The 288,358-nt window shown below is 39.6% G+C and overlaps 11 protein-coding genes across 12 annotated transcripts; 4 read left to right on the top strand and 7 right to left on the bottom strand.

Moving 5' to 3' along the window:
- Positions 1-10,075: 10,075 nt before the first annotated feature.
- On the bottom strand, positions 10,076-14,181 carry mrm2 (mitochondrial rRNA methyltransferase 2). Its single transcript, XM_057346236.1, has 2 exons — positions 13,651-14,181; positions 10,076-13,295 (listed from the first exon to the last, which is right to left on the bottom strand). The coding sequence occupies exons 1-2, from the start codon at positions 13,925-13,927 to the stop codon at positions 12,871-12,873; spliced, it is 702 nt and encodes a 233-aa protein (XP_057202219.1). The 5' UTR covers positions 13,928-14,181; the 3' UTR covers positions 10,076-12,870.
- A 188-nt stretch (positions 14,182-14,369) lies between these two features.
- Positions 14,370-16,018, top strand: nudt1 (nudix (nucleoside diphosphate linked moiety X)-type motif 1). The gene is made up of 4 exons (XM_057346628.1): positions 14,370-14,497; positions 14,879-15,034; positions 15,321-15,466; positions 15,561-16,018. The coding sequence occupies exons 2-4, from the start codon at positions 14,883-14,885 to the stop codon at positions 15,731-15,733; spliced, it is 471 nt and encodes a 156-aa protein (XP_057202611.1). The 5' UTR covers positions 14,370-14,497; positions 14,879-14,882; the 3' UTR covers positions 15,734-16,018.
- Positions 16,019-16,353: 335 nt separating this feature from the next.
- snx8a (sorting nexin 8a) lies at positions 16,354-25,749 on the bottom strand. The gene is made up of 13 exons (XM_057346005.1): positions 25,662-25,749; positions 24,664-24,791; positions 24,365-24,494; positions 22,209-22,399; positions 21,192-21,312; positions 20,744-20,880; positions 19,863-19,943; positions 19,493-19,653; positions 19,084-19,213; positions 18,928-18,996; positions 18,486-18,635; positions 17,470-17,619; positions 16,354-17,363 (listed from the first exon to the last, which is right to left on the bottom strand). Exons 1-13 carry the CDS (start codon positions 25,681-25,683, stop codon positions 17,271-17,273), a joined length of 1,563 nt encoding a protein of 520 aa, XP_057201988.1. The 5' UTR covers positions 25,684-25,749; the 3' UTR covers positions 16,354-17,270.
- A 1,197-nt stretch (positions 25,750-26,946) lies between these two features.
- Positions 26,947-80,135, top strand: ttyh3a (tweety family member 3a). Its single transcript, XM_057345844.1, has 14 exons — positions 26,947-27,804; positions 41,135-41,304; positions 53,686-53,797; positions 54,148-54,368; positions 59,452-59,547; positions 60,452-60,524; positions 62,818-62,893; positions 65,546-65,601; positions 67,761-67,853; positions 68,355-68,447; positions 69,552-69,688; positions 72,293-72,466; positions 73,660-73,735; positions 77,590-80,135. Exons 1-14 carry the CDS (start codon positions 27,679-27,681, stop codon positions 77,662-77,664), a joined length of 1,578 nt encoding a protein of 525 aa, XP_057201827.1. The 5' UTR covers positions 26,947-27,678; the 3' UTR covers positions 77,665-80,135.
- Positions 80,136-90,306: 10,171 nt separating this feature from the next.
- On the bottom strand, positions 90,307-98,318 carry lfng (LFNG O-fucosylpeptide 3-beta-N-acetylglucosaminyltransferase). Its single transcript, XM_057346723.1, has 8 exons — positions 97,768-98,318; positions 93,422-93,470; positions 93,109-93,211; positions 92,849-93,002; positions 92,663-92,748; positions 92,409-92,574; positions 92,004-92,089; positions 90,307-91,906 (listed from the first exon to the last, which is right to left on the bottom strand). The coding sequence occupies exons 1-8, from the start codon at positions 98,170-98,172 to the stop codon at positions 91,840-91,842; spliced, it is 1,116 nt and encodes a 371-aa protein (XP_057202706.1). The 5' UTR covers positions 98,173-98,318; the 3' UTR covers positions 90,307-91,839.
- Positions 98,319-139,141: 40,823 nt separating this feature from the next.
- Positions 139,142-142,881, top strand: grifin (galectin-related inter-fiber protein). The gene is made up of 4 exons (XM_057346598.1): positions 139,142-139,166; positions 141,268-141,347; positions 142,231-142,393; positions 142,500-142,881. The coding sequence occupies exons 1-4, from the start codon at positions 139,155-139,157 to the stop codon at positions 142,662-142,664; spliced, it is 420 nt and encodes a 139-aa protein (XP_057202581.1). The 5' UTR covers positions 139,142-139,154; the 3' UTR covers positions 142,665-142,881.
- Positions 142,882-143,109: 228 nt separating this feature from the next.
- On the top strand, positions 143,110-146,111 carry LOC130561952 (neuropeptide FF receptor 2). The gene is made up of 2 exons (XM_057346636.1): positions 143,110-143,727; positions 144,187-146,111. Exon 2 carries the CDS (start codon positions 144,345-144,347, stop codon positions 145,632-145,634), a length of 1,290 nt encoding a protein of 429 aa, XP_057202619.1. The 5' UTR covers positions 143,110-143,727; positions 144,187-144,344; the 3' UTR covers positions 145,635-146,111.
- Positions 146,112-156,216: 10,105 nt separating this feature from the next.
- chst12a (carbohydrate (chondroitin 4) sulfotransferase 12a) lies at positions 156,217-161,818 on the bottom strand. The gene is made up of 2 exons (XM_057347058.1): positions 161,727-161,818; positions 156,217-160,601 (listed from the first exon to the last, which is right to left on the bottom strand). Exon 2 carries the CDS (start codon positions 160,547-160,549, stop codon positions 159,239-159,241), a length of 1,311 nt encoding a protein of 436 aa, XP_057203041.1. The 5' UTR covers positions 160,550-160,601; positions 161,727-161,818; the 3' UTR covers positions 156,217-159,238.
- Positions 161,819-164,291: 2,473 nt separating this feature from the next.
- Positions 164,292-171,349, bottom strand: eif3ba (eukaryotic translation initiation factor 3, subunit Ba). Its single transcript, XM_057347143.1, has 19 exons — positions 171,116-171,349; positions 170,545-170,737; positions 168,985-169,104; positions 168,834-168,891; positions 168,575-168,703; positions 168,313-168,470; positions 168,023-168,154; positions 167,873-167,939; positions 167,732-167,778; positions 167,093-167,303; positions 166,933-167,005; positions 166,703-166,825; positions 166,536-166,614; positions 166,312-166,450; positions 166,103-166,228; positions 165,946-166,023; positions 165,751-165,859; positions 164,841-164,953; positions 164,292-164,760 (listed from the first exon to the last, which is right to left on the bottom strand). Exons 1-18 carry the CDS (start codon positions 171,216-171,218, stop codon positions 164,853-164,855), a joined length of 2,046 nt encoding a protein of 681 aa, XP_057203126.1. The 5' UTR covers positions 171,219-171,349; the 3' UTR covers positions 164,292-164,760; positions 164,841-164,852.
- Positions 171,350-173,894: 2,545 nt separating this feature from the next.
- gna12a (guanine nucleotide binding protein (G protein) alpha 12a) lies at positions 173,895-215,524 on the bottom strand. Its single transcript, XM_057346203.1, has 4 exons — positions 214,787-215,524; positions 192,943-193,158; positions 177,458-177,508; positions 173,895-176,455 (listed from the first exon to the last, which is right to left on the bottom strand). Exons 1-4 carry the CDS (start codon positions 215,105-215,107, stop codon positions 175,886-175,888), a joined length of 1,158 nt encoding a protein of 385 aa, XP_057202186.1. The 5' UTR covers positions 215,108-215,524; the 3' UTR covers positions 173,895-175,885.
- Positions 215,525-226,968: 11,444 nt separating this feature from the next.
- On the bottom strand, positions 226,969-273,439 carry card11 (caspase recruitment domain family, member 11). 2 transcript variants are annotated; one of them, XM_057345784.1, is made up of 24 exons: positions 273,313-273,439; positions 251,756-251,971; positions 250,595-250,732; positions 249,045-249,370; positions 248,763-248,942; positions 248,509-248,655; positions 245,654-245,779; positions 245,364-245,558; positions 245,070-245,228; positions 244,938-244,989; positions 244,626-244,750; positions 244,441-244,544; positions 244,102-244,154; positions 243,873-244,008; positions 242,593-242,791; positions 242,389-242,515; positions 241,805-242,045; positions 241,524-241,608; positions 233,726-233,821; positions 233,525-233,645; positions 233,183-233,362; positions 232,654-232,778; positions 231,295-231,410; positions 226,969-229,026 (listed from the first exon to the last, which is right to left on the bottom strand). In XM_057345784.1, the coding sequence occupies exons 2-24, from the start codon at positions 251,955-251,957 to the stop codon at positions 228,822-228,824; spliced, it is 3,438 nt and encodes a 1,145-aa protein (XP_057201767.1). In that variant the 5' UTR covers positions 251,958-251,971; positions 273,313-273,439; the 3' UTR covers positions 226,969-228,821. The 2 variants fall into 2 exon arrangements, with proteins under 2 accessions (XP_057201767.1, XP_057201768.1); XM_057345785.1 differs by having other exon boundaries at positions 245,082-245,228.
- Positions 273,440-288,358: the final 14,919 nt, after the last annotated feature.

The following is a 288,358-nucleotide window of genomic DNA, read 5'->3' as shown; positions in this document are numbered from 1 at the left end:
AGGGTGATATGAGGATTACTGTGTGCGCTAATCCGTCAGCCACTAGCTCGCAGACCGTTCGCACCTCGTCTCGCTCGTCTGACCGTTCCCCATGAGACGGTCCCAACGTCTTGTTCCTCAACCACGTATCGGAAATGGTACGTGATGATGAGATGTCTGTTGCAGCATCGGAGGGTGACTTACTGGCATCAGACTCCGATGATTCCTTGAAGCTCCCTCCCTCGGAGGGTCGAGCTCAGGAAGAAGCGGACATCAAAATGTCAGCCATGCTTTCCCGGGCCGCCGGCATTGGGTTGCGGTGCACCGCACTGCCTCTCCCAACGCTCGCGGCTGGATACACGGTACCTCGGGTTTGAGAGCGGCTCCAAGCCGCACTCGCCCCAGGTGCCGTGTTGCCCCGGAAGTGCATGAGGAACTTAGTACGACCTGGAACGCCCCCCTTCGGCTCTTAAACGTCAACTAGTTCCATCGCCCTTTCTTCCCTCGATGGTGGGGCAGCTAGAGGATACGTCGATGTACCCAGTGGCTCGACCTAGACTCCCGTCCAAAGCACATAGGCTTTTCGGCATCTGAGGTGTCGAGAGCTTACTCTGCTGCGGGCCAAGCTGTCCCCTCTCTCCACGCTATGGCCATCCTGCAGGTCCATCAGGCCAATGCGCTGAGAGAGCTCCACGAGGGTAAGACCGACCCAGCACTTATGCAGGAACTCCGCGCCTTCACCGACCTCCCTCTACGGGTGACCAAGGTGACCGCGCGGGCCCTGGGTCGGGCGATGTCCACACTTGTGGTCCAGGAGAGACACCTCTGGCTGAACCTTGCACAGATGAGTAATGCCGAGAAAGTCCGCTTTCTCGATGCACCCATCTCGCAAGGGGGGGCTGTTTGGTGATACGGTCGAGCCGCAGTTCTCGACAGTAAAGGAGCAGACAGAGGATATCAAGTATATCTTCCCCAGCCGTGACTCGACCGCCCTCTGGCCGCCGAGATCCCGTGCACCGTCTGCTTCCCAGCAGCCCTGGTCCTCTTTGAGACATCGAAGAGGAGACCACCACCCCTTCAGCAGCTGCGGCGGAAGCCAAAGTGGCCCTCATGGGAAGACCCCAGGGAGATTGAGTATACCTTCGGGCCCGACCCCAGCCATTCCATCGCTGGTTGGTTGATCCGGGACGGTTCCTGCCCCGTCCCAACAGCCTACTTCTAAGAGTTTTCTCTCTCTCTGGGCGTTTATCACAGCCGCTCTCACCCTCTACACGATGGTGTTTGGCAACTCGACGTTGCATCACGGCGAGACCCAATGTCGAGGATAATCAGCAGCCTAAGCACTCTCAAATCGACGGTGCTTTGTGCCACATCACCATCTGGGTATTATCACAGCCGTTCTCACCCTCTACACGACGGTGTTCGGCAACTCGACGTTGCGGCAAGACCCAATGTCGAGGATAATCATCAGCCTAAGCACTCTCATTCGATGGTGCATTGTGCTACATCATCGCCAGGCAGGTAAAACTGCAGAGCCGATCTCCTCTCCGGGGGCCCCCCCACGGCAAGGGATCCTCACTGCCAGCCATCGAACCACCCCCGGGAGGTCGATGAAGCAGAACGTACCCCTAGCCTCCCTGTCTCCGTCCCTGGGAGCCTGACAAGAGCTTCCCAAACCGTCACGGTGACTACGGGATACGGTCCGTCTCGGCTACACGATCCCCAGATGCCCGCCCAAGTTTCGGGGCATCCCCTCAAACCTCAGTCAGAGGCAAGGATGCTCCCGTGCTTCGGGCCGAGGTCGCCACCCCTCTGGAGAGGAAGCGATCGTGCTTGTCCCTCTAGCCGAGATGTTCAACGGGTTTTACAGCCCGTACTTCATTGTCCCCAAAAAAGCTTGCTAGAGCTTGGTTGCTAGATCTGCGTACCCTGAACAGGCACCTAATCAAGCTGCTGTTCAGGATGCTCACGCAGAAGCACATCCCGGCATCTATCAGCTGTCAAGATGGATTCATGGCAATCGACCTGAAGGACACTTACTCTCGTGTCTCGATTCTCCCTCGTCATCGCCCGTTCCTACGGTTCGCTTTCGAGGGTTAGGCATATTAGTACAGAGTCCTCCCTTTCGGTCTGTCCCTGTCCCCATGAGTCTTCACGAAGATCGTGGAAGCCGCCCTCACTCCCCTCATGGTGAGAGGTGTGTGGGTACTAAACTATCTCGACGACTGGCTCATTTGACACACTTGCGAGATCTGTTATGTACACACAGGGACCTAGTGCTCCTAGATCGATTGGGACCACAGGTCAACCGAGAAAAGAGCAAGCTCTCCCCTGTGCAGAGCATCCTCTTTTTTGGTATTACAGCGCGACTGACTACAGAAAGCGCTCAGTCAGTGTTGAACTTCCTGGAATATTTCAAGCAGTCAGCGGTCCCCCTGAAACAAATTCAGAGGCTCCTGGGCACATGGCATCCTCGGCGGTGGTGATACCCCTCGGGTTGATGCACATGAGACCGCTCCAACACTGGCTAGAGAGTCGAGTTCCCTGGAGAGCGTGGCACACCGGCAGCAGGCGGATGGTGATTACTCCTTTCTGCCGACGCACCCTAAACCCCTTGGTCTTCAATGACCTTTCTACGGATGGGGGTCCCTCTCGGGCAGGTCACGAGGTGCGTCGTGGTCGACAGCGCCTCCCTGCAGGGTTGGGGTGCCGTGTGCAACGGGCACGCATAGTCGGGGCGATGGACGGGCCCCCGCCTGCGCAGGCATATCAACTGCCTAGAGTTGTTGGATGTGCTACTTGCACTGAAGGGGTTACAACCTCTCGTGCAGGACAAGCACGTGCTGGTCCGGTCGGACAGCACAACTGCCATAGCGTATATCAACTGCCAGGGTGGCGTTCGCTCACGGCAGCTAACACGACTCGCCCGACGCCTCCTCATGTGGAATCCGCAGGTGAGCAGATCTCTGCGAGCCACACATATCCCAGGCGACCTGAACCAGATAGCCGATGCGCTCTCTCGTCAGTTGACGCCTCGTGGAGAGTGGCGACTCCACCCCCGCCCAGTCCAGCTCATTGGGTACAGTTCGGGCGGGCTCAGGTAGACCTGTTCGCCTCCCTGGACACCACCCATTGCTTGCTAGGGTACTCCCATCCGAGGCCCCCCTCGGCACGGATGCTCTAGCGCACAGCTGGCCTTGGGACAAGCGGAAGTTCGCCTTCCCCCCAGTGAGCCTCATTGCACAGACCCTGTGCAAGGTCAGGGAAGAGGAGCATCAAGTGTACTAGTTGCACCATATTGGCCCAACGGACTTGGTTCTCGGAGCTAATACTCTTGACGACAGCTCCCCCTTGGCCGATTCCCCTGACGAAAGACCTGCTTTCCCAGGGGAAGGGCACGTTATGGCATCCAAGGCCAGACCTCTGGAACCTCCATGTCTGGCCCCTTGACAGGACGAGGAGATCCTGAGTGGCCTACCCCCTGCGGCGGTTAAGCCATCACTCAGGCTACGGCCTTGGCCACTAGGCGGCTACACGCCTGTAAGTGGTGCCTTTTCTCATCCTGGTGCTCTTCTCGAAGAGAAGACCCGCGGAGTTGCTCGATCGGGAACGTGCTGTCCCTCTAGAGACTCGAGAGTAATCTCTCCCCTTCCACACTGAACGTGTATGTAGCCGCTATTGCCGCTCATCACGACCCAGTTGCTGGTAAGTCTCTAGGACAGCACAACCTGATCATTTGGTTCCTAACGGGCATGGGAAGGCTACCGCCTCACCTGCGCTCCGTACCCTCTTGCGTCCTTGATGCGGTCCTGGAGCCCCTCGGAGATGCCGCTCTTTCTCACCTCTCGATGAGGTCGGCTCTCGGGATGGCGCTCAAGAGGGGAGCGGACCTACAAGCATTCTCCATGTCCACAGATTGCCTAGAACTCGGGCCCAGTGATTCTCACGCTATCCTGAGACCCCGGCCCGGCTACTTGCCCAAAGTTCCCACCACTCCCCCTAGACACCAGGTGGTGAACTTACAGGCGCTCCCCACCGGGGAGGAAGACCCAACCCCTACCGTGTTGTGTCCAGTACGCGCATTTCGCTTCTGCTTGGACCGCACACAGAGCCGCAGGAGCTCTGAGCAGCTCTTGTATGTTTTGGAGATCAGCAGGGATGGCTGTCTCAAACAGAGATTGATGCACTGGATCATGGACGCCGTCACTACGGCGTACCTGTCCTAAGATCGCCCGCGCCCACTGGGTGAAAGCTCTCTCCACACAGAGTATAGCCATCTGCAGAGCTGCTTGTTGGGCTACACCCATCACCTTCGCGAGGTCCTACAGCCTCCGTGTAAACCGGCATCAGCTCAAGTCTTGCAGGCATCAGGCAAGACCAGCGGCCGGTAGGGTGTACGCCTATGACAGTACCTTCCCCCCTTTCTTCTAGGGGGTCGGCGTACTAAACTATCCTCCCTTCTTCCCCCACTGAAGAACAGGCACTCCATCCATCACTAAGCAAGCACCTCCTGCGGGCGGGCTGGGCAGAGCAGCCCTGCCCCTTAGGCCGGGTATCAACTGAGTTATCCACAACATAGCTCTAACTGGACCTAGTGCTACCGGACGTTGTAACCCCCCAGCAGGGCGGTTCTGTCTGATGTATCCTCATGATTGGTTCCCACCTTGGTAACCCATTATCCTCCCTAGGTGGACCTCCACCTCACGGTTAACTCCTTCAGTCCGCACATTCCTCCCATGAGTTCTCCCCTAATGGTGAGACCATGTTGGTATCTCCACTAAACTCCTCCTTGCGATAGGAAGTGGTCTCTGTAGCGCATCCCCCATTTGAGGAAGTAGCGCTTACCCAGTGGCCTTACGGTACCGGGCGGCTTCTCGTTGTTAGAGAAACAAGGCCGCCGCCTGTGAGGCCGAAGGCAGGGGCCTTCCCACCTTTCAAGAAAGCTCTGGGACCCCCTACCTACCCACTGGTAGGTTACAATTTCTCGGTAGCGCTCATGGCTGACACGCCCAGGCCAGTCACCGTCGCTTCGCTAGAGATTGTGACAGGGCACAGTGTTGTGGCGTTTTCCATAGGAACCCCATCTGTCGGCTCGACACAACGTCGAGAGACCGACAGAAAGGGAACGTCTTGGTTACGGATGTAACCTCAGTTCCCTGATGGAGGGAACGAGACGTTGTGTCCTTCTTGCCACAACATGTGCTGCCCACTGCAGCAGTCGTGAGAGGTCTCGGGCTCCTCAGAACTAAGGTGAATGAATGAGGCAACCTGTCTTCCTTTTATACCCGGATATCCGGGGGCGGAGTCCGGCATGCAAATTTCATTCGCCAATTTCATTGACCTTTTCTAAGAAGTCGGAAGTGATTGGTTCTCAGGGACGAACCCCATCTGTCGGCTCGACACAACGTCACGTTTCCTCCATCAGGGAACTGAGGTTACATCCGTAACCAAGACGTTCTGCTGACATACTGTATGCTAATACACAATATAACAGAAAAATCTATTCATTTCCTCTTAAATAATTATGTAGTCAAAATACCTATTTTTGCCTATGGCTACAGCACCTTACCAACCATCCAATCTGATTTACTCAAATACTGTAGGACATGTTATTGGTTTGTTGGCCATCGAACAACATTCATGTGATTATAATTCGATTTTATTGTTAGGGCTAAACGTATGATTTTTGGGCTCTGTACATTTGATCACAGGTAGGCAATGCTCAAGGCCATAAGTTTATTGATGGGCTGTGATGATGAAATCATCACAAATGGGCTGTATTATCAGTTCAAGTAAGATGTTATTCCATTTTGACAAGCATCCTTGTCTTCACTTTGGTTCTCTTCTTTCTCCTAAAATTGACATTCTGGAGAGGAAAGCATTTTTGTATTGCAGCATTACATAATACATATCATGAACAAGATTAACGACTATCAATCTATGAATTAAAGTCTTGTAATAGAGGTCGGTGATTGTATGGTGTTGCATATATTTTCGCATTTTTGAAGGAGAATAGATCTGGACACACACTTGATTATTTCGGATGTATTCTGTTGTACAGTATGACAAAGCATTAATGCCGGCAGCACATTCGCAATCTTGGGGAAGCCAGAAGCTTCATTAGAAAACCTCTTCACAATTTAGAGGTTCTTCACGGGCAGAGACCCACCTGAACGCATCTCCAGCAAGCTAATGTCTGTGAAGAAATGAATATTCACGCTCATGCCTCATTTCTCATTCCTTCAGGCTGAAGAAGGCCTTGTAGTTGGGTTAGTACAGCCATTTATTTTAAACCACCTGTTGATCAAAAAACATAGTCTTTTCAGAAATTCCAGCACAATGAGATTTGCTTGAAATCACAACAATAAAAATGTGTATTTAATGTACTTCTATACGAACCTTTATATCATTGCAATGAAGAACATCACGTTTTCTGTCTTGAAAGACCATGTCCGTGTCATTCAGTCATTTGAAATGCTGTTAAAATAATCTCACTTTGGTTTTCATTTCCCATTCGAAAAGAATTTATGACAAACCTGTATAAGAAGCAAACTCATTCTAATCTCTTTCCTCCAGCTCCACAGAAGACAGATTTGTGTTCGTTCAGCAGTGGAAGCTGCAAGTATCTGTCTGCTCATATCTGAATGGTTCATTGTCAGCCACTGCAGCTTCAGACTCTATATAAAGCAATGCGCAGCATATCTACGTTTGCAGTCCATCAAATACAACTAATATCTGTATCCGAGAGCACCTGAAGTTTTTAGCAAGTTTACTTTATTTCCCCTGGGTTTGTTTTGCATTCTTTGCCCAAAGCCTCAAGATTAAAAAGTTGATCCTGCAATCTCCTAATTAAATTTGAGCAAGTATATATAGTCACTTTATATAATTTCCTTTCATTTAATTGACTGATATTTACATACAAGCCACCAGCTGTCCTTACAAAAGTAAATTAACCTGACAGTGCACCATCCCTCTAGAATGCTTTTGGAACAGATTCATTTAATATTGAAGAGTGCAATTCTCACCTGTGCGAAACAGCAAGGCAACTGCCAGGGAATTGCTTGATTAAATACGAATATATATTAGCGTTCATTACCATGGGAGTACTATAAAATGTGATCAAAACATTAAAGAAGGGGATTGGTGGGAGTATACGGTCATTCCAGAATAAGAGATGTCTCTTTGTCTGGCCTTTGTTTTGGTCACAGCAGTGCTGGAACGTCCACCATGCAGTACTTTTCTAAATTCAAAAATCCATGCAAATTCTTCCATAACAGATTTACAAATGACATTTCATGCCTTAATCAGACTTCAAAAACCCCAATTGTTGGATCTAATAATTTTGCAACAAGGGCATTAACTGTGTTAATTCAAAGGGCATTTATTCATGCAAAATACATTTAGGTTACCCAGGGCAGTGTGTTAATTGAATATAAGTAGATGCATGAGGATATTGGTGCAGAAGTACCACTAGGACCAGCTACAGAATAAAATGCTTTGTTCCATGGATCAAACAGGCTAGCCCCAGTTATATTAGAGAATCAAATTATATAAACAGTAAAAGTACCGATTTGATGTGTTTTCCACAAATAGGCAAGGTTGGGTAAAATTTAGAATGACTGGGTCCAGTTTAATGTATAAGTTGAAATTTCATTTGAAATGGCCACACCCTGCAAGAGGTGGTACTGGAATGAGATATAAATAAATTTATTGAACAAAATTCAAAGAAATTCAGCACAGTCATACAACAGAAGACATAAATTAGTCCAACTCGTGTTTGGTGAAGGTGTTAAATAAATACATCATTAGATTTAACTAACTAGGAATTTATTCCCTTGTGTGAAAACATATTTGCCTAACTAAGGTTATCACTTCTAAAACAATAAGCACTGTTAATGAAAAAAAAACAAATAGCATACAGTACCAGAAAATGTCCACTGACTGTCAACTGACTACTGATTCAATATAATTTAAGTTCTTATCAAATTTACATTTGGTCCTTGATGCTGATTGGTCCATATCCTTGCTTATTTATGATACAGCACAGCTAACATCTTCACCAAGCAAGATTCTCTTACTGTTAACATGTCAAGCAGTGTATCTTCTAAATGAAAATAAAATATCTTTACCTTATGGTATCTGTTTTATAAAAGCAAATAAGACATTCAAAGCTGGACTGTGTTTGGATGTTACAGCATCTTCAGGTGCATTCGTATAACACTAGGAATGTAGACATAGCCTTTTAGTGTCCAGTTTTGTTTCATTAGATGATGGCATTTATCAGAAATTCTACAGTTTTCAGCTCTTCAAAGGTAAAGTCTTTCAGAGCCGTCTCCCGTGAGATCATGGCCTCTTGTCTAGACAGAACATTTCAAGTTCTTGATTTTCTTAGATATAAAATGTGTATTCAGAGCACAGGTTTCAAATCCTGACTGAGGCCAATGCTATAACCTTGGCCAAAACTATAACAAAATCTAAACTTGAAACATCAAGCATTTCCTCAACCGGGAAATGCTTAGTTTGGATGTGAATGGACACAACACTGCAGTGTTGCACTGTAAACCCGAATGTTCGCGCCGTTCCGTATACGGAACACCTGAGTTTACGGTTTGTTTTGCATATGAATTCTAATATAATTATGACAAACTATTTATCGTTGGAAAGGTCTAAGTCTCTAGAATACATATTTCTTAACTGTTTTATAAAATAAAATATGTAGGAGGAGTAATCTATTTATAAGTTACAAGAGTGCGCTTCAAAAAATGTATGTCCTGCTAAATGACATCGTTCCACCAGCGGAACGCTTACGTTTTCTTCAATATTTGGCATGTAAATTCTTATCTTATCATGACAAACTATATATTGTTGGAAAGGTCTAAGTTTCTAAAATACATATTTCATGAGTGTTTTATAAAATAAATTATGTAGGAGGAGTAATTGAGTCATAAATGACGAGAGTGTGCATAAAAAAACAATATCATAATTTAAAAAATGCAGACATAAGATATTACATGTCTTTTCATTATGTTTTTCACGGTCCTGTCTATATTTTCATTGTCTCTTCATGTGAAGAATTTTTAAAAAAATTGAAAAAGAAGAATCTCAATATCTGTTGTGGTGTCCAATGTCAGACCAAAAAAAAGGTGGCCCCTATTGGATTCTTGTGGTACTGTGGCTAAAACACTCACAGAAGACACATCATTTGGTCTATCAAGCTCAAACTTTATAAAAATATTGGTAGTACTTGGGACTTTGACCTTTTTAGGGCCGAAACACATAGATTTTATTTGTTTTTTAATAAAATCTAAACATAATATTTTTATAGTTTGTTATAGCAATAAACTTAAACTACAATAATTAAAAATAATAATAATAATAAATTCAGGAATAATCTTCCAAGTGTCTTTTCAAATGAGGCCAACCGTAGGTCTGTACTCCAAAGCATTCATGAGTTACAATCATTTTAGTTCCAACAGTGCATTTTCATGTGTAGGCTAAGAAAGGGCTACTCCAGGTAAGGGTTAGTTAAAGTAGTGTAAACTTAATTTTATATAAAAATTGTATTAACTTAAATATTTTGAGTTCCTGTAACTAATTATTTTTTTTATAGTTGGTTTAACTTAATTTAAACAAGTTAATTCAAGACGATTTGTTGAGAATGAATTTTAGTTCCCAGCATGAGCATGCTTTGTGTGGGGCTGCATTAGGATAGTAAATTTTGAGTTTTTAGAAAGGAAAAAGCCTTGTTAATGACGTTCATTAATCTTGGATATTTAGAAGAGTTTGTTGTATTTTTGACTTATAGGGTTACCATCGTTCAGAATAGTGGTGCTTATGTTTAGGTTGTGTGTGTTACATTACTCTATGTGAAGGCTGTTTGTTATTTGTTTATGCAGCTGAAATGTTTAAGTTGGCTTAATAAGACCTTTCTATTATTTAACTGTAAATAAAAAATTTACCTTGCTAAATGTTCAAATTTAAAAGAAATTAACATGTATGAGTACAACAAACTCATTGTTGAAACTTGATAGTTCTGCTTACTTAAAAAAATATTTGGGTTTACGGCCAGGAAACACACACACTGATAAAAGGTCATTTTAATGCTTTTTTAATTTTGTAAAAGCACTGTAATTTGTGTTTATAGACGAAAGATACAAAATTAGCATTAAATCACATTTATCATGTCACAGGTAACTGTAATGCTATTCTTTTGTAGCCTGAACATTTGGATATTAGAATGGATTGTAATGAAAAAACTACACTTCAAGCAGATATTTTACATTTCATTTCAGTTCTGCTTCCCTGCATTCAAATTCTGCTTTGTGTTTCTCAATTCAAATGTATAGGAATTTTAAAACATTCTTATCTCAATGATGCATATTATCTGTAGGGGTAAAGTTTGAAAAAATATATACTTAAATCTGTTAAAATGTTCGACAGCATTGGAATTGGAAGTGTCTGAGCTTTGAGCTCTAAGAAGTTGACACTTCAACCTGACACGCTTTAGTTTAAAGCAATAAACCCTAAAGAGCAAAAACACTTTTAAAATTCTGGAAAAACTTTGGGACCAAAAAAGCTTTTTTGTGTATTTCCATATCATTCAATATGCTTGAATCCCTGAAGATACTTTCCACTCTTACAACTGTTAAAAAGCGCAGAAAAACTAAGCTCTCAAATGAATCCCTAATCTACTTTAATGAATTCTCAAGACTCTTTTGACATGTCATTGAAGCAGGAGTGGCTTGTCCCCCGAGTCTACTTTTTCTAAAATATGTCAGAGTGATGATCAAAAACCACGGTATTCAAATTGACCCAAGCCAGCACAAATGAAACATGTTGCTGACACAGGCACTCAGATTAAAAGGTTGCACGAATTTCCATATTGTACAGTACATTCTGTAGTTCAGTCAAATATGAAAGCATTAGAGCTGTGGGCAGAATTAATTTAGGTGCGTTTGAGTCTCGGGAATTAACATTCTCTGAGCTTAAGTTTAGAGCAGTCCAGTACTGAACCTGACATTATTATCTACAGTTTATTAGTGACATTTAGTGATTCCCACGTGTTCATGTCATTGTCATAACAAAATGTCGATGAAACATTAAAGTTAATTATGATAAAAAAACGTCCAAAAGTATAACCTAAAAAGGAAAATTGACATATAGGGTTCTGGTCACTAACTAATAAGCAAAGTCGTTAACCTCTTTGTACAAATGGTATACCACATTCCATATTGATTAAACAAATAATAAGCTCTTTGTAACCTCTCAAATCTCAAATTCTAAAACAAAAATTAGCAGCAGGGGCACTCATTTTCACCTTTTTACTAAAATTGTTATTACAAAAGAAGTGGATATCATTTTTACACTGTAAACCCGAATAAGTTGGGAAAACTCAGTTTTGAGTTTGTTGTACTGTTGTTGACTCCTTTTAATTTTGAACAATTTTAAGTAAGCAAAACTAGTCAGTTTTGAGTTTGTTGTACTGTTGTTGACTCCTTTTAATTTTGAACATTTAGCAAAGTAACTTTTTTTATTTACAGCTAAATAAATGAAAGGTCTTAAGACAACCTAAACAATTCAGCTGCATCAACAATTAACAAACAGCCTTCACAGACAACATTCATCATTAACAAGGCTTTTTCCTTTCTAAAAACTCATAAAATAACACTTCATTTCAAAATTTACTTTCCTAATGCAGTCTCACGCAAAGCATGCTGGGAACTGAATTTCATTCTCAACAAATCATCTTGAATTAACTTGTTGAAATTAAGTTAAACTAACTCAAAAGTAAGAATTAGTTACAGGAACTCAAAACATTTAAGTTAGGAATTTTTTAAATATAAAATTAAGTTTACACTACTTAAACTGTTTAATTTCTTTGAACATTCGGGTTTACAGTGTACTTATGATGTCAGACTTTTGGACCCCATGTTTATTAAAAGGATGAACTCTATAAATTATTAAAACCTTTTAATAATACATGACTTCTAATCTCAATTAAATGTTTTTTCTACATACTTCTAAAGATTCCTTGATGTAAAAACTCTGAAAATGACTACATGCGCTGGATGTCATTTATATCTGGACTGTAGAAACCGAAGTCTGGGTTAATAATGTGTGAGGCTAATATCTGCGTTGCTGTAGGGACAAAGGCCTCTCGTTAGACATGCTCATAAGACACTTATCCATACTCTCTGCAGCTCCTCTGCTTCTAATGAGAGAATGATTGCATCTTTTTACACGGCTGGAAAACGGATTTTAGTATTGCATTGCATCATGCAAACAATTTAGCTTTCCAGTTACGAGAACACAAAATTAATGTGTTGTCAAATGAGCAACGTTTTAAGGTTACAAACGTGCAATACAGGACTCCCAAACCCTAAACTTTTAAACAGCTAGGAATTGTTTTTCCTAATAACAATGTCCACACCGTCTCTTCACAGCCTGGGAGATTCACTTCAAATCCCACTGCTGTTTTCAGACTGACGACTCAAGAGCGCCATCCATTGGTTACATGAATATCTTCCATACAACACACTGACTTCAATAAGCAGCCTAAAATGAAACTAATCCATCAAACAAATGAGTTAACGTTTTGCCTTTTATGCCGGTTTTCTCTGTGCTTTTTCAACGAAAGAGTTATTTCAAAATACACTCTAAATATAGAATTACAATAAAGTAATTTAAATGCACGCAATCATTTCTTTATCAAAATCTATGAAAGATGTGAGGAAACCCTGATATGCATATCTGATTTCAGAGCCTCCAAACATCTTATAGTCTTAAACACGCAAATCTATTTCTTCTGCATATGGACGAGGCAGCTTTTTCAAATGAACAAAACCAGCAATTTCTGGCCAAGCTATATTTTTTATTATCTATACAGAGGCTTTATCTCTTTTTGAACATCCTCGCCAGAAAATACAGCTCTGCCGACTCCTTCCTACTTGCTTTTGGTTTTACAGTTCTTACATCCTTAAACATAAGAGAAAGTCTTTGCTGGAGCTTATGGGCCAGATAGCCATCCCAGTATTTACAAACCAAAGAGCCACCAGTGCGCAGAACCCTCTCTGCCAAGTCCAGCATTGAGAGACACATGGTGACTAGGTTCTCGTGATCCAGTTCCCTGAGCCCGCTGGCATTGGGGGCCATGTCACTGAGGATCACATCTGCTTGAGCTTCAGGGAGGAGCCTTTCCAGCTCCATGTGAGTTGAAGGGTCCGTAATGTCACGACTGCACAGGAACTGGGCTCCATCCAAAGGGGCTATGCGTAGCAAGTCTATACCTATGACACTTCCTTTAGGAAGTTCTGTACCTGGAAAGAACAAAGGTGTGATGTTGACTTCCCTCATTAATGATATTAAACTTAACCTTAAAGGCTTGAAATACATTTTGCAGACAACCGTTAACTGCCTACACATTTTTTTACAAAATAAAAGTAATAATGTATGGGCTTCACCAGATAGCGATGGCATACAGCAAACAACAAGGAATGTTCAACATGGGAACTATTTCAATAGTGTTTCACAGCAAAGCATCACAGATGGCATATCAAGAATAAGGTTAACAGCATTCCAAGAGTCTGTGAAGACGTGTTATTTAGATAAAGAGTGTTCTGGCATATACCCACATACACATGATGTAAGTTAGCTACTTTACATATCACTTACTTTCTCCTGTTGAATTGACTCTCTGGACTGCAACTTGGCTCCATGCACCAGGTGCAGCACCACAATCTACGATACTAAAGCCAGGTTTCAGTATTCTGTATTTATCATCCATCTCGATGAGTTTAAAGGCACTTCTGCAGCGGTAATCTTGAGAGTGCGCAGCTTTGACGAAAGGGTCACTGAGCTGCCGCGCCAGCCAGCGTTTATCTGCCGGACTCTTTTTTAGACACACCGCTGAGACGTGAATACACGACTTCGGTATACATTTCCACATCATTTACAAAGACTTGCTATGTGGGAGCAACAAAATGTAGAGTTTAGGCAAGTACAGGAAAACACATGGGCACCGCGTCTGCGGCGTGCTTTTTGGCATCAAAACCGCACGTACTTTACGCAGCCCATTCGAAAATAAGTTATTGCGTTAAAAACGAGTTATTTATTAATTCATTAGCAATACAATTATTTACATTACTGTTTGTTGTGGCTTAATTAATATGAATGAGCTTTCTTGAGTATTTCTGTTTTTAGTCCTTTCGCTTACAATTTCTGTCGAGATCATTTCACTGGCGCACACCGGCGTCGACTGGGCGGAGTTTGTGACGTTCCGCTGATCTGTAAGGCATATGTTGGATGTAGTTTGCTACATTCTGCATATGGATGTCAATCACTATGATGATTAACTTCATTGTTGTCATTCATAACGCCATGTGACTGTCTTACGCCGAGCAACACGCGGGAAGAAGCCTTTCTTGTTGATTAAACATAAAACCTAGTATATCAGCCTACATTTAATTGTATACGTTTGATTACTGTATATTTTTCTTTACCGGTTTTCATTTAAGTCCAAGTAAGCATATCGATACCACAAACTGTGTTGCTTTATAATGAAAACTATTGTGCTGATATTGAACATTGTTTATTCTGCATATGCCATTTATTATTTAGAGCATACATTTTTTAAATATTTTAGTGATCAAAAAATACGTTATTTATACTATGTATATTTTGTGCTGTTGTAGCTTGTAGCATCAGCGTAAGGTCATTGGTTTCAGGGAACACACTTACTGGTAGAAAATGTATTGGTTTTAATGCACTGTAAGTTGCTTTGGGTAACTCAAAGCATGTGTCAAATGCATAAATGTAAACGTTATACTCCGTTTTACAGCCTAGAAAATGTAATAAATGATGACTCAAACAAGACAAATCAATTTTTTTTACTCTTGTATAGGGTGATGTTTACTTCTAAACTGCTGACCCTGGTGCTGGTGGTGCAGCCCAGCCGGATTTTACTTGGTATGAAAAAAAGAGGGTTTGGAGTGGGAAAATGGAACGGGTTCGGGGGTAAAGTCCAGCCAGGAGAGACCATAGAGCAGGCTGCGAGACGGTAAGTTTTACAATGAATTAGAAAAGCAAAATGTCTTGTTTTCAGTTGTCACAAACAAATTTTAAATGATATATATTGTTAAGCAAATTAAACTGTTGTTGTTATTCCCCAGTGTATATTTCCACAGACCATACACAAGATCAAGTGTGAACAATGTAAACCTTGTAATGGATGGGAATGTTGGTATTATTTACTCATCTGTGTAAAACGGTGTCAGCAATTTGTCATGTAAAATCTCTCCTTTTATTGGTTTCCATCTGAAACAAAATCCCATTTTATTTGTCAGAGAACTGCTGGAGGAAAGTGGTCTCACCGTTGACATCCTCCACAAGATTGGAAATATCAAATTTGAGTTTATTGGGGAAACAGAACTGCTGGATGTTCACATTTTCAGAGCTGACAGCTATAAAGGAGTGCCAACAGAATCAGACGGTAATACAGCTCGCCATAACTTTCTAATCCAGTTTGTGTGACACAAACCTTGACCTAATAACATACCATTGAATCTGTTTGTTTTCTTTTTCAGAGATGAGACCTCAGTGGTTTGACATTGATCAAATACCTTTCAGCCAGATGTGGGCAGATGATGTCTTGTGGTTTCCGTTAATGCTTCAGAAACAAAAGTTTCTGGGATATTTTAAATTCCAGGGTCATGATGTCATAGTGGAGCATAAACTGGAGGAAGTGGAAAACTTTTGATCAGATGTCACACTATTAATGACTATTGCCACTGTATCAGTGGAAATAATCCAACAGTCTGGTTTGCTTATTTAAATGGTCCCCTTCATTATTGTGATGCATCATTTTGGTTAAGAAGAAAAACATATATTTGTGTTATCTGTATTGTAATGTATTTACTTGTTTTGTTTTTTACAAGTTTGTTTGTTCCCCATTTCTACAACGGTTTAACCCACAATAGTTCACACAACATATATAATTTTGTTCAACTTTAACTACCTTTCAAATTTTAAATAAAATTTTGAATAAACTAGAAAGAATTCCATTTAGTGTTTAGACTTATTATTTTTGTGCATTTACAGTGTATTGAACTAATTTAAAATGTTTCTGTAATATCCTGTCAAATATATATTAGTTTGCTGTATAACGCAACTGCTAGAATAGAATGGAACAGAATAGAATAGAGGTGAAAATGCAATTCTCGTTTGCGCCAGCAGATGGCAGATTTGATGAATGGGACAGAATTCAACAATAGTATGTTAACAGTTAACAGTTTCTAAATGGGGAATTTTGCTAAGTCATCTTTGTTGCTTTACTTAAAACTGGTTAATATAAAAGCATAAATTAACAACTATAATAAGCTCTGTTCAGGTGTTTAATACAAAATTAAACAATGAAGACAAACTTTTGCATGAAATACAATTTCAACAGCGTTGTGTATTAAAAATAAAAAAGCATTCTGTTAATGTTTCAAGGAAACATTTCATAGTATCTTAACAGCAGTCTGGGAATTCCATAGTCTGAAAACCAGGTTAATGTCTCAGAATCAAATTATAAACTAACAAGCATCAAGGTTTGATTTCAAAATACCTTTCACATTTCGCAAAACTATAAAGCATTTTTTAACTTATAAATGACTATAAAATTAAATGTGAAAACAAAACTGCTGTCACATTAAGTGCAAGTCTGATGATTAGAACAAAAAGACAAACAGCAGATAATCTTAGTCTGGCAATAACATCTCAGTGTCAAAGCAAAGGCCAAAAACTATGATGGCTTTGCAACGATCTACAATAATAGATATCTAAAATATCTACATAATTCAGCTTTTTGCTGTACGTTCAACTGCTGTTCAATGTTTAACACCCACTTCTGGTCATGGCTACTATTATAGTCTCTGCACATTTATTTTTAGACCTAAGATAGCATCTACCATTTTCCATCTTTCTATCTATACAATACAAATTTGTATACATAAACAGTAAATGTAAAACATTGTTAGAAATACAGTGTTCAAATTCAACCATCTTTTCTATATTAGCATTTTCTAAAATTATCCTCAGCAGCAATAGTCATATTTTAGTGTCAGCTTGCTCATATAAGTGTAGAAAATCAGGGTCTCTTTTGTCACATAGCTATTTAAGGGAATCCTTAATCCCATTACTCTTTGCAATGCATGTTAGTGCTTTAAAACAACATCCACTGTCAGTTGTTCCTGAAAACAGGCCTGAAATAGCTTTTTCATTTCTACATTCAACTGCAAAAACACAAAGACTGGCTATTTTGGGTTAAGAGGTGGAGTCTGAACTCCGTTACTGTCGCCAAAAAGACACTTTAGCTTGGAATGAAGATCTTGCCACACCTCACCCATCTAGGTCAAAAAGCAAAAGTTATTAAAAGAGACATTTTGCACACTTAAATGACTCTTACTAGTCAAACCCTAACTGAATAAAGATAAAAGGAAAAGATAAGCTCACCTCTTTGTGTCCTTGCACCTGGGAGTTGACAAATGCCCCCAGGATGTGAGACGTGATGGGCAGATATGTGAATATAAGATGGCTCTCCTGGTGCAGGCAGAACAGGGAGAAGTAGTTGCGCAGCTCCATGGCTTGAATGGCATTCTCTTGCTGCGGTGAGTCAGAGATGAAAGTGAATTTCTTTTCGCTATCATCATCCCTGTTGTAAGCTATAACTGCTACATGGGAAGAGCTTGTAAAACTGCTTTCGCTCATGATGAAACAGAGAGGATGATAACACGCTATGTGAAGGTTAAATGCTAATGAATCTTAAAATGTGCATTGCATCAGACGTTTACCATATAGACAGAAGAAATGACGAAGTATAAAACATGCAATGTTTGCCGATACTTGGCTATGAAAACAAAAATGAGCTTTGTCAGTAAACAATTTTTTTTTATGATCAGACATCATATGAGCTGCAAAGTTCTCAGTTGCGGTGATGTAATTGCTGACTGTCCATTAAATGTGTCCAATAAGTGCTTTGTTTATACAACCGGTTGTTATAGCCTGACATACAGTGTGTCCTAGCCAGCCGAGATACGAATTTGTCAGTATAATTTATTGTAATACTTTAAAGCAAAAATGCTGTGTGATGCGCCACAAATTTCCAGCCAATCAGAACATTTGATGTTTAATTTGGAGTTAGACGAAGCTGGGTTTGGATCAATATAACTTCACTGTGGGCGGGGCTACCAAGCATGACATATGTCACAGTCGCTGCTGCTTTCTGGTCACGTAAATGTTTTTACTTTTTATCCCGTCACAGCTAGAGATCTTATTTCAGAGGCTTCTGGCATCTCCAGAGGGATATTAGGGATACAAACGTGCTCAAGCGCTTTGGTTTCAAGCCCTTAAGCACAATTTCCGACACGAAATTAAAAGGATGAATCACTGCTCCTCAGGCTAATGGTTCCTCTTTGGTAACACTACCTGGTAGCTCTTTGTAGTGTGTGTGTGTGTGTTTGAGGACTGACCTGAACGATGCGGGACTCCAGCTGTTCTACAGAAACCTGCTCTTTAGGCTGCACTGTGGCGCTCATCATTTGCCTCTTCATCACGCCGTACTTCTGAAGCGCTCGCTGGTGCTCGTGCAAGACCCCCTTCTCGTGCCGTTCACACAAGTCCTGTACCACACATCAAAAATGAATCTGCTATAGCAGCTCCATTACACAAACATATTGACTGGCGTCAAAAGAATTTTGGACCACTTTTAAGACTTTTACAGATATGCATTTGACAGATGAGTTTGTCCAAAGCAGCTTTCAGTGCATTGAGCAATACATTTTATCAGTGTGTGTGTTCAATGTGTGTGCACATGGTTTGTCTTTAAGCATAATAAAAACACTACATAGACATACAGTATAAACAACATCAAAAATTAGATTTTCACCTCGGGGGACTTTAAAGTACACTCACCTTGTACGACTGCAGCAGGTCCAGGAACAGATTTAGTTTTTCCACCACATCGTCTTCCTCTCTTCTGCCCTGTTTTAAATAAATAAATTCAGCTCCTGCAAAGCTGCGTGCAAGTACTGTAGTTCATGCGGTGCATGTGGGCGGCTGTTACTGTACCTGTTCCGCAGCTTTTTCAGACAGAAGTGAGAACTCTACAGAGAGGCCTTTGACAGCTTGTTTGAGAGCGACCCAGGGACTCTTGCCGGATGCCAGAACAGGCACAGATGTCTCATCTGATCCCAGGCAGCTGGAGAAATAAGAAACGAAAGCTGAAAGACCAAAGCTATGGCAACTCAAAGATCAATTAGATTCTTCCAGCCAATGCAAAATATGTTTTGGTTTGTTTTGACTGTTGTAACAACGTTGATGTAAAATAGTACATTTATTTACTATGAGACATTAAGATGCCAGAAGCTATAAGAGGCTATTTGGACACTTCTTAGAGTTTATATTCAATAAACATGCTCAAAACAACAGAGACACTGTAAGCAGAGTAGCAGACACAACACTCAGGTTAGGCTGGTACCTCAGTTCCTTCCCAAACATCTGCAGATCTGTGGCGTTCTCCTTAGAGCGCTCGGCCATTTTCTCTGCCCTGTCCCGTAACTTCTGAAAACTGTTATGGATATTTCTGATCAGCTCCCGGCTGAGTGAAAACTGACCCTGGATATCAGCTGGGAGGTAATCCTGCAGAAGTCACCATACAGACAAGTAAACACAATGTGGTAATGCGACATTATACATAACAATATGTATAATTCTCAAATTTGACTGGCTGAAAAAAGGAGTGGTGATGTATAGCAGGCCTCGTGCAACAGCACTGCTTTTGTGTTACTATTGAATTATAACTGGTTGACATGAAACTTGAAGTAAATAAAAGTATATGTGATTCAAACCTTGGCCTGCGTTGCATAACTGCATGTCATAAACTCATCACCCAACTTTTTGCATGCATCTCGAAGCTTAGTTTGTACATCCTGTGGAGCATAAATATGGAAAATATATAAAATCTTGATGAAACTGAAGGATGTCTGTATTGGGGACACAGCAAACACTACACAACTCTAAAGCATTCTCTTCTCTTATATTTAAATGGATAGTTCACCCAAAAATGTAAATTCTGTCATCATTTACTCACCCTCTTGACATTTCAGAAGCTTTCTTTCTTCCGCAGAACACAAAAGAAGATTTAAAAGAATGACTTCTGTATAGACGCAAAACCAATGCAAGTGAATGGGTATCACTGTTTTTCGGTTCCCAACATTCTTCAAAATATCTTCTTTTGTGTTGTGCAGAAGTAAGAAAGTCATACAGGTTTGAAATGACAAGAGGGTTAGTAAAGGATTAAATGATGACTACTAGGGATGTAACGATATCAAAATCTCACTGTACGATAATACCTCGGTATAACGTCCGCGGTACGGTGTTTGTTGCAATATTTAAAATGACAAATAATGACTTGGAAACGTGTCATAAGCATCCTCTTTTCTTTATCCTCTAATCATAACAGTTGCTTAGAGGTATGAAGATGGGTCAAATGACCTAAAAATCTAAAAAAGATTTTTTCTAACGTTCTCTATGTTAGGCCCGGAAGACCTATCATTTCATACCGTCGTGTGACCACGATAATATTGAGATAATTTTGCTATTGCGATAACACGATATCGATAATATTGTTACATCCCTAATGACTACCTTTTTATTTTTTGGTGAACTATCCCTTTAATCTTGTTGAAACGCATAAGGGTTAGGAAAATGAGTAAATGAAGATTCACACCGAGCCACTGAAAGTTAAGAACGTCCTGACAAGCTCATCCTCAGAGAAGAAAGGGTGCCGTGCCACAAGATTCAGAAACCTGGCCAGCGCCCGTCTTCGGCCCTCAATGAACTCCCGTTCTGACACAGAGGTCAGCACTGCAGCAGGACCATAGAACAGAGAAAAAATTCCAGAAATAACAAAACATTGTTGTTGTATTATTAAAACACAACGAGGGACTTTTTGGTACTGCCACTGAGTTACTATGAAAGTACAACTTGAACTTGCTTAGGTTTACAAAAAAGAGAAATATAGTACTCCTTGGCAGAGCTGTGATTGTGTTTCTGGTGTTTTTCCAAAAATTATGGAACGTCCCACTATTGTTGAACTTGACTAACACTATAATCTACAGGCTTCATTACCAGCATAAACAGTCTGAGATTTTACAGCGCATAAAATAAGGCCATACCTCCTTTCAACACTCTTTTGGGAGGTAGTGCAGGCACGATTCTGTAAGCATATCTCTGCAGCAGGAGCTCATGGAAGACGTCAAAATCACTGTAGCGTCTGTAGACCGATACTTTAAAACGCTGCAAAGTACATATAAGCAGTGTTGGGTAAGTTACTCTGAAAAAGTAATTAATTACTAGTTACTAATTACATATTCAATAGTGTTATTAGATTACTGTACAAATTACTCTCTCCAAAAAGTATTTAGTTACTTATTACTAATTACTTTCTATATCCTACATCAACCTGCCTAATGACTAAATGTAAACCTTGGTTAGAATTGATTCAAGGATAGACATGAAACGGCTCTTTTAGTTCATTCAAATAAATAATATAAAACAACATACAGACCAAAGTATTACAAATGTGAGAATTATACATTAAAGCACGAATTTTTAAGTTAGACTTTGAATTTTGATATCAGTTCCACTATTGCACACACATATATTACACAAAGTATTTAGTTTAATTACATCAGAAGTAACTGTAATTAAATTACATAAAAAATTAGAGTAATCCCTTACTTTACTTGTTCAATGGAAAAGTAATTTTATTACAGCAACTAATTACTTAGCAACTAGTTACACCCAACACTGCATATAAGATGTAAATATCAAGAATGCAACTAAAACCAGTGCAATGACTCAGCATGCTAAAACATGACTTACACATCTATAGAGTAAATGCTTTCTTAACCCTGTTTAAAACTGGTACATCTTTTATCTTTCTTTTGTTAGTGTCTACACTAAAAATGCATGTTTTGACCTAACTGTTGTTGTTTTTTAGCTGGTAAAGCTGGTGGAAGTCCTCGTTTGGTTGCAATGATTTACTAGATGTTACATAAGCAGGTAATGTTTTAAGGACATGGGACGGGGGCGTGTTTGGGTAAACTGCTGGAAAAATCTTTTTGAGAATTTGTTCACACTAGTGGTGCAAAAAATAAACACTCCAGCTTGAATTCTCTAAACTCACTCACCTCACTGGTCACCTGATACTCCACATGTTTAAGAAACAATCCCTTCTTCTCAGGAATGAGCTCAACTTTGATGGTGTCCTTCATCAGCAGCTCTGCCAGAGTCAAAGACAAGATTAAAGGATTCTCCTGAACCAGCTGCATCCTCAGACTCTGCAGCTCCTTTGGTTCTCCCAGCTGAGGCTTCGGGAGCTCTAAAAAGAAACGTTACACACACAACAGAGAGGCATGACTACTAAATTCAACACATTATAAAGAAGAAGGTTATGGCATCACACTTGGAAGTTCTTTAATGTACATATTTTATACGTGTTCTTAAAATATGATGTATACTGAAATGAAAAAAAAAACGTGATATGTTTTTGCTCCCTCCACATGGGTCATCAATCAATGTGATGCAGGAACAAGTAAAGAACAATGTCTAAAAAACCTTTTGGTTTGTGTTATATTCAGAAATGAAAATTTGGGAAAAATAAGATGACTATGCAAAATATAAAGAGCTATCTCAGCAGAGTCTAACCAGAAACTATTGTTTTGTTTGGTGGAACACAAACATATGTCCACTGAGGTGGCAGTTGGCATGAGATGGACAGGAAATGTATTCATGCTTAGAGGAGAAAACAGGAAATGTTACTATTAAAGTGCAAAGTCAACCATCATTCTGGCAACACCTAAAATAATACGAGAAGAATACGAAGTCGAGAATAAAAAGTATTAAGGGGATAGTTTACTCAAAAACGACATTTCTGTCATCATTTACTCACCTCCAAGTTGTTTTAAACCTGTATAATTTTTTTTGTTTTGTTGAACACAAAGAAGATATTTTGAAGAATGTGGAAAATCAAACTGTTCTGGGGCACTATTGACTAGTCGTTTTCTTTTCCTACTATAGTAGTCAATAGTGCCCCAGAACTGTTTGGTTAAAAGCATTCTTCCATATATCCTTCTTTGTGTTCATCAGAACAATTAAATTCATACAGATTTGAAAGAACTTGAGGGTGAGTAAATGATGACAAAAGTTTCATTTTTAGGTGAACTGTCCCTTTAAATAAGATTTAATACTTCAGTGCGCTGATATGAACAAAACAAATATAGTATAACATTCTCCCAAGGCTGTCTGTTGCATCTAACTTGAGAAATATAAATTCAGCGTTTAGTCAGAAATTATTGAAGGGACCGGTGCCGTGGCTTCACCTTACTTCAAATATAAATACTTTTATGTGGTTTTGACATTTCTTAATCAATTATTATTCAGCATGATCTTATTTTAAATGGATGATTTAAGCATGATTAACACCAACCTTTCTGATACAGAAAGTAGAGAATAATTCATGGTTTAAGTCTCTAATGAATGCTTAGGCTCTCTCTTCCTGCTAGGTCAGTGTGACTGTGAAAAGGGACTTCTTATCATCATGAAAACATCTTCTGTTAGCACACACTCTACCTTGAGGAGTTTGTGTTTTTGTGATTGTATTGTTTCAGGAAAGTGAGAAAGAGTGGAAAAACACGAGACAGACGTAACGTCATGTTTTAATTGGTATTATAGTACATGCCTGTCAACTTTGATAATGTATAGGACTATATGTCCTGTCTCATGAGTCATGACTCCAGAAGTGTTTGAGAGCTTTGTGTTCTTGTTTATCTATTGATAACCAATCATGTGAGCTTGATTTACCTAAGAAATGATGTAGTTAGTTGACTCTGTTAGCTTAAATACTATTGCATTTTGGATGTAAGGCAGGTCGGACTGTGGAACTCCTTGAGAGTGCTAAAGCTGACTTCTGCTGGCAAAACTACAAACTATTTTGAGTCTTATTTCAACACAACTGGTCTACGGGTCTTTTAATGTACTTCCCCTACATTATTGTACAGCTGTCTATTGTCTCTAGACACAGTGAATAAAACAGATGATTTAAAAGTGTTGAATTTTGCATACTAAACAGGGAGAAAGTACTCCCAAAGCTTTATTCATGCGAATCCCTGCAAACAGATGGTGACACTTAAATGTGCCCTGCATGTAAAGCAGTTTGGGATCACATAAAACATATATAGATAACATGTTTTATGACTAGTAACCGGGGTTAATGACTTTAAAATGACACCTTTTTAAGCTACACATTTACTATGGTCAGCTGAGGAATGTGTCTGCCTTAGCATACCTTGTATGAAATTCTCCAACAGTTTGGGACTCGGTGGCTTTCCTTGCTGAGCCAAAGCAATCAGAGCCAAGCCTTTGTACAGTGACACTTTATTAAGGAATCCATCAGCACCGTTCACATGTTCAGTTATCTAGAATATGAATGTAAATTCATTCCGTGCAGTAAAAGTCATGAAATCAACAACAATGTGAAATTGATTCAGATTATTTATGTAATTGAAATAATTGCAATGTCTGCACAGTCATGGAACAGTCATTAGTCTGGTGCCGCCGCACAAGTCTTGGACTGTTGAAGCTCACCTGGTTCTGAACAGTGATGGAGAGGGCGGTTCTGCTCAGAAGTCTCTGGAATACACTGATCTGCACCCGTTCATCCGTTCTGCTGCAGATTGCCTGGTGTACTTCACGATAGTATGAAGGGACTGACCCTATGGAACCATCAGAGTTTAAGATTCACTACATACACTTGATTTATGGCTTGTATTTATTGACAATGATTGTGTAAAACTAGTAAGCAACACCAGTACTGTGTGGTATCATGATTAATATATATATATATATATATATATATATATATATGAGACTGAATGATATTTGTGGTACTTAGAGGCTATTGTATTGTTAAACTTTCAATTAAATTGTTTATTATCATCAACTTTAAAAGAGGAACTTAATTTCATTTTAAACACATCGAATATACTGTTCAAGGCTAAATGGGAATTGGGATGCAGAATGGCTGGTTGCGCAATACGCGCAATATTTCGACTGCGCATCAGGACAAAATGTAAATATATTCACGATCAAAGTGATTTGATTGGTTTTAAAAACAAGTCATGTCTCCTGCGCTGACGGTCTCTATGGAGACAGTGGCAACAATAAGTCTATAGGAAAGAATATATGCAATGCAATGAACGATGCGTGGAATAATAAACTGTGCCAGTACAAGTTCTTACAAAATCGATGCAAAATGTTGTCATCGATAGTACTGCATTCGCGTTTATTACCGTACAGTTTCCGTGTCTGGTGACCACTTTAAACAAACACTTAACACGCGAAACCAGTATAACAACAAATAAAAAGATACAGACGTAACGTAAATATTCGCAACGTTTAACGTAAGTGATTTTTCATTAAAAGAGCGCGTTTTGTAGTAAAGGGACATTTCTTTAAAAAGCATCAGCAGGTCGAAAGTTAACAATAAGCAGGCAAAACAAAACAGTTAAAAGGGCGAAAATAACTATCTAAAACTGCCTTTTATTGAACGTTTATCTTAAATAAGAGCAATTTCTTCCACTTGCCTTCATTGATGTCCCCTTCCATAGTTCAGACTGTCATGTGAGTGTGATGGCACCTCCATGTGATTTCCTGCAGAAAAAAAAGAAAAAGAAGGAATTTCCTTCTTGAAGTTGTATGTGGAAACACATGGTTCAGTTGTGACAGTTTGTGGGTGGAGTTTCAGGTTTAGCGTGATCTCTGAACGCTCAAGCACATCTTTCTATCACAACTATGTGAACTATGTTGAAAGGTGGATGTCTTTGCCTTTGAGGTTTCCACACCTTTCTTTTATAATTGAATATTGAGCCTAATATAAAGTAAAGCAAAATATTGTTTTGGCAGTTAGCGGAATATTTCGGAACCTTTTAACTAATTTTCATACTTCTCTTTTTTATACTTGTACTTCCTTTTAGTTTATTTAATAAAAACACACAACCACACAGCATTTAATGTGTTTAAAACTACATTTTTATGTGAGAAATAATATTCTTATATTATGTGTTTTTTTAAATAATTGATTGTATACACAGCTGACCAAAGATGAAAGATGTTTAATAAATGCACTTAATGCAGTGTTAACTTTTGCTGAAAATGTGGAACTGAAAAGCATATTTTTGATTATTTATCTTCATATAACCTCTTTATTAGAAATGTTAAGGGCATAGCATCCAGTAACTTGAAAATGTATAATCACAAGCACAAGCAAACTCGCCAAAAAGTATTTAGAACTGTTTCTATAATTCTCATTACTGAGTTATTTAAATTGCCCAACACTTATTAATTCCCATCTTTGAAACAGCATCTAAACACTATGAAAATTATACACCCGAACATATTGGGATTTTCTGTAGGCCTATATGGTTTAAAAATATAAATGATGTCCCCATCTACAGTTCCTCCAGTGGATCTCATCCATTTCCAACATTTCCTATCAGTCACTGTGTCCGTATAAAGGTTTAATTTCTCATATTTTAAGGACTACTATAATTACCTTGATTATTATACACATTAGGACTAAACCATGTTCATTTAAACACACCCCGGTAAGACATTACAATTCCAGTTTCTTTTGAGGTTAGGCTACTCATTTAGACAGCTATTTTTTTGCTGAAAGTTCTTTCAATTCAATCAAACTTTGGAAATCATTAAACATTAATTTTCAGTTTAGTTTCAATTAGCTTCTTAGGTAGGTTTGTTTCACGTAAGGATTTCACTGTGTTGTCTATAATATGCGGTGCAGTATTGTCTCTAACCACTAGAGGTCAGTATTTTCAATAGTTGGCTCCTGTTGCGATAAGCCTCCTCCATCAACGTGGGTTTGTTTCGGTGGGCATCGGCGTTGCACTGTAAATCCACCCTCACACCGGATCGCACCTCATCTCATCGAGTTTTCTCCGTTGGGAGGAGTCGCGTGGCGTCCGGTAACCCACGCGCGGACATTTCGACTTCATAAATTACTTACCCGGCCACACAAGGACTAATAAGGACAAAGGAATTGTGGATTTTCTCTCCGTGGGAATGACGGAACCGCAGAGCAAGCGCTTGACATTAATCTCGTTAAACGACTGCCATCAAGCACAGGAAATACATTGACTAAACAGCCGGGGACTGTGTGTGTGTGTGTGTCTCACCTCTAAGGATTTAGCTCTGAACGCATGCAGATCTCAGGATTACGGTGTTCATGCGTGTAGTTTAGTGTATCCAAACAATAGGCAGTTGAAGTAGCTCGCTGATCTGAAATGCACGTTACCCTTGTGTTTACGGACAGGACAGCCGGTAGCGCATAGGAAAGAGATCTCTTTTATATCATCTGAGCTATTTAAATGGCGTTTTTTGCTCCAAATATCTAGCTCTATGCCAATCCAATTTTATTCGAATACAATCGTTTTTTTACCGTAGTTTACCGGATTTTAGTTTGTCTAGTCGATCTCGCCATGCGTGAAATACGGATTTTATGTGTCAGATTGTAAGAACCTTGAGTAAATTGTCAACTTCCTGCTTTAGATTTCGTATGTCTGGTGTGTTTTTGCCATAAAGATCATGGCAGCCGTTGTGAATTACTCTCCTCCGTGGTGGGTTAACCTGCTGCACAGACTGCCTCACTTTAACCTGCGGTTTGAGCAAACCAGTAGTGATTTTCGTCCAGAGGATTCATCATACCAGCAGGTAAGTTTACATTATAGGAAAGCTCTTATTGCGCTATACAGAGTAACCCATGTTCATGCTGGCCACTGCAAAATGTTGGAAATATACATGAATGTGTGTGTATTCTCTTATATCCACCACCTTTATACTGTACTGGTAGAAAAACACGTTTTTATGTCTGGAATGGCAAGGTACATAATGTGCATACATATTCTTATAGCTTTAAATGGTTTAATGGAAACTACTGTATAATGGTCTTTGAGTCTCTACTTGTAATGTTTTGGGTTGTGTTGGTGGGATGTTATCTGGTGGATGGGACCATTAAATCTTACTGGAATAAGGACCAGAACACACTACATAAAGAAATGATGTAATGGTTTAAATCAGTCGGATGGAGCTGATGGTTCATACTTTTTTATCTGAAAAAACAAATATACTCAGGGCGGGTGGTTTATCTTATGTATAACACACTTTTTGTTTCTCTTATATTCTATGCACATTTCTTTTGTCATAAAAGTGACTCAGTTATTTAATGGGGCAATAAAGATAAATCAACTTTTATGATGGCTTCATAATTGTTATTGTTAGTCTTCGCGTCGTCTCTCCGGTGAACACGTCCAGGCGTGGCTGGTAAAGGTAAGCTTCTGAGCACCCTTTGAACCACTTGGCTTTCATTATTAGAGACGACAGATGGCCAACAAGCCAAAGACTGCCATAAGCCCAGTGACAGTACCTTTAATTAAAGCTCCTTAAATCACCTTTGGCATTCTGTGAAGGCCTTACCGTGTGACGCTCACTTTACACAGTGTTAGGTCACTTTTGGTTCAGAGGGAGTCAGGAATGAATTGTACCTGTCTCCTACAATCAGCACAGGCAAATGCAACCTCCACGTTTTGAATGACAAATTTTTGATGAGAATGAAACTAAAGAGTCCGTTTAGAAGAACACGACACAAAATATTTTGCTACTCAGATAAGGGGAACATTCAGTGTGTTTTAATGATAATGTGTGTGTGTGTACTGTTTTCAGTATATGGTTGGTAACATGGTACATTGATGTGCTAAATTGAGACATTTTCTTATCACAGAATGAGGTGTTCACTTGTTTCGGTTATGTCTTTACGGTACATAGATGGTGTGGTCATAATCACCTCAAAGTGTTGCCTAATCATAAATGAAGCAAAGTTTGCTTAGTTTCGCAGTAGGAATCGGACAAAATATGTGCATAACATGTTTGTTCGTATTCTACCTTTATGCATTTCATTTAACATTATGTTTAAAGTGGCATTTCTGCTTTCTTCAACACCAGTTGTCTGAAATGCCACAGGAACATGAAGAGGAATATTTGGATGTTTTGTTGGTCATCGCAGAAATAGTTGCTTCAGCACTTGTGTGTTCACGTGGTGGTGAGACTCGCTTCTCATTTCCAAAAGTCTTGTAGACTTTTTTAAGTAGATCAAGGCAAGAACGGGTGTTTATTTAGACACAGTAGTTGGCAGTCGGCAGCCAACCTTGTCAGAAAAAGCGCCACATGGCACACGTGGTATTCATGAGTCTCTATGGTGGTCCTTATTATTACCACCCAGAAGAAAGGAAATTAAGACAGGGTGAGAATACTTGGGTGGTATTCCTAATCCAGACAAAAAATTGGTACTGGATTACTAAAAGCGTTTCTGTTTCCCCTGTCAGATGCCATTATATCAGTTGTATAGATATTGTATTTGTCTCACACATTGTCACTTATTGACCTCCCTCTCTTTCCACATAGACTGACTCTTAACCACTTGATTTTACTTTATAATTTAGTCAGTGCCTACAGTAGCCATGCCTTCTTTATGTATTTTTTAGATCATATAAGAAAATAGCTGGTTACTTTCTTCTTCAAAACACAAAAGAAGATATTTTGAAAAATGCTGGTAACAGAAAACCTTTGGTCCCCATTGACTTGCATAGGTTTTGTGTCCATACATTAGAAGTCAATGGGGACCGACGTTTTTTTGGTTACCAACGTTTTTCAAAATATCTTCTTTTGTGTTTTGCTGAAGAAAGAAAAAGCACACAGGTTTAAAATGACAACAGGCTGAGTAAAGGATGACCGAGTTTTCAACTATTCCTTCAGTGACTCCGCTAAAACAAGTGTTAATGTCTAAGATAGTTTACATTTTTCTTCTGAAATGATCATTTCTCAGAGTTACTTTGACTCATATAATGCTTACGAAGCTTTGTGTCACACACATAACATGTAGTCAGACACATTTTGAAATGACAGAAAAGCAGAGTCCATGATGCACAGACAGCTTGTATGAGCAGACTGTTGTCCGTAGCATTTGTCATGGGGTCAGACTGCACAGAGTGTATGAAAACAGACAGCACAGCTGAGGATGGGGGAGAGGGACACCTGCTCTTCACTGAATGGTGCTTATTCACAGGATTGGAATTAACTAGAGATGGCATATTGGTTGACCACTAGTTAGGAGTTAAGCTCACTCCTGATGTCTCAGTTGTGGGGGGGGCTTCCTTGATGCGTTTAACTGTAAACTTGGTCCTACTTTAAATCCTACATTTAAAGGTCCAGTGTACGAAATTAATTTAGCAGTATCTAATGGTGAGGATGTGAATTGCAACCAGCGGCTCACTCCACCCCTCCTTTTCGAAGCTCTACGGTGTCTGACACAGGACTAAGATGTTGTCACGTATTTGCTTCTTTGCCGAAAGAGATAGCATATTTGCGAAATGCACTTTGTAGAGCAGTTTGTCCGTTTAGGGCTACTGTAGAAACAACATTGAGAATTCCATGTAAGGGGACCCGTGGTGTATGTAGGTAATAGTTCATTCTAAGGTAATAAAAACATAACGCTTCATTATGTAAGGTCTTTATACACCTCTGAATACATAGTTTAATGTCCTTAGTTTAATTAAAGACCTTTAATTTTAGCTTATCTGTCACTATAGAGTCACTATTAGTTTTGTGAACCCAAAACAAGCAAGCAAAGTCAATGCCTGATATTCTAAACCCTACCCTTTCCCATCCCCAAGCCCTCGCCATGGACTATTACATGGGAATTGCATTGAGAAAGGCATGACTGCCGTGTTTTACTAAGGCTGAGACTGTGGGAGTTTGAGCAGTGCATCTCACAAAGGCGTTGTGGATCAAAGCCAGTCTCAGAAAGGGAGGTCCAGTCAGCGGGATGATGGATGAGACTGGAGCTCCGAGTTTGTTTGGGTGAAGACAACCTGCCAGCAGATGAGAAGGGCATACAAGGCCAACCCGTGTGCTGCCATTGGGTAGACTGCCATGAGTTGATTATCAATATTGTTTGGGAAAATACATGGCTATGTTATAGCTCAAACAGAGCACATCTTTGTGTTTGCTGTGTTTGGCGTTGGGTTGAATTCTGTGGGGATATTGTCATGTTCAATCTGAGGCACCAAGAGAAGCGTTTTCATTAAAACATGCCAAAAAATGTGGTTATTTTCTGGTTGAAGCTATGTTCTGTCAAAGCTGATTTTGGTGAAGTATGTTGAACTGAAGGCATCATTATATTTTATAAACAAACTATATGGATCCATAAACATTACACTTGCTCCTCTATTTCAAGGATATATTTAGTCTAATATTTTATTTGACAAACACTTTTTTTACGTGACAGACAAACACACATTTTTAGTTTGTTTTGCTTGAAAATGTAGTAATGTGGAGTTAAACCGTTGAACAGTTTTTCACCAATTCTCTGTTCAGGATTTTTTGTAAATGTTAAATGCATAAATGCAAAAAGTTAATTTTGTCAACCTTTCGTAACTAGTATATAGGACTCAAAGCGTGGAAACTTGAATAATTTTTCTTTTAATTCTGAAGTCTTTGTGTCATTATTAAAAGTATTACATACAGAAGAGCCTCAATGGTTAAAATGTCTGTCTCCTAGTTGTGAGAATGTGGGCTTGAGAGCACAGCCTGAAGTGAAAAATTGAGAAACAACTACATGCTTTCCCACTCCCACACCCACTACACAAGCCCCTGTGGGAGGCTAGAGAAATTCGTGACCGGCCTCGTCGTGTTGTGTGGGGAGTGCTGGAAACCTTTCCAGTTTATTTCATATTAGCAGTGTCGTTGAATTATTTTGGCCACCTCAGTGTGTTATTCACGGGGATGTCACTCGACGGCGCACAGGAAGTGAGAGCGGGGATGCTGCTAATCTGTTTTGTCAGCGTGTTTGCGTAAAGCGACACAGGCCGACGAGGTTGTTCTGTCATCAGGCCTGGCAGGAAACACACGCTGTCTTTCTTTCCATGGCACACGGCCAAGAAATGAATCACATGATGGTCTGGTTATCGAGGAGTTGCGTTGGAGTTGTTCGTGAAGTGGTCTGAATCGAGCCTTTGTGAAATATCAATGTTTAGATTTTCATTCAACTCAAAATTTTGACTGTGATGCTGAAGCATTACTTCTGTAGTTTACAGTTGGGTGTTAACTACTGATTTCCTGTGTACGTGTGTGGCAAGGTTTATTGCTATACCGTTTGCCTTCAAAGGCTGAATTGCTTGTAACATTGTCTATTAAAGTGAGTCCTTGCTCCTTACTGCTGGTGTCCCAAAGAAATCTCTGACCCAGATTTGGCCCTATTCGCTGTTCCAGTCACAAAGGAAAAGAGCCTCACTTTTTTCCATATGGCTCCCTGAGGAAAATTAAATCATGTTTTTGGATGAAATTAGGCTTTATACATGAGATTTGATTATATGTATTAGGGATGCACCGATACCATTTTTTTAAAGACCGAGTACGAGTACTGATATTTTTTTTCTGGTACTCTCCGATACCTATAACCGATGCCTGTATAATGTACAATAATTCTAATAAACCAGTATCTTACTGGTACATTTTCTTTTGTTTTTAGGTCTACTTAAATTTAAGTACTATTTTTTAATTAAGTTCTATTTTTTATGATAAGTAGCAAGATTTTACTATCAGTTTACTAAAGTAAACAATATACTCCGTGGTCGGATTATACTGTATAAAATTTAAGGGGGGTGGTGTGGTAAAATGTGATTGTATTATAACTTGTTCAAGTCAACCGGACTTTTATTTTGACGGGACGCCGCAAAGAGCGTTTGTTTAAGTTAACCGGACTTTTATTTTGATGGATCGCCGCAAATGGTGTTTGTTTATGTGTTCGTGTCCTCGTGCAGTGAATCGCTGGCGCTGAAAGCTCCACAAGCACAATGCGTTCAGTACACGCAACCGCACCACTCTTTCACACACGGTAACGCAAAACAAGCAGAATACATATTTAAACAGTATCTGAATATTTCGTTAACTGTTACGTTAGCTGTTCAGCGCTAATTTCTTGTTAGGAAATGCCTGGATTCCTCGATTCCGTCCGCGTTTTCCGCATTTCGGAAATCGTAGGGCTCTATGTAGGCCTATGTCACGTGAGGTATCGGTCTTTGGTATCGGTGTGCCATTACGAGTACATGAGCTTGGTATCGGGCCAATACTATTCTACATGATTTGTGAAAATAACACTACAAAAAGAATAGCAGATCAAAGTTACACATGATTGTCATGTTTCTTGTGACATTTGTGTCATTTTTCAATGAATGTTATTTGCCGACGCTTCATGCTGATCAGTCCTCGACTGTTATTGTGGGTCTCTTGCGAAGGTCTAATTCCACAAATGAGCTCTTGTGCTTCAGACGCTGTCAGACCGAATGAAATAGTCTCTCTGTTCGACTGCTGGCCCACATTCATTTAAAGAACCTCGGGAGTTTCATATAGGAGAATCAAGTCTTTCGCAGACAGCAATGAACTCAAACAGAGTTACATAAAGTGATAGTTCACCCAAAAATGAAAATTGTTTCATCATTCGCTCACCCTCATATCATTTCATACCTGCATAAAATACTTTGTTCTGCTGAACAGAGAAAGATATTTGGAAGAATGTTAGCAATTTTCAATTCTGTGACATGACATCATTGACTGCCATAGTAAGAGAAATTAAATGGTAGTCAAAGTTTCCCCAGAACTGTTTGTGTTTCTAAATTCTTCAAAATATCTCACTGTGTGTTAAACAGAACAAAAGAATGTACAACATTTTTTTCCTACTATGGTAGTGGATGATGTCACAGAACTGAAAATTGCTAACATTCTTACAAATATATTTCTTTGTGTTTGACAGAACAAAGAAATTTATGTACGTAGGTTTGAAACAACCTGAGGTTGAGTAAACGATGACAGAATTTTCCTTTTTGAGTGAACTATCCCTTTAATAAAGCCGGATTCATTTGACTGATCTTTTGAGTAATGCCTCAAGAGAGGCGGTAGTTTTAGGAGAGAAACATTGCTGTTTTATCTCTGTTCAGTCGAGCCCAGTAAGCATCCTTGTATGTAGTATACTTCCTTTCTGTAACGTGACAGGATAAAGGGTGGGACATATTTTTCAAATATCAGAAAAATGGCCTAGAGCCAGGAGCACGTTAGCAGAGTGACCTTGCGTTTAAATGCCGATGTTGTTCTTGGGCAGTGGTAATGCCTTAAGGGTTTCTCATGTTGGGCTCTTGTTCAGCAAATGGAAAGAGGAGATCCATTAAGAGAATCTGCTGAAGATTACAGTGTGTTTAGAAAAGCTGAGTCTGGGTCTTTTCCTGCTTCAAATCTCTTGGTGGCAGTGAAGAAACGTGGCAGGATTGAAATTTTGGTATTTACATTGACCTCTTTGGCATGGGTTCTCGCAGGAAGCACAAGAACATATGTGCGCTGACTTAGCAGATGCCAGCTGTGTGTTTGTTTGACTGGAATCAGTAAAAAAAAACAGGTTTTGTTAAAGAATGTTAAAGTAATAGTTATAGGTACCAACAAGGTTTGTAAAATGTTGTTCATATAAACAACTTCACATGACATTACATTAAAGGAATAGTTGAACCAAAAATGAATACTCGCATGTAATTTACTCACCCTTATGCCTTCCTAGATGTACATCAGAGGTTTTCCTGCATAGAGAAATCTGAGGCGGCCGCCTCCGTCAAATGTCATGCCGCCTCAGTCTCTCGCCAAAATTATGTGGGGTGTATCAGAATAATATCAGAATGTTGCCTTTCATTCATATAATGATGTTGTTAAACTAAATTAATTTGGAGATTAAATGTGAAATTATTAGAATGTAAAAGATGTGAACGTAGGGCTGAACGATTTATCGAAATCGAATCGCAATCGCGATGTGAGACGTTGCGATTTGCTAATCGCAAGAGGCTGCGATGTGGAAGCGATGTGAAAAATAGGAAACGCGTCTGAGTGAGCGCACCTCCGTTATGCCTAATCAGCACTGCCCTAGCCAACTGTGAAACGTCCGACATAGAAAAAACAAACAAACAGAAGGCAGGAGAGAGAGTGTGTGTTATTATGGCATATGCAGAGTCAGATCGATCATATTAGGCAAATAAATACAAAAAAACCGTCCAATTCAGAAGACCGCACACACGGTCTTCTGAAGTCATACTCGTGCGACTCTTTCCCGCGTTGCGCGTCTTGCGGACGAGCCGTTTAAACTTGATGTGCACACACGGCCTGTTTCATACTCGCGCATCTCTGCCCCGCTTTGCGCGTCTCGCGGACGAGCCGTTTAAACTTGTTGCGCACACACAGCCTGTTTCGTAATGACGTTTATAGTACTTGAGTCCGGCTCCACACGGGCATCTGGCAATATGGACGAGCCCGCTTTGCGCGTCTCGCGGACGAGCCGTTTAAACTTGTTGCGCACACACAGCCTGTTTCGTAATGACGTTTATAGTACTTGAGTCCGGCTCCACACGGGCATCTGGCAATATGGACGAGGCTTGACGCACGCGCGCACCATGTGTCAACTCACGCCTATCTCCACGTTTCAAACAAATGTAAATTCTATCTAACTGTTTTGCTAATTTCACTTGGATGAAATTAAACATTCAGCGCATTTTCTAATGGTTTTAAAAGATCCCACATATTTAAAAAAATATAAATCAGCCTATGTAACCTATGAACTATTTTAATAGTTCACTAACACAATAGAAAATGTTATGGATTTAAGGGTTACAATGGGAGTTGTATTTGTTTTAATGGAAACTATAATAGTGTACACTGGTATTTGGATTCTATTGGTGTGATGTAATCTGGAAGTTGGGAGACACATTGAATAATGCCCTATTTGAATAATGCCCAAAACACACTACAAAAATTAATTTTGTAATGGTTTTAATGGAAACAATTAGAATTTCTGTAATGTTTTTTTTTTTGTTTTCTTTCAGCAGGGTAACTATACCCATACTGTGCTCCACACAACAATATTGAGCTGAAGCTTGAATTCGAAAAGTTAAAATCGCAAATAAAATCGCAATCGCAATGTCTGTCAAAAATATCGCAATTAGATATTTTCCCCAAATTGCACAGCCCTATGTGAACGTTAAAAGTGTGTAATGTTATATGAGATTAATTGTGATTAATCACAGAAAAAATGTGTGATTAATCAGATGATTTTTTTAATCAATTGACAGCACTACTTAATATACATGTACATCTTTCCGAATGATCCAAAAAGCACATCCATCCTTCATAAAAGTAACCCAAATGACTACTAGGTTAGTAGATGTCTTCTAAATTTAAACTATGTGTACTACTTTGTGAGAGAAATTATTTTGAACTTGTTTAGCTAAATTGAAACTAGAGCTGTGTAATTAATTGTAATCGATTTTTAGTTTCAGTTTTGGCTTTCAACAATTATGAAAACAGAATAATCGAGGTAAACCTCCTATTGTCCAGCATTCCGTTTTGCTTGAATTTTATTATTTTATTTTAGTTGAATGTATTCATTCATATTGTATTTGATCTATTTCTAACATTTATTATGTTGTTTAAGTTAAGTTGAATTCAGAGTTAAATTGGAAGTTATTTATGAATAATTTCTCTGTTAATGACTTGTTTCCAAAGTCAATGAGTAATCGTGTTAAATAATTGTGATCTCATCGTTGGGCTAAATAATCGTGATTTTAATTTTTTTGTCATAGTCGAGCAACCCTAATTAAAACATTAAATTATTGTGACTTGCCTATAACTTTGAATCTCATTGGTTCTTGATATGCTGCAATATATGAATTGTTGGGGATGGGTAAACTATGAGAGGATTTTAATTTTTGGTTTAAATGTAATGTCATGTAAATGTATTTTAATAAACAGTCCTTTCAAAACATTGGTGGGACTCAATGGTATGTTATTGTATCATTACACCAACCATTTAAAGAAAATTATTGCTAGATTTATTCCAAACAAAGGCTAATTTAAAAATGGCTGGTTTTGGTTCAGGTTTTCGTGTTTATGTGTCCAGATTTTTCAATCTTTTTCATTTGGATGCATCTCTGGTGCAGTTTATTTATTTGATTATAGCGGTGAAGGAGTTTTTGTAGAAAGACACAGCATTTCGTGTGAAATACTATAATGATTTGATGGGCCCAAAGACTTTGTTAATCACGTTCTCCAAACACATTATCAGAGGTTGTCAGCTATGTAGTCCAAGAGCTGTTATTCTTTGTAAATGAGGGTATTTAAGCACTGATTAATCATATCAATAGCGCTTACTGGCCACTTTCACAGATAGGCTTGGCGGCAAAGTCATAGATTTCCACATCCTCCATCTTCAACATAATTCACACCTCAATTGAGCAGATCATGGGCCCATTGTTCTAATAGATGCATTGGGGGTTGAAGTGATATTGGCTTGTGATTTTGTGATTCAGTAGTTGGTTGAGATTATTCATTGAACTGTTTTGGAATAATGTTGAAATAATAAAAAATAATACATAACGTTGGATTATTGTTGACATTTTTACACATAATTGTCTCAGTATGCTTTTGGTTCATGTTTATGTGACGTGTTGCTCGGATAGTTGTCAATTATTTGTGCCAAACACCTTCAAGAATCACTTAACCCAAAAATGAATGAATTCTTCACACAGAGGCAAATCACACGATTTTTGTATGATGTCATTTTGCTGCTGTTGATAGGATGTGAATACAGAGAAAGATTCAGAAGAACTCACAAAGATTCATTTCTCTTGATGTGCCACTGTCAATAGTGGACATTGTGCTTTGTTCGTTTTCAAGTCCATACAGCAGAAGGCATAATAGTTTCTAAAATTAGATCTCTGGTAAGCATCCGCCTGCGGGACTCTTGCTTTTTGAAAATGATTTTCTATTTTTCTCTGTCACACAAAAATGTCAGTCAAGAATGAAATGATGAACATGTTCTCGTAATTGAATAGCAAGACAAACAAGACAGGGATTTAGATATTCCTTTTTACTGCAGGTGAGTTAAAGATTGACTTTTAAGTGTGGTAACTGAGGTAACCAAGTTACCATGTTGCCTCATGCCTGGTAGACCTTAGAAAAAGTGAAACATCACTCTTAATAGTCGAACTGAACAATTGTTGGGTTTGTGTTGTTGTTTGGTTGCATTAGGAAATTATGATTGGTGAAGTGTTAGAATAATTTGGCTAATAGTGTGGCCAATAGAGAACCACCCTCTAATACTGAAAATGCAATTTAGTCATGTTTTGGCTAATGCCTCTAGCCCGACTGTGCTTTTAAGATCTGCCTGTTCTTCCAGTCTGACTTGCTGGGCAAAGCCTTCTGCTGCAGCCTTTTAACCCAACACAATAGTTTTCTCAGCTTTACTGTGATCACACGCTGTGAGTTTGACTGACAGCTTGGCTTGGCTTGAAAGCCGTATGGAAACGATGCGATTTGGGAGATTTGAAATGCCTGCATGCGTTCACTGGGTCCATAGAGATTAACTGACTGGATACCAGACCAATCCCATCATGAGTCTTTCTGTTTGACCTCTTCAACTGGTAATGAAGGGGGAGGAATTGGGTCGGTTTTTTTGAAGTAGAAGAATTTGAGTCCAGACGATCTTAAAGTGCCTAATCCCAGTGTGGTTGTCACGACAAGATTGTCAGAGTTAAGTGTGGGTCTTAACCGAGAATAGCTTTGACCCCATTATACATCAAACTTCCCCTGCAGGTTATTTGACACATGGGAGCTTCAGTGGAAGACTCTGTTTAAAGCTGTCTATTCGCTATTCTCATTGTTATAGGTCCAATGTGTACTTTTTTGGAGGCTCTATTGGCGCAAATGCAATGTAATATACATAACTATGTCTTCAGAGGTGTATAAAGACCTTACATAATGAAGCATGATGTTTTTATAACATTAGAATGAACTATATACTGTACATACACCATGGGTCGCCTTACAATTCTGTACTTTCTACAATAGCCGAAATGGACAAACTGCTCTACAGAGCGCATTTCGTAAATATGTTATCTCCTTCGGTAAAGAAGCAAAAATGTGACAACATCTTAGTCCTGTGTCAGCCACTGTAGTGCTTCGAAAGGGAGGGGTGAAGCCGTTTATTGCAATTCGCAAGGTACCCAGGGTTTTTCCTGGCTCAAAATGAGGCAGAGGTGGGTTGTGGCTAGAAGGGATACAGCTACGGCCGGAAGTGATTCAAAAAAGTAGTAATTAACTGTTGTCAGCGTGACAAAAATTATGCGGTATTGAAGTGCGCATGCCCAGTGGAGGTAGCTGTATCCCTTCTAGCGACAACTGCGGTGGTTGTGGGCCTACTGTACCTTTAAAGTCGGGGTAACCGATTTCCGAATTACGCTTTAGACAACTGAGTCGGGCCGAGTACCAAAACAACCTTGTAGCCAATCAGCAGTAAGGTGCACAGGACGGACATTAGCCGAGCCGAACGCTGACGAAAGCGAAAGATGGGGGTAGGGGTGTGTTTGTTTTGGTGATTTGAACATCAACAACGGCTAAGAGAAATCGGACACCCCGCCTTTAAGTGGCTTAACCAAACACTTTACATATTAAAACAAAATTAGATGAAAATGACAATTAGTAAGTTATATGAAGCATTGCTTTTATTCAACCAAACAGAAATGTTTTTAAATCAAAGCTTTATTTTTATCAACTAACTTTTCACCCCACAATAGCCAACTAATTTTACCAGTCTTACTAAATTTGCAAAGCTTGTTCACATCCTATGTTCTCTTGTGGTTTACTGAGCTTTGAAAGATTCACTGATTTTTTTTATATTCGCTAGTGACTGAAAAGTTTCAACATTTTAAATGAATCTGTTCAAAGGAGTCATTTGTTTGCGAGTCGTTCTGATCGCAATGTGCGTTCATACTGTGCTTTCATCGCTGTGTACAGTATAACGCTGATTCAACGAGCCAACTGCCCAGCTTAAAACATTACACAGTGATGTACGCCACGTTAATTTAAGAAACTTTTTAAGAAATTGAACGTACTTGGATGCAAACAAACAATATTCACCTGAAAAGCCGTGAAACACAGCAGCTCTTATTAGCTCTTTTACTGCGACTCTTCAGCACCTCAGTGGGCTGATAACAAAACAGTGTCTCCTTTGCGGCGTAATGCCGCAACTGCAGTTACAAATGAAAGTCTGTTAACAGAATACATGCAGTGTTTTTTGTGAAGACACCCGACATAATTTTGGCGAGAGACTGAGGCAGCACAAAATTTGACTGAGGCGGCTGTCAATGCAGGAGAAGCCCTGGGTACCCATTATGATGTTTATCTTACGCCGCAGTCACACTAGACTTTTCATTCCTTTGACTTCCATTCATACGTATTCAAATGCAATAGACCATAAGCACAAGCTCCTGGTAAAAAAAAGTTAGCATTTCGCTGCTTTCCAAAGAGCAAGTTTGGTGAACTCTGACCTGCTAATTTGTATCATGTGATGACGTTTGACCAATAGAAGAGCGATATTCCAGTGCTCAACTGATTCAATTTTGGTCAATACAGCTTTAAAATAACGAAAACAACGATACCTGTAAATACGTGAGAATCTTATAATGTGCAAATAATAAACTCAATTTATCAAATGTTTTTCAGCTTGCTGCCCATAAATGTAGGGATTTGCGTAAATGTTCGTATTCTAAAAGTCTAGTGTGACTGCGGAATTAGTATTCTGGGATTATACAGTTTATGAAATATTTAGCACCAAAAGCACTAATAAATAGAAACAAAATCCATCATTTAGATGTGGCGGCATTCATTGCTTTTTGTTTAACATCTTATGAATTTATAATGTGGGTAGATGTGAAAAGTAATGTTCAGTTGTTTTTTGTTCATGTGAAAGTAATGTTCATTTGTTTGAGCTGTTGGCTAGTGGTCAGCATTTGCTGTCCAGTCCCATTCAATCATCAAAACAAAGTTTGAGTTGATAGAAATATATATTTTGCATTCTTCTGCATCATGTGTGTTACAAATGAGCTTTTTGTCTTGTCTCTTGCAGTCCCTCTTGTTACTGGGTGGCATAGCTCTGGCATGCTTGGCCTTGGACCTCATCTTCCTCATCTTCTACTCATGCTGGCTCTGTTGTCGTCGTAAGAAGAGTGAGGAACAGCCAAACGCAGACTGCTGCTGCACCGCCTGGTGTGTCATCATCGCCACTCTCATCTGCAGGTGAGTCTGGACATGTCTTTCTATCTCCAGCTAATGGGTGTGGTTTCTTGTTTTGAGCTTGTCACATTGTTTCTCGTAACCGCTTTATCAGACTTTTGTTCCGGCTGAGGACGACGCATGTAGTCACTTGTTTTGTTTGAGATCTATAGCGCTGTGATCCGTCTACGAGCTCATGCAGTTTGTTCCTCAATGAATTGCTTGTATCAAATGTTCCCCAGCAGGCGAAAGCCATTCTGCTTGTTGGAGTGTAACAGTAGTGGTGCATTGTGGGAAGGGTTTAATTCCGGAAGAAGTCATTTCTGCACTAATCTTTATGTAGTTCATTTGGAGCTGTCCCTAGGCTGCCGTGAGCTTTTATATGCTGAATTAACACCCCCGCTACTGCTGGTTTAATTCAGGTGGGTTTAACTCCACCTGTAACCTTATATGAGACTCTAAATTTAGTTTGGCAAGAGCTAGTATAAGGGTAATAAGGGTATAAAGTATTCTTCTAGAGTGTTCACTCGATGCATTTAAAATTACCCATGTAAAATTATAACAGTTAACTGAGTTAAATTGAATGCATTCTTTTGCTGCTGGACCATCAATCACGATTAACTGTCTTGGTTTTAATCATTTGGAGTAAACTTCATAAATCAAGTCAAGATCTAGTCTGTATCACATTGGTGGGCAGCATGAGAAAAATGAGCATTTGACTCTTTGAGAATTCCCTGTGGCTCAATCCACACTTCTCTGTTTAATCACAGGAGGAGCTCTATTGATCGCTTTGTGAAATTTGCTGAGGGGAAACATTGACTGTGTCTTTAGCTATTATAGTGTTTTGTATTCCGAGTGTGTCGCCAATGACAAGTGCAGGAATCAAGTGAGTTTGTGCATGAGAAAGTCATTACTCAAGACTAAAGTATTCTGTCTTGAACTGTTTTTATAGTAATAGTGCAGTTCTGCAGTTCTTAAAGGAACCGTTCACCCAAAAATGAAAGTATATAGATTTACTTACCCTCAAGTTGTTCTAAATTTGTATAAATTTCTTTGTTTAGATGAACACCGAGAAAGATAATTAGGAGAATGCTTGTAACCAAACAGATCTTGGCCACCATTGACTACCATAATAGGAAAAATAACAATGGTAGTCAGTGGTGCCCCAGAACTGTTTGCTTTCCTACATTCTTCAGAATATATTTTTTTGTGTTCAACAGAACAAATCAATTTATAAATCAATTTTCTTACTGTGGTAGTCAATGGTGGCCAATAACTGTTTGGTAATGAGCATTCTTTGAAATATCATTTATGAGTGATCATAGCAATTTTGTCCCTTTAACTATTTTCCTCTTTGTCGTCTTCTGAATCGACCACAGTGCTGTTGTCTTAGTTTAAAGTGCATTAAAATAAATTAAAGATTTGAATGAGACTATCTAAATAAATGCAAACCACTCAAACATGCATATTGAATTGGTAAGGCTGGTTTTTGTTATGATGATGTTCAGTGAGAGACAAGAGGACAATGCGAACGAAAGGAATTTGGTGGGAATTTTGGCTCGGCTATTGTCCGGCCCGACATCCTGTGGCATGTAAAACCAGTTGCTATAGCAGCGCCTTTCCCGGCAATGCCTACCTTGTGGTTCCTGACGTTATAGAGCAGGAGTCTTCAGCTAAAATTGCTTGAGGTCCAGTAAACGAACCCTCATTACCAGCTGAGGTACGGACAATTAAATACCTAAAAACATGAATTGATGGTTTTTGGCAGACCAAAGAAATAAACATGTCTTTTCATATTTATACGACGGCATAACAATTTCTGACAACAATATAATGAAGGAAAATGTGCAAAATGCCCTAATCTCTAAACCTGCACTGAACATACATTCATTTCAACATGAACAACTTTAAAAGAAAACTAAAGTGTTGTTTTCTGCTGAACTGAGATTAACAAATAGCAGCTTCAAGTGATAACATTTCAGCTCTTCTTGTGGCTGTTGCAGCTGAAAGGGGGGTTTGTTTAATATTTTCTTTTAGTTCATGTCTTTAATTTCCTTCTAAAAGTGTTTCACACGCAGCCTGCATGCACTCTTTTACTATTTCCCCATCAGTAAAGGGCTTGTTATGTTTTCCTAATATTCACTGTATTCTTAGTGAACATTCATATGCTTGTTGTTGGGCGGTAAGTGAGTGAGGGAGGACCCGTGTAGATCGCTACTACTGGGCTTTTAGCTAATTTATTTTCTGTGTCCTTACCTCGGACTGCTGCGGGTAAGTTTCTTCATAGTGTCTACGTCTAGTTTCATAATGCCGTTTAATGTTTCCACTTTTGATAACCGCAACAGACTCCGAGCAAATGAGACAAACCGGCCTCGTGAATGTCGATGCAGGAAGAATAAATTCATCTCGGAAAACATGGTTTTCAGCGTCAACTTTTCTAACTTTTGAAAATGACATTGTTTTTCAGTCACTGACAGTTACATCTGTCTGCGCGCTGTGCAGCGAGTCTGTCTCGGGCCCTCGGCTCTCTTCACTCTGTACGTAGCAACAGTGTGCATATGTTAACTGTCCGTGGCGCTGGCGCCGTAGGACCCAAACTGCTACTGAGCGGACCTTGATGTGCCTGGTATAAATTTGATTGCATTAATAAATAAATGAACACCTAACATTATTTTCTATGTCAAAAGGCTTTGAGGTTCGGACGGACACATCTCGCGGTCCGCATTCGGACCGGAGTCCGCTAGTTGGTGACCCCTGTTATAGACCATTGACAGGGACTCACAAAAAAGACTTACCACCCTTCACCACAACACCCCCCGCATCTCATGACTGCTCTTCGTGTTTAGTTCATGCTAACGTGTGGGGGCTGAGAGAACGCATGCTGTGTTTTTATGTGGCTCTCTGGTTCTCTGTGTACATTCATAATTAAGCTGTCGGCCGAAATCACAGGTGAGAACTTTATGGTCTCTGTGAGATACACACTGAGCGGTAAATCTTGTCCTCAGTACATGGTCTGTTTTCTCCAGCTGAGATGAAATTGTAAAGAGAACAAAGACATGGCTTAAACACACAGGATGGCTGCTGTCACTTCATAATGCTCTGTATAGGCAAAATGAAATCGAAATAGGTCCTTTATACTGTTTTAATACAGACTTCTGGTGTTAGTGTGAGTGATGTCAGGTCATGGCATGTTTGTGTTGTGAGTTTGCAGACAGATCAAGTAAAGTTTTATCAGCACATATCTGGTCCTGTGGAGAGGTGGAAATAGAGAAAGCAATTCACCCCATGCTCACAGATTTACATCACAGGGGAGGAGATGAGCTCATTTTCAACTCAAACATCATTAATGACCATCACACCTGCAAGCAACATGACTCAGAATTTTTCATAATATGATGATCATTTTCTCATAATGTCAGTAAGCCCTATCAGCAGTGCAGCATTAGAAACCATTTTTATTAAGTCATAGTTTCTGTCTTTTAACAAAAGAAGTTATTTGAATTTAGTCAATAATTTGCCATGTGATATTAAACTAAAAGTACATATTTTTAGTCAACACTGATAACATTTGTTGCATTACATTAAAAAAACATTAAAACTGAATATAACTGTATTTGGTTGAGTTGGTGTGTAACATTTCACTCCGCTCAGCTCACTATGCAATACGATTCACGATACTGATCTCACGATATTATTTTTTCATGTTTTTATTTTTTGCAAAATGAGTTGAGACAAATTAGCAAGAGTGCTCTTTTTTATTTCTCAAATGCTGCACATTTCTTCGTGAAATAAAAATATCTTTACTGTCAAATAACAAAACTCAGTTGCAATTTTTTAAAACCAATTCCAAATCAAATAAAAAATAATACAAAAGTCTCTTTAATATAAACAAACTAATGTCGCATCCACACGAAGCCAGAGCTTTCCCTATGCGATCTTCTTTCCTTTTCATGGAGTCGTCTCAAGAAATATCTGCGTACACACGAACCCGCTAAAGCGACTCAAAATAATGTAGTATACATGCCAAATCAGTATGTGGCACTGTAATTCTGTCACAGAGATGCACTAAAAATGGAGAAGAACATATGCATGCGCATAAACTTTACGCGCTGGTGTGATGACATCATCGTTTCAAACTATATACGGATCGGCTGTACACACGAAAACGCAAAGGTGGCATTTACAGATTTATCCACTCTGGGATCCGGTTTAAAAAAATAGCAGTTCAGGCTCCCAAAATGCCGGATCCATGAGGACGAAATGCCGATATGTTACAAAATCTTTACGTATACTAAATGCGTCTCCGTGTGGATGGCACCTTAGACTTTGTCTGTGCTTTTCCTAACTTGGAACTTTTTTTTCTGCATAGCCATGTTTACCATGTTTGCAGTAAACACAATGGCCCCTGCTGTTCAAAACATGTATCGCGATTCATTGAACATTTCAACCGACTTAAGTTGTCACATATTATAATCGATTTTCAACTGGTTCACAATGAATCTTTACATCAATATTGTTGAGCATTGTTTATTGATAAACGGTATAACTAGCATATCGCATGTAGTCACACAATTGAAGAATCAAGAACAAACTGCGATGCTACATTAAAAAAAACTTTATACACGAAACATTCCTGAGGTCTGAAATGCTTTTCTTCGATAAAATTAGTTTTTGCATGTTAAAATGAAACTTATTCCACAGGTCAAATATCTAAAGTCTAATAACAGGAACAATATCTTGCACACTGCCGCTTGCGTATTTGTTTATTAGATATTTTGACTAATTTGATCATGCTTTCTGTTACCAATATGACGATGTTATTTTAACCTCCAGTTAATATGTTTTTCTGCATTCAAAATTATTCTGTGTAAATCTGCAGATTTCCTCACTCGTAACCAACACAGAAAATACTTAAAAGTGTGAAGATTTAATGTAGGTGAATGAACTGAATAAGGTGGAAATGAACTGATGGCAGTCTTCCAGTAAACTGTCTTGCTTTGGACTCTATGGAGGTAGACGTCCTGACAGGGTGTTTAGCAAGAAGCTCTTATAATGTTTACCATCTATAATCCGAACCTGAGAAAGGAAATTTATGTCATCAGATGTAGTGTTACATGCGTCTGTTCCACTGCAATGGAATTGTGAGGTTGTGCCATTTTTTATTCTTTCTTGGAAGCAAATTTGGCTGTGTTATCTCCTGAGAACTGCTGATGGAAGTGTTTTTGAGAGCTGAAGGCTGCTTCAGGCCACATTTTAACTGTAGGAAGCGCTATTGTTGAGCATTGTATATTGACAAACAGTATGGCAAGCATATTGCATGTAGTCACTCGATTGAAGAATTAAGAACAAACTGCGATGCTACATTTAAAAAAAACTCATCATTAACGAATCATTCCTAAGGTCTGAAATGCTTTTCTTTGATTAAATTAAATTAGTTTTTGCTTGTTAAAATTAAACTTGTTATGCCACAGGTCAAATATCTAAAGTCTAATAACCGGAACAATATCTTGCACACCGCCGCTTGCGTATTTGTTTATTCAATATTTTGACTAATTTGATCATGCTACCTATCAAACATTTTTACATCATCAATTTCATAGATCTGTGCACTCCAGCTGCACCTCATACACTATATGGACAAAAGTCTTGGGAGACGCCCCCTTTGACGTTTGTCATTATATGCATTGCTCACAGAATAGACTTTCTAGAGAATTGTGTGCTTCTACTTTTTGGGCAGGGCTCTTTTATTCCAGCATGACAATGTCTCTGTGCACAAAGCTCAATATTCAAAAAGAAATTATTGATTCAGTCTAGTGTGGAAGAACTTGACTTGTCTGCATAAAACCCAGATCTAAACCCAGCTGAACACCATAAATTGAGCCAAACACTCATCACCCAAACCTATCAATGACCACGTTTACATGGACATCAGTAATCAAATTATTTGCCTTATTCTGAATAAGTTAATATTACGATTAAGGTGTTTACATGAGTTGCTTTAAGAATATACCTTTCATGTTCCCATTTACATGTTACATTACATTCGAATGAGACTATCGATTAATGTTCAATTAATGGCATACATCATGACGTCCCTAAGCGACGCCATTCGACATTCCCTCCATCATTTCATGTATCAACAGTTTGTCTTCGCCATGGTACCACATACAGTTTTTGGTGTTTCATTTATTTTCTAGAATTGTTGGCATCTTTCTTGTTTCCCGTTCGGACCAAAAATGTGCTTTCTTGCTTGAAGCCATGTTGTTTGCCGTAAAACGAAATGGCTGTCCACTGCCGTGCGTGTGTGTAACCTGTCGCAAAGTGCCGCGAAAGGATCATGGTTCAATTCATTCACTTCAATACATAAAAATTAATTAAAAACATTACATAATGCATTCTGACATGAACTAACAATAAATCTCTTTTTACAGCATTTATTAATTTGTTTATGTAACTTAATACAAATCTAGTTGTTTATTCATATTAGTTCATTTATAAATGTTAACAAATACAACTGTTAATATTTTAAATTGATTGAAATATTTATTAAATATTGAAGTATTTATTAAATCCGTTGAAATGAACCATTAAGATGAATAAATGCTGTAGAATATTAGTACCCATTATTAGTTCATGTTAGCTAACTAATGTTTAGAAATGGAACCTAGTTGTAAAGCGTTATCAATAATGTTGACCTGTCACAAAATAAATCATAAAGCATTATTCAGGCTATTGTTATCATTCACACACGCTACCTGTCAATTTTAAAGTTCTTTAAACGGGTCAGGGGATGTCTGTTGGTGAAATGCTTTGCCAAGCTGATCATGTTGGCCCTTTTGGTCCGCAATTTTTGCACAGACGGACTTCGTCTTTTAACTCTGCTATAATGCCCCTTTGCGCATCTGCTTCACTGACAAGCCGTGAACAGACGGAAAAGGCACTTATGTTTGCCGCCATGACTTTCATTTCGTCGTCACCCCGAAATCTGCAGGGCAAATACGAGGAAAGAAAGTTGTACGTGTCCACTGACTGAAGAGAGCGCTGAGAGCATATGCGCGCGCACATACGGCTGCCGCAAATTTCAGGATGCGTTTTCTCTGAAACTCTCGCATCATTAAAGTACCGGTACCAAATAAATGAGAAATTGGTATCGTTTTAACAGAAGGGTATTGCGGTTCTTTTCTAGTACCGGTGTATCGTGCAACACTAGTCTATACCGCACTTTGATAATGCGACTAAAATAGGAGTACTCCACCCGTCTTAATTCGATTTGTTGACTATGATTATGAGTTTAGAAGGATTAAGTTAAACAAAAAGCTCTGTTTACATGGTCCATTCTAACCAGAGTATTGTTTTAATCTTGTTAATATCGGTTTATTGTTGTCAATGTAAACGTGGTCAGTGACTCTTCCAAAAGCTTTTCCAAAACTGTTGCAACAAATATGGAGATAAACGTATTTAATATGGCATTATATGATGTCGCATTCATATTTTTTTATTGGATTTACCGTAGTTAACGTTTATTTGAAAGGGGGCGTCCCAGTACGGTCAACCATGTAGTGTATATTACTTAATAATTTAATCTCATTGATAATCTCATTGTAAACTGTTTTAAATCAACCCAAACTAAATAGTAACTGTAGCTTTTGGAATTTGTTTCTGTGACCTTTCTGCATGTTATGCAGTTCCCCTGAAGCATCTTTGAGGTCATGTGTTACTCAAGTACAGTCATAATAGCTGAAGGATTGACCTGCAGCCTTTGGCATCCCAAAACAGATCTTAATTTACTTTGCTGCACTTTGTTGCACCAATTTACACCGGTGCCCATGTAAGTTTCAACTTTTATTACAGTAAACGGTGTCAAAGTGTCCATCTACAGAAGCTTTTCTGTTTCCTGTTGAATTCAGTAGACATCCCATCCCTGAAAGAGAGAAGACACACTCCCCTTGCCTGCTTCATTTGAGAAGAGATCCGAGGAACATCAAAAAACACCAAAGGCTGCTCACTTCACAGGCATATAAAGTGACCAAACCCATTTCATCATAACCATGTGACACTCCACTTAACCAAATCCCCTCTGACCCGGGATGCTTTTCTTCAGGGGGATGGGTAGGCCATGGTGAGCATGAGTAATGAGATCGGCCCTGCTAAAGTGCTCGGCGTGATGTGTCTAGTCAATGAAGTGTTATTCTCTGAGGAGCATTTAACCTCATTCACATTGAACAACAGTCACAGCTCATTTCTTACGCTGTATGTTATGCAACTCAAGTCTGCGTCATTACGTCAGGTATCATGTTGTCAGTATATCTGTACGGACCTGAATTAATGTGCTGGATGCATTAAACAATGGTGGCTCATAACAGAGACAGAATAACAGTCTGAGTTGTCTGTAATGTAGCATCGCAGTGATAAGAGCCCACAGCAGCGGACCCATTGATCTGACCTTGGGTCATATGTTGACGTAAAGCCAGAGGCCAGAGAGAGACCGTTTCCCAGTCTGACTATTATCTGAGTTGTCAGTGTACAGTTTTATGTATGACCCAATGAGTTTCACTGCTGGCCTCTTTTACCTTCTGTTGTCTTTGAGTTTTATTGCCATTTCCTCCAATCTGGCAGGCTTTCCTATTACTTACCCTTACAAAAAAACACTGTCAGTGTTTAGACATGGTTCCATGGTGTTACTCTGTTTTGGCACAGTCATGCACCTTATAGGGGTTTATATTTTAAATGCAGACTATTGTTCATTTATAATACTCTTTTATAGGGCACACCTTGCTATTCAACTTGAGTTAACAATTACTCTTTCTATCATGTTGCATTGTGTTGTTCATTTTAGCTGGAAAATTAGCTTCCACGGAAATGGATTTTCGCAATTTTAACTAGCAATGAAAATGAAACTCATTATGGAACAGCACCTGGAAGTTCATTTAAATGTCCCTGCACTACTAATTTGTTTCCCCAAACTGGCCTCATTGGGAAATGTGATTTCTTCATAATTGCGCCTTCGCTTTGTGCTAACAAATACTTTCTTGAAGGCATTTTGTGTTTCTGTTGGGGCAAACAGATAAGTGTTGCTGTATTTTCTTAATACAAACAATATGAGAATTGAAATGATGCACATCTCTCTCCTCTCAATATTTAAAGCATTTTATTTTGAATTTCATTTTAAGTCTACTTTATTGGTATTGTTGAGTGCACTTACAATATTTCCGAAGCATTATACGTAAAATAAGAGACATTCTCCTGAGCTATGTCTTTATGAATTTTTTGCCAAACCTCTTTAAATTCCTCTCAAAAGTATTTAAATAAAAAGCAAAGATGTCAATTGTCCGAAGTTGGACATCCATTTTGACCAGTACTGTACACATTTTAAACAAATGCATGGGAAAGGTAAAAATTGATAAAGCACTGTATAGGTTGTGCAGATCCAGAAATGAATTTGTTTCTCTCCCTCTCTCTGATCATTTAATTCATATCATGCTTACATGAGTGTGTATCGGTGTGGTAGAGCCCTTTATGTAAATGTGTTCCTGCAGATTATCCACCAAATTTGCATTGGAGTAGGCATGCTGAGAACTCCTCTGAGACCACTCTGGGTCACATGACGTCGTCCTCAAGGGACGGCGAGGTGACATCTGCTCTCTTATCTGCATGCTCGTGTTGCAGCACGCCCCAGTTGAACAGTTGCGCATGCACAGAATGAACTAGTCTAACAGCGCTCATGGAATGCGTCTTTAATGCATGTACTCTTGCTGAGAGTTGAGGGGTCTACCCGGCGGTGAATAGCTCTTTGTTCTGCCACAGAACCCTTGTAAGTGGGGAGGCACTGATTGTAGCTACTAGTGAAGGTTTTACGAGAGAGAGAGAGAGAGAGAGAGAGAGAGAGAGCTATTGTGCCACCTGGTGACGAGTAGGGGTTGAACGACCGCATATTTTTTGAAGTCGACTGTTCTGTGATTAAAGTCACGTCGACTAGTCGATGACGTCATTAATAAATAAAATAAAAGCTAGGGAATGTTTTGCATCAAGATTTGAAAGGTGTTGGGAGTAAGACGCTCGTGTGTGCGTGCGGGCTGCGGGAGAATATATATAAAAATAGCCTTTAAATATATAGTATATAAATACAAATAAACTGTTGTTTACTGCTCAAGCGCAACAACAACTAAACTATAATGAAACTATTTTAAAGCGCGAGGTTGGTGGAAGCGGGGCTATGCAGTAAAAGAGCCGCAGGTGAATCTCTACAGCAGCCTAATGTTACTTCAGATTTAAAGCGTGTGTACTGACCTAACTTCCCTTGGATTTACAAGTCAACTGAAAGTGTCAAGTGCACTAATAGATGAAACCACAGAAAAATGTGTTGAGTTTATTTGTGACGGCCTATGACTTTAGAACAACTTCAATATATTTATTAGCCTAATGCAGCAGACGCTTTATCATAGCGGACTTACAAAGACAACACGGCAGCCAATATGAGAAACATTTTTATTTATTCTGTTTCATGTTTTATTAAGTGGGGAACAAGTACAAAAATAGCCTCTATTAAAAGATATGCGTATAGATGCAGCTCACTGAAACGTTAGGCTTTACCAGCAAGCTTTTTTGGCGTTAGAACAAATCGTGAGTGTTGCGGACGAAAACAGGGCACATTGTGAATGATGCGTGCGGAAGCAGGACAAGATAACATATTATTGCCGGGAGTGTGACAGAATCCCGCTGAAGCGGGTGGAAATGACAACCGTCCCCGCGCAGGTCTCTTGGAACAGTCAGCCATCTTCTTAAAGGTACAGTGTCAAAAAATCACATGACCCCGCGACTAGTTCTTGCAACCCCTAGTGGCGAGGCAAAGGTTTGTAAAAGGGTCTGACTTGTTTGCGACGTTTGTCACCTTTGTCCGCACCATCTACTTTCTCAAGTACAGAAGCTGCGGGTGGTCCTCAGTAGGGAGTACAATGCTGTGAATGGCCTCAGTGGGTTTGTAGGGCAGCACATGTTTGATGTGACCTGATTCTCAGGCAGGTTGGTCAAAGCTGTTAGCGCAATCGATTTGTTTTCTTCTCTTTTCTCCCAGCTCTTGTACAGTAGCCAAACACACTGAGTAGTGTTGGGTTTCACACAGGGCTATCGATCAACTAACCACAGTCTTTTGGTCGTGTTTCTTACACACAAACGTATGCACAGTGTACAACACATATAGAATTAGACCACAGTGCTTTTGGTGCCACGGGCAAGCTTTTTGATTTGTAGCTAGTAGGACTAAAACATCTAATTAGCATTGAAGTACAAAAATGACCTTGTGGTAGTATTCAAAGACAGCAAATTAATTTAGTAAATGCATAGCTTGCGCGTGCTGTGTGTTTCAAAGTGAATGAGCAGCAGCACTCAGTTCTATATATAATCTAATGTGTATCCACATATACAGAGGTTGTAATACAGTGTGTTTAGTCGTTTCAAGTAATATTCAAGTAGACTTGAATTCAAAAGACTGTGAATGAAGTGGATGAAGAGACGATCAGGACTAAGTGGACTAAAAGAGTCCGCTTTCATATGGTTCAGTGTGAATGCAAAGAGAAGTGGGTTCTTTTTCCACTAACTTCACTCAACTGGAATAGTTCAGAGTTTGGTTTTTGTTTTACTGTAAAGAGGAATTAAGACTTTCTGCTAACCCTGGTTTGTATTCTTTTTGAGATGGTAACTGTTTAAATATCACTTAATGCAAGTGCTGCGCATCAGTCACTGCCTTAACACCAAAATTGTGTAAAATGTTTATTCCGTAAATGGGCGATATATTGAATCATCTGTTTATATTTTACTAAACCTCTGATGATCGAATCCAGACATCAGGAAAATATCAAGTTTTTAGAAGAAAAAAAAGTGTTATGTATGTGACAAAAAAGAACACACGTTTGCAGGATTGTTGTAAATTAATATGTACGAACCAGAAGCAATAACACTCAACAAATGGATAAGGGATGGCTCTTCACATAACAAAAAAGTTATTTAATTTTAATTTTCATGTTCCCATTTATAAGGAATATGGACCGTTATGGCTGTGACAATGCTGTTATGGATGTGACAGTTCACACACCTGATTATGGAAAATGATACTTTAAAAACAAAAAGTGCTTTGAAATTGTTAAGAGACATTGATTGCATGTATATTTAAACCACCAAATATTGACATCTGACCCTTCAGTATGGTCAAAACCTTTTTTCATCTTAAGGTTGACATTTCATGGAACTATTATTAAATTGGTTCATTCATGTGTGGCTCCACTATGACATCGGCTGTATGTGGGGTTCAGGGCATTACTGACCTTTTACACATAGTTACAAAGTCTCAACTAAAGCGCTTCCATCGCCACTCTCCTCCTCCTCATGCCCAGTCTCTTTGTCTCCTTACAGCGCTGGCATTGCTGTTGGTTTCTACGGGAACGGCGAGACCTGTGATGGGGTGAATCGGCTTACCTACTCCCTCCGCCATGCCAACCGCACAGTGGCAGGAGTGCACAGACTGGTGAGATGAATGTCCCGACATAACCATTAAACCACATCTCACTCCATCACTTCTAAAACACGGTACACAAATCTGCTCTTGGAGGTCCTCTAAAAAGTATACCTTAAATGCACGGTATGTTGCTTGGATAAAAGCATCTGCCAAATTAATACATTGTTATGAGAATCTCTTCAAGATTTGTTTAAAAAAAAAACAAGTGTGTAAGAGCAGCGTTGGAGATCAGTTGTGCATTAAAGGAAAGGAGCCTTCTAGGAGCAGATTTGATTCACCAAAGCTAGATGCGCTATTTACTGAAATGTTCAGGCTCAGATCTGTAGCTCATGGCTTACATAGTAAATGTTTGTGTGTAGGTATCAGACAGTACGTCGGCTCAGAGCAAGATTGTGGATGAGAATCTGCGGCTATTGAAAGAGCAGTATTCAAAGCACACAGACTACCTGTCCATCATTCAGAAGCTGCAGGACCAACGGGGCGAGCTGGTCCGTCAGATGGCGCAGATTCCCTTCTGGAACAACCTCAGCATCTCCCTGGAGGACCTGGCTGTTAAGATCGAACTATATGACTGGTACAGGTACGTTGCAGAGCAATGACAGGCACATGATGAAATTGAACGGTAAGAGAAAATAAAGGTTAAGAAATATGTTTCTGTTATGGATAAATAATGTTTTTAGTTCATCTGGAGGTTTTCTGGAGGCTCTTCTTGCATTGGCAAATAACAAGAAAAACAGAGTTGAGAGGATTTCTGTCAGGCGTGAACAGAGCTCTCTTAGAGAAAGAGGAAATTAGTATTCTGTTCATTCTACCTCTTACATATCACTGTGGGATCTGTTAGTTCCCCCAAGAGCTTTAAAAAGAACAAGAAGTGAAAATAACTTGCATTTTAAGCCTTTGTGTATTCAAAGCAGGATAAACTTTCACATTTGCAAAAAACATTTTTTTAAACTAGTTTTTCTTTTAAAGTGAGTGCTGTTTGCTCATGCAAAAGGTTCTGCTTTGATGCTAGAGTGTTGCAGGTTATTTACTGTCCGTTACTATACACTGTAAAAATGAGAAGTTGACTTAACTAAAAAATTTCAAGGCAACTCGCTGCACAGCTTTTTTGAGTTTACTCAACTTTTGGCCAAGTATTTCACCTAACTCAATTAACTGAGTAATGTCACATGATTGTCAATTGAAAAAACAATGTTGAACCAACTTAAAATAAATATGCAATAATCAAATTTTTGAGTTCACTCAACTATGGACTTAGTTGACCCAACTCAAAAGATTATGTTTATATAACGTTAATATATAAATGTCCTATTATTATATACACACTCTACTTAATAGATATATTATATACACACTCTACTTAAGTAACTGCTTAAGCTGTTTGTGATTTAAACATTGTAGCAGTGGCCTCACTGCCTCATTTACTTCTTCAGAGCACATGAGCCTCAATCATGGTAACAATCATCAAACATCATATAGTTAAAAAAGAAACTCTAAATACTAAAGGTAACTTACAATGACAACAAAAATATAGCCAGCAAACACTAAAATAGCAATAATTTTAATCATTTTAACCGGCTAATTGAAAATTCTGCAATGCATGCTGGGAACTTTCAAACACTAGAATTGTTTTTTGAGATTACCCAGTTTGGCAAGTTGGTCAAACTTCTTGACGCGCTTTGGACAATCACTTAGATATCTAAGTACAATCAACAAAAGAATCTTTGTTGGTACCACATTTAGACAAATTTTGTTCAGCATACTCAAAATAATACATTCTTCTTCTACTAAAAAAACTTTGTTCAATTTACTTTATTACCTTTGTTGGGAGAACAATTTGAAGTTGTATTTTTTACAGTCTACTGTTGCAAGGGTGCTCTGGGTGGTTGCTTGTTTTTGGTTCTGGGTCATGATGTTCTGGTCCCTGGATATGGCCCAGGCCCCTCCTTTAGTGAAAAACTATGGTATTTTAATAACCTGTTTTCTCATCTGCCAAGTGAAAATAAACATGAAGCTGATTGCTTGGAAAAGTACAACATCTCTCTTCAACAAGCCAGTCATGACTGTAACACAACAGCAAAGCTAGTTATGTTTTGCATTAGCAAGCACCCCACCATTGTCTTCACAAAATTTAGCGGCATCTAGTAAAATTTAGCGGCACCTAGTGATGAGGTTGCTAATTGCAACCAACGGCTCACTCCACCCCTCCCTTTTGAAGCACTACGGTGGTTGACACAGAACTAAGATGTCGTCACATTTTCGCTTCTTTGCCGAAGAACATAACATATTTACTAAACGCGTTCTGTAGAGCAGTTTGTCCGGTTAGGGCTACTGTAGAAACAACATGGTGAATTCCATGTAAGGGGACCTGTGGTGTATGTAGATAGAAATAGCTCATTCTAAGGTAATAAAACAAAACGCTGCATTATGTAAGGTCTTTATACACCTCTGAAGACATAGTTATGTATTTTATATTGCATTTCTGTCAATAGATCTTTCAAAAAAATACACACAGCACCTTTATATGTTATATTTGCAAGTTAAAGTTATGAGTGATTATTGTAATAATTTTTGCTGTGTTTTGTTATACATTGTTGTTTTATATTAAGTAAGGGATGGGGCTGCCCCCGACTAAAGATTTTCCTAGTCGACTAGTAGTCCTTCATTTCAGCAATTAGTCGAATAATCGCACATTTATGATATTAACATAATTACTTGCGTATATATACAAGGAAAAGAATAGTCTAAGTTTACCGGCTGAGAAAATATGTTTTTTAACACTTCCATATTACAGAGAAATGCTAAATCATAATAATTAAGCGTTTAAAATATAAATTAAGCAAAACGTGGTGCAAATAATTAAAACAAAACGAATACAAATCGAATGGAATCATTCAAGAAAAATATCAGCGCAAACTGCCATATAAAGCCGACGGATGAGTCTTGACCAGAAACAACGAATAGTAAAATCAGTCTGAAGTTTCCAAACAGAATAAAAACAACCTCTATATTATATAAAATCGAATAAATAAAAATAAAAAACAGATAGCAAACAGAAACACTACAAAAAGGGGAAATTAAGCTAACTTACCGTCACTATTTTTCCATCCGATCTTTTTTTTTAATATTAAGCGTCAGAAACACCAGCTTGTCCACATTGTTGGGAAGAAGTGAGCTTCTTGACTTATTCACAATGAAGCCGGCCTTTTAAAAGTTGTGCTCTGGTGGTGTGGATGTGGAAGGGGATACAGTGCAGGCGCTTATAGCTGCTTTAGCGAGCTTTGGATATCGTTCTTCATTTTTTTGCCACCATGTCAACGGTCCCGAATCAACTTTGTTTTGTCCGCCAAATACATCTTTATTTCATTCTTCTCTTCTGCATGCTCCTCCTCATAAATGGCCATCAGCATGGATATCTCGGCCTGATTTTTCTTTTTTGATGCGGGCTCACCCTCCTCTGTAGACTGTAGTACTAATGCTGTCATGATCCCTATATTGCGCAGCTTCTGTAGATAAACTTTCTGCCAGATCCGACACTGTGGAGTATGCATCTCGTTTGTCAGTGTCAAGGAATGACAAACTCTTAAAACGTGGGTCTAAGACTGCAGCTTGTGTATAAATGCTGCTCGGGATATTTCCCGTCAATTCCCTCTTGTCATCTTTCTTCTGCGAGTCGTATCTTCAGTGCTTTTGTGGTCAGGCTGTCATCATCGCGCAGCACCAAATGGCGTATTTATTAACATAGGCACTGTTCGTGTTGATCTCGCATTGTTTCTTTTGATGTCATACACTGACCAAGCTGCGCAGCACCGTGAAGTTTTAACGTGTATACTGACTGCGTGACGTCACGTGAGTTTTTTTATTTCATTTTCATGACTAACCGACCAATGAAAACGTATTCGACCAAGCCTCCTTCACATCGACTAACGTTTAGTCGACTATTTGGTAGAGGTGCACCGATTGACCGGCCAGAGACCGGAATCGGACGGTTTTTCGTATGATCGGTCGGACCGGTGACCGGCCGGTCAGTCTCACGTCTCGCCGATTCCAAGCCGATCTTCTGTTGCCCGTGATGCGGGCAAGAACATCACAGCCGTCAGTACACTCAAAGCCACAAGTAAACATGTAAACGTGCGCGCGCACAGCCTGTCTTTCACGGCTCGTTTATACTCGCATGTGTGTCCACCGGACCGCGTGTCTCTGCTGACTGACGCGCATCTCTCATGTCCGCTGACTGCACGTGCGTGCACACGCATCATGTACTGTACAGACTGTAGTTCATCTCTCGCTGCTCCGTCTACATGGGGTATGTATGCTAACAGTGATGCTATTAGCATCATGCTAAACTCTGACACATGCTAAACTCATGTTGAAGACGTTCACTCTGTGTAAAACAAACGTAAATTCCATTCAACCTGATTCCTTGTCTTACGTTAAAACTGTGGTGATTTCACCTAGGTAAAATGACATTCAACACGACTTCTACTTGTTTTTAAAAATCCAAAATATAAAAAAATGAATAAATCAACCAATATATGTGATGTATATCTGATTGAGTTCTTTACTAACACAAAAAACTGCAAATACATATACATCTTTAGAGTAGAATTCACTCATAAGATTTTTAACTTTTTTATTGAAGTTGCAGCAAAAATCAACCCACTTCTTTTAATACTACAGACACAAGATAAAGACAATTTATTTTACATTTCAGAAAAAATGAAATAAAGCAATGTTAGTTTCATAAACGGAAACAGACGAGAATAAAGTTGAAGTATTTTATTGTTATCTTAGACTTTTGTGAGATGAGTACAAAAATGAAAAAGGTCATTTAAGTGACATGTTTAGTTATATTTTATTATTTGTACTTCTTTTCAGTCACAGAGTTCTTCAATTTAAGAGTTGTTTGGGAAAGAGAAGATTCTGTAATTTAATGCAGCTTGGAGAACTGCATTTAGGGAAATTTGGGGAAATTGTAATGTTCAATCATTTATTCAATGAAAAAAAAAGTGTATTTAAGAAAAGTTAATATGGTTTTATATACAGTATACTGTCAATTATAGTTTGAGGATAGAAAATCAGAATTGGCAGGTTTCACTTGTAATAAAATCGGAAATCGAATCGGCAAAGAAAATTGCAATCGGTGCATCTCTACTATTTGGGGGAAGCCCTAGTAAGGGATAATGTACAGCCAGTTGTTATCGCAGTAATAATCCCCGACACTGAAGGGGCTTATTTCGCGATAGCAGGCTGCTTGTACATTATCCTGCTTATTATACCGCTACTTGCCACATGAGAAAAAAAATGGACATGAAATGTGAATTTAAAATATTTTATTAGCTCATTTTTACCGAATGCAGACCTTCCACGAGGAAAAGCTGTTTACTTTCAAATGTCACGAACAGGCTATACCCTATATGTCCTATATTTTATTAAAAGACTTAATTTATTAATTAATTTGTCAAAAAAAACTGTCAAAATGGTTTGCTGCATCCAGGTTACCGTTTGTTATTAGTATTGAGCGGTTGTTATCTGGGAATAACGAACCAGCAAATGTCGCGACTGGCCAATCAGAATCAAGGATTCAAACGAGCCGTGTAATAAATTGTATATAAAGGCTCTGTGGAACTGTTGTTTAATTCTTTCTGTGTTGTTGGGTTTAGGTGGTCGGGATATCTTGGTCTGCTGCTGTTTGATGTACTGATTTGCCTGCTGGTGCTTTTCGGTCTCATCCGCAACTCCAAGGGAACTCTGATTGGGTAAGATATGGGTCTGTCTTTAGATTATATGAAGTACACTAAAAAAGTGCTTAGATGCTTGGAAAAACTCTAAAATAGCAATATTTTATATATAAGAGTGTGTTATCTAATCTGATTTATCCATTGTGCCGTAGTTATACACTTGACGCCTCACACGAGTCTGTGAGGAATGAATCCTGACTGTCCCTGTCATTCTAATTTACATTTTATGAAGTGCCAGTTATACTCGTCTGTTTTTAGCTCAGGCTGAGGAATTGTAATATATCTTTCTCTCCGGTTTCCCCCTCTGGGAAGTGAAATTCAGCTGTGTCACAGTAAAACCGTTATCTCATCCTCCCGGGTGAGAATAGTGTGCTTTTAAGTGTGCCTGAGCAACACATCCGAAACTAACATATTATAGTAAGAGACGCTTTTTCATTATTTTTAACCACTTTTCAGATCACTTTTTTCTGATCATGTGTTTGTGGTGTCACATTCTGTCATTCACATTGGGTCAGATGCAGCCAGTATGTCTCTTTGTGTAGTTTTCCTCAGGCCTGTACTCACATTAAAGGCTGCAGCCGGTCGTAGATTCCCTTTAGCATATTTTCCTAGCTGTATTTTATACATGAAAATCTTTAAGCCTTAGTTCATTTCTATCTTCAAGCCGTTTCATAATACCCCTGTAAGTCGTAACATTTCATCTTAGTGTTTATCTGAGAAAGAAATGAAGTCATCATTTTGAAATCTGTCTTATCTCATCTGGAGTTTTATTGCTGTTGGATATCATGGAGAATGTTTATTTTTTGTAAAATGGTAGCGTTAGAAAAGGTTTTCCCCAGCGAAGGGTTTTAAACCTCGCAGAAGATGATACTGTGTTGTGTTAATTATAGTTGTGAATAATCATTATCTGTGTCTCTCTCAGGGTGTGTTTTCTGGGCGTGTTGGCGCTGGTAATCAGCTGGGGCTCTCTGGGCCTGGAACTGTCTGTCTCCTCGGTGAGTGTCTCCATGGCAACGGTACAGAGGCAGGACATTATAGTGATGATGCTTGTGTGGTTACAGACCAGCTTTCCCTGTGATGTCTCCCACACATACTCAACTCATACCTGCAGCATTCATTAAAACACTGTCCAAGCTGGGCTTATATTTTGCACATACATGTAAGGTGACTTGTAATGGAAACACAGGATTTATTGGCTTATTTGACATAAAAACATTTGGGTCCGGTTTCACAGACAAGGCTAGTCCCAGACTAAAATGAATGTGTGACTTTTCTTAACTCAATAACTTATCTTAAAATATAGCTGCAAGCAGCAATCATCGGGTTCGAGCAGTTTAAGGCCTCTAAGGTACGTCTGTCGTCGTCGACTAGGCTCAGGAATCGCACCATAACACATCCACAAGGGATGACACTCTCCCACTCCAAGAAATATGACAGAAATGGTCAGTAACGTTTAATACAGACTGCGCATGCTTACACTCATATGCAAAAACAGGTGTAAACTGATAATACCCAAGGGACGAGTGAAATGAACTAATTCTCATGTCTCTATGATGTTCTGTTGCAGAGATATAGATCTTGCTAAACGGTTGCTAAGGTAATATGTTTGGTTGCTATGAGCGTGCCTTGTCACCTGTCATATTATAATACACTTATCCATGAGTAAAACGAACCAACTCCTGTGTCTCTATGACATTCTATTGCAGAGATATAGGTCAATGGACAATTTTTACAATGGACATTCTTCAAAATAGCTTCTTTTTTGTCCTGAAGAATTAATATTGAATATATTAAATCTAGGATTCAACACAATAATTCAAACATACATTTTTCGTTTTATTTCTTCATAAAATGATTTAAATGTTTGGAGTATTTTTGTTTGTGCTGTGGCTGTTTACTCAGGCAGGCTGTGGCACAGTTTGAATGCATGATGTAAATTTTGAGACAATTTTTTTTCAGTTTTCAGCCATTAAAATAGTTTAGATTCGTTTTTTGTGGCAAATTATTTTATTTCGTTTTTTTAAGAAATATTTTGTAATTTAGAAAAATGTTTGGAGTATGATTGTTTATGACTGTGTGTGCGCGGAATGCAGATTTTTTTATTTGAACTCATGACATGAAATATTATTATTTAAATTCCTCCTTTAGCTCCTCTCCTTCTTAAGGAAAAAACCTTTCGATACGTGGGAAACGATCACATGCAGACTTGTGTTACCACGTCTCAAACGGCTTCAAATATTAGGTTTGTCGGACATTATGCAGTGCTGCGCATACCGCAGGAGTTATTTAAATTACTTGAGCGGATGGGTCTGCGCAACACGCGCTTGAAGTCGAACACATTATAAATCCCAAACTTAACATTACTCTATATTGTGATGAGAGAGTGTGTGCTTTTCTTACCGTTTACCTAAAAACAGTCGCATCATAATAATGTAAGTGTGCTTCGGTCCAGATCGTAAAGTGAGGACAGTATGAGTGGAGACAGTAGCGCTTGTGCACAGATGCCCGGCCCTAGGAGCGTAAATGATTTGGGTCTCATCGGGCTAGGATTGAAATGCAATATGACAAATATAACGACAAATGAATTTGTCGTTATATATCCAAAATGATCTCATTGAGGACAATATTTGATACACGACAACGATCTGGTAACATTTACTGTAACACCAGAACTATTCATTTACCTGGTTGACCAACCCAGTTGTGTTGGGTCGACAGTGACTTTCTGGCTCTTTAAAACAACTTTTGGTGTCTTTCAATATGCGGTGAGGTGCCAGATAATAACACATTTCTATGGAGTGTTTGTTAGCTAGGAAATTCATTTAAAATGTTGCATTTATAGCCTAATATTGCTTTTATCCTAAAGTATGCATTGTTATTATTAGCGTCAGTATTTTTTGGGGGAGTTTACATCGTTTAATTTAAGGCATTATTTTATTATCATATTGTTAGAACAGTGCTTTTGTGGTTATGTTCAGCTTTAGAGCCGCATTAACGGTCTGTGTAAATACACATTTACGCCGCTTCAGATTCGGTTTCTGTGCTGCCTTTGCTGTGTAAAGAGGCCATAAGGCATTTTTATAAACGCGACATATTAAGACATAAATATCTTAATTCGACTAAGGCATAGTCCTGGCTTAAGCTAAACCTTGTCTGTGAAACCGGGCCTTGGTGTTATAGACATACTGTAACTTTAACAGCATGAAGCTTTAATATTGCACAGCGTGAGAAACATGGAGAAATATTATGTTGTCTGACATTCATTGTTTGCTGCTCTCTTTGCTTTAGGGCTTCGGTGATTTCTGTGCGGCGCCTGACATGTACATCACAAAGGTGTCGGAGCAGTACACACTTATCAAGAAAGGTATGTTTAGTCACAGTTATGACAAACCACCAATGACGTCTTTGCAATCCCACAGTTATTGCATAATTTTCATCCACCTCCTGCTGGTTTGTGAGTAAGATGCTTTATGTAGCAGGTGTTATCCTGAGTCATGTGTGAGTCTGGCTGAATTTAGACTGTGTGTGGAATGAGCAGTCAAGACTTTCATTTCCTGTCGGCTCGCCGAACGTGCGTCTCCTTCTGACTTTCTCTTCCTCACTTTATCAGCATCACTCGACGCAGCGGTTCTTTTTCATTGTGACTTTATTAGGAGGCCGGATGCTCTCAGCGTTTGTCCACCAGCCTCTGTTTGTTCGGTCACGGTGCAAAGAGAGGAATCATGATGTGGGGTGGAAAATGCTTAAATTGGTGAAACATTTTATAGAGATTATGCTCCTTGACATTCCAAATTAAGATTTGGCGCTGTAATTCAACCTGTGGCACTAAAGTCTGTATTGGAAACTGCTTACAAATAGCATCCATCTTCCTATTGTAATAAAAACCCACTTATATTTTTTTGGCGTGTGGTTTAAGATGAATCAGGGTCATTTACAGCTTGTATTCACAACGGCGTGTGTTTTGTTTAGAGATCCGTCTCCATTAGATCACTTTTGAAAGCTGCTCAACCTTTTCAAACAGGCATCACCAATTGCTTGATGTTGCATCCATTTACTGAACGTTAATCACAGATATGAATCCTAAATACTGTTACAAGATTTAAATACAGCAATGAACTATACTACTATGCTATAAATGAGTACTTCGTCCTTTTGTATACAGTCACCCATGGATATAATTGAGAATCCGGTTTATTTCTCTCATCAATGTCGTAATTACGCTGTTTATGGGGCGATATTCTCGGACAGGAGAAGAGAACAGGCTTGTTTAATACAGGGTTTTACGAGGACCACTCTTCCCCGTGAGCACCACCATGTGCATTTGTGTAATGGTAATGATGAAAGTATCACGCCTCCTCAAACCCACCAGTCTGATGCATGTGTCTGTTTTTGACTCGCCTCTACGCAAGCCACAGCATGTGAACGTGGCCCAAGATTCCATCTGCGTTGGCATGCGGAGGTTTGTCAGTAGGCTGTGTGAATTAGCAGCATTTCCTTTTCCTTTGCAGAAATAGAAAGTGATTTTCTTTTCAAACGGCAGTCTGGCTCTGCGTCGTGCTCTACATCTTTACATTCACACGTCAGTGATTTGATTTACTGCAGGCCATTTTAGACTGTACTGCACTTGAATCTTATTCTGGATGTATTTAAACATGGTCAAATGTGTTAAACAGGCTGAAAACATTAGTTTATTGTTTCCTTTTTCTATGCTATTATCATTGTTCTTATATCTCCATTTATTGTCTGTTTCACAATGCTTTTTATGTAGAGTTGCTTTGCAACGCTGAGAAACTTGTGAGGGTCAGAGAATATGTTGAACGACGAATTCAAAATGCTCGGATTTGATCTGGTTCTGTATCATCGTGGACTCTTTACAGCTATGGAAATAAATAAGATCTTTTTTTTTCCAAATTGTCATTTCAAATCAGCATGTCTAGATGTATTGTGGTCATTCTAGTCCAGTGTCTGTTGAATTTCAACAAAATCAAACCTCAGGAGTGACGAAGTCATCCAACAGCAATGTGAAAGACTGACAGCATGACAAGACACATGAAACTGTGATAAAAATCAAGGTTATTACATAAAAAAGTAATTTTTGAACTGTACAAATATTGTGTTGCTTAAAAGTTAATATGACCGTGTTTTCTTTGGAATATTTGAGGTCTGAAAAAATACAGAGCATCTTTTCTGTTATTTTGACCTGTTTCTCCAGTTTTCGTTTTCTGCAAATAAATGCAAATCGAAACAATATTTTAATATAAAGTTTGAGAGAAATATTGTTAGTAGGTCACAGAATGAAACAAAAATTTTAATTTTACCTAAATTCAAACCTATAAATAGTTTTAAAATCACAGTCTCTGAATGGTCTCATTTTTTCGGCGGATGTATAATGCTTGATTCAGACTGGTTTGCCCTATCTGTGTTTATTTATTTTTTTAATATTTTTGATAACTTACGATCGCTAGCTTTAGCTTATTTTGCTTTAGCATGTTTAAGTCCATTCCCAAGCCGCCTTCTTTTTTGATTTTTTCTTAAAATCAATACAAAAATGGAAAAAGACAAAGGTTTTTAGATTGATAGTTATCGTTTATTTCTCTGTCAGACCTCATGGGAGATTCTTTTCTGCAGGGAGAGAAGTTAGATGTGAGGCTTAGGTTGGGTGGAGAACAGTGTTGGACTGAATGAAAAGTGAGTGTAAATGTAGTTGTTTTACAGGGTGCTGTGGGCAACATTGTGCCTCAAAACCGAGGTCAACAACGGATATCAAACAATATATTCATCCTGTTCCTCAGGTAAAGAGAGTAGGAAGAAAACATGTCACAGATTTGTTATTCCTGTCAGTGTAGTAGAAAGGTTGTAAAAATAAGATTGCGGTGTGTACGTTGGAAAAACACTGTCCTATTTGAGGGGGTCTTTATCTAGATATACTGTAGAATGCTTTCTGTTCATTACACTCTACTTGACTTCAGTGAAGCCATGCCGCTTGATCTCTAAAACGTTCCTCGTCTCTTTACAGATATTCTGCAGTATTACCTCACATGCACCGTTGGCCAGATCAACCCCTTCCAGCAGGTAATCATAGCTTTTATCTCTTTCACCCTATGATTCAGATTCTCTTAATGCCTTTGAGTATTTACCGAACCCTTCATCCAAACCTCCCACACTCCACACAAAGACTCCCACTAACACTCATTGTCCACTTCTGACACAAAAGTTGTTTCAAAACGTAGTGGAAAATAGAAAATACTGGGATTTTGTTACAAGTCCTACCCAACACCATGTTAGTTGAGTGCCATGGTCTTTACATGATGATGCTCGTGTGGAGCGTGAGGGACAGTTGTGATATATTTTAGGGTTATTCACCCTCTTGTCATTTTTTCTGTAGAACACAAAAGAAGATATTTTGAAGAACGTTGTTAACTGGGACCCATTGACTTGCATTGGATTTGTGTCCATATAATAGAAGTGAATGGGGGCCAGTGCTGTTCAGTTACCAACTTTCTTCAAAATATCTTCTTTTGTGTTCTGCGGAAGAAAGAAAGTCATAAAGGTTTGAAATGACAAGAGGGTGAGTAAATGATGACTGCATTTTCATTTTTGGAGGATCACTTTAACTTTCTCAATTGACTCGCGTATGTTTCACTTCGTTTGGGATGCTCCCTCTGTAAACGGTAGACAGTCACGGAGCTCACGATCAATCTCCTCCCTCCACACACTCGAGCGAAGTGCCGCCCACTATTTAGCGTCCGTGTACATTAGCATTCTGTCCTCGTTCAGAGCAACTCGACGGATTTGCGGATTGTTATGGCTTCCTACCCCTCCCCTTAGTTAATGGAGTCAGACTCCTTAAGTCTTTATGTGTATAATGCATGTGCATAATTCAGGGACCTTACAGCTCTTAACTGATCATGATTGATGGATTACGTCGCTGACAGCTCCATTGTCCTGGTGTCGTTTAATTTAAATGAAGGCGAATGCCCATATGGAGATTGAATGGTTCACTTTGTCAGCTGATGCCCCTAAATGGGCCTCCTCCGGTTCTCATGCGGCATGCCGATGAAATTGAGCTCGACTCGCATCTCAGAAAGCAATTAGCTCAAGTGGATGTTGCTTTTAGACTTAAAATGTCGCCCATAAACTTTAAAGTACGTTTTAAGAGGAATATTGGAGTACCTGAAACGAGTACTTTTCCTTCATTAAAATAAACATAGTGAGCTGTTAAATGCCTTTGTAGGCAGTTATATAGTGTGTGAACAGCCCTTAAAGCATCACGTCAACACTCTCAGGTAGCGGATTCAGATTCTGTGTGCCATTAGAATGTTGCTACGCTAATGATACAATGTTCGAAGCATAAAATTACAATGATGACTTAAACATCTGACAACCCAGATAGCACAGGTACGTCTGTAAGATGTCTGCTATAGATCTGGAAAGCATCTGCTATGTGAAAACATCTGATTAACATCTTAGAAAAGGCAGTTTAACATCAGTTCTAAATCATAAACATCTATATGACATCTGACAGTAGTCGTCTACGAGACGTTGCAGGTGAGCAGTCAATCAAAAATACGTCTTGCAGATGTAAATGCAGACATCAAATAGACGTCTCCTAGATGTATGTGTGCCACGAGGAAAGAGGTTAGCATAACTTATGTGTATTGTTTCCGTGTTTTGTGTAATGTGATTTTTCTGTAATGGACCGAACACTTCACTTGTTCTTTCGCTTAAAATTGTGAAGCCAAGGCTGGCTTTTGATGGCGAGTGAAAATGCACCGTTGCATTATGCAGGCATCTCTCTCTCTTTCCTGCTGAACGGTACCGAGTGTGGCAGTCTGTGTGCAGTGCTGAATAAAAGCGAGGAAGTAGGTCTACACTGTGCAGGAAGTGACAATTGCACAACCCAGTTTGTATCACCTGTCTAACTTTTACAATGGAGATTTATTCATATTCTTTACAGATGTCATGGTAATCATAAAAAACATAGCCATGAAGAGAAATGGGTCATTGTTATTGCTATTGCAGTGGCAGATAGGCATGGGCTCTAGTTGCACTGTTCTGCTTACTTGGGAAATGGGTGTTTGAGTCCTGCAATAATATCTTTTTTAGCATTTCAGTGTACACTGATCGGAATCAAAACCCATCATTATGTTGTTGAACTACAGAAACACCTAACATATCTGTTAAAATAGACATGAAAAGTATATATGTAACTTGTCTGTTGTGTCTTGTAGAAACTCTCTGGAGGTCACAAAGCACTGGTGGAAATGCAGGGCGATGTGTCCGAACTCCTGCGCTCTGCAGTCAGAGAATACCCCAAAACAAAGGTGAGCTTTTGTATATTGGCATACATGTGTGTGTGTGAAGGCATGCATGCAGTATTCGTCCCACTTCCCAACATTCCTGAATCACAAGCATTCAAAAGCTTGCAGGTTCTTTTGTAGCATCTGTCGCTGTGTGTGCCTCTGGGCCTCAGTGTCATTGTGTAACTTCTGTGTGTGTTCTGGGGCCAAATGACGGCTGGCGGTTTGTACATGTGAAAAGAGAAATTCGTCCTCTCGCTGAAACACAGACATTGAGAGGAAATGCTGAATCAACGGAAATATTTTACCCTTGTTTACCACTGCAGCTTTATACCTTGCGTAACACAGAGCCTTCGAAAGAAAACATCTCTCTCCTTTTGAATGTTAATGTAAACGTTTGTGTTTGTGCTGAGAATGAATGTGTCAAAGAAAGAATGATGTGTTAAAATAGTCAATAAATTAAAAGCTCAATGTATGTACTGCACATAACTTAACAATGTTTTGCAAACTGTTTGCGTATTTTAGAGGAACCTTGAGCAAATTCAAGGAGCTTTAAACAGCACCGAAGTCGGACTGCACCAGCTCACGGCCCTTGTAGACTGCCGCAGTTTGCACATGGTAAGAAATCATGTTTCAAAGTCCATCCAGTGCACATTGGCATAATTTGGCAAAATTACAGTGTAAAAATAACTGAACATGGTTTGTTTCATTCTTCGTTTATTCAGTCTGTATGTAAAACCATTAAAGTTGCAGTCTGGGACGTTTGACTCTCTATCGCCATCTCTGTTTAAAACATTACATTGCAGTTATTTGCAGAGTATTTTTCTTTTCAAGTTGTGCTTCAGCTTGATTTTTAATCATTAAAAGCTTAACCCCTGTCTATTAAACCCATAAAGACAGCACCCACCAAACATTTCTTCTCGTGTATGATGTTCTACGAAGGCCTAAAGCCTCTCCGCTTCACCAACGTGGAGGAAATGTAATCAAGTTTAGCAAGAACACAAAGTTTCCCCTTCAAGTCTTGGGAAAAAAAGCTCCGCTCTGTGGGTGGTCCTAAAAAGTGTCTCTCCTTCCCTTGAGAACAAAAACGCAAGGGAGAAAATATGGGCTTTCCGAAATCTATTATACATTATTAATAGTGTTTTGGTACCGCAAAAGCAATAACACACGTTACGGTTCAAGCCTTTTTTGTCAGAGCCGTACATCTCGACTGTGTGTGAGAGTGTGTGCTGACGATACAGAACAGCACCGGGAGTCATTACAAACTATTTCATAGTTAATAATGACAGTAATTTGCAGGAAGGAGATACTGCCATGTTTCTTGGAGAGCCGCATGTGTGAAGCTGATTGCAGTTCAGTTGACATGTATTATTAAAAAGCCTGTTTCTCTAGAGCATATGGTGCTGTCTACTGCAGGCAGTTCTCGGATAGAGACTCTGAGAGCACTGAATATTATTATAAACCATGTTCAAAATGGCATACTTCAATTTTACTCGTACCATATCTGCACTACATAGCATTTATACTATGCACACTATATAGAGTAGGTAGTAGGCCTTATACAATTTATACTGCACAGTACTGAGTTTCCAAACACAACTATAGTGTTTTACATCTATTACATCAGAGATGGAGCAGGTTAGCAGGCTGTGTTTATGTCCTGGTTTAAATCTCTGTAATCGCTGTCATTTTGTTTAATGCTGTTTCTCTGTCTCTGTTCAGGATTATGTGCAGGCATTGACTGGTGTATGTTATGATGGACTGGAGGGGCTGATCTACCTGGTGTTGTTCTCCTTCATCACGGCTCTCATGTTCACCTCTGTCGTCTGCAGCGTGCCGCACACGTGGTATAGCAAAAGGTGAGGAACAAACTGGAAAACGTGCTTTGTAATATGGCAGATAACGTCTAAAGGCACATCTCATGGAGAATGAATATTCACAAGGCAAAAGATTTAACATAAAAATGAGATGCACATAATAATATGTGATTGGACAAAATATGTAGTCCAGTCGTAAAAAAAAAGTTTCCCTAAAAATAGACTTGTTAACATAATACACTAGTATGCAGTATAGATGGCCTGTAGATGGCCAGTATAGATGCTAACAGACATGAACCAAAAGCCTCAAAACTCCATTTTATTGTTGTTGTTTTTTTAAGCGAGATAGATGTATTATCTGTTATCTAATGACTTATGTTTGCGTGGAAATGAGTCTTGTTATTGTCATGAAGACAATTTTATCGTAAGTTTAGTGTTCAGACACATTAGTTTCAATGGAACATCCTCACTTTTCAAATTAGGAACTGATTGTAAAAATTTCTTCTGATTGTAGAAATATTTTGCTATATTTGTTAAATGGATTGTTCACCCGAAAATGAAAACTCTCTCATCATTTACTCACCCTCAGATTGTTCCAAACCTGTATAAATGAGGATATTTGGAAGAATGTCAGTAACCAAAGAGATCTCATTCCCCATTGACTCCCATAGTATTTATTTTCCCAGTAAATGTGGATGAGATCTGTTTGGTTACTGACATTCTTCCAAATATCTTCATTTGTGGTCACCAGAACAAAAGAAATGTATACAGGATTGGAACAACCTGAGGGTGAGTAAATGATGGCAGAATTTTCATTTAGGGGTGAACTGTTCCTTTAATGCTTCTTTGATACTCTGGTTGGATACCTTGCACAGTGCATAGAAAGAATTCCCATCACACTCCATTGGTCAAGAGTTAAATGAAAATAGATGCTTTTCTTTATCCCCCTTCTTTCTAAACTGTGTGAGAACCGTATATCTCTTTAATTACATAAACTGTAATAATTCACAGTCTAAATCCATGTGGCTATTCTTTCAGGCCATGCTTGTGTCAGGTTTTGGACAAGTATTCCACGCTGTGCCTTTATATGAAGCCTGTTATATAAGTAACGCACTTCATAGTAACACTGTTCTGTCCTTTTGAGTCTTATGGTACAGAGCAATTCAAACCAACTCATCCTTATTATAGATTATTATCAGTTCCTGCATATGCAAGTCTGGATATAAGCGTGTTGTGGCATGCAGTAAAGCGTGACGCTAGACACTTATTTCTTTTATTACTGAGTTTGGGGAGATATTTAGTGATATTTGAAGTTGGTGCATTGATCATCCTCACAGTAAAAATGTTAACATTGAGCTGGTGACCTCATGGAGGCTGGCACATTAAGATTGATTCAGCAGTCAAATACTACACTTTATTTCGGTTAAACCCTTCGTTTTTGGAACTAAAAAGACTTTGTGAAGTATGAACAGGTTGCCAAGTTTCAACAATTTATCACCTGATGTGTATCATCAGTGACCAGGAGGGGGCGCCACAGATCTGTATATCGCCCCTCGTTGTTTCACAGTCGGATAGTGTTTATTTTTCTCTTTTATACCATTAAAGGGAAAGCACTTCATATAGAGTCCATTGTGTCTCCGTTGGTGTTGTTCTTTTGCTTTATAATGGATTCAGTGAATACAGAGGGTTCCACCCCAGGTGGTGGTCTGATAAAAGGTCAAATCTATAGCATAATCCTTGTTTTGGTCACATCGTATGTCTTCGCTCTCTAAAGAGGAAACGGGCAAAATGTGTTTTTCTAGTTTCCTTGTGGCTGAAACCATTCAGGGGAAGAATGGGCAGCACATGTCTCTCGGTGTGCTCAATGGGTTGTTTCTTGTTCTCAGCCATCACAAAGCAAAGAGCGCCCTCTGCTGGATATAGTACTCACTACAGCACAGTGCTATAATAGTGAAAATGTGCAATTGAATCAGGTTGCTAATAATTAGACATATTTCATTATTTTATGACATTTCTTTATTGACATTCTTTGTTGAGCCAAAGAATGTGACTTTATTTGTTCCCCTGTCTGGACATTCCTGAAATAGTCGTGATTTGTTTTGTCAATATGTTTGTTTGTTTGTTTGTTTTGTATTTGGGTCCCTGGGTCGTAAATCTTTGTCTTAAGCCCATTTCACACATAAAGCGATGTGCAGTGACAAAGCAACTGGAAGTCATTTACATGAGTAAAAGTGAACTGCAAAACACCCAGACTTTTGCTCTTATTGCTCCTCCTGATCATATTTGCGCTGTCATGTGTACCTACTTTATTCTCTTAATATTTTCTAATCTGCTGTGCGATCTTTCTCTAACTGCATGTTGGGTTCCCTCAGAGTTTGGACACTGCTTGTCCGTGTTATAACATATAACAGGCATTGTTACTCAATTTCACACTTTCACAGCCTCTCCCACAGTGATCACGACTAACACATTTGGACTCCAAGGCAATTCACCAATTTCATGACACTGAGATGTGTGAGAACTTGACACGCCAGGGATTTTCCATTAAACTGCAACTGGTTAAGGCCAAGATGTTGGATGAAGTCCTCCAAGAAACAATCTTTCAAATGGATGACTAAGTAGCCGTGTCGATGATGATGTTTGCAGGAATGACGAGGACAGCGAGGAAGAGTCCGTAGCTCATGGAGGAAGACAGAACCATGAGAATCTGTATCGGGTACACATGCCCAGTCTCTACAGCTGCGGCAGCAGCTACGGCAGCGAGACCAGCATCCCTGCAGGAGCGCACGCTCTCAGCAATGCCCCCGTCACGGAGTACATGTGAGTTCTACACATGCCACACCATCAACAACCAACACACACACTATTCAATGTGTCTGTGCAGGTGAGGAATAGACTAGATGAGGATTTAATGGGGTCTTAATGGCAAAACAATGACATTAATTGCATAAATACAGTGCAGTTATATTTATATTGTTAAAGTGATAGTTCACCCAAAAATGAAACTTCTGTCATCATTTACTCACCCTCTTGTCATTTCAAATCTGTGTGACTTTCTTTCTTCTGCAGAACACAAAAGAAGATATTATAAAGAATGTTGGTAACTGAACAGCACTGGACCCCATTCACTTCTACTGTATGGACATAAAACCAATGCAAGTCAATGGGGGGGGGGCTGTTAACAACATTCTTCAAAATATCTTCTTTTGTGTTCTGCAGAAGAAAGAAAGTCATACAGGTTTTTAGTATGACAAGAGGGCAAGTAAATGATATTCATTTAATGCTGATGTTGTTATTAGACAATTGTATATTATTATACAGTGTATATTATGTTATGTATTTTTATGATCATTATAATTGTTTTAATAGATCTAAATGATCACTGTGAAAATTCTGAAATAATATTTTTCATGAATAATTGAAGTTTAATTTAATGAATTTAATGCAATGAATAATAGCAATAATGATTAATTATTCTAATTTGTTACCATGCACTAAAAATACTTAATATTTAAACCATAAAAATATAATTCTATGTCTTAAAAAACACTATTTTGGTCAATCGGGTCACCTCTCTGCCATCCTGTTTCTTACTAAATCTGCTTTACAATGTTAGAACTGAATGTTGTTAGTTTGCTGGGATCAGGTGGATGTTTTCAGCATCTGGGCTGGCTCTGACGCAGACTGCACCATATGTGTAGTTTCTTGAGTCGAGGATGAGGGCTCCTCTGAGAGGATTCTAAACCTTCAGGGGTTAAACAGCTGCCCCTCTCCAGCTGTGGCTGTCTGGGAGGGTCCTCCGGTGCACACGGGAAACAGATTGCTGGCGGGTGGGGGGTCGAGTTGAAATGAGGTGTAGCAAAGGCTCAGCTAGGAATATGTTATAAATCTCATTCTGTTATTTAATCAAACAAATACAAAGAAATGGATGACTGAGATTAATGCAGCAAGATTTTGGATGTTTGTTAAGTATGTGTTTGTCTGTGTGTTTGTGGTACCCGTGTCATTAACAGGACTCAGAATGCAAACTTCCCGAACCCTCGCTGTGAGAACACCCCTCTCATCGGGAGAGAATCCCCTCCACCCTCTGTAAGTATCTGTGTTACCCCTCAATACCACGAAACACTCACTCACTTGGGCACCAACACGCTATATTGCACAAATCACAGAATCATTTTGACAGCCTGGATGCTTAAATAGTCACCTCAAGTAGCACAGATTTTATTTTTTGTGTGTGAATCTTATGCCCCCTGTAGTATAATCACTGTACATAGCAAGTCATTACAGATGACTTTTGGTGTATTTGGATGGTTGACCTAATGTAGACTCCTCAAGCCAAGTCTGATCAGACAAGTGTAAATGAGGCTTTAAAGGGAAAGTTCATCGAAAAATGAAAATTCTGTCATCATTTACTCACGCTCGTGTAATTTCATACCTGTATAAAATTACTTTGTTCCGATTGAACACGAAGAAAGATATTTGGAAGAATGTTAGTCATTTTCAGTTCCGGGACATCATTGACTACCATAGTAGGAAGAATTAAATGGTAGTCAAAGGTGCCCGAGAACTCTGTTTTCCTACATTCTTCAAAATATCTCATTATGTGTTCAACAGTAGGAAAAAAATCTTGTATTTTTTTGTTCTATGGCAGTGGATGATGTCCCAGAACTGAAAATTGCTAACATTCTTCCAAATAGCTTCCTCTGTGTTCATTGGAACAAAGAAATTTATACAGGTTTGAAACATCCTGAGGGTGAGTAAATGATGACAGATTTTTCATTTTTGTATGAACTATCCCTTTAAAAGTTGGTTAGTGGACACAGAATTCTCTTCCCACCTTGCCAGCCCCCTCACACCTCACCTTTGCGTCATGTGTGTTATCTAACCCATCTTTTTGGTTTGCATTGCATTTGGGTGCATGTGTGTTTCACATCAGCTAGTGTCGGTCATGTGTATCTGCTCTACACTTTCTTGTCGTTTTCTTTTTTTTTTGCAAACCCGCGCAGTTGTATTTGACTTCCACGGGCAGTGCCAGCCGTCACAGCTGGCAGTTAAAGCCATCGGAGAGTTGCCGCTCGTTTTGGTAACAGCCTCTGCTAACAGGTACTCAAACGCCCCACTTCTACATAGTGGCCTGACCCCCTCTCCCAAAAAATAGTTGCAAAGTTTGCAGCCGGACGAATAGTTTTTCCCCAGACTAACCTCATTCTGACCCAAACAAGCTTCCGTTTGCTGTTTTTGTTGTGTGTATTCCTGGTCTTGTTTTCCAACCACTAGCACTTAAAGGGATAGTTCACCCAAAAATGAAAATTCTGTCATCATTTACTCACCCTGAGGTTGTTCCAAACCTTTATAAATTTCTTTGTTTTGCTGAACACGGAGAATGATATTTAGAAGAATGTCAGTAACCATCAGATCCAAATTACTGCCATAGTAGGGATAACAAATCCTATGTGAGTCAATGGGGCATGAGATCTGTTTGGTTACTTACATTCTTCCAAATATCTTCCTTTGTGTTTAGCAGAACAAAGATATTTATACAGGTTTGAAACAATCTGAGGATGAGTAAATGATTACAAAATGTTTATTTTTGGGTGAACTATCCCTTTTATATCTGAGATAGAATGAGATATTCATTAAAGGAATAGTTCACTCAACAATGGACTTTCTTATTCACTCTCTTGTCATTTCAAACCTGTATGACTTTTCATACAATGGGGGCCAATGTTGTCTAAATGCCGACAGTATTCAAAATATCTTCTTTTGTGTTCTGCAGAAGAACATTTGAAAAAAATCTTGTGTGAAATTTGCTTTGTCGATGTGTCTTGTAATAGAAAAGACAGATTACAAGATTAGGCATTTAGTGTTTTGAATAGAGCCACAATTTAACCAAGCCCTTGTGAAAATTAACTGCAGTTTAACTTTTTTGGCAGTAAATCATAGTGCAAAGCTGATGTATTCTCACCACAATAACTATAGTTTAGCTATAGCAGTAGGATATTTGTAAAGGAAAACTATGGTAATACAAAGGGAAATCTGTCAAACAAAAACATAGTTAAACCATGGTGAATTTGCTACAGTGTCCCTATTAGTGACACAGAAATATTGGTATTGATATCGGTGTAGTGTTCTCATGTCTAAACTGCTCAAATAAAGCATCACCATGACCCAGTACATGTAGCTGGTTTGGTCCAGCATGCAGTTTAATTCAGAACATTTATTTTAGTTGACTACCTGAGAGCACCAGCAGAACATTTGAGTCATGCCACTTCAAACCCTCCTCATGGCACTCAACTCTCAAAAGATCTCATTCATATCCTTTATTTAACTCTCATATGTCATTTTATAGTACAGAAAATGCTTCAGTTGGGTGTGATGAAGACAGAAATAGTCTGTTCTTTTTTTTAAGTTGGTTTTTAGGTATAGTCCCCTGATGGACTTTGATTCATGTTGTTTTTTACAGCGGAAATGGCTTTCCCCTGTTTTGCCGTTCACACTGTGTTCTAGTCATCAGGGCTTATCAGAATGACCCGAGACACATTAAACACACATACAGGCCTGTTCATGTGTCTTTGAGGAGCAGATGTCAGGGTCAGTGAAACATCTGTTGAGGTTATGTACAGTTCAGGATAGTTTGTGGGAAACTGTGATCACTGCATCTGGCTGATAGAGATTTTACACTGCATGTAAGCGTGCAGACATAATTTGTCCATAATTTATTATATAATTATTGAATATTCCTAGAACAAAAACCTTCTCAATAGTTTAGTTAGTATGGTGATGTTTGACTGCCCACTGTTTTGCATTTTTTTACTCTGTAGTAAAACTGTGTCTACAAAATCAAGGCTGTCTGAATGATTCTGGGTTTGCTGTTATAGTAATGTGATGTTATGTTGTCTGTTGTACTCATTACTAAGGTCTCATTTACACCTGGTCACTGGTGATCCAATCACAAGTGGATGGCGCTGAGTACAGGTGTGAATGCAGTCTAACACTGGGTTCACACCAAACGTGAATTAAGCGTTTTGCGCTAGTAAATTACTTACAAAGTCTATGCAAAGACGAGTATAGACGCGAACTCGCGGCAGGCGGTGCGAATGACGCAAATCTGGTGTCGCGATTGCCACGAACGCACGTCAATCTAGTCTTCCTCGAAGGTTGAAAATATTTGTCAGATCGCGTCTCTCACATGAAAAAATGAACTTTTCCCGCGAGTAATAAAGTGTCACGCGTTTGGTGTGAACACAGCATAAGCCCCAATTCACATTTCGCGTCTTAAACCGCGCGGAAAACTCTGATGCGGCGCCGACGCACCTAGAAAAATGTGCCTGCCGCACCATATGCGTGTCGCAACTGCGTCGCTCCCTGTTTAAAAGACGCGAAATGTGAATCGCCCCTAATGCTGTGTTCACACCAAACGCAAACAATCGCGTTCCATGCTCTTTATTACTCTCGGGAAGAGTTTGTTATTTTCGTGACGCGATCTGACAAAAAGTTTCAACATTCTCAGAAGACGAGTTTGACGCGCGTTCCCGGCAATCGTGCCGCCCGATTCGCGTCATCCGCCTGCCGCGAGTTCGCATCTATATGCGTCTTTACATTGACTTTGCTTCTGTATGTGTCTTTGCATTGACTTTGTATGTAATTTACTCGCACAAAACGCTTAATTCGTTTTAGTGTGAACCCAGTGTAATGCATCTTGTGATCTGAACACTCAAACCACATTAGAAGATGGACAATAATGTGTCCTGAAATAGCATAATCGCTTCCCTCAATGAAATCCTGACATAGAAATGAAGAGTTAAAAGTTAAGTTGACACCTGACATATTGGTAATTGCCAGGTATAAATGGGCTGTTGTATTGTATTATTTAATAAAATAGCTACTACTTCTCAAGAATCTTGTCATTACATTCATTCTTCTCCATGTTTGTCTCCCCACAGTACACATCCAGCATGAGGGCCAAGTACCTGGCCAACGCTCGGCCCGACCCCAACAGCAGCACCTCCGCAAACTAGATGACTATAAAACCACATACAAGTTTCACCCCTAGTCCCACCCATTCAGCTTCAAATGAGGATCTTAGAAGTTTGCTTTTCAGCCCAACTGATAAAGGATTTCCTTGCATTATGTAAATACTGCTGTCACAGATATGTCCCAGAGACAGGCAGCTAGTTCAGCGGGCGAAAGCAGAAGGTTACGTTCGGCTCTGTTTGCCCATGACCATCTGTAATGAGTATGAACTTTCCATTACCTAGAGATACATTAAACGATGCATGTGTTGCTCTTGCTCAATTGTGGTGCTCTTGCCAGAGGTTCAGAGGACTCCAGAACTGGACCACGGGTGTAATGCCCTTCATTTTACATTCCTGCGTGGACTCTGTCCTCTGGTCATCTGACATAATGTGACCTTCTCCATATGCAGGACGCACTGCCACAGCAGGCCTAGATACTTCACACCTGTGGCTTCTACTGTAACATACCCATAGAAGAACCGATTTGTTTTAGATTGTCCTTTTATGTAAATATAAGGGTAGAAACATACTCTATGCAAGTATGCTGACGTATGCACACAGTGGCTCATAAAAGCTTTTGCATTCATGTACTTGAATAGAGTATGTCTGGCCCTCGACCTGTAGCATGTAGGGAGGCAAATGGTTTGGATTTTGTCATTTCATTTGCGGGCCTTTAGGTGCGAGGAGTGATGGGTGAAAGATGCTGTGCAGCTTTTGGAATTCAGATTTTTATTAATACACATGGACTGCATTGAACCAATCACTTAAAGACTGCAGTATGCCTCACATTTGACTGCCAGTACTGGAAAACCATGATGATGATGATGTGGACATCTACTGTTTGCTTCCAAATGTTTTCAAATCCATGAAATGCGAAACCCAGCAGAAATTGCTTCATCTGATGCTGGGACATTACATTTAATCTGCTCAACCTTGGTTTAACTGGGACCAGCTTTGATTTTTTTAAGCCGCTATTGTGCTAAATGCTATAGAGGTCATTGTACTGTACGTGCAATGCTCTTCAGTTGAACTGGAAACATCATGTGAACCCAGACAGTGGAGACTGATGACTTCATTTCCTGCATCTGTTTTGTTTTTTCCTAACAAAACAGAAGGGGGGCCACAAGCTTTAGCAACTGGAGCCCGTAATTGAGTGTGACTTTAAAAATCCCACAATTTCCTGGGCTTGTTGCCTCTCGGCCACAAATTGCGTTATTTCCCAAAGTTGGGGAAAGTTTACCATCCCTGAAGAAGTCAGAAAGTGATGCGCTGTCACTTGGAATATTTCCGTATGTTGAGAGCACAGGAGACAAGGCCAACAGCTGGCATCTGATCAGGGTTACAGCTGGAGCGTTGTGCTGTTCTCCTCAAAAGACCTCTGTCAGATGCTCTGAACTGAATTTAGTATGAGAGTGTCCACTCTCCGACCTCACATGGGAATGCCAATGTTCTCATGCCACGGGCAGCAAGTCAAACATCTCGCCTTTGTTCACACCTCAGGGGTGACTCCTCCCTTGTTTTCACACCTCTATACTGCCAGCGTGTCAAATACAAAAGATCTAAAACGGTTCATGTCCTCACCACAAGATTTTTCGTCTGTTAATAAGCTCCGTGGACAAACATTTTCAGTGTACTCATTCCTACGTGAACGCATGCATGCTGTATAAATGCAGACGTGGAATAAAAGCAAATGCCAATGTGACAGTTATGGGAGCAAGAACTTCATGGAGAAGGGAATTCTTTGCAGGTTTATGTAAAAAGATGCTTGGAGTGTATAAATAATCTAAAACTGACTTCTCAAGGCATGGCCATCCTTAAAACATGGACTTAAACCATGTTGTGTGCTACTGACTTGTGCATTGGTTTCTTGATGGATGCTTTTGTGATCAATGCTGAGGTTTGTATCCTCACGTGCCAATGGCTGACAACTTTAAACCTTGCTTGTATCTTCTACATGTTTATCCTTCTTCAAACTGACTTTTTACTCATGAGCTCTGGTTTGCCTGGACACCCAAACAAGACACCGGAAAACATGAGCCTGCGTGTATTTTCTGTTCTCTGTTTGTGATGATGCAGCCTGTTTTGATGTCGGCATTCACTCTTTGATAATGTCATTCTGATACTGATGTACATACAGCATACAAAACAAATGTTTGCATAAAGAAAATGGCCTTTGTCGAGGATATAAATTTGTATTATGAATTCAAACGTTTCTCTTTTTTACTTGCATTTTTATTTGGATTTACGGTCCTTATGGCATATTTTTAGAAATTTTAGCGAGCACAAAAATATTTTGTCGTTTTCATGCGAATAATTTCAATGATTTTTGTCTTTTATTGAGATGTTTTGAAATGAGTTCACTGCAGGGCAACTTTTTTCTTTTATTTGCAGTTACTAACATATTGTACATGTAAAACCTGTGGTTTTAATGAGCTTGATCTCTGTGTTTTCAGATTAAATTTAACATTAACTGATATATGTGTTCATCTCTGAGATTATTCCTCTGTCTGCGGTGTCACTGAAACTTTGATGGTTGTTTTTATTATATTTCATTAAATTGCCACCATTCAATACATGCCGTTTTAATAAGGTTATGTAAATGCTTGAAACATGATTTGACCTATTAGAACTGTATTATTGTGTCTTCTCTTATACAGCATATGAGTATACGTTTCAGTGTATATTAATAATGGTTTTTGGCACTCAAAAAATCATGAAATATGAATATACAAGATTTCAAAAGGGTCCGTATAACGCTTTGCAGTTCTTTTTTCAATTTTCACCATCACAATTAATCAAATGAAAATTGGTTTCAAACTTTCATTTTCAATTTTCATGAGTACTTCACAAATGGATAATTGTCTCATTTTCAATTATACGTGTTTGAGTAATTGCTTCAGAATTTCTGATTTTCAAACAAACGCAAAAATTACTTGTTTTTCTAATTTTATATTTATGTGCTTGCGCTTGGAGCTGGATCGTACCATTATCGCCGGTGGTAGGGGTTTACGGTGCGTACATATTATCTCGTTAAAACAACATATATCGTTTTAACGACATATTATCCCGTTAAAACAACAGATTTTTTGTGTTAACGACATCATCTCGTTTTAACGAAATATTATCCCGTTAAAACAACATATTTTTGTGTTAACCACATATCATCTCGTTTTAACGACATATTATCCCGTTAAAACGACATATCTCTTTAAAACGACATATTCTCCCGTTAAAACGACATTATTTCGTTTTAACGCCATATGATCTCGTTATTATGACATAATTGAGTGGAAAAATAAAATGTATGTGGCAGCAATACGCCACCGTACGTAATATATCGGGCTAACATGATTAATCTTTTCGAGCCATTATACAGGCTGAACTGCGACTGATACAAGTTATCCATCACTTCTATTTTTTGTGCATGCACTCACTGCCCGGCCATTCCCAATGACATAATTGCCGTCTACGGACTAAAACCAAAACGGCAACCGATGTCGAATAGATTAATGATTACAGGCCAGACAGTAGTATTAGTAAAAATATATTTAATAAATGTGTAATACATAAGTGAGATAAATATGATTATGACGTGACAGCGCTGTGGGTCAGTGGGCGGCTGTAGAGTACACCCCTACCACCGGGGATAATGGTACGATCCAGCAGCAAGCACATAAATGTAAAATTAGAAAAACAAGTAAGTTTTGTGTTTGTTCGAAAATCAGAAATTCTGAAGCAATTACCCAAACACGTATAATTACAAATGAAACTGGGAGACAATTATCCATTTGTGAAGTACTTTTGAGTGAAAACTGAAAAACAAAGCACTTCCAGACCACAGACACTAGAGGGCGCCATTGTGTTTTTGATAAAAAATTCAGGTTTATAGATCGCTCGAAGCAGGGCTATTTTTGCTTAGCTAAATTATTTAAATTGTATACTTGAATTTTTAATTATTCGTATATTTTGCTGCTTGTAATTATACATTTCATTAAAATCATCTTTGGTGTTTGATATAGCCTTACAATCCTGTGGTTCCATCACAACCTCTTGATAGTGGTTTTATGTGCCTTTAATGTTTGGATCTGTTAGACTAGCTTTAGTGATTTGGTTTGACAGCTAACCAAAGTTTCCAACAAATTCAGTTTGTTCGATTCAGTTGTTTATTTTTCCCTGAATGTGGGAAAGTTTTGAGTCTCATGTTTAAAGCACACTAAAAGATTCTCTGTAATTTCAGCAAAACATTTTCCAAAGTAACAGGCCAAGATTGTGAACCTTCAGGGTAAATATTAGTCATAAATTCGTAATTCTTTCTGTTTTCCTAACATTGATGGACGTTTAATGATAGCTACACAGAAAACGTAACAATGTTCTAGTAGTCCTAAATACTTTGTAATCCGTTGTTTTGCTTGTAAATATTTTTAGTAAATATGTAATCAGATGCAGTGAGTGCTGTCAGGGGACTGTCACAGTGTTGTTTTTGTGACCTCACTGGTGTGACGGCAGTCAGGGGGGCAGTGTCACAAACAGTGATGGGTAAGTTACTCTCAAAAAGTAATTAATTACTAGTTACTAATTACATATTCAAAAGTGTAATTAGATTACTGTGCAAATTACTCTCTCCAAAAAGTATTTAATTACTTATTACTAATTACTTTCTATATCCTACATCAACCTTGTTTAGTTAAGTGATTCAAGGATAGGCATGAAAGGGCTCTTTTTATTCATTCAAATAAATAATATTAAACTACATAAAGTACTCTTATTAACTGACCAAAGTATTACAAATGTGAGAATTTTACATTAAAGCACTGATTTTAAAGTTAGACTTTGCATTTTGATGTCAATTCCACTATTGCACACACATATAATACACAAAGTATTTAGTTTAATTACATCAAAAGTAACTAATTAAATTACAAAAAAAATAAGAGTAATCCCTTACTTTACTTTTTCAAGGGAAAAGTAATTAAATTACAGTAACTAATTACTTAGTAACTAGTTACACCCAACACTGGTCACAAACAGGACAGACACAGACCATAACGCCTTTCCTGTCAGCCGCCAGGCTGCCGCTTCTCTGAAGCTTGTGTTGTGTCTGTCTGTGTGTGCGTGCGTGCGTGCGTGCGTGCGTGCGTGCGTGCGTGCGTGTGTGTGTGTGTGTGTGTGTGTGTGTGTGTGTGTGGAAGGGAAGAGCGTGGCCTTCAGGGAAAACAAATCGCACCCACAAGTACAAAATGGAAAAGACCTCTACACCGTGCACACCCTGTTTGTCTCGCTCCATTGTCCATGAAAACTTAAACCGTTTATTTTTTGGAGAGGCTGACGGCGTTGTGTCAAACAACCAATATTCGAATGCATATCGAACAACATCGTTTCCCTCCAATAGAAAATGGCACACCCTTTTTTTTGGTAACAAGAATCTTTAATGAAATTCTGTGCAGCCTAGTTTCTTGGTAATCAAGTTTGTCCCCTATTGTTGTGCTGTGGAATGCATAGCGAAGCAGTTGAGTGGTTAAGTGAATGGAAATGGGGGTGATGCCGGGCTCCTGTGACCCCCTGTGGTCTTTCTTTCATAAGATGGGGCTTGATGCCACCGTGTTTAGTTTAGGTTTCTCTTGCTTTGTGGTTGTGTGACCATTTATTTCCACTTATTTACAGATCAATGTTTCATCTGATGGTAGGTGTATAGCTGCGAGTTCCTGTGTGTTTTTTTTAGAAATAACGCAGGTCTGGAAACTTTTTGGGGTTTCTGAGCAGATGACATCTCTCTCGAATTGTAATCTCAGGTTAACATCACAGCAACGTTTATGTGTGTGATGAGGCCTTGCACATCCTGAAGATGTTGTAGTCGTGGGGGTGAGGCGAGTTGCTGAAGGCCATAGAGGAGCAGCTGTATTCATCAAGTCTACACGCACATTCCTTACACCCCAGTGGCTCTTTTTTAACACAATTCTCCACCAGCATGATGGAGCAGGCCGCTTTGAATGGCTCAATCCTATTGTTTTCTACCCTTTATTAAGGAACGGTGTTGCGAACTGGCCATTCCTCCACCGCTGTCAGTTAACTTCTCTGACTCCACCCCTGTGTTCTATTCCTATAGCCCCACCATTCACAAACATCTAAGGATGCTTATTCTAAGCCTTACGCCCTTTTCTTACTCGTTTTGTCTGCTCTTCCCCCGGCACTGTTACGATTTATATACCTCGTTCCTCTTTCCCACCGCAGCACTGTTAGACAAGGGAAAGTTAACAAGGTATAACCTATATTAGTGCACCACGCTGCCTCTGAATACCCTAGAATTCCTCAAGAAAGAATAACAGCAGGAAGGCAGTCTGGACATGAAAACAGCATTGTGCCACCAACAGCATGGTGGAGTTCTTTAAAACCCTTTAAAAGGACGCTCAGGGCTTCTTGTGTCCGTTGAAAATAAAACGTCCCTTGAATGGTGAAAGAAGAAAATAACAATTTTATAATATATATCATTATAATGCATTTGTATGTATCCGTTTTTACCCAACAATCCTCAATGAGCTTCAGGATTTCAATTTCTTCTCAATTTTAATGTAATTTAAAAATTCGAGCAAATTTCCTCACATTACATGAATTATTTTATTGCTGTGTGCATGAAATAATGCATGGTGAAAATTGCATCATTTAAAAGTTCATTATTGTAACTTAAGACGTATAATATTTTTGTGATTGCCATTAGAGATTCTCCAGTCAGATTGACTTAAAGGCATAGTTCACCCCAATGGTTTTTGTTTTATTATTTACTCATCCTCTTGTCTTTTTAAACCTGTGTGACTTTCTTTATTCCGCAGAACACAAAAGATACTTAGAAAAATGTTTGGTAACCGAACAATGGTGGTACCCATTGATTTCTATTGTATGGACACAAAACAAATTGCAAGTGAATTGGTACCAACATTTACCAACAAGTTAAGAAATGACAAGAGGGATAGCAAATGATGGCAGATTTTTCATTATTGGGTAAAAAAATAAGTACAAAAACAGGATGTTGTGACTCAAATTGTGCTCTGTCAAATGAAAAGCCTGTTAAAGGGTTAAGTAGTCATTTTAGTCATAACATTCAAACATAACCGTTCTTTAGCACAACCGTTGTCTGTTTATAGTAATAATATGTCCTGTCACCTACATTTGCATGAAGTGAAGCAATCCAATGGCTGAATTGCTCAACAGAGACTATAATGTATTGATGGACAGGAAAAGTATACAGAGGTGTATCATTAACCTGGTATACGTCAACATTTACATTTATGCATTTGGCAGATGCTTTTATCCGAAGCGACTTACATTGCATTATACTATACATTTGTTTCTAATTAAATTCAATCCCTGGGATTGAACCCATGACCTTGGCGTTGTTGGCGCCATGCTCTAACCACTGAGCTACAGGAAACAAACACGCTAGACAGTCATTGCACCATCCACTTAACCCTGAGAGAAATCTGTAACTTCAACTCATTTGCTGCTTATTTGCATCCTTCTTTGCATGTTTCTTTTTAAAAGTAATAACCGACTGATCACTTTCCCTCAGTCATGCTTAACCTCAGGAAAGCCAGATTTTCCAGTCAGATTCTGGATTCTTTATTGCCTTTCCATACGGTGTTGAACAGCAGGTTAGTGTGCAAAATCAGGACATGAAATGCTGTGAAGTCTGCATCTTTACCAAAACAAATACTTAACTGGTTTAATAAAAGTGCAACATTTTTCAAAATATGTAGGCCTATAAAAATAAGTAGCTACTGTGTTCATGGTCATTCAGCACTACATTTTTAATGCTAAGCTACGATAACTAGCATTAGTTTTGTACAATGTAATTTGTGCTATTCCCCATTGGCCCAGCCATAATACATTCATTATAATACATGACCAGGTATGTGGTTTACATGTATCGCAGCATTCAGGGGTATAGCACAATTATTTCAGACACTGGTTTAAAGTGCTTTAAAAAAGGCCAACAAAATGGAAAGATCAGACTTTCCATAGCGAGCAGTCTGAAAGACTGTGACGGTGTGTTAAAGTGAAATCACACATAACCTTTTAGGTCTGTGCAATGAAGAAGGGTTTGTTTCACTTTGTTTCTTTAGCAGTTGTTGGCTGGACTGTTTTTGTAATACCTTTGGTTTTCTTAAGATCTCTAAACCATGACTAAAATATCTGGCTGTAGCTCCTCATAAAGTTTTCCAGCTACATCCACCATCCTGGCGCAGTCCTACGACTTGTTCTTACTTAGAAAGTCAACAAATTGGATTTATGATTTCCTGTAACAAAAAATCCCATAAACTAGCTTTGATGGAATGTTGAGTCTTCATGGAAATGTTCATGATTTCAAGTGATTTAAGCAAAATCATGAGCAAATCGTACTAAAAATTTGCATGATCATGTCTAAGAAGACTTTGAAAAATTTCTTTTTAAAACGTTTCTCCCTCTTTCAAGTTTCTGTCAAGCCAACGTCAAAGCCTGTGTGTCTCTACAAATACTTTTTGTTTCAGGTAAAAGCAAATGCAGGGTGCTTTCCGACGAAGCCAAAAGACAAACCAAGTTACTGACAAATAAACTGATGAACGAATGAATGTTAAACGCTCGGGACACCCAGGAGACGTCACTCAGCAGGCAGTTAGATTTCAGCTTGTTAACCCTCCATGAGAATCCCCAAAACAGACATTTTTGCTCTGTGAGGTAAAGCCACTTTGGCTGATGATATGTGTTAGCTGGATTTGGAGAGTCACTCGGCTCCATTGAGCACATTCATGGAGGTTCGATGGTTTGGCTCCAGTCGGTGGCTGGGATGTCTGGAAGTATGCCATGCTGCTGGAAACATGTTCAGGAGACCGGGTGCTAGTCGCTGTTGTCATACTAATCTCCTGAAGTATCTACAGACTCATTAAACAGAACATGTGACCTTCGAGTAAAGTTAGAAACATAATGAGTCTATTAATAATGAAATAACCTCTTCAAAGATTGTGGATTGCTATTACTTTTGTTTGTGATTAGACTTATTGATATTGTATTTATATTTTAAAGGCCTATTTATAAAGTTTTATAGCTTACATTGAAGCTAAAGATCACACTCTTAACCCAAATTGTTGACTTTACTAGAAATTTGCGTGGAAACCTGTTGCACTAAACTATTACACAGGTCTAAACTAAAATAGTTTAGTTAAATTTACATATCATTTTAAGTTGGCAAGTCAAGTTTCCATTAGTAACCCAGATAGCAAGCAACAATTGAATCGATGTTAAAAAATAGTTGATTTGTCAATGTTAATTGCATTGAATCAATATCACTTTTGCACCCGCAATTAATGTTGACAAAACGTTGAAATTTCAACAAATCACCATTATTGTGATCAGTGTTTGATTTAGTTGGGCTCTTCTTGACTTTCTTTAACAGCAACTCTTTCAATGTTTACAGTATGTTTTAATAAGAACACTTGTACATTGATAAAGAAAGAGGTGTTTTGAAAAGCTGAAGTTGGAACAATTTTCTTTATGATGAGTGTCAGGCAGTGGTAAAGTTAAGCTTGTTTAAATAATATTGGGGTTTGGTCCATTCATGACTGATGTTGAATTCTGGTTCACAATTATAAAAGTACAGAGATGATCAAATGTAAGTAAAGGTTGCTGACACACTTAGACATCAACACTCATCATACAAACCTCAACAATGGTGACAATCATCAAACTAATTCAGATAAACAGATCAACTGCAATGCATGCTGGGAGTCATGACTGAGTTTTGTTCTATGATGTTACCCAGCATGCATTGCAGCATGAAGCTTTCTTTTGTTGATTGTCAATATTGTTGAGATTCATACACCGTTTCTTCATGTCTAATTGATTCAGAAATGTAACAGTTTTGAGAAGATCATTTATTCTGTTAGTCGTCCATAACACTGCTTTAATCTCTTTAAACTGTATCATAACTCTGTATTCACATGTTAATAATAGAACACACTCAAAGTCATTTAAAGAACTTCATAGTGACAAAAAAACTATATTTTTCTGATCCCACTGGATCTTAGTTCTTTTACCACAATATATAAAAGTGTTTTATCACACATGGACAGCTAAAAATAACTTTAAAATGACATTAAAATTCAATTCAAGAGCCCAACAAAATCAAACACTGATCACAATAATGGTGATTTGTTGAAATTTCAACGTTTTGTCAACATTAATTGCGGGTGCAAAAGTGATATTGATTCAATGCAATTAACATTGACAAATCAACTATTTTTTAACATCGATTCAATTGTTGCTTGCTATCTGGGTTACTAATGGAAACTTGACTTGCCAACTTAAAATGATATGTAAATTTAACTAAACCTGTTTAGTTTAGACCTGTGTAAAAACTAAAATAGTTTAGTGCAATGGGTTTCCACGCAAATTTCTAGTAAAGTCAACAATTTGGTTGATTTCAAAAGAGCTTGAAAGTGAAAGTTCGTGGAGGTCACATTTCTGTATTTCAGTACGATCAGCAGGAATTGAGAACTTCTGATCACTATCAGCTTTCACAATGAGTTTGAGAGAACTACAGTTTGGTTTTGTTCATTTCGAGAGAGAACAGAATGTGTCGGATGTGCGTAAAGAAACGGACAGAAAGTGTCTGTAGCGGTTTGATATGAATGCGATTGGAATAAATATACAAACAGTTTATTGCAGTGATCTGTTGAAAAGGTTCACGTAATGATACGATTGGGTATCATATACAGTATGTACATGCAGTAGATTTTTGAAAAAGGATCTGGACCACCTGGAACACAAGCAGAAACACAGATGGGTAAAGATAATCATAGGTTTGGTTTGTCTCTGTTTAGTTGTAGAATTAATACCCGGATGTTTGTGGTGCTCTATTGCAAACATTGCATCTGACATTTAGAGCCACATATGACACATGGAGCGTGTGAAGTGGGTTTGAGGGGAGGACATATGATTCTGAGTTATTGAGGATGTTTTTTTCTGCAGCAGCGGCTGATTTTGGGGTGATGTGCACCTCATACTTTTCCGCTGAAGAATGTAGAAATCCCATCTCTGCTCTGAGACTCATGGGAAAACAGGCAGTCATAGCTCAGGAACATAAACCCTCGCACCATTAAAACAGGCACAGATGTGACTTAATAAAAACATGATCATGTTTGTAACAGGATCTTTTTGATCTGACTGGAATGTAAAGGAATTGTGGTTTGAAAGGAATAATAAATAGTAACATCGGGTTATGGAATTGACATGTAGTTGACTTGTCAAAACAAGCCAGTTATAAATACTAAAGGGATAAAAGAATTAGAATTTTCTTGAAATAACACAAAATCTATGTTGTTGCCCGACCATGTGTGATGGAATTCATTGGATGTATGGATTAAGTGATTTATTTCATGATCGATTTCACAAGCTGCTTATGATAATTTTGAAGAGCACATTATATTTTACTTGACTTTGTGGATGTATATGTGAACATAAGTTAATACTAACATAAAATAATATTTTGAAGTTAATAACATTAGGAAATGATAAATGTTTTAAAAGCATTTATTAATCTTTGTCAATGTTAAATAAATAAAAAATAATACTATCATATAAATTAATTAATTAATATAATATACATATATATTAAGGCTGTCAAACAATTATTCACGATTAATCACATCCAGAATAAAAGTTTGTGTTTACATGTCTATGTACTGTGCCTCTTCATTTTTATTTATACAAACATACCTTACATGCATATATTTAAGGAAAATATATATTATAAAAATTAATTAACATTAATGTATGATTTAAATTATTGGTAAATATAAATAATAAAATATGAAACATTTATAAATATATAGTAGCCTATAATAGAAATACATTTATATTCATCTGAATTATTATTAACTGTTTTTTTTTTGTTAGTTCACAATGCCTAATGCATTAACATCATTATAGTAAGTATTACGTTTTTTGTGGTTTAAAAAGTGTGTAAAACCAGGCAGTGCATACAGCCGTGTCCATGCAGATTTATTTATCTTAGATTTATAGAGTGTTGAAAGGGCCGGTTGTGAGGGTATGTTCTTTCCCATGGCCATTGTTGTAGAATAATAAATTACATGTGAGTGAGACTAAACTTTTAAGTGTGTTTCATTAATTCAGCAAGCGATGTGCAACGGGTCAATGCCAGCATTTGTAACCACAAGGGGCTGCGTTTGTTTTGTTTGCATGCTTCAGCAACAGTTCACAACAGTTTTGACAGAGTACAAGTACACTGGCCTCTGAACCTGCGTGGTCTGGAAATGATTTTACCCTACATGATTGATGTTAGTCGTCTATGCTGTGCTATAGTAGGCATGTCATTTTCGTTGTTTGGTTTTAGATGTTTTTAGACCCCATGAAGTCAAATAATGGGTCTTGTCATCTATTAGCTTTTTAGATAAGCTATATTGTACCCTTCATAGCTGACAAATGTAAACTATTAGCAGATATGCATTCCTTGTGTAAGAAAATAGACTTGAAATGTTTGACTCATCTTAAACTACAGATATTTATCCAATCGTGCGCGCCCTAGAAAAAGAATATCCCTCCCCCAATACAATCCACAAATGTGTCAGCTGAGAGAAATGAAAATGCAGTCAATTTTCTTGGCATATATGCTTCTTTATTTAAAAGCCTTTACCAAGGCATCCCATGGTAACAATATCAGGACTGTGACCCCTGAGAGGAAATCATTTGAACAGTCAAAGAATCCAGATACTGGAATATAAATTACAGCCAATAGCAAATTCCGAGCATTACAGAAAAAATACGAGAAATATCAGAACTACGTCTGATCCATAAGTGACCAAATTCGCATATATCTAAACATTTATGTACAAATTGAATTGTTTTAAATGTCACAGTACATAAATACTGCTTTAACCTAAAATATACAGACTCACCCAATATGGGTCATTTCCACAGAGACAGAGAAACTCTGTTAGGATCACTGCAGTTGCTCATGTAAAGCTCTCAGTTAATGTGTTTTGTATAGCAGGCATAGCGATGTCCGAATGTCAGCCAAACTTCTGAAAGAATGAGGAAAACCGTGGCTCTAGGCCAGACCCCACTGTGCACGAGGGATCTGAGAATTTGGATCATGCAATAAACACGTCTTGGACTTTAGCTGCCATCTGGTTTAACAATGTACATAACTTTGTGTTGACAATCTGAGTGAACACCAGTAAGCTTTTGCTAAGAGAGACACTTTACATAAGCAACAAACAGTTTTCAAACCAAGCTGTGCAACTTAAGTATTTCTGAACAAAGCTAAATAAAAAAATAAACGATGCCAAAAATCTGATATCTGTCTGCCAACAGTGCATTTAGCACTGGCATTAAATAATATAAACATCTAAAGATTTGGGGCATTTTCACACAGCTTTAAGATCTTATCATCATACATTTAAAAATGAGAAAATGAGGGAAAAGTGCTCAATCCTTATACACCACAGATTAAGATAACCTGAACGCATACTAGGAAAATTGCCTATTGCCAGCACATCATAAAAAAACAGCAATAATAATTATAACAACACTGACGTTAAAGAAATAAAATATGCTAATAATGGACCTTCATCTTTTTCATTTTGTCCGGAGTCCTTAACAATGTCGAACTGAATAATAAAGCACCCATTTCACTTACGATGATCTGAGCATTTTAAAACGCAGACCATCAAAAGATATCATCAAATTAAACCTGAGGGAACATATCATCCTGAAACGTATTTGGAGAGAGAGAAAAAAAGAAAAAGTACAAAACTAATTTGCTAATTTGAATTTAAAACTAAGCACATAAAGCTGGCAAAAGGTTGGAGTATTCTAACAACATACATTCTATGAGAATTGCAAATGGCATACAAGCAATAGTATTGACATTAAGCACAGTTGATTGCCTGCGAAGCTTGGCGCTGAAAGCCGACTTCCTCTGTCGAGTCAAGGTTGGACAGGAAGCTCAGGCACCATGCGAGAAGAAAATGTTTAAGGTGGGCCGCACAGCAGCTCAGTATTACCACGAAAGGCCGTGTGCCACTGCAGAGCAAACGCAGCGGCCACACAGCCTAATACCACACTGGTCCCATATGCCTTTCAGATACCGAGGCAATTAGGGACGAGGATACAGAAGAGGAGCCGGTCACCTTAATAGGCAACCTGAGGAGGGCACCACGGAGTGTCTGGATACAGCAGACAGTGAACTGACTTAAATCTGAGGAGGAAAGAGAAAGCAGGGAGAGGTTTGTGAGATTTGGGTACGAGTGACATCCAAACAAGATAGTTTGTATAATATTGAGGAAGCTTCTTACCTGGATGGGTCCTCATCAACAGAGAAAGCCCCTTTCATGTTGATAATGTTCCTCTTGTTCTCAAACATTCCATAACTCAGTGTAATCTGAATGAAAATAAAACACTTTAACAAAACTATTCTGTACTTAAGAGGAACAAGATAATTGAAAGCCCAACCTGATCTCACAGGAAGTAACTATTTAACAAGGTGGCTAATTCGTATGAATTTGTACGTTGTGAATCGTACCAAAATGTACGATTACTAGAAAAAAAGCTTATTGAAGCCCCACCCCTAACCCCGCCCTTAAACCTAACATCACTGGCGCGAAAGCAAATTGTACTAGATTGAGATCGTACGAATTCATACAAATTAACATCGTAAAATAAGAGATTGTGTTGGAAAGCCTGGTTTCTAAGATTCTCACCTGTTTGTGTACTTCTGATTTGGACACCTGTTGAAGGTTCTCCAGGTGGGAGTGGAACAAGCTGCTTCGGGTCAGAGGGACACCTAGAACCGACTCGATGATGTAGCCAATGGTACAGTCATCAGGGAGACGGATCTTCTCGGCTGTGTTCATGAAATGGCCTCCACTGTAAAATCAAGAAAACGAGTTAAGTCTACTAGCATCTCAAAATATTCTGTTTGTAGAAGTTAACATGAGTTGAGATGTGTCTGTACCTTGCCCATGGGCTCATCTTTAAAGCCAGACCCCGGCTGACACAGAAGCCTGCCCCTCCCGTAGCGAACCAGAAGTTCACAGGTCTCTGAAAAAGAGAACCAAAAGCGTTAGTTTCTATTCTCAACATTGCAACCAACCTCACAACCAAAAATACTATACAAGTAGAGATCATTTTGAAAACCTACCATCTTGTTGTCACCGAGTCTTTCTGTGGCTTCAATAGGTCTGTCCAGGCTGGGTTTGCCAATGTACATGTCCTGAGTGTGAGGATAGTTAGAAAGCAACTTCACCAGGGTCTTGACGTTCACATAGTTGTCATCATCCACATGACAAAACCACCTAATTCAAGGGGAGATCAAAATATTGTTAGAACATCTAATCGTTTGCTTTGACACTAAAATGTTTTTTAAAGTAACATATAGCACTATAATAATGCAATGCTTACTTTTTGCCAGACTCAATGAACTTGTCGTACTCGACTGCCATCTTGCAGGAAAGAGCCTGACGGCTGTGTGCCGCAGAACAGTTGGTGTTGATGGCGTGACTTCCTGTGTGGATAAGAGAACAGATCCTTTGTGAGTATTTATGTTAAAGACTTAAGTATTTGTAGAGTAATGTCCTTTATTATCTGTGAGGTCAGGAGCCCACATGCTAAACTATGCACAAGCTGTTTGAGAGGATTAGCTTTGCAGCTATCATGGACAGAATGTTTGCTTCTTTCTACCCATGTGACTTTCCCAACAGGAAGCAGCACTCACCGATTTTCTTCTTCAGTTCTTCGTCTTCGCCATCCGTGAAGATGTATGTCTGCAGACAGAAAGGCAAACCCCGGTTAGCTATCTCTTCCAGTCAAGTCACACAAGTTCATCCATGAATCACTTCACCCGACCCGACCAAAGACGAAACAGGAATTTGCGAGAATAATTTATCCCAAAGCGGCCTGATTAGAAACCATTGTCTGGGTTTTACGCCATGGAAAACTTAGCAAGTTAAACAAGCCAAACCCAATGCCCCCTAAAATAAAGGCCCCTTGTTCTAGTTGTCAGTCTCTCCATGGAAACTGCTCCGCACCCCGAAGCATCCCAGACCCAGAACAAAGCAGGGAGCAGGCTACCCTACTTACCCCCACACTCCACCCCCCCATACAACTGCCCTCGTTCCATCGCCCCTCACCACCTCATTCCTCATCCATCTATCCACTTTAGAAATGTTCAAAATGCCTCAAGATGCAACTTCCAAAAGAAAAAAGAAGCATCAGGTCCCATTCTCTCCAAACCCCCCCCAGACATACTTCAACTGATGAATATACATTTACCCCGGAGCTGTAGTCAGACTGACGTCTGACCCCTTGGGGTTTTGTTAAGATCAAAATAGATGGGGGGGGGGGCGTTATTTAGAGGCTCATTGTGGAAGATAAGACAGAGCAGGTGCAAGGCGGCAGCCCGGGCTCAAAGGAACCATTGAGAAAGAGACGCCACACGCTTTAAACACACTGATGAAAAGGAGGGCCGCCCCGTCCACGCACTGCTTTTAACCTGTTTGCTTTCTACCTCAGGTGAGACTGCACCTGCCGCCCGCCGCCTTATCACGGCCACGTGTCTGAACAGGCCGTCCGGCCCACGCCCTGCTGTCCTTGAACACGCATGCCTTTGCTATCAAACAAGCTTTTTTTTATATGATTCTGTTGCTGCCTGACTGTTTTGTGATTTTTATCTCAACAGTGGATTTTAGCCGTTTCGTATCCCAGCACGAGCACGGGCGCATCTAATTAAACGTTCAGCGATGCCAGATAAAGTTTGATTGGTTTACAGAACAAACTCTGAGCAGATGTTTAGCGTGGCGCACTGAGGCCAAGGCCCAAGGCCGATGTTTGTTTAGGGGAGGGCTGGCGGTTGGGCTGGTAAAGGATCAGAGGCTGGCGATGTTTGCGCAGAGTTGCGCTGAAAGGAAGGACTAATCACACCGGCAGCTGCCAAAGACAGGCCGGGCACTGACAGAGGAGAGAAACCTCAGAGCTGATTTGTGTATTACAATGTGTGTGTGTGGCCATTCACCCCTAGCCCAGAAAGATCTACTTGGGCTATCCTTTTGCAACAGGACAATGATGAGTGTTTTGAGGCTGGGTTAAAGCCAGCACTGGATAAATTCCAAATATGCTTGCCTGAATTTGCATACAGCTGCAGTGGTTAACTAAAGAGAGGCCTCTCATGCTTTGTTTCTTGGCTTCTCTTTTATTGAATGGTGAAAAGGTATTGTGAGGCAGAATGACCCGGTGGGTCACGCTCATTTGTGCTCACTTTTTCAAAATAAACAAATTTTCAGCATTTTCGTTGCACTCTAAGATGGTGGTTTGGATAGGATTGTGTGCGCCGATGAGCAGGCAGAGGTTTATTAGGGCTTCCCACCCAACTAAAGGAAGGTCTGGCATAGGGCAGGGTGAGCGTGGAGCCTAGCTGTCTGTCTCCCTCTACCCAGGAAGGAAGCAAAAAAATGTTACTCCCTCTATTTAACACCACTCAACCCAGTTAGCTCTACCTGTGCCAATCTAAATATCAAAGTCATGCCATAACAGATCCACTCCTTGCTCAAAAAGTGTGGCCTAAATGTAGACAAAAAAAGATGAACCACAAAATGGATCTTTTAGGCGTTTCAAACTGAATTAAATATGTTGGTCATGCATGGTACATTGAAAGAAGTAAAGAAGTTGATCTGAAAGGCATTTGGGAGCTCTGTGTAACAGGACACCGGATATCACAGCCACGGCACAGGCTGTTCTCTCATTGTTGTGAATTTCTCTCACTGGGGAAGCTGCATTGTTCCAGGCAGAGAAACGGCGGAAGCCAGACGCTGCACCGCGAACAATTCTGAAGCATATCAGACTACAGACTATTCAAAAGACCTGACTCATCAAGTCAAGTCCGTAAAGACTACGCTTAATGGCTGGAATACACTACAAGACTTTTAAAATCTGAACAGATTTTTTTTTAACTAGACATCATACACTTGCAGACTTTTTGAAAGTTTCAGATAGAAACACACTAACTGATCAAATCTGCAGACTGGCACAGACTTTCTGCAACAAGTGCAGACTGAAAATCTGGGCAAACTCTGAGCAAAAGTCTTGTAGTGTATTTTAGCCTTTAGACATCTTTAATACCAGCATCTGTTTGAGAAAATTCTGATAATTCCAGCGTGTTGAAAAGGTTCGGGAGCTTCCAGCTGACCTTAACTAACTCTAAACAAAGAAAAGACAGTTTCCCAGTAAGAAGAGTCACAGGCTGCCATATGTGTCAACAGCAAGCACAGATTGGATCTACTCTCGGTGTTGACATGTAAACAGCCCTAGACAGTGAGTTGTTAATCACATGTCAAAGCGGCACATGAAGCATGTGAGACGTTCACAAAGATGAGTTCATTACACGGGTTCACCCCTATGAGCACGCTCACAAGCGCTAGTCACGCATCGTCTCACTCAACATATGTGACAAAGTTCTCGTGATCCCTCAATGCCCGGCCCATGAACACTTGTCTGGTGCCAGCCATTGTGGCAGGCGGCCAAACGGCACACCGGAGTCCTTAGGATAATCCCTGTACGTTCAAACGACAATAACTGGGAATTGAACATACTCAGGTGTTGCATGATGAAAGTTGAAATATTTTCATTTTTTGTATAGCTGGCATAGAGCCGTCTTTTGTTCTTTTAAGCCCCGGCCACCTGGTACCCATTCACCGGGAACTCCCCCTTGTGTTCTGGGCTGCATTGGTCTTTTATGTCTCCAATGCTCGCTACCAGCTGCTGCTATTAATCCCTGCTGTTAACTCTCTCTTCTGTGGGTTAACTTCCATCATCTCTTGTACTAAGCAACCAAGTAAGGAGCACAATCCTAATGTTGCTCCACTAAAATCTGTGCTGTTAAATCAGGTTAGCTGAATAGCCCCAATGTCACATTTTTAAAGGGATAGTTCGCCCCAAAAATAGTCATTTACTCACCTTGTATGACATTTTTAACCCTAACAACTTTGGGGCCCCATTGATTTCTATTGTATGGACACAGGACCACTAAAACATTTCTTAAAATATCTTCTTTTGTGTTACACGGAAGAAAGAGTCATATACAGGTTTTGAATGACATGAGGGAGAATAAATGATGACAAAATGTTTGTCTTTGGTGGAACCTATCCCTTTAAATGTTCATGCAAGGCTTGCACAAGTAATCCTACTCAAACTGTGTCAGCAACATTCAAATGACAGCCACGAAACCCCCACTTGTATAAAGAGAATTGATTGTGACAAAGCCCCAAGGCAAACTAAACTTGTGTAAAATGTATGAGCGACTTCTCTAGGTGGTGGATAAAATCACTTTGACTGCTCTGCACACTGCCTGCGCTGTCGGGAAAGCGCTTTTGTGCGGGGCTGCTAAAGAGGCCCTTTTTCCAAGAGCAGTATTTTCAAACCGAGAGCCACTCGGCGTGCCGCTGAAAAGCTTTCCCTGACTATAGATGCCGGTCCTTTGTGCCTTCAGCATCTCCATAAGGAAGACTCCCTTTTCCCACAGCTTGGGTAGCTTGACCCAGCCTCCGCTCAAGGCTCCCATGGAGAATGGAAGACGAGGGGCTGGCGAGGCTTTCCCCTTCAGAAAGACGCTTTGTTAGTGCTTAGAGGGGGACAGCTCTGAAGCTGCTACTGTGATGCATCCTTGGACCCATGCTTGTTCATGGGACACCCCCAAAACAATGGGGCAGCGGTGGATGGATGGGGGGGCTTCACTCTGTCAGTAATGCAGCCATTTCTACAGGCAGCATTGAAACGTGTGTCCTTTACATGCGATTTTTAATCTTTTAATCCACTTGAATTAGTATTAGCCTGCTATGCATTTTAAATGAAGTATATTTATGCGCACTGTCGTGCACACTTAACGATGGGAAAGAATGCAATTTACAGATAAATATATCATTAAGAAAGCAGTGGTGTTAAAATGTAAACAGAAGATTCACACCAACGCTGTTTATCCGGTCAATAAATAATACGAGAACTCCCCATTTGCATCCTGTTGGTAACGCGCTGTAACAAAGTGCATCAATTGTAACAATTAAACTGCCATACCTGCTGCAGGTTCCTCGAGATCCATGTGTCCAACAGCAGATCCAGTCTGGAGCGGTGAAACTTCTTTGTAGTTTTCACTGCTATGAAGATGTCGTCGGCACTGATGTCTTCTGCAGGCGGCGCGTCTGTCGCCGCTCCGGATGCCTCGCCGGGCTTATCCGCATCCCTCCTGCTGCGGGTCAGCTTAGAGAAGTAAGCAGAGAATCCTTTCTTCCTCTCCTGCTCTCCATCATCGGCCTCCGGTTCCCCCAGACTCTGAAGCGAGCGCAGTCCGATCTCACTCTCGTTCTGCATCCCGTCCGCCTCAATCCGCTGATGCTGCGCTACAACCAACAGCAGCGCCAGACAGGTGACGCTCGCCCCCGCGATGGAGAGCAGCGTTTTTCTGCTGTACGTTTTCAACATGTTAAAATTAAACTCTTTCTAGTCGTATGTGCACTGCATTCATCTAAACCTCCCTCCTAAAACACTAAAGAAAAACGGTAAGTGTCATCCGTCTGTACGGCTCCTCTGAAACAATGAGAGTCCGCTCATTGTAGCGCAGAGGGGGTTTTATAAACTGCCCACCCACAGACCACGCCCAGTAGGTGGGGCGTGTGTGGCTATTGTGCTGTGGGAACCGCAGAGAGACTGTCAAAGGGAGGACGCGTTAAAGGACAGCAGGCGAGGGACAGAGAGGGGGAGGGTGAAGGGGACATGCAGGCGTAAACATACAAAAGAAACTACACTGAGAGATTAGTCTGCTTAACAGAGTAGGCTAAGGACTGTTATTTGCATACTTGAATTAAGAGAGCGGAGGGGGGTGACAAGCTTTCAATCATTAAGTAATATGAGATTGAGTAAAAACTCAATTATGTGTTTTAGTTTAGTAGTATTTTACGCAACATTTAGTGCAAATAAAGGCAGACTATGTTTGTATGAAAACAAAATGATCATTTTTGCGCATTTTTTCCATTATTTTTGTTCTTTGCCAAGGTAGTAATGCATACAGATACAGTACGCATATGTGCGGTTTCATCCAAAATTAAAAACAAATAATAAAAAAACATATTTTGTATTAAGAAAAGAACACATGACGATTGTTTAAAAGAGAATTAAAAGTTACTTTCACATTTCTTTAACTTTTGGCATCAAGTTTGACCTCAGCATCTTTTAATGAAATGCCACTCTGCGTCTTTACTGTCAACAGGTCATTGATGCTAAATAACATATCAGGCGTTTCTCAACGTCCATGTGCAAATTAGGTTCACAATGACGTCATCCTCCGATCAATCTGTAGGCTGACCTTGTGAGGCCTTCAAACAACCACATGCTCCCTACTGCTTGCTTTTAAAACGGCACTTCTTCTGCATTGAAGAGCCTGTGGAGTAAGTACACGACCTTGGCCATGAGTTCCAGCTGACAGCTCGGCAACTGCTGGTGACAGACTTAAATGCTTTGGATCTTGATTCTAGCACTATCCTGCAAAACATATGCACAGGTCAGACACTGTAACATTTTTAATACAGGCTAAACAGATGAGATGCTTTCCTTTTTTGCTATCTTTTAATGCTAATTTAATGGATAAGTTATCTTAATACTTTATTATTATTGAGTGGTTGGGTTGTATATAAAAGTAGCCTACTTGCATACATTTGTACGTTGAGCTCAATTTTCCAGAGCTGACAGACAGACAGACAGACAGCTTCTTTTGTTCATCTTTTGATGCAGCCCACAAAAACTGTGTTAAAACAAGCATAAGAAACCAGGCAGAGGGGTCACACTCCCCCTGGCCTCTATTTCTTTGTGAACCAGCGCCTTTTTTACTCTGGGATGGTGGAATTCTTTGGTCGAGCTCCTTGTCAGACTCTTCAGACAATCCGTGTAATAAAAAGCAGGACTAAACCACACAATGTGAAAGTTCCGCTTGTATCCCAGATTCATGCCAGTCACACCCCCTGCCCCCCTCCCTCTGCTGACGGATAACAAAAAGGAGAAAAAAGTTTCTTTTCTTCCATCCTTTCTTTCATTCCCTAAAAAAATCACCCCCGTCTGCCCTCCACACCACATCCCGGATCTCTCCCTCTCTGAAGAAGTTACCGCCGAATTCCAATTAAATGAAATCGCCATCCGAGCGCAACCCACTTCCCCACAAGAATGCCCAACGATCATGTTAATAAAGGCGACATCCCTGCAACCCCATTCCCGCTATCCCGCAGTGGATCCACATTCTCAGGGCGAATGAGGGAGATTTGCAGAGGAATGGATATGATTTCCGCCAAACTATTTATAGAGTCACTTTAATGTGTGAAGCATAAAGGAGAGGTACGGCATTTCTTTGCATGTGGTGGGCAGTCTCCTGGCTAAAGGAGACTGTCTGTGCCTTGGTCCTTTTCCCGCCAGTTTCCAGGCTTGGCGCAGCTGTTTGTTTTGGCATTTGAATGTTTGCACAGGGTAAACAAAGCAATTTTAGCAAGTTAGCTGTATTTGGGGATAGGGTTGTCTTATCTGACTATTCAATTTCTCTAGTTCTCTTGATGCAAACGAACTCGCTTTGATCTTAGTACCCACAATGCACCACAAGCTTAAACATAGAAACTCAAGGTAATGAGAGCGGTATGTTCAGTGTGGTAAAAAGGCATCATGTCAATAAGAGCACTTCCTTCCCTCATCCATTCCATATTTATTTTTTCATCTTTCATCCTCATTTTTTCATCTAACCATCTGAGTGATTCTTTGAAGATGGAAGTTAAATTTGCAACAGCTGCATCTCCACTGCATCTGTGTGCATGCCCCGCGCGGTCGGTTAGACGTTGTCTATCAGTCTACAGTCTCCTGTTTATTATTCCACATCATGAAGCATTTAGATGTATTGCATTCATCTGGAGTTGTCTCGTGTTCATTTGATATGTCGGCAGTTGTACATTTTTTTGGTGATGTGATGTGTCTTTTTTTCCTGTTGGCGTATTACGCAGCCAATGTTAGAGTGCAACTAGCTAAAAGTAGTAACGCAACTACATTTCGTCATTTTCTCACCCTCATGTCACACCTTTATGACTTTTTTCTTCTGCACAACACCGAAGAAGATTTTATGTAGAACCTTGTAACCAAACAACATTGGCCCCCATTGACTCCCACTATTGACACAAAAGCATTGCAACATTTCTAAAAATATCTTCTTTCGTGTTTCACAAAAATCGCGTGAATGGTGACAGAATTGTTATTTTTTAATATTTTTTGTGAACTATCCCTTTAACAGCGGAATAAACTGTGAGGTTATCATTTCGTTGTAGCATAACAAATACCAACACTTTTTAATACAGAATACATTACATAGTGCACAGTCATCTCTTTCTTTAACTGATGGAAAGAAAATGTCCTCAAGAAAGTTGCTGTTTGAAATTTTTAACGGCATCCAGTCTGTAAAATGTTCAGTTGACTTATGTAACCGTCATGCCAAAGCCAGTGTGAGGCTGTAAGATCTTGAAATTTAAATTCAGCCCCTGATTCATTTCAGTTCCCTGTCGTCTTTCTTCTTTTCCTCTCACTTTTTCAAAGCTCTTGGATGAACTGATAGATCCCAGACAGCGACGTCCCTTGATATTAGTCCTAAAAGCACAGGCACAGTGGATGGATTCAGACAAACATTACAGTGCACAATGAAACTATTTTCATCCCATCTGGCTAAAATCTATTTCAGCTGATGGAGAAAAGTATCTATATGCTGTATCCAGATATGATTCTTTATTTATTTGTCTTTTTCAGCTACAAATCCTGCAGAGAAAATTGTGTCCCGAACAGAGAAACACAATGCAGCTTCTGAGGTGCTGCGGAGTCCCCTGGCTCTCACTTCTGGTGTGACCTGTAATCCTATCAATGCTAGCACGGCCATGCTGAGAGAATAAACAGAGCTATTGGCTTCTGACGCTGCCCTCCTAAAAATCTTTTGTGCTCGTCTCTCACACAGCCTTGGAAAAAATACACATGAGTGAGAAAACGCACTTGGACGACATGGGTTTGCGCCTCTGTTTTTCCACGACTTTAACAAATAAACATGCCTTGTTTTCCCAGACCTCATCCAAGTCTTTGATTCGCCGTCATTCTCGCTAGCTCTCAAATTTATTTTGAGCGGATACATACCCGTATGCCATGACTTCATTTTGTTATTCTGAGAATTGTGGGATGTTTGACTCTCACTTGTTGCAGTATTACAGTTTTACAGTGACTGCTGCAGTTGCTGGCGCTTGTGCTTTGTTTCCACCATGTCCAATGGATTATGGGAAATTTAGCAATGGATTAACGGGTCTTTCTCTGGCGGTAGGGGGTCAAATTGCACCCTTGGCTTGTCCGGGCTTGTCCTCAACTACAGTACACCAAAAAATGTCCAATGTATGGTAATATGTAATGTAGCATTACATCATGCATGCGGTGCACCCAACCAAAAGGAAATGTAATTGTTTAAAAGTTGCTTTTCGTGGCTCTGGAGATTTCACGTTGCTCATATAATTTGATTGTAAGTAAAAGTTCACCCAAAAATCGTGCCTGTATGACTTTTTTCTTCTGCAGAACACAAAAGAAGATTTGAAATGACAAGAGCATCAGTAAATGATGACAGAATTTTCATTTTTGAGTGAACTTCCCCTTTAAGGTCTATAGCCATCAACAGCTTTTTTATGTCTTAAAATAACAGGTGTTAGAGCAACATTGAAACCATATGAGCGATTTACATAAAAGAAACAGAAGCAAATGATCTCTGCAACCTGTCAGCAGTAACATTCTGTGGCCGATTACAGTTTGAGGAAGAAGTGGGAGGTGTAACGATGGGAAAGGAGCCGCTTGGCTCTCTTTGTATAGAGCTGGAACAGTGGAGCTCGGACAAGGACGCTGCTGTTTGTGGATGAATCAGGCTCTGGATCACTCAGCCTCTCTGAAAGAGTTCTCTTCAACCTATACCCTTCTCTTTTGTGGCCTGCCACTACCTTGCTGAGCTGGACAATGAGCCAGCCATTGAAAACTGAGCCATGTTTCTGTGCTGCCCGGAGCCCATTAAACTCTAAAGCTCTACTGTAGGTCTCTCTCATCAGGCGTCTATTCTTATTCTAATAGCTCGCTGCGTGCCAATAGACCCATCGCTGGAAGCGCCCAGCACATACCAGCCATAAACAAGAGCGGGTTGCATTTTTTAAAATCTGGCTATGAGAACGTCGCCAGTTGTTATGATGTAACCATATTCAGTAATTGATCTCTTTCAATGAAGTTGCTAAGGATGCTGTTGTCATAGCAACCCATTTACAACTTTGTCTGATCTTTAGAGACACGTAGACAAACTCTTAAATAACTGGGTATTTTTGTATTGTAGCTTTTAAACAGCCCATGGTCCAACAGAGAGAACAGTTTCCTTTGTTTTCATTTCATACAATGGGATATTGCAGCTATGGGGTGGGGTTGTCGCAGTTGAGGTGAATTACCTTTTCTCCAGCCCATTCCGGTTATTTGTATGCTAAATGACATTTGGGAATGTTGAGATGGCTCCGCTGGGAGAACATCAGAGATCCCATTATGCAGATCTCCCGGTGCTCACAATAGTAATTAATGGAGAGATAAGCCACTGTTGATATTGAAATGTTAAGCCTCTGAAGGGAGCTCAAGGGAATCGTAGAGTGGGTCACCTTAAAGGGATAGTTCTCCCAAAAATGAAAATTCTGTCACCATTTACTCACCCTCAGGTTGTTCCAAACCTGTATAAATGTCTTTGTTCTGCTAAACATAAATGAAGGTATTTGGAATAATGTCTGTAACCAAACAGATCTCATCCCCCATTTACTGCCATAGTAGGGAAAATAAATACTATGTGGGTCAGTGGGGGATGTCGGTCTTTGTGCTCATCGGAACAAAGAAATTTATACAAGTTTGGAACAACCTGAGGGTGAGTAAATGGTGACAGAATTTTGAACTATGCCTTTAATAAGGTTAGATTCGCTGTGAAGAACTGATGGGTGTTGTTGAACATGGTGTGACTCTACAGTTGGTTGTGAAGCCTCAGCTCAGGGTTTAGGATGTGGAGGTGTCGCGCTAAACCGGTCTGTTTGTGTGCGGCACAAGCGCGTGGAAGTCAAACGTCGTAAACTCCATTTCAAGTCCATGATGAAGACGACACGAGTCAAACCTGCAGGCGACAAAGTCATTGTCCGAAGTGTGAAAAGCCTCAATGCTGTTAAGTGGCCGGCAACTTCAAACGCAAAACCCTTGGAGGCTCTCATTAATGGCAACAATCTCCTAAATGAATTCTTGATCTGTTTGTTTTCATGTTTGTTTACCCTCTAACAAGAACCACATGTTGCCCAAGTCAAGCTAGATTCTAACACTTTATTTTTGGACTAAACTGTTGGTTTTGGTTTGTTAATGGTCCTTTTTCATTGTTTAGAACATAGTGCCCAGAATGGGGCAAGACTGACCTCATTGTTGTAATTGGTGTCAGCACTGTTTTGGGATCAGCGCATTTGCATAACTGTTCAATTACATCCATGTTCAACCCCCAATTCCTGTCCTAAATCCACCCCTCACCCTTTTCCACTGTCCTCCCATAACTTCCTCCCTCCCTTTGACCCATCCTTGTTACCCTGAGAACCTGCTAATGAGTGACTGTCTAGCAGCTTTATGATACGAGACCCAGCATACATTAATTGGGCCTGCGGATCCATCAGAGGACACGGACGGCCCCAACAGTGGGAACCGGCACACCAGACAGTACCAATTAACACTGTAGAGAACCAAAGATCTTTTTTGTGTGGTTTGGCTCGTATCTCCTCTTTTTTTTGTCTCGGTGATGTTCGGTTTCGAAGAGGCTTTGTGATGTGAAGTATCTGTGTGGTCACGGGGGACGCAATATGTCGAGGCACAAGGGAAAGAATGAACCGCTTGGAAGCGATACTGTAGTGGAATATAAGAGAAAGAGAGTGGCCGTGAAGGGGTAGAATGACAGTGAATCTCATAGGGGACGTCTCATATAAAGTGCTGAGCTGGAGAGAGAGGGAATGTACTGGGAAAACGCTGAGAGTCTCTTTGTGCGTGTTATGTGTAATCGCAGTTCACCCGCCACAAGAGAGGCGTTACATGTGGGAAAAACAGCACTCCCTGATAAGACTGTATGATGAGCTCACTGCTAAGATTGTAAGATTTTCTTCAGAGTTTGAAAAGCAGCGGATACTTTCAAGGTTACATAACGTGAGTTTTGCCAGCTTCAACAGCACTCAATGATTCAACAGCTCACTGGCCTGTCCAACCCTGAAAGGATGTAACTGTGCTATGAAGTTATACTTGCCGAAGTATTATTTTGAGTAATTTTAACTTTACTTGATCAATTGAAAGAGAACACTTCATTTAAATGTTTCCAAGAAAAAGTAGCTGTTGTTAAATTTCATATGTAACAGGTTTCTGTTCTAGTGTGTCCTTGAGTCGGGACATTGAGAAAGTTAGATTTATTTTATTTATTTAGAATTTTTATTAAATTTATTTTACACAGCTTGAGCTACATTTTTTCAAATTAATTATTTATTCAAAATAAATGTGATTATTAAAATATATTGAATATATATATATATATATACACTCACCTAAAGGATTATTAGGAACACCATACTAATACGGTGTTTGACCCCCTTTCGCCTTCAGAACTGCCTTAATTCTACGTGGCATTGATTCAACAAGGTGCTGAAAGCATTCTTTAGAAATGTTGGCCCATATTGATAGGATAGCATCTTGCAGTTGATGGAGATTTGTGGGATGCACATCCAGGGCACGAAGCTCCCGTTCCACCACATCCCAAAGATGTTCTATCGGGTTGAGATCTGGTGACTGTGGGGGCCATTCTAGTACAGTGAACTCATTGTCATGTTCAAGAAACCAATTTGAAATGATTCGAGCTTTGTGACATGGTGCATTATCCTGCTGGAAGTAGCCATTAGAGGATGGGTACATGGTGGTCATAAAGGGATGGACATGGTCAGAAACAATGCTCAGGTAGGCCGTGGCATTTAAACGATGCCCAATTGGCACTAAGGGGCCTAAAGTGTGCCAAGAAAACATCCCCCACACCATTACACCACCACCACCAGCCTGCACAGTGGTAACAAGGCATGATGGATCCATGTTCTCATTCTGTTTACGCCAAATTCTGACTCTACCATTTGAATGTCTCAACAGAAATCGAGACTCATCAGACCAGGCAACATTTTTCCAGTCTTCAACTGTCCAATTTTGGTGAGCTCGTGCAAATTGTAGCCTCTTTTTCCTATTTGTAGTGGAGATGAGTGGTACCCGGTGGGGTCTTCTGCTGTTGTAGCCCATCTGCCTCAAGGTTGTGCGTGTTGTGGCTTCACAAATGCTTTGCTGCATACCTCGGTTGTAACGAGTGGTTATTTCAGTCAAAGTTGCTCTTCTATCAGCTTGAATCAGTCGGCCCATTCTCCTCTGACCTCTAGCATCAACAAGGCATTTTCGCCCACAGGACTGCCGCATACTGGATGTTTTTCCCTTTTCACACCATTCTTTGTAAACCCTAGAAATGGTTGTGCGTGAAAATCCCAGTAACTGAGCAGATTGTGAAATACTCAGACCGGCCCGTCTGGCACCAACAACCATGCCACGCTCAAAATTGCTTAAATCACCTTTCTTTCCCATTCTGACATTCAGTTTGGAGTTCAGGAGATTGTCTTGACCAGGACCACACCCCTAAATGCATTGAAGCAACTGCCATGTGATTGGTTGATTAGATAATTGCATTAATGAGAAATTGAACAGGTGTTCCTAATAATCCTTTAGGTGAGTGTATATTCATAATATATTTAGATACATTTAAAATAAATGTTTAATGGATTATTAAAATATATTATACAAATACTGTAACTTTAAAAAATTAGAGAAATGTCTTGTTTTTTTAAAGGTCTAAGAATTAAGCTTCTTTAAATACTTTTAAATTAAATGTAAGACCCTTTTTACTTTTAAGTATGTTTTTGGACAGATCAATTTATTTTGAATTGAGTAGCAAGTATCATTGGCATGAGAATAATATTACAGAGCATGAAAAGAATGTGGATATGACCAACCAATCTGATCAGTTTTGGGATGTTCTGCTGTGTGGTTTGTGTCTGAGGTTGTCTATGATCTGTAAATGATCTAAAAAAGATCTACCAAACATTTGATTAGGGAGCTTTAGCACATTTCAATACGTCAATAAGAAATACTATACTGTATATGTATTTTAAAAGCAAATATGTTTTTCCTAAACTAAATCTTTGTTATTTTTGCAAATAGATAATACTGACCTAAAAATGAAGCCGTTCTTCATTTACTGTTTAAATATTTAAAAAAAGTTACCTCAGAGAAAATATTATAGCAGATTAATGCAAACAGGTGCCTTTTTCATATCTGTGTTTTGTTTACATTTAAATTGAAGATCTCACTTTGCGATACATCACATTTATCGTCAGGGGTGAAAATGAGCTCTGTTTAACCAGGGCTGTCTGTGTCACTTGCTTTGGTTTATGTATAATTTCTTGTGTTGGTCTTCTATGAAGGCAAGAAGTACCAGAACCGGTCTCACGCACCTCAATGTCAACACCACAACCTCCTCGATTCCCCCAGAGCTCATAAAGGTTCTGGGGCTCGCACTAGCCCGATACTTGATCTGTTTCCTAGTGAATCGGTCTTTATGACCCCCTGACTTCCCTTCCCTCAAGGGCTCAGGTCGATTCAGTGGCCTCGTGGGGTCAATCCATCTCTGGTACAGTAACCGCTAGCGTTTGAAGCCAGGTTGACTAATTTACCCCATCAAGAGGGGCCCAAGCATGTGTTTGATGCGCAGGCCCTGAACCCTGCTGGTGTTCCATCACTGTGTCTTCTGTACCCATAGGAACAGAAAGTATGACAGATGGGGTGGCCATTCAAGGTCAGCAATCTACCCAATCTGTAATAATACCCTCCTCATGTAATCCATTTTCAATTTTACACTCTGAAGGCTTTCTCCTTTCCCACTTCACATGCAGGGTCTCTAGTTTCTGTCCCCTGTGGTGGTAACTTTGTCCACATTTGGGCATTTGGGCATTTGATTTATGGACGTTTGACTGTTATGTGCTCTATTAACTTCGGAAAAGTTAAAGCAAAAACAGTAATGAAACAGGACGCACGGTTTTTGCAGTCTCTATGATATAATCATCTGCTCTGTGTCTTGTAAAGAGGTCTTCAAATAACGTCAAGATTGTCAGCACAAACCTTTCGTTCGGCCCTGTGCGAGGATGGAGTAGAGTAGGGTGGCTTTTATGTGGTGTTCCATGGGGGGCCAAAGGAATTGCATCCTTTCAATGTGAAGCAGATGTGAGCTTGTTGAATGACTTTACAGCCACGTGTGACATGTGCTGAGTACACAACACAAAAGAGAACCAGACCAAGATAATCACTGAAGACAAACTGCAAACTGATGTAACATGCGTGCTTGAATCCCTTCAAAATTCTTCCATCATTTAAAGGGATAGTTCACCCAAAAATGAAAATTCGGTCATTATTTACTCACCCTCTTGTCATTTGAAACACGTGTGACTTTCTTTCTTCCGCAGAACACAAAAGAGGATATTTTGAAGAAAGTTGGTAACCAAACAGCGCCGGCACCCATTCACTTCTATTGCATAGACAAAAAAAACAATGTAAGTAAATGGGTGCCGTCACTGTGTGGTTAACAACATTCTTCAAAATATCTTCTTTTGTATACATGATGCTGTTTATATTGCATACTTTAATGCAGTGACTCATCTCATATTATGGTGCTTTGTAGGGTCATTTATTTTGTAATGTTTTAAAGTGGTTTTCATTACGATTTTAGTCATCAAAAATAAAACATGTATTTAGATATTCAGTCAGTTTTATACACATTTTAAAGACAGCCAAGACTGCACAGATTAAACATTTTCTTTCTTTTTCCTTTTTGATTTTGTATGATTTTTTAAAATTGCATGTTTATTCGTTTCTTGTTTTCCTTTTTGAATTTTTTTAACTGGAAAGATTCTTTAAGCATTTCTATTTTTCTATATATTTTTTCTCTAAAATGAATAATTTGAATGAGTGAGAGTTCTTATCTGTAATTCTTCTTTTCTATGATTTCCCAAATCAATTTTACTCTAAGCAGCAGGTCTATGACTATAGTAAGTCAGGCTGGGTGCAAGGGTGAGGTCAGAAACACCATAAAGACATACAGAAACCACCTGTTGGACACAGATTTAGTCTGTCTACTATAAACTGCACTCCTCTCATTACATACACAAACACACATGCAGCAGGCCTCTCCTGCTCTCTCTAGACGTGCCGTCTTGGTCAGCTGACTCAATCTTCTGCTCAGGTCTGGAGACCTGTCTCATTCCCAGGGACAGTAGTAAACATGCCAGCCCATGTATCCACCTACCGGGGTCACAGACCTGCTCTTTTCTGGTGGGTGGACACACCAGCAGCCGTCTCAGCATTGAAGCTGCTCAATACGACCTGACAGCTTTCAGTATGGCCCTTGAAAAGGACTTTTAGGCAATGGGGTAGAGCAGGCACGACCCCGCCTCTAAGTTAAACAGCACCCCTTATGTTTAGGTTTTGTCCACTTAACACTGCCGTCCCCCATCTTCATAAGACGGTATCAGATGAAAATGACATGTGCCAAATGTTTTAGTCTTCCCTTAAAAGCATTCAGTTATCTTGCACTTTATCTTATAAATGTTTGTATTGTAGTGCACTTCTTAAAGAGGTAGTTCATCCAAAAATATAAAAAATATTTCGTAATTTACTCACCCTCATGTCGTTTTAAACATGACTTTCTTTTTTTTTCTGCAGAACACAAAAGATGTTTTGAAGAATATTGGCAACCTAAAAACATTAGCACAATTGACTTCCTTGGTATGGACACAAAACCACTGAGGCATTTCTCAACGTCTGTAGTGATTCAGTGGATATAACTTCAAAGTTTTGTATAAATCAAAACTATAATCTGTAGGATTGGGAATGTAGGGTTAGGAATTTAGAGAAAAAAGCAACTTTGTGTAATAACAGTAAGCTGGTTTTGTCGAGGCTGCTTCATTAGATTTAAGTGGTGTTAATGTTCTTAAGCACCTATAAAGAGGTCTTACAGAGTCAGTGGATTTTGGTTGACTCTTACGTATGAGAGTTTTCTGAGCTTGTACAGTGAGCGTGGGAACAGACTGCATTACTACAGGTTACAGAGATCCTGATTTCCCACGGGGTGAAACACAGAGGAGCAGGTTAACTCTCGCCACATTTGGAGCCATTTTAGGCAACTGCTGTAAGCATACGGGACCATTAAATGAAGGAACCGATGACTCAAATGAGCTGTAAAAAGTGTTGTAATATGACATAGACACGCTCATTTGAGCCTGGTCATTAAGTCTATGATTAGTCATTGCTCGGTTGTGCAAAATTATTCCTTTAATTCGTTTTTCCCTGTGGCTGATGCACAATTCTCATCATGTTTCACTTAAGTCAGTTTTTCCTCATTTTCCCTGTGTTTTAGATCACAGAGAAATCCATCTGTAGGTCAGTTGGTAAGCTTTTCATCTCTACTTCAACCATAAAAGTTTTCCGCAAACATTTGACAAAAGACGTGAGGAATGTAATGCCGACCACATTATAGCATTTGATGGGAAACAATAAAGTTGGTCATGAGAGATCTTTTGGTGAAATGTTTGAAAGACAGCTGGTCACCAGCATATGATGTATTTTGGATGCGGGTGTGCCAGGAATACCCTGGTTAACCAGCTTTACCAGTAAAACCATGCTGGTTGGCCAGATGTATACTGGTCCACGACTAGCTGCACCAACACCAGACCAGTAAAAACCAACCAGGTCCAGCTTGGTAGTTCAAGATGGTCTTTTCAGCCGGAAGCCTAAATGAATGTCTGTCTAGAGCCCCTCGCATGTGTACCAATCCAAGCCCACCATAAAACTGGCAATCTTCTGGTCTGTATATCACCAGAATGATCCTTTCTTTGGTAACATTGACATTTTTGTGGCAAAGTAAACCTTCCTCAAGCACATGATGTCTCCTCTCATCCAACTGTGTTAATAATCCTTTTAAACCCAGTTAAGATGCAGAGAGCTGATAAAAATCTGCTAATACTGACAGACGTTATGGCACATCGCCCAACACATGTCCTTTTATCCACAAGAACATGTTGACTAGCCAAGTAGCACCTGTTAGCTTGAACATACACCCACATTCCAAGCAGTCTTCGAACTGTTGAGATCACTTGATCTAATAATGAGCCATGAGACCTTATGTAAGATCTCTCAACCTCAAGAAAAGCCCTTCAGGCGCCTTACTTACAGGGGTAATCACATGCCCCCAGTTCTAATGGCACTAGCATAAAAACTCAATATTAATAATCTCTGTTTCTCTTCAGCAGCTATAGACGTGGCCACACTTTCTTCATGTCTCTTTCCCACAACCTCCGGGCACCTCAGAGGAAGTCACCCATGCCTAAATGTGCCTCCTTAATCAAAGGCTGAATGTAGAAGTTGTCCTGGAGGTTGGCTGCCGTGATTGCAGCATTAGCAAAGCACATGCTCGCCTTTCAGGGCCCAACAATGAGGCCTATTGTGCTGCTCCAGATATGTCCATTCTGATTTAGGACAGGGCTCTAACAGAGAGACAATATAGTGAGGTTGACTTGAGTCCTGAGGAGACAGTGTGTCCTAGTGATCACAGGAGAGGATGGTCCATGTGTTTGGATGCCTTACGTTTAAGCAATAAAAGAGGCTGTTATATTGTGAATAGTTACAACAACAAAAAAAGACACAGACTGCTTGCAACCCATACAGTAGTGGTTATATTCATAATAGCTCTTATTCATAATGGTCTGCTGGTTTCTCATATTGATCAGCTGACAAATACTCAAGACCACAATAAAACCAGCAAACAGACCAGTCTAATAATGTTGGGTGGCATGGGAGACCAGCTAACCATCTTAAAAGGATAGTTCACCCAAAAGTGAAAATGATGTCATCATTTACTCAGGTTCTTGTCATTTCAAACCTGTATGACTTTCTGCAGAACACAAAAGAAGATGTTTTGAAGCATGTTGGTAACCAAACAACAACGGTACCCACTGACTTCTATTGTATGGACACCTGAACCACTGCAAGTCAATGGGTACCGTCAACTTTTCAATTGGCTCAGTTGAGGTTTCATAAGTTTTTCATTTGTGACAACAGTCTTTTCAACAGCCGTTTGTGAAATTTACCAAACTTTAACTGAGCCAACTGAAAAATTTCAATAGAAAAATTTGAGAGAACTTAATTTTTCTTTACTATGTCAAGATGTTTTATTTGAATCACATACAGTCCTCTCTCGAGTGTTAAATGTATGTAAAAACTATGTTGAACAGTTAGACTTGGCTCTTAACTTACGTTGTGGGGCCTACATGAGATATGACAAACCAGACAAGCTCCCACACACAAACTCTGCATGTTCTTACAATGACAAATGCATTTCCCAAAGCAAAAACTTTCCATGTAGAATGTTTTTCTTCATGCTAAGACTGGTTGTTTTTGAAATTAGCATGACTCCAGTATGCCAGTTGTTGACATTATTGAGTTTGAGAAAACTTGATTTGCTTTTCATCATTGTAAACATACTCTGTTTTTCTTACACTGTCAAAAGGGTTTTAATATAATCATGTTATTTTGACGGGCAGAATTTCTCGTCTGTTTATACAGATCTCTGGTCTGATAAATGCTAGCTATTTTCTGACCTCATATTTCAATTTATAATGCTAATTTATGAAGAAAACGAGACAAATGAGTTGCTTTGATGGCCGGATCAGCTCATGTAGAGCTTCGAACATTTTATAAATAAAACAGATGTTGCAGCTATTTATAAATTTGATGAGTCCATAAACCAATGAGTCCATGAACATTTACAGATACAAAACATTTAATGTTAATTTAATTGATGGATTCTGTATATCACAAGGGAACTGCAAAGGATTTTTTTATCTAATGGTATTTGAGATTGGATGACACTTGGTTTAATGTTATCAGTGCTGTCACGTTGTTTTTATACTTTATTGTGATTCTAAAAATACTTTTCAAGTTCAACATCCTGGCCCACCCACAACATAGATGATTCTCTATTTTGTAGTCTCATCACGTTTTCATCAACTTTTATTAAGAGGAAGCAGCTAAAAATACTAAAGAAAAACAGACATGTTTTTCTTTTACAATAAACAGTAAGTTACACTGTAAAAAACACATTTATTTTTTAAGATTTTTACTCTTCTTTTACGGTTGTTTCATGTATTTAAAAAAATACGGCCAAAAATGTAAAATTACAGAAAAAGAAGCGTGTAATTTTACAGGAAAAAAACTGTTATACAGTTTATTTCTGTTGCCCCAGTCGCCCCAGCTGCTTTTTACTGGATTTCTTTACAGTGTAGCTCTTGGAAACGTGCACCTCATGTTCAACCCATTTAGTCAGGATGATGTTTGACATAGGTCAGACGTTTGATAACAACTATTTTAGAAGTTTAATAATTGGTCGTCCTCCCGTTAGAATAACTCATAAGCCGTGTATCTTGATTCTGTATCCGAGATTCGAACTGGCACTTCACCAACACTGATTCCCAGCTGCCTTACATCATTCTTCCTATTTACGGTGAAACAAAATTAAGATTGACCTGGCAATCCTTATTACGTGTTTTGTTTAAACAAACTCTCTTTGTACAGCTTTAAAATTCATTCATAATTAACTTTACTGCTGCGTAATTCCTTGCGGGAAGAATAAAGCTGTTTATTACATGGCCTGGATTTAAACATTTATTCTCGCCTCATAACAGTTTTAATTGTGCCTGTTTACAGTGTGTCATGGTAGACATGTTAATGGCGAGGATCTTTAGCTTTAAGAGGGCGCACAAAGCCTGAAGCTGGGACACAAGATCGTTTCTTTGACGCTGTATGTGATTAGGTTCAGCGTCAGCCTGTTTAAGAGGCCTCCTCCTATTTAGAAAGAAGGCGGCTTTCAGGGGCTTTACACCAGGGCGCTGGAGCGGTGGTCGTCTTTTCTCTGGTTTCAGTGGGGTGGCTATTTTGATTTAAATGAAGGGTATCTATCAGAGACCTATTCAGGTCAGAAGAATGGAGATGCTGTCAACAAACCTGTCCGTGAGCTGCACGGGCACGCACGCAACACATGTTAAAGAAAGACCAGCCTGTCGCTACGAACTCTTAAAGCAGCTTTATGTTGATTTCCAAGCAGACTGTTAGAGAACTTTAGGATTTTAGACCTGTGGTTGGTGCACCCATGACACAACTCGACCACAGTGACTAATTTTCCTCTCGCGCTTTAACGGCAAACTGGCACCAAGAGTTTTTAAGCACCAATAAAGCTGGAGGGAGAATTGACGCCATTAAAAGCCTAGCTTCTCATGGCTCTCATGTCTCATGATTTTATTAGACAGTGAGCTGAAATGAAGAAAAATAGCACAATATGCGGTAAACACAGGAGTAAAGATGATTTTACAGCAATATGATTATAGAACACTAACATTAGACTTCAAAGTACTCTTGTAGCTGTTTATAATAGGTTTTCGCTTTGACATACTAGTTGCAGAACCACAGCGCCTTTTCTAAAAGTTACAAAATATTTTAACGTTTGTATAAAATCTCTATATTTCTGTTTTATTCTGTATTTTGTATCAGACATAAGATGTTGCCACCGTTAAGCATTATTTATCTCACAAGCTTCTTATTCTCAGTGTTTAAATGGCAAAGCACCAATGGCTCCCCACCACCGCTGGGATGTTTCCCTCTTCATTCACCCACCAAGCAGCACCTACGAATTCCAAAGAGTCTCTGCTTTTTCCATGATGAATGTCCAACAAGATAAGATCAATTGCTCATCTCCCGGTGTGGCACTCAGAGTGACGGGGAAGCGGTGAAAAGGATGACTGATAGGGTTTGCATCGAGCCCAGCGGTAAACAAAAGAGGCTTGGCTTGGAGAGCCCGAGGGGAGCCATCTGCCAGAGTCAGTGAGAGCTGCTATTGTCCACGCTAGTGGAATGTTCAGACAGAATAAAGAGGGTCTGCATGGGTGATTCCTACAGAGACGTCAGTGTGAGAAACAGAGGTCAGGCCCTTTTCATAGAGCAGATGCGTCCTCTGTATCTGCATCCTGGGTTCCTCCACATGCATGTTTTGGTGACCTGCAAATAGCCTTTTTTAAAGTATTCATTCAAAATTTATTTACCCTCACGCGGCACAAAACCTGTATATGACGCTTTCTTCTGTATAACACAATAGAAGATATTTTGAGAAATGTCTCAGTGGTTTTGTGTCTATAAAGTGGAAGTCAATGGGGGCCAATGTTGTCTGGTTTCCATCGTTCTTCAAAACATCTTCTTTTGTGTTCGGCAGACGTTTAGAACCGCACAAGGGTGATTAAATGATGAAAGGAGTTTTATTTTGGGGTGAACTATCCCTTTAAGGCATTGCACACACGCTGCACAAGATTAACCATTAACATCAGTAATGTTTGGTGGTTTAGTTTTCTGGTTCATTATACAAAAGACCTCCATAATCGCAGATCAAAGCATCTCAAAATGTAATCTTCTTTAAGCCATCAGTCATTTTAGTACTTTGGTGCTTAGCTTAGAAACCAGAGCACAAATTGCATATGAACTTTGTCGTAATGGAAACCAAGTTTGTGAATTTGGACATTTTTCTTTTAACCGTGGGACTAAGACAAACCCCAGAGTTGTGATTGGACGACGGCATGCTTCAGTCAAGCAAAGGACCAGTAATGTGTGCATGCTTGCAGGATGACCTCCGACCCTCTCAGCAGGTGTGAGTGACCGGGCTTTCATGGGAGAGGCGCCTTGTCCGGCCCACATAGCATGTTGGGCGGGGAGAAGGACAGATGTTGTATGGGGAATGCCCCGGGGGAAAGTGTGTCGCTGTAGAGGGGGATCATACAATAGAGAAAGACTCTCACAAAGCCACACAACACAAACAGGCCTGTCTCCAGGGCCACTGGTTGCCGTGACAGCCACAGTGAATGCTTTTGGACATGAATTCTATTGGTGTTTCCAGTGCTACATACTTTCACATATTGAACAGTGTGTTAGAATTAATATCTGTTATGTGTTTACTGTTTTAATGGCTTGGTCGATTACCATTGGTGATTTCAAAGTTTGTGGTTATCTTGAAAACATTTATGATTCATAAATAGGAGAATTCCACTATTTTTTATGTTAAGTTACCCACTATATGGTCTCAATTTCATTCGAATGCATCCTGTTTTTCATGTTCAGGAGCTGAAGAGCCACAATGGACTGTAATGGCATTTATGGCAAACAGCAAGTTAGTCTGGCAGGAGACATTCTCCGTTGGAGGTCTACAGAAGAAAGACTCTGGCACGGCCTAACAGAAGGGGCTTTGGAATTTACTGGCCACGGATAACTCCATCATTGGATTCTAACAGCTCCAAAGCCACAGGAAGCTGCTGGCACAAGATAGGGTTAATAACACAATTTATTGTCAGGACTTTTTAATCCAGGCCAGTTATTTCCTTAGTATACGTTGTGGCGTGTCAGCACAAACCCTTTAATTTCAGATCCACAACTCAGGGCAAGGAGCTACTTACAATCTTTTGTACAGACGTCATCAAAGACACTTTGATTCAGATGGTTACAACAATCAGATTCCCCACAAGAACAAACAAATTCCATAGCTTAACGCCAAATGTCATAATTCATAAGCGTTAAACAGGAAAAGCTCTGTAAACATAAGGCTCGTCAAATCAAAGGCTGACATGCAAAGCGGTTTTTGGCAGAATGCATTAACACAAATCACAGGAGAAGGTTATTTGCGTCTGGTTAACTTCAGTTTTATGAAAATGCTTGGAACAACAGTGCAGAGGGGGAAATGGGCCGAGGGATGGATTTAATTCATTTATTCATCATGCCTGTAATTAAAACTGGTAATGTGCCGGGGGAATGGGAACTTTATGGGAACGTTCACTGTTCAGAGAGGAAACATTACAGTGCTGCTGAATAGCATGAAACAAAGCCAAAGAGAACAAGTGCGTTCAGATACACTAATTACAAGACTGCTACAAAAAATATGACATTGCTTAAGTTTGCTCCTCAGGGCTCAGTGTAATATGATTGTATTGAGAAGCAGTGCATTAAAACATTGAAAGTGCAGTCAACATAAATCCTCTCATTTGCTGACGGCGTTGTCCTTTCTCTTAAGTGTACTTTGAAATGTTGTTTTGCTTTTTAAGCAGATAATGCCATAAATGTTTTATTCAGGACTGATATAGAACACGGCAAAATTTCCATCAGAAAAAAACCGACATCAGGAAGAGGTCAAGAAAGACTCTGGAAGCAGTAAATTATGAACTGGAAAGGGAAAACAGGCAATATTTCTGTTTTTGCATGACTGCTCAACAAATGCTATTGTTTGGTTTGCTCTCTTTGGCCTCACGGAAGGTGCACGTGGTTCTCGGTGACAGGAGTGACCATTTGTATTGCATCTGTCAGTGTGATGATGCATGACATTAGCTGAGCCCTGCTGCCTCAGGTCAGATGAGTGAACAAAACATCTTGAACTTCAACCGCTGAATGAAAAGCCTAGGTCAGATCAGCTTTTTTAGTCCTGAATGAACTTTCCTGCTGTAGCCATTTCAGCTTTGAATCCAACATAGAAGAGATGCTGCATGCAGCTGCAACCTGCAGTGACTGCACTCCATAAACAAAATCCTTGTTTTAAACCAAGATCCATTTGAAGAGAAATGGTACGAAATTTTTGAATAATAATATTTGTGACAAGATTTTAAGTACATTCTGAATCCATTTTGAAAACTGCTTTAGTTATTTGAGCAATAGTGTTAAAGAAGAAACCCTGCTTCATGATTACATGCAGTCATAGATAGTTGCCGTGCAGACTGGTTTTCATGGTGGTCTGAGAGCTCTCTGTGGATTAAAAGCTTCAAAAGATAAATTCGTTCTTTGTTCTCTGCTGGAGCCAATAAGCTCTTGCCCTCAGCACACTATGGCCTTTAACATGGAAAACAACGATAAATGCTAACAATTGTATTCACAAAGCAATGCTTTAATGCTTTCCGTATTACAGAATCAATAAATCAGCGTTATTCAATTAAATGAATTATCTTTGGATTTTAGCAAGACAGGGGAACTTGGTGGGTAAAACTAGATTTTCATCGTCAATTCAGTGGGATTGAATAGAGGGGTTGGGTTTCTGAAGGCCAACATCAGCCAGAGGTCAAGCAGGTCAAACAGAGCCCAACTGCAGCATTTTTTAAATGTTGCTCTATGGATGTTGATGTACTTGAAAGTGTGAGTTAGCCAGAGGTCAGACGGGCCTCTTTTATACTCTGCAAGTGGCAGCTGTAGCCAGTGGGTCTGATATCTGACACGCTTCAGCACTTTATGAACCTCAACCTGCTTTATTGGGAGCATGCTCACATGGGCTCTTGTTTAAATCACCCAAATCGACAGTGGAAAACAAGGTTATTTAAGTTTATTACAATTAAAACTTTGAAAATGTTTCTGTTTATTGAAATCAAATAAAATATTGGCCTGAAAATTATTGGAAAAACAAAAAAGCAAAATGTTGTCTCAGAAATAAACTGAAATAGGTTTAAGGCACTAAAATTATAATAATAATAAAATAAAAAATATATTAAATTAAAATAATAATAAACAAAAAAATAAAATAAAAATAAATATAGCAACATAAAAAACAAACAAACAAATAATAAAATGACAAAAGTATATAATAAAATTGCTAAAACTGTAACTAAAATTAACATAAAAACGAAAAAATATATAAATAAAAGCTTATTTAAAATGTTAATAAAACTTAATAAAACTAAAAACAAAACTATAATAACTCTGGTGGAAAAATGTGTAGATGCGTATTTACAACTTTATTTGCAACTTTACAGATTTTACAAAATGTTACTGTTTTTTTACACATTTTTGAAATACAGCCAAAAGCCCTCAAATTACAGAAAAAGACAAATTTACAAGAAAAACACATAATGCTATATTTCTGGCAACCCAGCTGCCAGAAAATGTCCGTTTTTTGTGGGATTTTTTATTTCACAGTGAATGTTTTTTTCTTTTTATATGAAAGAATGCTATGTACAATTTCTGTCGCATTGTAAACACCAACCAATCTGCAAAAATTGACATTGTTCTCGCCACTTTTAATTTTTGGATAAACAGATCTTAATACCTAAAGCTCACACCATTGATTAAGACAATGTTACCATGTCCAGCCACATAAATAAGCAAAAAACAAGATTTCAAGTGTGTACATTTTCAGGAAAAACAGCATAGATATGGTTCACTAATATTTAAGAAGATTACATTATTTCAACAATATAACAATACACATAATTTTCTGAAATACCTGTTTCTAGAAAACTAAACAAAAAGTTTTGTATCCTCCGTTTACCTTGTGAACCATAGACTTTAACAAAACATGCTGAGGGCTTGTGAAACCATCCAGAGGTTTTAGGGGAACCAATCCCTATTTTATGTGATGGATTAAATAGATTGTGAGGGATCACGGTTCATTCATTCATAAGCTGCCTACATAAGCCAGTCTACTATAAACCAGGATAAGATGATGAATCCAATTCACACTGTTTGTATTGTAAGCCAACGTAAACATAGGAACTTTATCGCAGAGCGAGCGTCCAGGCATTGGGAGGAGGCTTTGGTGGAATGTCATCCTCACTTGAAATCACTTGAAATCTGTCATATTCTTAGGAGGAGTAAAAATAAAAAACACATTTTCACATGGGGTGGGGGCTGGTCATCGACAACCACAGGTTAGGATGGCCACAGGAAGCTCTGTGTTTTCATATCAACCTAGCCGGCTACTGCTCCTCTGACCCAAGGAATGTAAATGTGTTTACGTTTCCAGGAAGACCCCTGATCACAAAAACACCCAACCGTTTGTCTGGATTCCACCCTTGCTCCCTTCTTTAGCCAGGATGGACCTTTAGGTTCCTGATGTCAGAGAAACATTCCTCATGTGCTTCCTACAGCTCAACAACCACAACATCCTCAGCAGAGACACAAGCTTTTCGAGAGCTTCAGAGAGCTTGAAGAGCTTTCATGCTTTTTGTTGTGTACGGTTATTCGCATTTACATGAGACTTTCATCATCTATGCTACAGATTCCCACAATTGTCCACAGATTTTCATGAGCTGTTATGAGGATTATTTATCACATCTCTACTGTCTCTTGAAGCACTTACACAGAGGCCTCAATTTGTCTGCGTGTACCATAAATCCTGTTTGGCAATATATGAAGTCTTAAAGGAGCCAGTGCTCCCTGTTATCATCACAACATTTAACAGACTATAATAAAACTACATTTACACTATCCACCTCTTAAAACGCTTACATTCATGTACTGTCCATGAGTAAAGAGTAACACTTCACAGAGTGTAATTTCTGTTAGCCGTTTATTTACTTTACATCTCGCTAAAATGTTGCAGCCCATGTTGAGTAAATGAGTTTTGTAAATGGGCAAAACAAATACAGCACAATATTGGAAGCTCTGAAGCTCTTTAGAAAATGACTAAAATTGCATCATTGAGCACTTTCCACTATTACGTCGAACCGTGTTCATGGCTTAAGCAGTCCATTCCGTGCCGATTCAGGCCATTCTGGTTTCATTTTCCACTGCCAATCCTGAAAGGCGACGTCACGCATTCTATCAGCAAGATTCAACACCTTTAGACAACCGTGCCGAAAATTCCAGGCCAAGAACAGTTTGTAATCATGCCATGCCCAGTCGAATTAGGCTTACGTGGAAACAAAACTGAAACCGTTTCAGACCGTGCTTAGAATGGTTCGGCGCAATGGTGGAAAAACGCTCATTGTTTTCAAAAGTCTGCAACATAAAAAAACGTCATTTTTAGATTTTTCCACTTTAGAGGTGTTTGTTGACAAAAATAGTGTAAAGCAAAGAGAAAAAAAGTGTTTTGAATAAAACATAGAAGTGTTTTCAAGGCCTAGTATGGCGTAGCCAGACCTTCATACTGAACTTTGGACGCTTTCATTGGCCAAGGCCCGCACAAGAGGCAATATAAATGACAGGTAAAGCAACCAATCACGTTTCGTTTTGTGCCGCATCATGTTTAGAGGCATGGAAATGTCAGAACGAGAAACGCATGTCACCAGGAAATCCTATAGAATTGAACCAATTTCCTGTGGCTCAGTGGTTAGTGCATGGCACTAGCAATGCCAAGGTCATGGGTTCGATCCCAGGGAATTGCACATAGTCAGAAACAAATGTATAATGCAATGTATTAAGTCGCTTCAGATAAAATCGTCTGCCAAATGCATAATGTAAATGTAAACCACTTAGATGACGCCTTCAAACTAGTCATTATTCTTTTATAAGGGGTTCCAAGAAAGTGTGCCTTATGCATCAGACGGTCAGCGGTCAACGGTCCGTGGGCATGACGTCTGAGACTGAGACAAAACACTAAAGAGATATAACAGCTTGCATCCTCAACTACATTTTTATTGATATAACATCAGCCACTTTTAAATGCTAAAAAAGCAATACTGAAGCCCCTCCCCTAACCCCACCCTAAACCTAACGTCACAAAAGTACAAATTAAAGAACTTCTGAAGTCATGCGTCTTAGGCTCCTTGTAAAATAGTTACGAATTCCTGTGAGAATTGCCGTATTTAGCTACTTTTTGTTAGCAAATTGTAGTATGACAATAGTTATGAGGGACTGCCCCAACTACTGTACGCTATATTATTAATGCAAGCAGTGGAAGCTCTGTCTCTCAGCAATTGCACTCTCTTATCAACATACAGTGTTATTGTTCCATGTCAGAGAAAGAAAGTCCCCTATTTAGTAGTGGAAGGCATCAACAACAGCACATGCAGATTGAGTTCATCTCCCTTGTTATCTGGCTTGTTTGGCAAGCTGTTGCTTTGTGTTGGAACAATGCTTAAGTTTATTAGTGGGAGCTTTGATCCAATAAAATCTCAGTGTCTGTCTCTCACAGAGGAACAAACAGTGAGTTCTGTGACTTCCTCTCCTCTCTCTGCATGGGTGGGACTCCCTCGGGGCTCAGGAGGACATACACATCATCTCTCATACAGAACATTGCCATTGTTTCTCCAATCACACGAGGTGTGACCTTTGACATCTCTGGGTAGGGCCAGCGCGGCTAGTGGCGTGGAGTCAGGCTGAAGATTGTATCGGCCGTAGTACTATACTGAGGGAAAATTTATCGGTTTGTTTCAGTTGGGTTCGTGCCATATCTGATATGAAGCTGCCTCTTAGGACGGGAAATGAAAAATGGCCTTTCAGAATACTTTAAACTTAAAGCACTGATTAAAATGTGAACGTCGACATTGCGCTAGACCTCGTCGAGCTGTAAGGGCTTGTCTGTGCTCCAACATATTCGGCAATCTAAATAAAGCAAAGCATTTCAAGATAACAAATTTGAATCCCTGTTGGGGGTATGGTATATGTTTAGGTATGCCAAGTGTTTAGATTCAGCTGAAATGCTCTCAGCATTTATGACTGAAGGCCATAATTCTCGGCGCACGTAACCTTAATTCAGCCCTGTAATCATGACTTCCAACCAGCTCTATTTGTTTGAAGCAGAACTCCGAATCAATGCAAGGAATTTAATGTTCCCTTGGCCGGAAATGTGTTTGCATCAATGCACATAGTGGGAAACTGACACAGGGATCTGTGTTTATGTCGGGCCAGCTCAACAGCAAGGCCAATAGCATCGGAGGGCTCCCGGAGTCACACCATGAGTCAGTTTTTCCACTCGATAGCCACTAAGCGAACAGATCAGTGCGGCTGGACAAAGATATCCACAGAGCACAGGATGTGCTGTTGTGTAGCATCCAGGGGATTTTTGTGTGTTTCCACTGGTTTCCATGCCTCATTACAACCCACCGTTCCTGTGTCTAACCGTGCTGCTCTGAAGGATAAATTCCAAGAGGACGTGTTTGAGTTATGTTTGGTGCTTGAAGGATCTCAAATATACCGAAAAGACAGCGTGCAACACTGGTCTATCAAAGAAGTGTCAACTTTGATCCAGGGTTGTGAGGGGGATGTGGTTCTGTGGCTAAAAGTAGTGGTAGGTCTCCAGAAGGTTATTGGTTGAACCCCGTATAGAAGAATAATGACAACTGTGTCCTTGAGAGTTTTTTGTTCATTCTGCGTTGTGATAATTTACCAAATATGAATAGCATTGCATACACTGTCTGTGTCGTTTTTGTACCCGATTAACTAAAGGAATTATGCAAATCAGCAACACAGAAATGCTCCCAAAAATCTGTGTCGAGTGCATGTACAGGTTGCAGTGTCGAGAAATTTGCCCCTGTGGATGTGTAATTTTTTTGGAAGATCTATTGACAGAAATGCAATATAATATACATAACTACGTATGTGTTCAGAGGTATATAAAGACCTTACATAATGAAGCGTTAAGTTTTTTATTACCTTAGAATGAGCTATTTCTATCTACATACACCGTGGGTCCCCTTACATGGAATTCACCATGTTGTTTCTACAGTAGCTCTATAAACGGACAAACTGCTCTACAGAGCGCACTTCGTAAATATATTATCTCCTTCAGCAAAGAAGTGAAAATGTGATGACATCTTAGTCCTGTGTAAGGCATCGTAGTGCTTCAAAAGAGAGAGGGAGGGGTGGAGTGAGCCGTTTGTTGCCATTCGCAACCTCACCACTAGATGCTGCTAAATTTCATACATTGGACCTTTTAAAATGCATCTGCTGAATTCGAAATGAATATGTCTGCTCTTGTTATTTTTTTCTTATCAGTCTTCGCTGCTGCTTGAGATCAGGTCTTGAGATCATACCTCATACTGTCATGGTGACAGGTTTGGGGAGAGTACGTAAATGAAGAACGGCTCTGACTGAAGGCTCTGTTTGACCTATCTCTCTCTCTCTCTCTCTCTTTTCTTTGGATGTGTAAGCATCTCTGGCTTGAGTCCGATAAGAGCAGAGAGACCAACATCCTGTCCAGAAGCCTGCACTCATCAGTTTTACTGCCCTATCTATTATTTTCTCCTTTTCCTGTGCATGGTAGCACTTTCACTAGACTGCAGTGTACTAACTTTCATGGCTTTTACAGTGTTTGCTTTCTTTCCCTTTCACATGCTTCTACTTAAAATTTACATTTTCACATATATTTCAATTGTCAATATTTCAGTCAGTTTTTTCTGTCAATTTACGTGCTTAATTATTTTATATTTGAGCCTGTATACTTAGCACCTTATTTTAATTTCACTTTATTGTTTGTAGTTATAGTATATATTTTGTTTTATGTTGAATGCTTTGGCAATATTGTAAGCACACACAATCGTACCAATAAAGAATGTAGAAATGTTGACCATTGTATTACAACTGTAATTGTTAGACTATAAAACGTGAGTTAGATTTTATATGATATGAGATCAAAGAGGAAAATGATTGCCACGAGTGCTTCTAAGAAAGTCTATAAACTTTGTCCATATTAAAAACTCTGACTATGAATGCAGACTTTGGTGTCTAATCGCATCCGAACACAATTTGAGAGCATGTGTTGAGTTCTCCTCTGAAACTCTAGATGATATGTGTGAGATTTATTTAGAATCATTTCCCAGGAGTAAAACAAGAAGCAGGAGACGTAACTTCTGTCTGTCTAACGCAATCGCTGTTTAGTAGAAACAACTGCGACATAAAAAAATCTCATTAAATAAATCTCACACGTTTTCTTTTTATGTGACATTTGATACGTGAGTGTTTTTGAGTTTCAGTCAAAGATGGACAGATAAAAGTGTTGATATAATACCTAGTTTCCCATCGGCACTTGAATACAGCATGAAGATAATATGAACCATTTTATCCCGCTGTTGAAGTTAGTTTGGCTGTAGATGTTATCATCTGAAGATAAGAGGGAGAGCTGTTTGTTTTGACATCAGAAAAGAGCAAGCCTTTGTTTGCTCTCTCAAGCAAGTTTGGCATGAGCACTCACGGCTTGTTTTTTGTCCACACAATGTGGAGGGCGGAAGATAAATGTCCTGCTGTCAGCAGTAGGATGGTTTGGCACAGAGGAACCAGCGTTCACTTCTGGTAGCAGATAGAGCACAGGAGCAGTAGGTAATGTAAACCTGAGACGGGCCACCTGAAAACCTTCAGACAGGGTTCCCAGTCAAGTATGAAAACACACACTTCACTGTCCATTTCCTCTTCTGCCATGAAACAGCTTTGCATTTGTGTTTTAATTCTTTTCATATTCAAAGTCAAACATTCACTCATGGTAAACACGTCTTTGGCAAACTAATTAAGACCCAACTGAGCTATTTACACATCTTCACCTATTTTACTCAAAACAGATAATACATGTAATAGATCTCAGTTCATTAACAGAACTAAAAAATGTTCCTATAGTGAATATGAATGAGCGTTTAACCCACAAAAATGTTGCTGTTTAGCAAACTCAATGTAATGTAGATGAGATACGGTGTAAATTAGCTAAAAGCTCGTTTACAGATCAATAGTGATGCATAATGAGCATTGATTCACCTGAGATGACATGTAGTGACTGTTTGCTGAATAGTGCTCATGTTTTCTGGCCATACAACAGGAAGAAGGATTTTAAGTAAATCAAGGTTGTGCCACAGGAAGGGGGCACCTCAAGAGCTCAACTGATAAGATGAAGCACAAAAGCTTGGTGCTTAGGTATTTGGTTTTATGAGGTGAGTGTTGTGTTTTATGCAAGTTTATGCATATTAGATCATTAACTCTGTTTCTTTGAAATGTGTCATAAAGATATACGTTCTTTTGATCATTGTGGAGAGGAGGATTAAAACAGATAAAGGAACAGATCAACTTTTTACAGGCTCAGTATGGGGGCTGAAGGAAGTGCTTTGAGTTGGTAACGGTTGCAGCTGGCAAGTTTCAGTTTTATTAAAGATGTATAGATAGACTGCAAAGAAGAAAACACAAGAGAAATACGTGTTGTTTCATGTAAATATATGTATTATATAGTTAATACACATGAATATATTCTGTTTGATGTTAATGAGCATTTTGTTTAAGCATTACACATTATACTGTAATATCCACAAAGCAATTCAAAAATATGCATGCATTTCAAGTGCCTGGTTTCACAGACAAGGCTTAAGCCTAATCTCAGACTAAAATGCATGTTTTACCTGAAAGAAATTTGCATTGACATATCGTTAAATATTTGTGACGTTGTTTTGTCTTAAGATTCAGACCGGTTGTTTTTTCTAAGGTGTTTTCTATAAAAGCTGCTTAAATAGGCCTAGCTGACTTTAACTAAGGCTTAAGGTAAGCCCTTTCTGTTAACGTTTTTCATTTTCTGTGTTATGTTACATTCAGATTTGTGTTACACTAAGATTTTCTCTCTGTAAGTCCTACAAACGTTCTCTCTTACAGACCTTCAAGAGGTCTTCAGCAGTAGTTAAGAAGGGATCCCACTTTCTTTTCAGCCGTCACATGATTCATTCATTCTCAGGTGCTCTCAGAAAACCCCTCAGCACACTGAAAGCATTTGAAGCACTTTGTTTCCTTTTAGCTGCTTCTTTTTGTTGAAGAACAATGACTGTCTTTGTTCAACAAACTTTACAGTGCAGATTAAGGACTCACACACTGATTAGCAGTGTTATCAGCAAACCGTTCTTACACTCCCCCAGAAACAGCTGGAAAATCATTCTCCCAGCATATCACGGAGGCATAAGACAACACTGTAAATCATTCGAGAAAGATGCACCCAATGAAGTGAAGGGTCAAAAATCTTCAACATATTAGGCAAGTAAAGCATTCATTTGAGTGCTGTTATCCACGGGGGCCTTGTTTTGTCTGTCACATTCCATGAGAGGATTTAAATCAGTGGGGAGGATGCATGGATGTAGGACAGTGCCTGTATCAGGACTGATAAGGGGTGGGGGTGTTCAGGCATGATGTGTCTCTTGTATCACATCTCTCTCGTTTGATCTGGTTTGTGTGAAGTAGGTGCTCGAAGACCAGTAAGCTTTACAGCTTTCTTTGGAGGTCTAATGATAATGAATTAGCTTAATTAATGTTTTGTATATGTTTTATATTGCAAACGTTTTATCGTTTATTTAAAAATGCTGCCAATGTTGTTGTACATTAAAATAGCAAGATCGTAATACCTTAGAAAATTATTTTTTTCAAAATACAAATTTTATATATAATTTTCGAGGATATCTAGAGGCCAGACTCATTCCCCGCTTGGGCCATTTCCTGAACTTCCCCTCCTTTTAATTCCAATTTGTTTAATCAAACAAAAAGACTGAAGTCAAAAATATAGAAATGATGCAAGATTAGATTAGATGTTTTTATTTATATGTCATAAAAATAAAAAACGAAATAAGTAATAATAATAAAACAAATAATTAATAATCAATAATAAATAAATTATTAGTATCGTTGTTGTTGTTAACAGTAAAAAGAACTGTCAAGGATATATACACAATGAATGTAGAACAATAAATAAATAGATAAAAATCCAAATACACGTTTACATAAAATAAGGTAAGAAACATGCATTTCCACATCAATATAAAACAGTGGCCAAAAAAAATCAACCCTCAAATTTAACATATCACTGCTGTCCTTGCATCGCCATATTTCTGGATTTTCTTGCCATAAATCATTATTATAAACTTTATGTTTGTCACTGGGTTTTGCAAATATCAAACCAATAAAAAGTATTAAAAAGTGCTTGTCAACTTTGACAACACACGATGTAATCATTTAAAAAGTAATGTTTTGTATTTCCTGACTAACGAATTTGGACATCCGAGGTTTCAAAAGGACAGCGACAATATGTAAGCTGCACATATCTCTACAGATCAATCGTCCATAACAGATCTCATTGTACATCTGTGGTAAATTAAATGGTTAGATGTAAAGGAGAATGCATTGATTACAGAGCAGTTCCCAGGGTTCCTCTCTCCAGGGAGAGCTCTGGGTTGTGGTGTGCATCTCTCCACCATCATTACAGACAATGAGATGGACAATAGGTCAGGGATATGAGATTACATTCTCTGCCAGTGAGCCACAGGTGGGAAGCTCAAAAGGGCGTTATTAGGTATCATGGTCTCAGGGTATAGCATTGCTCTTGGCCCCAGGGGTTCTGCCCAGCCATCTGGCATTACTCTCTGTTTTCCCTCTCTCTCTTTCCTCAGACATGCTCTTCAGAGCGTGGTGCATATCCGCAATCAGCGTTCCATAGGTCACGTTGAACAAAAAGGATCTGTTTTATGACAAATCTCTACTCACATGTTCTGTTGTTAAAGAACTAGGTGTACCTATGATTGAGAAGGTGAATGAAGTTATGTATTCAAGCACTTCTGGGTCTCCCTTTCTTAAACACAGTCCATCTTTCATGATTTTTGTTCTTTGAGACAAATGCTGTTTGTTACATAACAAAGAAAAGCAGCAGCAACAATAAAAGAGATGACAAAGGAAGCTGTAAGCGATATCATCACCTAAAAAGTCTCATTATAGTTTGACCCGTTTCTGTGATTGTTCTCTTTGTGACTCCTTTGAATGTAAAGCAATAGACAGTTTGTCTATATCCATGCATTACCCCTGATAGAGTTACAAACATCAACATCTTTAAAGAACTTTAGATGCCTTGGAACAAAAGAAACTAACAACGATTTTATAATACGTACCACATTTTCCTTTTCTTCTTCACACTTTTGGCTTTAGAAGAAGGGTGATGGTTATCATCTCCAGGTTTGGTATATGGAGCAAATTGAACTGGCTATGAATCTGTCAGCGGACTGCTTTGTACACACTGTGCCCAGACTTCTAGTCCTGACCAGCCTTTGATCTGAGGCCAATGTGTCAAACCAGGTATGATTCCTCTAACACACGTGTGCACCATCACTCCAGACATGACACACACAAGCAGCAATATTGAATTAAGGCTTGTGGTCTGGTCTGCAGGCTTCAATGCGTGCGGGATATTATCTTCGTGCGTACAATCAGAAGACCAAATCTGCATGGAGGACATTTCAGGAGATCTTCCTAAACCTGTTTGACCTTTGGGGTCATACAGTGGATGTATTTTTGATGCGTCGTAGTGTTTGTCCTCTTTAAAGATCTCGCATAGCATAGTCGTAAGTGCTTTTACCTGTTTTGACTTACAACATGCAGTGCACATTTTTTCTGGTTCTCAGTCAATTTAACCTGTTTTATAAACATCCCGGAATTGCAGACTTGCTGTCTACAAACATTTGGAGAAAACAAACGCTGCAGCAGAATTTTGGATGCGTCTGGAGAAGCATTCCGAAATTATTAAAGCAACTCACCTCGTGCATCCCCATCTGGTATATTCATCGGTAACAGACACCTCAAACCGTGATCTGTGACCTTTGAACCCTGGCTAACATGCTTAGAAATGCTAATTATCAACATATCTCCAATTTGAACCATGTCGCCATATATCCTGAGTGCGTTTTGAGCTGTTTTCCATTCATTACTCTTCCTTACATGTCTAAAAGGGGATTTGGGGTGCCTGGGTTGGCTTGGGCATTTCTGCTGTCCTGTTTTGAACGGGGGGTGGGGGGGTGGATAAGCAAGCTAGGACTAATTTGTTATAGGAACAGTAGATGCGCTTGTGCACGTCCAATGATTTTAGCAGATGACCCCTCTCTGACCCTTGACACAGCCCTGCACCCCTGTAGACCTAAAGCGTTATGATTTATGCTATCGGATAAACGAAAAGACTTAAAATGGCTGGTAGGAGAAATAAATTAAGTTTGATTATTAGACATGCATGGACTTAACTAACTGGCAAACAAACTAAAAAATAAGTAAAATATTTATAATTAAAATAAATCAAATATTTTTATATTTATATTTAAACGAAATAATTTTATTTTTATATTATATTTTATACTATTTTATTTTATGTTTATTTCTTTATTTTAAAATATGGATAGTTTTCATTCTAAATTTTATTAGACTGTATTCCAGTCTGATCCATTAAATAACAATTAAAACACACACGTCGCCTCACATTGTGTAGCATCAAGTTGCTACACAATGTACAAGGTATGGTATTATTTATGTAATTAATTAATGTTAATTAAATTGTAATATTGAAAAAAAGTTATATTGTATATGAATATTCTGGTAACGCTAGTGGCAGACCATTGCATTAGTAATGCAAACCTTGTGGCTTCTACCATAAGAAACACATAATTCTGATAAAAAATTTATAGCGTTAATGCACTGTCACTGAGGTGACAAAAGCTTCAGAAGACAGCGGACAGACATGCAGTGTTTTCTGACGCAGTACAAATCAACCTGTCAGCTTTGAGAGCCCGAATCTTATCAAAGTGCTAGAAATAGAGGGCCAGGTGACACTACGACTCGACGAGTGTGAAATGTCACAAACACAGTGTTATGTGCCACACATAGTCATTAGAGACGCATACAAACACAATCCAGCATTTCAAGAACTAGTTTAAAGCGTGTGTAAAATTTTCAATCAGAGTTATTTGCATTATTCAGCAGTCACAACTGTTTAGTTTTACGTACTATTACTTTAAATTATTAAGTAAACTAAATTATTGAATGTGATTGCGTTGTAAGTATTCTGGGCTGGTTTTATTAAAATTCTTAAAAATAATTTGTTAAAAAGTTAAAAACCATATGAGATTAAATCGATGTATTGCACAAACGTTATTACACAAACTTAATTTAGCATTTTTTGGGCACCATTCGCTTAATATGGTAAAAAAGGTCCAATTTGCAGAGTGCTGCCCCCGTGCTCTACCACCTGTAAAAGTTATTTGTAAAGCACTTCTGCCAGAAAACAGTTTACATATGTCTGAGGTAATCAAAATAAATAGTACTAAAGAAAGAGAAAAGTAAAGGGTCTCCTCTGTCCCTCATCTTGTGGGAACCCTGCTGAGCACCCATAAGGCCTTTGTTTTGCTTGCTGCCATTTTGCTCTGTGAGATGAGCCCATTAAAAGCTGAGCAAACAGAGAGCTCGTCCAATACACAGTTTGTCAAATGGCCAGAGTTATGAACACGTCCTGTGTGGCTAAACGCTTCAGTGAAGAGCTGGACTTTAAAATGATGCTCATTATTGTAAGTGCTGCATTAGAGTTATGACAGAGCTCGGCGGGTCTGAGTTTCCTACAGCGAAGAGCTTTGGATTGTTAGACACTGGTGCTTAGGAAAGATTTTAGTCCTAATGTTCTTGTGAGACACATCACCTCCTGAGACACAATCTGAGCCTGATGGTGCGGACCAGAGGGCAGGTCACATGTCTCTCATGATGGGCCGTTCAGGAGCCTGTTGGTATGTTTTACCTTTTGGGAAGTGTTTTTGTTTTTCTCTGTTACAAAAGGCATTTCTAAACTGACTAATAGAGGATTTTCCCAATGTTACTCTTTTCTTTTCTCATTTTGTCTTATATGTTTCATCTGATCTTGCAACTTGTAGTGTCTTCTCATATCTTCGTTTTTTTCCCCTTTTCTTTCCTCCTCTTCTTGAGGACTTACTGGTTCAGTAGAAAGCCAAAGTGCTTCCTGCAGAAAGGGTCTGTAAAATATCAGCAGACCATAAAAGAGTTTGTTTAACTGAGATTTAGAGGCTCAAGGCCTGTGAGTCACCAAACACTTCTGGGTCTCTACGCTGCACTAACCAACACAGAGGAGAAAAGTCTGACAAAATACAGCCGAGGAAATAATTAAGAGACCTTTTTTATCTGTTTTTACTAAATGTACTATTTATAGTTAAAATGTTCATTTTTGTTTCATTGTGTGTACTACTAACAATATTTCTCCCAAATTAAAAAATATATTGTTTCTATTTTGCATTTATTTGCAGAAAATGAAAACTGGAGAATCAGGTCAAAATGACAGAAAAGATGCTCTGTATTTTTTCAGACCTCAAATACTGCAAAGAAAACAAGTTCATTCATATTCACTTTTAAGCAATACAATATACAATATAACAATAATATTTAATGTATTTAGGAACAGTCTAAAATTATTTTTTACAGCTGTAAGTGTTCCAAACGTGTGCAACATTTCTGTCCGTTATCAAACTAGAAGAAAAATGGATTAGTTCACAATTGACAGTTCAGAAAACTGACAAATCTACAGTGATATTTTGCTTTCCAAAACACGTACCATAAAAGTTTAGCTTTATCTATCAAACTTTCTTCATCAATGTTTTGCACAATGGTGCCATTGTTCATTTCTTGTGGTGACCTCAAAAAGCGAGTCTGGTAATGACCATCCACAGCGGCACTGTCCTAACAAGCCAAATGAATCCAGGACTGTGATCCAAGTAGATAAGACAAGAATCAAACATTAACGCTCTCATGATTTATATTTTCAGAGCTGTGCACAGTGTGTGAATAACTACTTTATGATCAAATAAAGTTAACTGTCTCAAATCATTTCATCTCTTGAAGAACAAAGGTGTTCATTTCCTTTCAAGGGTCCCGACTAGGCAATGCTGGGAGTGTTTTTAGTGGAGCCTTTTGAGGTTTATGGGTCCTCATAAAACCATGGAAACTAAAGTGTATATGTGATACATTTTGCATTCTGTTTATCTCCTGGCATTTTGTTTTTTGTTTTAGTGAATGCAGTTTATTTTTGGAGCAGTCCAGCAGGTCTTCACGTGATTTCATCAAGCATTTCTGTCCAGAGGAACATTTTATTGCTCAGAGGTTACTCTTTCATATCTCGGGAAAGTTAAAAGAACGTAAAACAGTTTACATAGAGGATACAGCCACACATAAAAAATAATGTGGAATATCATTGCTGTCCAGGAAAAACAGATATTAAGATATTAACAGGATCCCGTTTGTAATTCGTTTTCTATGAGTGGAATACAAACCTGCGATAAGATGTCACAAACCTCAATGAATCTTGACAGCTCTTTGCTGGTCTGAAGTTATTATGCTACACATTACTCTTGTGAGGTCTTTCCCGGGAGCTTAGCCTCATTAAAGAATTTGTGTTTGATCAGAGCTGTGGTCACAAGACTCATCAAAGCCTGGGCAGCGCAGTGCTAGAGGAATGTATTTCTGCAGGGGGTCTCCCGAGGGATGTCTGTGTTCTGTGAGGGGCAGTCAAACCACGTGCGCCTCTCTAACAAACAAACACACATAAGCACTGCTGTCGTCTGCCCTGTAATGTGTGCAGAGTCAAGAGTGTGTGACCTACTGAGGGTCAGAGGCGGTCTCTAAACAAACAGAAACCAAGCGGCATGCTGCACCATCCTGATGGCTTAGCCCATAGACAAATCATTCATGAGATCACTTTAACTCAATTGTTTCTACACAGCATTGAGATAACATGGAGAGCAAAGAGAGTCATTTTCTTATTAATAGTTTACATGCAAAAACATGCTGATTACTATGTTTTAAAAAAATAAAAAATCATGTTTTTATTATGTTATGTTTTAATTGTGTTTTATTGTGATAGTTGGCTATATTTTGAGTTATTATTACTTAATCAAAACAACCCAACTGCAGTTTGATTGATATAACTTGGAATGCACAATAAAAAACATGAGTTCTGTTTTTACAGATGAGCTCTTCTCATGTCTTTGAGGGTTTTTATTGGAAAAAAGAAATCTTGTATGTGATATAGAGTTTTACAAGAAATCTCAACATGTCTTATGTCTTTTGCTGTGCTCAGATTTTTGTCAATAAACAATACTGACAGTGCCTTACTCATAAAATCTATCATTAATGTAAATTCAGCTTTATTCTGTTTGAGACTTTAAAATTACACTTTTTTTCATCAAATTTTTTTTAAATTCTTTTTTAATAAAATTATTCCAAGACTAAATTGTCCTGGCTATGCTTTCCACATTAATAAAATAAAAAAATATATGTCAACACTTTTTGACACTTCAAACACTTCAAACAAGTTTTTCTAGTTTTAGTTTTAAGTAGTAATAAAATCTAAAGTAAGTTACTGGCAAACCTGCTGCAAAACTACAGCAAAGTTTTACAGTGTAGTTATTTCTGCTAGACAATTAATGAAATTAAATTGAATGGAGAGCAAATAGAAACTTTTGCTTAGGTTTTCTGCATCTGAGATATTTATCATCGGAAAAATTACAAATGTTTTCATAGTTTCAGAAGAAATCTCAACAATGTCACAAATTTATCTCAGATTTGACAAAGTTGCATTCAGAAGTCAATTGAAGACTTCAAACTGAACTTAATGCTTTCCAACCTGATCTCACGGGAATTCCTAACTATTTTACGAGGTGGCTAATTCATATAAATGTGTACGTTGTAAATCGTACAAAAACGTAGGATTACAAAAAAAGGCAATACTGTAGCCCCTCCCCTAACCCCGCCCCTAAACTTAATGTCACTGGCGCGAAAATAAATCGTACTAAAATGTACGAATGAGATCGTACAAATTCATATGCCAATATACCCTCTCTGAGGGTTAGCCACATCAGAAAATAGTTAAGTTTTTGCAGTGAGCTTGTGTTGTGATTTCTCACTAAATTTACCCAAATTTACTTATGTAATTATTTTACAGCTCACTGTTAATGTATCTCAATAATTGTCTCACTTTCGATAATTGTTTCTTTTTTCTGGTAAGCAATTTTATTGCACACTTGAAGCTGTATAGCGTTAAGCTTTGGCTTTACATCACATGCAATTTACTTATAAATTGGTATTTAAGAAAAAAATGGCTAAATTTCCACAGTGTATGCCCGGCGAAAGTGTTATCATATGCTATATTTTCTTCAGAGAGCTCTTTCTCTTTGTGAGTCTCAGAGAGGGTAAATTGGCATCTTTGAAGCAACCACACCACACAGCTGAACCCATAGTGAGGTACAAGCAGATCTAAGGGAACAGCCAATCGCTTTTTCGCTTTGTGGGCACATGTGATTCTGCTTTGTGGGTACCGACAGAGGCTGTTGAGCTGTTGCCATGACTATGAACAGACTGCTGCCTGTTAGAGTATAGGGCAGCTGAAGGAGTTTTGCATAGTCATGTTCAGACAGCAGCTGGGGCTGTACAGCTAATATGGCTGCCATCTGGACTTACCCTATTGTTTTGATGCATCTGTCCATCTGTTGTACATGGATATGCGTGTGAATGCAAACTTGTGTGTATTTATTTGTGGCCTTTGTCAAAAACAGATAGCATGTCTTTTATGAACATTAATACCGAATGTGTTAATAATGAATTTTATATTGCATTGGGGAACACATTCTGTAACACTTTTCAAAACTCTTACCCTTGGTAAAAACGTGATGAATGTCCCATTGATTTACACTGACCCAAACTATTTTAAGACTAGAATTTCTTAAAGAGCACCCTAGCAACCCCGAAGACTCACATAGCAACATAAATCACTGCAGTTTTTCATAAGCTTCCTCAGAAAACGTAAAAACTCCTGTCATTGGTGTCCATTCCAGCACAGGTGGGATGAGTTCTGATTCTTTGACTGTCACAAAGAAATTCAACCAGACCAGCCTGTTGGATGACCTCTGCCAGGGCCAGGGTGAGAAAACCCCCAGTTAGAGCTCCATCGGGCTGCCCTCTCCGTCAGGGGATGTAACCCGGCCCCATCTGCGCCATATGGCATACATTCACAAGGTTCTGAGAACGCTGCATCTCACAGCATCATTATGTAAATAAGAGAGGCTGAGATTGGTGGGAGAAACTTTAGCCTCCTCTCATTATTATGCACAGAGACCGGAACGAACAAAGACGCAACCTAATGACGCAATGCAGGGCTTTTAAAAATGGAGACGTCTGACATGGCCGGGGTATGTTTTGATAGTTTTGTTGTCTGAACTTGGAGACTCTCTTGGGAACGAGAGAGCTTGAAACTGAGGACTGAGATGTAAACAACAAACTAGAGTTTGCTGGAAATAGGTCTTGAGAATTGTCTGGGAACATGCTTCCATTGTCTCCATATAAACATTGTAATCCATATGTCTATACCTCTGCTTGGTTGTGTTTCTTCAAGAACTGTTTTATGGGCTGTTCCAAGATGTGGTTAAACTGGACCAAGACACATGCTGGTATAAAGTGAGTTTGTTTATAAGAGGAAGAAGAATGAGATCGGTTTTCGTGCCCCCTTTGGGTCGTATTTCCACATTTGACATTTATTTATGGAACATAATATGACTGGAGATTAATTTAGTGCAGGCCAGGTTTGCTTGCTCTCAGCACTGTGGGAGTATCGGTAGCGAGATGACACAATTCACAGGAGTTCTCACAGACCTGGATTATGGACAGATTTCATATGAAGTTTTCTTGTGTCAATAAACACATTTTTAAAGGTGAGCATAAAATCGAATATAAATAGACCACTTCGCAAAATTTAAACATTGGTCCAGAGGTTTTATTTTAATTTTAAATGTTACATACATAATTTGTTTTGTAACATACATAATTCAATCCATTTTGATTTGCTTATAAATGTTTTGTTGATTGTATTTTCTTGAAATGTTTCTGTAGTGTTCAAGAACTGAAACAGGAAGCTCTTCTGGACCAGCGTTGAACCAGCATTGTTTGTCTACTACCCAGATAAACAAAAACATCAGTTGGAGATCTTAGAAAAGTCTTTCAAAAGAAGTCTTTCAATCATGAAGGTTTGAATGATCTAAATTGTCAGTTTGGAATTGTTTAAGATGAAATATCCATATACTGAGGAGTAAAACATTTAGCATTGTGTTAATGTTTTGGGGTATGTATGTGTGGTATAAATTTGGATTGATAACAACTGTCAGCAGGGTCAAGATTTTCCGTCACAGAATAGAATGTGTTTTCATTTAGAAAATAAGTCAATCTTTGTCGCCCTCTCCTGGCTGTGTGTATAACTGCTCAACTCTCATGCACTGCTGAGAAGGGCTTTTCCAGATGCAAAATGTGTATCATTAGTATGATAATTAAAGCTTAATATACTTTTGCTATATTCCTCTGACACAATCTAGACTCGGTAGCCAGCTTTTACTTAAGTAGTGTGTTACTGATATATTACAGATATTTAAGGAATAGTTCACAATGAAAATCCTGTCATCATTTACTCTTTACATTTTAAAGCTGTGTGATTTTCTTTCGTCTGCAAAACACAAAAGAAGATATTCTGAAGAATGTTGGTAAGCAAAAAACGACTTTGGTTTTGTGTCCATACGAATGGGGACCAAAGGTTTTCTGTTACCAACATGTTTCGAAATATCTTCTTTTGTGTTCTGCAGAAGAAAGAAAGTCATACAGGTTTAAAATGGCAAGAGGGATGAGATAAATAAACAATTGTTAGGAATGCACTTCTACAGTGTTTACTTCACCCCTCCGAAGAAAATTTGTTGGTTTTCTTTATGTTTTACACATGGTCTCCCTGAACACCAAACAAAAGTAATTCCGTTTTGATATGGAGGACATTTGCACTAAAACTGAACTTCTGTTTACAGTCTGTTCTCATTAGATTAGGAACAGGCAAGAATAAACAGACCATGAGGGTTATTACAGCTGAGCCATGCATTGATGAGATCCTTAGCATTGCGATCGCACAATGTTATATAGGCCTATAGCCAGCGGACATATATACACATTTGTGCAATGATTGTGATTTAAGCATTCCTCATTGGAATTCCCAAAGTGGTTGTATGTTCCCAATAACAATGTATGGATGGTGACAAAATGGAGAATGTAATTTCACCCTATTCAGAGGCATATGTCCACAAGTCACTTTCTGTGATGAGAGAGTATGGGCAATGGCAGCTGTGAGACCTGACAGCCAAAACAAACATGAGACTCTTATGAAGACATAGGGAAATATTGTGCATTTTTCCTAACATTTCCCCTGATTTACCATATGTTTTATAAACTACACCAAAAATAAATAAATAGAGATGTTTTTGCCCTTACTGTAGGCCTACATCATTACACAATTTTTTCTCACTCTCTGAACTAATGTGGATATTCTCATATCTATTTGTCTTTCTGCTTTGTCTGTCTGTCTCTCTGTGAATAATATTTTTTCCTCCACATGACTTCCTTGCATCTTCTTGATTCCTACAGGCAAAATGCCGACTTCACCAGAGAGCGTTTAATATCTTCAGACACCACCAACATTAGAGGAGACACGGCGTGTCACAACGTTTTCTTTGTATGTGATAGTTGATAGTTCATATTAGCATTCTGTTTAGACCCCCACCCAGTTCCAAGCAATTTGTTTTCACTGTGCGTCTGGGCTCGTGGTACCCGAGAGGCAGCTCACAGCCTCATATGAGATGCAATCTAGCAGGACGGAGCCCCTGGCATGTACGGAGACGGCAGCAGCCTGTAATCAGAGTGCTGCTGTGTCCTTGCTTTCTATCTCAGGGGTGGGGGGGGGGTGTTTAGGGTGGAGCCCATGGCCATGTAACTGACTCGCCAACTCGATGACAAACTAGAACGCATACACTTTACAGAGCTGTGAAACTGTGAAGAGTGCCAGTAAGTGGAGAGGGTGGGTTTTGACATTTTGTGTCCGAAGGGCATTGTAATAAGACTTAAGTTTGGTGATATTTTATTTATGAATCTTTTTGTCAGCTTTGTTGTGGTATAGGAATGCAGGGTATTTTGCAGCTGTAAACAGGCACATACACTGGTGAGTTTTAGTAAGCCATTGTGTCTAAACAAAGACAGGAAATTCCTTAGGGCTGGCAGATTTGATGGGCTATAAAGCCAAAACAGACACCCACATGGATAGCTGTTTAATCTCCAGGATCAGCGGCCAGTCGTACACCGGCACAGAAAAACTGTGAAAAACGTCACACGGCACAAAGCAAAATATCTCGCTCACTGCTGATGTCGACACTTTCTCTCCGTGAGCTCATCAAAAACACATTATCTTCGCCGGATAATGTATACACTCCATTGCCTGAAAAACAAATGCCATGATTCATTGCGATGATGATGTTTCGTGTTTTGTAATGAGCAAAGCCTCATTTACCAGACTCTGTGTCATTATTTCCATATACAACATCCGTTATATTTGAAATCTTAGACATGATGTTTATGAGGTACCTGAAATGCGTTTTGAACTCATGTTATTTTTGGTTGTCTATCAGAATGGCAGTGCAACTGCTGTATTGTATTGTATTCTACGCTATATACTGTGTTTTGTTATGCACAAACTCGCCGCAAACAAAAGGCCATTGATCCAGCTAAGCTCTTCCCTCACGTGGTGTCACCATCTCTTTAAATGATCTGTCTGCGCCCAAACAGATCCAGCTGGATGCCGATCAAACAGCGCTGTTGACAAGATGACAATACGGGTAAGAAAAACACCCTTTGATGAACTGCAAACAGAGTCTGGTCAGGTTTGTTTACTCTGATGTGTAAGAGCCAAATATTACAACATATATTTACTTTTGTTTCGTTTTTTTTATACGCTAATACAGACTTTACACGCTATAAATACAAGGCAGAAGCTTGCACAAAGTGCGTGTTATTCTTATGGAAGCTGTTTTTGGTTTTGCATAAGTCTCCAGGTTAAATTATTACCATTGAAATAAATTTAGATGATAGATTTTGGTTTTAAAATGCATACCAGCGTAACAAATTTAAAGGGACAGTTCACCCAAAAAATATGAAAATTCTGTCATTTATTGACCCTCATGTTGTTGCTCAGTCACCTTTCACTTTCATTGAATGAAAAGCGTAAAAGTGAATATAAATGCTGACTGAGATCTCATTCGTCTTCCGCTTATAAACGAACTGACTTCATTCCATCATGTGTCATAGTTTAGTTTAACCATGTTTAAAAGGAAGCATACAGGTTTGGTATAACATGGGGTGAGTTTTATTTTTTGGGTGAACTGTCCCTTTAACTCCTCGTCGGCATATCATCCGTCAGTCTCTCTCTGCCTGCTGAACTAATGATGCTTCAATTATTTTCTATGCCACTGCTTTCAAACTAATGGGGACATTAAGTAGCATTGGTTTCAATCTAGAGGGCACTCCATCACTACCTGTGAAACGTACCTGTGACGTCCACTGACGTCATTTCAGCTCAGTGCTCTTTCAACATTTATTTACATTTATGCATTTGGCAGACACTTTTCTCCAAAGCAACTTACATTGCATTATACTATACATTTTTTGTATCACAGTACGTGATTTGTATCTTGTATCTTTCAAACGTCATTGAAAGGGCTGTGAAGGAACAGCTTACCCAAAAATGAACCATCATTTTCTTTCAAACCCCATATGACTTTCTTTTTCTTAGCTTGAAATTTATGATAACACTTTTTTCATTTTTGGGTGAAGTACTCAAAAAATCAATGACTTAGATAAACTGCAACTCCAACACACATTGCACACAAAATCAGTTACCAATTGGTGCTGCTCATTTTTGCTGTAATTTTGAGGCATGAAATCTTACAAAGACATCAATGCCCATACCGGATTTAGTCATTGGAGCTCGGAGACAATAAACACAATAAACATCGAAACCGTGACAGGTTTCAAAATTCCCCTTCGGTTACCCAAACAGTCCACGCAGACACTGAGATATACAAATGCGGCTCATAATCCAGATAACAGAGCATGTGGCACAGCTCTGACAGACATTAAAGTCTCCGATGAAGCAGGTGCTGGCCAATGAAGCTGAACCGATACCGCAGACTCATACGGCAATTCTCTGATGTCTCGACTTCTGTTCGTGTGGCTTCATCCATCACTGAGTTTTAGCATTCTCTGTTTCTCCCTCATTCAACCCTGCGTCTTCATTCTGCTTCATTCTTCCGTTTGCTAAACTGCTTTCATAAGAAAGCAAAGATAATACGTGAGAGTCGCACATGCCAAGAGCATATTGTTTTATTTACGAATAGCATCATTTTGGGGATATGGAATTGGGGTGACCTCAGTTCATTCACTTTAATTCATTTTTTCGGCCAGGACTAATTTAAAATGATGGGACACTCATTTCATTCAGAAGAAATGGATGGGACCAGTTACATCAGGAGCACAAAGTCCTAAATAAAATAATAGTGCTTGTTATATTATTTAAGGTCATGTGTACCTTCAGGGCACAGAATATTGCTTTAATTTCCCAGTTTCTTTCATAACCGTCCGTAACCATGCAGTATGAAAGAGGTCTATTAATTTATGATCATGTCGAAGACGAGATTTTCTAAATGGAAGGTCGGAGTGTATTTTGACAGTTTTTTTTTAGTCTTTGGCACCCTGGATTTCCAGGACTGTAAATGCTCTAAATATGGCAGATCTGCTTGATGTTGATAATTAACGTCATAGCTGATCTTTTTAAGACCATAAGCAATATACGATAACCTATAGGCAGAGTAACAGAAGCATAATATAGAGTGAAATTTATATATAACCTTCGTGTTGTTTATAATTTTTTTAATGTTTCAGTTTGAGGCTTCCTGTCCTGATGGTCTGTGTCCGGGATGGAGCTTCATTCTGAAGGGTGAAACCCCAGTAGAAGCCAACAAGTAAGTCTTTCTCATAGTAAATCCTTTTCGTCAACATCCTTAGAACAGGATGGCCGTTTCTAAGAAAACTGTCGCCTGCATTGGGGAGATTGAGATAGTTGCCTCTGTTATCATTCTTTGGAATGGACAATGAGATCTGCCATGCAAGAGAGATACTTGTCTGCTTGTATGGCAGTTTATTCAATATACCAGCATATAATTACAATTTTTGTCTATTTTCTATATTTAAAATGTGTCTATATTCTGTCAACTTTCTCATTTAATTATTTTTGTTCTGCAAATCAGTATCAGGAAACTTGTATAAATATATATACGTATATACTTATACATATATATTTTTAAAGAGAATGATGTTGATGTCGACGTTGAATCAAAACTGACCTGGTCATCTCGGTCTTATTTTAAATTAAATATTGGTCCACCGTTTTCCAACAATTTATCTTCATAACCACACATCAAGGTGTAATTACTTGTTTTTCTTTGTAATGGCTTCCTGTTCTGCTGATGTCACGCGTTTCATTGGACAATCTTAACCAATATCTAGAAAGTTATTTACAGATGTAAGAAAACTCACATTCAGGTCTGGCTTGGTTATTGAACACAACACTCACATGTCATGATCCAATCAATCCCCAGTGGAGGAAATCAAAGCACCAACATATCTCATTGAATGCATCTCATATTAAGGAAGTACAAACATATAAACGGGGTCAAAATTGGTTGTTTTCTCATAATTTCTACATCAAATTCACCTCTACGACTGTAATGGATACACGCTCAAGTCTCATCATATTTTTATAACAGCCTTTCAACCAGCTGGCTCGCACTCAGATTTGCCCAAAGTGATTTGTCATGACAGTGAATGTGTCTTTTTATCCCATAGGTTCGAGATCAATTTCATGTGTGACCAGGATGACAGAATAGCCTTCCATTTCAACCCTCGCTTCACTGAGTCAGATATCATCTGCAACTCCTTCATGGCAAACCACTGGGGAAAGGAGGAGAGATGCAGTAACTTTCCCTTCGGGATAGAGGAGCCTTTCCAGGTGACAAAGTGTCATGCACTTTTTTACTGACAGAGTATCACACACAGTAGGATTGTTTTTTGATGGCGATTGATGGTGACTTAACCCACATCAATTCTCTCAACAGATTGAAATTTGCTCTGATAATGAACACTTTCATGTTTACATTGACGACACCAAGATCATGCAGTATAAACACCGCGTGGAAGACCTGAAGACCATCACTAAAGTACAAGTGGTGAACGACGTCAACATCTCCTCTTTAGAGATCGCCAAAAAACATCATTACTGAAGCTGTGCAGTAAGGATGAGCGAAGAGTTGTGACGGCTACACAAGCTTTTGTTTGTTTACATTTGTTATCGTATATGTTTCACGTTTCTGTTTACAAAGCTAGTGACGAATATCACTATATTCCCTCTTGGGTTGATTTGTCAGTGAAAGTGTGGTTATTGGTATTCATATGCCTTATTGAAACTCCCTATTCAAATTTATAAATAAATTGTATGTAAGTGGAAATTTTGGGGTGGCTTTGAAGTTGATGGCTTCGTCAACCTACATCTCGGAAAGTCATTTAAGATTGGAAATACATGTAATGGAAATACAAAAAAATACATTCACAGTCAAACTGACATAAAGCTCATAACCAAAGTATAAGCACTAACAAAAATATAGAAGAACACATGTCTGCACAAATAAATAATGTAGAAAATGTGACAAGCAACTAAAAGGCCCCCAATGAGATCAACTTATCATTATGTCAATGTAATTTTATTTATCATGTTCGTTAGCATAATTATAATAATTTTACAACAACAAGGAAATAATAGATCAATTCTACTTCCGAGTCATGGGTTCGAGTCCCAGAAATGCACTGATACAATTATAAAGCATAAATGCAATATAGCCTACACTTTGCATAAACGTACGCTTTGACGTAATATCAGCCTAGCCTAGCATTAATCACGACCGTGCTTACGTTTCATAAATTATCACATAGTATTGAACATAACATTTACATGTTTGTCTACCTGATTAATCAAATATATCAACCCACACTCCGAACACACAGTTGTACAGTTTCAGCCAAACCTTTCCATCCTTTCTCGGTTCATTTCGCGCCTTTCTCGCCATATCCGCTTGTTTAATTACAGTGATCAACACCTCAAGGAGCGATGAGGTGAATATATCGCGCATCGCGGGGGCGCGCGTCACTTATGCCGGCAGAAACCGAGCCGCGCATCCTTAAGACTCGCCGCAGCCGCTCATTTCCTCACATCAGCGTCAGATGAGGGAGCAAACACATTTCTCTTCTCAGGGAGCACCTACTACAAACAGCATATCTGGCAACCTGTTGGTATGTGTTTTTATTTGCTCAGAATACTTTTTATTCGTGAATGTGGCGCTGACTTGTAAAAAAGATATGCAGATATGTAAAAAATATAGAAAACATTAATTTTCGTTTTTCTATTCAATGAATTACAACCCATAATGAACAACAAGAGAAAGGTGGTAGATACAAATGCAAAAAACAATCGTATTAGCATTTTTAAACGAGATGTGATTGGTAATAGTAGCTAACAAGGTTCTGTATTATTCATGTATTCACTTTAGGCTACTATTCTGTGTTGCAAATCCTAAGAGTTGAATGTAAAAAACGAGGAAGAAAAACCATAGATAGATAGATAGATTTTAAGTGTAGCGTGAAATGAGTCTGTCCAATATATCATTTAATTACTTCACTCATTGTTTTGAATGTGGTGCTTAGATTGCTTATCCATTTTAATTTCCTTCCTAATGTGTGCTGTTTTTATAGCGTCCACGTGCTTAAATCCTGGTTTCCGGTTCTTTGCCCTTTCTGGCTGAGATGATGTCTTGAGCATAACAAGTGAACTCTGGGATGTTTGGATTCAGACGTCTGTCTATGAAAACGTCACATATATTTTCCAAGCCTATAAGAGCCACGCAAGGAATATGAATTTCACCTCAGGCTTCCAGAAAAAAGACCTGCAGCTCCCGAACGGTATTTTGACTCTGAATGGCTCTTTCCATGGAGCCGAGGACTTCGCGGGTGACGTTGTCCTGCGCCAGAATGGAGAACTGGAGAGACTTCTGCTGCTAACAATCAAGGAGCCCACTACTATCGCACTCACCGTAATGTATTCGCTAGCGTTCGTGGTGGGCTTCATCGGAAATCTCATGGCCATTCGAATGCTCACCTGCCAGAGGAGTAATAGGATGCAGAGCATCAGTGCCACCCGGAGTTTACTCATCAACCTGGCAGTGTGCGACCTGATGGTGGTTTGCATCTGCATGCCTATCACGCTCGGCCACACCATTTACACCGCGTGGGTGTACGGAGACCTCCTGTGTAGAGCTGTCCCGTTCATCCAGGCCGTGTCTGTTTCAGCCAGCGTTTTGAGTCTGACCGTCATTAGTGTTAACAGATACTACAGCGTTCACAGCCCGCTGACTTCCCTCTCCTACTTCACGCAGAAGAAGATCTACATCACCATCGTGTGCGTGTGGGTCCTGTCCTCTGCGATCTGTGTGCCTCTGCTCTTCATGATCAAGCTGGATGAGATCCACCTGATCGACATCACCGTGCCCATCTGCAGGGAGCTGTGGCCCCAGGCGAGACTCAAACAGTTGTACAACGTCCTCCTTTTTGTCGCTCTCTACTGCATACCTGTGACCTTCAACCTGATCATCAGCTTCCTGACCGGCAGGAAGCTCTGGAGGGCTTCTCAACATTTCGCCGACTTTGATCCTCACAGCCAGGCCATGTACGCCTCGCGTCTGAAGATGCGCAAGAAGATCGCCAAGGTGGTGGTCACTTTGGTCCTCCTGTTCGCCGTCTCCTGGCTCCCTCTGTATGTTGCGGATATCCTTATCGACCGGGAGGTTCATCCGCCTCACTGGGTTTTGCAGGCTCGCCCTTTTGCCCAGTGGTTGGGCCTCACTAATTCCAGCCTCAATCCCATCTGCTATTGCTTTTTGGGTGATCTGTACCGTTCTGCCAGAGCAGTCAGGTCGAAGTATCATCAGAGGATGCTCTCCGTCCTCAGATCCTCCAGCTCTTTTAAACTGTCCAGTTTGCTGTCGATCAAAAGCCAGCAATCTGGCCGGCGCCAAGGTGCCGTGAGCCAGATATCGGTGGAGACTCTGTCCGACTGGTGTTCCAATAACAGCCAGATGGTGTCTCTTCAAAGTCTCTCAGAGAGGACAGTGTATAAAAGCAATACTGAATTGTCTAAATTATAGTTTGGACGCTTATCACTTGAGGCGATGCAGGACGCACTTAAGTGTTGTTCATTCGCATTTAGTGCTGTGAAATACAGTAGCATGCAAAGTTGCGCCACTTGGCGTACCGAGAAAAATAGCAAAGTGCTTTTTGTTTGTGTAATAAACTGTGCACAGTGACACTGCTTCTTCATTTGCATTGTGCCAAAATAAAAGACGGAAAAGGTTTGATGTAAAATGGATGTAAAGGGAACTCTTTTGTGTAGACATAACTGACCCTGATTGTACATAAATGCTCAATTACTCGCCAACAAAAGCAGGACAGATGTATTTTGACTGATAAATGTATTTTCTGTATAGTGCATGTACATCTGCATATGTGTTCAGGTTAAACAGACTAAGAATGCACGAATGATGGTCAGAATAAAAGGACCTAATGTCTTGTGAAGACTTCATTCATAGCAATCCTGTTTAATGCACCGAACTTCATCGTGACTCACTTGCACTTGTCTTTTTCAATGAAAACCAATGATACTATGGACTGCTTCACTTATCGCAGCAGGGTCTAAAATCTTTTGATCCCTATACTTGAAACGAAAATGCAGGTATACACATTTTCACATCAAACAGCTTACTTCTTTTCATTTCCCTCAGCATGTGATATTTATCTACTATGGGAAGATGAGGTTTTTAAATTTGTGAAGGCTGAAAGGATTATATGTTGAGAATCCGGCACATTTTGTTTTTTTTGAAGATGAAATATACAGATAACGCGGTTGAAAAACTGAAATAGCCTCTATGTTAAAGGGACAGTTCACCCAAAAATAAAAATTCTGTCATCACCCTCGAGTTGTCCCAAATCTGTATAAATGTCTTTGTTCTGATGAACACCGAGAAAGATATTTGGAAGAATGTCAGTAACCAAACAGTTCTTGGACACCATTGACTACCACAGTAGGAAAAATGACAATGGTCGTCAATGGTGCCCCAGAACTGTTTGCTTTTCCTACATTCTTCAAAATATCTTCTTTTGTGTTCAACAGAACAAAGACACTTTTACTGTAGTCAATTTTGGTTACTGACAGCATTCTTCCAAATATCTTTCTCTGTGTCAAATAAAAAATATATACAGATTTGAAACAACTTGAGGGTGAGTAAATGAAGACAGAATTTTCATTTTTGGGTCATGAAATCTCTCAATAAGAGCTTCTTCTATCTTTTCCACAGATGTGTTATCACCATCTCTAACATTGCCCTCATATTCATACTAATTCAGATTAGGAACTGTCACTGCATTAAGTGTGTAGAATAGGGCTTGATTAGCCTATAATACACAATAATGGTATTTCACTTTAGCAAGAACGAGCACTAGCGAGAGCAGATTTTGGTAGCTGATGATTAGTAATTTTGTTCAGGAGAGTTGTGGCTCGCAGCAGTGCTGTTATTAGCCCGGGCTCAGTGGCACGTCTGCCACAGGAACAGGGCGTAACAGAAAGTATGAGGAGCGCTTCTTGAATGAAAAACTGGTTTTATGAGTATCTTGGAGCAGATGGTATTATCCCTCTAGATGCGCCGGCATCAAATTTATATTTTAATCAACGCATTCTGTTACGTTTCATATTTGCATTCAAGTGAATGCAATGGACAAGTACACTGCAAACACTCCCGTAGGGTTCGACCTGGCCTGCGTCACATTTGCTTATCTGTTTTCAATTATGCAGTTGGTTAATTCCACTTATCCGATCTCTGCACAGTTCAAATGAAACTCAATAATGCAATTCAAACTCTGCACTTTTAATATGAGAACATTAAAGAGGCGTATCTGCTTTGAATAAATAACTCTAATCATTCAGAACTGTTATTTATGTGATTTTCTTAATTAATTGAATTAGTTTATTGTGTGTAAATTGCATCTTCACAGAGTTCTAAAAGCATTACACATAATAACCACCAATTATACCATTAATTTCCTTTTTAACATTCATGACAAACATGATTTAACCATGTTACCTACATTAGATCCAATTAAAAATGTAAATGACAAATTTTACAAAAAGCTAGACTTGACTCCAGGCCTCCCACAATCCTGCAGAGGACATGCGGGTTTGGAAAATGAATGGATGGTTTCTTGATACTAACGTTTTATTGTCATGCTTTGATGACATTATATTTTGGCCAGTCAAGAACATGTCAATATTAAGCAATATACTGTATATATATATATATATATTTATTTATTTACTTATTTATTTAATATATCTAATATATATATTTAAATATATTTTTTCTGCTTAGATTATTTTTGTTAGGCAATATGAAAAGTATGTTTTTTTAGACTATAAACCACCATGTAGGTCACACCCTAGCTCTCATCTGTCTTCTGTATAGTTCAATCCGATAAAATATCTGGCTCTGACAAAACAACACAAACATAAATCTAGCACCGGCTCAAACCGAGCAGCTGAAGAAACAGAAACACATCTTATTTGTCAACACTTGACCCATTAATTTCTATTTTTATTCTAGTCTTTTCTAATATTTGTTTATCTTGTACACATTATTGCCCTTTTGTTGATTTAATTGCTTCTGTTGTTCTCCTCATTTGTAAATTGCTTTGCATAAAAGTGTCTGCTAAATGTTATATAAATATAAATGTACAAATCTGACAAAGTTATATTATTCTAATGTTTTTGACCAAGAAATCTGTTCTTGGAAAGCTAAGCGGGTTAATAAACTTAATTAATTAAACTTCAAAACTTATTTGGAAAATTAATGTCACATATAAGACACGGTTACTTTAAGGCATTGACTACTGCTTCAAAATACCTCTATATTATTTATTTATATATATAAACATACAGTATATAGACAGTATTTATATACTGTATATTTATGTACTGTATGACATGAATATGCTGGTAGATCAGAGAATTTACATTGATCCTAGGCAGTGAAACCTTAAACATTAATATATAAACTAATCGTATATTTATTTCTAATACTCACATCCCGATGACCATTAGAAAGGAAAGAAACAAGAAGGTATGTCCCCAGGGCATATTCTTGCCCTCTTAATCATCCCTCTCATCATTATCATGTCAAGTCTATTGATCCAGCCTGCTACAATCAGGCTTTCTACCTCTTCAAAGTGTGAAAGTCACTTGTTAGTTTCACTTTTAAGCCTGATTCCATTTCCATTAACCCCAGCAAAGAGAGTCCACGATTAAGTACAGAGTGACTCAGAATTCATCGCTACATATCATCCAGGACAAAGCTTTTATTTCCAAACAATTCTGTACCAAAAGATACAAGTACCATCTTTCTCATCAGTATCCATGCTGTGTTCCAAGAATACGATTCCAAGATGACATTTTATGCTTTATGTTAGTGGCTTCAGTACACATTATATCTATCAATGACATCAGAGGATATAAATTATATACGGCTAATGCTCAAGGAGGTTATCACTAGACTTCCTCTGCTGTGATCTATTAGCTGTGGCACATCGACTTGCTTCCACAAATTCTCTTAAGATGCCCAGAGAGAGCGTAAATACGTCAGGGGTGGATGCTGCGGGATGAAGGTAAGTAAAGCTGTTGTGAGTAAAGATCAGGATGTGGTCATGTGACCAAATGACCTGAGTAATCAAGATCTAGAGTAAGTCATCACAAATGACAAGTCCATTACTGAAACACTTTAAGTGCTATTACCTCAAAATGTTTAGATCTCTAGGTAAGGTAAATGATAACATCAATTAAGCTGTGTTCTAAAAAAGTTTTTTTATAGCATCCACTTTGAGATTAGAGTGCTGGGTTTTGATGTCCTATCTAGCTTGTTTGTCCTGTGGAGACAGAAGCATGACAATAACAGCCTCACTATGATGTTTCTGCATCAGGCTGGAGGAATTGACTTTAGTGACAGATGCTTGATGGTATATTCTTATGGAATGACTTGCAAATAAACCCTCTGTCTGAATGCATATCACCTCAGCTATGATAGCGCTCCATCGAGAACAGACAGTGAGGCTTTTTGCTGCAAGGAAACATCTGCAAACATCTCCCTGGGTTTTTCCCCTGGAAGATGCCAGCTGGCCTTTACCAAAAACCCCTTGAGCATGTGAACCAAGGTCAATTAACAGCACTAAAATAGGGCAGCATGATGCTTGAAACATCCACAGATATACAAATGCACTGGATACACATATACAGCCACAGAAAACAAATTTAGAGACCATTTCAAAATTATTTTCAGTTTTTCTGAATGTACTATTTATGGGTATGTGTTTAAGTTAAAAAGAAAATATTGTTTCTATTTGCATTTATTTGCAGAAAGCGAAAACTGGAGAAACAGGTGAAAATTACAGAAAAGATGCTCAGTATTTTTTCAGACCTCAAATACTGCAAGGAAAACAAGTTCATATTCACTTTTAAGCAATATGAGAGTGATATTTCTGTATTTAGGAAAATGTATTTTTGATTTTGATCACAGTTTTTATGCTGTCAGTCTTTCACATTGCTGTTGGATGACTTTGTGTCACTCCTGAGGTTTGATTTTGTTGAAATTCAACAGACATTAGACTGGAATGGCCACATTATCTACAAATGCTGATTAAATTAAAATTTGGAATGGTCTCTTAATCTTTTCTGTGTCTGTGTTTGCATCTATAGTCAAACACATCACATTTGAATATTTTTTGGAAATTAAATAAGACTTATAATTGCTATAGACAAACCCAAACAATTGGCCTTTTTAGATATAAAATAAGACATCATTCAATCTCTATTTCTATCCTGTTCCTTAATGGGGACAACATGTAGGTCCCCACAATGTAACACTGTGTCTACACCGGACGCGATACAGGCACGACGCAACATGACAACCTGCTTGTTCATAATGGGTTTGTCGTGTTTGTCGCATCCAGTGTGGACAATTTATAATTATAATGGCTTTTAATGCATTTCTAATGTCTTTTGTCATATCGTGTTGCGCCAGTCGCGTCCGGCGTATACACAGTGTAAGTTTTGTCAAAACCTGACCCAGACAGCCAAGATAATTGATTTAATGTTGAATCAGTGCTAAACTGTTTATTCTCAACATTGATTCAACATTAAATTAATTATATTTGCTATCTGGAGTATGGCTGCAATTAGCGATTATTTTGATAATCGATTAGTTAGACAATTATTTTTTCGATTAATCGGTTAATCGGATAAAGAGTCTAATTGGATCTTTTGCTTATAACTAAATCAGAAATGGGAAAAGTATACACAACTGAACTCATTAACCTTCTCCCAAAATGTTGTGGATGACTCCCTACCAAGGCTGATGAGTTGATTCAGGTATGTCATATTAGAAGCAGCTGACAATAGTCTCTCTCAAATGTGGGAGGGAGGGGACGGTTGGCCAAGGAAATCATTATTTTTTTGTGGCATGAAAAGTGAGATATTTGTCATTCAAATGTAGTGAAGTACAGTAAAAAGTAGGCCTACTTAGAAAAATATATACTTACCTATAGTCAGAGGGGGGTAGTAACGCGCTACATTTACTTCGTTACATTTACTTGAGTAACATTTTGGAAAATATGTACTTTTTAAGTAAAATTAAAAGTGTGTAATTTTACTCTTACTTGAGTAAATTTGTAATAGAAAATCTGTACTTTTAATTCGTTACATAACTTACATTGCGTGACGTTCCTTCATTTTAAAATATGCTTTTTAAAACGCGTTGTTTATTTCAAGGTTGTCATCTCTTTTTACGGGCATTCCAGAGTGATCGATTCTTTTGAGTCGATTCTTTTGAAAGCATTAATTGAACAAGCAAAACCACTTGAATAGGCTAATGAATCAGTTCAAATGATTTGTTCAGTTCGCAGCACGATCTGAATCATCTGAAGCAGGATTACTCACTCCTCGTAGCGCGAAACTTAAGAACACGCAGAACACAAAGAGCGTTGGATGAAGTGGATATGAATCTATATCTATACAATCAAAACTGCAAATGTGTCATATTGTTTGCCAGCAATGATAAATGCCCGCCATATGCGCGCACCCGCGCGACCTGTTCGTCAGGCACAGCAACATGCGCGTTACCTGTCAGACACAGAGACGTGGGCTTGCAGAAATATACATTTGAAGAACAGAAGGAAGAAAACGTGTTGATGGGCGTGTGGTTCACTGTTTACTGCTTGTTTACAAGTAAGAGCGTTTCACAACACACACGTGACACAACACGAGAAAACACGAGCTTTGTTCAAAAATGTGTATTTCATTTAAGAGAGCACTGCAGATGTTCTAGATCATCTTAGGAAATGCTCTGAGTTTAGTTCATGCTTTAGTTTGACATGGTCTATTATTCTAAATAAGTTGTGTAAACTACATTGACATCAGGACTAGATGAAATTTACAGAAATGCTTGTCTCTTCTGTGTTTGTCTATTCTTTAGTCTCTCTAGTATATTGCAAAGATATCTGCTTATGATAATTAAAAATATTGATTAAAATGTAATATTAAAATATTGGCGTTAATATTAATTTTATGTAGTAGGCCTATATAATCAGATACAAAGTAACTAAGTAACTAGCTACTTGAGTAGTTTTTTCATTGCATACTTTTTTACTTTTACTCAAGTAATTTTTAAAATAGTGACTTTTACTTTTACTTGAGTAACAATTTCTCTAGTTACTTGTACTTTTACTTGAGTAAAGATTTTGGCTACTCTACCCACCTCTGCCTATAGTACAGATACTCAAAAAGTGTACTTAAGTACAAATAAATGTACTTCGTTACTTCCCACCTCTGAACCAAATAAACCCCCCAAATCAGAGTATTTAGCCACAAATTGGGTTTTACTAATATAATCTTTAATTTTGTCATTTAAAAGACCTCTCCCCTTTAAACGTTAAAACTGCGCGGCTTGAAGAGATGCATGCAAAACACGTCCGACTTAAAAACTGCGCACCTCGCGCTGCACGGAGAGACGCGTCTGACTTTAAAACTGCGCAACTTGTGCCGCACGGAGAGACACATCTAACTTAAAAACTGCGAACCTCGCTGCACACAGAGACGCGCACGGAGAGACGCATCTGACTTCAAAACAGCGCAGCTCGGGCTGTAATGCTCATGCTGCATGAGGAGACACGTCTAAAATTGTAATTTTAAAAGGTAAAAAGACGCGCTTGATTTATAACTGCGCAGCTTGCAAGTTACGCCACAGACCAACTAATCGATAATGAAATTCGTTGACAACTATTTTCATTATCGATTATTATCGACTAGTTGTTGCAGCCCTAATCTGGAGACACAAGCTGTGTCTCGTTTCGTAAGGCTGCGTCCTTGTGTCCTCCATAGGTATCATCCTCTAAAGGATGCGGGATACGGAGGATTCTCAATTTAGAATTAAACGAGACGTCCTTCGTAGGACATACTGGCAGAAAAGGAAACAGGAAGTACCACGTTGCTATGACAACGCGTTGCACTAGCACACCTGTCAAATTAATTAAAATGATTTCTACATGATTTAAGAGGTAAAATGTTGGTTACTTTCTACCCTAAACAACGCCAAAAGAGTTAAACAAATATAAAAATTTTGCCTTACTGTTTCAAAACTTTTAAAATCACTAAACACTTGTAAACCTATTTACTACATATGCCTGCTAAGATTAAAAAAACGTGACACAAATTGTAAACTGTTAACATTTAAACACCACATATTTGATTGAATGTGCAGCGTTGCGTTTATTCAAATAACAGACGTTGGTCGACGCAAAGAATTGTGGGTTATCTCTAGCAACGAAGGATACAGCTCATGTATCCTCCGAATTCCTGTTAAAGAAGGTCGCATTTGAAGGGTGCCTCCGGAGAGTCCTACCTGGTTTTATGAAACGAGACAGCCTCGATAACGTAGCAGCCTTCGAATGAGACCTCTGGAGGACGCAGCCTTACGAAATGAGACACAGCCACAAACATACATGTTAAAGTCCCCGTGAACCGGAAGTCGTGACCGTTTTTACTTCCGTATTTTGACGCATTTCCAAGTGAAGTATGCTGCGTCCCAATTCGCTTACTTATACTATGCACTAAACGTATGACATACCAACAGGAAGCGGAAGTGGCCGTTGTTGCCTAGACAACATTGTGGCCACTAACTGTCACACACATCAAAATACAGCTCTTCTTTCCATTAAGCCAAGGTATTTATTCATTCATTATTTTGTATGTAATGTTTACTGTATACTTACATTTGTTAATTTAGTGACACATCAGTTATATCATTTATAAATGCAGTGGAGCATCATTAAACTCCGCCTACTCGCGGTGAGTTGTGGGTAATATCAGCCGAGTGTGCATCTTCTGCACTTCGAATTTCTACCGGAAGTAGTAGACCATCCGAGAATCTTTGGAATACTCGTTTCAACATAATACGATTTGGGACATATTAATTCTACTTCGAAGCAATGGAATTTCTAATGAGAAAAATAGCGGGCGTGGCTTTCGCCGTTGCATTTTGAAATGGAATTGGCAGCAGACTGACAGTTGAAGGGGAGGAGTTAACAGAAGCTCCGTCCAAGCCGTCTAACATACATTTAAGATGGATAGTGAAGTCATTACAGGAAGGAAGTGCATTTTCAGATTTTAACTAAAGATTTTGAGGGCACACACATTTTAAAAAGAGAATGACCCACATTGATAAACTATTTACAATAAACGCTGCAATATTCTATGAAAAAATAGGCATTGGCCTTTTTAATTTTACTGGGACTTTAAACTGGTCCATTCTGGTATGCCCATTTTTAGATTCAATTAATTCTCAATAGATGTGTCTGGTGCCGACCTGCCTCTTTTTCCTCATTCAATATTCTGTATTAGTCCTGTATGTCAGATGACAGAAGTAAAATGGGCTTCAAATGTTGTGTCATGTTAAATAAACCTTCCCATCTACAAAACTGACCAACAAACTTTATGAATGCAAAAAACTTCATAATACAGCTACAAACTACATACTAACATCAGCTAAAACTAAACCTCTTTTGACATTAACATTTGCTGAGCCCTTTAGAGCTGAGTCTAATTTAATAGGCCATCACATTGGTTGACACCGCTGATTTCATTGTGAAGAAAAAAAGTCTGCTGATTGACCTGAATTTATGCCATCAGACCATGAGACCTATCGGCAGACCATTTTCATTAGCATTTCTCATTAAAGTTCTGTTCAGAACTATCACTGTGACATGCACAACTGGAAAAAAAGAAAAACACTGACTAAAGACATGTCTACATTCATAACAAGATTTCTTCCCCAGATCCCTCAAGTGCAAATGGAAAATGTGAAAGGCAGGAAATCAATTGCCTGTTCTGGTTCAATTAACAAAGTACAAAATATAGTTTTCATTTATTAAATGAATAAAACATAACCTATGGCACAGGAAATAATAGTAAAACATGAAGTATATAGTATAGTGTTATATAGGGATTGTTATAGGTAGTTTGAAGAATGTAGCCAAACTGGTGACTTACATTGTATAATATGGAAACAAAACACTCAAACGATTCTTAAAATATCTTCATGGTTTTGAACAACATAGGTGTAAATAAATGTAATTGTTATAAGAATTGAATTGTTATTTTGTGTTAACCCTTCCTCTAAAGGGAGCATACAGTTAATATAATAGCATGCAATAAAACTCAGGTGTGTAGGCCTTACTGTTTGCTTTCTTTGCCATTTTAATTCTCTAAACATTTAATTATCTCCCACTTCATTCAAAGCACTTTTGTAGAGAGTAATTAGAAAGACCCCAAAGTCCAAAGCAGCGTTTCACAATTCTGTAAAAGTAAAGGCACATGGGCTCATAATTAATAGAGTGAATATTGATTATTACACAATTTTTAAAAAATTAAGCATGTATAACAGCAGCTGTGATTTATCTTCACAGTATCACCAACGCATTAAAACTATTAAATAGTAATTGACCACCTGCCTGTATTTTTATTTTATTCCACACAGTCCTTTGTGATGCAAACCTACATGTTTACTTCAACATTCAGCAGATGCTTTATCCAATTGACAGACTTCCAAATAATAAAGCAGCATAAATGATTCTGATACTTATTACTGTAAATATGTTTACTACCACCAGGACACTGCATATACAGGTACATCTAAAAAATTAGAATATCGTGAAAAAGGTCAATATTTTTTGTCACTCATTTCAGAGAGTGAAACCCATATTATATAGATTCATTACACATAGGGTGAAATATTTCTGAAATATTAAATGGCTCACATCCTCTCGTGGTGCTAGAGGAAGTTTTTTTGGAAGATTTCCAAAAAGCCTACAGAACCACAGACATCAGCAATTTACTCATTAACGTCACTTTAAAGAAATGTTGAATCTATGTGAACATTGATCACATTTCTGTAGAGTCACAGACAGTCCAGCTGTGGACAGTGATGCAAAGGAAAATGAAAGGAGTTTATTCCACCTGCAGTGAGTGTCGATCTGCACAGCCCTCATGACTGATACAATCAAGACTGTCTGCTTCAATATATTATTAACATCTACAACACACACACAAACAAAGAAAACAGAAACACCACATAATGTGAACGTATATTTTATTATAGTTAAATAATTTTGACCACACAACCATAAAATTCTCTCAATATACTTTGTAGGTTGCACGAGCTGTTTCCACAGTACTGCATAGTCAAGTCAGTATTATCTGACCAAAAACAAAATGAACTTTCCAAAACATCATATAGATTCAGAACTACAAAACCATGTGACAAACAGTTTAAGATGATTAATAAATGTAACCTTTCAATGTTAAGTAGCTTCTAAACGTCTCAGGTCATGACAGCTAGGGAAACATGGAAAGAACCCGTGTACTTTTGTGCCACCTAGTGGTTGTGAGGACGTCAAGACGGTACTCTTTTTTTCCCTATCCCTGTCACTGAAAGGGGGTCGACAGCCAAATGGTCTCCATCAGGGCCTGTTAAACAGTTGCATAAGATTATAGCATAACATAGATTTTAAAGTAATTATATGCAGTTAGTGGCACAGTTAGCAAAAAACTTGCGAAGAATTTGGGAAGAACCCAAGCGGCAACTAACCTAAGCAAATTTCTGCTCTCAACTACTGTAGACGTACATTTGTGTTGCAGCCTGTAATGTGAACAAATATATAAATTTGGTTTCTTTGTCTTTGTAATAAAATTATGGATAACATTAAACAGTATTCTCTAAATTAACATGACTTATTAAATATAAAGACCACATTTCCATAAAACAAATAAAGAGGAGATAACAGTGTTACAGTGTTTGCACCATGCGAACTTTATTAAGCTTTTTTACTGTAAAACTGAAGCATAAATAATACTATAATAAATAAAAGAGTTATGTACATTAGCAAATGGCAAACCAACCAAGTAAACCAAAAGTCAAGAACACAAGCTAACACTTGAATGTAACAAATGTTTCCCTTTTGCTCCCAGCATGTTCGCCTGAAACTAAATTCATGCAAGAAATTCCTATGGCGTAAAAGTACATCAAATGAAAAAAATACATTAATATTGGCATCACAACAACCACTTCGCAATATAACTCCTTAATACATTGTGGCACTGTATACAAAAACAGGACATCATTTTGAAACAAACAGCATAGGCAAATACTGCACAAATGTGTTTTCCTATCACATCTTTCCTAGCACTTCTATATTAGGGAAAGCTAGAACCGATAAGACAAATCTAAATCTTTCACTAATTGTCATGATGCAAAACATTGAATGTACTACTACATTTTTTCTATTTTTAAAGGACTTTTGATTGTTTTGACTGCAAGTCAGAGACCCACTTAGAAAAAGACTTTTTTGTAAACGTTTTTCCAAAGGCACTGCTTACCAAATGGGCCCATCAGTGCAGTGACTCCAGAATGGTGGCTTCCCCTGAGGGCTGGTTGAACTGGGGCATCATGTTCCCTCTGGCCCATCGCTTCACAATGATCATGCTACACTTGTGCTTGGATTTCCTACTACAATCTACAACACACACTTCATCCTCACATCCCTCTCTCTCTCTCTGACCTAAAGATCTCTTTATACATCTGATCTAATGTGTAAAGTGCACCACAAAACATGATGTAAAGAAAACGAATACCTTCTCGGCAAAGAGCAAACTGCAAATAAGAGAATTCGAAACTATAACAATTGTGCTCCAGAAATAAATACCCTGTGCCTGCAATTATATTCCAAACAATATGCAAACAAGGCCATTATTTGACACTCAAAGCAAACCAGAGCAAAAACGTTTTTGCTACATTACTTGTGAGTGATGCTTATTTATGAAAAGGACCGCAAGGCACACATGCTAAAGCATGCTGCAGATCAGAGGGGTCATCCAGTCCCCGCTACACAATAACAGAAGAACAAAAATGATGAAAGGAACAAGATAAGAACAGGGCACATTCAGACTACTGACACTGTGATATAGTTTCTGCTTTAAAGAAAAGTTCTTCAAATTAATTAACAGCCTATTTGCAAATTTGTGACAATTTTTTTAAAATGAGCTTTACTGCAGAACACTGGCATTTTTGTGCAGTATACACCTTGAACTTAAGTTTCTAAAAAATCCAAAACAAATTAAAAAACATCGAAACAAAATACAAAAAATAAACCGCTGTAGAAGAGCAGAAAAGCAGTCTGTAAAACTGACTTTTTTTCTTAAGGACAAAAGTTCCTTCACTTTTCACATTTAATAGTAAATTGTTACAAAAATACTCTATGTGCACTTCCTAAATGTACAATATATTTTTAGATTTCTTTGATATAGTAGTTTGGTGGTGCATTATTAACTCATTAAAATCTACCAAAAACCGAGGGACAAAACAGATTTGCTGGGACAATACGAGATGTAAATCACAGAAAAGTTTGTTTTTCTCACATCTCAGATTTCACATCTAAAAACACTTGAAAATTGTGCAGGTTTTGAGTTAGTAATCATAAAAAGTTCTGAAACCATCCACAAGGCCAACAGAAATACCAGACACACATTTTGGGAGAATACTGGTAAATGGGCCGGCTAAAGCATAAACTGTGTGCAAAGGAATGTACGTTTGCTACAGTTTATCACTTTAAATGCCCACAGGCGTCTTTCACAACTCACATGAACATTCCCAATGCACTTTTAAACCCTACCGATTGACGCATCAAGTTTTCTGTAGCGTAGGACATCATAACACAATATCAAGACTGACAGCTTTGTGATCGATTTGCATGGCACATCATTGGTAAAACGGTCAAACTGCCCTTTCTGTGACACTATCAGCCGTGCTTTTTAAGAGTGGCACTCTTGCATTAAGACGCAGACACGTTAAAAACATACGATGAGGGGTCCAAGTCAAGTCTTATGGCACGAGTCCAAATCATGTCATAAATTCTGTTTACAGGTTGTTTTTATAAACCTTCTTGCAAGACTTTGACTTTCCCTCTCTGTTGAAGGGTAAACTGGTCAGAGTCATCAGAAAGTGTCTTTAGGCATTGCATCATCTAAAAATCTATGTTAAGATTCAGGCAGCGGAAACTCTTATGGTCCTCTTGCTGTTCTTGTATTTTCAGCATCGTCATAAAAACTTTACTCATGCAACAGCTTGTCAGGTTTGGAATACCCAAACAGTTTAAAGTCCGCCTCATAAAGCCTGTAAAGCTCATTTCTAGCTTCCAGAGGTATGTTGGCAAACCAGTCCTGTTCCCAACTACTGACCGTTTGGTTACGATGACTTTGGGGGAACTCGACGACGTTGTCTACACGGAGGATCCGTAACAAATGCTCAGCGTCCTCGTCCAAAGTCTCCAGCTTTCCCACAAAATCATAATTGATCTGGCAGGGATGGCACAGACGGTACATTTGTCTCCAGTGCTCGTTAAAAGGCGCGTCTTTTTCCGTTTTCGGATCCAATAAATACCGAATGAAATTTGCGAAAGACGGACGAATCCCAGCTGCAAAAGCGTCCACCACTGAAGCTGGTGGATTGGTGTAATTGCTGTATCTTTTTAGCATGGCAACTGCAAATCTCTTGTAGAAGTCCTCGTTCGCTAGTTCAAATTTGTTGCGATAGGCAGAGATGAGTCTCACGAAAGGATCCCTCACAAACAAGAACTTGGTGTACTTCTTAAGCTTGATTTTCATAAGATGCCTTGAGAACTTCCCGTAGCGCTTCCAGAACTTGTTGAAGGTGAAGTGCAAGCTACTGTTGTGGACGAGCTCCTGAGGAACATCCAGAGGGTCCTGGTAGGGCACGCCGTCTAATAACAGACTCTCGCTCAGCACGATCATTATGCGCTTCCAGTTCGTGCATGCGACCTTGGGAACGTAACAGTAAATAATCCCATGTCTGTCGTCCACGATGAGGTGATCTAATTCTTTATTGGGTATGTCATCGAAAGTCCGGCTCTTTCCTGGAAAGTCAAAGAGACTTTTGTTACCGCACAAATCCTGGATCATCTGCTTCCGATTCTCCTGCCTCTGTTTCAGCTCCGGTGCGATCGGCGTCAGATGGATCTTCCACTCTCGCCTCGGAACAAACTTCTCCTCCGATTTCTCCGAGGACTGATTGTGAGTCTCTCCAGGGGGAGGTTCTCCTCGCACCTGTTCCGTTGGGTCTGCGGTACCCTCCAAAAACTGGTTGACAAAAGCATCTATGTCTGTCAAAAACGAGCTCTCTTTGTCCTCATCCGCTTTCTTTTCAGGGTCAGAACGGCTATGTGGAGAAAGGCGTGATGGATGAGGTCCAGAGATTGTTGTGTGCAAGTAAAAATTGGAGGCCCCCACATCGTCCCAGTATATGATTATAAGGAGGATCATGAAGACTGCGCCGACAATCATAAAAATGCGTAACAGTCTCGACTTTCCCATTTTGGTTGGTTTTGACTGGGAAAGTGCCATTTTACCTAACGTCTATTACACAGCAGACAACCCAGAAAGGATGCATCATAACCTGAAGTGTAGGGGAAACAAATCAGAAAAGAGAAGTCAGGATTGTGCCCGAACCAGTTGGAATAATATTTCGCAATATTGTGGGTAGGGTTACGCAATAGACAGATAAAGTTATGCTGGCTTTAATTACATGAGGCTCACACAGCATTTACCTTTCAGAACTGTGAAAAGCTTTTTTACTTGAAACAACTGAAACACCCTAAAGCAAATGAATGGCAATGTATTTAGCCCATACAATTCAATTACGAATTACTGAACGATGATTTGAAAACGATTTGATATTTTCCATTTCATATTGGACCTTGAATTACGTTTTAATAATGACTGAGCTTGATTTATATTGGCTGTATTTATTTATCATAAAACAATTAGCTTTAGTTCCAACTAATCAATTATTTAAGTCATACAGACTTGTTAAATGTATTTGGAAAAAAAGAAGCGTATGTCAGCACCAGACCAGAGACTTTGATTTTAACATTTACAACAACAGTTTTTTGAGTCATTAAAAGATGATCTTATGAGGTCACACCGAAATTTGCTAGAAATGCGTGCTTGTGCGTGACCCTCAAAACTGACACAAATGTTTACGTACTCACTATACTCGTTCTTTGCTTGTCATATTTAAATTTAGCTCAATTATGAGCCTGCAAAACTCAGCATACACTACATTTACTTTGCACATAACCTACCAATTCATCAAACGCAAAGGCGAGCCCTCACATTCATCTGGACACAATGTAGCTCTTTGACACCATCTCGGACTGTGGGAGAAAGCTGCAAACATTCGAGCTTATCCGCCAAACCTCACCATGACCCGTTACGCATATATGACGGAACAGCTGATTTTCTTTACGCTGGATATTATCGTAACGATCACTTTTAAGATAAAAAGCACCGTTAAGATAAATGTATAAATTTGGAGCAAGTGCAAAGACAACCCTACACTACTTTTTCATAGGAAGTCATAAAGACATGTAACGTTAGCTACTCGTGCCTGCAATCCACTAGCTTCTGTTTTAAACCCAACACACAAATACTAAAACACTGCGTTTCGACTACGTGATAATTGTCGAAATAAGAAAGAAACGTGTTTAATTGTCGAAATAAGAAAGAACGCTGTTCTCACCTTATTGCAGAAGTGTGGAGATTTCTTCAGGCAGACGGCGTCAGCTGAGAGGAGGGATGTGCACGGCGCGCGGGGTGTTGACACAGCAGCGCTTCAGCGCTGCAAGCAAATCTCGCGAGATTAGGAGCGCACGCGAGTTTACGTTCAAAGGGGTTCTTCTCCAAACATTACTAACGTGTTTATTTTATAATAAGGACATGTTTATAGTAATGACACATGAGGAAAAGTTTAGCTAATTTACATCACAGAATGACAAATAAACGTATTTGTTATATACAAATACCAATACCACTACACTACACCCATTATAGTTGTTGATACTTCAATAAAATTGATATAAGCACCACTTCAAATAGAAAGTAAAAAAAACAACGAAATAGGATCTCAGACTATAGGAATTTATATATTTAGTCTAAGCAGAGACCAGACATTTCTTGACACCTGGCAACATTGACAATGTGATTGTATATTAAAACACAATTGTATTATTTAATCTATGTATATGTAATAACAACCGAATACACCATTATGATACAAAAAGAGCATTGAAATACATTTTAAAATAACTAAAAACCAATATATTTCTTATTTGTCGATTTTTTAATTGAATTAACACTTTTCCAGTTAATATTAAGCTCCGAAATATTTCATCGGGTAGAAATTGAGTTTTTGTGAGCGGGAGGGGGCCTTTGAATATTGTTGAAAACAGTGGGGGGCCTTGGACTCAAAAAGGTTGAGAACCCCTGGTATAAAGGATAGTTCAACCAAAAATGAAAATTCTTTTATAATTTATTCACCCTCGTCATTTTAAACCTTTAAGACTGTCAAAAGATATTGACGTTGTTTTTTAGATCCAAACCACTGAAACATTTCTCAAACTATCTTTTGTGTTCCACTGAACAAAGTGTCATAAACAGGTTTTGAAGTAAAAAGCTGTGACACTCATATATTTAACTCAGGTGCTGTCCATTTCTTCTGATCATCCTTGAGATGGTTCTACACCTTCATTTGAGTCCATAGCTGTGTTTGATTATACTGATTGGACTTGATTAGGAAAGCCACACACCTGTCTATATAAGACCTTACAGCTCACAGTGCATGTCAGAGCAAATGAGAATCACGAGGTCAAAGGAACTGCCTGAAGAGCTCAGAGACAGAATTGTGGCAAGGCGCAGATCTGGCCAAGGTTACAAAAAAATTCTGCTGCACTTAAGGTTCCTAAGAGCACAGTGGCCTCCATAATCCTTAAATGGAAGACGTTTGGGACGACCAGAACCCTTCCTAGAGCTGGCCGTCTGGCCAAACTGAGCTATCGGGGGAGAAGAGCCTTGGTGAGAGAGGTAAAGAAGAACCCAAAGATCACTGTGGCTGAGCTCCAGAGATGCAGTCGGGAGATGGGAGAAAGTTGTAGAAAGTCAACCATCACTGCAGCCCTCCACCAGTCGGGGCTTTATGGCAGAGTGGCCTCTCCTCAGTGCAAGACACATGAAAGCCCGCATGGAGTTTGCTAAAAAAAACACCTGAAGGACTCCAAGATTGTGAGAAATAAGATTCTCTGGTCTGATGAGACCAAGATAGAACTTTTTGGCCTTAATTCTAAGCGGTATGTGTGGAGAAAACCAGGCACTGCTCATCACCTGTCCAATACAGTCCCAACAGTGGTGGCAGCATCATGCTGTGGGGGTGTTTTTCAGCTGCAGGGACAGGACGACTGTTTGCAATGGAGGGAAAGATGAATGCGGCCAAGTACAGGGATATCCTGGACGAAAACCTTCTCTAGAGTGCTCAGGACCTCAGACTGGGCTGAAGGTTCACCTTCCAACAAGACAATGACCCTAAGCACACAGCTAAAATAACGGAGTGGCTTCCCAAAAATCTTGTTGACTGTTCTTGAATGGCCCAGCCAGAGCCCTGACTTGAACCCAATTGAGCATCTCTGGAGAGACCTGAAAATGGCTGTCCACCAACGTTTGCCATCCAACCTGACAGAACTGGAGAGGATCTGCAAGGAGGAATGGCAGAGGATCCCCAAATCCAGGTGTGACAAACTTGTTGCATCTTTCCCAAAAAGACTCATGGCTGTATTAGATCAAAAGGGTGCTTCTACTAAATACTGAGCAAAGGGTCTGAATACTTAGGACCATGTGATATTTCAGTTTTTCTTTTTTAATAAATATGCAAAAATGTCAACAATTCTGTTTTCCTGTCAATATGGGGTGCTGTGTGTACATTGAGAAAAAAAAGAACTTAAATGATTTTAGCAAATGGCTGCAATATAACAGAGTGAAAAATTTAAGGGGGTCTGAATACTTTCCGTACCCACTGTATGGGTGAATTATCCCTTCAACAGCAACAATATGGTTACTTTGGTGCATTTTTCTAAAGGATTGAGTTCTAGACAGTTTATGTATTATAAGCAATTCATAAGCACAAGTCATGTAGAAAATGTTATTATAAGCAAATATAGACTCATATTTGCAACATTGTGATGCTTAGTCTGTTAATAATACCCAAGAAGAGCAAAGCAGGTGAGGGAATTTAATGAGGAAAAAAACAACAAAAGAATCAATTTCAGTTCAACTTTATTCCCTTGTTGTGCAATTAATATCAGGTAATCTGAATGGTGGAGGATACAGCCCACTGTAATGCCATTTTCGCACACTAGAGTACAAGTTCGCCTTTCGGAAAATCTTGCAAATGTTTTCGTACTGCGTGATGTAAAAGCAGTTTTTGGCATACTGTCCCATGGTAACACCCTTTTGACAAGGTATATCTACCAAAGGCAAAAACATGAACATGTTTCATCAGATCTGCCAAGATCAGACCTGAACGGTGTTGGCAGGGTAGGTTCTCTCAGAGCTGGATGGCTTTTCTTTTTAAAATGCAGCAGTCAACAGTGGCACAAAATTCTCCGCCCACAGCAACCAGAATTAAAAGGCACTTGATTGATGATAAACAAGGAATACTCTTATGGGGGAATCCTCACTTTTTTCTTCAATGCAAGTCCACTCTCCTCCACAAAAAAAAACTGATACTGAAAACAAAAACACAATGTAATTATGACTGCGTCAAGATCTTATAAACGCCATATTAGAGTCACTGAGAATACAGTACCTGCTGTTGGAACTACAGATCTCCGATGGGAATAATTTCTTCATTGATGAAAAACTCAATGGTCTCTTCCTCCCAGTCCTCGACATTGCCGTCCAGCTCATCGCTATCCACACCTAGAAAGATTCGATGAAAAATCCAGCGATGATTTGAGAGTCAGATCACATTTATTACATCCATACAACCACTGCTGACAACCACTTAAAAACGGTGATCGACTAGTCAAATATCATTATTGAATGTAAGTTTGATGTAGTAATTTTTTCAAACGAACTTTGCCTAAAACTAGAAAGCTTTTAGAAAGCTTTAGTTTTAAACTAATATTGCATGAGACAGAATAGTATAATCAGTTTAAACATGCAAAGCTTATTTCTAAAGTGAAAATCACATTGATCAAAGACCGTAATAAAATGTAACAAAGCTTTGCACTATTTGAACTGAACTCAACATCTGCAGTTTTCAGCTATGATGTACACCATTTGGTGGAGTCATGTCTCTGTTTAAACACTGTTGATGGAAAGTAAGTGTAGTTGCGGTTGTCTAGTGCGCCAAGATTGGAAATGTGAAGGATCATTAAATTTCCTGTTAGACATTTGCATATCTTCAAACCACTCTTCCTTAAAAATCCAATCAACCATCACATACAAACTGACTTACTCTCTATTTCCATTTCATTTAAAAACCAAAAACATTGCCATACAGGTGTAGAAATAACCATGTTTGTCTAAATATAAACGGTTGCAGGCGTTCTTCTGTTCAGCAGAGTTTACATTTAGCAGCAAATTATAAAAAACATTCTAACCATGGCTTTTATAGAATTCATAAGGCAACATGGTTACGTTAAAAATAGCGAATACATCAATGTGAAATGAATGAAATTCATTGTAGGAGGCATTCTCTCTGTATTTGCTACCTCCTCTGAGTTCAAGGCGGAGGGATTTCTGCTCCTGGTACATTTGCGAGGCTCTTTCGCGGTACTTGCGATAGTCCTCCATCATGGTGCGTCTCTTGTCCACAAGTTCCTGTAAAGCACAAAAAAATGATCTAAATCTGGGCCCTGAACTTCGATTCTGATGCAACTTGGGCTTAAAAAAAATGAATCTTTTACCTTTGAAGCCTTGGACTGACTGAGACGATCTTTCTGCTCAAAGATCTTGGAGTATTTCTTCAGGTCCTTTTTGATGAGCTGTGGATTTAAATACATGAGGTGGGATTAGGAAGCTGACAGGGTAAAAATGGTCACCTTGCATCTGCTCTCATCTCACCTTTATTTGCTCATGGGTCAGGAGAGAGGGTGGGCATGGCCTCCACAGCAGTTGGCAGAAACGATCTTTGTTGTTTTTCTGCAGCAACCGACCTTGGAAGGTCCACAGCCAGAAGGCATTGTCCACCTGAAGGGATAAAAACAAAGATTTAGGTAGGATGTACACACTTCCAATTAAAAAATACAAAATGATGACAAATAATAAATCACCTTGTGACTCCACCAGGAGACAGATGTCACAACATATCGCCCAGTGGGATCCCATTCAACATCTGATGCCATGTAATGCTCGGCAATGTTCATCATGGTGCAGTCTGAAGTGTCCACAAAAGCAAGAGCTCCATTCATGCTAGAATAAGAAAAATACCAAACATTATAATGAATTACAAGCATGAGAAATATCACAGCTCAATATAGTTTGAATGACTACAGACCTTCTCAGTCCAGCCAAGACCAAAAACTGCCCCTGTGGACTCCAGAAAATGCTGTTTGCTTGCTGCTTGTCAAACATTTCTGAAACGTGACATTGTTTTGGTTAATCTTTCATACAAAATAAAAAATATATACGAACGCATCTTTATTCGCAATAAGGAAGACTTACTAATTAGGTCGATTTTGCCATTGTTCTTCACATGGTAGAATGATACATTGATTCTGGGAGATTCACCATGAAGAACAGCAAACTTGCTGCCATTTGGTTCCCAGGCAAAGGCGATGATGCCCTCTGTGAGACAGGCAGAAAGAGCAGAACTGAGAACAGGTACTTGAGAGTCTAAATCAGGAAACAGAACGAGACGTGTTTTGATGACTCGGAGATGCTTCGTTCCTTACCTTTCATCTCCACCACATCCACAGGTACCTGCTTCTCTCTCATTCGAAAGATCTCAAAGTTGGTGACAACACCCTGAATAAAAAAAAAGAACATTTTGAGCAGACTTTCACTTTAGCTCATGAACAATTATGAAGCACATTATAGGGGTATCTCTTATACCTGTGTTCCTTTGGGTGTTCTGTCGACTTTAACACAGAGATAGTCTCCGTTTTTCTGCCAGTGAAGCTTGCAGTCCACAACGTTAAACAGGTTACGGACTCGGATCTCATTTCTTGATGGCAGCTGCATGAGAGTTACTCTTGCAGGGATATCTTTATCCTCAGGAACCCAGAATGCAATGATATTATCACCCGGTGACCAGGAGAAATCCCTGAAGACACAAGATCATTTCTCTTAAAGGCCCAGTGTGTAATTTTTTGGAGGAACTACTGACAGAAATGCAATTTAATATACATAACTATGTGTTCAGAGGAGTATGAAGACCTTACATAATGAAGCGTTATGTTTTTACCCTGTGTTTGGAAACCCCCCATGTTATATTTTACACTTTATGTTTACTTTAGAATGAGCCATTTCTATCTACATACACAAATTTTAGCGTATTTTGTTAAGCCGTAAAATTGATTTGCAATACTTTCTTTTTACGCAACTAAGTATAAGATTCTTAGGACGGATGTTTTAACCGTGTCCATCTTTCCTATCATGAAACTGTTAAAATTGTCCATTACAAGGGGCTGAATTAAATTTAGCTTTTTCACAAAAGTTCACAAAAATAGAATGTTCACTTGTTTTACTCACTTAATTCCATTTATCTTCAAACTCTTCTTCTCCAAAAGACCCATTGACTATGAAAAGAAAAAAGATGATGAGTTAATTATATCATTTCATCTCAAACAAGCAGTAGGTCTGACAACTGTTTGAATCCTTTACGTCACTTACTGGTGTTTCATAGATGCTCAGGGTGTCCTGTGTCATTCGAGCAAAGAACTTCCCATCTGGACTCCACCTGAACCAAACAAAGTCAGAAATTAAGCAATTTCATTACAATGACACGTAAAATAAGCAAAGTCCTAGCGAAACTACACTTACTTGAAAATCGGCCAGTGTGCAGAGCTCTCACAATGAAAGCCTCTTTTCTTCTGTCCTGTAAGAACATCCCAGATAATGATAGCCTGTGGATCATCTTTAGTGTCCATAAGAGGGCTGAATGTGACAACATACCTGCAAAGATTTTTTGGGGGACAAAAGCGTCTGCTAAATGACTAAATGTAAATGTAAAAAAAGGCATTATGTCTGTGGAAAATAATCATTCATGTTCACTTATTACCCCCTGAAAGACCCCCTCCAAATAAACCAATGCATTTATATAGATGATGTACCTCTCACAGGGAGAGAAATCGATGAGTTGAACCCCTTGATGACTGAACCTCTGGATCTGCTTGAACTTCTCACCACCCCACAGAGCGATGCCTCTCTGGTGGAAGGTGGCCAGATAGGTGCCTTTCGGAGACCACCGCACATATGTCTCGGTCCAGCGCTGCAACAAAAGCACAGTTAAGCCACTGAATACAAGTCACACAGACGTACTGGACACAGTTGATATATTTTCAAGCCAAGAAGGTAAATACTGCTCCAACTCACTGCTCTTTCCTCCACCTCGATGGGCTCCTTGGCATCATTAGCAAATATGCCTGTTCGTTCACCAGATTCATAGATGACGCTGTACTGATCCCGACAGTCAGGATCCTCCATCCAGTGCCGCAGGTTTCCCTAAGACAAAAATACCATGTAAAGTGTCAAAAACACGTGTAATAATGTACAGCATGTCAGAATGCATTGAAGGAATTATTGCTTAGGACAAATTAGCTTACATAAAGACAAAATATATAAAAATACTTACAAAATCTTTAAAGGGTTGTTTCTCAGGAGTTTCCCACTCATCACAGATCGACATGTATCTGAAATTATATCGGAGGAATTTGGGATTTAATCATTATGATTTAACAGACATTTACACTTTTGTATTAGTAACACAAGTAAAGATGACATACTTGTCAAAGTCTGTAAACAGATTGACACGGAATGTATGCTGCTTGTCCAGCTTGTAGCCATCAGCGCTCTTCACCGCTTCCTGAGCATGGCTTGGTGCAGAATACTCCAGAAATATGTACCTGTAAAGTTTATTTATTATCGTTATAAAATAACAGCACAGTCCAGTACCACCATGCAGTTTGTATTAGAAAGCGCATCACATCATTTATTGTACTGACTAGGGATTAAACGAGGGATTACTCCTCGAGTTTCTCGAGTAATTCGAATACAAAAAAATAATCAAGGCAATTTTTGTTTATTCAAAAATATATGTTATTCATGATATCTATTCATGTTACAGGGCTCTCAAGTCTCATGCATTCACCGTGAGACACACGCATTTTAGTCTGTTCACACGTATTTCTCATGCTGATAAATAAGTGATAGCTTATTGAAATGGTGAACTGCTATTTTACTGTTTAAGTCTATTTTGCGAGTGAAACTTGTTTTCCAGCTGCATTGAGTCCATAAAACTAGATTCGGACTAGTGGATCCCGAATCCTGTTATTTACATGTCATCTGTCTGTTTTGCGTGTCTGAGTGAATGAACTGCACAGTTTAACGTGCTACACGCGTGATGCTCATGAATTTGTCTGTGCTTTATGAGGACATGAACACATGAACTTCATCTCCAGAGTTGCTCTGAGAGTTTATTTCACGAACATTTTATTGTTCGAGTGAAGAAACAGACATACTAAAAAATAAATAATAAGCGTCTTCCGACAACCTGCCAAAATAAAAGTCCGGTTACCTCGGTATTTTATGTGGACAAATATATTACTAATTAATAGTAAAAAAAACTAAATGCATCCTGCATAAGCTGAAGTTAGTTGTTTACCTTTGAAATTATTCTTTCTATTTATATGAATGTTTCTTATTTATACATTTGTATTATATTGCATTTTGAATGTAATATGGCAATGTAATGTATTAAATGGGTTAACTTTTCACAGATATTAATGTATACAATTTCAGCAATAAAATGTTTATTTTTTCTAAAAAGAAAACAAATTACTTGTTCATTTTAAGAGACCTGTCTTATTTTCTCTTGTATATTGAGTATTTCTCTTTAATAAAGAAAAAATATTTATTATCCGAATACTCGATTACTAAAACAATCGATAGCTGCAGCCCTAGTACTGCTTAATATTTGTGTTTACTTGCATACCGAAGGGTTTTAAGAACAGATTTTCTTAAAAACAACCTGCACGACTGAAATTCTCGCGTAAAATTCATATAAAAAAAAAACTATTTTCCATTATGTTCCATTATGTATACAGAACCAGCATTATCTTAGCATAGTTTTGAGGCACATTGTTAATGCACTAATTCTTTGCATATGCATGGCAAAATTTAGATTTTAAGACTAGTGTTTTATATAGGCACAGTTTCACACTTCAACGAAATTCTTAAATGATAAATGATATAAAATTATTATGTATTATTAGAATCGGTCAAATACCAAAATGTTGCATTCATTCCCAGCTTTACATAGAACACCACAGTAAACCAAAAGTTACCCTTTGGTCTTTCCATCTGTATCTGGGTAGAACTCATTGGTGATCTTTCCAAACTTTGAGAAGATCTTTTGAATGACGTTCTTGAGTTTCTCCAGGCGATCTTGTCCAACCTGAGGTACATTGTCAACCACAATGACCGAGTCGATTCCATCCGCCTCCTGAGGTTGATCCTTGAGCACGTCTCCAAGAAGCTCTATGTGCGGAGAAACACTCCGATTAACATCATATTATAGCAGAAACATGTCAAAAACACATGTTAAAGCGCCACCATAAACATTTTGAAAGAGAGGTGTAACGTTATCCAGAAGTCACAGTAACGTTACACAGTGCGCCAATATCTGCGCATGTACAAGCTGTTACAATGCTTTTGTCCTGCTCACGCTAATTTCTTAGGTTCAAGAATGAACAGAAATCTAAAAAAAAAGAACCGATTCTGGATCAGCACATCTCATCTTTCACAAACTTGCTAAATACCGGATCTGAATGGTTGTTGTTAGTTTGGCGGTGACATGTTAAGTTTTATGATCCCATATGCCGTTAGCCGGGGAGCTAAAGCGAGCGCAGGCCTTACCCTGATCACTGATGTCATCCACGAAATCCTCCGGATCACTAAACGAAGGCTCTTCTTCGTCGTCATACTCCATTTCGGCCTCCATATTTTCTGTGTCTCGCATTTATGGATCGATTTCTGTGGATCTGAGCTGGTGAAAAGGCGGTGGTAAATTTCACTGCTGAAATCCAGAAATTTTACTCACTCGGCCATGTGCAAGGCACCCGGCGCCAACCACTACGAGCGAGAGAAGGACCGTACCATGTGTGAAGAGGACGGGTGACTGCTCTTTCACATCAATTAATATTGGTGTATACCTAAATTTGAAACTAAGTATACATTTTAATTTAGAAAATAATATATAGCATTATAAGCGTGTCTTTGGAGTTATCGTATGCTTACAGGTGTAATTTTCCAAACGAGCGTAAATGATGACCCCTTTTATGCGAACTTGGTCTTTCCCTACTTCGTATCGCTCTCGACTTCCTGTTCATGTGACAGGGTGAGTTCCTCTTAGGTTTTGATGGTGCTACAGAATAGCAAAAATTACATATAATCGCACCTGCAGGATAAACAAATTAGACTTTTGCTTAAAAGCTATATTTGTATGGACCTCCATAAATGGAATGGTTAACATAACCATAGTATTTAGATGCAAAACCTACATTTTCGCCTTTTCAACAAGGAAAAATGATACAGTACAATTATAAATGGCTCTTGAACCCTCTTTTATATATTTGAAGAGTTTGGTTCCAAAATGAGATCACTCCGTTTTTTTATTTTTTCAAAAATCATGTTTTTTATTATGTTATCATGTTTTTATAGTGTAAATTAGCTGTATTTTTTTTAGTTATTGTGGCTTAAATCAAAACAAACCAACTGCAGTTTGATTGATATAAATTGGGATGCACAATCTCATTTTAGAACCGAACTCTTCAGTTTAAATCAATAACAGTGTAGTCTAATATTTCATGGTAAAGCATGGATGTATGGCACATATTCTGTGTACTACAAAATGCACAAATATTCTTTTGACATCTAAATCTATGACATTCACTGAAAGGGTACACACACACTGGTAATGACCTTAAAATGAAACCCTTTAATCTTCTGGGCAACTGGGAACATTATGAGAGAGTCATTTGTCAAATACATCCTCAGGGCATGACTGCATTACACAATCTATACCTAGTAAAGAATTTAGTTCATTACAAAAACCCGAAGAAACCATTTTGTTTGGAAGTTTTTTAGCTGATTACACATACACAGAGTGACAATAAACGTTGGTGATCAATCTAAACACAAGGAAATTACACACAACAGGAGACTATTGTGTTTTCAATAAAGACAGTGGTGTATAAAAGAAACGATTCCACTACATACACTGTGAAAAAAATGAAAAGTTAGATCAACTTTTAAATATTCAATTTTTACTTACAGCTTTTCCTTTTTTACAGTGTAGATGAAATGACATTAACTGTGAACCTAAACCCCAATTAATCATCCAGTGAAAATGTAAAACCTAATCTGTTTAATGGAGTTAAGTGGTGTGTAGAGGTTTCTAATACATTTATATTTGAATACAACTAGTTAAAAAATAGTTTTTAACAATATTTGATTATAGCTATTCGATTAGAGGCAATTGGTAATAATTCTTCTTCAATCCAATGATCCGATGATAAATGCACCAAGAAATGTTCATTTTTCTCTTTTTTCCCCAATTTTGTTATACAATGTGTCTTTTTGCCTTTTGGTTTATAAAGATTTACAAGGGGTCTCTTAAGTAAACAAACGCTCGTTCTATTACATTACCAATAGGGGGTGCTCTTGATGCAAGAAGTTATTTTTTTCTTCAATTTGTGAGATTTCCGAGTCATACTTTAGTCACATGATTTCTTCTGTCTGGATAAACTTTGGCCATCTGCACAATGGTTGGTGTTCTGCTAGCAATGTTTTTGCTGTCCAGATTAGATAAACAACTATGAAATTCCAGTAAACACATAATTTCTAACTAATATTTTCTTTGTGCTCCTCAATGTGTAAAATGAATGCAAAGACCTAGCAGGCAGATTACCATGAAGGTCAAAATTAAATGTAGTGTCAGTTATATAATTTTGCAATACTAGTGCTCTTTTCATTACTGAACATTTGAGTCCAATGAAAGACATCCTAGAGGAAATTTATCACAAGACATGGGTTTTAGCTCACACAAATACAACATGGTTGGCCCAGAGAAAGATGCTTTGTGTGCTTTGACATTAACTTTCTCCCTAGGCAGGGGATTTGTCAAGGGTTACTGAGGAATATTTGTTTAGATGTCTTACCATAATAGGCCTTCTTTGTTCACATTAAAGCATTAAACTCCTCAGGAGTTCTCTCCTCAGCAAAGCAACTGTAATATGACAATGAACCCAAATAGCTGAATATACAAAGAAGGGTGGAGTTTTAAAAAGATTAATCTAAGCTCAAACTAAACTGGTACTTGCTGAACATAGGGCTCAGTTGGGGGTAACACTTCCTCTGCACTTAACTCTTACATAAGCTCGGTTTATTTTTCTGTTTGAACTCGCTCCCAAAGCGAGGAAATGCATATTGTGGGGACAATCAAGTTTTTCATTTGGGAAAAACAGCAGATTTGAACTATCCACAATTTTCAGAACGAATATCAAACACCTAAAAGCTTCAAAATAAAAATAATACGTACAAACATAATAAATGACCAAAAAGGGCTAGCGTATACAGAATCTGCTTGTAGAAGAGGAAACATATGCACTACAGCAATATAATTCAACATTGACATTTTTATTGTATTTATACAATTCTTATATACAAAACACACATAATGCCGTTAATCTGGAATTTCACACTTTTTACAATCAATGATTATGTAAAACAACAGGGAAACAAAATATGAAAACAGAAAAACGTACAGTAAAATACTGTAAGATGTTAAAGTAGACATCTTATATAACAGTGACCGTTAGAGATCCAAACAATGCATCCTAAACAAAACAGGTATAATGGATTCTACGCCAATTTATAGTGTGAAACTGCTGTGACATAATCACCAACTATAAAATATGTAAGAGAAGTTATGAGGAGTATTGGACCAATAAGATGCCACAGTAGGCAGGGCTACATGGTGCGACACAGCAAGATAAAGAACCAAGTTGTCGAAAAAACAGGTCTGATGCTTGTCACGGTTGTGTCTGCATGGTTAGAGGACAAAAACACAGATTTGGATGAATGTGATTGCTCTCATCACATGTTGCTTCTTGCTCAGCAAATGCAACAGTTTCAGCAGATTGATATGGTTTTACAGCCTATATGTTTGTGCACTGGGACTGTTTTTATGATTTCTTCTGAATTCTCCCAGGGATTTCAAAGGAGGAGACAAACATAAATACAAGCTTGAAATAAGGAACCATCTGCTTCTTTATCTACATGAGAGCCAGATATCTTCCAGTAAATGTGAGCGAGCTGCTCTCACTGGGAAGACTTTTCACTACAATAGTTTAGGGTGTGTCAGATATCTCAAATCAAAACCTTTCCGGCCAACATTTAAAGTATTGCAATATATCGCAAATGTGAATCGTATGGAAATACATAGCAATATATGGTATCGTGACCAATCTATCGCGATATGTATCGTATCGGGAGGCACTTGCCAATACACAGCCCTAGAGCTGACAGTGTTCATTTCAGTAAACCAAGAGATATTAATTCAAGAATGCATGTGAAAATGTAACACAAACATCTAAGGACTGTAGCTCAAGCTTTCCCTAAAAGAATGACACATACAAGATTCTGAAAAGGTTCACACCTGCGCTGAAATTTAAACCATCTGTGACTATCTGAAAAAAGACCATTTGTTCCATCAAACTATCATTTACATTCATAAAGATTTGATTAAAATAACTCCATGCCCAGCCGAAATCAAAAAGAAATTAAGATCTTTATATGCACTGCTAATATAACTCACCAGATCCAGGTTGTCTCCCCCATAAACACAGTTTTATATATCAAAGTGTACATTTCAAAAGTCTTGTTACAGTTTGTCAGAATCTACTACTAAAAACAAAGCGCAGATGTTGTGCAATAATGTCATTTAATGAATCCCATTAATGCTTTATTCATCTGAAGTTAGTGGTGTTAGGCATAACCAGTGATTTGACCCTATACTCTAAATATCAAAGCTTGTAGCTTAACTCAAAACCAGAAGACAGATACAATGTACAAAAGCCATTTTCACTATGTACAAAAACCCTGCTTGTTGTTAATGAGAATTCTGCATGTCATCTATAAACTCAGAAGTCTACATAAAGTGTAATTGAAATGTTTGACTATATCAAAGATAACGTGTAAACACAAGGAACGTGAATCTAAACTAGACCGGATGCTCAGTGCAGAATTGCTATTTATTTTTAGGATGTTTTGTTATTTTGGAGATGAGCCAGTGTAACGTTACTGTGCATTGTTTGAGTTTATCCTTGAGAAAAAAGATGAGAATACTCTAACACAATTCATTATCAAACTCTCGTGTCATTTGCATTCATAAGCTCAAATCCCAGAAGACATGAAAATATCAGCAATTTGTCATTTTTTTAGAACTTAATGGCATGTCCTTGATATAACTGAACTCCTTCTCACACGATGATAGAAAACAATGTGTACAACACAAGATGTTGCTTCTGCACATCTGTCGGGGAGTTAAAATAAAGTGGAGAAGGTATTTCTCGCTGCAAATAGGTTGAAAAATGATATAAACAATGATAAACAGGATGTTGGTTCTCACTGCAACATAATGTCTTTAAGGTTCTCCTGAAGAATCGTGTCCTTGACAGCGTGAAAGACGAAGCGAATGTTCTCAGTGTCAATGGCAGTGGTAAAATGATGGAACAGCGGCTTGCCGCGGTTGCGGCGTTTGCGGTTAAAGCATTGCACCAGATAGGCCTGAACGTCCTCCAGCCGGTGAGGGTCTCCCCTGAAATCAGAAAAGTGCTTGCAAATGCTGACCTTGCGTACCTTCTCCACCAGAAGGTCCATCTTGTTGAGAAAGAGGATTATGGAGACGTTGGAAAAGAGCTTGTTGTTGACTATGGTCTCAAAGATGTTCATGGACTCCACCAGGCGGTTGGTGCGGCGGTCTTCCATTAGCACTTGGTCGTATTCGCTGGAGGACACCATGAAGAGGATGGAGGTGATGCCGTCGAAGCACTGAAACCATTTCTGTCTCTGAGAGCGCTGACCACCCACATCCACCATCTTGAAAGGGATCTTTTTGATGACAAAATCATGCTCCACAATTCCCTTGGTGGCCTTTCTGGCCAGGAGGATGTCCTGGCGGCTTGGTACATAGTTCTGTATAGAAAGATTGAAAATTGTGTTAATAGCAAAAATGTTTTGTATATTTTTATATAACTTTGAGAAATCAGGATTTTAAGGAAAGGCAATCATATATGTTTAGCTTAAGCTATAATTTCAGAATCTAAATGTTTGTAATGAAACGTATATAGCCTGTCCTCATCCATGTTTGGCGATTAATATTTTGAGGTGCAGAATTTACATCGAATGAGATCGTAGTGTGGGCGGAGCTGTCAAAAAGTTTGTGTTTACATAGCATATGTCTGTGTACTGTGCATATTAATTTTGTATTTATAAACACATACATGCATATATTTAAGAAAAATATACATTTATAAATAATTACATTTTGGGTAAATATAGATAAATACATGAATATCTATAAATATATTAGAATTATAAACATAAATATTTCCTAAAAATGTATACACATGTGTATGTGTTCATTAATACAAAATGAATCTGCACAGAATACAGACATATATTATGTAAACATAAACGTTTATTCTGGATGGATTTAATCGCGATTTATCGTTTGATAGCCCTAGTTGGATCACAAAATTAAATAAATAATCCATAATGAACATTGCCTCATTAACAGAAAGTTAGGAAAGAGTGGAATAATAATTGTCAATGCAGTTTCCAACGGACCCACAACCCATCCAAAACTATAACATAAATGTATTTTGTCATTGGCCTTGGTTTCCATGCTCACACAAACCCTTTCTGGTCTTTTAGCTTTTATGGCTCATCTGAGACACAGGCTGTGGGTTCTTGGAAACCTTGGCCAATATCTGTCCGAAAGAAACCATTTCAGTTTCGCTCTCATTGCCTCCATTTCCCAAGGCCACCATCACTGCTTACAAAACATCATTTAAAAACACGATTAATCTGACTACTTATCTAGGCAAATGATTATATGGTCAAAATATTGTAAACACACTGCTCATAAACTGGGAAGAAATGTACAGTGAGTACTTCCGAGTTATCATGACTCACCAGTTGGCCAATCCGATCCAGGTCGTCCAGGAAATACTTGACTGATTCGCTCTGTATTAAAAACACAAAAAGACTGTTAATCCATGAACTGAAAGTACGACATAAGACTATATTTACAACTATTTTAATATTATAAACATAAATCACTGCAGTACATCAACACAACCAATGGCAAAGACAGTCATTTAACAGAAGAACAAATGCTTTATTGGCAAAACCCTTTACCATTTATCTTTCATTTAAAAATAGGTCAACCAGTCTCCCCAAAGCTGTTCTAATTCAGGAATGGAAAGTCTTAAAGTAACAGGATGTTCCTATCTTTGTCTGAGAACTATGCGGGTCAGTCATACCACATAGCGACCATCAGTAGAACTCCAAATAAAAACAGACAACTCGAAAATATAGGTTTACACGTGCAGCGGAGAGTGAAATGAAAAATCACCTTCAAGTATTTCTTAATAGTTGAACCAGCATTTGGTTAAGTTAATAACACATATCCAGCCACATAGAATTGCAAGTTCTGGCTATAATAAACAGGTTCTACATCTACAAATGAAAAGGCACGGGAGCAGATGGAGTGTTGTGTCAACTTCTGTCTTGACTTTCACTTCTACAACCCGATGAGAATTAGGTCAGAGGTCAGTGTATAGACCATTATGCAAGATTTACTTTTACATTTATGCATTTGGCAGACGCTTTTATCCTAAGCGACTTACATTGCATTGTACTATACATTTGTTTCTGACTATGTGCAATCCCCTGCGATCGAACCCATGACGCCTGCTCTCACTGAGCCACAGGAAAGCGAGATGAAAACAATGTTGGTCTAGAAGCACTTTCTGTTTCTTTTTTTTAATTTCACATATGTAAGTCTTAAAGATGTTCTGTGGGTTGAATTTTGTTCAAACATGTAGTGCTTCTGTGTTGTTTACATTCAACAAAATGGTCTATAGCTCAATCCATAAATGAAGCTGACTGAAGAGATGTCTGAAGCGCAGGGTGATCAGAGGCAGCACGGCATGTTCACACGGGTCTGTTCCAGGAATCAATGATGTCTACTGCCTTCATAAGCCACAATATACTGATAACTACATTTGTTGGCCAATATCTGGAGAGTTCTCCAACAAAAATGTGTTCCTCTGCCCAATAGAATGAAGCAATAGACTAAATTGCTGTGTTGAGCATTACTTCCTGACCAAGTTGTTTTCACGCAAGCTTTTGGATGGCAGACATGCGGCCTTGGCGTTTCAGTGAATATTGTCTGGAAAAGCCAATTGTGTCCTCTTGTTTGCATGTGCGTGTGTGTCTCACAAAGGCCCCATGTTCCCAACAGGAAACAGCTGTGTGTGAAAACTCTATAACAGACTGAACCCAACACCCCAAACCTCCACACACATACACAACCCATCATCAGGGCTTAATGTAACACAGGCAGGAAATCTCACAGATATCTGATAGGGTCGCCTGAAGCATTTATCAATCCCTCCTTCAAACATGTACACAAAATAAAAACATTTCTTCCTCTTGTGCAGTAATAAAACTCAAGCTGTGTTATGAATGTTTATTCTTTTATTCTATGTTTTTTTAATCACAGTGATACAAAACACTGCCGCATGCAGTGGGAGTTCATTTCAATCACTTTGTTCAACCTGCTAAACTCCACCCCTAGTTGCTATCACTATTATGATTTCTTTCTAGCTATTGTTGTAATAATTTATAACAATGACTATTGTTCAATGATAATATCAATGTCAAAACGTGCTAATATACAAGGTTACTATGCTAAAACTAAAATTCTGTTAATATAAATCAAATCAAATATCCACCCAAACATTATTTAAAAAATTCAAAAAATGATTGCCTTAGCAATAAACTGAAATAAGTTTAAATTGAGTCACTAAAATTATTAACTAAAAATAAATAAAAAAGAAAAATAAATTATAAACTGATAGAGAAATATAATAAAAAATCATGATATGCCCATAAAAAACTAAACTAAACATGAAAACTAAAGATATAAAAATAATTCAAAAAATTAATACAATTACAATAAACTGAAAATAAAATTATAATAGCCCTGTTAAAACGTTAAATGTCAGAAATAAGTTTTTAGAATTTTTTTAGAAATTCTGTCATCATTCACTCACCCTATTGTCATGTCTAAACCTGAACACAAAAGAATGGAAGAAAGTTGATAACCAGACAACATCGGCCCCCACTAACTTCCATTGTATGTACACAAAACAACTGAGTCATTTCTCAAAATATCTTCTTTTGTGATCCACAGAAGACAGTCCTATATAGTATTTTTTATTTTAGGGTTAACTATCCATTTAACTGCATGACAGTGTACTGACCCTAATCTAAGTACTCTGATTGGTCCCTATTCTGCTTTAAAAAGTCTATGCTGCAGGTCATTGGCTGGTAAAGCAGAAGTTTCCCTCCTCCCTTGGGTTGCTCTGAACATGTGCGCATGACCGCCTGCTGAGAGTGTGGGAAAGATCTAAGCTGAGCCCTTATAGGCCACAACCAGCAACTTTAGCACAAAGTAGGAAAGTGTGCCCATGGGTATTTGTGCAGTCAGAAGCATGATTGAGCACAGCCCCTTAACCCCTCCCTTCCCAGCACTGATCGCTATCCCCACCATTTTACTCCAGTTCCCTCCATATAAACCGCAGATCTGCAGAAATGAGATCCAATTAAAGTCATCCCTCATGACCGTGACACAAATACAGACCATAATTGCTAAGAAACAAGCAAAACATCTTCAGCCCTAAAAAAATAATCAGAGCCACATGACATGAAAATAGTCGTGATAAATTTGTCTTTATTCTCCGTTCGATCAAAGAGTATTTGTACAAAGTTGAGTGAAAGGGATAAATGCTTTCCTCGAGCCTCGGTGAGTCCGTCAGGTATTCTTTTCACCTCACACTTTGTTATATCTGACAGTAAAACCTTCCTCGGCAGTGAACTGAGATCCTATTTAAGTGAACTTTAACTGCCAGATCCAGCAGCTGTGCTTTGTTGGTGGATAAGTGTTCCACTGTGACTGAGAACAGACACATCACCAAATGTTTTCATTTTCCTCTCTGTAGGAAACATAACATGCCATTCTGCAAATGTGAAATACAACTGGATGGATATATATATTTATTTTAAAGGCGCTGTGTGTAATATTTTGGAGGATCTATTGATAGAAATGCAATATAATATACATAACTATGTGTTCAGAGGTGTATAAAGACCTTACATAATGAAGCGTTATGTTTTTCTCTCCTTAGAATGAGCGATTTCTATCTAGGGTCCCCTTACATGGAATTCACCATGTTGTTTCTACAGTAGCCCTAAACCAGTGGTCACCAACCCTGTTCCTGGAGATCGACCGTCCTGCAGACTGCAGCTCCAACCCTGCTTCAGCACACCTGTCTGTAATTATCAAGCAAACCTGAACACCTTGATTAGATAGTTCAGGTGTGTTTGATTGGGGTTAAAGCTGAAATCTTCAGGACGGTCGATCTCCAGGAGCAGGGTTGGTGACCACTGCCCTAAACGGACAAACTGCTCTACAGAGCGCATTTTGTAAATACGTTATCTCCATTGGCAACAAAGCAAAAACATGACAACATCTTAGTCCTGTGTCATCCACCGTAGTGCTTTGAAAGGGAGGTGGGGAGGGGTGGAGTGAGCCGTTGGTTGCAATTCACAACATCACCACTAGATGCCGCTAAATTCCATACACTGGACCTTTAAGAGAATCTATTAAAACAATAGTTCAAAATAAATGAATTTATTGATCGTTATGTTGTTGCAAACACACAACATTTACTCATTCACTGAATACAAACAAGGAAATTCTGCAAAGTGTTAAAAATGGATAGGACCAGGAGTTTCATAAATAAATTCAGACGTTGGGAGCAGCGGCAGAGGGGAAGATCTTGGTGCTTTGTAGCCCGTTACGTTTACTTTTGCTGTATAGAAAAATAGTTGAGACATTCTGCATAAAATCCTCTTGGAGATCATATCCTATCCACTCCACAGAAGAAAAAACTGTGGTTGGAATAACACAAGTGAGAGAAAAAGTATTTTCTTTTTTGCGGTCAACTAGTAATTTAAACTTCAAAAATCTGGTGATTATCTCAAAAATATTAAGTCCATTACAAAAAACCTCAGCTCTTCTAGGGTGGAAATGTCAAAGAAATCTCTTCTGCAGTGACAATGTCCGCTCTCTCCTCCGTAAATAACAGACTATATAAACAATCCTCACACAAAACAAACAGAGCTTGATTTCCCGCTCGTCTGAGTGGGATTAATTGTTTGGTTTGGACGTGAGATGAGAACTCATAAGAATCCCCCACATGGAGCTCCTTCACCTCCAGAACTTCACAGAACCTCGGGCTGCTCCCACACTGTTGATCTAGCTGTAACTGTACACCTTGCCTTTCATCTTTGCGGATAGACTCCTATTATGATTTTAGAATCGAAGGATACCAGTAGAAGGAAAGTGGAAGAGTTTCAGGGAGCTCTGCAAACAATTCGGAGACTTACATTATGCCAGAGGTATGTTAATAAAAACAGGAGGTGTGTTCCTTGAAACAAAACACTCAAGCTGATTGAAACGAAATAATATATGTAACATATTTATGTATTCACAAAAATCCAAATGTCAAGACTTACCTTATTACTCTATACAATGAAAAAACGTGTTCATATTAGTGGCATAAATGTTTAATAAAAATGATTTTCAAGCTCAAGATTTCTCCCGGCCTTGTCAATCTAACGCAATGCTTATTTTCAGACCAGTCATCGTCCAATCAGAAAAGGAGACATCTGCACCATGTACCCAGAAGATAACCGACATTCATACGGTGTCAGGGCGACCCGTGACCTCTGAATCGGATACGGTCTGTCACGTCCTCTGTAATGCGAGAATGTGTAAGACGTGTGAAAGTAAGTGCTGTGTTCCTCCATCAGCATTATGGGTATTTCCTCTCTCCCGTGTCTCCTCGATTGGACGCTCTTCTCCTATCTTATCCTTTCGCCTAATGGCATTCCCCCCTGGGAGACTAACCCTAGACAGCCCTGAAAACAACCCACTGACGAGTGGAATAAAAACAGAGTGGGAGTTTAAAAAAGTCAAGAAAAACAGTGTGGATGTATGACGTCTACAACAACAGCTAAACATCCGAGGACACGGCTGCCTGGAAAGTCAGTTTTTCCTCTTCCAGCGATGTGCTCCCCCCCGGGTCTGTTTTCAATAAGAAACCAACCCACTCTGCATCTGTTTCACAAAGATTCAAAACTTAATATCTATTGCTAATCCTCACACTGGATCCCAGCAGTTTTCTCATGCACATGAAAGCGGTATAGTGCTTTGGTGAAAGGTTTGTAAGTCCTCCCTGTGCTCATGGTTCCCACAGCAGCTTTCATTGAACCATAGAATAACATGCACACACAGACTACTCTTCAAAAGTCACTTCGCTAAAATATTTCTCATGATATTAAAAGTCCTTTAATCTGATGGTGCTTTTTATGTTTGAAATTTTGATTTCTAGATTCATCAACCTATAAGAAGGAGCCCTATCCCCCCAAAAATGCTATTTTGAAGATAAAATATAACATGGCTTTCTTAGTTTTGATGTGTTTACTATTATTTCAAAATGTGGGAGACATAATAAATGAATGTGGGAGAAATAAATAAAAAATAAACAACAAGTGACCCTAAACTTTTTAACAGTAGTGTACATCAATTTAATATTATATCACATCTGTACACCTTTCTTTATTTCTTTCTATATTACCATATTTTTATTGTAAATATTTAATGTTAAAGAAAATTCCTTGATTTTTAAGGTCCTATTTTGGTTTATGTAGTGTAGTGTATGTAGATTATTTTGTTATAATAGGCAGTTCTTCTCACCTTACTTCTAGACTGGCTCTCAAATGATTCGCTCGGCGAATCGTCCATCTAATACCCTTCTTTCTGCCAGCCTACTCTGATCTGATTGGTCAGATGGTCTAGTCTGCTGTGATTGGTCTACCGCTCACGAGGCTCAGGAGCTACAGTGTTTGGGGGAGAAGAGTGAAGTTTTCGCGGGCAGTCCTAAAAAAACGTAGGCGGGGACTATACGTAGTGAAGTAAATCCGCGGCGGTTCGCGAATCGGACTAGGGCATGACTCGTTTGCGTGATTCAGTCGACTCCCTTTTTCCAAGCCATTTACTTTGTTATTCATTCACCTTTACAACTTCGCAGATTGCTTACATTCACACACATTTACATTCTGTCTCATCCAATAATTTGTTTTACTTGTATTTTTGTATTTGCTTGAATAATGGTGACAAATAAACTTGAATGAAAATAAAGAATTCATTCTGCAGTTTAGTGTGGGCCTATCCTGCCCATTCTTCATATAAGTTAGTATACTTGCTAAAAATATTCATTAAAAAATTAAGATGAATCATCACAGTTGATTCTGAACAAAGTATGCCTCTGAGATTGATATTAAACATTTAGTTTTATTTAGTTTAGGTTTTTTGTTTTATTTAGTTAAGTTTTATTACCTTAAACACGCTCTCAGAAGCTCTACCTGCTTTGTATGTTCAGTCTGCACACTGATACACAAATCTTTCCTTTCCATTATAAGGAGTCTAACAACCTTGATAGACTACTTAAGCGTGTAATCTCCAGCTCTAGGAATGTCAAGGTGCTGGAAGTGTTTGTCATGGGCATATCAAACACCAGCTTGCAGAGTACTTAGACTAAGTTGTACTATAATGGCCTAGATAGGGCAGACAGACAGATAGGACACGAGAGGAGCAGGCCAAAACGAGTGTGCATTTATCTCTCCTTGACAGTCTGTCTGAAGATAGCAAATGACAGATGACAGGGCAGTCAGAGAAATAGAGCTGAATGCACTAGTGACACCTCTCAGAGTCAAAAGCCATTCTGCACTGTCATTTCCATTATACCTCCTGAGAAACGAGAGACCAGAGTAATGTGAGAGAGAACTAAAGGCCGTAAAAAATGAAAAATGGGATTTTGGTACGATAGTTGATGTTCAAGTTGGGAAAGCTGGAAGCATCAGGTGTATTGCTGTTTGAAGAGTTGGATTACACGTCAAGCTCCATTCCAGAGACAAAAATGCACCGCTAAATGAAATAGAAATTAATTAATTATGGTTAGGATAAGGGCTGCGCAATATATTGAAATTATCAAAATATCGCAAATGTGTATATCGCAATATGCATATCGCAGTAGTTTGCAGTAACTGAATCATTTGAAAAATTCTACAAGTTATGTATAGACCACTTTGGATGACGTAAACAACGCTGAGACAGAAAAACTTCCCGTTTCAGTATTTTAACACTACACAATGTTTGAACAAAAAACAACTAACAGAACATTTTTAACCGAATCAAAATGTTAAACGAAGTTTTAATTACATATGTGAGATTTAAATAAATAAATAAAACTGAAACCGGAAGTGCTTTTTGACCAGTGTTTACATCTTGCAAAGTGGTCTATAGTCAAAGTTTTAGGTTGATGCAAATAACAGAGAGACTATGTCTTATGTGTGGAATATGATTAATAATAAAAGATAATGTGAAATATGTATGTTGGTTATATAATTTTTTTAGTTTTTAAATTTTACAAACTTGAACCATTATTGTATTGCATCGTATATCACATTTCAGCCCTATTGGTTACACAGGTATAATTTTAAAATTATTTTCAATAAAATTTAAATTGATTTTAGAAAAATATATATCGTATCACTACCGAACATGGCATTATTAAGATGCTATAGTATCGCATATCGCATTTTTCTTCAATATCGCACAGCCCTAGTTAGAATTGTGATTTCAATTCTTACTACAGTATACTGCAATGCAAAATAGTTTTAGTTCTCATTAATGACAATTTGCTTAGGGAGAAGTAACTAACTATCATAAAAACCACAAAACAAAACTTTTAATGGTTCTGAAACAGGGTTCAGATGTCGCTGGAAAACAGTTTGCCTCAGAAGAACAGGACTGTAGAGAGTGAGCATCAAAGCACAGACTGCCATCAAAAACACAGTACATGTTTATTTGGACAAGATGTAGCATGTTACATAACAGCTACCCAAATATAGTCAAATATACATGTGTATTTTCATCTCAATTCCCCGTGCTCTAAACAGAGGAAATATTACAATTGCTTCAAAGCTATTTTATAGATTGCAAGAATCCGGCAGATGAATGAGAACAGTTAAGGCCTAAAAGCAGCAAAATGTCATGAAGCCATTTAGTAGCAAAGCTATTTATCTAATGTCTACATCTGCCTCATTACACGCTTTTCAATGCTCTCAGTATATAAGTAAAAAACTGAGGAATTAATAAAATGTTTTTTTGGGAAGCAATCTCTACAAATATCCCGGCCAAGATCCACAAAACATCTGGTCAGCCTGCCTTCATCAATCTCGCCACTACCGATTAACTGCCGTAATTAACCGGAACTCTCTATGAACCATGAATGACATTGTGTCTGGATTTCCTCCATTTATTCACTTCTCATACATTTCAGCCCGGGCTCAGCTATCAATGCCCCAGCCCGGTGACTACATCCCAGCTGTGTGAATAGGTCTAGCTATGTTCCGGGGTGGAGCGTGTTCCCCATTGACCGGGAGGCAACTGTGCAACAATGGGGCATTATTTACTCCGGCCGCAGCCAAAGGCGCGGTGGGGATTTAGCTAGAAAAATCTCCCAAAGCTCAGCACTCTGCTCTGCCCGCTTATTACACACGCTCTCAGATGGATCTTCTTTAATTACAGAGTGCGTATAAACCAGGCATCTATTGACTAAGCATACTCCGCTCCAGCGGCCAGAAACACTCAGCAATAATCGTAGCCACATCCACTGGAGGAAAAAGCCGGATTGGTTTAATAAGATTTGGAAAGACATAAGTGTTAAGTCTTGGAAGCTGGTGGTACAAATTAAACAGTAACAACATCTAAACGTAGGTTAGGTTGATTAAGAAACTTTTTACAGTTGGAGTAAAACTTTTACCATAAATGTATTAAGCATATTTAAGTATTACGTTAAAGGTGGGGTGCTAGAGTGTTTCATGCATTCTGACTTCTTTACAATGTTAAACGTGCTGGCTTCTCATGCTTGACATGGTACAAGTGCTAAAAGATGCTGGACATTAACCGCACGCGGTAAGTGAAACCGAGTCATATGTCTGTGTTTTTTTGGCAATGGGTGAGCACGTGCTTTTATATAAATTAATTTTTATCAATTTTTACATTTTAAAATGAAATATTTTTATTTAAATGGATATTTCACTACCAAATCAAAATTTACCCAAGTTTTACTCACCTTCAAGGCATGCTAACTGAATATGGTTTTCTTCTGGAAGAATAATCCAGTCAGAGCTATAATTAGACGTATCATTTTGCTTCCAAGAAGTAGAATGGTCCGTCATCTCTCGAATGCGCGTGAACCAGAGGCTTGTTCTTCCGATGACGAACGCTGCATTTTTCGTTTTCAGCCAACAGGATAGCATCTACTCTGGCGGGAGATTTCGTCACCGTCATTTGCTGGAAGAACAAGCCTCTGGTGCACGCGCATTCGTGAGTTGACGGAAGCTAGACATCAACGTTAATAGTGCTGTCAATATGGATATTTCTCTTAAACAAACGCATGGATTCTCTTCAGAAGACCTTTGTTAAGACCACAGAGTCGTGTCGAGCAGTTCTTTGCTCGATGGATGCGCTTTTTGGAGCTTCAAAAAATCAACACCCGTTCACTCCCATTCTACTGCTTGGAAGCAAAATGATACATGGCATTATAACTCTGACTGGAATATTCTTCCAGAAGAAAACTATATTCAGTTAGGATACCTTGAGGATGAGTAAAACATGGGGAAATTTTGATTTGGTAGTGAAATATCCCTTTAAAATAAATGTTTTTTTGGGGGGTGAAATATGTCTATTTGTCATTTCTTTGTGGGCTTCAGCATACCAGTTTTTGACAGAACTGGATTTGCATTGGCTTCTGGTTGTGTTTTGTTGACGTCTAGGCTATCTGTGGTATTGGGGAGGTGGACCGGTCCCTGGAGATCTCCACAGCAACTGCTCTGGAATGTGATTTGTACTGCTTATCTCCAGCTCTTCTGTGGACGGCTTATGTTCTGCTATAAGCCATCGCTCCAGACCCGTTCAGTAAACAAATACGCCCTTCCACTGAATGAATTCACTTTATATATTTTGGATTGCATAGGACGATCAAACAATTCAAATGGAACCCGCATTCAAGACTGAAAAATGGATAAAGCAGACCCAGGCCTGGTGTGAACACCAGGAGACATCATAAACTAGATTAGCCTTAAAACTGTTGTTTCTGGGTAACAACACACAGCATAGTTGCTCGGTCAGCTGGGAGATGGCCAGGAATCGTGTCTGACAGTTATGGTAGACATGTGGTTAGGGGAAGTTCAGCAGCACCCATCCTATTCTCAGCCGTGAGGAATTTAAGACACATCCCAGGACATCAATCTCCCTATGGAATGTTGAATGCCGCCTAGCTTTCGGGCAGCGAGGTATCTTTCCTGGGTCACTCGACTGAAATTTAAGTGGGGTGGGATTATAAAACGTGAAAAATATCTTCATTTGGCTCATTCTGGTGTACATGAGATCTTCACTCCTGGAATGTTAGAGTACATTTAGAGATGTTTTGTTTGGACAATTTATAAGTTACAAAAGTGATGTCTGTAGGGCATGTTTGTGCAGTATTTGCTTTTAATGCTCCCTTAAAGTGAGAGTTCACCCAAAAATGAAAGTTCTTTCATCATTTACATACCCTCTTAAACCTGTATGACTTTCTTTCTTCTGTAGAACACATAAGATGATATTTTGAAGACAGTTGGTAACCGAACAGCACTGGCACCCATTCACTTCTATTGTATGGACACAAAACCAATGCAAGTGAATGGATGCCGTTAGCAACATTCTTCAAAATATCTTTGTGTTCTGCGAAAGAAAGTCAAGCAGTTTTATAATGACAAGAGGGTGAGTACATGATGAGAATTTTTTTGGGGCGTATTTTTATTTTACATTATTAAACCATCAATTATGAAGTGTATGGTACAATACAGAAGAAAAACATCATGTTTAAGGTATTATTCAAATAAATATTTGGCAAAAAGGCAAACTACAGCATATCAGGGAATATGGGAATTTTCTAATAGGAAAAAAACAAAACAAAAAGCTCACAGGAAGTCAAGCATACTGTACAATGAATTCGTTTTGTCTGTTAATAATATTTGGATGTTTTTGACTACAGCAGTCATTCTCCTGTGCCGTGACTCATGTGTTGTGTTTACTTTTTGCCTAGCCTCCTTAAATTCCTCCCAAAGCTGAGCTGTAGTTTGCACTCTAAGAACTATGCAACATGCAACTGTGCAACTATTCAACAGTTTTAAAAAACAAAAGGTTTTATATATCTTCAATAATATATTTGAATAAAAAACTACGACATCAATTTGTCTAAGCTGGACATGTGCTACAGCTCAAAGCCACAGTGTAAATACAGCACTGTCAGTTTGGGAAGGTTCTATGTGTAAGTGAAGACCCCTCCCTGTTTTGTACACTCTTACAAAGAGACAGCATTACTCCTTGTAGACACTTTTATTGGCAAAAGCCCAGCGAGTATCTCTGTCTTGGCTTAGCTGTAATACTATTGAGCTTTTGCTTGCGAAACTGACTCTGGAAAAGATTTCTTCAGACAGGTGCTACAAAATGATCTAATCCTGACTGCAGTCAGATTTTCATTTTCATTATTAAACAAAGAGTTTAAAGGTACAGAAATAATCTGGATTAAGCCAAATCCTTCTTCTTACACTTATGACTAAATTCCATAGTTCTTACAAAGATTAATCAATCTTGACAGTTTATATACATAAAAGTGGCCTACCAGTAACCCTTTTTTTTAAAAGCCAAAAAAATGTGTATTTAAAGGTTATGGTGTGTTTGTCAGAAAGGAATTTACGATGGCTCTGACTCAACTAAAATGAAGCTGCATTGCACGGATAGATCTGCTTGATCGTCCGGCCCATGGCTGAGAGCCAGTGTGTGGTTTCTTAGGGGGAAGCAGTGTCAACATTTAACAAACAAGCGTTACAGACTTCCTGTCCACGAACTCTCTACAGCCTTCCAGCAAAGCAACGTTTGTGTCCAATCACAATATGACCAGCGTCCCATTCTCGCTAACAGCCAGTCTTATGATTCTGGCAGCCAAACTGATAATGGATCGAGTCCATTATTTTAATAGTCTCACACACATTAAATACTATTTTCTTTTAAATGTACCTCATAATACCAGGGAAACTATCCTTTATCATATCAGTGAACCAGTAAAAAATTATTTATAACAATTTATCATGATTCAGATGAGTCTCATTCTGTCTTATGACTCATTCAAATGCAATTCTAAGAAACTCAATACGATCACATTTATTTACATTTACATTTAGTCATTTAGCAGACGCTTTTATCCAAAGCCACTTACAGATGAGGGAAACAATGGAAGCAATTGGAACAACATAAGGACAACAAAAAGCATAAGTGCAATAAAAGAAAACTGGTCTCATATAGCCTACCACAGTATACAGAGCTAAGTTTTTTTTTGAAAGAGTAGAAAAGAAATAGAAGTCAGAACTGATCAGTCAGGTGTTGACAGAAGAGATGTGTTTTCAGACGGTTCTTAAAGATGGCCACAGAATCTGCTGATCTTGTAGCAGCGGGCAGATCATTCCACAAATGTGGAACCGATCCCGAGAAGGTACGTGAGAGAGATTTTTTACCTTTTTGGGATGGCACCACAAGACGTCGTTCGTTTGCAGAGCATAGGGATCTGGCGGGTATATAAGTCTGCATTAGAGAGTGAAGGTAAGGGAGTGCCAAATCAGTGGTGGTCTTGTAGGCCAGGAGCAGAGTCTTGAATTTGATTCGAGCAACTATAGGGAGCCAATGTAACTTAGTGAAGAGAGTTCATTGAAGACCACTCTTGCCGCTGCATTCTGGATCATCTGTAGAGGTTTGATTGTGCAAGCTGGAAGTCCAGCCAGTAGCGCATTGCAGTAGTCCAGTCTGGACAGAACAAGAGCCTGGACTAGGACTTGCGTAGCATGCTCGGATAGGAAAGGTCTAATTTTCCTAATATTGTAGAGGATGAATCTACAGGACCGGGTGGTGCTGGCAACCTGATCAGTGAAGTTAAGCTGATCGTCAATCACCACTCCCAGGTTTCTAGCCGTTCTGGAAGATGTGATGGTTGATGAGCCTAGTTGAATGGAGAAGTTGTGATGACTCGGTGTGTCGGCTGGGAGTACAAGCACTTCAGCAAGGTTCAGCTGCAGGTGATGGTCGTTCATCCAGAGCGAGATGTCGGCTAGGCATGCTGAAATGCGTGCAGAGACAGTCGGATCGTCAGGCTGAAATGACATGTGGAGTTGTATATCATCCGCATAACAGTGATAGGAAAAGCCATGTTTCCGAATGACAGAGCCTAGGGATGTCATGTATATAGAAAATAGCAACGGACCAAGCACTGAGCCCTGAGGCTCCCCTGTGTCGAGGTGTTGGGACTCAGAGACCTCTCCTCTCCAGGATACTCTAAATGACCAACCTGTGAGGTAAGACCTGAACCATTGTAGCACCACTCCAGAGACACCCATAGCCTTGAGGGTCGACAGGAGTATGTGGTGGTTAACAGTGTCAAATTTATCACATTGATGCGGATTTCTGACATGAATTTAGGGTTGCACACTGACAAAAAGCTTGTTTCTCATGGTCAATGCAAGTGCTCTTCTCTGATGAGAGATGATACTATTTCAAAGATGGTTTGTTGGATCTAGAAATAAAGTCTTGTCTCATTAACACGTACAACTTCGAGTTGACAAATCAAGAATATGTCTTATATTAGTCATTTCTGTAAGGGGAAAAGGCACATCATTTATTAAACAGACGCGTTTTTGTTTTGGGATAGAAACAAAGAGAATGTGAAGGACAGAGCTAATGCATTAGACTCAATGTGGAGAATATGACAGGGCAAGCACTGTAATGCCCTCCCACACACAGTCTTCTGAATGGACTTACAAACAAGCAGGCCTTCACAGCACAGAGAGAAACAAAAGAGACCGACCAAGAGGGGCACAAACCCCATGGTCCAGACGCCCAGTTTAACGTAATGACCCTCAGAGGGTCAGTGAGCTCATGTCACGGATCGAAAAGAAAAACAGATGGGTCAAACTTCACAGACGTCACGCATGCATCATTAACGCAAAACATGAGGATAACAACTAACTGCAGGAATACATTAAAAACGGAGTAGTATAAGCATTTACCATAAAAATCCAAATTGAGTGATGTTTCTTAGAATTGTACCTTAATTAACTTAATTTAAATATATGATGGTGGTGGTTTTGTCCACATTACAAGTAAATTACAAGTAAATCGTTTTTTTTTTATGAAGATGTCCTAAAAACAATACAGTCTGTGTCTCATCACAGCAATGATCGGTATGTCAGCGAGCCGACTGATGATGTAAACACAAAAGCAGGGGGGTTTTGGGCAGAGCTCTGTCCACAGATGAATAAATCACATCAGAGCCAAAGACAAAAATCTGATAATTTCACAGATTACAGCTGTCTGCTCTCAGCCTTTGAAATTAATAGGACAGCAACCAAAGTTCAGGAACAGGGGCGGAGTTTGTCTTTTTGGTATGTGGGAGCAAGTTAAAAATCCTAGACCGAGTCCAAATCATATCACTGAACAATTAAGGTGTATATTCCAAAACGTTGTCTGCTTGGATGGCTGTAGGTATGCATATAAAACTGGAGAAGTCAATTTCTTTCTGCACACAAAAGGGAAATCTATGCCATTTCCTCACAGGTTTCCTCGCTGTCTATCCTGTCCCCTATCCTGCTCCACTGACCTAGATCTACAGAACTCTTCACGTCTTAAAAATTCATAAATATCTAGAGGTGTAGTGACAGAGACATGCATGTTAATGGCATCTCTGCACTGCGCAGTCAGAGATATTCGAGTTTGAGATTCCTGTGCGCACCCTTCTGAACTCTTTAAAGTCCTGTGGCAACATACACCCTGAGCTGAGACACATAAATAAGTCATGCTTCCTCTGCTTTTCTGCACTCAGCAGGTTTAAATTGAATTTGATAGTTAGTCCAATAATTTCCATCTTCCTGACATATTATTGTACCCTCTTGCACTTTTCTCTGGAAAAAGAAAGTACATTTGCTCCGACATGCAATGGAAGATCATAAATGATATGAAGCACTCAACTGTACATGGGTAGCAGTACAATAGATTCTCAGTTAAGCATTTGAAGTAATTGTCCATGTGAATAATAGATTGTTTGTCGTCCCGTAAAGAGTGTTATCCAAAAGGTACAGGTTCTCAGGAAATGTGCTATGACTGCACTCACCAGCTGAAACTCGCTCCGTCTTCCATAAGCTTCCTGGATGCCGCTATCGTTCCACAGGGCCTGCAGGGCAGGTACGTACAGCTGAAAGGTGCAGGGTTCAACAGGCATGCCCGCTTTGTTTTCGAAGGACATGACAAACATGCCATGCTTCTCATTCTCCGAGTTCTGCCAGCAAACGCCAAGCTTATCTCTGGCATCCACGAGCACCCGCATCCCCTTTGAGAAAGAGGAGATAGAGATGAAGATAGAGATAAGTGGCACTGAAAAAAAAGTGATGCAACAGGGTCTTTTGGAACTGACAGGAAGTTTAATGAAATAACATGTCTTGATCAAAACAGTTACAAAGTGATGTGTAACAAGTTTCAAGTTTTTATTTACATAAACACGCAAGGACATGACATCACAACCATAAGCATATCTAGTGCTGTCACCACCAGTATCAGAAAGAAGTCATCCATAAATGACTGGTATTGAACCCCAGAGTTTTTCCACTATTCTATTAATCCCTCAATGGACAAAAATTACATCTTGGTTTAACTTTTTTTAATTATTTAAAAAATGTTCGTTTCAGAATCTAAAGTTAAGAAAATATTTGCTTGAAAGGTACAATAGCAATTTTCATGTAAACCTTAGATAAACAATATAATCATAACATGACATAATGACAAATAGTGTGAAAAATAGGATGCTACAAAAATTGAACATGGTCCCTTTAAAGGAACAGTTCACCCAAAAATGAAAATTCTGTCATCATTTACATACCCTCAAGTTGTTCCAACCCTGTATAAAGGTCTTTGTTCTGCTGAACACAAAGGAAGATTTTTGGAAGAATTTCAGTAACCAAACAGATCTCACCCCCCATTTACTGCCATAGTAGGGAAAATAAGTACTATGGGAGTCAATGAGGGATGAGATCTGTTTGGTTACTGACATTCTTCCAAATATCTTCCTTTGTGTTCAGCAGAACAAAGACATTTACACAGGTTTGGAACAATCTGAGGGATGACAGAATTTTCATTTTTGGCTGAACTATCCCTTTAAATACAATGTTAATTATTTAATGAGTTTTATCATCTAAGAGTTCTGATATGTGTCATTTAAAGTCTTTTAGCCTGTCAAAACTGAAATACTCAGCTCTGAAGCCAAGAACTGAAAGTCAAGCCCCAGAAAGCTCTGTTGAGGACAGCTAACCCACTGAAACTAAACTTCCGCCATGATCCTCATCGCTTCCAAGCATAACAAGTACACAATACCCTAAACAGAGCCTCTGGCACTAACCAGGAGGGATTGGCTCTGTGGAAGAGCAGGAATATCATAAGACATTCTGTAAAAGTAACAAGGCCATTGACTTCATTATCACTGCAGTACCATCAATTGAGGTAAATCCTCCCTGTAGTCAATTTACCCTCTTCCATTACCAGGGCAGTTTCAGTGAAGCACCTGTACCTGAGGGACAGGGGCGGTTCTAAGGTGAGTGGATATCTGGGCCTAGCCCAGAGACCTCCACATACAGGTACATCTAAAAAAATGTGAATATCATGAAAAAGGTCAATATTTTTTGTCACTCATTTCAGAAAGTGAAACCCATATATTATATACTGTAGATTCATTACACATACAGTGAAATATGTCAAGCCTTTATTTCTTGAAAATTTGATGATTATGAGTTACAGATAATGAAAACCCAAAATTCAGTGTCTCAGAAAATTAGAATATTACATAAGATCAATTAAAAAAGGACATTTAAAACAGAAATGTCAGGCTTCTAAAAAGTATGTTCATTTCTATGCACTCAATATTTGGTTGGGCCTCCTTTTGCATGAATTACTGCATCAATGTGGCGTGGCATGGAGGCAATCAGCCTGTGGCACTGCTCAGGTGTAATGGAAGCCCAGGTTGCTTTGATAGCGGCCTTCAGGTCATCTGCACTGTTGGGTCTGGTGTCTCTCATCTTCCTCTTGACAATACCCCATAGATTCTCTATGGGGTTCAGGTCAGGCGGGTTTGCTGGCCAATCAAGCACAGTACCACCATGGTCATTGAACCAGCTTTTGGTACCTTTGGCAGTGTGGGCAGGTGCCAAGTCCTGCTGGAAAATGAAATCAGCATCTCCATAAAGCTTGTCAGCAGAAGGAAGCATGAAGTGCTCTAAAATTTCCTGGTAGATGGCTGCGTTGACTGTGGACTTCAGGAAACACAGTGGACCAACACCAGCAGATGACATGGCAGCCCAAATCATCACTGACTGTGTGGAAACTTCACACTGGACTTCAAGCAACATGGATTCTGTGCCTCTCCACTCTTCCTCCAGACTCTGGGACCTTGATTTCCAAATGAAATGCAAAATTTACTTTCATCTGAAAAGAGGACTTTGGTCCACTGTGTTTTCTGAAGTCCACAGTCAACGTTGGCGTCAATGGTCCTGTGGTTAGTGAGCCGGTGTTGTGCCGAAAACAGACTCCGTGCAAAATTATCACTCCCCCATTCCCCACTAACATTAGGTGTTAGGATTAGGTGTGGGGGAGGAGTTAGGATTAGCCAATCCCCAGCAAAATCAATGAGGGGAGTCGTAATCTGGCGGGGAGTCCAAATACAGCACAACACCGGCACATGTAAACGTGCGCGCGCACAGCCTGTATTTCACGGCTCGTTTATACTCGCATGTGTGTCTTTGCTGACTGACGTGCATCTCTCATGTCCGCTGACTGCACGCGCGTGCACACGCATCATGTACTGTACAGACTGTAGTTCATCTCTCGCTGCTCCGTCTACATGGGGTATGTATGCTAACAGTGTTGCTAAACTCTGACACATTCTAAACTCACGTTGAAGTCCTTCACTGTGTGTAAAACAAACGTAAATTCCATTCAACCTGATTCCTTGTCTTTCGTTAAAACTGTGGTGATTTCACCTAGGTAAAATGACATTCAACACGACTTCTACTTGTTTTTAAAAATCCAAAATATAAAAAAATGAATAAATCAACCAATATATGTGATATCTGATTGAGTTCTTTACTAACACAAAACACTGCAAATACATATACATCTTTAGAGTAGAATTCACTCATAAGATTTTTAACTTTTTTATTGAAGTTGCAGCAAAAATCAACCCACTTCTTTTAATACAGACCCAAGATAAAGACAATTTATTTTACATTTCAGAAAAAATGAAATAAAGCAATGTTAGTTTCATAAACAGAAACAGATGAGAATAAAGTTGAAGTATTTTATTGTTATCTTAGACTTTTGTGAGATGAGTACAAAAATGAAAAAGGTCAATTAAGTGACATGTTTAGTTATATTTTATAATTTGTACTTCTTTTCAGTCACAGAGTTCTTCAACTTAAGAGTTGTTTGGGAAAGAGAAGATTCTGTAATTTAATGCAGCTTGGAGAACTGGATTTAGGGAAATTTGGGGAAATTGTAATGTTCAATCATTTATTCAATGAAAATAAAAAAAATGTGTATTGAAGAAAAGTTAATATGGTTTTATATACAGTATACTGTCAATTATAGTTTGTGGATAGAAAATCAGAATCGGCAAAAATTGGAATCGGCAGGTTTCACTTCTGAAAAATCGGAATCGGCAAAGAAAATTGCAATCGGTGCATCTCTACTAATAAGGCCTCTCTACTACCCTTAACCTCACCATACACTTTATTATAAACACCTGTTAGCCATTTTCAAATATTTTCTTCATTTTGTTGAAAATAAATGCCTGTGATGTGAATGTAGTTCGGCAAAAGGTGGATTCAATCTTGCGCTCATATGTAACGTCAGACTGCTTGTCATGCGTCTTACTCACTACACCACAGAAGCTGCTGGAAGAGTTGCGTTGTTTTTACACTCTAAATGTTTTTTTCCAAGAAGAAGGACCCACTCACATTTGACCATGGGTAGACACGCAAAAGACACTAAATGTAAACAGCCCCTAAGTGTACAAGTACAAGGCATGGCAATAAAACAGTCGGGGCTTTAATGAATACATTCAGGGCTTCAGCACCCTTAGCCCACCCCTAGCGCCGCCACTGCCAAGGGATCCTTTATTTTGTTATGAAATTAAAGATGGCATAGTACTCTAATTACTGTAGCATACGTTTGCCCAGGGCACATATTTGAGCGCTAGTATAGATGATTCATGTAATGGGACTCTGAACATCCGGCTGTTTTTGCAGTGTAGGGGTTGGGGGAGGCAACCAGACTAACAAGACTCTACCACATTCATTTCCTGACACTGTCTTTCTATTTCATTGGATTTACAATGCATCCGTCTATTGAGTACAGGGATGAACTAAAGGTCTAAAGGAGCCATCGTGCCTAGTCCACTAACCTAGTCGTGATGAAAATGCATTAAACAGACTCTACACTACAACATATATGATGTACAAGTAAGCTGAGAGTTGTCCCAGTACTGGCATTAGCACCATTACTGTTCACTGAGGGAAAAAAACACACATCAGCTTTCCCATATCCTAAGCACAAGCACCACTCTTCTGAACGATGGTAACCACAAAACTAAAATATACAAACATACAAATCTATTCTAAATCTTAAAGACAACTGAACAATAAACACTATCAAGTCTTTCATTTTATTGTAAAGCACATAAAATAGCACTTTTTCACAAACATGACTCTCCTAATGGCTTGTCCACACTGGGAGATAATTGCGTGCGTTTATCGTCGTCATTTAATGCTTAGTGACTAAACAAAGGGCACCAATGTTAGCGTGCACACCACCGTGCAAAATGGCAGGCGTAAAAGCGTAATTTAAAAAAAAAACGCCTCGGGCTTGTTTTTTGGTATGACGCACCGCGTTAAAAACTGGCCGACCAATGAGATTGGCGCTTTTGTTCACGTGCCTGGAGCTGCTGAAGTTACAGTAAAACATGACTTAGTGGCGCTCAAGTAGACATGTGCCCGGTTAACCGCGGTTACCACCAAATCCTGCTGAAACCGAGCTGGTTGCGATTATTTTATTGATGCGTAGCTTGTCCGTGAAGCACGGCTCTGGGATCAGTAGAAATGCTGCTCGATCTAAAAGCAGTGCGAGTTTGAGTCGCTTATAACGTGCATTTGAAAAAGCAACACCCGTCAAACATGATCATTATAAATATACTTTATTATCATAAAAATACCTGAGGAGGCTTGAGGATCGGTGATAAAAACATGTCCTTAGGCATTTCCTACTACTACGTGTGTTATGGTAATCTTCTGCAGTGCGTATTTGGAGTTTCTGCACGAGAGCGCCCTCTGGCTTTCGGATGCAGCAGCATTTTACCGTACTTCACTCACAAGTTGTGCATATGTCTACGCTCAAGCACAAAAAGGTCTTGCCGAGCACACATTGAGGAAGAGGAAGCAAGATGAATTCTTCTTCTATGTGACAAGCGAGTGTCAGAAGCATAAAGTTGCGCAGCGCCCTTTTGTGTACCGGGGTTTCTCCGTTTTTCATTAAGTGCCATCTATGTCAGGGAGTGAATTTGCAAGTTCACTCGGCTCATCGCCAATGAAAATCGTTTGGGTATGAACGTTGAAAAACGCTGGCGATAAGCGCGTGCGATTATCATCCCAGTGTTGACAAGCCTTAATGCTGTCGCATGCAAAGCATGCTGGGAACTCTAAATTCACTGCTCAGTTAGTGAAATTAACTAAAAGAATTCATGCAGTCCCACCACAAAATAATTAAGCAAAGATCCTTTATACAAGTTTAAGTGGGTTGAACATGATCAAATTAAGTTGCATTCACTCAATACTTTGTGCATTTAGAATTCCAAGATATTTTGTATCATTTTATCTTAATTTTGGTAAAAAAAAAAAAAACAAGAATTTCATGAAATTACTACGACACAGAATCATTTTTTTTGCAGTGTAGCCATCAAACAGTTGAGAAATGTAAATAGTTGTTGGGGCCTTCCTGCTGATTGTCTTTAATGTTCTGGTCCAGAACTGTCAACCACCCCTCAGGGTACTTTATTAAAGGGCCAACTTCATTATTTCTCTCTTCTCTCCTCCTGCCTTTATTTGTTTCCAAGAGTCAGCCCTCAATCCCAAAACAAACCCACCCACTTCTGACCTTTCACCCACTTCTATCTGCCACTATCTGAGTAGACGTATCCCCCTGTCCTCCTTGGCTGGATCAATTGACACAGTCATGGCGAGAAGAGAGAGAAAGCAGCGAGGTTGCTTTATCGCAGCAAAGAGGTCAGTTACAGGGCTTCCAATCTCTTCCTGAGTTGTGGCAACGTATCAAAAATCGCTCCAAAAACCACCAAAACTGCAAGCGAGGTTCCTAGTGTTTCTGAAAAGCCTCCTGAAAAACAAGCCTTTGGTGTTTGTTTTCAATGGCATCTACTAAACTCGACTTTTGGGCTGGTGTTTTTGAAGACTTTAGTAAAGCCGCAGAAGACTTTTCCATGGGATGAAGTTCTAAAGCTCAACAGATAGCCTCTTTGTTGTTCTTCGCAAAGGGGGATTTCCCAAATGTCGGGTCACCGAAGAGCAAACACGATCACAGGGTCACTTGAGATACAAAGCTGACAGAAAATTGCAAATGCTGGCCCTCATCTGATAGGCATTAGACAGGCGATGTATGTAAAGCGCAGTTATGAGACCGGCGGTGGTAAAGGCAGAGCTTTGATTCTGCAGCATAAGTAGATGCGGGGAGCGATCCACCCACCACTGAGCAGCCACAGCTAAATCAGCAACAACTCCTTAGCCATAAACAAGCGGCCTGTGAAGGAACCTCCCAAGACTCCGGTCACAGAGGAACTCTCAGATTTATCACACAGGAAGATGGACTTGATATACAGTATGCTTGCTCCCAGTGTCACCCTTCAGCCACTTCCTGTATCCTCCCCAGCAAACATCTTGCGAGCAGAGGACGCATGAATTTAATCCTTTCTGTCTGCAACTTATTTGGTTTGGTGCAACTGGTTGGTAACCTGCTCACTGTTTCCCCATAGACGAATGATGGACAAACACATTAGTTACTAAATACTAAAAGTATTATCTCAAGTATGTAGTAAACAGATGAAATGATTCACTGTCAACAGTGTTCCCTTGCACAAGAGAGGATGGAGATCAAGAGATCTTTAATAGATGAAAATCTTTAAGGTTCTGAGTGATGAACGAGGGGTACGAGAGGTGAGATCTTATCTGTGACCTGACACGCAATATCAGTTTCAGGTCACTCTTTAGATCACTCTCCCATCAAAAACAGATTTTTAAAGGGCCACCAAGGACTCACAAAAGTGACTGGATAGATAGCTACTGATCTAATACATTTCGACGTGATTTGCTCAATCTACTATAGATTAAAAAAACATAAGCCATTTTAAACCGAGGTGCATCAACTCTTATCTGATCTTATCTGATCTGACTTCCAACACATGTAAAGTAACAGGATTTTTTTTACATTTTGAAATAAAGACACAGAAAAATCAAACACAATATCAAAATCCGTTTGTCTGATTTCATGTTATCTTTAAAGGAAACATTAATAGTAAAAAAAACTTTCAGCACCCTTTCCAGTTCATCTCCACAAATTATGTCATTATACCCAAAATGCATACTGTAAGGATCTGTAAGGTGTTGACTATCTCTTGGACCTTGGCTTCTGCAAGTGTCTGAAAACAAGATAACACTATCCTTAAAACAACCAATAATTTGATCAGCATGTAGGCTAGGATTGGCTCACGCATCTGTTAACCTCTGGGACTGTTTGTTCAACTATTTTCTTCAGTTTGGGAAAAGTCTGGACTGTAGTTGCTCCTTAGTGGTATCAGTGAAACAAACATCACTGGTCCTGTCATCATCCTAAAGCCTTCAGAGGGATGGACTGAACCTGCTGGGTGATGACAAATGGTCAGGGGGGAGATGATGGGACAACTGAATGGTCATTGTTTGGGGCATTCGCTGTCTGTAAGGAGAGGCATTTCCGCCTGCTCTGAGTACTGTGCGATACCAAGAGTCCACAGAGACTGCCATTGTGAAGATAATTCCAGTCTGACCTTGACAGAAACAAGGTCACCAGCCCAGTTTTCAATCTAGACTGTGGAATAAGAGTACATACAGTATATGACATACTTTCCCTTTACAAGCCATTTTCTAACACAAATGGCTTGTCAGCAATGACCAATGTTCATTTTTTACCCCAATTATTTGTTTTGCATTTGACAAAATACAACTAAAGCCGATGATTATAACCGATAACCGATGATTCAGACTGATATCTGCCAATGCCAATGTTGATTCTGAAGATTACATTAATTTTAACTTTCTAAATGTTATCAATTCATATAATGGCTATAATATTGAACATCAAACTGGTGATGTTTCTTAACATTTTCTATACACAGAGCACAAATCATTGCATTTTCCTGTTCTCTTTTGATTGACAGGATATATCGGCCCTGATCATCGGCTGTTTTTGAAATATCACGTGAAAAATACATGAAAAATACTGATACCGATTATTAGCCCATATATTGGTGCATCTCTAAATTTACATTAACAGACCATTACATTTTTTTAACTTACATGTGGTACACAACACATCAGATCATGTTACATGAGAGTAAACAGTTAAAAACATTTATGAGATCAGATTTAATGGCATCTAAATCTAACACACATCTGACCTAGATCTAAACACTCATCCAATTCTCCATTTAATTTGTGATTTTATCATTGTTATGTGACAAATATACTCCTGTAAAGTTGCTGAATGCATGGGAATTCTAAAACATAAGACACCATACGTACTACTACTGGAAAGTAACATCAAATGGAGATATTATATATATTTATTTTGCTGTTTATTTTGTTTATTTTCTTGAAGTGTTGAAGTACACATAGTGTGCACCACTATCCAAGCAAACCCACAGCAAATACATGTACTTACACAACCCACTGAGTTGAGCAGCACTACACTGTCTGGTGAGGTTTTAATATAAACACACGTTGGTTATGTCTACAAAAAATTAAACAGAAGGTTTAAATTGGGTTTTGTTTCTAATTATTACAAGGCTCATTTGAATGCTTGATTCTGATTGGCCAGTCGCGACATTCCAACAACCGCTCAAAACTAATAACACCCTGTAACCCGGATGCTGCAAATAATTTTGAGAGGGGCAGTTTAATATTACACAAAAATGAATTATAAATATGCCTTTTAATATCATATATGACATTATATTTACAAATGATTAAACCAATTTGCCTGTTCGACACGTTTTGAACATCTAAACTAAACGGCTTTTCCTTGCAGAAGGTCTGCATTCGGTAGAAATGAGCTAATAAAATATTTCAAATTCACATTTTATGTCCAGTTTTTTTACTCAAGTAGCCGTGTAATAAACGGGATAATGTACAAGCAGTTGGCTGCTATCGCGAAATAAGCCCTTATTTCTGCGATAACAACCGGCTGCCTGTACATTATCACTTACTTATACCATGGGGCTGTTGAATGCTTCAATCTGATTGGTTGACAAACGTTCTATGGTTATGCATTAACTTTCGGTAAATGCACACCTATTGTCAGGGTCCTGTCCTTCCTATTCAGAGTTTTCGTGTCTTGTGGACAGGGTCGTGACAGTACCATGTCTTGTGTGTGTGTTTCGTCTTGTGTGGAGATACGTGGCGGTTTGTTTTGACATTTCGCCGCTTGTCCTCCTGTCTTCTGTTTAGCTCCGCCCCCTTGTTTCTCCGTTAGTGTTTCATCTCCCTCACCTGTCCTTCACCGTCCCTGTGTAATTATCCCTCGTTAATGTTTCCTTTTTTAATATCTCAGTTCCCTTTGTCCCTCGTCTTTGCATTGTTCCTTGTTCCTTGTTCTCCAGTATTTGTTTGCCTCACCTTACCTTGCCCTCGTGTTCCAGATCCCTTATTCCTGTTTGCTGTGGACTTTCCTTTTTTCGTGTTGGACTTATTATTTTGGATTTATTCATCATGTTTGTTTTATCCCCCTTGCGGGAAGTATTTTAGTTTATTTACTTGTTTTGTTTGTGACCGTTTTCCCCATTGTGGGTTTTTTGTTCCTATTTGTTATTAAAAGTTTATTATTTAACCCTTCACCTGCCTGCGCTTGGGTTCTGTCCCCGTACCGTGACACCTATGAAGTAGTGATGGGAAGTCCGGCTCTTTTCTGCGAACCGGTTCTTTCGGACAGTTCATTTCAATGAACCGGTTCAAAAGACCGGTTCACAGATTCTCTTACGCTCTGACGTAATGACGTCACTCGCCCTGACGAAACGCGTCAAGTCTCGACTGGCTGGGATGAAAATACACTCGGCATATTCAAATATGAACCAAAACCAGTAATCATAACTTCTGTCAGTTAACACATCACGTCATGATCTGACACGTTTCTTACATATACGTTTTGCAACTAAAGCACCCAAATAGGCACAATGAAGTGCAGCAAACTATGACATTTTAAGTCTTAAAGATAAAAAGTGAATAATTAATCTTCATCAGCATTTTACAGAAACTATATGGTTCACGTGCGCTCGTAACATTAGCACAGCATCAGTTGTCCACACTGTTCTGTAGCCTCACGGTGAATCACGCATGCTCACTATCATTAGCTCATCGGTTCTCACTCACGACCGACTCGGACGTGTCCGAAAGAGGCGGCTCTTCGGTTCATGTACTGCTGAATCGAAATCTGTTGCAACCGGCTCTTGACTCGAGAAAGAGAACCGCTCTAGCAGTGGCATGAACGTAAACGGCGCTGCAGATTGGTTTACTTACAGTGATAAGGCAGTAATAAAGTCCTAAACATCTTTCCAATGTGTTTTATAGTATTCACACCTCTGTTTTATAAAAATATCTGACTTAGACGCTTTTTATCTGCTTTTAAAATAAACGCATGCGCAGTATCATCGGTTCTGAGTCGGACGTGTCTGAAAGAAGCGGCTCTTCGGTTCGTGAATCGAAAGCTGTTGCAACCGGTTCGTGTCAGAAGAAGCGATTCGCGAACCGCGGCAACCAGTTCGACGGCTCACAATCGGCTCTTCGGTTGACGGTTCGTGTACTACTGAATCGAAAGCTGTTGCAACCGGCTCTTGACTCGAGAACGAGAACCGCTCTAGCAGTGGCATGAACGTAAACGGCGCTGCAGATTGGTTTACTTACAGTGATAAGGCAGTAATAAAGTCCTAAACATCTTTCCAATGTGTTTTATAGCATCACACCTCTGTTTTATAAAAATATCTGACTTAAGCCCTATTCGCATGGGATTAGTATTACCTGGGGACCTCTGGTCATTTGTAATAATTGCAGAGATTGTCTGTGATCTTAATCCCGTGCGAATCGGCCATGTCTGTAATTTGTAAAGTAAAAATTCCCCCACAAATTACCTACCATATGTTGATGAACACGGAGGTCCTGTGATAATATTAGTCCAGTGCGAATCGGCATCTCTGTGATTTGGCGCACTCATATATCATTTTTCAAGGTTTATCCACCGTTTGCTAATAATGGAGGCTGTTTTGAAATTAATTTGGTTGCGGATTCATTTCCACACATTGTCAAAACTGTTGTTTTGACCAGGAGTCTTCCGTTTATTTATTTATCTTGGAAACGCTTGTAAAAGCACTTTTCACATAGAGATCCCAGAAAATACACGGAAAATGTGTCCGGTAATTTGTCCCGGGATCGTTAGATTTTGTTCATTCACACTGCCAGTGATTTTCTGGAATCTGTGCGTGCGTTCACACACATTCCGTGAAGATCCTGTAAAGACACATGCCGTAATATACTGCAAAGTTATGTAATGTGCATTTTTTTGGTCGTGAAATGAGGGTTGATAACTGTGAACGATACTTGTGTTTTTAGGTGGCTAAATAGCGCAGTTTGTTATTATTACTGCCTTCCTTTATTAATTAGGCCTATTTTATTTAGGCCTAATTAATAATCTCTTCTTTTGGTTATTATTCTGTAGCATGAATTGTTGCCTTTTGCAAATGACAAAGACGTCAATTTATTTATATTTTTATTGGTAAATGCAGAACAACGAAGAGGCACAAGAACGCAAGGTAGGCTATAGCCCAACGAGATTAAGCTAAATATAAGCTAAATATAAAATGTCATATGAAAACATATAAATGCAAATTGTTCAGTGCAAATTTACACAACCTTAATAAAAACGGAATCCTGCGAAGTTAAAATGAGCCAGTATTTTTGCAACATAGCCTAATGCAATACAAAAGGCACGGTATAATATTTTTTCAGTAATACAGTAAACAGTAAAATGTTGATGTACAACAATGTGAGTTTAAAAATAAGTTTATCGTTTTTTAAAACAAAGTTTGAGAAAAGTTTTTGAGCATTTAGATTTTGTAACCATTTCGGAATAAGATCACGCAGATCGAATGAAAAACCCGCTAATAGGACCTAAAGCATATTGCACATAATTCTATAAAAACCACAAATAAACACTAAGGTCGGTATATGATCATGATGTTTATAAATTATATTTATAATGTTTTTGTTGAGAAAAAAAAGCACATAAACGTTCAGGTGATAGTTTGGAGTTAGTCTGTTAACAAGCGGGTTTCCATCATTCTGGTTTTATTCGCATTTTGAAGTTTCGCATCAGAAACGAGTGATGGAAACACCAAATTTCGAATTAAAAACCTTTAATTCGCAAAAAGAAAACCTTTTACGCTCGCTTGAGGTGGTTTTTCATTTTTCGAAAAAGAGTTAATGCGAATAATGGGAGATGAAAACACATTTGCCGAATAAATTCCTCCAAAAAGTCACGTAACTGCACTATGAGACGGCGAAACCTGATTAACCAGAGTACTGATCTTGCATTTATTGTGTTTCGCAATCGTCTGCTTGCGCAAGTATTATTATATATGAAAATTATAATATTCAGTGGCTTCTCTTACTATTCTTACTGATATTTAGTGGCAGTTTATTAGGACAGTGACGGCTGACTAGTTGGATGGAAACGGATCTTATTCGCAAATGTTTTATGCGATATTTCCAATTTTGCACAGAAACACGCGGGCTTCTCCGCAGCACGAGTACGGAAGGTGCACGCAGCCGTTTTTAAGGTTGGTAAGCAATCAAGTTTATTGAAGCGCTGTGTATTTTCATGTTAATATTTTTGATAGAAGTAATTTCAAGTTTAAACAGCGTTTAGAAGCAGACAACTCTATTCTCGCATCTGACCTTATGTTTGGTGATTAGGACTCTTGCATTCATTCATGCTTAAGCTAAAGACAAATAGTAGTTTTTGATTTACAAACGAAAAAAAATAATCGCTTAACTATATATTTTTTCATAGCCAAATTATTTACGATTTATTATAGATGTGTGCCATCACTACATGGCTTTTACGGCATTGTTTCTGCCTTTTGTTCACACAGGGCGCTTTCCGGGACTGATCCCGTTAATGTTATAGGTCCCCTTTCCAGAATCATTTTTCGGATCTATCCGGGATGCATTTGCGTTCACACAGAAGGCACTCTGGCAATTTTTTGGCAATTTTCAGGGATCAGCAGGCTGTGTGAATGGGGATTTAACATTGTCAGCATTTGAGACCCGTGATCGCGCACCGGACAGAAGATCACCGCGATCGCGGGTCTCAAATGCTGACAGGTCATATATCATTAAACACCATACAACAATAGGCTATTCAAACTATATGCAAAGCCTTGCCATCACATCCAGGAAATAAGTCAGTAAATTTGAGTAAAATCACAGGCTTCACTTATCCCGTGCAAATGCGCTACATGATCACAAACAATCTCTGCAATTATTACAAATGACCAGAGGTCCCCAGGTAATACTAATCCCGTGCGAATAGGGCTTTAGACGCTTTTTATCTGCTTTTAAAATTAACGCATGCGCAGTATCAAGCGGCTCTTCGGTTCGTGAATCGAAAGCTGTTGCAACCGGTTCGTGTCAGAAGAAGCGATTCGCGAACCGGCAACCGGTTCGATGGTTCACAAATCGGACATGTCCGACAGAAACGGTTCTCGTGACTCTAGATTCTTCTAGTCTGCGAGAGCGATTCAAGGAATCCGCTTGCTTCTCGCACATGATGATTACGTCATGTTTAGATTTATATAATCTTGTTTAGAAATTAAATAAGATGTTCATGAAAACTCCATGGATTACTTATGAAACAAATAAATGATTAGTTTATTATTTTTACAAACAATTATTTTTAACCTTTACAATAATTAACATAAAAGCACAACTGCACAAACGTTTTCTGTAATGCATTTTAAGCAACATTAATATAAAGAATATGTTTGTACAAATATTTATGACCATTAAAAAGTGTGATCTGTGTTCAAATGTTTATGTTCATGTTGCAAATGTAGTTTCTTATATGTTGAACCAGTTGTCTGGTTGAACCGGTTCACAAATCGGACGTGTCCGAAAGACAGCTCTCGGTTGGTTCAGTGGTGATCCGAAAACTGTGGCAACCGATTCTTGATTCGAGAACGAGGATCGCTCTAGGCGGAGCGTTCGATAGAACACTCCACTGAACGCATTCTCACTATATCAGCTAGCTTAGCTATAACTTGAATAGCTTCTTCTTGAATAGCTGAAGATAGAAACAATACGAGGAACAAATAATTTATTATCACTGGCTTTTCTGTCACATTACCGCAAACACGCAGGTATGCGCACGATCTCTCGCTCTCTCACTCACTCACACACACACACACACACACACACACACACACACACACACACACACACACACACACACACACACACACACCACGTGGCTCAAGCTTCCGAGTCCGTTCACTCTAACGGAAATGAGATGCGCAAGAAAGTAGTCCTACCATCAACAGCATTTTAAATATGATAACATGAAAAACATTGTAATTAAACATTTGAACAATGTCCTGTGGTGTGGTAACCGTGGTATAAGCGGAATAATTGACTCCGGGCAGTTCAATTATTCGAGAGTTAATGGGGTGTGCATTACCTTTCGAATAATTGAACGGCCCGTCGTCAATTATTCCTTACATATCAAATCTGTGCATTAGACCTTGCAGTGTATATTTAAAGTGTCTTTCTTTGATACTACAAAAACGCGTTACATGTCCCACAGAGGTGTTTTCTGAGAGGGGTGAAAAGAAGCCATGGTGGAAACTAGAGCTGCACGAATCGATTAACCGTTAAAAGGCCGCGATCTCCATTCAAACACCCACACGATCTCATTAATGAAAATCAACGATTCTTGTGTCTAGTAACTTACACCTCCGACTAAAATCATAACGCTTCAATGTGTGCTGGTGCTGCCGCAGAAGCAGATAAATAATTATCATCATTAGGTATGTAACGACGTCACAAACAGTCTTTTCAACCACACACTATCATTATTTCTGTGTCAAATGATCACAGAAGTACTGGGATTAAAGAAGAGAGTTGCCAACTCACACGCATGGGACGCGTTTACAAGCTCTCACTCTGCCCAAATTAATGTCACACTAAATAACAGACCAACATATAAAGTAAATACAGCCTGGCAACAAAACTGCTCTTACGATTGTCTTTCAGGATTGTGTTACATTATTTTAATTATTATGCTTCACATTTTAACTAGACAGGTTTTCAAACGAAACTAACGATTGCAGTTTGTAGCGCGGACAAATCCGAGCGCGCGGTTATATCCGTCATTACGGTAAAACACGTCACGAGAGTGTGTGGCACTTATCACTGTATTTACACTAATAGAGAGGCTGCGCTATTAGAGCTTTTCATCAAGTTGCACAGCATTTCATGTTTTCAGGTTATTTTAAACTGTTTACAGGAGATTGTCAGTAGTACATGATCCGGGATGCCTGCACGATCCGTTCTGCGCATGTGCGTAATTACGTAGTAGAAAACGTCACGGTTTCCCTACACCAGGGGTCTTCAACTACTTTTCTTTGAAGGCCAGATTTCAAAAGTATAAATAGGATACGGGCCAGTTTTTTACACTATATTATATTTTATTTCTGTTATTTATTGCATTTTGTTCCTTTTATACAGTTTTTTTGCTGTTACTTTTAGATCATATATTAAAACATGCACACAGATATTGCATCCGGTATTTGTGCCTTTTTATGATATTTAATCAAAAGGGGTATTGTCTTTTTAATTTTATTTGACATTTGACATTCCTTGATGCGTTAACCCCAAAATAAAACTGCTATTAATTGACTCACCCCCAGTCCATCCAAGATGTGGGTAGCATTGTTTTTTCAAGAAGATATTTATGAATATTTTTGGTTGAAGTAATAAAAGTTAAATCAATGAAAGTCAAAAACGCTAATACATTCAGCACAAAAGTAATCCCTGCCCCTTGTGACGTTAAACTGGCGTCTTATAAAGCGAATCAATTGATCTGTGCAAATAACTGAATGTTATCGTTGCATCTTCGGGTGAATTCCAATCGCATTCATGTGCCCCGCGCACTTAGAAGGGAAGATCCTTTGTACTGCGAGTTCTGGAGGGAGATGAACAGCAGTTTTTTGTAAATTTTGCCGTTTCAATCGTACACAGGTAATTAATGCTGTAATAAAAACAACACAGTTACAGTTTTCCCTTATCTGAGACAACCGTTCACGTGGTGTACCCTTCCTGCAGTTACTTTCAAGGGCACAAGACGCGTTTTGGTTAGCGACCAGTGCGCAAAACGACTGCTGTGGATTGCCGATTATAACGTTGCAAATAACATTACGTTTTTGGACAGAGCGATCAAATCGCTTTATAAGACGTCAGTTTGTCGTTATGAGCCGCGGGAATTACTTTTGTATTGAATGTAGCAGCGCTTTGGCATCTCAGGACGTGCATTTCTTAAAGCACACCGCTCTTAAAGTCTCTCCACTTATTTGAAATGTTAAGGCGGGCCAGATACGGATGATTGGCGGGCCGCATTTGGCCCGCGGGCCGCCAGTTGACTAGCCCTGCCCTACACTATTGGTATCACGCATGCGATGAAACACTTGACGGCCAGGCGGCACAACTGGCGGCATATATTTGTAGGCTACATTGTGTTTTTCATTTAACAGTTCACGGTGGGTCTATTTTGATGTTTTTAAATGTATCTTACGCTATGCATCACGATGTGTTTACGTGGTTGCCAATCCAAAATAATAAAGGAGTAACGATTTTGGTTACATGTGGAATAAAGTCTGAGTCTTTCTGTCACTGCAAACCTTCAGTTTCCTCCATACTCCCCTTTGCGATTCATTGCTGTATGGCATTAGGTCTACTTAACTTGCCGTGTTTCGATCTGAGGTCAGTAGTATTGTCAAAGACGGTTTATGTCATTTTTCTATTAAAAGCTTCTAATATTAGTTAACTTTAAATTGAGTAATTTTGTATTAGTATGGGTCTATATAGGCTAATATATCTATATATATAATCTAAATGAGGAAAATAATCCCTTCAATGGTGTTTACATAAAACAATAAGGAACATAATATGCATTTCTGCCTAGACTATCTACACTTACATGATTAGATTTCTATGACGTTTACATTTCAAGTTTTTGTATTTGTTTACATGTATTCATTTGGGATAACATCGGATATGCGATGTGGGAACATTTTGGGATAATACGGTCACGATTTGATATTTGACAGTTTGGCTGATATGTACAGGGTGGACAGAATTGTTGAAGGCAGGAGATGATTTGTTTAAAAGTGTGCGTCAATATCCTGAGAAAATAACCTTTTTCTGTATATCTTTTCCATATAAAGCAGAGTCCTTCCCCAGAGCCAAACCTCTGATCTGGCAGCACTGCTTTTGACCAAAATGTGGGTAAAATAACAAGACCAAGCATATGAACATTTATAATTTCAGTTTCCCATTAAATGAACGAGCATTATAGTAAGCCAAAATAGAGGCGTGTTTATGTTTAGAATAGTTTTAAAATAAATACTTTTTATTTACCGAGCTGGTTCAGGTTCAAGTTCAGGTTTAAGTGGTGTGTATAAGGCGTATTCTTTAAAAACACCACAGCAGACCACAATACAGGGATATACTGTAGATAAAACAATCTTCTTCATACTCATCAAGTCACTTGCTGGATGACTAATGCTGCGTTCCCACCAGACGCAAATGAAGCGCGAATGAGGCGAATGAAGCGTGAATGAGGCGAATGAAGCGTGAATGAGGTGCGAATGAGGCGTTTCACACGAATTGAGCGTTTCGGGCATCTGACACTTGAATCGCGTGAGTTGAAAAATTTGAACTTTGGCGAAAATTCGCACCGTGTTAACCAATCAGGAGCTTGCTCTAGTAGTGACGTGATTATGACGAGATGATATAGCGAGCGGAGGCAGAAATCCGAAACAACAATGGAGGACAAAATCATCGTCGCTGTATGTGGATACCCGGAGCTGTACGATACATCTTCTTACTTTTATCGAAACAGGAATAAAAAGGATCATAGTTGGAAGAAAGTGAGTGAGGAGGTCGGACAATCTGGTAAATTATAAAAAATGATCTTTACTCAATTTAAGTTATATATATATATATATACACACACACACGAGACTGGAGCCGCCTGGCAGAAGCCCCTCCCATGACGCGAATTTGCGTCTGTTGTGAAGTGAATTTCACGCGCGAATGAAGCGAGTAAACTCAAAATGTTCAAGTGTCCAACTACGAGCAAATAGCACGATTTATTCGCGCAAGTCGCGTTTGGTGGGAACACTCTATTAAGCGCTCCATCAACAAAATCCATGTCAGCCATTTCGCAAAGAGACTGGAGCCGCCTGGCAGAAGCCCCTTCCATGACGCGAATTCGCGTCTGTTATGAAGTGAATTTCAAGCGCGAATGAAGCGAATAGCGTGGTTTACCGCATCTGGTGTGAACGCCCAGTAATACTAGTCAATCATAATAGCCCATCTCTATTCTGCACACATTTACAAAGAATGATAATGAAGAGTATGCACAATGCATTTTCATGTTTTATGTTCTTGAAAGAAAATGCCACAGATAAACCTTGTCTCAGCTTGTGAAACACACAAAGAGTTTGAACAACATGATACAGCTTTAGATCAGTTATATCTCTAATTTTGTAACATGGGGGGTAGCAGAAATTAAAGCATTTCTCGTGTTCTTCTTATCAGATATAACTGTGATCACATCAGGTGCCATCAGTAAACTTCCCAAAGGCAAAAATGTAAAAAACAATTTAGAGGTTAGGAGGAGCAGGCACAAGAGCTGAAAGAACACAGAAAGGAAAAATATAACAGAAGTCTTCTCTATCTGGATATATTGAGACACCAAAGACACGTGAGCTCAGAAAGCACATGAGCTGAACTCAATGATAAGTCAGAGACAGCTGTAGAGACATTGCTGTGTAAAATGTGATTGTTCATAACAGACAGAGATGAACTTAGACAAAACATCTCAATGTACTGCTAATTGGACAGATAGTTAAGGTCATCCTTTGCTTTATGACATTTAGCAGTCTGCAAGTTTGGTGATTACTGGTTTGTAAAAAATGTTTTACAAGAAAAGGCCAATTGTTGTTTCACTGATTGGTCCAACATGCCTCAGGCAGTCATCTCACAAACACATTTTCATTCCTTTTCCCGTTAACTGTGAGCTGTGAGTCAAGCCACTGTTATTAAACACAGGCAACTTAAATAGACATGCTCACAGGGAAATGAACCAAGAATAATCCCCAAGGATTTTGTTTTGTGCTGGAGCAGATGCCTAAAACAACCATTAACATGACTAACACAGCATTTTAAGGCAAACGTAATTGGTCAGATAAATGAGTGGAAAACATGGCAGGACTCCAATGTCCAAAACGTTTAATTTATTAAAACCTAGGCAGATCTTGACGTTTAGGTATGGGGTAGTTGACAAATAAACCGTAAATGTGTCCTATGGTTTGACAGCGAAAATTTAGAAAAAAACACAGAAACAAACAATGATCAATCCCTCTTATCACTGCTGTCTTTCCGAAACCTCGTATCACTATATTTTGTGATTTTTTTGCCAAAAATTATTATTTGTCACCTTTTATGTTTGTCACTGGGTTTTGCAAATATCTAACCAATAAAAATTAGTAAAGAGTGCTTGTCAACTTTGTATGTCCGATGTTTTTTTTCCATTTCCTGAAAATACGAGGTTTCAGAAGGACAGCACTGTTATGCTGTTTTATATTATAAATATAAATAATTTAGTATTAACAATTTGTTTTCTAAACTTTTGGACACATGTAGGACACATGTACAGTATATTTTTGCCAACTACCCCATAGGCTGATTCAGGGCTTGACATTAAGCATTGTCATGTGGTTGTCCTTCGGACAAGTAAATTTGTAATTCACTTGTCCGACTACAAAATTTACCTGTCCAAAGATTTAAAAAAATGTTATTTCATTTGAATTATAATATAATCAATATAATTGTTTCGGATTTAGATTGGTCAAGTTTGCTTCTAAGCATTTTAACTAGTGTCCGCTTTGGCCGCCTGAATTTGGTTATAGGCCTACTCTCCGTGACTGCTATAAAACAAAGGCAAGCAGTAATTATTATTAGTGTTAAGGCTGTAGGTTAACTTTTTCTGCACATAGAACTGGTGCTAGAGAGGTTTAAAGTTTGGTAGCACAGGCAGAAATGTGCAAGTGTAGTTCATTATGAATAGGCAGATAACTGACAAAAGACATTAATGTTACATACAAGATGGATAAATTAGGGCCATATCATTTTTAGATTACCTAAATTTGCTTTCATTTTTCTAAGTTCTGTGTTTTTCATTTTTTACTATACAATAGTGGTATAATTGTCCACATAAATTACTGTAGGATACTATAGTGTTTACTATAGAAAACTGCAGTAAAATTCGTACTATATTGTTTTTGAACTTTACTATAGTATACAGTGTTTATCAATTTACTACAAGGGCACTTGTATTTTGTATGCACTACAGTATTTTTTGTCTGTGTTCAATTTAACGGGACTTTTATTTTGACGGGTCTTAGGGAAGACGCTTGTTTGCAGATAGCTTCTCTCAAACAGTAAAACGCTCGTCAAATAAACTCTCAGAGCGACTCTGACTGCAGATGAAGTTCATGTGTTCATATCCTCATACAGTGCAGACGCAGACAAATCCTCGACCATCACTCGTGTTGTATGTTAAACTGTGCACATAATTCACTCAGACACGCAGAACAGCCAGATGACATTTAAATAACAGGATTCCGCGTCCGCATGGACTCAGTGCAGTGCGCATTGATTATTGTCACACACAAACAAGCACAACCATCACAAACACGCAGCTCTGTCTAATGCACATATTCTTATTATTCTACATATATGTCGCACTGTTTTTTTTTTCAAGTTACTTGTCCGGTCGGTCAAGTAAAATTCTCTCTCACTTGCACATACAAAACATTCACTTGTCCCGGACAAGCGTTAATGTCGAGCCCCTGCTGACGAATATGAAGCACGAATGTGATGAAGCTCACATGTATGTCTGACAGTGATTCATGAATGTGTGATGTGAGTTTTCAGAAAAGTAAGTCTTTTAAAACTTGTTTTCAAAAGGATTTTGCATTCGTCTGTTTTTAATTTCTGAGGTGCACCTCTGTTGCTACTTATTGTGGCAAAAGTGCACATACGTTAACTGCAGCTCAACAGCCAAAGTTTTTACATGGGTGCTAACTTATAAGGTAGGGGTAAATTCAGGTAAATCGGGGCATCTTATTAAAAATTTAACAAAAATATTTTTGAGAAAATTTTAAATGTACACACTTAAGAAACGAGACAAATTATTAATATAAAACAGGCATTAATGACGTCAGACACAAAAACACAACACAAACAAGCAAACTGTCAACAAAATTATACCTTGATGATATTCTCAAAGATCGTGTCCCTGAAGTCCAGCCGCGCTTTCTGGTCAAACTCTTTTCCGTGAATGATCCTCATCTGTTTGAGAAATGTGGATTTGCCGCTCTCCCCGGCACCCAGCAGCAGGATCTTCACCAGACGCCGCACCGCGCGTCTCTCGCGCGCGAGCATGGCGTCGATCTCACGACTGCGCCGCTTCGCCTCACGCTCCTGGTTGACGTCGCGTTCGCGGGCTCGTTCTTTGCCGTTATTCCTGTCATCGTGGGCGGCCTCAGCGGGCAGCAGACACCGGCTCAGGGTGCGCACCACGCGAGCCATCCTTTACCACTTCAGCACGGTTAGTAACCACCTGATGTATTCATTAAAGCTCCAGAGAACTTACGTTTGTGTTTTGCTCAAATAACTACATTGAAAAAAACGTCTATTGACTAAAACAAACACCTATCCTCGCTGAATGGAAACACGGAAAACCAACTGACATGATCAAGCCATATATTACCCGGAGGTCCTTCCCCGGCAAAGTGACCACTTTTGTACGTCCAAAGTGGTCGAGAAAAGCAGCCGCCTAACGAACAAATCCGTTGTTCTTGATAATTTTGATAATGAATAAAAAACAGGTGGTAAATGTGTTTTGCTAAGTGGTATTTAGCTAAAATAAGCGTATTCCTTTAGACTGACGGCAATGCAAGTCCCAAAAGTTGATTCTGAAGGAGCGCGAGCGACTTTCTGATGTTTCCTCTGTCTTGGGAAGTTGATTTCATTGGACTGACGCCCCTCCTGCTGTTACGCTCAGAGCCGTTAGGAGGCGCCAGAGGCACAATGGGCGTTTAACAGGAAAGGGGGATTCCAGTGTCAGCAGTGTCATTGTACTACAGTGCTGTCTCTTGCACTATTGTCTGTCAGTCAGCGCTTGTTCAAACTTCTCATATAACCTGACAAAATACAATGAGAGAAAAACTTGGAGACTTTATTGGGCATTATTAACGGCCTTGATATAGTTGTTAATGTATAAATATGAATATAATGCCTGGGTTACAGCCAGCCCTACTATTTTTAAAAAACATAGCATTTTAGCACTTTGCCATTGCCCCAATGTTTTTTTATGGGGTTTTGGTAACATATACCTTAAAATACCATCTGCGGTAAACAAAAACAAAAACTTATATTTTTAAGTTTTATTCTATGTAGTTAAAACACAATATAATCCGCTCCTATTTTTTGTTAGTGGTAGCTAACAAGTTGCTAACGTAAATGCTACTACTTCACACACTGTTGGGACATTAAACCCAATCAAACACAAAAAGTAACTAATAATACAACATGGGCAACACTTTTTCTTTGCTTACATATCCTCTCGTGCTTTCTGGGACAGACTGCAGTCTTGATTTGAGAAAACTGTTGTGATTTTAATATGTCCTTTTATAGATAAATATGGGAACTATGAATTTTTTTATTAACAATATCCTTCTGCTAGCAAAGCATTTAATTTACAAATGTAGATTTCTTAAATCTCTCCTCATATCTGTAGTATTTAAGAACTATTTGGGTCATTATTTAAAAGCTCTGTCAAGAACTAAAAATAAAACAATATTTGGAAAATATAACTTATAACATTTTGTTAATACCCGTTAATAAATATTTTGTAATTATTGTTATTTATGTTTTTTTCTGCAAGTAGGCTACATTGTGAATTAAATGATTTGGTTTTAAACGATGTTCTGTGTTCCACGGACCCTCTGTGATATATGATTACGTTTACTGTAGGTTTTCTTTTTCACTAGTTGCCTCACTTTACCTGTATTTATCTCACAATATTGGGTCCTGCAGATCCCTTGCAGAAAGGATATGTTGCTCAGGAAAGAAAGGGAGATGTGCGGAAGACTCCAAAATAAAGTTTGCAGAAGACAAGAAGTTCAGAGCAGCTGCCATCATAATCCACTGTACAGGCACAAGAGGATAATGCACAGAGACCTCAGAAACCTCAAAGCGACTTCCATGCCATTGAAGGTAAGACTAGGTTTACAGTACATGAAATAAATTGTATTATATTATATTTTATATTTTGTTAGTATTTTACCCTGACATGTTTTCTCCTGAAAGGACTGCCATATTTACAAGGTCTTTTACTGGGGGAAGGTGGATTTGGCACCGGGTATGCTGGGACCCGCATATCCGATGGATTGCAAGTAAGTCGTTTCTTAAACAGCTATTAGGATTTTGTTTTTAGAATTTATGTCAGCAGAACCAAAAAGCAACAGTACAGTTTTCACAACCAAAATTTTTTCACACTAACACAGAAACAGTCTGTAAGTCTGTCTTTGTTTTTTGCTCTGCAGGTTGCCATCAAATACATGCCTAAAGAGTTGGCAAAAAAGGTGGAGGACTCTGATAAGGTAAGTTCCACTTTAAATCTCTGTATTTAACATTTACAGTAACCCAAAAAATATTCACATACCTCAGGGCTCTACAGTAACTTATTTTTTTAGGAGCACAGACAAAGTTTGGGAAAGCGTGATAAACTAAGCTTATTGGTTATTATTGATTGTACCAAGGGGGCTGTTGAATGCTTCATTGTGATTGGCTGGCGAACATTCTAAGGGTGTGCATTGTTTTTCAGGAAGCGCACACCTATTAAGTAGTTCCAGTAGTTCCAACCACATTACAGTTTCATATCACTACGCCAAGTTTAACTGAATAACATTACTATACTGTAGCCCACTGTCCACCACAGAATACAGACAAACAGAAACAGCTGATCGCAGTGCATAATGTCATGTAATATACTGTACATGGAGGCATTTGATTGTATTTAAATGGGTTATGAGTTTAGATCGGGTCAGTCGCCCCAGTGCGCCTAAATATTTTTTCACGGTTAATTTCCAGTCGCAAATGTGACTGAAATGGTCACAGTGTAGAGCCCTACACCTACACTATGCATGTTAATTTATGAATGTCTTTGTATTAAATAATATCAAAAACAAAATATCAATAGCACACAAAACATAAATAAAGACATTTCTTCAATTTGAAATGAAAATTAGTTCAGTGTTGTGTTTAAAATGAAGAAAGAAAGAATTTGGAAAATGTTTGGTTGTAAAACATGTCCATTGTACTAGTAACATTTGTTTGCATGTGCCAAATCCATTTGGATCTTTCCACATTTTTTGGGGTCACTGTACATCTGAATTCAGCCTTCAAAATCTTGGAACTAGGAACATCTTTCTATATTGCAGGGTTCAATACCATTGGAGGTGGCATTATTACTACATGTGAGTGCACCTCCGGCCTGTCCCAACATCGTGCGCCTTTTGGAGTGGTTCGAGCAGCCAAAACATTATGCTCTGATCCTGGAGCGTCCTGATCCGTATCTGGCATAACACTGTATGAAATTCTGTCCGGTTCAGTCCCGTTCTCCGGCATTATGGAAATCATCAAGAATGAACCTGTTTTACCGGATTTCCTCTCTAAAGGCAAGATCAAGAGACTTAACAAGGGAGTGATTTGCTCTTCTGTATTGTTGAAGACAAGGACTATATGTTTTGCTTAACAGAATGTCGATACCTGCTCCAATGATGTCTTGATAAAAATCCAGATAATCAGCCAAGTTTGGAGGAGATTGAGCGTCATCCCTGGTTTCAGTGAACAGGTAACCTATAACATTACTTGTATATAAATCATATTGGATAGTTAAAGGGATAGTGCACCCAAAAAGGAAAATTCTGTCATCATTTACTCACCCTCAGGTTGTTCCAAGCCTGTATAAATTTCTTTGTTCTGCTAAACATTTAGGAAGATATTTGGAAGAATGTCAGTAACCAAACAGATCTTATCTCCCATTGACTCTCATAGCATTTATTTTCCCTATTATGGCAGTAAATGGGAGATGAGATCTGTTTGGTTACTGACATTCTTCCAAATATCTTCCTTTGTGTTCACCAGAACAAAGAAAGAACAAAGAAATGTATACAGGTTTGGAACAACATGAGGTATACATGGTTCATTTTCGTAAGGGTATGCTGAACAAACGTGTTTATGTCATTACTATTATGCTGTAGCTGTGTCTAATGTTCGGCTTGTTACTCAAACAATTTAATATATTACTCATTGTTCGTTACTCTTTTCAATAATAAAAATATTATTTTATTTATTACTCCCTGACAACACTACTTATAAAATTCATTGTAATATTTCCTCACCATCACACAGATCACTTAGCGAGCACCCCCTGCTGGTCTTACATCATTCACCAGCATTATATTTAGTGATGCTTTGAAAAAGCATAACTATTGTTATTCGAACATACATACTTCTTATAATTATTCTTGTTGTAAAGTTTGGCACGCTACTTGTCCCGCACGTTTTGACGTAGACCCATGAATGAATACATCACATCGACGGGCCTATTCGGGAATGGTGTGCTATGACTTTTATAAGCGATCGGGTGGGGGGGGTGCGATAGGGGGGCGAAAAACCACCCGAAAAATCCCATTGACTTAACATTGCGCCCAACTTTGAGGGATCGTAGCTCCGAGCGAGGACATCGTAGAAACATGAAAATAATACACGATTTGAAGGGGTTATCAGGCTCTATAAGAACTTAACTCACAATGGGGTGTAAATTGCACCCCTGGGGTGTGAGAGCCTCCCAAAATTTCCATATACTTATAATGGCGCCCATAGACTCCCATTCAAAACCTAGATACCTATATATTCACGCGTTATTTTTTCACTTTGGACCCATGAATGACTACATCAAATCGAGCAGCCCATTGAGAAATGGTGTGTGATGACTTTTGGAAGCAATCGGGTGAGAGGGGTGCGATGGGGGGCGAATAAAAACCTGAAAAATCCCATTGACTTAACATTGCACCCAACTTTGACGGGTCGTAGCTCCGAGTGAGGATATCGTAGAAACATGAAAATAATACACGATTTGAAGAGGCTATCAGGCTCTGTAAGAACATCACTCACAATGGGGTGTAAGTTGTACCCCTGGGGTGTAAGAGCCTCCCAAAATTTCCCATAGCATGCCCATATAAGGCGTAAAACGTCCCGTGTTGAATATCTTAGCAGTACAACCACTTAGAGACAAGGGGGTGGGCTCATTTTACTCAGGCTACCAATCAGTGTGCCATGATCGTTATGAAGTTATTAAGCCACGCCCATAGCAACCATTTACAGCAACCTAGCAACCGATCCCATAGGCTCCCATTATAAAAGGTTCAGGTGGATATCTTTGCAACACAGTGTCATAGAGACAAGGGGGTGGGCTCGTTTTACTCAGGCAACCAATCAGTGTCCCAGGATCATCATGAAGCAACAAAACATGTCAGCCTAGCAACCGTTTAGCAATACCTATATCTCTGCATCGGAACATCGTAGAGAGATGGGAGTTGGTTCGTTTCACTCATAGCTTAGAGCATTATCTATTGGCAGATGCTAAGCCACGCCCATAGCAACCAAACAGGTTAGCCTAGCAACCATTTAGCAATGCAAATATCTCTGCATAGGAATATCGTACAGACATGGGAGTTGGTTCGTTTCACTCATAGGTTAGAGTATTATCAATTGGCAGATGCCAAGCCACGCCCATAGCAACCAAACACATTAGCCTAGCAACCGTTTAGCAAGACCTATATCTCTGTATCAGAACATCTTAGAGTCATTGGGGTTGGTTAGATTCATTAGTACTTAAAGTGTCATCACCCTAGTGCCGAGTTCCGCGGTTTGCCACGAAAGCATCACTCACAGTTTCTTTGGAAAATGTACTATCTAGTTTACCTTTTCTTTTAAGTGCCATCTTATACGGAGGGTGTCATCACTAAATTAGTCTTTTTGAGGCAAGGCAGCTGTTGTGAAAATTAACATTTATCCCAGAATGGATGTTCACCCCCCAAAAAAACCTCATCATTTACTCACCTTTGAGTTGTTCCAAATCTGTATACATTTCTTTGTTCTGATGAGCACAGAGAAATATATTTGGAAGAATGCTTGAAAACAAACCGTTTTGGACCCCATTGAAAATTTAAAAAAAATTGTTCTGTTGAAAGGAAGATATTTTAGAAAATGTAGGACAGCAAACAGTTCTGGGGCACTTTTCTTCCATTGAGATTTTTCCTACTATGGTAGTCAATGGTGGCCAAGAACTGTTTGTTTCAAAATATCTTTCTCTGTGTTCAACCAAACAAAGAAATGTACTATAGAGGTTTGGACCAACTGTGACAGAATTTTCATTTTTGGGTGAACTGTTTCTTTAAAGTCAATACATGCAGAAATACTTTTAAGAAGATTTTACATTTTATAGGACCCCCAGAAGAACAATAAAATAATATTCAGCTAAATGATGTCAATGTGAGGAAGAAGATTTATGATTCGTGATTGGTTTAATTTAGGACCTGTCCATTTTTACTTTCCCCCAATATTTTGGAATATGCATTACCATATGATATATCCCCGGGCCCTCACGAAGATGTAAGGGAATGGATATAAATAAGATTTATGATAGGAAGACAAATAATCCTCCTGTGTGTTACTAATGAAACTTTTCAAGATCATTTAAAACATCTTACATTTGGTTTGACAGTGAGTGAGGCGGGCAGAAACTATCAACACTAAATGTATCAGTAATGCTTTAAAAATGGAAAAAATCACAAGCACTTGATTTTGTTTTCAGATATGGTAGGATAGCCTCTGAGGGCAGAGAAAGACTCCTCGTGTTGCCTGTTGCTTTCAAAACGTCATCATAGCTGTTCACTCAGCAGAGGGCAGTGTTAACCTGTGCTTACTTTTGAACATTTGCTTTAAATCATATTTTCCTCATGCATATACATCGCTTGTTATGATGAAGATGAACTCTGTCCGCTAGATTTATGAAGGTAAACCAGAGACAGAAAAGTAAAGTGTACAGTCTCACTCGCAGGTAAAAAAACTATAATGAGCACATTTATCAAAGCTCTTGTCAAAGAAGAAATGTGTGATCATTATTGTTGCTTTTTGCTGTTACAGTGTTTTGTGACCTTTTAATCACATGCCAAAATATAATATATATATACAGTACTGTCAACATATTCTACAATCTTTTCATGATTAAATGTTAAATTAAAAGCCCACCACAATACCGAAGCACCACAAAGACATTTCCTCATTAACACCACAGGAGCAGAAAGTGAACGGGCTAATATTGTGCCACTGACCACTAACATGTGAATAAAGACTTCTGAAATTAGCATATAAATAGTGACTTTTTCATTCGTTCATGGCCAAGGAAGAAACGGATTACTGTTGCCCGATGCAGAGTTCTTAAACCTGTTTGTGGAGTTGATGTGCACAAAGAAGACATTTAATGGAAAAGCTTTCAAGTTGATGTTCAAGCAGGAGGTTAATTGGACTGGGTTTTGGAGGAAAAATGAAATCAACATCCACACAAATGACAGCTGAAGAGGCTTTCAGACCATGATTACACATATTGATCACCAAATCAGAAAGCAACACACAAATATACAAATATCAGTACTTCTCATTGGCTATAATAGCACTTCATAGCAGTCATGTGGAGGGTGTGAATGCAGGTTAAATCAGAAATAACTATTACATCCGGCCACTTTTTCTTACCATGCTACTGGTGCTACCAAGCAGGGGCACCAGTGGAGGACCATGGAAATCGCACTGATAGCTTTACATCATCACAGGACTGGTCATTCATTTAAAGGTCCAGTTTGCGATTTTTTGGAGGATCTATTGACAGAAATAAAATACAATATACAAGACTATGTGTTCAGAGGTATATAAAGAGCTTACATAATGAAGGGTTCTGTTTTTATTACCTTAGAATGAGCTATTTCTATTTACATACACCACGGGTAACCTTACATGGAATTCTCCATGTTGTTTCTACAGTAGCCCTGCTCGGACAAACTGCTCAACGTAAATACGTTATCTCCTTCGGCAAAGAAGTGAAAACACAGCAACATCTCAGTTTTGAGTCACCATAGTGCTTTGAAACGGAGGGGTGGAGTGAGCCGTTAGTTGCAATTCACAACCTCACCACTAGATGCCGCTAAAATCTCCACATTGCTCCATTAATAAGATTTGCCTGAAGTGAAAGGTAAATAAGAAATCAGCTTGTTTGCTTTGTACATGTCTATTACATGGTCTATTATCATTCATGTCTATTAAAGTGATTTAATTAGAACAATGTTGGAACAGTATGTGTTGGCATCTGACACATGTACTTAAAGAATCAGAAGATTGACTTTATCAGCTTAGTAATTAAAAAGTTATTTGTGAAGTGAAGTGACCTATTTGTCAAGTATGGTGACCCATACCCGAAATGTGACCTCTGCATTTAACCCATCCAGAGAGTAGTGAACACACGCACAGCAAGTGGTGAACACACGTACACCCGGAGCAGTGGGCAGCTATCACTGCAGCGCCCGGGGAGCAAGTAGGGGTAAGGTGCCTTGCTCAAGGGCACCTCAGTCATTACATGCTGGCCCTGAGGATTGAACCGGCAACCTACTGGTCACGAGTCCGACTCTAACCATTAGGCCACGACTGCCCCAATTATTTTTCACCTTGTTTCCAAAGATGTGACAGTTATTAAAGGTAATATCCAAACAATATTTTAAACAAAGCAACGCAGGGATGATATAATCTTTACTGGAACAAACATTTGACAAATATATAGATTAGATATTAGAAATATATATTAGGGATTCATAAAGTGAAACAGACAGAAATTATTAGAATGTGATTCAAAGCTTCGTCTGTTCTAATTATATGAGATAAGAGGTAAACTAAACCCAGCGGGCATGTGGTTTATGTGGACTGTGGCTGGATTCAAATTTTTATTAAAATGTCTAATTATACAAATAAAGCAACACTTTCTGATTCTAGCATAATCATTTACATGAACTATAAGTGTCATGAATAGAGGTCTATTTGCGTTCACAATCCATAACTGATGGACACAATGAAAAAAAATATTTGTTATTAAACAGAAAAAATATGTTGGATTAACATAAAAAGTATGTACATCGGTTGCACATATTAAAGTTGTGCTTACTCAGCATAATGTATCTATGTTAATGTTGCCCAGTTTTTACATGCAAAAGTTTATGTTTTTGGCCTTTTTTACTGCTTTATGTTGGGCAGGAGAGTGGAGAGAGAGACATGAAAAAGGGGAACAGGACTCCAACTCGGGTCGCCCAAAGTACGGTGTATGTAGATAATACAATCGGGTCTTAATTGTATAAGACATAGTTGTGTATATTATATTGCATTTCTGTCAATACATCCTCCAAAAAATTACACACTGGACTTTTAACTGAGCTTAAAGTGATATTTCACCCTAAAATAAAAATTCTGTCAGCATTCTGTCATCCTCTTGTCATTTCAAACCTGCATGATGACTTTCTTTCTTCTGCAGAACACAAAAGAAGATATTTTGGAGAATGTTGATAACTGGACTATCACTTGCATTGGTTTTGTGTCAATACAATAAAAGTGAATGGGGGCCAGTGATGTTTGGTAAACAACTTTCTTCAAAATATTTTCTTTTGTGTTGTGCAGAAGAAAAAAAGTCATACAGGTTTGAAATGACACATAGAACAACACTTAATTAGTGGTGCTTGCAGAATACAAAGCATCACTATTACTTTCTTGCGAGCATATTATAATAATAATTATTATTTTCCACTTTTTTTTTCGGCGCATCCCACACAGTTTGTTGTAGACCCAATGAGGGCGCAAATCGAGCGGCTTACTGAGGTGAGGAGTGCTATGACTTTTATAAGCGATCGGGCGGAGGGTGTTCGATAGAAAAGATCTATCACCCGAAAAATCCCATTGACTTAACATTGCGCCAAACTTTGACGGTTCGTAGCTCTAAAAGAGGACTTTGTAGAAACATGTGTTTACCATGTTTGAGGAGGCTGGAAGGCTCTGTAACAACATACCTTACAATGGGGTGTAAATTGTACCCCTTGGGCTAACATCATGTTTAATCATGGTAACTTGATGTTAAAACGTGATGTTAGCATCCGAGCACTGTAAAAATGACATTCTTACTAAGCATTTTTGTCCTGTTTTTAGTGAAAATATTTCAAACTTATTAAATCAATATACAATTACTTCACAAGAAATGTGACTAAGATATTTAGCCTTGTTTTATGAAAATGAATGTAAGAATTAAGTAAGTTTATGGTAAAAACAAGCAAAATAATCTGCCCATGGGGTGCGAAAAGTAAACTTAGTAGAATTTAGTTCGACCTTTTTCTCAATTCATGTTTATTTTTCTTACCCCATGGACAGATTGTTTTGCTTGTTTATACCATGAACTCACTTAATTCTTTCTTATATTATTTTTCATAAAACAAGACCAAATATCTTAGGCAACTTTTCTTGTCAAGTAATTGCATTTTGATTTAAGAACGTTTAGATATTTGTACTACAAAACAAGACAAAGACACTCAGTAAGAATGTCATTTTTTGCAGTGAGTTTTGCCGGGCAAGCACCACTCACATTTTCTTCAGAAACTTTTCTTCAGAAAGTGTAGCCTATCTAGTTAAGAAATTACTCTCCAATGCAGTTGTACGCAAAGCATTCTGGGAACTGGAAATCCTCTGCCCAGTTTTAACAATTCTATCATAACAAAACACAAATCATTAATGTAATCCCAACTTGAACGTTAGATAACTGAACATGAAAAATCACGTGTTGAATTAACTCAATTAGACTGAACGTGTAGCAAAAATTGTTTTTATTCAGTGTAGAATTGCAGAGGGTGCTGTTTAACTTCCCAAGAGAGAAATTCTGAAAGAATTCAGACTAATGCAACTGTATTTGGTGAACAGCGATAAATAAGTAAAGTATTCATTCTAAAGTGATAATATTAACACAAGTCACCCAAGTTACCAAGGGTGAAGCTGATAAGCAAAGGTTTTCCAATTAAAGCAATGATCTTGAAAATGTGTTTTTCTAATCGACTGTAACAAAGGAACAAAGTTTTCCGCATACCTGAAACCATATTTAACGGTGCGGAAAACATATTAACATTTGCTTGGGTGAACAGCCAGAAGAGAAAAGCCTTGGTTTCTCATAACAAAGGATGAGTGGGATCTGATTGCTTATGAAGTCGTGGGTGAATTAGGAAGCGTTAAAGCACAGCATCACAGCGTTGCACGGCAGATACAGATGGTCTAGGCGCAAAAGTTCTGATCTCGGTGACAGACACGCTCAGTCAACGAGTCTTTTATGACATTTCGGCTCCAGCGCCCCTTACAGATTTGACTGATGGATGCAGGGACTGCCACGTTTAACAGATTGGTAAGCCATCTGCCATAGCAAAGCGACACGCTCGCGATGTGTGCAACACTTCCTGTAGCGATCAGCTGTATGAGAGAGGCATTAAATGAAAAAGAATAGGTTGCAGAGCATCTTTGAGCGGTGGTTGCGAATGGCAGGCTATTTGGCTGGATGATGATAAGGAATCCAAATCATTTGTTTACGTTCTTACGTAATACCATCGAGGGCATGGGTAACATCAGTATAGCGCACTGCCACAAGCCAGAATTGTTTGCTCGAGACATTTCAAACATAATGCATTTGCATTCATGTGCAAATGATATTTTCCTATCTTACTTCCCCCTTTTCGCTTTCATGCATTGATCTTAAAAGCGGTAAACAATCTGACGTATTTAAAACAAGCAAGGAGGATAGTGCTGCAAAATAAAAAGTGCCAATCACCCAAGAAAGTAACAACCCTTTAACAGAACTTAAATAAGAACTTATTAATTTAAATAAGCACAAAATGCATTACATTAAATGCTTTGTGTTTTAGTAAACATACAGAGATACGAGAGCTTTCTGAGTTGTATTTACAATCGCAGTGGAAAGTTGGTTTACCGTCAGAGTTGTTGTCTGCAAGTGAACCACTCTGAAAGGAACCACTACCACCACATAAAGACGTCTGCTGCAACTGAAATTTCCACTGCGCAGCTCATGACACACACTGTCCAGGATTTCTCTTCATTTCAAGCGCTTTGACTGTTTTTCATTTTTCACTTCAACTGCAAAAATGTGTCACTTTCCTTCTAAAGCACAGCATGCATGATTCTACAACAAATGCAGTTTTAACACCAATCTCAGCTCCATACATCAAATTACACAAAACAAATGGTGCGGCTCACAATCATTTATTATATAAAACACACCATGCAGCTACATAAAATATATTCCCCTGTCTTTTACAAAACAACATGTAGGCCTATATAAAAAAGAAAACTACTCTGTAGGGATCTATTACATCAGCTTTTTTGGGAGGGGACTGGGACAATGAAGATATTGCTATCAATAATTCTACATTGACAAGTTCATGCAGTGTATTTTAAGGGCAAATGAATACTGAAATATTGATGTTAATATGGGGCTCTGTAGTTCAATCCACAGTCTGGTACAGTAAATGACCCTGCGGATATCGTCAACCCGGTTTTAGCGGAAACAACATCAACAAACGTAATGTAGCCCAAACTTAACTTCCAGTAGACCTCCGCAAAGAATCATTAACTGTTGAGTAGTTTTAATGTCATTTAATACAGTTGATGTACAATATAAATGAAATATAAATTGTTATATTAACCAAACATAGACCGGAAGTTAGCTTTGGGCCTATGCGTCCAATGAAAGCGTCTATATTATATACATATGTATATATCTGCATCAATCGGGATGACATGCTACACTTGGTTATGCAGTTATTCTATATCTATGGGATATTTAGACTTATCAGAAATAGACATTATGCATATAAAATCCTCTTGAGAAGGTGAATGCATGCTTACAGAACAATTAATGGGCGCTTAAAAGAAACCTGTAAGGGACTCCAACACAATACATCTAAAAAAAACAAAGCTTTACAACAGGGGTCTCCAACCCTGCTCCTGGTGAGCTGAAGATTTCAGCTCCAACCCTAATGAATGATAATGCTTGATAATTCAGACAGGTGTGCTGAAGCAGGGTTGGAGCGGCAGTTTGAAGGAGGGTAGCTCACCAGGAGCAGGGTTGGAGATCCCTGTTCTACAAGATGCAAATTACATTAGTAAGCTCAAATGTAAAAAAAAGGACTCATATTTAATGCTGTTAAATTATAGCAGTGGTTCTCAAACTTTTCCGATGTAAGGCCCCCTTGTGTGGGTTGCATTGCTTTGTGGCCCCCCCAAATAAAGACTTAAGATCTTAAACTTAGAATTGTAATTAAACCAGTGACAATGTATATATACAGTGTTGGAACATCAATTCTTTTGGTTTGTGGTATTATTTTTATGATGTTTGATTGCACAAAACTTATGATATATTTCAAAAAATGCCACAAAAACTGTGCCCCCCTGACCTATCTTGGGCCCTCCAGGGGACCACAGTTTCAGAACCACTGAATTATAGTATGCCGCATTTGGAACCCTGGCAAGTACATAGCAGTGAAAACAGACCCAGCGATAAGACACACTTGTGTTCTCTATATGGAAAAACACATTCTTAGTAACATATTAAACTTAGGCTTATATTAAAATAAATATAAGTAGCACATTAGTAAACATAATACAGGTATATGACAAATATTATTAGAATATTTACCGTGGCTATTGTATCCTGCTACAATAAAAGCATCAGATTTAATTTACAGTTATTTAAATAAATTCGTGGTTATAAACACAATAGAAGCAAGATGCAGTGGGCAGTGAAAAACTTTTACGGAGTATCTCAGGTGGGGAGTAGAAAGGATAACTGTTGGAAGGTTGTATTGACAAAGGCTTTGCTTCAGGAGAATAACGGATAAGAAGCTTTAGGGTGAGAACCTTTCCACCGTTTACTGTACTATGAATACCGCACATGGTACAATGCCTCATCCACGTTTTTGTACTGCAGACAGAAACACAGTTTGTCAATCTGTGGCCTTTGACAGTCACTTCCTGTTTTCGCGTGCAGAAATACCATGTATCCTTATCTCGTGATCCCCATTTGGTTACAACAGGCCATCTAGAGTAGATCCTGCTCGACCCAGACCGTCTTCTTCTGCTCATCATAAATCTTGTCCTTGATGAGTTTAAGAAGGTCCTCCACTCCATTCCAAGAGTCCGGCTCCACGCTGGCATACAAGCACGGCAGAGTCTCCAGCTCTTTTTCTTTTGAACGGCACATCTTGAGAAACTCCTCATCAGAGTCCACTTTTAGCGGCAACTTTCTGCTTGAAGGAAAACACATTATATTAAACAGGGCTGTCAAATCGCGATTAATCGCATCCAGAATAAAAGTTTGTCTTCACATAATATACAGACGTGCTCAAATTTGTTGGTACCCCTACACAAAAAACGATGAATGCACAATTTTCTCTGAAATAACTTGAAACTGACAAAAGTAATTGGCATCCACCATTGTTTATTCCATATGTAATAGAAATCAGACTTTCCTTTTGATTTTTTATTCAACCTAATATTGTAAATAATAAAACAAATGAAAATGTCATGGACAAAAATGATGGGACCCCTAACCTAATATTTTGTTGCACAACCTTTAGAGGCGATCACTGCAAGCAAATGTTTTCTGTAGCTCTCAGTGAGACTTCTGCACCTGTTAACAGGTAGTTTGGCCCACTCTTCCTGAGCAAACTGCTCCAGCCGTCTCAGGTTTGATGGGTGCCTTCTCCAGACTGCAAGTTTCAGCTCTTTCCATTGATGTTCGATAGGATTCAGATCAGGACTCATAGAAGGCCACTTCAGAATAGTCCAATGTTTTGTTCTTATCCATTCTTGGGTGATTTTAGCGGTGTGTTTTGGGTCATTATCCTGTTGGAGGACCCATGACCTGCGACAGACAGAGCTTTCTGACACTGGGCAGGACGTTTCGCTCCAGATTGCCTTGATAGTCTTGAGATTGTGCCCTGCACAGATTCAAGGCACCCTTTGCCAGATGCAGCAGAGCAGCCTCAAAACATAACCTAGCCTCCTCCATGTTTCACTGCTTGATTTTTTCGTCTGTGAACATAGAGCTGATGTGACTGGCCAAAAAGCTCCAGTTTTGACTCATCTGTCCAAAGGACATTCTCCCAGAAGGCTTGTGGCTTGTCAATATGAATTTTAGCAAATTCCAGTCTGGCTTTTTTATGTTTTCCTTTCAAAAGTGGAGTCCGCCTGGGTCTTCTTCTTGCTCAAAAACCGACGGATGGTGCGATCAGAAACTGACGTACCTTCACCTTCCCAGGGAGGTTGGCTACAATTCCATAGACCTTAAACTTCTTAACAATATTTGCAACTGTTGTCACAGGAACATCGGGCTGCTTGGAGATGGTCTTGCAGCCTTTACCTTTACCATGCTTGTCTATTATTTTCTTTCTGAGCTCCTCAGACAACTCTATCCTTTGCTTTCTCTGGTCCATGTTCAGTGTGGTGCACACAATGATACCAAACAGCACAGTGACTACTTTTCTCTGTATGACTGATTACAAGATTGGATACATGTCTGATACTAATTAAAGAAACTAATTAGTTTGAAATATCACTATAATCCAATTATGTATTATCTTTTTTAAGGGGTACCAACAAATGTGTCCAGGCCATTTTAGAATATCTTTGTGGAATAAGCAATAACTCATCTCTTTCCACAGCTTCTTTGCTTTATTCTATGACATACCAAAGGCATGCAAGTATACATGATACAATAGCTTTTAATTTTGTCACGATCTCAGTTGGTGTTCCCCTGTTATTTTGGACTTTTAGGTTATTTCCTGTTTGCGTACCATGTTTGTAGTCTTTTGTAGTTTTTTGTGTTAATTAGTTTCCCCAGGTGTTTCTTGTTATCCCAGTGTATTTAAGCCTTAGTGTTTCCTTTGTTTGGTGTCGGTCTTCATTTTTATGTTCCAGTTCAGTTCAGTTCAGTTCAGTTCAGTTCAGTTCAGTTCAGTTCAGTTCAGTTCAGTTCAGTTCAGTTCAGTTCAGTTCTTGGATTACCTTGGTTTGTTTTTGTCATAAAATTCAATACTGCACGTGGATCAACTCTCTGTCTGATTCCTCAGCATTACAAATTTCACCACTCTTCAGGAGGAATGAAGCATTATTTCAATGAGCTGTAAGGGTACCAACAAATCTGTCTACTGCGCATATTCATTTTCTATTTATAAACACATACATATTTAGGGTATATTTACATGTGTTTATTTATACTCATGATATATAAATGTTTATTAATTTTTACATTTGATCACTTTCTTAAATATATGTGTATATTTATAAATACAAAATTAATCTGCACATTAGGCTACACAGACATATATTATGAAAACAAAAACTTTTATTCTGGATGCGATTAATCTCGATTAAAACAGCCCTAATATTAAACAATGGTGGCATTATGTAAGCTTGAACAAATATTTAAAGATGAACGTTGTGCTTTGTGCATTTTGAGATCTATTTCGTTTTGCAAGACGGATATAAAAAGACTTTGGAAGACTGCTTGCCTTAGTTTTTTCATGTTCTTCTCGCAGATTTTAATGAAGATGATAATGGGGTAGATTTCTCTCCTCAGCAGGTCTTTCACACAGCTCAGATCAGCTTCCAGTAAACAGTGCTTATTCTAAAACCATATGAAGACCAAATATCATTCACATTTTTCCTGGTTTGAAACATTTCAAATGAGTTACATGTTTGTGATTTAAACAAGAAACAAACATCTCTGCTTGTTGATGTTAAGAATTCACCCAGCGATGGCACACCTCTCAAATGTGTGAGATTTGCAATGGAAAATTTGAGTCACCTTCTGACACATTATGAAGTGAAAAACAATACGCAGCCTCAAGTTAACCACCTGATAAAACCTAACATTCAGTCTTCATCTACAGCAAACATTAGACAACAGCCGCTATCTTTCTCCCACGCTGCTTTCCCTATCAGTTGCGGCACAGACTTGAGAGCTTTACAGCGCTCTCTATACACCGCTATAGAAAGGCAGTGTCTTCCTTTCGATTCCTTTTCTCTATGAGTATCCATTCTCTAGTGAGTGGAGATCTCTGAATTAGAGTATGAGTACAACTGCTGAAACACCTGCCGATATAGTCACCAATAAATTCTGTGCCAACCCACCAGATATTGAATTGTGCTTTTGCACACTTATAACCCAGGGTCATTTCAAACCTGGCTAAATGTAATCCTGGATTACTGTGTTAAATGTTTTACGCACTTTCTTTTACTTTGGGATTCATACTGTATACATTTGACACCACACTGGGATGGTAACTCCTCTGTGAGCATAAAATCATGTTTAATCCAGCATTAAAGAGACAGTTCACCCCAAAATAAAACGTCTGTCATCATTTACTCACCCTCGAGTTGTGCCACATCTGTATACACTTCTTTGTTCTGATGAACACAAAGAAAGATATTTGGAGGAATGCTTGTAACCAAAGAGTTCTTGGCCACCATTGACGACCACAGTAGGAAAAATGACAATGGTCGTCAATGGTGCCCCAGAACTGTTTGCTTTCCAACATTCTTCAAAATATCTTCTTTTGTGTTCAACGGAACAAAGATATTTGTAAAGATTTGCAACAACAAGACAGAATTTTCATTTTTGGGTGAACTGTTCCTTAACACATGGTTTGAACTTGATGTTAGTGTGAGTGTGTCTCTGGAAAGGGTTAAGCTCTTACAGTACGAAGAGGAAGCGCTTTTAAATGAGATTCGATACTTCTTGGCATAGCAGCGAATACATACAAATCTGACAACCCTCCCGAGTAAGTAGAAGAAATGACAGCACTTAAGAGCAAAAACATAATTTAGCTATTATTAAATTCATTTGAAAAGAACATTTATTACTGTACCTTGCAAGCGACCGCTTCGATATTTTCTGGGGTGATGCATTCAAATGTGCCCGCTTGCTTTTCTTTGGAATAAATGATGGGCTCTATCTTCTGTTTCATGAGGAATTCATCTTTTGTCAGAATGTCTGGAAAGAAGAATTGATAGTGCTTGGTTCAAGCCAAACAATGCTTACGTACAGGGATGAGAACCGTGAGGAATTGATGATTCTGAATCAAGTTCCAAGTTAACATTCCATTTATTATAACAAAACTCTGTAACCAGCTAAGTATTAGAAAGATCTGCTGACTAATAATTGACGGCACATTTGACCTAATTCGGTAATGCAAAACGTTCATGAAAATCTTACTGTTACATTTGTTTACCAATACAGTTCCTGTTTCCTAACTCCTATCCTAGGTATTTTACAGTACATATTTCCCACAAGTCTGTATTTAAACAGACTGAGTGGGTTGCTATCAAAGCTATAAGATCTACATGTATACAGTACTACATACATGCAACACAAAGTTTAACATAAACCGCTTTTACCTGGTTTGCAGATGTTGAATTCCATAGCACCTCCAAGATTGAGAAACTTATGGATGATGGTCTTGGCCAAGATGTTGGGCGTGAAGAAGACAGGCCTTTTGCGCTGGCATGTGTGTGGGGTCACTAGACTGTACGGTATGAGGTTCAAGCTCTTATTTAAGTCGCTCTCTGGGTCCGAGTCTGAAAGAACACAGCCAGCACATTGATCAGCTATTTAACGCTATACATTAAATGCAATTCGCCTTTTAGCACCGGCAGTTGGCATGAGAGACAGTGTGATTAAGCAAGTATGACATTCACCGCAAAGACTTCCCAGAAATAGATGAGGGTGGGGGTTCTTACCCTCAGGCCTCAGCGTTTCAAAACCCGGTCTGGAGACTGATGATGGATTTCCTCCATTGACAATACGGACACGCTCGCTGCTGTTCATCCTCTTGTACTTGTTATCAGCCCTGCTGACAAACTGACACCAGAGATCTCTATTAATCTCAGCAGGGTTCCTGCCGCAGGAGGTGCTGTGAGAAACTCTGAGAGATGTGTTACCTGTAATATCTGACAGATGAAGATGCTGGCTCTGGACAGCCGGGGACTGGACTTGGGGTCCGGTGATGGTGTGGGTTCCTCAGGCAGGAGAGTGCTCTGTGTGAAGCGAGAGGAAGAGAGATGATCATTAAAGATGACATGTTTGGCACTTTTGAAGTCAAATCGTGATGTAGACTAACATGAAATATGCAAAACTCCCTTTTGTGATACAAAAAGTTTTCATTACAGACTGTACTGTCAGTATAACAATATGAGTGGAAGAAAAACTGAAAACTTTATTCTGAATATTCCCTTTTTGCTTTAATGACACATTAATGAGACACTTTATAATCCAAACATTTTCTTAAATGTTCTCAAATTTAACATTGTTTATATACAGCCATAGAAAAAATAAGAGACCATTTAAAAATTAGTTTCAGCTTTTCTGAGTTTACTATGTGTTTAGGTAAACTGATTCTTTTTGTTTCATTCTGTGAACTACTAGCAATAATTCACCCAGATTTCAAATAAAAATATTTGCATTTATTTGCAGAAAATGAAAACTGGAGAAACAGGTCAAAATAACATGCTCTGTATTTTTTCAGACCTCAAGTACTGCAAAGAAAACAAGTTCATATTCACTTTTAAGCAATACAACAGTAATATGTGTACATGTTTTTGTGTACATTTTTTGTGTACAAATGTACATGTGTACATTTAGGAAAAGTTCAAAAATTATATTTTTATATGATAACCTTGATTTTCATGACAGTTTTCATGTGTCTTGTCACGCTGTCAGTCTTTCACATTGCTGTTGGATGACTTTATGTCACTCCTGAGGTTTGATTTTGTTGAAATTCAACAAACACTGGACTTGAATGGCCACAAAACTAATAGAAATGCTGAATAAATGAAAATTTGGAATGGTCTCTTAATTTTTTCTGCAGCTGTATATAACATAAAAAAACAGTTGGACTATTGTCTATGACCATCCATTACAAATCAATGTCCATTCAGCAACTTAGATATGTCTGAAAGACTACTATGATTTACATACAGTCTGTCAGTGTAACTAAAAATATTGCGTTAAAAGGTCAAAGAAAGTTAAAAATGGTTATGCAAAGTCAATTTACGGCCCAATGATTATAGGTGGACTCCAGAAAAAATGCAATACACCTGTTACATAAGGCTCATTGTATTACTTGTTATATAACTGGGCAATTCCATGCAAATGTCAACTTTACCATGAAAATACAGTTACTGACAGTTTCCTTTCTTTCGGTCTCTCGATGTTGTGTCGAGCCGACAGATGGGGTTCGTCCCTGAGAACCAATCGCTTCCGACTTCTTAGAAAAGGCCAATGAAATTGGTGAATGAAATTTGCATGCCGGACTCCGCCCCCAGATATCCGGGTATAAAAGGGAGACAGCGTGCCTCATTCATTCACCTTTTGTTCTTCGGAGCCTTCGCTCATGATCAACAGACTTCGCTACAAATAGCAACTACAAGACTGCCGGTTCTACGACGTGGTGCAGTGGACTGTCCCTTCCTGCGGCGACTTTCCCTGGGCGTCTCGGCGGTTCCAGAAGTGTTCGAGTTTTTTCTCTAAAAGAGCAAATTTCTCCAGCGTGGCATTTCCCGCTGTTCTCGTGGGTGCAACACACTCATCGAGGAGGGGGACGGACACGATGTCTGTTTCCAGTACGCTGGGGCAGATGTTGTGGATACGTCCTGCCCACACTGCGGGCGGTTGACGATTCAGACATTGCTTCACGGGTGGCTGTGTTCCCACGGGACTCAGCCACCACCTCGTCTGCTTCCCGTTCCACGACGGCAGGACTACGGCCCTGCCGCCCGCTACGGCGAGCAGCGAGGGTGATATGAGGATTACTGTGAGCGCTAATCCGTCAGCCACTGGCTCGCGGACCGTTCGCACCTCGTCTCGCTCGTCTGACCGTTCCCCATGAGACGGTCCCACAGTCTTGTTCCTCAACCACGTATTTGGAAACGGTACGTGATGATGAGATGTCTGTTGCAGCATCGGAGGGTGACTTACTGGCATCAGACTCCAACGATTCCTTGAAGCTCCCTCCCTCGGGGGGTCAAGCTCAGGAAGAAGCGGACGTCGAAATGTCAGCCATGCTTTCCCGGGCCGTCGGCATTGGGTTGCGGTGCACCGCACTGCCTCTCCCAACGCTCGCGGCTGGATACGCGGTACCTCGGGCTTGAGAGTGGCTCCAAGCCGCACTCGCCCCCAGTGCCGTGTTCTCCCGGAAGTGCATGAAGAACTTAGTATGACCTGGAACGCCCCCCATCAGCGCATACACGTCAACTAGTTCCATCGCCCTTTCTTCCCTCGATGGTGGGGCAGCTAGAGGATACGTCGATGTCCCCCAGGGGCTCGACCTAGACTCCCGTCCAAAGCACGTAGGCTTTTCGGCATCTGAGGTGTTGAGAGCTTACTCTGCTGCGGGCCAAGCTGTCCCCTCTCTCCACACTATGGCCATCCTGCAGGTCCATCAGGCCAATGCGCTGAGAGAGCTCCACGAGGGTAAGACCGACCCAGCGCTTATGCAGGAACTCCGCCCCGTCACCGACCTTGCTCTATGGGCGACCAAGGTGACCGCGCAGGCCCTGGGTCGGGCGATGTCCACACTTGTGGTCCAGGAGAGACACCTCTGGCTGAACCTTGCACAGATGAGTAATGCCGAGAAAGTCCGCTTTCTCAACGCACCCATCTCGCAAGGGGGGGCTGTTTGGTGATACAGTCGAGCCGCAGTTCTCGACAGTAAAGGAGCAGACAGAGGATATCAAGTATATCCTCCCCAGCCACGACTCGACCACCCTCTGGCCGCCGAGATCCCGTGCACCGTCTGCTTCCCAGCAGCCCTGGTCCTCTTCGAGACATCGAAGAGGAGACCACCACCCCGTCAGCAGCCGCGGCGGAAGCCAAAGCGGCCCTCATGGGAAGACCCCAGGGAGATCGAGAATACCTTCGGGCCCGACCCCAGCCATTCCATCGCTGGTTGGTCGATCCGGGACGGTTCCTGCCCCGTCCCAACAGCCCACTTCTAAGAGTTTTCTCTCTCTCTGGGCGTTTATCACAGCCGCTCTCACCCTCTACACGACGGTGTTCGGCAACTCGACGCTGCGGCAAGACCCAATGTCGAGGATAATCATCAGCCTAAGCACTCTCATTCGATGGTGCGTTGTGCTACATCATCGCCAGGCAGGTAAAACAGCAGAGCCGATCTCCTCTCCTGGGGCCCCCCATGGCTAGGGATCCGCACTGCCAGCCATCGAACCACCCCCTGAAGCAGAACGTACCCCTAGCCTCCCTGTCTCGGTCCCTGGGAGCCTGACAAGAGCTTCCCAAACCGTCACCGTGACTACAGGATACGGTCTGTCTCGGCTACGCGATCCAACTCCCCAGATGCCTGCCCAAGTTTCGGGGCATCCTCTCAACCTCAGTCAGAGGCAAGGATGCTCCCGTGCTTCGGGCCGAGGTCGCCACCCCTCTGGAGAGGAAGCGATCGTGCTTGTCCCTCTAGCCGAGATGTTCAACGGACTTACAGCCCGTACTTCATCGTCCCCAAAAAAGCGGGGGTCGCTAGATCTGCGTACCCTGAACAGGCACCTACTCAAGCTGCCATTCAGGATGCTCACGCAGAAGCACATCGACCTGAAGGACGCTTACTCTCATGTCTCGATTCTCCCTCGTCATCGCCCGTTCCTACGGTTCGCTTTCGAGGGTTAGGCATATTAGTACAGAGTCCTCCCTTTCGGTCTGTCCCTGTCCCCATGAGTCTTCACGAAGATCGTGGAAGCCGCCCTCACTCCCCTCAGGGAGAGAGGTGTGCGGGTACTAAACTATCTCGACGACTGGCTCATTTGACACACTCGCGAGATCTGTTATGTACACACAGGGACCTAGTGCTTCGGCACCTAGATCGATTAGGACCACAGGTCAACCGAGAAAAGAGCAAGCTCTCCCCTGTGCAGAGCATCCTCTTTTCTGGTATGGAACTCAACTCTGTCTCCATTACAGCGCGACTGACTACAGAAAGTGACAGTGTTGAACTGCCTGGAATATTTCAAGCAGTCAGCGGTCCCCCTGAAACAAAATCAGAGGCGGTGGTGATACCCCTCGGGTTGATGCACATGAGACTGCTCCAACACTGGCTACAGAGTCGAGTTCCCTGGAGAGCGTGGCACACCGACAGCAGGCGGATGGTGATTACGCCTCTCTGCCGACGCACCCTAACCCCATGGTCTTCAATGACCTTTCTACGGATGGGGGTCCCTCTCGGGCAGGTCACGAGGCGTGTCGTGGTGACGACAGACGCCTCCCTGCAGGGTTGGGGTTCCGTGTGCAACAGGCATGCATAGTCGGGGCGATGGACGGGCCCCCGCCTGCGCAGGCATATCAACTGCCTAGAGTTGTTGGATGTGCTACTTGCACTGAAGGGGCTACAATCTCTCATGCAGGCCAAGCACGTGCTGGTCCGGCGGACAGCACAACTGCCATAGCGTATATCAACCGCCAGGGTGGCGTTCGCTCACGGCAGCTAACACGACCTGCCTGACGCCTCCTCCTGTGGAGTCCGCAGGTGAGCAGATCTCTGTGAGCCACACATATCCCAGGCGACCTGAACCAGACAGCCGATGCGCTCTCTCGTCAGTTGACGCCTCGCGGAGAGTGGCGACTCCACCCCCGCGGAGTCCAGCTCATTGGGTACAGTTCGGGCGGGCTCAGGCAGACCTGTTCGCCTCCCTGGCCACCACCCATTGCCCGCTAGGGTACTCCCGTCCGAGGCCCCCCTCGGCACGGATGCTCTAGCGCACAGCTGGCCGTGGGACAAGCGGAAGTACGCCTTCCCCCCAGTGAGCCTCATTGCACAGACCCTGTGCAAGGTCAGGGAAGCGGAGCATCAAGTGTACTAGTTGCGCCATACTGGCCCAACCGGACTTGGTCTCGGAGCTAATGCTCTTGACGACAGCTCCCCCCTGGCTGATTCCCCTGACAAAAGACCTGCTTTCCCAGGGGAAGGGCACGTTATGGCATCCAAGGCCAGACCTCTGGAACCTCCATGTCTAGCCCCTGGACGGGACGAGGAGATCCTGAGTGGCCTACCCCCTGCGGCGGGTAAGACCATCACTCAGGCTAGGGCCCTGGCCACTAGGTGGCTACATGCCTGTAAGTGGTGCCTCTTCTCATCCTGGTGCTCTTCTCGAAGAGAATACCCACGGAGTTGCTCGATCGGGAACGTGCTGTCCCTCTAGAGACTCGAGAGTAATCTCTCCCCTTCCACACTGAACATGTATATAGCCGCTATTGCCGCTCATCACGACCCAGTTGCTGGTAAGTCTGTAGGACAGCACAACCTGATCATTTAGTTCCTAATGGGCGCGGGAAGGCTACTGCCTCACCTGCGCTCCATACCCTCTTGCGACCTTGATGCGGTCCTGGTGCCCCTCGGAGATGCCGCTCTTTCTCTCCTCTCAATGAAGACGGCTCTCCGGATGGCGCTCAAGAGGGTAGCGGACCTACAAGCATTCTCCGTGTCCACAGATTGCCTAGAACTCGGGCCCGGTGATTCTCACGCTATCCTGAGACCCCGGCCCGGCTACGTGCCCAAAGTTCCCACCACTCCCCCTAGACACCAGGTGGTGAACTTACAGGCACTCCCCACCGGGGAGGAAGACCTAACCCCATCCGTGTTGTGTCCAGTACGCGCATTGCGCCTCTGCTTGGACCGCACACAGAGCCGCAGGAGCTCTGAGCAGCTCTTTGTCTGTTTTGGAGATCAGCAGGGAGGGCTGTCTCAAACAGAGATTGGCGCACTGGATCATGGACGCCGTCACTACTGCGTACCTGTCCTAAGATTGCCCGCGCCCACTGGGTGAGAGCTCTCTCCACACGGAGTATAGCCTCCTCGTGGGCACTGGTTCGAGGCGCCTCTCTGGCAGAGCTGCGGGTTGGGCTACAACCATCACCTTCGCGAGGTCCTACAGCCTCTGCGTAAACCGGTATCAGCTCGAGTCTTGCAGGCATCAGGCAAGACCAGCGGCCGGTAGGGTGTACGCCTATGACAATATCTCCCCCCCTTTCTTCTAGGGGGGTCGGCGTACTAAACTAGCCTCCCTTCTTCCCCCACTGGGTGAAGAACAGGCACTCCATCCATCACTAAGCAAGCACCTCCTGCGGGCGGGCTGGGCAGAGCAGCCCTGCCCCTTAGGCCGGGTACCAACTGAGTTATCCACAACATAGCTCTAACCGGACCAAGTGCTACCGGACGTTGTAACCCCCCAGCAGGGCGGTTCCATCTGATGTATCCTCATGATTGGTTCCCACCTTGGTAACCCATGACCCTCCCTAGGTGAACCTCCACCTCGCGGTTAACTCCATCAGTCCGCACATTCCTCCCATGAGTTCTCCCCTAACGGTGAGACCATGTTGGTATCTCCACTAAACTCCTCCCTGCGATAGGAAGTGGTCTCTGTAGCGCATCCCCCATTTGAGAAAGTTGCGCTTACCCAGTGGCCTTACGGTACCGGGCGGCTTCTCGCTGTTAGAGAAACAAGGTCGCCGCCTGTGAGGCCGAAGGCAGGGGCCTTCCCACCTTTCAAGAAAGCTCTAGGACCCCCTACCTACCTACTGGTAGGTTACAATTTCGCGGTAGCGCTCACGGCTGACACGCCCAGGCCAGTCACTGTCGCTTCGCTAGAGATTGTGACAGGGCACAGTGTTGTGGCGTTTTCCATAGGAACCCCATCTGTCGGCTCGACACAACGTCGAGAGACCAACAGAAAGGGAATGTCTTGTTTACGGATGTAACCTCAGTTCCCTGATGGAGGGAACGACACGTTGTGTCCTTTTTGCCACAACACGTGCTGCCCACTGCAGCAGCCGTGAGAGGTCTCAGGCTCCTCAGAACTAAGGTGAATGAATGAGGCACGCCGTCTCCCTTTTATACCCGGATATCCGAGGGCGGAGTCTGGCATGCAAATTTAATTCGCCAATTTCATTGGCCTTTTCTAAGAAGTCGGAAGCGATTGGTTCTCATGGACGAACCCCATCTGTCGGCTCGACACAATGTCGAGAGACCGACAGAAAGGGAACGTCTTGGTTACGGATGTAACGAGACGTTGTGTCCTCATCTGTCGGCTCGACACAACGTCTTGTTCCCTCCATCAGGGAACTGAGGTTACATCCGTAACCAAGACGTTTTCATGTCAATCTTTGGTAGTTTAAATACCCATGTGTGACTTTTCTTAAAGGGATAGTTTACCCAAAATGAAAATTCTGTCATCATTTACTCCCCCTTTTGAAAATTTAAACAACGACTTTCTTCTGGAGAACACAAACGATGATGTTTCAAAGAATGTTGGTAAACTAAAAACGTTGGTCCCCATTGACTTCTATTGTATGGACACAAGACCAATGCAAGTCAATGGGGACCAACGGTTACCAACATTCTCCAAAATATCTTCTTTTGTGTTCTGCAGAAGAATGAAAGTCATACAGGTTTGAAATGACAAGAGGGCGAGGAAATGATGACAGAATTTTCCTTTTTGGGTGAACTATCCTTTTAACATAAAAAAAAAACATTATATATATATATTTCCCCCCCTAAAGTCAGGTAAGCACATCCAGAACTGTCACATCCACAAAGGTCCCTATTCCACATAAATGAGCACAAATGAAAAGAATCTATTTCGAGTTTTGACTGCAAATGTCAACTCTGGAATTATTTACCAAACTATTAACCTGCATTCATGCTCTACCCAGTTTTGTTAATGATGTAATGGAACTGACCCGCAGCCCACGAAAAGTATCGATTTCCTCTCGACCTCCTCGACACATCAGCTTCTGTATCTTCACCAGGAGAAGCTGCTGGGCTCTGGGGAGGAGGTGACGGTCAAGTTTACTTAACAGCTCTTTATGAAAACTGACATACATAAATACCCCACACACTCCATACTCACAAATAACCTGACAGGTCTGTTTATACATGCCAAAGTGCTGCTCATTTGTGTTTGATTGAAAACGATAGTGTTGCTAGAGACACTATAAAGTTGCTCTAGTCTGTTTTTTACCTGGAATAACTTGGTATAGTGCCCCTCTCCAGGTCTTTGTTGGTGAAAGGGTCTACACGGGCACACAGCCACTCGCACTTGCCCTGGTGCATGGTGTCCAACACGTGAAGAACCTCATCGCACCGTACGTTCAAAGAGCAGCTGTCCAGCTGGCTGGAGATGTTCAGATTGAGACGGATGTAGAAGGAGTCTCCCGACACCACCGTGCCATCTTCAATATCCTTCACCAGTTGCCTGTAGCCTGGAAATAAAAAAGCCGGGTCAGTGACCTTCTGTGACCCACTAAACAGCACATAGGAGCCGAAAGGGTCTTGTTCTTCTCACAGCCGAGACTTCAATGGCCGTCTAATGGCTGTATCTCTGGTACTGGATACAGTCCAGCCGAGTGAAATCTTCGTGAGAGAGAGACACGGTCTCAGGCCTGGAGATAGACTCTCTCACACCAAACAGACGAGCAGAACATTGATTCAGACTGTGCCGTGGGCTAAAAGACCAAAGCCCAGGTTTTCTTCAGAGCTTGTATATGTAATAAATCTCCACCTGGGGGATTTTTTCTTGAAAGAAGCTACTTTCTATGTACTCACCATCAAAGTTTAACTTGTAATGGAGATGCACTTGTCCGGTACATCTCTGCAGGGTCCAGTGGGCTTCCTCCTTGGTGCATGTGTCTAAAGCCACACTCTGGGCTTCTCCATGCACACTGCCTTCCAGCTAGAGGAGAATCAAACCAAAGTGATTAGGTTTTTGGGTTATTTTGATTGTGGAACACATACAGGATCCAGCCTCACCATTAAAAGATGGTAGCCGATTAGAACCCCGGCCCGTTCTGCGTTAGAGCCGGGCAGGACAGACGTGACAAAGATGCCACTATCGTTTCCACCAATCAGATCGATTTGTGTTAGAAGGTTTTCTCCTGAGAGAGAGAGGCTCTGCACAGGCCGCAATGAGCTGCGTGGAGGACCTGAAGTCAAGGAAGGACGAAACGGTCTGGAGAAAGAAAATGAACAGTTATAGATGGAAGGTTCTTTTAATAAATATTATCAAAAGGGAAAATGGAACTTAAGAAATAATTTACAAAAAAGATTCAGTCATATGGACTTTTTTATGGTCCTGTTTTTAAGTTTTTTAGAAATATGTGATGATTGTTTAAAGGGATACTTCACCCGAAAATGAAAATTCTGTCATCATTTACTCACCTTCGAGTTGTTCCGATTTGTTCTGATGAACACAGAGTAAGATATTTGGAAGAATGCTTATAATCAAACAGATCTTGCCCCCCATTGACTCCCATAGTAGGAAAAATTACTTTATCATTTTTTTTTGTTCTGTTGAACACAAAATAAGACATTTTGAAGAATGTAGGACAGCAAACAGTTCTGGGGCACTTTTGACTACCATTGTCATTTTCCCCTACTATGGTAGTCAATGGGGGGCGGGATCTGTTTGGTTATAAGCATTCTTCCAAATATCTTTCTCTGCGTTCATCACATAGACTGTATAAAAGATGGACAGCATGACGCCGCTTCCTTCCATTGTTATGAATTGAGCATAAATTGTCCGACGATGTGGACTGACATGTTACGCAAAAACGTCAGTTGAGTCATTACGATTGATGACTCAATCGTAAACGAAGAAATCATGCTACCACACCCTTTTTTTTATAACATCTTATAACTTACTAAATCCAAACTTATTAAAAAAACGAACACTTGGACATATATCAAAGTGATAAAACTGACTAAAATAACAGAAAACTATAAAAATATATTTGAAGTGTAATTGGATTTTATAGTCTGGCTCCTGTCCTTTTTGATGACATGAAGAGGGTGGGGTTTAAGGCCTGTACTGCAGCTATCCACCAGGGGATGATCAAAGAGCTTCACTTTTCAGGACGTGTGAGGCAGGCACCCCTGGTTCATCAGACGTTTAAACAGATTTGGAACAACTTCATTTTTGGTTGAACTATCCCTTTAAGATTCTTTTTTTAAGTGTCACAGAACAACACATTTTCGTGTTATCTTCTCCGTTCAACAACATACTGTCGAGATCAAAAATATAACACCAAAACCTCTCTAAAGAGAATTTCCTGAAGATGTTATTGACTTGCTCCAGATCATAGCAGTCTATTGTCTCAGACTGGTGGGATGATGATGATGAGTGGATGGACGAAGGCCCGTAGGAGGACATTTCTAAATCATGGTCATCTACAGCAAACAATCAGACAAGTTTCATGAATACAATTTACATGCACGAATCAGATACAGAGTGGGTGAAATAAGTCATTTGCATGTTTATACCCATATCTGCATTGTCTCCGCTGTCTGTATCTGCGGTGTCTGAAAGAGGAACACTAAAAAAAATACAGGGCATTACAATTTGCCACAAACAAGCCCGGTCTCGACACAAATTTGAAATACTATATGAATTTAATAGTTTGTACCAGTAACACTAAATGTAGTATTGTAATTTGTGTCACAAATGTTATATATGTTAAATCATCTAATATTAATCAATTTATTAATAATAATTATATTAAAATTACCTGAGGGGTTGAATTGTCAGAGTAAATATTTTAAGGTATAATCACTTTCACTTTGTTCTGCGTGTACATCATACAGAGCTGTGTTTTTCCTTACCACTTGAACTGAGAACTTGGAGTCTCCTTGATCCTTCTGACAATAGAGTGATGGTCCGGAGGCTCAGGTGCGGTGGACAATATGCTGTCATTACGGCAACGCAGCTAAGAGACGAACGCACAAACAAAGCGTTTGTCAACACATTAAAGCTGCATGGAGAGAGATGAAAATAAATAGAATCATACATTTTTATTGAAGATCTCTCCAACGTAACTGAGTGTGACAGGAGAACTAATGATGCTGCTATTGGCAGGACTTGTGTTGTCAGTGACCAAAGGTTCTGACGGATCTCCATTGGTGATGGGCACTGCTGTATAATATAAGACAAAAGAGAATGAAAACCCTAGTTGAAAGCAGTCAGAGCTTTTCATGTCATACAGTATTTTTAAGCAAACCCCTTAAGGGCAAAATTTGGCAAACGTTATTGAAATGCATGTGATATGTGCTACATTTGCAGCAAACAGTTCTGGCTGTCAGAGCTCTAACAAATATTTTACCTGGGAACTGCGGACTTTTTGGTGCTGTAATTGGAGATTTTGTTATGCCAGTCTAAAAAAAATAGGAATGTCACATTTGCACAAGACCTGAACGTTGTGCAATATAAAGTATGTGATATAAAGCGGTTTTACATTTCGGCTCACTTTTTTGATGTTATATCTACGTGTGAATTTAATGTGCTCTTGATCATCGACAGTCTCTTCTCCAGAATCCTCCGAAGGTCCTCCGGTGTTTGGGTCAGACTGGGCAAAGTGAGCTATGTTCTGTGGAGTAATGTCTCGTGGCAAACTCTGAAAGAAAAACATGAAACAAATTTAGAAAAACAAATGAATCTTATTGATATAACTAATACACAACACTGGGTTCTTTTCAACCCAACGTTGGGTCGAAAAGGGACACACCCAGTCGATTTTACATTTTCTCACCTGATCCAGACCATTATCCTTAGACATGCGTCTCAGTTTGCACTCCAGGTTGACTATCTGCGCTTCTTTTCTTACAATCTTGATTTGAAGCTCGTCGCTCTTTTCCTCCAGCTCCCGTATTTGCTTGCGATACTTGTCTTTATCGATCAGACACTGGGACACGAGGTGCTGAGCATCATCTCTTGACTTGAAGGCCTGCGAGATACACAACAACAGATTACATCAGCAGCCTATTATACTGTTTATTCAGAAAGTAAACACATCTAAGAGCTGGAACATTAGATACCGACCTGGTCGCGTTCACGTTCCACCTCTTCAAGCTGCACCATGATGGTATTCATGCGGTTCTTGTACATTTCACAGTCCTTCACCAGAGTGGAGCACTTCAGTTCAAGGTCTTCCTTCTCTTCCAGGTACTGTGCATTAGATGAAACATTTCTCTTTTAAACCAATCTCATTTAAAGATCTGAATAGAGCGCGGTGGCACCATTCAATACCGTCTCGCTTGACCCTGAGAGGTGAACTGTTTTGAAAGATTTGAAGGCTAAAACTTGTTTTCTTTTCACACTTTATTAATACTCACCCATCAGACCATCATTTCACACTAGGCAGTTTATGACAGAAACAGTTTGTCACAGCTACATTCTCCATCATTACAGAGAAAATTTGCGATGAATGTGCATCTTCCATACAGCCAAAATGTTTCAATGCTTCAGGTCAAAAAAGTAAAAGAAATGAAAGTTCTTGGCCGAAGCCGAATAAAAATGAAACACTTGGGCGAAGGTCGAACACCGAACATGGCTTTTCGTGTTTCTTCTATTTATTTAGCCAGTTTTTTTACTATTGCATAAACTGAATGGTCAAAATGTGCTTTTTATATTTTGTCTTGCTTTTCAATATAATACAATGTAACTTAAAATAAAATTGAGCAAAACAAGTAGGCTAAATTAAAACAAAAAGTGAATAACCTATATTAGGACTATGACTGACTGCTGAAAGAATGTACTGTACTCTGTACCCCTACAACAACAACGGGGCTACTGTCAGACCGCCCCCTCCAGTCTGTAGTACACAAGCTACGACCGGTAAAGAGGCTTTCATTCAGAAATTTACTCCGGCGCGGCAAGTTACGTGCTGTTTCTTAAAAATGCTCCACACACTGCCGACATGTTTGCTTTGCTACATTAATAAAGCATGCGTCTCTCGCTCTCTCTCTGCTGCTTGGTCATATCACATGTCATGTTCGGTGAAATTTCTTCGGCCATTTCACTTATTAATATGTTATATTAATATTTTCGGATGCCGAACATTCGGTGCAACCCTTTAGGTCAGGAGTCTTCAACTAAAATTGCTTGAGGTCCAGTAAACGAACCCTCCTTACCAGCCGAGGTCCGCACAATTAAATACCTAAAAATATGAATAGATGGTTTTTCATATCTATATGATGGCATAATGTCTGACAACAATATAATGAAGGAAAATGTGCAAAATGCCCTAATCTCTAAACCTGCACTGAACATACATTCATTTCAACATGAACAACTTTAAAAGAAAACTAAAGTGTTGTTTTCTACTGAGATTAACAAATAGCAGCATCAAGTTGTAACTGATCATCCTCTGATAACATTTCAGCTCTTCTTGTGGCTGTTGCTGCTGAAAGGGGGGTTTGTTTAATATTTTCTTTTAGTTCATGTCTTTATTTTCCTTCTAAAAGTGTTTCACACGCAGCCTGCATGCACTCTTTTACTATTTCCCCATCAGTAAAGGGCTTGTTATGTTTTCCTAAGATACACTGTATACTTAGTGAACATTTATATGCTCGTTGTTGGGCGGTAAGTGAGTGAGGGAGGACCCGTGTAGATCGCTACTACTGGGCTTTTAGCTAATATATGTCCGTGTCCTTACCTCGGACTGCTGCGGGCAAGTTTCTTCATAGTTTCTATGTCTAGTTTCATAATGCCGTTTAATGTTTCCAGTATTGACAACCGCAACAGACTCTGAGCAAATGAGACAAACCGGCCTAATGCATGTCAATGCAGGAACAACAAATGCAAATCTCTCGACCCATTCACATGGTTTTCAGCGTCAACTTTTCTAACTTTTGAAAAGGACATTGTTTTTCAGTCACGGAGAGTTACATCTGTCTGCGCGCTGTGCAGCGAGTCTGTCTCGGCTCTCTTCACTCATCGGCATCTGAACGTAGCAACAGTGCGCAAATGTTAACTGTCCGTGGCGCCGTAGGACCCAAACTGCTACTGAGCGGACCTTGATGTGCCTGCTATAAATTTGATTGCATTAGAAAATAATGTTAGGCGTTCAATTATTTATTATGTCAAAAGGCTTTGAGGTCTGGACAGATGCATCTCGCGGTCCGCATTCGGACCGGAGTCCGTTAGTTGGTGACCCCTGCTTTAGGTCAACATAGTTTCTGGAGAAAAACTCTTTCCCCACCCAAACCATAATCTTAAACAAAACTTACTCAGAAAATCATAGGAACTGACTGGTAAAAAGTGGCCATTTCTTTTAAACTGCAAATAGCCTACTAACCCAGTAATCCAGTTTAGACTGGTTTACACATCTTTATTTTCTTTTTTAAACCATTTTATTTTCGTAGTGTTTATTTTGTGTCAAAAATACAAAAGCTGTTGGTTGCCAGAGATGGCAAAATGAAATTCAATTGTAATGGTGAACTAGTTTCCTTTAAAATGCACAATATTCAAGAAGTGAAACCTTCAAAAGAGGGCTCCGATAAGACGCCACCGCTGACCCCTCCTCTTCCTGTCTTACTCTGAATTCTGACACATTCAGCCAGTGCTTCAGATGCGCTGCTAATTAAAGATGCATCACATTGCAGAAGAGGCCAGTCCTCATCATCAGCCTCTGTCACTTCTCCTTTATGTGTGCCTACACTTCATTATTTCAAGCTGTCAACTAAAACTCTTGTTCTGTGACCATACTCTTAAAGATCTATGATAATCTTGAATTAAGCATGTTTATTTTGAGGTTACTAAAAAATCTGACAATCTGACATGAATACAGTAATTGGCCTACAAACTGACGCACTTTTTCCAAAGCCTTCCTAGACCGCATCGTAAGGCATCACAGAGTAAACTGATGTGGTAAAATATATAATTCACGTCCTAACCTTGTCCCTGAGCTCCTCGGCCTGTCGAACCTCTTCATGCAGGTTATACAGTCTGTTAACCAGCTCCTGCCGGTCCTCCAGAGCCTCCTGTCGATCGTGTTCCAGGATATCCAAGATAGCCTTGTCCGAATCAGGCAGAGGCCCGGGCTATGCGTGAATGAAAACAACACAAGCATTCAAAACAAACTTGACCTCTTCCATCCGTTTGCTTTTCACTGTCAGTCATATCCTGCGAGGTACAAAGTGGTCTTCACCTGTATGATGGACTGTAGCTCCTGGAGTTTGATCTTCAAGACCTCATTCTCTCGCTCTAGCTCGAATATCTGCTCTTTTCGAGGCCGGTTCTCGATGTCGTTCTTGAGTTTCAGAGACTGTCTCCTCTCCATTTTGCACTCCTCTTCAACCTTGTTGAGTTTGTGTTTCAGCTGGTCAATCTGGAGGAAACAGTGGGACAACAAGCAACATTTGTATTCAACATTTAAATCTGTTTACAAATCTGTACAATCTGCCAATCAATCCATCAGAAGCTCTCAGACCTCTAGCTGCAGGTCTCGACTCCTCATGATGGCCATATTCTTTTCCTCGCTGAGCTGGGCGTACCGCATGGCCAGCTGATAGTTGTCATCTTTCACCTTGATGAGTTCATCGTTGTAGTTATTCCGCTCTTCTTTCATTTTATTGTAGCGCTCCTGGAACGTAAGAAGCTCCTGGTTGGCCAGCTTTAGTTTCTTGTGCTGGTCCTCTAGCGTGCGACATTTGGTCATGTAGTCCACCCGCTGCACGTCTTTAGCCTTGGACTGATGCTGCAGCTTTATGACTTCATTCATTAAAAACTGAATGAGCCCTTCTTGACCCTCTTCCACTGCATACAGAATTACACATTTCAATGCTAGACTTTCCTGAATATTTTAAATCAGCTTTTATTTTGATATTTTTTGCTTTTTGTTTATTTTACTTCATTTTTTACAGCAAATTTGGTTATGTGCTCTTGTCAGTTAATTTTTTATTTGTTATGTTCATTATAAGTTGAATTTATTTTTATCTCAGTTTTATTTTAGTTTTTATTTATTTTCAGTTCATAATTTTAGTGCCTCAAACTTTTTTTCTTGTTTATTGCTGAGGCAACATTTCTAATATTTGTTTGGTTTATCAAATAATATTTTGTTCAATATATTTATTTGATTTCAATTAGTGCTGTTGTCAAATCAATTAATCACGATTAATCGATTCCAAAATAAATGTTTGTGTTTATATAATATATGTTTATTTATATAAATACACAAACATACATTTATATATTTAAGAAATATAAGAAATATATATTTATACATAAAGAAAACTACATTTAAATATAAATGTACAGTATATATATTTATGTAAATATTTATTGTGTGTGTGTGTGGACTTAAGACCTAGACCTGAATGCACACCAACACATGGGGATTTGTGTCACTGTGGGGACCAAAATTGAGGTCCCCACGGGCACAAAAGCTTATAAATTGGACAGAACTATATATTTTTTAAATCTAAAAATGAAAAAGTTTTCTATGATCTTTAGGTTTAGGGGTTGGGTTAGGGGATAAAATATACAGTTTGTACAGTATACAACTCATTACACCTATGGACTGTCCCCACGGAGATAATAAACCAGACTGTGTGTGTGTTTGTGTGCGTTTATATATACATATAATTAAAATAATTATACATGACACACACATATATTATATAAACACAAAGATTTATTTTGGAATCAATTAATCTATTTAAAGGACTAGTTTCGATGAACAGAAATGTTTTAGTAGTTTTAGTAAACATGGTACCATGTTTTGGACAATAGTAATATACAGTACCATAGTAATTTTGTTGTAAAAGTAATTTTGTTGTTATAGCTATATAATAATTATACCTTAGTATTACCATTTGATACCATGGTACAACCACATTTTTATAAGAGTGCTGCACCAATTTAAAAGGGAATTTAAGGCTCATCCCAGAGAGTAAGCATATGGTACAAGGCAACAAACATTTTAAAGCTGTGGTCGTAGGTCATTTATATGGGTGGCATTTTAATTTAAAAGTGTCTCACCGACTATAGTGGAACATCTGCGGGTGGGTTCCTTCCCCGTCACGAGTTTGTAGAGGTCAGGGTAGTACAGTTCCAGACTCTCTAAAAACACCACATATCCTCGTTCCCCTTTCGTGTGCAGGATATCTAACAATCGACCTAAAAAGTAAAAACAGAGCATCGATATCGTTGTACCTTAAAAAAGTGCTGTTTATTTGTTTTATGCCTCTAAAGATATGTTCAGCACCATGATGTGGAGTCAACAAACTCTTTAACCAGACCCAGTTCATTTAGATGCTACCACGTGATGTGAACCGAAAAAGAAAACAATTGTATCGTGTCTAGCATTGCTGTACAATACAAATTGATACAAATTTCCTGATTTGTCTTTGATAAAGCGCTGCATTGCGAACTCATTAGAAAAAGTCACATCGCAAAAAGTACTCGAAAATCTTCTTTATTATGTACCAGACTGCCATTCCCAGGCGGAAAAAGAATCATTAGGGGGCTGTGAAAATCCCAGCCGTGGTAAACAAGCTTTTGATGTGCTGCTTTGTGACAAACAAACAGCCCAGAGTTTAGCAAGCTGCCTAGAAATCCTTGTCATCCATTCTGCCTGTGGCCATTGAGAAGTTGAAAAATGGTATGGAGGTTCAGGAAGGAGTCGTTGGGAAAGAAAAACTACAGCAGTGGCTCACAGGATTAAAAGCATCCATTCATCATGCCATTACACTACTGGAAAAACACAGCGAACGATGGGACGACCAAGTTACTGATTGATGATGTGATTTGCATGTAAATGTTTTCAGCGTGAAATTTGCATTTTCATATTCTACCGTGTTTAGTATTTTTGTCACTCGCATGTATGAATGTTGATGCCCACACAATTCGATTTATAGATCACAGCAGCCCTTGACAGATCTTGTAAGAACATTAACAATACTATATTTTATGCTTAGCGCTGAAGGGTGACATTTCTACGTTAAGTACACCATCAAATGCGATTGCAAAAAAAGGTTTCCTGAACACTCCTCCATCCCCCATTGGTTGGACAAACAGAAATCATGCACCAACCTGGTCGAACGAAAAATCTATACACATCAGATTAAAGCCAACAAACATACAAAACGCTCACCAGACATAAACACAAACACACACAACACAACACACAGAGAACAGCACCTGCTCTGTTGGCTTTGGATTCCAGCAGGCGAGAGTTGAGCACCTCATCTTCGTCCTGCTCATCGATGACCTTGCATTGGCGCAGGTATGAGGTCAGCTTGTTTGGGTTGATGAAGCGGCACAGGATGTACCGGTTTTTCTCGGCGTTCTCCCACAATGCCTCCCCATAGTCCAGTAAATTCACCGAACCTCCGTTCTCCATACCTGAAGAGGCCTCTGACACATGAATGAAGAATCATTAACTGTTCCAGACGGTATCTCAACACTCTTCTTATATCCATGACATCAATGAAACATCAGATATAACCCCCCCCCCCAAAAAACTGTATGTGTATCCATTCAGCTGTAACAACACTTTAAATTGTTTTCTCAACCTGTCGTCTGACACTGTAAACACCAGTAAAGTTCATTATATTTCATTTAAATACAACAATATATAATATGCACCATAATGTGTTGACAATGACACTTGCATATCACTGCTCTCCTTCTGAAACCTTGTATCTCCATATTTTGTGATTTTTATTTTTTGCCATAAATGATAAGTATTAGTCATACTTTATGTTTGTCGAGATATTTTGCAAATATCTAACCAATAAAAATGATTAAAAAGTGCTTGTCAACTTCGACAACACAGTATTTAATCATTTAAAAAGTACAGTGTTTTTTTCATTTACTGAAAGACAGCTCATTTGGGCATTCCAGGATTTGGAAGAACAGCGACGATGTAAATCATTTAAAAATTTGAACAGCTGTGTAATTGTGTGACCTTTAATACCCATAAATGATTATTAATACATATTGATAATATGATAATATATAATTCATGCATGGATGACTTGTAGCTGTGGTGGTGGATCTGTGCCACACTGTGACACATTTGTGCACTAAAACAAGCGCTTTTCACTGTGGTATATAACACACCGCTTTGGTTTTGAGCACAGGGTAACTAGCTTTGTTTATAAGAACACAGGGCCATGAATTTATGACAACCTTGGTCGGTATTTTGTCAGTCCACATGTTTGTATTGCTCTTACGGAATGTAAAACAAGATTTTAACTTTTTTACACAGGGCTCCAGACAAAAAAATCGGTTAAGGAGTCCTCAACCAATAGGATGGGTAATGGGTAAACCCATTGGCTCCTATAGGGGAAAAGGCAGGCACTAAATTATTTTTTTAAGAGCCACATAACATGAACTTACATTTTTAAATCACATACTTTTATTAAAAAAGAGGCAGAGAAGTGTTGTTATAGATTGATGCTAAGACGACTGTTTAAACTCTGAATATACCAGACCAAATTACTCTGAATTAATTTGAACTAACAGAAAATGTGCATGTCAAGACCAAATTTATACACTAAGAAAAAGTATATATTTTATTGTTTATAGAGTTTAAAGCAAAACAAAGTTCCCTGAACTTATCCGCGATTAGTTTCGTTTTAAATGTCTCAAATATCACATTGTTCATCCTCAGGTTCATTCAAATCCAGCATCGGTCCGCCATTGGAGTCGGGTGCATCTGCCACTAGAGCGCCTCTTGAGGTCGGGAAGAGCACCATCCCTGAGCCCTGCACAGCTCTTTTTTTAAAGTGACTTCTGTTGTAAACAATTTAAAAACGAGTAAATTTGTATTGTCGCCAGTAATATTTTTGGTTGCTACAGTTTTAGGCGCAGTCTGGAGCCCTGTTACATATGCTGTACGCCAGCGGTTCTCAACAGGGGGCCCAGCTGACTTCCAAGCAGGCCTTAGGATAACTCAATTATTTAAAATTTAGATTTTTATTATTTGTCCATTTTTATATTGAACAAACACTTTTCCAGTTAAGATCAAGCTTTGAAATATTTTATTGGGTAGGAAATTTGAGTTTTTAGGAGTGGCGGGAGGGGGGATTTGAAAATTGTTGAATACAGTGGGGGGCCTTGGAGTCAAAAAGGTTGAGAACCCCCTGCTGTACACTGTAGTGACCTCTATGCGTGAAATGGTTAAGAAGCTATTTCTAATAGATCATGTGACTTGTTTATTGTAACCTATAGTAATGTGAGGTCTTTTACATACAAAATCTAAATAAAATTACATCGAAATGAAAGTTTAGTGGCTTGTAGCCTTGTTTGAGTAGTTTGAGTAGTTGATAGTTTGAGACTATCTGCATGCTTGTAACTCCTAAAATCAGCACGGTATATTAAGGGATTGTTCACCTAAAAATAAAAATACTGTCATCATTTACACACCTTTAAGTTGTTCCAAAACTGTCTAAAAGTCATTGTTCTGCTGAACTCAAAGAACACAAAACAAGATATTTGGAAGAATAACAATACAGTTTTGGGGCACGGCAAACTAGTCACTGGTGCCCCAGAACTGTTTGGTTTCCCACAATCTATTGTGTTGAACAGGAAAAAAAAATGATACAGGTTTGGAATAAATGAGTAAATGATGATTGAATTTTCATTCTTTGGGTAAACTATCCCTTTAGTTTTTGTGTTCTCTACAGCACTGGTAAAAGGAGATGATGACTAAAAAATGAGACAGTCAAACATTTTCTTAGGGAACTTTAAATGTTTCTCTAACTGCATCAAGCTTGTTGGTTCTAAGTAAATCTGTACGTCGTGACAATTAAAAAAAAATGTATTAAACTTTTCTCATGAAAAATCTTTCATGTCAACTTTAATAAGACACTAAAAGGTTTTTCTGTTTTTGTCCAGTCTGTTTTCTCGCAACACAAAATTCACTTTCTCACGTATATGATGTCTTGCATTTTTCCCAATTTTCAGTGGGTTGCAAATGTAAATGCTAATGTACAATAATGCGTTAATACAGGCCCTGCGTGACAAATTTCTCTGCATATATTTTATGACGGAGAGACGTGTCGAAGATACAGCGGATGCCCTTAGGCTGCATAATACCAGCATTGTTTTTCAATGCTCTATGGGCCTTTGCAAATTAAATCAAACGATACTACTGATATGCTTGCACACGCTTTTGCATATTCCTGTCTATCTATCAAACCTGGTTCTGGACCACAGATCCTTCCCCGGATCTGCCCTTGTGCTTCTGCCGCCACAGGTGTGAATGGGAACAGGGCGGAATGATCTAACTTCCCGTAAATGCAAGACAGGACACATCTGAACAGAGATCGCAGCGTGAGAGCCAAGAGATGATTAATACTTTTATTCAATTACATTCAATGAATATACTTTTTACTCTTCAACTTTTAAACTTTAGGTGTGTTTTATAGTCTTCACATACGCAAATTTCTTCTCATTTTCATCCGTCTCTTTAAGAAACTGCTTACTTCTAAATGCTTTTTACATGCACTCAAGTGTGTTTTAGCTGTACTTTGACTTTATTCAGATAAATATCGACAATACCCACTTGAACCTAAAGTATTGCAGGGTTTCAAAAGGCTTGGATTCAGTGCAATATAAGTCATGTTAACTCGTTTTATAAAACATTTATGGGGCTTTAAAAGCCTCGGCCCCAATTCACTGCTGTGTGCCAGATAAAGTCATACTGGACTAAAACAATATAAGGATTTAAATTTTTTAATGAACTGGTCTTTTCCAGGAAGTATAACTTATATTTTTGGCCACCTCTGCTAACTTGGGTTTAGTAAATCAGCCTGTGAGGTGGGAGACGTTATGCTGTCCATCCCATCCCATCCACCCCCAGCACATACAGTCATTACCCATGTCTGACGTGAGGGCAGGACCAACACTAACGAGCATTAACATCCTCTTCTGATTTTTACACATATTTGGAAATCAGAGAAATGAGTGGGAGAGAGCATCCGAGTAAAGCTCTGAAACACTGTGTGCTCCCACAATCAAAACAATTATCCGCTGTGAGAACTGTTTATTGTTTGCATGACTACTGGAAACATACTACGTGTTTCTCTCTACAGATTTTATCACGCTGTCTGACTAACAGATATGGCATGATACCGTCATTGTCACCATGAAATTTGTGCTCGAGTCAGGACGTGACTCAGCCAAGTCACAATTCAACTTCACCTGCAGAAGTTCACATTCACACACATACGCCAACTCTGCCTCCACCCTGTCTTATACCTTGACCAGATTTCCTCTCCACTTATTTTGGAGCAAGTGCGTAAGAGTGCACCCTGCACTTCCTCATTTCATGAGCAGGTGTTCGGCACGGCCTCTTAAAAGTGACATTTTTGGGAGAAGTTGCATTTCTGTGGTGGGCATTTTAAAGTTGCACAGCAGAAGTGATACTAATTTTGTCGTGCACATTTAAATACAGCATGTGCATCTTGAAAAGCACAATCTTAATCTCTACCTGCATGCAACACATTTATAAAACACTTACAATACGGTTTTTGCTAAGATTGTTTAATCATCCATGCGCTAACAATGAACAATACTTCTACAGCATTTATCTTATTTCATGTTAATTTTGGCATTTACTACATTGGTAAAATCAAAAGTTGCATTAGTTAACTAAACTTGAACAATTATATTGACATTCTAACATTGACAAAGATTGATAAACGCTGAAAAACTTTATTGCTCATGTCCGTGTTAGTTAAAGGGAGAGTTCACCTTCAAAATGAAAACTCTGTCATCATTTCCTCATCCTCATTGTCATTTCAAACCTGTATACATTTCTTTCGTCTGCAAAACACAAAAGAAGATATTTTGAAAAATGTTGGTAAAAGAAAACCGTTGGTCGCCATTGACGCATTGATTTTGTGTCCATACAATAGAAGTGAATGGGGACCAATGATTTTTGGAGACCAACCTTTTTTTTTCAATATCTTCTTTTGCAGAAGAAAAAATCACACAGGTTTAAAATGGCAAGAGGGTGAGTAAATGATGACAGAATTTTTATTTTGAAGGTGAACTATTCCTTTAATGCATTTACTAATGTCAACAAATACAACCTTATTGTAAAGCGTTAACCATCATTTTTTGTATTGTCGTTTATTTGCACACACCATCTACATTGTTGAGGCATACAATTCACTAAAAGAGAAGCCATACAAATCAGAAGAGACAGACAAAGCTAGCCAAAAACGTATCGATGGACTCACTTTGCATGATGCAATTCCTCATCATTTGATTATTTACTCCAGCCACAATTGTTTTAATACTTTTTATTAAAAACTTTTTAATAAAACTATGTTTTTCGTGAGCAGCAGGCCAGCAAAGTACACTCTTAAAAATAGAGGTGCTTAAAATGGGCATTTAAAGAAAAATAATACTCGACATTCGCAGGAAATTATTTAAAAAATCTTTGAAAATCACGCATACAGGTTGCACGCACGCATGTATAAGCCACAGTACACACACATAAACAGAGAGAGAGAGGGAGAGAGACCATTCACACTTTCCATGTATGATGACAAACTGTTTAATTCATTAGGGAATAAGCTATCTTAAGTCAAATAGTAATTTTAGGATAAGGTGCTGAAACATAATATAATAAACATAACCAAATGACGGAACATATTACGAACAGCCTGAATAATGGCACTTATATCTTTAGCGATCATCTTAGTGATGAGGGCCGTTGTTTGCTCTGCCCATCTAGCATTCAACTTGGTTGATCTGATCATGAAACTAGCCGATTGCCACGGACTTCGCCCTCAAATGAATGCGCATCCTGGGGTTTGACCTATGATATACAATCTTCGCATTGGCAAATTGCACTGCCCATCATTTTCATTACGTTCATTTTTAAAGGACCCCCACATACCACGCAAGTCTACAGTGTGCGTAGCCTGTGAGACAGCTTTTAGGTCCGTTTTTACATGGTTACATGAACGCATCACCATGGCATCAACACGGAAAAACATGGGGAATTGTTTTTGTTGGTTTTTATTTTTAGACGACAATCGCACACTATTCGATGTTCTATAATTAAATCAACTAATCAAATATTCGAAAATCGTGACTCATCCCTACATAAAAGGTTCTGCACAGCGATGCCATATAAGAACCATTTTTGGTTCCAAAAAGAACCATTCAGCCAAAGGCTTTTTAAAGAACCATCTCTTTCTTACTTTTTTATAAACAGGAAGGTTCTTCGGATGTTAAAGATTCTTTATGGAACCAAAAGGTTCTTCTATGGCATCAAAGCACCTTTTTTAAGTGTATTACTGCATCTTTAGTGCAAAGTTTCGTGAATAAAGCACGAATCAATAATTACATAGAAAAAGGTATGTTTGTGCTGAAATGACTAACAGTGACCTAATTTTAATACAAAACAATGCATTGCATTTAGCACCTGGTTAAACTGGATTGCGAGAGGTTAGTCAAAAACACCATCAGCGTGCCAAAGTGACAGAAATGTTTAAAGACTTGCCCCCGAGAATTAAAACCAAACAATTAGGTCTGACGGCAACACATTTGTTTAGCGTTGCACTGTAACTATGTCCCTGCGGCACCTTGTACGCTTCTCAGTCATTGTGTAAAACCTAACTAGCGGAAGCCCTCACCACGTGCTCCCGCGGCTCCATCCGATTTTAGAAAGAACCACAAACCCAAAAAAAATCATCAGCCAATGGGCTGCAGCCCTGGCACTTCAGAGGAACTGCACCGAGCTGTTTTGTGTGAAAGTGAAACAGGGTGAAGCGGTGATGTGAGGCCCTGAGCCACTCTTCCACTGACTGAAATATTAAACTCTAAACATCGGGGTAAAAGGTACATTTGAGTAAATTAAGAAGGCGTACATGAGTAAACTATAAATAGATCTTTAGTAAGCTGAAATGTTCGATAAATGAATGACTCTGTCATGTGTTTTTGTACGGTGGTAACTAAAATTACTACTAGTGGGGCTACGTCAACACGCATCTTTTAATAATCACTGCATACATAAAAGTTAGTCAACATTAACTCACCCTAATGTCATTTCAACTCTATATGACTTTCACCTAACTGTTCATCACAAAAGGAAATGTACAGGAGAATGCACAGAATGTTCTTTTCCACAACAAAGGTTAAACAACAGTTGGGACAAAGCTTCTAAAATACATACAAATGCAACTTAAAAGTAGCGCTGTGCTATTAATCGAACATTTGAAAAAAAATTGCGTAAAGCGCGTGCAACTTAATTCATGTCGATGTGGGTTTGGAACTGCTGTTTGCCAAACTTTTTCCCTATCATCAGTTCGTAAATGAATTTCTTTTCAATAAAATGATGAAAATATTGGAAAGGTGTCTATTCAAGTCATACATGTACCAAACATTAAGGTCTTAATTGCAGTCTGTTGCTTTATTCGTCCTTATTGTTCTCAATATGCGGTTGCATCTACTGCAAGATTAATTACATTGTATTTGATAGAAAACCTGTCTTAAAAGTCACAACTTTGTAGTTTCATGAAATGTATAGTTTCCCCTGCATACTTGATAAGTCATGTTTGTCATTAATTAGCAGGGGGTTCCCAAACATTTCAGTCCTGGACCCATCGACAGGTAATCTGTGTCAGACACACCAATTTTTTAACATTTGCTTCAGTAATTTTGATTTAATCACGAATTAATACATTAAAATGCAATATTAAAATACCTGATGGTAAGACTGCATGATTATGACAAAATCATTATTGATTTCCCCATGATATTGTAATTGTGATTAAAGGGGTCATATGGCGTGAACACATGATTTTCTGTATCTTTGGTGTGTTATAAGTTGCACATGCATGTATTAGACACGTAAAATTGCAAAAATTAAAGTGTGGGAACAAAAGATGCATTCTATCTAAAAGCGAATGCTCACCCAGACCTGCCTGAAACGCCTCGTGTAACCACAACCCCACAAATCTACGTTAGTTCGTATGAGTTGACTAAGACCACCCAAATGTATACACAAGTAAGGTGGGCGTACCCGTCAGTACAATTGCTTTGGAACCTGATGTTCCAAATACGGTAAGAGGCGTTACATTTCCGTCACACGCTTGCAGTATTTGACCAATCACTAAGCACTGGTTAACTGGCCAATCATAACACACCTCGCTTTTCAGAGCGATGAGCTTTGTTAAAAATCCGCCCGTTTCAGAGAGGCGGGGCAAAGAGGAGATACAGACATGCACGGTATGTGGAAATACAGCATTTTTTAACCTTAAATCGTGTATACACATTGCATTACATCTAAAACAAACAATAATATTAGTTTTAGCCGTGTCATATGACTCCTTTAATAATGTTGATTAAATTGTTTTCAAATGTTTTTTAAAACGCCGTCTTCTTTATATAAAACATTCTGCTCCTGAAATACTTGATTACTGTTGTATCGTCTCAAAGGGTCAACATTTTACTCATTAAAACTCATCAAAACTGTGGAATAACTCATATGTAACTGTCATGATCCTGTCCTTCTTGTCTGGAGTTTTATAGTTCTGTGGACATTGTCGTGACAGTACCATGTCTTTTGTACTTGTTGTGTTCTGTGTGGAAACACGTGGCCTTTGTTGTGACTTTGCGCCACGTGTTCTCCTGTGGAGTGCCTTGGCCCTGGTTTCCCGTTAGCTTCCCATTAGTGTTTCATTCTCCTCACCTGCCCAATGTAATTTTACCTCGTTAGTTTTCTCCTACTTAAAGCCCTGGCTTTCTCTGTTCCCGAGATGGTTCGTCATACATTGTTCATGTTCGTTTCTAGTCCCGTGAAGATTCCCTTGTTCCAGTCTTGCCTTGCACGATAAGTCAGTGGACTTACTATTCTTATTATTTGGACTTCCTTGTTTTGCCCCCTTGTGGGAAGTATTAGTTTTTTTAGTCTTGTTTAATTTAGTGTTTGCCCCCATTGTGGGTTTCTGTTTTAATAAAGTGTTTTTGTGTTGCTACCTGCTGTCTGCATTTGGGTTCTTTTGCCATTCTCGTGACAGAACAAACCGGCCAATACTGAAAAGCAGACAGCCAACATTATGGACAGTGCTTGAACCTCCCTGCGATCCCGCCAAGCCCATCTGCTGTTTAGGCTCCGTCAGGGGGATTCGGGACTTTACCAGGGACTTCGTGGCTGCAGCGAGGGAGACAGAGTTCGGTGAGGCAGAACTCAAGTTCATTTTTAACGGCTGTCTCACCGAGCCCCTCAAGCCGACAGAGACGGAGATGCTGAGGCCCCTGGGGTTTAGTGACATGGCCAGGTACCTGATAAACCGGGACAACCCCTGGCCCTCAGTCCCAGCCTGGGCATCTTCCCCATTGGCTACCGTCCCGGAGGACTGTGTCCTGGCCACTGTCACCCTGGGGGACTCAGCCCCACCCGCATCAAGCTCCACTAGTCCTGACCCTCCTACCAGCCTCCGTGGCAAGCGAGGGAGGAGAGAGTCCTGGGGAACATTTTCAGACTCCTCCAGTGCAGAGCTAGCCATGCCACCGGTGGGGCCGCATCTTTACAATCGGCCACTAGCCCGGTGGTCCGCTCGAGGAGGAAGAGGCGACGGAGGGGGCCACTGAATCCGCCGCAGGCATCCAGTCCGGTTCCGGTCCCGCCGGCATCAGCTGCAGTTACGGTCCCGCCGCAGACATCCAGTCTGGTTCAGCCGCAGGCATCCAGTCCGGTCCAGCAGGCATTCACCCCGGTCCAGCCGGCTTTCGGTCCTAGCTTAGCCCTTCCTGTCCTGCCCCTCCGACACCTCCCCGCTCCAAAAAGAGAGCTCCAGCCCCTCCCAAGTCTCTTCCCCCCATCCCATCCATGCCTAGTTTCCTCAAGTTTTGGCCTCCCATTTGCCTTGTCGTATCAGTGGACCAATAATGTTTGATACTGATGTCACACCTGCCGCAATGTGACAATGATTCAATATCAGAAGTATGGTGAAAAAATACAACTGATTTCAACAACAATTTTATGGTCCTTCTTTGTAATTGACTACCCAAGTAGCAAGCACATTCGGTCCGATTCTGGCAGTAATGCGGCACTGTCGGCTCAATGTCAGCATCTGTGAGAAGGTAATGGGCCAGAGCTGTGCCGACTATCCACACCACTTCTGGCTGATAGACGGCTTTTCGTGTATGGGCAGGTCTTGGCTGAAAGCAGTTGAATTTGTCCATATTAGGTGCAGCTGTGTTACTTTCAGCTTTAGTTTGTAATGTCACAGGTGGGCTGCTACTACAATTAAGGAACTCAGCCATCTGATGAAACTACTACAGATCTCAACCCACTCAACTTCTCCTACGGATCCATTTCTGACAAAATGTTTTTTTATTTGTCCATTCTTTAGTGTAATGTGATGTTTCACATATAAAGAACACAATAGTTCTCTCATATACTTACAATAGATGTTTTGTGTCGATAACATATTTCAATTACGTCTGATATTTAATAAGAAACACAGCTGGGCTGTATCCCCTGTTGTTAGCCAATGAAATGCTTAAAATGGTACATTTCCCTAGTTTAAACATTCAACGATATGATTTCCTGTTATATTGTGCACAAAATATAGCATGAGTGTATGACATTAGCAAAACATTGCAATCTGTTTTGATTTACATTGCACAAACCCAACTGCACAAAACTCTTATGACGTCACAGCTGTCCATGATTGGTAAGACTCACCGATGAAAACTATGACGTGTGTTTCATGTCATGCCTTCAGTTCCAATATTACTAATTTATCATGCTTTTATAACTGCTAAAACTGTTAATGTAATCATGATATGGAAGACTGTGACATTTAATGAAAAGAAAAAATTATTTTCATCTGCCATTTAAAAAGGCAAACACAGTGTGACCGTCACTACGGGAAGCAGCAGGTAGGCTCCTTTATTTAACTTCGCCTGCAAACACAAATCTTGCTGATTGACCTGCAGAGTGCTGCGCGAAGTAGAACACACCTACAATAATGTTGTAAATTGAGGCTCGTAAGTCGTAAATCTTTGGCAAGCAGGTGACCGGAGACTGCTCTCTGATTGGCTTGTATTAGGTTGTCCAGAAAGCTGCACCCTGGACCCTCCCACTTTTGTTGATAGCGTATCAATATTGTATTAATCTTTTTGGCCTTGTGTGATTGGACGATTCTTGAGCTTTCTCGACTAATCATTTTCTCCTGCAGAAACGTGTAGTCGATCCCGTAGTACGGTAGTTGTACTGGAAAATACGTCCTCGTAGAAGTAGAACCGCCAAGTCTCAGGGTTTTGTTTGTGAAGGTACAGTTTAATTCTCTTTCATTAGTAGTTTACACCGGATCGACCCTGTTTATAACTTTACACCAGCAGCAAAATGATCAAGGACGAGCTTTGTCCTAATCAGACACGTCACAACGCCGCAAATGTTTATCCAACCAGGAGGTGGTTTATCGGCTAAACCGATGCATGCATGAATTCTTCTCCCCCTACACATAGCTTGCTTCAGACTGCGAAGGAGGACGGAAGAGGCGTGACAAGAAATGAAAGTTTAATGATTCTTGAAATTAAAAGTTTATTTATGCTGTTCTGTATGATTTGTTTTACTAATTTTCTGAATTGAGTTCAAATTTGAAAAATTTAATGTGTTTATTCCAAATATAAAGTACTCAGTTTGAATTGTTTTGTTGGTTTGTTTAATTATGACAGCTTTTGTATGGTAAAAAATACAATGTGGTCCTGTTGCACCAGTTTCCCCTTCAAACTGCACAATCATTTAATCAAATCTGGCCCACATCCATTAGTTCTGTGGTTTTCAGTAGTTGGGCCAGTCCTGGGCCCAGAACCCAGGCATGTACTTGGCCAGAACAAAGTACTTATGTGGCCCACATCTGGGCCACAGACATGCATGCATTGACTGTTCTCTGGGCCAAATCCGGGCCTCAATACATATATATACTTGCAGTGTAGTCTGGGCCATATCTGGCCCACATCCATTAGTTCTAGTCTGTTTACAGTGCTTGGGCCAAATCTGGCCCACATCCATTAGTTCTGTGGTTTACAGTGCTTGGGCCAAATCTGGGCCGAGGACCCAGGCGTATACTGGGCCAGAATGAAAACCCTTATGTGGCCCACAAATGGGCCACACAAATTTTGCTACCTGGGTAGTCATGTGATCTGGTGACCAATATACACCCAGTTAATAGCCTGATACAAATACACCAAGTAATCTTCTTGATTCTTATGTATTTCATGGGTTGAATGTAGAGCTGTAGCTATCGATTATTTTAGTAATCAAGTAATTTACCAATTACTCCATCGATTAATCGAGTATTCGGATAATAAGTACTTTTTCTTTATTAAGAGCAATACTAAATATACAAGAGAAAATAAGACAGGTCTCTTAAAATGAACAACTAATTTGTTTCCTTTTTAGAAAAACTAACATTTTTTTGCCAAAATTGCATACATTAATATCTGTGAAAACTAAACCCATTTAGTACATTCCATTGCCATATTACATTCAAAATGCTATATAATACAAATATATAATTAAGAAACATTAATAAAATTTGAAAGAATAATTTCAAAGGTAAACGACTAACTTATCCATGATGCATTTAGTTTACCTAAATTAGTTTTAATTTTTCAAAGTTCCGTTTTTTATTTTTTACTATTAAATAGTAATTTATTGGTAATATCACGTTTCGTTTTGTGCCGCTCCATGTTTAGAGGAAATGTCCCCGCAGTAACAGACCGGTGTACATTCACGAACGTGTCAAAAGTTAACAGTAACAAAAATGATTATAAGTTTATGCAGTGAACCTCGCATACTTTTGAGAATTAAGCGTTTAGTCGATGTTAATGAATCCTTATAGCAACAAACACGGCAGTGTTTTTAAGACAAACAGGCAATAGGTCAGGGCATGCAGCAAACAAGCACAGACGAGGTTCACAAAACGATAAGCAAATCCAAAAATCACAACACAAGTAATACAAAAGAAGAATGCTCAGATATGCAGTAGCAACACAAACAAGACTTAGCAATGACAGAATGATTGAACCAGGCTTATATTGACAGAGGTAATTACAAACAGGTGAGAATGATCAGTGTTCAATGAGTCCGCGCAATGGGTTATGGGAAATGTAGTGAATAATGAAAGTCCGGGTGATGGGGAGAGTGCTCTCTTGGCTTTGTGTTGTTTCCAGGCGGACCGTTACAGAACGCGACATGCACGTCTCCTGGAAATCCTGTGAAATTCAACCAATCAGATGTCGACTTCGAATGTGCTGAAGTGTTTCCAGAAAAGTGTGCCTTATGCATCAGACATTAAGCCAATGGTCTGTGGGAATGACGTCTGAGGCTGAGACTAACATAAAACTACTGTAGTTAATCAGACTTTTATTTTGGCCGGTCGTCTGAAGATGCTTATTTTTTAGTGTGTGTTTGATAGCTTCCCTTCACATAGCTTCACTCAGTAAAAAGTTCTAAAATAAACTCTCAGAGCAACTCTGGAGATGAAGTTCATGTGTTCATGTCCTCATACAGTGCAGACGCAGACGCAAACACACAATGTTTGTCGCAGTCTCACGGTTGTCAGAGCCGAAATGAAAACCTCTGCCCTCTGTATATTTTTCTGTAATATATTCTGCAGAGTCTTCTGTGTTTACGCAACAATTTTAAAGTGTACATTTCTTACATATTAAATCAGTTAGTGTTTTCTTTTTTTTTAAATTGTGATTGCATTCAGTAACAGAACTCTCGTGGATGACAGACGAAGGTAAATCCAAAGATACTCTTTAATGATAATCCACAATGATCCAGTACACGAAGATGAGTAAACACACTTCGCATCGTATATATACACAGAGTCCGGGTGATGAGGGAATAGCTGGGAGGTGCAGTGATAACTGATGAGGGACTGGTGAGGGAACGTGGAGGATGATGGGTGATGTAGTCCCAGGGGGAAAACTCTGGAAAACAGGCATGGGGACAGACGAGATTGTGACAGTACTCCCCCCTCCCAAAAGGCGCGTCGGCTGTGCACCGCCCGGAGCACAGTAGTCCAAGGGGGTGCCGGCAGTTCAGGGGGCCAGGGAGGTACCGGCGGTTTAGGAGCCCTGGGAGGTACCGGCAGTTCAGGGGGCCTGGGAGGTGCTGGCAGTTCAGGGGTGGCCGCAGCGTCTGTGACAATGGAGTCAGGAGAGCCATGCTGGTGGGGACAAATGAGCCAGGGCTGGTGACCACTGTGGCGCTGGGGTCTGGAGTGATGGTGACACTGCCAACTGTTGCGGTGGAAGTAGGCGTGGGAAAGAAGGCGCTCGTCACGATCGCAGCGTGGAGGTGCTTTCCGTGACTAGTCCTCAGAGTCTTATCCGAGGAGGCAGGTCAGGCCACAGCAGCTCGGGTATGAGAGCCCCCCCAAAATTTCCTTGGGGGAAACCCAGGATGTCCAAGACATAATGGCCAATGTGGTGGAATCTGGGGCAAAGCCGGTTGAAGGCTCTGATGAGGTCTCGGTGGAAGTCTCTGAAAACTTGGAAGGCTCTGAAGACTTGGAAGGCTCTGAAGACTTGGAAGGCTCTGAGGACTTGAAAGGCTCTGAGGACTCGAAAGGCTGAGAGGGCTCGGAAGGCTGAGAGGGCTCGGAAGGCTGAGATGGCTATGAAGGCTTGGGAGGCTCTGAAGGCCTGGGAGGCTCGGGAAGTTCTGAAGGCTTGGGAGGCTATAAAGGCTTGGGAGGCTCTAAAGGCTTTGGAGGCTCAGACGACTTTTGGGAAGGCTCGGAAGACTTGGAAGGCTCGGAAGATTTGAAAGGCTTGGAAGACTTGAAAGGCTTGGAAGAATTGAAAGGCTTGGAAGACTTGAAAGGCTTGGAAGACTTGAAAGGCTCTGTGGTGTCCCTTTTAAAGTATAAGGGGTCGAACTCCTGCAACACCTGATCCATCAGGGGGAGCTTGAGTGCAGGAGGTCCGTGGGGAAACACCGGCTCAGGTGAGGGTCGAGGCACCGGCTCAAGGGAGCGTTGATGTGCAAGGCAGCGTGCCGGTCCGGGAGAGGCTTGGTGGAAGACTTTGCCGTTATGTTAAGGTAAGCTGGGGCGCTCAACAGGCAGCCAGATGGGGCCAGAGGTTCATCAATTTCGTCCGTAATGGCCTCGCTTACGGAAAAGCGAGAGCTATTCAATATCAGGACAACATTTATGAACTCCGTCAGCGGCCATTCACGCAAATCTGGAGACAGAGCACGGAGGACGGCATTATCCAGCCCCATTAGGAAACACCCGTTGAGTAAGAGGTCATCCCAACTGATTTCTAAAAAGTCCTGCAAATACCTCTCCAGAGGTCCAGTCTTGGAACAGCAGGTACTGGAGGATGTCCTCTGGAGAGTCGAAGCCAATATATTCCATGTTATTGGAGGTCTGGTCTTCTGTAACAGAACTCACGTGGATGACAGACGAAGGTAAACCCAAAGATACTCTTTAATGATAATCCACAATGATCCAATACTCAAAGATGAGTAAACACACATGGCAGAATCGCAAAATACATACAATCAAGACCGGCACAATACAAGGCAAGGAATACAACAACACAGTGAGTACAGGGTTTTTCCTGCATAGAGAAATTGGAGGCAGCCGCCTCCGTCAAATGTCGTGCCGCCTCAGGCTCTCGCCAAAATTAAGTTGTGAGTCTTCACAAGAAATGCTGCGTGCATTTAACAGACTGTCATTTGTAACTGCAGTTGCAACATTACTGTCGAGGAGGGGTGAGAGGAAGAACCCAGATGCAGGAAGCCAGTAAAGGGTTAACACAGAACTTTATTATAAATATAAAACAAAAACCCACGGTGGGGTTGCAAAAACACTATAAACAAAAGACCTTTCAAAAAGACAAACAAAAACTTCCCTCACGGGGGCAAAACGAGAACTAAAATCATAAACAAACAAAACTCACTCTTAGGGACACGCAGGGCAAGGCAAGGCAGGAACACGGGGAACATGAACAACATGCGAGAAATATTGAACAATTAACCGACACGGGACAGAAAGAACAGAGGCTTTAAATAGGGGAACACTAACGAGGGATGATTACAGAGGAAGGGTGACGGGCAGGTGACAGGGATCAAACACTAAGGGGAAGCTAACGAGGTAACGAGAGGGCGGGGCTTAGAGACGAGACACCGGAGAGAACGCATATTATGTCAAAGGGACAATAATATGTTTCTCTCCACACCTAACAAGAGGTTCTGCCATGAGGCAGAACCTGAGGCAGAACCATGACAATTATGCCACGGTGGAGGCGCTGTTTCGTTATCAGCACACTGAGGCGCTAAAAAGAGTTGCAGAACAAGAGCCAGCCTGTGTTTCACGGCCGTTTGTTTTGCATCCAAGTACGTTTAATTTCTTAAAATTATTAAATTAACATGACATACATCATTGTAATGTCTTTAGCTGTGCAGTTGGATCGTTGAATCAGCGTATACTGTACACAGCGAGTTCGCCAGTATGAACGCACATTGCGTTTAGAACTACTCTCACTCGAATGACTCATTTGAACAGATTCATTTAAACTATTGAACTTTTCAGTCACTAGCGAATATAAGAGATCCTTGAGTCATTTAAAGTGAACCACAGAGAATGCAAGATGTGAATCAGCTTTGCTCATTTAGAAAGACTGGTTGATTCAGTTGGCTATTGTGTCTTTATTTGATTAAAAAAACATTTCTGTTTGGTTGAATAAAAGTAATGTTTTATATAACTTAATAATTGTCATTTTTATCTAATTTTATTAGAACTTTTAATATGTCAAACTTAAAGTCACTTTGGTTAAGCCACTTAAAGGTACGGTAGGCCTACGTGTGCGTGTGTACAAGATCAGGATGGCACCACCTCCGCCTCATTTTGAGCCAGGAAAAACCCTAGAGTATATATACACAGAGTCCAGGTGATGAGGGAATAGCTGGCAGGTGCGGTGATAACTGATGAGGGACTGTTGAGGGAACGTGGAGGATGATGGGTGATGTAGTCCAAAGGGGAAAACTCTGGAAAACAGGCATGGGGACAGACGAGACTGTGACACATTCTAAAAAAAAATTTGTTTAGTTAAAGTAACCAACAAATACACAAATTAACGCTTAATGTCACTGTCCTGTTCATAAAATCTTGTTAATGGTGTCGTATTGACTCCCAATGAAAGACACACAAATAGCAGGCTGTACATCATATTTACATTTACGCATTTGGCAGACGCTTTTATCCAAGCATTGCATTGTATTATACATTTGTTTCTGACTATGTGCAATCCCCTAGGATCGAACCCATGAACTTGGCATTGCTAGTGCCGTGCTCTAACCACTGAGCCACAGGAAAGCACAAAACCCATTTCACAAAGCCCATTTCAAATTAAAATGTGATGACAGACTGCACAGATGTTGACTACATATTGTAACAAATGCTACTTTTACAGATTGATGACAGATATATGCGGTTTTCTTTCTAATCAATAATAAATCCATTGTTTGGCGAGTCGGCACATTCCATCTTAGATGCAATCTTTTGGAATCGGACACCAATACCAGCAAACACTAACAATTCAACCTTTGTCACAGGCCATACTATACACATGAACCTAAGTGCCAATCTGATTAACATTACAGAAACATTTCGGCTCTCTCCAAGCAGGTGTAGCCTGTGGTAGACACGGTTTGCTTTATCATGTGCATTTGTGGAGTATATAAGAATGCAAATCTGTGCTCAATCATTTTTTATCTAGAAATATTAAACGAACATAAGATGCTCAATATATGGTTGGTTTTCTTTTAACAGGTTGTGACACATTATTTTAGGTTTTAAAAATGTAATTATTTGAACACATTAGTAGTGAAATGCATTTTGCTCAATAACTCTAGGGATTAAAAAGTTTTTCTAATTTGTTTTTATTTCCACATTTAATCTTAAATTGTTGAATTTTTACATAGCCTAAACAAACATCTATTTGTTTTGCAAAGCGCTACAGGTCTTAGAATCACATTTTGGACATTATATTATGAACATGTTATATCATATAGCAGGGGTCGGGAGCCTTTTTTAACAAAAGAGCCATTTTTCCAGTTTTGGTTAATTAATTTACCAAAAGAGCCATTGCAAAACTATTATATATATATATATATATATATATATATATATATATAACATCTTTCAATGACAAATATTATCTTTCAATTCAATATTAATAACTTGATTTATGTCCACAGACCACCGTCTCTCTTATGGTCCCTATAGGGATCAATTGTTCTTTACCTTTAATAAGACAACATGTCCACAGACAACTCAAAAACAGTGAAACAAACAAAACAGTGCATACATCTGGGGCTCCAAAAAACAGAGGTGTAAAGAGTACCTGAAAACCATACTTAAGTTAAAGTACAGATACCTTGCAGCGAAAATTACTCCATTACAAGTTACAAGTCACCAATTCCAAAACGACTTCAGTAAGTCTCAGACTATCTGATTTTAACAGTACTTGAGTATTTTACTCATACTGAATGTAGGCTCAAAGCAGCACTAGTCCTCAACACTTAAGAGACACGTCAGTGAAAAACAAGAAACAGTTGATTCGTGAGGAGAGCAATCGCATTTATTTTCTTAAATCATAATAAGACTGAACACCTCAAAATTGCAAAAAATCATGGTCGACACCATAACCTACTGTACGTCTATTACAAACACCCTAAGTCTCATTTAAGCTCAAGTGCTCATAAGTAAACCAAACTCCTTCAAAAGGTCTGTTCAATGTAACGGATAAATAAAATAATGTTAAGTAAAATTAAAAAGTCAAAAAGTTTGCACTGGACATGCTGGTTTTGGCCTCATCGCCAGCTGCAGTCATGTCCTCATTTCACATATAAACTGCCAGCAATTCTTAACTACCTGATAATGCACTCATATTCACATAAAGAAGCCATGTTGACAAGTTTTAGTAAATAAGGGCAAAATCCACAAGACATAGTACCTTCAATGCTTGTAAATGACAATATTGCTTCTTCTGTAGCAAAAATAAACTGCTGCAAAAATGATAGGTGCAATGCAAAATGTAATGTGTAATTGCATTAGTCATTACAAATGTAGTGGAATAAAGAGTACATATACTCATGTCAAGTAGAGAGTAAAAGTTGCTAATATCTGTAATACTCAGTACAACTACAAAGTAGCCAAAAAGATACTTAAGTAAAGTAACAAATTACATTTACTCCAATACTTTACACCACTGTCAAAAATGATTTCCATTACTTATGAACAACTTAGACTACAGGTTTACATTAGGCCGCCATTCAATTAAACTTCATTATATCAAACATATTATTTAAAAAGTGCACATTCCTATAGTACTGATACTCACAAAATACTGCATATGTGTCTTCTGACTTTGCATTAGGTATGTTCGACTTCTTGAAATGCTGTAGACTGATCGGCGAATGTCTGAGATCAGAGTACCGCGAGAAAGTTTTGAAAGCACACGGAGCTCTGCTCTCGCGGCACTTTGATGTCATACGCCGACCAGTCTGCGCAACCTGAGCAACACCTCATGAAAGCGAACAAAACTAGCGTCTTGATAATAGCTTTGTAGTTCGGTTCGTACGTGGTCAAGACACATACATACCGGCATTGAAAGTCCTCTGTCAACCTTGACAGCTGTATGTATGACTTCATATAATTCATATGCGAGAAAGACTGCTCACACGGATATGAGGAGCTAAACACAGCGCATCCACACTAACGCGTCACAGTTTGCTTCCATCTGCTCACCGGATACTTTGCGCTTTGCGGCATGGTTTGGTTTTAAAACTTTTAACATGTGATTACATAGCGAGGCAACGAGTTCTGTATCATACGCCACAGAAAGCCGTAACTTTCAATAAAAGCATGACGCTCGTTCTTCTAAACTCCTCGCGCTCTGGGTAGCTTCATACGGGCTGCGGGCGCGAGAGGTTACCATAGAAACGTTGTTTGCCATTGATAAGTTCTTGCGCATATCACTGCATGCGTGTATTGGCAAGAACAACCTGAAATATATGTTTTTTTTAACGATCAAATGTTGGTGAAGAGGCACATGTGGCTCGCGAGCCATAGGTTCCCGACCACTGTCATATATGATACTATACTATTACTAACACTGTAGCAAAACATGTTGAAAATAAGATACATAACTACAAAAAATTGTTAATTGACTTTTTCCATGTTCAAACCAATATCTTGGTATAACTGCAATCTAATATGATATGGTCTCATACAATGCAAATTCTCAATAAGACAAACTTATTGTCGACAATCTAAACTTTGTTGCTTTCACCAGATACATGAATTAGAAAATAAAAAGGAATAATCAAAATGACTTACAGATCATTTTAATACAATTAATTCAGTAGTTTAATAGAAGCTGTAAACAATTCCACTTTTATTTTCTGATGCAGCAGAACAGACCATCATAAATCATTTATTAGTCAATATTTTGTACATATTCATCACATCATCATCTTATATGATTTCATGTTTTAATTATTATAGCAATAAACTGCTGAATTATTGACCACGTTGTCAAGAATTCTGCTCAAAACTCCAAATAACAAACCACAACTGCAACAGCAATATTCGAGCTTGCTGATCCACATCTTAAGCTTAATCTTAACCAGTAGGCCCTACTTAATAAACTGGGAGTTGATGAGGGTTAATTAGTTTTTGGAACTATGACACACCTATATTTCTCCCAGCTAGACAGGGCACACACCAAGCCTACTGGAGGCATCCTACAACTAATACTGTTCCTGTAAAGGAAGCTGTGCTTAAAGGGAAAACTTTCTAAGTTTCTCCTAAACTCTTCGTTGTTGTGAAATTAAGCATGCCACTACATGATGTTTAATTTGATTGGTCGAACTAGGGCGACTGGGGAACACATGAATATTTGTCTGTTCCAACCCTAAATGATCACAGACATCTTCACACGTGGGAAACTGTACAAGCACACTGGAGGGGGATACAGACACAGGTGTGTCTTAGTAGCAGAATAAATATATAAAGTAACAATTTAAATCAACATTTGAGCCAGGGAAAGAAAACAAACAGGCATTTTGAAAAGGATCATCTACTTTCATCTGCTTTGACTGCCTGTCAAACTTTTCAATGTATGAAGAGCATGCAGTTACCCATCACTCTTTTTACCAGCACACCATACGTTTAGTTTACAGTCCATAAACGGCTAGATTAAACTCATCACGTCCTATTACGTGGTTACAAACGAACTGTAAGGCTGGGTTAAGAGCTAAAAAGGTAGAATAAGTGCAATGACAATCTATTTATTTACTGTATTTTCGCCTATAAGCGCAAACAAATATTCGTCATTGCTGACAAAATATCATTGCAATGCAACTAACTTACATCGGAGTAAACGCGCGTGACATCACTTTTGTCCTGCGCATCGACATTTATCTTATTCCTGTGAACTGTGCTTTATAACAATGACGTTTATGTGTGTCCTTCACCAGTGCTAAAATATAACACCTTTTAAAACTTTTGTAAATAGCCTACAAATTCACAAATAGCCTTATACAAGTCAATTCCCTTGCGCATGTCCGACGCGCGAGGTGTGTCGAAGTTTGCGATAAACTTTTCGGCTCTCAAGTTAGGCAGAAATGTTCAATAAATAATCAATATTTACATTTTCTTCCGCTTGACAAAAAGCTTAAAGTTGTTTACCTGTTTGAGAGCAATTTCCGGGGTTTAATATGACAGATCCATGGTTTCTTGAACTCGTCTGTGTTTTAAAAAGCTGAACTATGTCGCAAGAACTCGCAAGACTAGCTGCATAATTTCACCTGCTGCTTCAATGTAGTTGTCAATCAAATCACTAGTGCGAAAAGTGGGCGGGGTTACTGAACTACGTAGCGAATACACATAGCGGCATGCAGAGTTTGTGGCAACTCAACCACACTAATACTTTGTTAGTTGAAAGTTAAACACTACGTATAAATAGGTTAAAAGGTAAACGAAGACAACTCTAAATATTCTTAATGTACCATCCTTTTCAAAGAAATGGTTCATTCCAAAATAAACATGTTGTCAGTTTTTTTACCAAACTCTCTTGCCAGCATGACTTTTTATGTGTTTTACAGAAAAAGAAAACAGTGAATGAATTTTTGGTGCATTATTCCTTTGAAGTGGTATGTGCACTACAAATGAGGCAAACAAACACATTGTTTATTATAAGCAATATACCATAGCACAGCAACCTAACAAGTAAATATTAAGAATAGGCTACTTGACCTCACATTTATATCATATACCTATTGTATGTAGGGATGCACCGAATTGGTATCGGGCCCAATACTAAGCTCGTGTACTCGTACTCGTAAAAATGCACCGATCCCAAAGACCGATACCTCATGTGACAGAACTGACAGAAATTCATTGTGAAATTTGCTTTAAAAGTTTGTGAAAAGCACATAAAATTGTTTATTTTTTCATAATGTGTTTGAAGTGGAGTTGTTTGTAACTATGAAGCTATTCCATTTTTATCAGTCTCACTGTGTTTTAAAAAGGTACAGGCATCGGTATCGTCAAGTACCAGAAAAAAAATTCGATGCATCCCTAATTGTATCCCAGTGTTAAAACTGGATAACTTTCTCATGTGGTCATTTTTATAATACATTAAAATCACACATAAAAACTCATGAAATGAAAGGTAGGCTATGATAAGATATGATAAATAATAAGCTATAATCAAGATAGATCCTGGTCTGGTCTGATCTTGGTCTGAAAAAGTGACAAATGACTAAGCAAAAGGCACAATTATGTTGAATTACCAACATATTATAAGGCGATAGCTATTACAAGCACAAATATCATACTAAGTTGTGAAATTTTTATTTATCTTGATTTTTTTGTTTGGGGGAATATTTCTCATTATAGATTGTCAGAAAGTTTCAACTTGTAGTCACTAGCACGTGACATGCAAATATGTTCCTCAAAACATTTGTTTATTACAACGGTTACTCAGATGTCACAGTATGCTTTCAGGGACACTCTTGTTTTACTCTATTTTGTTTTATTGAAATGACTGGGACAATATTAATTAAACTTAACTTTAAATTAAGTTGCAGTGAGAGTTTGAGCAAACTAGCAATGCAATATTATTGCTGCAAAGCTGCTTTGAGAAAATGTGCATTGCAAACAGTATGTATTTTAGCCTCTGTGTGTAGCAACATTTTGCCACTTTACAAGGAATAGATTCACATTATAAAGAGAAATTAAAAGGAAATATGAAGAAAACAGCTGTTGAGGTGTAAGCAAGCTATTCTGTTGGCTCTTTATTATGACAACAGTGGTTTTCAAACTGGGGGCCCCAAAATGGATCCAGGGGCCACAGTTTTTGTGGCATTTTTGAAAATATAGACATCATAAATTATGCAAAATAAGATCACCAACCAAAAAAACTTCCAGCATTGTAAAACTGAATGTTTTTGGTTTAAACAAAACTCTAAGATTAAAAATATTTATTTGGGGGGGACACAAAGCGATGCACCTTATGAAGGGGGTCTTACAAAAAAAGTTAGGAACCACAGAGGTACAAAACATTGATAATGGAGACAGCACTTCATATCAAAGACTGTAATCAGACCACACGGATGTGATGCTTGAAAGAATCAGATTACTATAATGAGGAAGGTAGTCAACTAGTGTGCCCTCCAGTGGTAAAATACAGGGGAATTAGTAACTTCTACATTACGCCATATAACTATTGTTATTAGTAATTCACTGTGTCTTACAGAGAAGTAAATAGTTTCTTCATGCTTTTCGACTTCTGTTGTTGACAGCATACTGTAGCATATCTGAATTGGCAAGTTTATTCAATTACAACTGCTCAAGTTTTCAAATAGATTAAACATTGTTTACACAAAAAAGGGATGGCGGGCTCCTATTGCATAAAATAACAATGTCATATACAGAGATGCCTAGAATTTGACTTAAATATAAGAATCAGCATTTACTAATACATTTTAAAACCAACTAATGTTAGTTAACTGTAACATTAGTTATTGCACAGTGAACTCACTTGAACAACTGAATTCGTATTAACTAAAATTAACAAAAAATAATAAATGCCTAAAAACTCATTAATGCTTTACTAATGTAAACAAAGTGTTGTTGCCTTTTTTATTATTTAAAATGATCCTCTTTACCATCCTCAAGTACTGTATAATTTGTAGATTTTAACTGCACATCTTTTATAAAATATCAGTTACGGTAATAAAGCACCTTAAAACTAAAAGATTTAAAACCTGCTGCCACAAAAAAAAACTCCTCTCCAGTCATGTATAATCATTAGAAAACCAGGAGCAGTTGTAACATCTTATTATTAAACTCTGTCAATGGACAAGACTACTGTGGTACAGGAAGGAATAAAGTGTTTTCTATCAGAATAAAGTCCTCAAAGGGTCATCTAACATATATTTTTCGTTTTCCCCAATTAGGTATGTTAGTTAAACATGACCAGTTTTACGTTACCATTTCACACTCACTTTCTGTGACCCTTAAAAATGAAAGGAGTCATAAATGAAGACATCAAATTTAACCCGAGCTTTTGTTATATAAGAGGGAATCGTATTCAAGCGAACATCCTGTAAGTGTCAGAATTGAAAATGCCCTTGTTACTGAAATTACAACTGTTATTGACACCAGGCCCAGTGAACAGAGCCGATTCTTGCTATAGGCAAGAGTCTCAGCTATAATACACACCACTGTATTTCGTTTGCCCATGATAATATGTCATTTTTGTGTCATCACATTTAGAGAATAATTGATATGTTTTGTTTTCGAATGCTTAGCTTTCTTGAGTAAACTATATTTTGTCAGGGAAGGAACCGGAGTCAAAAGCAGTTTAACAGATTTATTTTCCTAAGACAATCACAGACAGCAACTGGCACGAAATTAACTCCACAACTGAACAGCCAATGTGGGACAACCAGGGTTTGGGGTAAATGGCTCGAGTGCTCGGCCGTAAAGACCTTAGAGGAGAGGTGACAAGGCCGGGACTTGCCTCGAGAGGCGAGTAGACCGTACGTCTCTATGACGGTGCTAGAGGGAAGTCCCCAATAGCGTTAAACCGAGTGTCTCGTGTGAGTTAAAGAGTCCTCCAAGAGAAGCATTAATCCAAGTGTCTCGTTGGATGGTTGAGAGTTAAAGTGTCCCCCAAGAGAAGCATAAATCCGAGTGTCTCGTGTGAGTTAAAGTGTCCTCCAATAGAAGCATAAATCCGAGTGTCCCGTTTGATGGTAGTGAGGCAGGGAGTCCTCAACAGAGGGGAAGACAGTCCGGCCGAAGTAGTACGCCCGAACCCGGACCCACGGCGGTAGAAGCCAATACCGTAGCCCCGGCGCTAGGACTCCTGCTGAGGAGAAGACCGGCAGAGATAGTCCTCTCTCCGTGAGAGAACTTGTTCCCGCTTCCCCAGATAGACGTGAGGTGAGGTCCGGTAGCCGTTGTCACTGGGGTAAACAAGGCAGAAAAATGCAGACACCCGGTAGTGGTAACAGCACTGGAGCCAGACAGGACAAATGGTGAGTACTGAGTAGCAAGACAAAATAACAAGATTACAAGGCAAGATATCACGACTAGACTGGAACAATATCTCCGGACACGATACTTAAGAAAGTCAAGACTGGCTACACTTGTGCAGCAAACACTAATGATCCGACACAAACTGGGAGAAGCACGAGAAATAAGAAGAGGAGAAAACCAGTGTGGAATAAGAAACAGCTGGAGAGAGAGAGCGACACCAGGTGATGCGAAGAGAGCCAAAAGTGGTTAATGATTAGTAGACAAGAGGGGCGGGGTCAAGAACACGGAGCTGAGCACATGGTGAACTGTCAGGCGAGATCTAGTGTAAACACACACAGAGGACGAACAAAACAGAAGTGCTAGACCCGGGACCCGACAGTACTCCCCCGCCCCCAGCGGCGCCTCTGGGCGTCCTAGGAGGGGGCTCACCTTGTCTCCGGTAGAAGTCCCCGATCAAGGCCTGGTCCAGAATGTCCCGTGATGGGACCCAACTCCTCTCCTCTGCACCATATCCCTCTCAGTCCACCAAGTACTGAACGCCCCTCCCCCGGCGACGGACGTCCAGTAGTCTCCTGACTGAGTAGGCCGGGGAGCCATCCACTAGACAAGGGGGCGGGGGGGAAGGGCGATTGCCTGCAGGATGGAGAGGTGATCAAAGCACAGGCTTAACCCTGGACACATGGAAAACAGGGTGAACCCGACCAAGGGAGGGAGGAAGTCTGAGCCTGACGACCACCGGATTAACCACTTTAGTGATGCGGTATGGGCCAATGAACCTTGGCGCCAGCTTGCGAGAAGGTGCTCGGAGGGGCAGGTCCTTGGTGGAGAGCCATACCTGCTGACCACAAACGTAAGCTGGAGGAGAGGACCGGTGGCGATCGGCTGCTGCCTTAGTTCGTCCTCCAGTTCGGGCCAGAACCCCTCTGGCCTTCTCCCAGGTGCTGCGGCAACGCTGGACGAAGGCCAGAGCGGATGGAACTGCAGCATCGGGTTCCTGTGATGGAAACAACGGAGGGTTATAGCCAATAGAACATTCGAATGGGGACATACCTGACGCGGCCGAGGGGTGGTAGTTGTGGGCGTACTCTACCCACGAGAGCTGAGAGCACCAGGAACTCGGGTTAGAGGATGTCAAACAGCGGAGCATTCTTCCTAGATCCTGGTTGGCCCGCTCGCATTGCCCATTGGTCTGAGGATGAAACCCTGAAGACAGACTCGCAGAGGCCCCGATCTGTCTACAGAATTCCTTCCAGAACCGGGATGAGAACTGAGGGCCCCTATCAGACACGACGTCGACAGGCAGGCCATGGAGGCAGAAGACGTGGTCTACCATCAGTTGAGCAGTCTCCCGGGCTGAGGGGAGGTTGAGGAATGGAATGAAATGGACCGCCTTGGAGAAGCGATCCACCACCGAGAGGACCACGGTGTTCCCCATGGATACAGGAAGTCCTGTTACAAAATCAAGGGCTATATGAGACCATGGGCGGGAGGGGATGGGCCAGGGGACGAAGCAGACCAGCAGGAGGGCGATTGAGCGACTTGTTCTGAGCGCATATGGTGCAGGCCAACACAAACTGTTTGACATCGGCGGCCATAGAAGGCCACCAGAACCGCTGGCGGATGGCTGCCGACGTTCCCCGAATTCCTGGATGGCAGACTAACCTAGAAGAATGACCCCACCGGAGGACATCCGAGCGCAGCGCAGCCGGCACCGACAACCTGCCCTCTGGGCACTCGACTGGTACTTGCACCCCCCGTCCGGCCTCTGCCACTCGCCGTTCGATACCCCAAGAGAGAGCCCCGATTACCAATCCCTTAGGAAGGACGATCTCGATCGGGAACTCCCTCTCTAGAGCCTCGAACTGACGCAAGAGAGCATCGGGTTTCACGTTCTTGTACCCAGGCCGGAACGAGAGGGTGAAGTTGAACCGACCGAAGAAGAGTGCCCATCGGGCTTTGCGCGAGCTCACCCTCTTGGCTGAATGGATGTATTCCAAGTTCTTATGGTCCGTCCAGACCAAGAAGGGCTGCGCTGCCCCCTCCAGCCAGTGGCGCCACACTCCCAAGGCCATTCGTACCACTAACAGCTCCCGATTACCAATGTCGTAATTACGTTCAGCAGGGCTAAGGCGGTGAGAGAAGAAGGCGCACGGGTGCACCCTCTCATCGGAGGCGGATCGCTGAGACAGTACTGCACCGACCCCGACATCCGATGCATCGACCTCAACAATGAATTGGCGTGTAGGATCTGGAACAGACAAAACAGGAGCAGAGACAAAACGGGACTTTAAAATGTCAAAGGCAACCTGAGCGTCATGGTTCCATCTGAACGGCATCTTGGTGGAGGTCAATGTCGTGAGTGGCGCGGCGATTACGCCGAATTTCCTAATGAATCGCCGGTAGAAGTTGGCGAAACCAAGGAAGCGCTGCAGTGCCTTGCGAGAGTCGGGGATGGGCCACTCGGCGACAGCCTTTATCTTAACAGGATCAGCTCTGACTCCGCTCGAGGAAACGATGTGGCCAAGGAACGTAACAGACTCGGCGTGGAACTCGCACTTCTCCGCCTTGACGAATAGCTGGTTCTCAAGCAAGCGCTGGAGGACCCGTCTAACGTGCAGGGTGTGTACCTGGAGAGAAGGGGAAAAAATTAGAATGTCATCCAAGTACACGAAGACAAACTCATTTATTTATCATGTCACCCAGAACGCTATTAACGAGCTCCTGGAAGACGGCTGGAGCATTGGTCAGACCAAAAGGAAGAACCAAATACTCAAAGTGTCCTGTAGGGGTGTTGAACGCCGTCTTCCACTCGTCACCCTCACGGATGCGGACAAGATGATAAGCATTACGGAGGTCTAACTTGGTGAAGACCTGGGCTCCCTGCAAGAGCTCGAAGGCGGATGACATAAGAGGCAGGGGGTACCTATTCTTAACAGTGATGTCATTCAAACCTCGATAGTCAATACACGGACGCAGGGAGCCATCCTTCTTCTGAACGAAGAAGAATCCCGCACCCGCAGGGGATGATGAGCGCCAGATGAGACCAGACTGGAGTGATTCTTGGATGTATTTGTCCATGGCCCCTCTCTCAGGACCAGAAAGGGAATATAGCCAGCCCTTGGGCGGAGAAGTGCCCGGGAGGAGATCAATGGTGCAGTCGTAGGAGCGATGTGGAGGAAGAGAGGTAGCCCGGGACTTGCAAAAGACCATGCCGAGATCATGGTACTCCTCCATTGGTCAGATCTGCGGGTCGCACCTGCTGAACACAAGAAACAGAGAGAGGAGAGGCAGCAGGACCAAGACAAGACACATGACACGATTGGCTCCAGGCTAAAACAGAACAATTACCCCAATCCACGTGATGATTGTGCTGTACCAGCCATGGATGGCCCAAGATAATATGGTTGCTTGGGGAATCAATGATGTACAGCACAATACTCTCGTGGTGATTCCCCGAAAGAAAAAGACTTACACGAGGTGTGGCGTGCGTGATAGTGGAGAGGAGTCTACCCGCGATCGACCAGGCTTCCACGGGTTGAGAGAGAGGAATAGTCGGAATTCCCCATTGCCGAGCCGTGGCTTCATTGATGAAGTTGCCCTCGGCTCCAGAGTCTAGGAGGGCTTGCCCCATGTGGTTGGCCCCCTGGAACAGCAGACGAAAGGATAGGCAGGAACGATTGCTTGGAGAAGTTGATGTAATGGCGCCCACTAGGATTCTCCGGACTACTAGTGGGCTTTGGCTTTTAGCGGACAACCCTGGGCGAAATGGCCGGCTCTGCCACAGTACAGGTACAGTCCCTGAGAAAAACGTTGTTGTTTCTGTTGCGGGGTCAGACGTAATCGCCCCAGTTGCATAGGCTCAGGTTCCGAGGTGGAATTCACAGGGGTAGACACGACTGGCTGGGTGTGGGGGTGCCGAAAGGGGTTGGTAAATGGTCGTTGGCGATGGCAAGTCAAGCGTCTCTCCACTCGTACTGAGAGACTGATAAGGGAATTGAGGTCACTGGGTAAATCTAAGGGAGCCAACTCATCCACGATCTCGGCGTTTAGACCGTCAAGAAAACGGGCGCATAAGGCGCTCTCATTCCAATCACAGGCTGCAGCAAGAGTTCTGAGGTGGATGGCGTACTCGGTCACTGAATCTCCCCTTTGGGATAGTCGAGCCAGCTGGGCCGAAGCCTCGTCCCCCTGGGCCGTGCGATCGAACAAACTGATCATCTCCTTACGGAAGACCTCGAACACCACGCAACAGGGATCTTCAGCGTCCCAGACTGCTACTCCCCAATCCCGGGCAGACCCGGATAGGAGCGTAAGGACGTATGCCACCTTAGATTTCTCAGTAGGATAGCGGCGAGGTTGCAGGGTGAAAACCAGAGCACACTGGGAAAGGAAAGCTCGGCGTGAGTTGGGATCACCACTGTAGATGGGGGGGTTGTTGGCCCGAGGTTCGGGTGATGGTGCTAGAGGGAAGTCCCCAATAGCGTTAAACCGAGTGTCTCGTGTGAGTTAAAGAGTCCTCCAAGAGAAGCATTAATCCAAGTGTCTCGTGTGAGTTAAAGAGTCCTCCAAGAGAAGCATTAATCTGAGTGTCCCGTTGGATGGTTGAGAGTTAAAGTGTCCTCCAAGAGAAGCATAAATCCGAGTGTCTCGTGTGAGTTAAAGTGTCCTCCAATAGAAGCATAAATCCGAGTTTCCCATTTGACGGTAGTGAGGCAGGGAGTCCTCAACAGAGGGGAAGACAGTGCGGCCGAAGTAGTACGCCCGAACCCAGACCCACGGCGGTAGAAGCCAATACCGTAGCCCCGGCGCTAGGACTCCTGGAGAGGAGAAGACCGGCAGAGATAGTCCTCTCTCCGTGAGAGAACTTGTTCCCGCTTCCCCAGATAGACGTGAGGTGAGGTCCGGTAGCCGTGGTCGCTGGGGTAAACAAGGCAGAAAAATGCAGACACCTGGTAGTGGTAACAGCACTGGAGCCAGACAGGACAAATGGTGAGTACTGAGTAGCAAGACAAGATAACAAGATTACAAGGCAAGATATCACGACTAGACTGGAACAATATCTCTGGACACAATACTTAAGAAAGTCAAGACTGGCTACACTTGTGCAGCAAACACTAACGATCCGACACAAACTGGGAGAAGCACGAGAAATAAGAAGAGGAGAAAATCAGTGTGGAATAAGAAACAGTTGGAGAGAGAGCGCGACACCAGGTGATGCGAAGAGAGCCAAAAGTGGTTAATGATTAGTAGACAAGAGGGGCGGGGTCAAGAACACGGAGCTGAGCACATGGTGAACTGTCAGGCGAGATCTAGTGTAAACACACACAGAGGACGAACAAAACAGACGTGCTAGACCCGGGACCCGACAATATTTATCATGTTTTATTTTTGTTAATCACTCATTTGATTTGTAAAAAGCTAGATGGTTCCAGAGCCATGTGTTACTTTAGGTAAAGGATTATTTACATGTGAATCAAAATGTAAATTTAATTTATACTTAATTGTTCTTAATGTCAGTTTAAGGTTGTTTGTCTTTCAGTTTTAATTTATTTAAGTGTGTTAATTGATTTATCATTTTATATATTATAGTTTACAGTTATGCTCATCTAATTTGAACTATTACGACAATGGCCCCTCACAAAGGTTTGCATAGGGCCCCCAGACGTCTAGGATCGGAACTGCCAGCGAATGCCAGGTCCTGGAATGCACCTATCTATGAACATCGCCTCCACAGAAGAATATCAATGACTACTTCTCTAGCCCAGCCCACTGGTTCACGCATGACAGTACTGAAGTAACACAAGTTGTGCGGAACCAGATAGAGCGAGCGAGCAAGCAATAAACATGCCGTTAAAGATCACAAAATATTGTGCAGTCAATGCCTGGTTGTGGAAGAACACAGTCGCTGCATAACCCTTCCTTCAGATTCCGACATTAGTAATGTGTGGTTGAAGTTTATTTTTAAAGACGTTCCAGCTCATGTGGGTAAAACATTGAGCATTTGTTCGCTTCATTTCACCGCAGATTCCTTTGTGAACAAGGCACAGGTCGACGCTGGATTTGCGGAGAGACTAAAATTAAAAAGCAGTGCTGTGCCGTCAATATTGGATCCGACAGGAATGACGCAGCAATCTTATGTGAGTAAAACATTTTTGTACTATGCGTCACTATTGCTTTGTTAGAGATCGCTTGATATGCCCAGATAGCCCTATTCGCACGGGATTAATATTACCTGGGGACCTCTAGTCATTTGTAATAATTGCAGAGGTTGTCTGTGATCTTAAGCCCGTGCGAATCGGCCATGTCTGTAATTTGTAAAGTAAAAATTCCCCCACAAATTACCTACCATATTTGACCACAGAGGTCCTGTGATAGTCTCGTGCGAATCGGCATCTCTGGGATTTGGCGGGCTCATATATCATTTTTCAAGTTTTTATCCACCGTTTGCGAATAATGGAGGCTGTTTTGAAGTGTTTTGATATTATTTCGGGTGCTGGGTCATATCCATATACAGTAGCATTGTTAACCACCACGCAAATGCGTAGGGCCCCGCAATCTTGGGGGCCCCCTAGTGGCTACAAGCGGTAAAATCATTTGACGCTTGATTTAGACACTCGGATGCAATGAAGCGCACGTATCGAAAGAAAGCAAAAGAAAATAAATCTAATACTAATTTTACGAATATAGCAAAACAATGCTATGAAAAGAAGCATGAAAAGAAGAATCTTGCACCTTTTACTTTCTTATACTGTAGCTAAAAGTATTCTGTAATATTCTGAATAAAACAAAGGACACCTTTTCATCCCAAAACCAAGAAGGTTTATTCTTATAACAAACTGTAGGGAATTTTGTGCTGTTATACGGTTCAACGTAAAATAAATTCAGTTTATATTTGTATGTATATATGTCTCATTAATTCCATGTACTCAATACTGCTGTGCAATTCAAACAAAAATGTTAGGCAATGTGTGGGGGGCCTCATGTCTTGACTTTGCTTAGGGCCCCCAAAACAGTAAACACGCCCCTGTCCATATATTACCTGCCAACACTGTCATTTTGGCCGGGAGTCCCGGGAGTCTCCCATTTGTTTATTTATCATGGAAACTCTTGTAACATTTGAGACCCTCGATCGCGGAGATCTTGTGTCCGGTTCGCAATCACGGGTCTCAAATGCTGACAGGTACGGTCATATATCATTAAACACCATACAACTATAGGCTATACAACATACACGCAAAGCCTTGCCATCACATCCGGGAAATAAGTCAGTAAATTTGAGTAAAATCACAGGCTTCACTTATCCCGTGCGAATGCGCCACATGAAATACAGATGTGGGGAGGTCATTTCTAAATCACACAAGGTCCCCAGATAATACCAATCCCGTGCGAGTAGAGCTAATGTGTGACTTAACGTTACGTGTCTAACCAAATTCACAGAAGGCTCCAACTAAGTTTACTGCACAAACTGCTATCCAATCATAGGAGTGGGCGTTTACTTCCAAGTCTTCAATGCGGCACGCCCATTAAAACCGAGCATTGGTCGAGTCGGCCTCAAAACCCGGGTAGAAAATAGCCTATTACTTATTGATTTTGATATTTTTGAATGTAAAAACCACGCGAACGTCATAAGTAGACCTCATACAACAGTATAAAACAATAAACAAGCCCAGTTCATGACACCTTTAAAGGTCCAGTGTATGAAATTAAGCGGTACAACACCAACAGATCACTCCATCCCTCCTCCTTCCCTTTCGAAGCACTATAGTGGTTGACACAGACACAGATAACACATTTTAGCTTCTTTGCCTAAGGAGATAACGTATTTACGAAACCCGTTCTGTAGAGCAGTTTGTCCCTTTAGGGCTACTGTAGAAACAACATGGTGAATTCCATGTAAGGGGACCCGCGGTGTAAGTAGATAGAAATAGCTCATTCTAAGGTAATAAAAACATAGCGCTTCATAAGGTCTTTATACACCTCTGAAGACATGTATATTATATTGCATTTCTTTCAAGAGATCCTCTAAAAAATTACACACGGGAGCTTTAAGTGGACCACCTTTGCAGTAGTGCCTTCAAGACGTTGTGAAATGAGCAATATGGGCAGGAACACAATGTTTGAAGAACAAGCTGTTTTGTAGGACATTTCCGGTGGATGTTTTTTTTTAGACTGGGGTAAGTTTTGAAAGTACAGTATATGTTTTTATAAACTCTACACTTTCATCTCAAAGGATCAAAGAAATGCAGACAAATGCTACAAATTTGCTTCCAAGTTCTACATGCAGCTTGTCCACCTACAAAAATAACCTCACAAAATCATTATCTTAAAAACAAGCAGATTTTTATTCATATGGAGGAAGTTTCCTTTTGATCACCAGCAGTTCAATTATGTAGAAGTCAAATCTATTTATCATGAAAAATAACATTCCCAGTCACATGACAAGATTAATGTTTATATTTTCATAGCAGGAAACTGAACCATTCCATTAGAGAGGGAAAAAAAACAGCTTTCTTCTCAAACTGATGAGGCTGTCCTTGGTGAATCAGTGTGATGAATACTGATATCACATTTAGGAGGCAGGACCATTACAGCTTCCCCACCAAATTTCAGGGGATTATGCAGTAATCATATTTGTTCTGATCATAACATCACCATAGCAGACATGATGTAACTTCCATTATAAAATAATTCTCCATTATAGAGAGCAATAATGACCCCTGGTCCTAAATGAGTCCATCAATTTTGTCAGAAGTGAGTAAAACGATGAACATCAGCCCTGATGAGGATGCAAAGATGTAGGGACAGCAGCGTCTCTGATCAGTCCAAAGCTTCACTCTGATCAACTTAAACAAATCTCTCATGTTAGTCATCTTTCATTCTTAAATTCGGCAAAACAATAAAGGAATATTGTTGATCACTTAAAAGTCACCTTTATGTTGTTTCAACACACACGTTCTTCCCGACCACTCTTATTTCTGTAAAACACAAAAGTGAGAATTTTTGAAGAATCACTCGCCCCATAAAAAGAAATCAGTGACCAAAAGCACTTAAAATGACTATAAAAAACATGATAAAAGCACTCAATATGACTCAGTACTTCAAGACCCAGTGAAATGCCTTGAAATCTGCACTTTTAAAAAAGCCAGCAGTAGATTCTCAAGTCTAGAGCTTTGGATTGGTCCAAAAAATCAGATGAGAAGCTGAAGTGCAGAGTGATGTCATCAAAATCTTGACTCCTTTTTGGTGTAAGTGAGAGACTGTATGTTTTGATTGCTTGAATGCTTATATCCTCTAAATGTGATTTTTTAAAATGTTTTGGAGCACATTAGTTTACAGATATCCTTAAGGCTAACCTATCCATACTAATATCCCCAAACCTTACATTTTAATTTCATGAAGACTTTAAAAACTGTCTATGCTTGAGTAAGATATATGAGTAAGTGATTCTTCAAATATTCAAATACCGAAAATAAAACTATTTATATCCTGTAAATAAAAAAACACAGGTGAAATGAAGTTAGATACACCCTGCAAATGTCCGTTCTCCCTAAACATATGATTGAGTAAGATTTTCGGCCCATTGCACATTTAGGTAATTTTTCTAAACGCAGACATGATAAAGGGAACCTATCAATAGGGAGATCTTATTAACTTCTGAAATGCTCAATCTCCCATTTTCATCTGCTAATAGTGTTCACTCGTATCTATTAATAACAGCGCTTTGACCACGAATCCATTTTCGTGCCCAACCGCTAAGCAACAATGAGCCTGAAAATGATCTTGTTATGGAAAGCATCATGTTTGTCAGGAACCGGGTATAGGGAAGATAGATGCGGACATGAGCTGTGTACCTATTAGAATCTTAAAATGATAGTTGACCCAAAAATTAAAATTCTGTCATCATTTACTTGTCATTTCAAACCTTTATGACAAAAAATATATAACTGAGAGCATTTTTGGGCCTTTTTAATTTTTTAATTTTTAGGCAAACTATTCATTAACACAGTTAAACAATATTCATTTATACAGTTATGTCGCAGCAATTGGGTGCCATTAACATTGAAAGTTCAGAAATGAGAGTTCATTAGCCGAGCTATTTGTAATTAAGTCTCATTTCTAATCAAGAGTCACTTAGTCAAAGTGGCCACTCTCATAAGTCCACTGACATTTAGTGTGTGACAGCAGATTGAGTGAGCCACGAGAAGGTCATGTCCTTCAAAACCTAATATGATCCGAGTCTCATAAAAGACAGAGGCGTCCACGTCCCATTCATGGCCATAATCTACTCGCACAGCACGCAGAAGGACGACTATTATCACATTACTTAAATACAATTGGTTTATCTAACGCTGTCACGAGGGGATATGAAACTTAAGCTGGACGTTATTCTGTGAAGAACAAGAGGAAAGATGAATCATCATTGTAGCTTTTGAAGCCATTTACTTGTGTTAAAGCTTCTCATTTGTATCCATACGAGCCGGTCCGCTTTGAATCATAGGCATGGCTGATTATCAGTGAAATTAATATTAATACGTCAATTTAAGATGAGACCACAGAAGTGTGTGAAAACCACAAGTATTTTCTAGCCCGAGTATAATATATTAAAACTGACAGTCACTGTGCATTTTGCAGAACCTTCCAGGTTTCATTGTCAAATGGGTGTTATGTTACGCAGTATGAGCTCTGTAACTTTTAGAGTATGACATCTAGCAGCAAGGAATATATTGTAAATTCACACTATGGTTTCGTACAGTAGTACATTGGTTTAAAAAGACCTCTGCTTTTATAGATCTGATGCGGACGGATGAAGTGGAACCACTACAAAATACAAGACAGGTTAAGAAATTTCACAACACAGAAGTGAATCAGAAGCAGGCCAGTGACAATTGAACAGACTGCTGCTGCCAAAAAACTCCTACACACCTAGTAACAAGATCACTGTCCTATTGTAAAGAACTTAATCATGTAGTGAAAAGAAACGTATCATTTAACAACTGCCTTTAAACATATGACAAGAGCAGAAGTTCCTGTTTATTATTCACACAGTCAGGGTTTTAACATTCATAGCGGTTATGAACAGGTGCCATGGCACATGTTTTCACAAGTTCACAAGCGTATACCTGTAAATCTCAAAGTTAAAGGGTAAGTTCATCCCAAAATCAAATTTGTGTGATTTTTTACTCAT

Source organism: Triplophysa rosa, linkage group LG11, assembly GCF_024868665.1.
Source record: "Triplophysa rosa linkage group LG11, Trosa_1v2, whole genome shotgun sequence".
Classification (NCBI taxonomy): Eukaryota; Metazoa; Chordata; class Actinopteri; order Cypriniformes; family Nemacheilidae; genus Triplophysa; species Triplophysa rosa.
This window is presented reverse-complemented; position numbering and strand designations above follow the sequence as displayed.

Excerpts from the sequence above, each read along its gene's own strand:
- mrm2 (XM_057346236.1), bottom strand. The coding sequence starts at position 13,927 with ATGATGTGGAAATGTATACCGAAGTCGTGTATTCACGTCTCAGCGGTG. Across the intron at positions 13,296-13,650 it reads AGTCAATTCAACAGGAGAAA|GTACAGAACTTCCTAAAGGA; the intron begins GTAAGTGATATG and ends TGTTCTTTCCAG.
- nudt1 (XM_057346628.1), top strand. The coding sequence starts at position 14,883 with ATGTTTACTTCTAAACTGCTGACCCTGGTGCTGGTGGTGCAGCCCAGC. Across the intron at positions 15,035-15,320 it reads ATAGAGCAGGCTGCGAGACG|AGAACTGCTGGAGGAAAGTG; the intron begins GTAAGTTTTACA and ends TTTATTTGTCAG. Across the intron at positions 15,467-15,560 it reads AGTGCCAACAGAATCAGACG|AGATGAGACCTCAGTGGTTT; the intron begins GTAATACAGCTC and ends TTTCTTTTTCAG.
- snx8a (XM_057346005.1), bottom strand. The coding sequence starts at position 25,683 with ATGGAAGGGGACATCAATGAAG. Across the intron at positions 21,313-22,208 it reads AGTATCAGGTGACCAGTGAG|CGTTTTAAAGTATCGGTCTA; the intron begins GTGAGTGAGTTT and ends TGTACTTTGCAG. Across the intron at positions 19,654-19,862 it reads GTTATGCAACGCAGGCCAAG|GATTACCTCCCAGCTGATAT; the intron begins GTTTGAATCACA and ends TGACTTCTGCAG.
- ttyh3a (XM_057345844.1), top strand. The coding sequence starts at position 27,679 with ATGGCAGCCGTTGTGAATTACTCTCCTCCGTGGTGGGTTAACCTGCTG. Across the intron at positions 53,798-54,147 it reads TGGCAGGAGTGCACAGACTG|GTATCAGACAGTACGTCGGC; the intron begins GTGAGATGAATG and ends GTTTGTGTGTAG. Across the intron at positions 68,448-69,551 it reads ACTGCCGCAGTTTGCACATG|GATTATGTGCAGGCATTGAC; the intron begins GTAAGAAATCAT and ends GTCTCTGTTCAG.
- lfng (XM_057346723.1), bottom strand. The coding sequence starts at position 98,172 with ATGTTGAAAACGTACAGCAGAAAAACGCTGCTCTCCATCGCGGGGGCG. Across the intron at positions 93,212-93,421 it reads AGAACTGAAGAAGAAAATCG|GAAGTCACGCCATCAACACC; the intron begins GTGAGTGCTGCT and ends TTATCCACACAG. Across the intron at positions 92,090-92,408 it reads AATCAGAAGTACACAAACAG|ATTACACTGAGTTATGGAAT; the intron begins GTGAGAATCTTA and ends ATTTTCATTCAG.
- grifin (XM_057346598.1), top strand. Across the intron at positions 141,348-142,230 it reads ACCCCAGTAGAAGCCAACAA|GTTCGAGATCAATTTCATGT; the intron begins GTAAGTCTTTCT and ends TTTATCCCATAG. Across the intron at positions 142,394-142,499 it reads GGATAGAGGAGCCTTTCCAG|ATTGAAATTTGCTCTGATAA; the intron begins GTGACAAAGTGT and ends TTCTCTCAACAG.
- LOC130561952 (XM_057346636.1), top strand. The coding sequence starts at position 144,345 with ATGAATTTCACCTCAGGCTTCCAGAAAAAAGACCTGCAGCTCCCGAAC.
- chst12a (XM_057347058.1), bottom strand. The coding sequence starts at position 160,549 with ATGGCACTTTCCCAGTCAAAACCAACCAAAATGGGAAAGTCGAGACTG.
- eif3ba (XM_057347143.1), bottom strand. The coding sequence starts at position 171,218 with ATGCGAGACACAGAAAATATGGAGGCCGAAATGGAGTATGACGACGAA. Across the intron at positions 167,779-167,872 it reads TGAGCATCTATGAAACACCA|TCAATGGGTCTTTTGGAGAA; the intron begins GTAAGTGACGTA and ends TTCTTTTCATAG. Across the intron at positions 164,954-165,750 it reads CCGCCTTGAACTCAGAGGAG|GTGTGGATAGCGATGAGCTG; the intron begins GTAGCAAATACA and ends GAATCTTTCTAG.
- gna12a (XM_057346203.1), bottom strand. The coding sequence starts at position 215,107 with ATGGCTCGCGTGGTGCGCACCCTGAGCCGGTGTCTGCTGCCCGCTGAG. Across the intron at positions 193,159-214,786 it reads TCTTTGAGAATATCATCAAG|GGGATGCGGGTGCTCGTGGA; the intron begins GTATAATTTTGT and ends TCTTTCTCAAAG. Across the intron at positions 177,509-192,942 it reads GACGGAGCGAGTTTCAGCTG|AGCGAATCAGTCAAGTATTT; the intron begins GTGAGTGCAGTC and ends TTTTTAATACAG.
- card11 (XM_057345784.1), bottom strand. The coding sequence starts at position 251,957 with ATGGAGAACGGAGGTTCGGTGAATTTACTGGACTATGGGGAGGCATTG. Across the intron at positions 242,792-243,872 it reads AGGAAATTCTCTTTAGAGAG|ACCGTTTCGTCCTTCCTTGA; the intron begins GTTTTGGTGTTA and ends TTCTTTCTCCAG. Across the intron at positions 232,779-233,182 it reads ATTCAACATCTGCAAACCAG|ACATTCTGACAAAAGATGAA; the intron begins GTAAAAGCGGTT and ends TCTTCTTTCCAG.